The sequence below is a fragment of the Schistocerca nitens genome, chromosome 3, assembly GCF_023898315.1.
Source record: "Schistocerca nitens isolate TAMUIC-IGC-003100 chromosome 3, iqSchNite1.1, whole genome shotgun sequence".
NCBI lineage: Eukaryota > Metazoa > Arthropoda > Insecta > Orthoptera > Acrididae > Schistocerca > Schistocerca nitens.
In genome coordinates, this window is record NC_064616.1 from 895,605,366 (window position 1) to 895,893,723 (window position 288,358).

Here is a 288,358-nt window from a genome sequence, read left to right on the forward strand (position 1 = left end):
AGACGCATTGGGAGGAAAGAAGTACCGTTCTCATGAAGAGGTACGCCACGCGGTGCATGAGTGGTTGCGCGGACTACCAAAAGAATTATTCTAAAGGAATTTATGCACTTTGTAAGCGCTGAAGGACTTGCATTGAGCGTGGGGGAGCTTATGTTGAAAAGTGATACAGCTTTGTACCACTTCTGCACAATAAATAATATTTAAAAATATTTAATGTTTTCATATGACTCACCCTCGTATTTCTGTGGTCAGCCAGAAAGCTATGCAGAACATACTAACCATAGTCCCCAGTCTGCAAGACCACATTCTTATTCAGCCCAGTGAAAGAAATGTTTCTATTCTCTATTTGCTCAGCGGGATCAGGACTATGATTATAAATGAAGATTTTGGGTTCTAATTCATACATATATTTAGTAAAGTTTCACACGTACAACATTGTAATATTCATTATGTTCATACTGACAGTAAATATCTCTACCCTAAACAGCACTATGAGCAGTTCAGAGGCTACTTCTACAGTAAGTTCCTACTAAATTGTCTTTCGCCCTGACTACTGGTAATCAAAATAAATGCTCGCACAAAAGTGGAAAATAACTGTCACCACTTGCCACGCGGACTTTGTCAACGTTACAGGCAGCACACCAACAGTTACTTCTGCAAAATCTAAGAGATCCTGGACAGTGTACAGTCCTCGAGAGATCATTTTCTATTATTACTGAAAATAAGCATTTAGTAACAGCCTGTCTCTAACGTCATCCGAGGCAGCGCGCACTCCTGCGTTTGACTGACGCCTATCGTACAGTGGCTGGGTGCGAAGTGAAGCCTAGTCTTGCTCTCGGGCTGTATTTATACATCTGGCGTAGCGGACGGCCAAGGGAACATCTGCTGTCATCCGCCCTATGCCCACAATAGCACCCTCTAAACGGCCGCTTTCTCAGACCTATAATATTTTCTAACACAGTTGTGTATTAATTTATAATCTTCATAATTTGTGTATGTGTTTAGGTAAGTTGGTTAAAGTCACAGAAAAAGTTTTAGCTCGCCTACATTTAAACTTTGCCATCTAGAATTTTCAGAACGGAACTAACAATAGAAATTGACCCATGAACTGCAACTTTAAGAGAACTCTTATTTGTTAATATTTACAGCCAAGCCTTGAAACTTGCTATAGCTCAATTATTTACGTGCTCTAACCAAAACTTTCTAGCATTAATATAACAGATACTCAATCTACTACAGGTAAGGACATTTTAGTTCCAAATTTAGTTTTCTGCAAATTACTCGAAAACTATTAGAGTTATCTCAGAGGGTAAAGTAGTTAATGTTTGTATGTTGAACTGAAGCTTGATACAAATTTTTATATTTCTAAGTCTAATATTTAGGGATTTCAATCACGTTGTGACTTGTATACGTTAATTTTGACGTACACCTTCACATTATGACCAATTTTTGGATTTCTAGCTTTATTATTTAGTGCCACTTATTTTTTCTTAAAACAATGTATTTAAGGAAAATTATTGACCTGATCATTCTGAGATTTGACCGTTTACGAATTATTATACTACAGCACATGCTAACAAAGTTTGGAAAAGCAACTTTTACTTTTAATTCCGTTCTTAAATTGTGGTGCAATACTTGTGTGCTACGCACAGACGCGTTGTGGTCACATGGCGCTACTAGCAGCGAACTGGGGTAAGTCCCGACACACTCCCTCGCCTCTGTATTTCTCCAATGATACAGCGCTTGTTTCGCCACATCTTGACATTGTGGACCTCGGAATATTGAAGTGCCTAACGATTTCCGAAATGGAGTGTCCCATGCGTCTGGTTCCAACTACCATTCCGCTTTCAAAATCTGTTAACTCCCGCCGTGAGGCCATAATCACTTCGGAAACCTTTTCACATGCATCACCTGATTACAAATGACAGTTCCTGCAATGCACTTCCCTTTTACAGTGATGAGCCAAAACATTTTAAGTCTTTGGACCAGCCGGCCGCTGTGGCCGAGTGGTTCTAGGCGCTTCAGTCCAGAACCGCGCGACCGCAACGGTCGCAGGTTCGAATCCTTCCTCGGGCATGGATGTGTGTGATGTCGTTAGGTTAGTTTGGTTAAATAGCTCTAAGTTCTAGGGGACTGATGACCCCAGATGTTCAGTCCCATATTGCTCAGAGCAATTTGAATTTCGCTTAAATAACGGGCTGCTGATTTTCGTGCGCGATAGCGACCCAGACCGGTTCCATAGGCGAATTTGGCAGCCGAGACATCAACGTAGATTCACTATAATGCTCCTCAAATAACTGTGGCATAGTTCTAGCTCCGAGACATGGACTATTATACTGCTGAAAGATGACATCGCCTTAGGGGGAGACATCAAGCATGAAGGGATGTAGGTGGTTCGCAGCTGTCGGCATGTCTTCGAGTACTACCACAGGTCCCATGAAAGAGTAAGAGAATGTCTCCCATAGCATAATACTGCTCCCACCAGCCTGCGTCCGTTGTGCGCAGCGCATTTCGAGCAGCCGTTCACCTCGATGGCGGCGTTTGTGGAGACGATAACCGATCTAGAGTAACAAAAATGTGATTCACCTGAAGAGCCGACACGTTTCCATTAATCGACGGTCAAATCCCAATGTTCCAGTGCCCATAGCAAACGTAACTGACAGTGTCGTTGGCTCAACATGTGAACACGTAGGTGTGGTCTGCTGCGGTGCTCCACGTTCAACAAAGTATGATGAACGGTGTGCTCCGAAACACTTGTGTTTGCACCAGCATTCTACTCTTTCCGTAGAGCTGCCACAGCTCACTATCTATCATACTTTACAGGCCAGATAAGCCTCCGAACCACACGTTCTGTGAAGAGTCGCTGACTTCGGACCATTTGGCGCCTTCTGCCTGTTTCCGTTGATGCTCACGACAGTAGCACGTGAATATTCGACCAGCTTTGCCGTTGTCGAGATATTCGTTCACAGGCTCTGCGTAATAATAATATGTCCTTTGTCAAAGTCATTTATGTCGATAGATATCCCCATTTACAGCCCATATCTTCGCTAGGGTGATTCTCCGTCCGTGTCTGCTCCGCTTACATATTTTTGTTACCGGGTCACGTGCCCGCAACGCCACCAGGCGGCATCCAATGTCGCGGTGGGCAGTCGTCATAATGTTTTGGTTGTTCAGTGTACGTCTTGTGTATCCGATACTGCCGCCATCTCCCTTCGTGCATATCGCTTTCCTGTGTCACCTCGGTGTAAACTAAGACGACGCTGGCAGCGTTTATGGTAATAGACAAACATTCAAAAATAGTAGTTACATTGAAGCAATCGTTTGAGGTCCACCACTGAATGAAAGTACGAACAATACTGACTACGACGTTTTGAAAAGATATCCCAGTCGATAAACCATATTACACTCACAAACACAACTTTTTATTTCGTTGTGAGGTGATTAATGTAGAGTTGCAGGTCTCATCAGGGACGCCTGACAACCAAATTTTCATACCTCCTGTTTGTTGTTGTTAGTATTGCACGAAAACAGCTGATGTCTCCAGAGGATTGTCTATGTATTCTTAAAACCTCCGTTAAAAAAACGGGCGAGAATAATTTTATAAAACCAAGGAAAAAGCTGCATTTTGACAGTCGCGTGAGACACATTTTTTCTGGGAGATTTGGGTTAACGCTCTGTCGACATCTGGGTCATTAGAAGAAAAAAAATTCTAGAATGAAATTTTCACTCTGTAGCGGAGTGTGCGCTGATATCAAACTTCCTGGTAGATAAAAACTGTGTGGCGGAGAGAGACTAGAACTCGGCACCTATACCTTAAGCTGGCAAGTGCTCTTCCGACTGAGCTATCCAAGCACGACTCCATACCAATCCAGACAGCTTCTGGCGGAGTTGAAGCTATAAGGACGCGTCATGAGTCGTGCTTGGGTATCACAGTCGGAAGAGCACTTGCCCGCGAAGGGCAAAAGCCTCGAGTTCGTGTCTCGGTCCGGCACACAGTTTTAATCTGCCAGGAAGTTTCAAAAAAAAATTTTGCTATGATGTGAAATGAACATCAGAGACTGTGTTTCGTTGCAATACATCATAATACTGAAGCATGTCGGCTAATAAATGATAACTCTGACGAATATAACTTTATCAATCTCTTCCGTCATTCTTCACGGATATGCTGAAACCGAAATTCAACGCACTTATAGATAATACTAACGACCGTCCAGAAGCAAACGCAATATCATAAAAGAGAAAGATCAGATTTTAAATACGTAAAAAGTCATTATCGGTCAGATCATAAAAATGGTTCAAATGGCTCTGAGCACTATGGGACTTAACATCTATGGTCATCAGTCCCCTAGAACTTAGAACTACTTAAACCTAACTAACCTAAGGACATCACACAACACCCAGCCATCACGAGGCAGAGAAAATCCCTGACCCCGTCGGGAATCTATCCCGGGAACCCGGGCGTGGGAAGCGAGAACGCTACCGCACGACCACGAGATGCGGGCAGGTCAGATCATAAGAGGTCATATTCAAATGAGAGGAAACTGCGCATTCTGAGTTAAATAATAATAGATTATATTAGAAAATGAAAAATGATCTTGTCCATGGATACCAGCACGATTTCCGAAAACAAAGATCATGCGCACATCACACATGATATTTGGAAAATCAAGGATAAAGCTGACCAAGAGAATTAGAGATGGAAAGAACCATTAAAATGAAAGAACCAATTAAAAAGTCAAGATGGTGCAATTAGCCCATCTCTCTCTCTCTCTCTCTCTCTCTCTCTCTCTCTCTTTCTCCCTCTGCACAATGTAACATCCTCCCTCTTCTCTCTACTCTTCTCCTCTGATCTCTTCTCATCCAATACGAGCCTAGTATTTTAGCTACCATCAAAAGAAAAGCGCCCATTACAATTTATTCCATCTTAGCTGTGCTCAAAAATATCTGAACGACCTGAATTACTTATCAAGAAATACCTCTCCCCTCTCCAGTCAGAGCCGAGTAATTTAGCCACCATCAAAATGAAAAAGCTGATTACAATGTAGCCCAAGCTGGACTGAGCGTAAAAGTATCCGAACAATCTTAATTATTAATCAAAAAATACTTCACACACCAACATTTCCTCTCCTCCAATCGGGACCTAGTATTTTAGTCACGCTTAAAATTAAAGAGTCAATTACTACGGGGCTCCCTCTGGCACTGTGCTCAAAAGTAAGTAAAAGAGATGAATTATTGATGAAAAATGCGTCACAAGCTTAAAGAGTATCTGAATTGCCTAAAACGACGAAAATATTGTTAGCTGTGTTTTCATTACTGACTTCAAAAATTCATTTATGGACTAGCTCACCACTCACATCGGTAAATTTCGTTGGATTAAAACGAGTGTAAAACATACATATGTAATTGTCAAAAATAAATTTTACTTAAATTACAATTCCGCAAAAAATTCAAAAACGTGAACAATAAAGCGTTCAAAACTCGATATCAGAACCACATTTGATTTAGGACTTAAGAGAACCTCAAATTTATTATTTTTCACATCTGGGCTGCTTGTCAAGTGTCACAATGTTATTTACAGGTCTAAAATGTCTGAAAAAATACGTCTGCAACGCCAAAAATTGAAATGTATCACAATGCTATTTTCTAAGTGTTCACATATGCTTCAAATTAGTGCGTAAAAGTAGATTGTTAACACCAAAGAAACTACTCCAATGCTATTTCCATGATTAAATTCTTACAGGAACCATGATAAACTAACACTTGACATTATAAATTAGGTATATGTGATAGATCTCTTAAAAATAACCCGACCAGGCTTATAACTGCAGGATGTACGTTAACTTACTACTATCGAGAAAATGTAGAGAACCGGCATTTGAAGCTGACTGACGAATGATTTTACTCCCGCCAACATACATCACGCATAAGGGCTACGAAGATAAGTTACGAGATATTAGGGCTCATACGGAGGCATACAGACAGTCGTTTTTCCCTCGCTCTATTTACTAGTGAAACAGGAGGGGAAATGACAAGTAGTGGGACAGGGTGCGCTCGGCCAAGCACCTTACGGTGGTTTGTGGAGTGTCTATGTAGATGTAGATGCAACTTAAATACACTCCTGGAAATGGAAAAAAGAACACATTGACACCGGTGTGTCAGACCCACCATACTTGCTCCGGACACTGCGAGAGGGCTGTACAAGCAATGATCACACGCACGGCACAGCGGACACACCAGGAACCGCGGTGTTGGCCGTCGAATGGCGCTAGCTGCGCAGCATTTGTGCACCGCCGCCGTCAGTGTCAGCCAGTTTGCCGTGGCATACGGAGCTCCATCGCAGTCTTTAACACTGGTAGCATGCCGCGACAGCGTGGACGTGAACCGTATGTGCAGTTGACGGACTTTGAGCGAGGGCGTATAGTGGGCATGCGGGAGGCCGGGTGGACGTACCGCCGAATTGCTCAACACGTGGGGCGTGAGGTCTCCACAGTACATCGAAGTTGTTGCCAGTGGTCGGCGGAAGGTGCACGTGCCCGTCGACCTGGGACCGGACCGCAGCGACGCACGGATGCACGCCAAGACCGTAGGATCCTACGCAGTGCCGTAGGGGACCGCACCGCCACTTCCCAGCAAATTAGGGACACTGTTGCTCCTGGGGTATCGGCGAGGACCATTCGCAACCGTCTCCATGAAGCTGGGCTACGGTCCCGCACACCGTTAGGCCGTCTTCCGCTCACGCCCCAACATCGTGCAGCCCGCCTCCAGTGGTGTCGCGACAGGCGTGAATGGAGGGACGAATGGAGACGTGTCGTCTTCAGCGATGAGAGTCGCTTCTGCCTTGGTGCCAATGATGGTCGTATGCGTGTTTGGCGCCGTGCAGGTGAGCGCCACAATCAGGACTGCATACGACCGAGGCACACAGGGCCAACACCCGGCATCATGGTGTGGGGAGCGATCTCCTACACTGGCCGTACACCACTGGTGATCGTCGAGGGGACACTGAATAGTGCACGGTACATGCAAACCGTCATCGAACCCATCGTTCTACCATTCCTAGACCGGCAAGGGAACTTGCTGTTCCAACAGGACAATGCACGTCCGCATGTATCCCGTGCCACCCAACGTGCTCTAGAAGGTGTAAGTCAACTACCCTGGCCAGCAAGAGCTCCGGATCTGTCCCCCATTGAGCATGTTTGGGACTGGATGAAGCGTCGTCTCACGCGGTCTGCACGTCCAGCACGAACGCTGGTCCAACTGAGGCGCCAGGTGGAAATGGCATGGCAAGCCGTTCCACAGGACTACATCCAGCATCTCTACGATCGTCTCCATGGGAGAATAGCAGCCTGCATTGCTGCGAAAGATGGATATACACTGTACTAGTGCCGACATTGTGCATGCTCTGTTGCCTGTGTCTATGTGCCTGTGGTTCTGTCAGTGTGATCATGTGATGTATCTGACCCCAGGAATGTGTCAATAAAGTTTCCCCTTCCTGGGACAATGAATTCACGGTGTTCTTATTTCAATTTCCAGGAGTGTACTATGCTAGGCAGGCAAGCCACAAACGAATTGGCAGTATTATTTACTGCAAGAATGCAATTAGTTAGGCCAACGCTTGAGGTAAGTCACAATATAACCTCAAATTAGATATTTCCACATCTAAATAGTTCTCAAGCATCATTTTATGAGGAACAGTCGTCTGCTAACCTATAATTTATTTAAATAGTGTCAATGAAAGAGCTGTTTGTATTTTAATAAGTAATACTGACAATTTAGGTATGGAAATATTTAATTTGAGCATCTATAGAGCTTACAAAGTGGGTTCTAACATTACTTTAACATGTTACCCATAACTCATCTTCGATAACTTGTAACCTATTACCCGTAATCTGTTTTATGATTAGTCGTCAATGATAACCAGTGGATTGGTCAGTGACTGTATATACTAGAAAATTGTAATCCATGGTATTGATTGCCAATTATCGCTTTCATTACAAATGACTCAGCCGTACTAGAGGGTCATGTACAATCACAACTTTCAAAGAAGATTACAATATTTTTATCATTCGGAACTATGACGCCAAGGCTCTCTAGACGTTTATAGATTGTCTTTACTATTATCAACCCTTACATAAAACCAACATCTAATAAAAAATCGTAATGTGAAAACACACACATGCACAAACACAGAACATAACCTAAAGTGAAACAATTTAAACAAACACCGTATTGAGAAGGAAAGAAGATGTTTTCATGATTTTATTGCGATGGGGCACTTAAACTGAATATTTCTTTGTATACGCAACGAAAAATGTCTTATGTCTGGACACATATCCTAACCAAAGGAAAAGATAGATCAGAACATCTCCAAAGAAGGTGAGAAGATGGTGCAAGAATATAGTCCATACCTAAAAACTAAACTGTTTGATCAAATGATTCGTTATTTATCGAATACAAAAACGTGAACACACATACACATGCACACGCAACTTGCCCGCTTATCTTGATATGCAAGTATAATTACAGACCTTTATGAAAATTCGACCACTATAGAACTACAGTATTCCTCGAAATACTTAAGATTTCATACACTTTGTACTCTCAAATTAAGTATTTCTACATCTAAATCGTCTGCATTACTTATTTAAATACACATAGCTCTTCTTTTGACACTACTTAGAAAATTATAAGTTAGTAGACGGTTGTAGTTTGATCCTTGAACTGCACTTAATTAATCTCAATACATAAAAATTGATTCAAAAATATGCGCGTGATCACTACTGCAGATCTGACTTATAGCTTGAAATGTACCAAAAATTACAAAAGTTACTCTCACATCTAACACTCGTCTCTAAAACCGGAAGTTCGATATTCCCATTATACTCTGCAAGCACAGTGGACGATTAAATTAAGCATTTTCACACCTGAATTGTCTGAATAACTTGTTAAATTACACACAGCTCTACTACTGACGACATTGAAGGCATCTATAACACTACCGCAGGTCTAACTTGCAACCTACAGTACACCAAGAATTAGTAAAGTACACAATGACAACACCACAAAAAGTAGTTCATCGTACATCTTGGAATGCATATGACATAGCAATATGCTCAAAATGCCAACCACTGACACAGTATAAAATGTTGTTACCCTCTGCTCTTACACAGTGTAAAATTCTGTTCCCTCTCTAATACACTCCTGGAAATTGAAATAAGAACACCGTGAATTCATTGTCCCAGGAAGGGGAAGCTTTATTGACACATTCCTGGGGTCAGATACATCACATGATCACACTGACAGAACCACAGGCACATAGACACAGGCAACAGAGCATGCACAATGTCGGCACTAGTACAGTGTATATCCACCTTTCGCAGCAATGCAGGCTGCTATTCTCCCATGGAGACGATCGTAGAGATGCTGGATGTAGTCCTGTGGAACGGCTTGCCATGCCATTTCCACCTGGCGCCTCAGTTGGACCAGCGTTCGTGCTGGACGTGCAGACCGCGTGAGACGACGCTTCATCCAGTCCCAAACATGCTCAATGGGGGACAGATCCGGAGATCTTGCTGGCCAGGGTAGTTGACTTACACCTTCTAGAGCACGTTGGGTGGCACGGGATACATGCGGACGTGCATTGTCCTGTTGGAACAGCAAGTTCCCTTGCCGGTCTAGGAATGGTAGAACGATGGGTTCGATGACGGTTTGGATGTACCGTGCACTATTCAGTGTCCCCTCGACGATCACCAGTGGTGTACGGCCAGTGTAGGAGATCGCTCCCCACACCATGATGCCGGGTGTTGGCCCTGTGTGCCTCGGTCGTATGCAGTCCTGATTGTGGCGCTCACCTGCACGGCGCCAAACACGCATACGACCATCATTGGCACCAAGGCAGAAGCGACTCTCATCGCTGAAGACGACACGTCTCCATTCGTCCCTCCATTCACGCCTGTCGCGACACCACTGGAGGCGGGCTGCACGATGTTGGGGCGTGAGCGGAAGACGGCCTAACGGTGTGCGGGACCGTAGCCCAGCTTCATGGAGACGGTTGCGAATGGTCCTCGCCGACACCCCAGGAGCAACAGTGTGCCTAATTTGCTGGGAAGTGGCGGTGCGGTCCCCTACGGCACTGCGTAGGATCCTACGGTCTTGGCGTGCATCCGTGCGTCGCTGCGGTCCGGTCCCAGGTCGACGGGCACGTGCACCTTCCGCCGACCACTGGCGACAACATCGATGTACTGTGGAGACCTCACGCCCCACGTGTTGAGCAATTCGGCGGTACGTCCACCCGGCCTCCCGCATGCCCACTATACGCCCTCGCTCAAAGTCCGTCAACTGCACATACGGTTCACGTCCACGCTGTCGCGGCATGCTACCAGTGTTAAAGACTGCGATGGAGCTCCGTATGCCACGACAAACTGGCTGACACTGACGGCGGCGGTGCACAAATGCTGCGCAGCTAGCGCCATTCGACGGCCAACACCGCGGTTCCTGGTGTGTCCGCTGTGCCGTGCGTGTGATCATTGCTTGTACAGCCCTCTCGCAGAGTCCGGAGCAAGTATGGTGGGTCTGACACACCGGTGTCAATGTGTTCTTTTTTCCATTTCCAGAAGTGTATGTAATATGATGTTTTTGCGGTATTAAGGAACCCATTACAAAGAGACGAAATACTGTACAACTTATTGGAATCAGTGTGTATCTGCTGTGGGTGTCATTTACTGGGGGAAGGTGTTAGCTGCTACGGGGGTGTTAACTACTGGGGGTGTTAGTTAATGCGAGGTTGGTTGCTGGGTGTGTAGGCTACTGGGCTGTTGGCAACTAGGGTGTCAGCTTCTTGCGATTACCTGTAACGCGATTCCCATATCCCATTACTTGCAACCCATTATTCGTAACCTGTTTTATGATCAGTGGTCAATGATGATCACTGGATTGTTCAGTGGTGGTCAGTGGTTAATAGTAATGATCACTGGACTGGTCAGTCATGGTCAGTGGCCACTGATAGTGATCAGTGTTAAATGAGGATCACTAGATTGGTCAGTGATGTGGACTGGTTGCTGATGTCAGTGATCAACGATAGTCAGTCATCATTGTCTTCTACAGTCCATCTAGCTTCCTCTGTCTTCCTTATATATTCTATAGCCATCTGAAACATGAAGTAAGTGGATACTATTAGGGCAATGATAGGGAGAGTGCCATTACCCTGAACATATTGTTTCATTCTACAACTATATGAAAGAAAGTAGCTTTTACCTTGATGTTATGTAATCATTAATGTGTTAAACAGACGGTTTGTTGTGATATGTACTGTGACGTCAAACACACTTGATATGCAAATGAATAGGTAGAACTGTAGAATGGTAGACAGTAGATCTATAAATGGTGTACAGTGAATGCTGAATGGTGAATAGTAAACAGTGAATAGTGAATGGTAAACAGCGAATGGTGAATGGTAAATGGTGAATGATAAATGGTACACAGTGATTGGAGAACAGTTAAATGGTAAATTGTACTGTTACCTTTAGATGTCGTCAATGACACTCGTTATGTCATATAAACAACCACACCATCGCTCTTCCGTCACAGGCACAAAATTATCTTTTGTGGATGTGTGCGGGTCAATGTACAGGGAGTTGCTGTTCTGTGAAGGCTCAGCTATTCCTTTCCATTCTTTAAGTTAGCATAAAGTCACCATTTCTTGTCACCAGTAACAATATAGGATAAGAATGGTCAGTGTTGTTCTCGAGCCAGCTGATGACGAGCAAGCAGAGATGAACATAGGCGACCCGCTGATTTTCGTGTTTTTCGCTTAGAGTGTGCGCGACGCACGCTTCCGAATTTTGAATCTTTCCCGTTGCATGCAAATGTCGCAAGTTGGTGGAACATCAGACACCTCTTCCAGTTCTCCAGTACAATGATGTGGATCATCGTGGAGTAATGAGCTTAAACAGTTTTCGTCATACCTGTAAGATCTTCCTGAACGTGGAGAGTCATTAACGTCAAAACGAGGGTACCATTTTCTTGTTGTGCTCTGTCCAATGGCATTATCCCCACACATGGCGGAAATTTTTCTCGCTGCCTCTGCTGCTGTCACCCGCATATTGAACTCAAACAGAAGAATATGCTGAAAATAATGTTCAGATTTTTCCACTTGGCACTCTGTTTTCTAGCGTCCACAGCTCCACTCGCTATCTCCAAATAACAAAAAATGACAATATGTATACTCAAACAGCAACAGTGAACTACAAACAAAAAATAGCAATCGATAAATAAACCCACAGTAACCGGAATATCAACATTAAAAACAAAAACGCTACGAACTTATGCATCAACCTAATATACCACGAAACAGTTCTTTTTCATCCTCTGCAGTCGTCACTAAAAATGTGAAGTGTCTATTGTACGATGAAAACAAACACATTCCTCGTACCAGGCACACCTGATAAAAGAAAAATTTCTGCATTCAGGTACTTCACAACAATTACTAGTTTTATTTAGACGGAACTGTTGTGGAGTAAGAAATGGTCGTGTCCGTTGTCCTGCATATTTTGTTGCGTACCAGGCATACTTGATTAAGTTTATAAGACATAGTGATGCAGACTGACAATGCACAGATGACTGAAGTTTAACAACACTGTTTCGCTGATAAGCCTGAAATGACAAACAGCTATCGGAAATTATACCGGCAAACAATTTTCTGAAAAATGCTCTACCCTGTCGATTTTTGTTTCCATCGAGAGGCTGAGTCATTCTATTTGTTCAGGGTGGAAGCCGAATTATATTAATGGTCTTTTCATCGTCCTCCTAAAGACAAAGGTGTCGTTATGTCCACTCTAAGAGTCCAACACAATCAATGAATTATTTTCTGCAAATTTTGCTAAGTAGCTTACAAGATATTTGCAACTAAAGTGTCCTGTTTTTAATTTTTGGTCCAAAGTTGCCTTGAGATTCCTGAAGACAGGTTCTAACAATACCACCACTTGCAAAGTACGTTAGAAATCAGATTAATAATGTTGCTCACGCAGCATATGTTCGCTCTATCGGGCACCAACAAAGTTATTGACTGTGGATGGTATCGTCAGAATGGAAATAAGGAAGTCACTGTAAAAAAGTCATTAATTTTGGCACTTATCTTGAATGGATTCCCACCTAGATTTCGTTCGAAGTTGTTATGGCTCATTTTGTTGATTCTAGGGTGATTCCACTTTGACTGCTAGAAGGTCCAGATCTGTATTTTAGCAATATTTGAAAACCTAACAAATGAGTTTTTCAGGAAATTCTTAATGATCAAACAATCCCATATCAGAACAATGGTATGGAAGAAATAATTTTTGACTTCGTGTTCACGATCCACATTTTTATTAAACTTCTTGTAAATTCATATATACTTCTTCTTAATTGTCACATCATCAACAAAACAGTTTTGTATCAATCTTCATATATTTACTTTCCACTTTAACCAAACACAAGACTTGACTGTTCTTTTACAAAGCGAAATAACAACTTAACTTCTGCAAAGTGAAACAAAGACTGCTCTTTGCGCATTCGCGCCAAAGCGGTTACAAGTAAGTCAAAGATTATGACAGTCTCACAGAAATGAATACACACAAGAACCATATCACTGTAATATATCGATACATCGGAGTACCTATACATTAATGAAACCAAATGTGAATATAGTCACAAAAATATGTCTGTTACTTCGCAGAAAAGTAGTACGATATTACTGGTATCGAGAACTGGGGTTGGAGTGCCGTAATGGTCACGTAAATAAAGAACCATTACAAGGTATAAATCTGCCGAAACAGTAATCAACTGATAACTATCACTAGCATTGTTGTATACGAATGTTTCATAGCATTCATTGACTGTACAAGCGACACTGTCTTATTTTCACTCGAAATGATAAAGTGTACTTTGCAAGCAGTTCTTGTACATAACTGGCTCGTTGGCTTTATACACAGTGTTTTAAGGGATAACGAGAAGCTTCATCTTCACGTCAGCGTTTCTATATTGTAATACCTATCAAAGACGTCTTCTCTACACGTTTAAAATACGTAATATTGCAACTTCCATTTCCACATATAATTTCCTGATTCTGTTTAACTAGGCTGAAGAAATAAGTAGCGTCGTCTCACTTGTAATTGAGCGCTTCACACTCTCATAGATCTCCCTCCGTAATGGTGCACTGACTCTCACGAGCAGTTCTAAACCTTCCCAGTAGTTCTCCTTTCACACACTTGATAATTTCATTTTCGTGCATATTCACACTTCAAGTAAACGTTTCATTTATTTATACACTCATGTTCATATTTTACGAAACGAAATCGGCTTTGTACACTGTTTAACTTTAAGTGTTTTTCCCCCTTCCTTTGATCAAAAAAAATGACGGCACTTTATTTGTCACTGAAAACTACACTACTGGTCATTAAAATTGCTACACCATGAAGATGACGTGCTACAGACGCGAAATTTAACCGAAAGGAATAAGATGCTGTGATACGCAAATGACTAGCTTTTCAGAGCATTCACACAAGGTTCGCGCCTGTGGCGACACCTACAACGTGCTAACATGAGGAAAGTTTCCAACCGATTTCTTATACACAAACAGCAGTTGATCGGCGTTGCCTGGTGAAACGTTGTTGTGATGCCTCGTGTAAGGAGGAGAAATGCGTACCATCACTTTGATAAAGGTCGGATTGTAGATTATCGCGATTGCGGTTTTTCGTATCACGACATTGCTGCTCGCGTTGGTCGATATCCAATGACTGTTAGCAGAATATGGACTCGGTGGGTTCAGGAGGGTAATACGAAACGCCGTGCTGGATCCCAACCGTCTCGTATCACTAGCAGTCGAGATGACAGGCATCTTATCCTTATGGCTGTAACGGATCGTGCAGCCACGTCGCGATCCCTGAGTCAACAGATGGGGACGTTTGCAAGACAACAACTTTCTGCACGAACAGTTCGACGACGTTTGCAGCAGCATGGGCTATCAGTTCGGAGGCCGTGGCTGCGGTTACCCTTGACGCTGTATCACAGACAGGAGCGCATGGGATGGTGTACTCAACGACGAACCTTTGGTGCACGAATGGCAAAATGTCATTTTTTTCGGATGAATCCAGGTTCTGTTTACAGAATCATGATGGTCGCATCCGTGTTTGGTGACATCGCAGTGAACGCACACTGGAAGCGTGTATTCGTCATCGCCGTACTGGCGTATCACCCGGCGTGATGGTATGGGGTGCCATTGGTTACACATCTCGGTCACCTCTTGTTCGCACTGATGGCTCTTTGAACAGTGGACGTTACATTTCACATGTGTTACGACCCGTGGCTCTACCCTTCATTAGATCCCTGCGAAACCCTACATTTCAGCAGGATGATGCACGACCGATTGTTGCAGGTCCTGTACGGGCCTTTCTGGATACAGAAAATGTTCGACTGCTGCCCTGGCCAGCACATTCTCCATATCTCTCAGCAATTGAAAACGTCTGGTCAATGGTGGCCAAGCAGCTGGCTCGTCACAATACGCCAGTCACTACTCTTGATGAATTGTGGTATCGTGTTCAAACTGCATGGGCAGCTGTACCTGTACACGCCATCCAGGCTCTGTCTGACTCAACGCCCAGGCGTATCAAGGCCGTTATTACGGCCATAGGTGGTTGTTCTGGGTACTGAGTTTTTCAGGATCTATGCACCCAAATTGGGTGAAAATGTAATCACATGTGAGTTCTAGTACAATATATTTGTCCAATTAATACCCGTTTATCATTTGCATATCTTCTTGGTGTAGCAATTTTAATGGCGAGTAGTGTATTACAAAACAAGTTTTCTTTGGGCTGGAAAGATACTGTATTTTTGTTCTGGACATTTAATAGCCCAACAGTCATCGTTCGGACCACAATTCATGTAGTAGTCAGAGCTATTTCCAGTTGTTTCAAACGTTTTCACAATTTATAATGAAATGTTGACATCATTCGAATATATGTCCAAGAAAGAAACTAAAAGTTAATACATATCTCAGTCTTCAGGAGAAGTAGCTGATTTCCATCCCATACTACGTTCTTTTTATTTCATATCCCTAAGGTTGAAAACATTTATTGGATTCCATAGTATCGTAAAACTCTGGAACTTGCAAAAAAATGGTTCAAATGGCTCTGAGCACTATGGGACTTAACATACATGGTCATCAGTCCCCTAGAACTTAGAACTACTTAAACCTAACTAACCTAAGGACATCACACAACACCCAGCCATCACGAGGCAGAGAAAATCCCTGACCCCGCCGGGAATCGAACCCGGGAACCCGGGCGTGTGGAACTTGCACAGACAGATGCTATTAGCAAGCATATACAAAGAAAACACAAAGAAAATCAATTCAGTTTCACCTCCATTGATATCACTTAGCGATACTGCAAAGACAATTGCTAAATATTACGTACATTATATGAGTTACAAATTCGAGCGAATGCTAACTGAACGGTTGTGTCAGAGAAACTATCAACTGAGACAGAAATTCCCTTAACAAATTACGATCTGTTTACCGGTACACTGTCAACCAATCATATGTGTCTGCCGTGTTGCACATGCGCTATCGGGCCCGATGACCTCCTAATCAACCATACACTGTCTGCTACAACTACGGTAGGGGTATACGTATCTCTAGCCGTCTAGCGAGCTATGACTTTTGCAAATATCAACATCTTTTTAATAGTACTTGGAGTGTTTCTTAGCAGCTAACATTTTGGCATTCCGTTTCTTTTGGTGTATTCTTTTTGTACAAAAAGTTTCAGGGCAGGTTTCGACATGTTGGATTGGACATTTTCCTGGTTAGATTGTTTAGAGATGATGATGTCGTTTACGGAGTGGTAATGCCATGAGTACATCAACACCAATGGCAAAATGAACTGGGCACGATATCTGTATGGCGCGAAAAGTGGCAAATGTCTCTGAACAAGATAAAGTGTGAGGTCATCCACATGACTACGAAAAGAAATCCGTTAAATTTCGGTTACACGATAAATCACACAATTTTAAATCCTTTCAATTCAACTAAATGCCTAAGAATTATAACAACGAACAACTTGAATTGGAACCATCTCACAGACAATGGTGGGCGGAAGGCAAACCAAAGACTGCGTTTTCCTGGCAGGACACTGATGCAGCACGTCTTCTTAGGAAACTGCCTACACTACACTTGTTCGTTCTGCGCTAGAGTACTACTGTGCAGTGTGGAATCTTTACCACATATGACTGACGTTGGACATCGAGAAAGTACTAAGAAAGGAAGCTCGTTTTGTACTACCGCGAAACAGACGACGGAGTGTCACGAATAAGATAAGCGAGTTCAGATGGTGTTCATTAAAATAAAGGCACTTTTCGTTTAGGTGAAATCTTTTCATGCAATTTCAACCACCAACTTTCTCCTCTGAAACTGAAAATATTTTATTGTCGCCTTTCTACATAGGGAGAAATGATCATCGTAATAAAGTAAGAAAAATCAGAGCTCGTTCAGAAAGATTTAAGTATTTATTTTTCTCAAGTTGGTGAGTGGAATGGTAGAGAAATAGCCTGATGTGGTTCGAAGAACCCTCTACCAGGAACTCAAGCGTTAATACAGAGTATTCATGTAGGTGTAGATTATAATACATATACAGGGGAAACTGAGTTTTCTACCGTTTAACAGCATAAACTGGCAACGTTTTATACTGTGTTAGTGGCACGCATTCGGATCATATTGCAATGCTAAATGCATTCCACGGTGTATGATGAAATGCTCTTTGTGATTTGTCATTGTTTGCTAATTCTTTGTGTACTGCAGGCCGTAAGTTAGTCCAGCAGTATTGTCCTAGATGAATTTAACCCTAGCAATACCTCTAATCCTAGCAACAGCACTTTCCATAATGCACGTTACCAAAGGGAGGGGCGACCTCATGCCCAAACGAAAAAAATATATAAAATCGAATTTCGTTAACTTTTGTTGAATTATATTAACAGTATAGTTTTTAAAGAGGTACTCATGTGTAATCTGGGTGCATAAAATGAAATTACGTGTGGGGTGGCAGGTGGACAATTTTGTTATATTTTCCATTATTTGTTGCCGTTCTCAGCACAGGTTCTCTAATTACAATGTTGCCAACCAGAAAGAGATTAGCAAAAACGTGATGCCTCCAATTAAAGTTCAGTGTGCCCACTCTGATGGAGAAAAAAAATTGATTATTGAAGTTCATTACTCTGAGGATTTAGGATGATGTCTGGGATTCATAGAAAATGCAGTTTACTATAACAATTTTCACTATATTCTGCAAACGATAAAGTGTAAAATTCCAAACAAATGTATACCCATATCAGCTATTGTACTATCAGAGCTGTTCAGAGTCTATTGCGCGGATCCTATTATCCCTAGAAAACGAAACTGTTCAATAATCGTTATCGATGTAAATGTTCAAAGTGAATGCTCGCCAAAATTTGATGTAAATACTCATCAAACACCACGCTAGCAATCCGTAACTAACACTTCACCCCAATGCGAACTCATTGTTAAGTGCATATCGAGTTACGTAATACGGCATCCAAGGCTGTTCCTGGCAACTGCACAAACGCGACGCGGCTTCCGACACGGAGTGCGCGCTGATACGAATCTAGAAGAGAATTGGGGCCTTCTCTAGCTCGCACGCTCTTATTTATATAGCAGCGGTACGGACCGCCGAAGGCGTAATCGACAACAATTGCCCAACTGACTAGCCACTGGGCTAGCAAAACACCAGTTCAAATTACTAAATAATTAATTGCTTCATTCGCTGAAGGCCAATGAAGCTCTCGATTTAATTGTGCAATCAGCACACCGGTAAGTATCTATAATAAAATTTTAATGTGGCTACGTTAAATACTTTTGGCGAGAGAATTATTTTAGTTGTACCGCACGCAATAGATGAACTCTGAACTTGCCCTTTGGAGATACACTACAGCTATAGTTTTATAGCTACCTTTTTGAAACTTCTCACATCTTTGTTATTATAGCGTATCTCCATTCTACCTAAATCTAAACATCCTAGCTTTATCTAATCACCTACTTAATCTATCTTGCTTCCGAACTTTTAGGACACAAAAACAGAAAATCATGAATTTCAACCAAAATATTACTTTGTGAGATCCAGCATGCTGAGTCCATAAAATTAAAATGAAAAAGGAATCCGAATATAAATTTTGAAGTTTCTAGCTCGTTCCTGTTGCGCCGATGAATTTACGTAAAACGTCCAAATTTCGAAAACTGTTTAAGTTACCAAACTGAAACTTAACACATTATTATTTTAGCATCACTCCTGACATGCTATCAACTTTTCAGATTATTTACTTTATTTTTAAGGTATTGCGCAACATTCGTGACGTCATAGGTAGTTACAAAGGAGTAGGCTGGCACACAATGGAAAGCATATGAATTTTATACGGCGTTAGTAGGCTGCTTCCCTACATACCTTCTAGCACACTTTTAGCAAGAATTTGTATTAACAACATTAGGACGCCTTCAAAATAATTGAAAAAATGCAAATTTTGTTCATTATTGTTTATTTATTTATACGTCAAGTTCCGTAGGACCAAACTGAGGAGCAAATCTCCAAGGTCAAGGAACGTGTCAGTACAGGAACTTACAACATAAAAGTAATAACAGATAAAAATAAATGTTCATGAACCTGAAAAAAAGTCAGTCCATAAGTTTAAGTAAACGCTATCAGCAATACAATAAGAATCAGCTTAATTTTTCAAGGAACTCCTCGACAGAATAGAAGGAGTGACCCATGAGGAAACTCTTCAGTTTCGATTTGAAAGCGCGTGGATTACTGCTAAGATTTTTGAATTCGAGTGGCAGCTTATTGAAAATGGATGCAGCAGTATACTGCACACCTTTTTGCACAAGAGTTAACGAAGTCCGATCCAAATGGATTTTTGATTTCTGCCGAGCATTAACCGAGTGAAAGCTGCGTATTCTTGGAAATAAACTAATATTCGTAACAAGAAACGACAATAAGGAATATACATACTGAGAGGCCAATGTCAAAATACCCAGACTCGTGAACAGAGGTCGGCAAGAGGTTCGTGAACTCACACCACTTATTGCCCGAACCGCCCGTTTCTGAGCCAAAAATATCCTTCAAGAATGGGAAGAGTTACCCCAAAACATAATACCATAAGACATAAGTGAATGAAAATAAGAAAAGTAGACTAATTTACGTGTCGAAGTATCACTCACTTTTGATACCGTTCGAATAGTGAAAATGGCAGTATTAAGTCTTTGAACTAGATCCTGAACGTGGGCTTTCCACGACAGCTTACTTTATATCTGAACACCTAGAAATTGAACTGTTCAGTTTCACTAATCATATGCCCGTTCTGTGAGATTAAAACGTCAGGTTTTGTTGAATTGTGTGTCAGAAACTTTAAAAACTGAGTCTTACTGTGATTTAACGGTAGTTTATTTTCTATAAGCCATGAACTGAGGTCATGTACTGCATTACTTGAAACCGAGTCAATGTTGCACACAACATCCTTTACTACCAAGCTAGTGTCATCAGCAAACAGAAATATTTTAGAGTTACCCATAACACTAGAGGGCATATCATTTATATAAATAAGGAACAGGAGCGGCCCCAACACTGATCCCTGGGGCACCCCTCACTTGACAGTACCCCACTCAGATCCCACATCACAGCCCTTATCAACATTGTGAATAATGACCTTTTGCTGCCTGTTGCTAAAGTAAGAGGTGAACCAATTGTGAGCTACTGCCCTTATTCCGTAATGGACCAACTTCTGGAGCAATATTGTGAGATCAACACAGTCAAATGCCTTTGTTAAATCAAAAAAACACGCCAAGCGTTCGAAACTTTTTGTTTAGCCCATCCAGTACCTCACTGAGAAAAGAGAATATAGCATTTTCATATGTAAAACGACTTCTAAAGCCGAACCGTACATTTGATAGGAAATCGTGTGATATAAAATGATCAATTAACCTTACATACACAGCCTTTTCGCTAACTTTTGCAAACACTGATGGCATAGAAATAGGTCTAAGTTATCTACATTATCACTTTCTCCCTTTTTATAAAGCGGCTTTACTACTGAGTACTTTAATCGCTCAGGAAACTGACCATTCCTAAAGGAAAAATTACAAATATGGCTAAATACAGGGCTAACATGTGCAGCATAGTACTTTAATATTCTGCTAGACACTCCATCATAACCATGAAATGCTTAGTCTTCAGTGATTTAATTATTGACTGAATCTCCCTCTTGTCTGTATCACAGAGGAGTATTTCAGACGTCAGTCTCGGAAAGGCATTTGCTAAGAAATTTATATGATTTCCTGTAGAAACTAAACTTGACTTTTAATCACAAAATAATTTTAAAAAGAGTATTTGTATTTAAATAATAATATGAACCTGGATATATCGAATACGACATTCATAGGCGAAAATGACATGTGCTACTGAGACTTGAATTTTTGGATTAAGTTTAACTGAAAAATTTAATCTGCAGTTGCACACACTTGTGTGTGTGTGTGTGTGTGTGTGTGTGTGAGCGTGTGTGTGTGTGTGAGCGTGTGTGTGTGTGTGTGTGTGTGTGTGTGTGTCCGATAAATGACAAATAATTTTAAGGAAGACTTGATTTTTGAGGTATCGACTGTCTTTTATGAAGATGTTTCACATCCATTAAATGTAGCCGCAATTGCGAATATGGACAACCATCAGCTTTGCACCGTATTTCTGAATAACACAGGCACTGCTATATCGAATGTTTTAAATGTGTCATTGTCTTTGGTGATGATATCTGTCTAAATACAAGGAAATTTCTCACTGTGTATACCAAAAAATAATTAAAAATACACTTTACGTGCTCCATCGCAATAAAACCGTAAAAATACCGCCTTCCTTCCTTCTTAACATGGTGTTTGCTCCGTTTGTTTGCCTTTCGGCTATAATGTTTTAAGGTGTCCAGATTTTAATGGACCTTACATGAACTTTATCCATAACCATAGTGCGATACAGTATGAGATCATCAGAAAATAATAATTACATCATATCAACAAAAGGCAATTGCAGTTAATCTCATGTACCTGAAAACTAACAAAACAATCTCCACCAATATATGGACAGCGACATGACACAAACAAGTTAAAGTGAAACGCATTTTGGTGACGAACCGAGCAGGTGGCTAATGATATCGTAAACTCCCATTAGCAAGAGAACGGTGAACTACAGCGTAGAAAGGGATAAGGCCAGAACAATACATTATTCCTTTTAGCGTAAATAAGGTCGGGACCGAGGGTAAGTGGCTGCACGTCAGTAACAGGGCTAGGCCGCAACCCAGAAAGAAAAATAAAAATGTTTATTCTCCCTAGCGAGACGGCGACTGGCTGAAACCATACTTGGTGACGCAGACGCGACACGATGGGGAGATCCTCATTATATAAAAGCATTTTGAGACCAAAAATTAAGGCTCTCTCTCTATCTCTCATTCTCGTCTCGCGGCTGACCGCACAAGTATGTGGAAATAAGCGAAGGCATTGAGATTTTGCTTTCTGCGAAGGGAGGAAAATACGCTTCACATATCGTGGCGACAGATAGCAATGGTAGTTAAATATTTCTGCGGAAATTTTTGCGGGCAGAGAAATTGTGCACGTTGCTCCAACCCATAGCAAGTGTGCAATAGCCATTGTTTTAACTAGGGAAAGATTAACGTTCTACGGAACGCAGGAAATTTGCGACTGAGTGAATTCAGTCATGGCCAGAGTAGAGAATTAGCGTTGCATATACCGCTTGGTAAAGTGACATCGTGCATTAGGCCACAGTAAATGTTGAGTCTTTTACTCACTCCAACTTGCGTACGCTTTGACCATTGAATATCAAAAGCTAGGATACTAACCTACCCTGACATTCAGTACGTGACAGTTTCCTCAGTGGTTCAAAAAGTAAATTTGTTCTCCACCAACTCGGTGCATTGACCAGCTATGACAACGTATATTTAAATGAGCTGATGGGGATTTTTAATATTCATTCTTTCCTGTGGAAAAAAATTTTCATGTGTACTGGTACAGACTTTAATAATCGTCATTTCAGTATGTCCAAGAATTAAATATTTTGTTAGTGATTATCAAAAGTAATTGAACATGTTTGTTGTTTATCACGTGACCCCTGAAAGCAACAGTTGTAAAATACAGGGTGATTCAAAAAGAATACCACAACTTTAAAAATGTGTATTTAATGAAAGAAACATAATATAACCTTCTGTTATACATCATTACAAAGAGTATTTAAAAAGGTTTTTTTTCACTCAAAAACAAGTTCAGAGATGTTCAATATGGCCCCCTCCAGACACTAGAGCAATATCAACCCGATACTCCAACTCGTTCCACACTCTCTGTAGCATATCAGGCGTAACAGTTTGGATAGCTACTGTTATTTCTCGTTTCAAATCATCAATGGTGGCTGGGAGAGGTGGCCGAAACACCATATCCTTAACATACCCCCATAAGAAAAAATCGCAGGGGGTAAGATCGGGGCTTCTTGGAGGCCAGTGATGAAGTGCTCTGTCACGGGCTGCCTGGCGGCCGATCCATCGCCTCGGGTAGTTGACGTTCAGGTTTCATAACTAACCTTTTTCGTAGGACTCTCCATACAGTTGATTGTGGAATTTGCAGCTCTCTGCTAGCTCTGCGAGTCGATTTTCCTGGGCTGCGAACAAATGCTTGCTGGATGCGTGCTACATTTTCATCACTCGTTCTCGGCCGTCCAGAACTTTTCCCTTTGCACAAACACCCATCCTCTGTAAACTGTTTATACCAACGTTTAATACACCACCTATCAGGAGGTTTAACACCATACTTCGTTCGAAATGCACGCTGAACAACTGTCGTCGATTCACTTCTGCCGTACTCAATAACATAAAAAGCTTTCTGTTGAGCGGTCGCCATCTTAGCATCAACTGACGCTGACGCCTAGTCAACAGCGCCTCAAGCGAACAAATGTACAAGTAAATGAAACTTTATAGCTCCCTTAATTCGCCGACAGATGGTGCTTAGCTCTGCCTTTTGTCGTTGCAGAGTTTTAAATTCCTAAAGTTGTGGTATTCTTTTTGAATCACCCTGTATATGTAGAATAAAAAAGGGAATCGCTGTTTTGTCTTCCTAGAACGGACCCCAAACTTTCACTTTTATTAATTCTGGCATTCTAGGTACTTGGCAGCAGCATTTCTAATGATTTTTGTTACGGTCTTCAATTAATATTAGCTGCCTTACAGGGCAAGGGCCATATTTGTTTAGAATGTCTGTTTGACGCCATGGGCTTGAGAAGACAGTTCAGAGATTTTGTCTATTTGCGCTTTAAGTGGTAAGATAAGTTTGCACATGTTAGTACACTCACTGTGCAGATACAAAGGTCGGACGTACGACAATGTGTGTGTGTGTGCGCATGTGTTTTCACATCACGATTTTTTTTATTAGATGTTGGTGTTAAATAGTTAATGAATTGAAATGCAGTCTATAAACGTTTAGAGAAACTTGGCACCATACTCTGAGGTGGAAAAAGGCATGAAATACCTCGTAATATCCTGTCTCACTTCCTTTTGACCGACTTCAGTGCAGCAGCACGATGTGGCGTGGTTTCAACAAGTCGCTGGAAGTCACCTGCAGAAATATTGAGCTACGAGGTGTGGCTAGAAAAGAACCGGACTAGTACTGGTGAAACAATAAAACGAATGCAATAAGGCTAAAAGTCGCGTGGCCTGTCACGTGACTCTCGCTCCACCTACTGCTCGAGTTTCATCTGCCTCCTGCACTCAGTCTGCCCGTGGCGTCTGTTTTAAGTAGTTGACGTTTTGTCTGTGCGTCGGAAAATGTTGAGTGTACAGAAAGAACAGCGTGTTAACATCAGATTTTGTTTCAAACTAGGAAAATCAGCAAGTGAAACGTTTGTAATGTTACAACAAGTGTACGGCGATGATTATTTATCGCGAACACAAGTGTTTGAGTGGTTTAAACGATTTAAAGATGGCCGCGAAGACACCAGTGATGACACTCGCACTGGCAGACCATTGTCAGCAAAAACTGATGCAAACATTGAAAAAATCGGTAAACTTGTTCGACAAGATCGCCGTTTAACAATCAGAGCAGTGTCTGAGTTAACAGGAGTTGACAAGGAAAGTGTTAGGCAGATTCTTCATGAAAGTTTCAACATGAACAAAGTGTGTTCAAAAATGGTTCCAAAGTGTCTCACAATTGAACAGAAGGAACGCCGAAGAATGATTTGTTCTGACATCCTGGAAAACATTGAAAGTGATCCCACCCCGGCGATCTTGTCGAACAAGTTTACCGATTTTTTCAATGTTTGCATCAGTTTTTGCTGACAATGGTCTGCCAGTGCGAGTGTCATCACTGGTGTCTTCGCGGCCATCTTTAAATCGTTTAAACCACTCAAACACTTGTGTTCGCGATAAACAATCATCGCCGTACACTTGTTGTAACATTACAAACGTTTCACTTGCAGATTTTCCTAGTTTGAAACAAAATTTGATGTTAACACGCTTTTCTTTCTGTACACTAAACATTTTCCGACGCACAGACAAAACGTCAACTACTTAAAACAGACGCCACGGGCAGACTGAGTGCAGGAGGCAGATGAAACTCGAGCAGTAGGCGGAGCGAGAGTCACGTGACAGGCCACGCGACTTTTAGCCTTATTGCATTCGTTTTATTGTTTCACCAGTACTAGTCCGGTTTTTTTCTAGCCACACCTCGTATGCTGCTTCTATAGCCGTACATAATTGCAAAGCTGTTATCAGTGCAGAATTCTATGCACAAACTGACCTCTCGACTATGTCCCGACCATGTTTGGTGGGATTCACGTCGGGCTATCTGGGTGGCCAAATCATTCGCTCGAATTTTCCAGAATGTTCTTCAAACTAATCCCAGACAGTTGTGGCCTGGTGACATGATATCGTTGTCTGGGAATATAAAGTACATGAATGGCTGCAATTCGCCTCCAGGTAGCCGAAGATAAACATTTCCAGTCAATGATCGGTTCAATTGGACCGGAGGACCCAGTCCATTCAATGTGAATACAGCCCACATCATTATGGAGCCGCCACCAGCTTGCACATTGCCTTCTTGACAACTTGGGACCATGCCTTCGCGGGTCTGCGCCACATTCGAACCCCACCACCAGCTCTTATCAACTAAAATCGGGACTCATTCGACCAGGCTACGGTTTTCCAGTCATCTAGGGTCCAACCGATATGGTCGCGAGTCCAGGAGTGGCGCTGCAGGCGATGCCGTATTGATAGCAAAGGTACTAGCATGGGTTGTCTGCTGCTATAGCCCGTTAACGCCATATTTCGGAGCACTGCCCTAACGGATACGTTCGTCGTACGTCCTACATTGATTTATGAGGTTATTTCACGCAGTGTTGCTTGTCTGTTAGCACTGACAACACTACGCAAACGCCACTGCCCTCGGTCGTTAAGTGAAGGCCGTCGGCGACTGTGCTGCTCGTGGTGAGAAATAGTGACTAAAATTTGGTATTAGCAACACACTATTAACACTGTGGATCTCGGAATACTGGATTCCCCAACAACTTCCGAAATGTTTGGCCCAAGCGTCTACCCCCAGCTGCGTTCACTGTCTGTTAATTCCTGTCATGCGGCCATAATCACGTCGGAAACCGTGTTACATGAATCACCTGAGTATAAGAGAGAGCTCTGCCAATATACTGTTCTTTTATACCTTGTTAAGCGATACTGTCGCCATCTGTGTATGTCCATATCACTATCCCATGACTTTTGTCACCTCATTGTAATTCCGATTGACAAAAATATTGCAACTCTCTTTGAATGTGACTACATAAACCTCAAGTAGGCCTCAGTTTTTTGTAATAGCAGCAATAATAAGCAGTCAGTATCATCGATTGTGATTTTCTAGTGAATAGCGTGATACATTATGTTTGTCCCATTATAAAACGATGCTTGAGGACTATTTACATGTAAAATATTTAAGTTGAGAGTGTACTGTGACTTAATCAAGAGTAGGTCTAATTAATTACATTCTTCCCGTAAATCACGACTCCTATTCATTTGTTAGCTTGCCCGCTTATTGTAGTATTTTAGCTAACGCACATTTTCTGCGGTTGTAAGCATGATCAGATTTGTTTTACGCGATCGAACACTTATACTTACTATTTGGGAGTTGAAATAGTATTGGAGTACTTATTTTAGAGTTGACAATCATGTTTTAGGCAAATATGTGTGCGCGTGCAAGATAACATTGATACTTGGCGTAAACATTTCACTTTTTGGCGTTGCAAACATTTTAGACTTGTAAAGAACATTGTGACACTTGATAAGTAGCACAGAAGCGGAAAAATTACTAATTGTGGGCTCTGTAGTGTCTTAAATCACGTGTGGTTCTTATATCACATACTGAATGTTTTGCCAATACAGCCATCGATTGAAAAAGACAAGCAACAGGAGCTTAAACCAGCAGTTGATTTTGTTTCACGTTTTTGAAGTTTTACGGAATAGTATTTAAAGTGAAACTTACGTCTGGCACAAGCAAACGTTGGTTTTGAACTATTTATGCCGAATCCGTTTAACACTCGTTCTAATATGTCATATTGAAAATGAAATTAACCGACGTCACTGGTCAACCAGTCCACAAATAATTAAATGTAATGAAAACATAGTAGGTAGCATTTTTTGTAATTTTGCACAGTTCAGATGCTGTTTGAAGTGTATAAGTTTTGATCAATAAATCAGCTCTTTTAGTTTCTTTTGAGCACAGTACCAGATATGGCTACACTGTAATTGACTCTTTCATTTGCTTTCATTTGGAGTCTGGCTAAAGTACTAGGCTCCGACTGGAGGAGGGAGAGGTATGTGACGGATTTTTTGATAAATAATTCAGCACGTTCTGATACCTTTGAGTACAGCGTAGATGAGTCAACATTGTAATAGGCTGTTTCATTTTAATGGTGGCTAAAATATCACGTTCTCATTGGTGGAGATATGTGTTTCTGTGTGTGTGGGGGGGTGGCGGGGGGGGGGGGTTATGTGCCCGCTATTTGTGCTGGATTTTGTGTTTACATAGTATCTCTGCGATTTTACGTGAATTTGTAATTTTTACGCATAATGTTAGCACTACCCTGTGATAGGCTGCAGAGGAAGGTGGTTAGTCTCGAAAAGGGGACTAGCTTGTGCAGTGTTACGTGGCTTTATGCTTAATTACAGACTTACTATTTTTCAGTTGATTTGTTTTCACCACGTAACGCCCTCTGTTTACGTCCTTCTTCGTTGCTCAGCGATGTATCACTTTTCGTTCTGACGCCGCAACTCTTCCTTTCATATATCTTTACTACTTTTTATCTATATAAATGATGAACTATTGGTTTTGCCGTTTAACAACTTTTTAATAACTGTGGAAGTATTACAGGCATCGGGTCCCACCTAATGTGTCACCCACCTATACGTTTTACATGAACCTTTCAAGACTCGATCGATCTGTTTACAAAGAGAAAGCAGAATATCTCTTCCTTTGACGTTGTCCAACAACGACCTAGGAAGCTCGACGCCCTCGCGGCCCAGGCTCTTCCAGGCTCGCGGTACTTTGCAGCATTCGTTTTATTCCTTGCTCACTTGCCGCTACGTCGAACCTTCGTGGTGATCGTTGGGCAACGTCTTCCACGTTATCTGCAAAATAAATAAACTCTCTTCCCACAGTATTTCTGAAAACCCAAAAATAAACTTAAAGAACATAATAATAATAACTGTTCTTACAATTATTCGTATAAGTCTTGGTCGATTTAATGAGGGGTGGGACAGGCCTAAGCCTTGTGACACCACACTTGCTTTCTCTTTTTGTTTTTCTTTTTTTTTTAATAATTTCCCTACTAGCACAGTTGGGCTAGTTACACGATCTTGGTTGCTTTATTGGTTGTTTCTCTTTAGAAATATACTGTGTCTGAGTGGACGGGAAGGGGGACGGGAGGTGCGAGAGGTGGGAACATGTAATACACCCACGAACATTGTTGTACATGATCGTTTTGGTGGTCCAGGTATCACGATATAGGGAGGCATAATGTTGCATACTGACCTCTAAATCGTTGAAAGTGGTAATCTCGCCGGTAAACATTTATGTGACACTGTGCTCTTTTCTCATGTGCATCTCTTCAGGAGTGCATTCGGCTCTGACTTCATTTTTATATATGGCAATGACAGCACGTCCACTTGCACCAAAAACCGTCCATCAGTTATTAACCGCTATGGTAGAGGAATGGAACTCCCTATCACAATAACTTTTTACTAACGTTATGGCCAACATGGGAGCACGTTGCAGAACATGCATTCCCGTGAGTTGCGACCACACAACCTATTAAGAACCATGTCGAGCCACTTTGTAATGTGCACAGGACTATCATACATCATGATGATTGCAGTGTAATTATTGTCTTTGGATTAAAGTGTCGTTTCTGTTCGTCTTGCGTATTTATTTCATTTATGTTTCGTACTATACTGTAGCAGTTCTCTGTATGTAGGGCCCACATTTGCTCGAGCTAGGTTACCTGGCAGTAATACACCACCTATGGGATAGCATTAGCTGAAGTCTCTACTGTTCATAAAACAATGTTATCTGATAAAAATTGTAGGGACTGAACTCAATTCTTTTTTACAAAATATCTGTCTGAGCAAATATCGGCATTAGGTTTTAAATGCAGAGAAATGTGAAATCATGCAAGTCACGGTACTTAAAAATTTTGCAATGTTTCGCTACAAGATTAATGAGTTATAAACGGAGCCTATCGTGACATACAGATTCCTCAGGTTTATAGTAAATGGGGATACGAAGTGCAACTTTTACAAAGGTTCATTTGTAGATAAAACCCATGACAGTCTTCGATTAATAGGAAATATATTAGCAACCTGTGTTTTGCATATTAATCGGTTATACGACCTATACTAGAAAATTGCTAACATGTGCTGAATCCGTAAAAGGTAGGACTACTTGGGGCACCGAAAGTATAGAAAGAAGAGAAGCTTATTTTTTCATTGACTTGCTTGACTGACGGGAAATGTATCAACTGCTGCAAATTCTTTGTATGGACAAAGATGTCCATTATCTCACGAAAATATTTTTAGTAAACTCCAAGAACCGACAACAGGACTGAATGTACGAATATGCTTCTGCTTCCCAAATGTAGTTCTCAAAGGTATCGTGAAGATAAAATTAGACTTATTATAGCTTCGACGAAGCCATATGATCAGTCATTGATTCTACTCTCCAATACGTAAATGTAATTTTTATACATGTCTGAATAAAATATATTCGTCTTAGACGAAGACAGCAAAAAAATTGTAGCGAATTTTGTACAGTCTGGATTACTTAAACAGTATCTTAGCAAGAAACGGCCCGAAGAGTGAAACAGATGCCTCTACCATCTGCGACGAATTCTACTCAGACCTGCAAGGTGATGATATAGTTGTAAGAGGAGGAATACCCTTTATTTCCTCTCAGCTTCAGAAAATGTCTCGTCTCGTTAGTCATGCGAGTATTAAGGGCTGCTGAATAATATGCGTTTCCCCAGAAGGAGGCGTTTTTGCTTCGTTCCTAGCCTCCCAAAGAATATTTATTGCGTTGACGATGCAAAGAGCGGTCGTTTGGCAAGAGGTATGAAAGACGTTGTCAAGACTGTGGGCTCAGCACATGCCCGCTGCAGATATTGGCCGTGTTCCATGCCGACCCTCCATTCCGTCCAGCCGCCACGGCCAGCGGTCAGCACGGCCAGGCTTGACGTTCGAGACACAAGCACACATTTTCTGCTGGTGAACGTTCTACAGCTGTTGCAATTATCAGCTAGTTTCGCTAAAAGTACTGAATTCAGCTCATTCCCACTTCATTATCAACAGCATTCTCCATCTTTGTTTTCTTTAATATAATAACCGGAATTTTGATCAAAACACGTAGTTCACTGTAGCAACATTAATTCTCTTAACTTTCCGCTGATTTAGGGTTCACAGAATACCAGCCACAATATTCATAACAGTTCGTAGAAACTCTTGCAATCGAACAACTATTCGCATGCTGAATTATTAACAGTCCATTTACACCTTCTATAAAAAATGTGCCGAAATTAAATAATGTTCTATTAGGGAAATAGCAGCTGCTAGTTGTTACCACGCCAATTTCCTGGAAAGCATCGCTAAAAAGTCAAGCAAATACGAGGTGAATCATGACCACAGTCCTAGATAAAACCCTTATCCCGGGAAATCTTTTTAAAAAAATCAAATGTTTCCGTGCACTGCAACGTCTTAACAAAACATAAAACTCAAGCACGTACGCGGAAGCCACACACATCCTTGGATCTAAAATGTTGAACGTAATAGTTACAAAGCTGAGAGAAAATCGTATGGAGAACCTCAATGAATACTAAGTAAAGAAACAAAGTTAAGGAAGATTTTGCGATTCACACACAAATAACATACCATACACCAACTGGCTTTGAAAAAACTGAAAATACAAAAGTTGGTAAGTACCATAAATTAGATCACAGAGCAACTTGACGTGCTTAATTGCCAGCGATATACTAAATAGAATACCAATGATTACAGGCTAAACCAACAAAGTGAAGAAAAACTTAGCGATTTACACTCGAATAACGTACCATACACCCACCAGCATGGAAATAAACTGAAACTAGTTCCAATAGTCAGTAAGTACCATAAAATGGATTATTGTGCGATTTGTAGTGCTTAACTTCCAGTGATATGCTAAATAGAAAAGACGTAAGTGATTCCAAATTTTAACAAAGTTTATAACTTGTGCTTGAAGAATCTCGCAGCTTTTCTCTGTTACTATAAAAGTTTTTGGTTACTCGTACCGCAATGTAGCAGATCCAGCGCTAAAGCGAGACTTGACTACCGAGGTCGACAATCCGAAGAAGCCAATAGGATGACGTACTATCAGTAACAAAAACAATTTATGGTAAAAAATAAAACATTTGAAATATCAACACTACAACACGCTGCCTGTAAACTCAGAATACAAAGACATGCAACATGTGAGGAAGTAGTGGCTATCAAAATCTGTAATCTTCTCTGTATAGTTTACATACAGGGTGAATCAGCTAAACTGCTCATTTCAAACATTTCAGCAATATTTTGAGAAAACGTAGTTCTGTATTCACTCAGTTAAGTTGTTAGAATGTTCTGACTAAATGCTATATGGTTTGTCATGGCGTTATGATTATTGTTGTTTTTGCGTAAAATACACGTGGCTAAAATATGGAAGTCGCTTCTGAAGCTGAAGGCAGAGTCGTATCTACTTCCAATCTAGACTAAGTAGTTATAAATAATGAATATATGCCACACCGAGATGTACTAGGGCCTACGGACACAGATTATCATATTTTCAGTGGTATATTTGTCTATACGACAGATATTCACTCTATATTATTGTCTGCAGCGTCCAAGCTTGATTCATAAAACAATTTCTTGTAGTTGTTACTGGTAGTAACAAATTAACAGCAACTTAAAGAAAAATTAAGAACTAACGAGTGTAATTATGTTCAATACATGCGCTATCTTATTTGAAATGGAAATGAGACATTAAAATATTAGAACATGTATGACTGTTCGTTTCTTTTTCAATATCACTTCAGTTTTCGACGACCTGACTGAACAGACATTTAAGAAGACCTAAGAAAACTGTCAGTGAATTTTTGGACACTATCTTCAACTTCCTTCTATAGCATTTATCCTCCATTGTACGGGGTATAATTTTTTGCAATTTGGCAAATTGTTATTTTGCTACCGAACTTTGTCAGATACCCTTTCTGATATAGTCGTATACAAAATTTTTCTCTATGAGGGAACTTTATTTAATCCAGTTTCGGCAGACTGTCATCATCAGATCAATAACAAAGAATCAGTAGAATGTGCTACATCAGATAGTACACAGGCGTATTCAGTATAAGCGAATACTAGAGTATCTGGGATCGTCCAGGGTAGAGCAGAAAAACGGCCCATCACTGAGCACAGTGCGACGGCATTCATCAGCAGTCCATGGCACCACACTAAACTCAGCCGTTTGTGTTGGGTGTTAACGGCAGCCTACGCGTGGGACAATAATTCCCTAGTCCGGCTGCTGATAGTCTCCAACAATGGTGTGGTATGACACAGAATGTTGCGGGGGGCTATTATTCGCTCTCGGATGGCAGGTGCCGATGTGAAGAGGTTACACTGTGTGTGATCCTCCCTTGTGGTAATCAGACGTAGCCGATCTTAACAACGAGTGCGCCTGCTTCAAGTTCCCATGTAGTCCAACATTGGACCGCTGTCATTTCCAGTTGCCACACAAAAACCTGAATACTGCACGATTCGACCAGTCGGCCAAATGAAGACCCACAATGAGGCCACTTTCAAGCACTATCAGTTGCTGATAATGCTGTCTCCCACGAGTGTGGGACACCTCCATGTTCTTCACAGTGATCACTCACCATCTGACACTGTTTACCTCCCTAATATATCCTACCACGCCTGGTAGCAACACTAAACACACACAACATATGTAAGCTGGTGGCCGTTCTACCTGTCACACAGAATTGCAACTTCAATCATTTTCATAAGTGCCAATGGTGTGTATGTGTACAAAGTTACATTGACAGCCAATCATGTATTCTGCGCGCTTCATTTTCTTGTCAGGGTTGGTGCATAATCTCTTACCGTTTTTCCATTACGTTAATAAACACAACAGATACACATAACAGAGACTTTAGTCAGGAACAATATATTGTTCTTCACTTTTCACAACGGTCTGCCATTTCTGGGGTAACTTTTCGATTCCGTGGCTGTAGAAATCACATGGTTTTGAGGCGAAGAACTCGCCGATCCGTATTCGATGTGGATTTTCAGCCAGAAAGGTTGTTCGATAGAGAGCGGAAAGGTGAAAATCTGTGGTCGTAAGATCAGGTGAATAAAATGGGTGTGGAGTGACTTCACAAACCAGTTCCTGTGTAGTGTTTGTCAGTCTAGCAGAATGCGGGCGAGAGTTATCGTTTAGTAACATCACTTCACGCAGTCTTCCTGGTCTACATCTACATCTACATTTATACTCCGCAAGCCACCCAACGGTGTGTGGCGGAGGACACTTTACGTGCCACTGTCATTACCTCTTTCTTCTCTAATTTTACATTCGTGATCTCCTCGGGAGGTATACGTAGGGAGAAGCAATATATTCGATACCTCATCCAGAAACGCACCCTCTCGAAACTTGGACAGCAAGCTATACCGCGATGCAGAGCGCCTCTCTTGAAGAGTCTGCCACTCGAGTTTGCTAAACATCTCCGTAACACTATCACGCTTACCAAATAACCCTATGACGAAACGCGCCGCTCTTCTTTGGATATTCTCTATCTCCTCTGTGAACCCGACCTGTTCCGGATCCCACACTGATGAGCAATACTCAAGTATAGGCCGAACGAGTGTTTTGTAAGCCACCTCCTTTGTTGATGGACTACATTTTCTAAGGACTCTCCCAGTGAATCTCAACCTGGCACCCGCCTTACCAACAATTAATTTTATATGATCATTCCACTTCAAATCGTTCCGTACGCATACTCCCAGATATTTTACAGAAGTATCTGCCACCAGTGTTTGTTCCGCTATCATATAATCATACAATAAGGGATCCTCCTTTCTATGTATTCGCAATACATTACATTTGTCTATGTTAAGGGTCAGTTGGCACTCCCTGCACCAAGTGCATATCCGCTGCAGATCTTCCTGCATTTCGCTGCTATTTTCTAATGGACTGCTTCTGCAGTATGTATCAATTGTTGACAATAAATCTCAGCAGTGTTGGTTACACTTTGGGGAAGCAATTCGAAATACACCACCCCGACACTTTTCCACCAGATGCGTAACATTATCTTTTGTGAATCAGCGCAGGCCTGCTCTGTTTGGCCTCAACCATTCCTTTCTTTTCCATATGTTAGCGTAAAGACACCATTTCTCGTCTCCATAATGTTAGAGGATAGTAATGGTCGGTGTTGTTCACGAGCCAATAGATAACGAGCAAGCAGAGATGCACACATGGTAACCCGTTGATTTTTGTGTTTATGGCTTAGAGTGTGCGGTACCCATACATCCGATTTTTGAACCTACCCCCCTGCATGCAAATGTTGCCAGTAGTTGAATATCACAATTTCCAGTTTTCGAGTACACTGTCGTGAATCATTGTGGAGTAACGAGTTTAAACCAGTTACATAAAACCCATAAGGTCTTCCAGAACGTCAAGTCATTAATGTCAAGCCGGCCGCGGTGACCGTGCGGTTCTAGGCGCTGCCGTCCGGAACCGCGGGACTGCTACGGTCGCAGGTTCGAATCCTGCCTGGGGCATGGATGTGTGTGATGTCCTTAGGTTAGTTAGGTTTAAGTAGTTCTAAGTTCTAGGGGACTGATGACCTAAGATGTTAAGTCCCATAGTGCTCAGAGCCATTTGAACCATTAATGTCAAAACGATGCTCCTTAGAACGAGAAAATCATTTTCTTGTTGTGCTCTGTCCAACTGCCTTACCTCAATACATGGCGCAAATGTTCTGGCTGCCCCTGCCGATGTCACCCCTCTATTAGACTCAAACAGAAGTATATGTTGGAAATGTTCCGATTTCTCCACTTGGCACTCCATTTTCTAGCGCCCACAGACCCACTCAATATCTCCAAATGACAAAATGATAACATGTAAACTCAAATAGTAACAGTGAACTACGAGGGGCGTTCAGAAAGTAAGCTCCGATCGGTCGCGAAATGGAAACGACTATGAAAATCCGATAAAGCTTTGCACAGATGTGTTGGGTAGTGTCTCTAGTATAACCCCAGTTAGCATCACGTCGCTCTTCTCATTTCTGAGCTCGCAGTGAGTGCGTAAAGATGTCTAGAAAATAGTGTCTGCCGCCAAGTACGAGGGCCTGGTGAGAAATTTCGCCTGAAGCTATGCAGCTAACATTACATAACTGTCGTGCTGTTTCTTCTTCAAGACAATTCTCAGCCGCATTCTGCAGGGGCAATGAAGATGCTCCTGCATCGTTTTCAAATGGAAGTGTGAGATTACCCACAATACAGTCCGCAATTGTCTCCCCCTGAGTTTCATCTCTGGTCACATGAACCGCTGTCTTTGAAGACAACATTTTGACACAGACAACGAGGTGTAGGCCAGCGTGGAGAATTGGCGGAAAGCACTGGCGGCTGCCTTCTATGATGAGGCTATTGAAAAGTTGGTACAACGCTATGACAAAAGTCTAAGTCAGAACGGCGACTACGTAGAGAAGTAGCTGAAAGGTGTAGCTAATTGTTACAAGTAAAACATTTCTGATGTTCACTGTGGTTTCAATTTGGCAATCAATCGGAGCTTACTTTCTGAACAGGCCTCGTACAAATAAAAAATAACAATAGACAAATAAACTCATAATAACCCAAATACCAACATGCAAAACATAAACCCTACAAACTTATGTACCATCGTTACATGCTGACCATTTACGTGTTGTTTCTGTTAAAACGACTATTATTTCTATTCAAGAATTAGTCTATAGTACAGAAGGAGCTGTTAAGGAGAAACATCTTTACTCTACATCTGAAAACACTTTTGCTGTCTGTCAGACATTTTATTTCCATGAGTTGACTGTCAGGCCATTTTATAGCTGCATATTTCATCCCTTTATGTATCATAGTTGGAGATCATTAATCCTTTTGGTATTGTACTTGTGAATATCTCTGTTGCTCTCAAGTGAACGAATGTGTGTGAGATTGTGATTAATATTTGTAACTGCTTAAAGAGATGGCTGTTTCTTTTGTGCAATGGATACTTTTTGCCTAAGTGACGAGTCACCCCAGAATCTTATACTGTATGACATATGTGAATTGAAATGTTAGCTTATTGACTTTCATATCCCCGAAGTTGACACTCGTTCTTACAGCAAAAGTAACTGAACCTAACCATTCTGGCAGACCGACTACATGGTTCTTCCACTTTTAAGTTTTCGTCAGTATGCACAACTATGGAATTTTCTACACTGTTTTAGTATTTCTTGTTGGTGTAGTTTAAGAGGAGAAGGGATGTTTTCGACTATACAGAACTAAATGAGATGTATTTTTTGAAAGTTTAAAGCTAGTTCATTTTGCTCAAAACCAGTCGGTAACCTTCATGAAAAATACTTCCTTGTTGATGCCTGTTTGCTCGGCTTCACACCAGGCCTTATATCATTTGCAAACAGGACTAATTCCGCCTCGTGATTCAAATAAAATGATTGACCATTAACATAAATTAAGAACAGGGGGCCAATGATGGAACCCTGTGGGACTCCACTTTAATTTTTCCACACGTAGACGACGTGGAGTCCCTATTCGTATTACTCTAACAGCCAAGGATAACTTTTCGCGTTCTGTTTCCTAAGTAAGAACTGAACCAGGCGTGTATTGAAACGCATATTCCATAAAAACGTAACTTCTCTAATAGAATATTATGACTGACAGTCAGATGCGTTCGATAAATCACAGATCGTCTAAAGTGGTGATTCTTTATCATTTAAAGTTTTTATTATGTTCTCAGTAAATACATAAATAACTGACTCGGTAGAGCGGCCTTTTTGAAATCTAAACTGTGACTGGCTAAATATCCTATTACCAAACAGATGGGTGACAACAATGGAGTACATTACCTTCTCAAATATTTTCATAAATGATGTAAGGAGTGACACTGGAAGGGAGTTATTGACATCTATGGAGTCACCCTTTTTATAGAGGGGCATGACAATGGCACATTTATATCTTTCTGAGTAAGCACCCTGAGTTAATAATGCGTTACATAAGTGATTAAAAACATTGTATATTATAGAACCACAAATTTGTAGTGTCTTATATGAGGTATTACCCAGCCCAAATGAGCTTTTACTTCTTAGAGTTATGATGATCTTCCTTACCTCAGATGCCGGCCGGGGTGGCCGAGCGGTTCTAGTCGCTACAGTCTGGAACCACGAGGCCGCTACGGTCGCAGGTTCGAATCCTGCCTCGGCCATGGATGTGTGTGATGTACTTAGGTTAGGTTTAAGTAGTTCTAAATTCTAAGGGACTGATAACCTCAGAAGTTAAGTCCCATAGTGGTCAGAGCCATTTGAACCATTTTACCTCTGATGGGGACGTAAGATTCATTTGTATTTCGCCAAATGCCCTTTTGGTGCTTATTCCATATCTCCACCTACATTTCATTACATTTTATCTTCACGTTAACGTACGGTATAGGTAGATTCACGTCGTAGTAAGGCAACGAGAAGCGTACACGACACGCGACAGGGGGTCGCAGAGAGAGAGAGAATGGTGTGATGTGTGAGAGCGTATCATGCTGCAACCTATACAGATAGCAGGGATTCACCTGCAAGACTTGGCACGAAGAAGCGTAGCTATCATTATCTACATTTACGGATTTAAATGTTAATATACATCTACAACTGTGCTTTTGACGTTACTTGCCGTGATAGTTTGCTAATGGTAATTTCAATAACTTTCAATCTACACATATAAACTAAATACAAATTTCAGTTAGTATTGGAAGCCATTGGTGAAAACTACGGACTAATCAAAGGCGAGCCCTGAGCAGGCAGGTGTCAAACTGCTGAGATAGCGCACTACTAGTCTGTGATCGTTTTAGGAGGAAGTAAAACGTGAATCCTTGCGTAAAATGTGATCTCACATTATGATGGAACAATTCATTAAAATTGCCTCGGACGACGTACTTGTGCGACCTTGTATTAAAATCGTGTGGATCATTTTATTGTTGCATTTTGGGATGCTCTAGAAATATTTAGCATGTGGAAACCTTGCAATGAATACTGATAGTAGGCTGGCTCTCAGGATCATTTTCTTGACTTTATGTTTCTATAAATAGAAATAAAATCAATTGGCATCCCAACATTCCTTAATGTCGTTTCTAATAGCACTGAATACTTTCCAATTTGTCTCTTCGTTACGCACTGTTTATAGCATGCATATTGAAGCCTGCGGCCAGCGGAAAAAAAACCAATCGGGACGACGGCTACGAGGCATCTTTACAAGACAAAAGGTAAGCAAGTTGCCCCCGCTTAGTCTAGAGAAAGTGAGCGCTGACATTACTTACTGAAATTTACCGTGTTTGTTGATCCTGACACATCATTTTGTGGAAATTGTTATATTCAGAAACACACCCTGTAGTTAAGGTTGAATAACAAGTACTACGCCTCCAACCCCCCTCCCCGTCAACCATGGACCTTGCCGTTAGTGGGGAGCGTTGCGTGCCTCAGCGATACACATAGTTGTACCGTGGGTGCAACCACAACGGAGGGATATCTGTTGAGAGGTCAGACAAACGCGTGGATAATGAAGAGGGGAAGCAGCCTTTTATTAGTTGCAGGGGCAACAGTCTGAATGACTGACTGATCTGGCCTTGTAACGTAAACCAAAACGGCCTTGCTGTGCTGGTACTGCGAACAGCTGAAAGCAAGGGGAAACCCGTAATTTTTCCCGAGGCCTGCAGCTTTACTGTATGGTTAAATGGTGATGGGGTCCTCTTGGGTAAAATATTACGGAGGTAAAATAGTCCCCCATCCGGATCTCCGGGCAGGGACGACTCAGGAGGACGTCGTTATCAGGAGAAACAAAACTGGCATTCTACGGATCGGAGCGTGGAATGTACATCACTTAATCGGGAAAATTTAAAAATGGAAATGGATAGGTTAAAGTTAGGGATAGTGGGAATTAGTGAAGTTCGATGGAAGGACGAACAAGACTTCTGGTCAGGTGTATTCAGGGTTATAAATACAGAATCAAACAGGGGTAATGCAGGAGTAGGTTTAATAATGAATAAAAAAATAGGAACGCGGCTAATCTACTACGAACAGCACAGTGAACGCATTATTGTAGCCAAGACAAACAAGAAGCCCACGCCTGCCACAGTGGTACAAGTTTATACGAAACGAGCTCCGCAGATGATAAAGATATTGAAGAAATGTATGATGCGATGAAAGAAATTATTCAAATAGGTAAGGGAGACGAAAATTTTATAGACATGGGGGGACTGGAATTCGATAGTAGAAAAAAGAAGAGATGGTAAACTAGTACATCTACATCTGCGTGATTACTCTGCTATTCACAATAAAGTGCCTGGCAGTGGATTCAATGAACCACCTCCAAGCTGTCTCTCTCTACCGTTCCACTCTCGAACAGTGCGCGGGAAAACCAGCACTTAAATTTTTTTGTGCGGGCCCTGATTTCTCTTATTTTATCATGATGATCATTTCTCCCTACGTAAGTGGGTGCCAACAGAATGTTTTCGAAATCGGAGTAGAAACCTGGTGATTGAAATTTCATGAGAAGATCCGGTCGCAACAAAAAACGCCTAAGTTTTAATGATTGCCAGTCCAATTCACGTATCACTATCTCCCCTATTTCGCAATAATACAAAACTATAGGACCTTCTTTGAACTTTTTCGATGTCATCCGTCAGTCCCACCTGATGCGGAGCCCACACCGCACAGTAATACTCCAGAATATGGCGGATAAGTCTTGTGTAAGCAGTCTCTTTAGCAAATCTGTTGCACATTTTAAGTGTTCTGCCAATGAATCGCAATCTTTGGGTTGCTCTACCCACAACATTATCTACGTGATCGTTCTAGTTTAGGTTATTTGTAATTGTAAATCCTAAGTATTTAGTTGAATTCGCAGCCTTCAGGTTTGTGTGACTTATCGAGTAATCAAAATTTAGCGGATTTCTTTTAGTACTCATGTAAATAGCTTCACACTTTTCTTTATTCAGGGTCAATTGCCACTTTTCGCACCATACAGATATCTTATCTGAATCATTTTTCAATTCGTTTTGGTCGTCTGATTTTACAAAACGGTAAATGACAGCATCATAAGCAAACAATGTAAGAGGGCTACTCAGATTGTCTCCTATGTCGTTAATATACACTCCTGGAAATTGAAATAAGAACACCGTGAATTCATTGTCCCAGGAAGGGGAAACGTTATTGACACATTCCTGGGGTCAGATGCATCACATGATCACACTGACAGAACCACAGGCACATAGACACAGGCAACACAGCATGCACAATGTCGGCACTAGTACAGTGTATATCCACCTTTCGCAGCAATGCAGGCTGCTATTCTCCCATGGAGACGATCGTAGAGATGCTGGATGTAGTCCTGTGGAACGGCTTGCCATGCCATTTCCACCTGGCGCCTCAGTTGGACCAGCGTTCGTGCTGGACGTGCAGACCGCGTGAGACGATGCTTCATCCAGTCCCAAACATGCTCAATGGGGGACAGATCCGGAGATCTTGCTGGCCAGGGTAGTTGACTTACACCTTCTAGAGCACGTTGGGTGGCACGGGATACATGCGGACGTGCATTGTCCTGTTGGAACAGCAAGTTCCCTTGCCGGTCTAGGAATGGTAGAACGATGGGTTCGATGACGGTTTGGATGTACCGTGCACTATTCAGTGTCCCCTCGACGATCACCAGTGGTGTACGGCCAGTGTAGGAGATCGCTCCCCACACCATGATGTCGGGTGTTGGCCCTGTGTGCCTCGGTCGTATGCAGTCCTGATTGTGGCGCTCACCTGCACGGCGCCAAACACGCATACGACCATCATTGGCACCAAGGCAGAAGCGACTCTCATCGCTGAAGACGACACGTCTCCATTCGTCCCTCCATTCACGCCTGTCGCGACACCACTGGAGGCGGGCTGCACGATGTTGGGGCGTGAGCGGAAGACGGCCTAACGGTGTGCGGGACCGTAGCCCAGCTTCATGGAGACGGTTGCGAATGGTCCTCGCCGATACCCCAGGAGCAACAGTGTCCCTAATTTGCTGGGAAGTGGCGGTGCGGTCCCCTACGGCACTGCGTAGGATCCTACGGTCTTGGCGTGCATCCGTGCGTCGCTGCGGTCCGGTCCCAGGTCGACGGGCATGTGCACCCTCCGCCGACCACTGGCGACAACATCGATGTACTGTGGAGACCTCACGCCCCACGTGTTGAGCAATTCGGCGGTACGTCCACCCGGCCTCCCGCATGCCCACTATACGCCCTCGCTCAAAGTCCGTCAACTGCACATACGGTTCACGTCCACGCTGTCGCGGCATGCTACCAGTGTTAAAGACTGCGATGGAGCTCCGTATGCCACGGCAAACTGGCTGACACTGACGGCGGCGGTGCACAAATGCTGCGCAGCTAGCGCCATTCGACGGCCAACACCGCGGTTCCTGGTGTGTCCGCTGTGCCGTGCGTGTGATCATTGCTTGTACAGCCCTCTCGCAGTGTCCGGAGCAAGTATGGTGGGTCTGACACACCGGTGTCAATGTGTTCTTTTTTCAATTTCCAGGAGTGTAGATCAGGAACAATAGAGGGCTCGTAACACTTTATTCGGGAACGATCGATATTACTTTTATTTTATTCGATAACTTTCAGTCTGGTACGCCGAATCGTGACCTTTCTGACAGCAAATCACGAATCCAGTCGCACAACTGAGGCGATATTCCATAGGCACGCAGTTTGGTTAGAAGACACTTGTAAGGAACCGTACCGAAAGCTTTCTGGAAATCTAAAAATATGGAATCAATTTGACATCCTCTGTTGGTTGTACCCGTTACTTCATGAGTATAAAGAGCTATATGTGCTTCACAAGAACGATATTTTCTGAATACGTGCTGACTATGTGCCAATAAATCGTTTTCTTCTAGGTAATTCATAATGTTCGAATACAGTATACGATATGTTCCAAAATCCCACTGCAAATCGACGTTAGTGATATGGGCCTGTAATTCAGCGGATTACTCCTATTTCTCTTTTTGGGTATTGGTGTGACTTGAGCATTTGTCCAGTCTTTAGGTACGCATTTTTTTTGTGAGCGAGCGGTTGCATATACTCCTATTTATCTTTTTGGGTATTGCTGTGACTTGAGCAATTGTCCAGTCTTTAGGTACGAATCTTTTTGTGAGCGAGCGGTTGTATATAATTGCTAAATATGCAGCCATTGTATCAGCATACTCTGAAAGGAACCTGACTGGTATACAATCTACACCGGAGGCCTTGCATGTATTAAATAATTTAAGGTGCTTTGCTACACCAAGGATATTTACTTCTATGTTTCTCATCTTGGCAGTTGTTCTTCTTTGGAATTCAGGAATACTTATCCCGTTTTCGTAGTTGAATATGGACTGGGATAAGGAATGAAAGAGGAAGCCGCCTTGCAGAATATTGCACAGAACACGACTTAATCATAGCTAACACTTGGTTTATGACTCATGAAGGAAGATTGTATACGTGAAAGACGCCTAGAGACACTGGAACGTTTCAGATAGATTACATAATGGTAAGACAGATTTAGGAACCACGTTTTAAATTGTAAGACATTTCCAGAGGCAGAGGTGGACTCTGATCACAAATTATTTGTTATTAACTGTAGACTAAAACTGAAGAAAATGCAAAAAGGTGGGAATTTAAGGAGAAGGGACCTGGATAAACTGAAAGAACCAAGTCTTCTAGAGACTTCCAGACAGGGCATTAGGGAACGATTGACAAGAACAGGGGAAAGAAATACAGTACAAGAAGCATGGATAGCTTAGAAAGATGAAATAGTGAAGGCAGCAGAAGATCAAGTAGGTAAAAAGACGAGCGCTAGTAGAAATCCTTGGGTAACAGAAGAGATATTTTATTTCATTGATGAGAGGAGAAAACATAAAAATATAGTAAATAAAGCAGGCGAAAAGCAATACAAACGTCTCAAAAATGAGATCGACAGGAAGTGCAAAATCGGTAAGCAGGGATGGCTAGAGGACAAATGTAAGGATGTAGGGGTCAGATAGATACCGCCTACAGGACAATTAAAGAGACCTTTGGAGAAAAGAGAACCGCCTGGATGAATATCAAGGGCTCAGATGTAAAACTAGTCCTAAGCACAAAACGGAAAGCAGAAAGGTCGAAGGAGTATATGTAGAGTCTATAGAAGGGCGATATACTTGAGAGCAATATTGTGGAAATGGAAGAGGACACAGAAGAAGATAAAATGGGAGATATGATACTGCGTGAAGAATCTGACAGATCACTGAAAGACGGAAGTTGAAACATGGCCCCGGGAGTAGACAACATTCCTTTATAGCTAATGATAGCCTTGGGAGAGCCAGCCATGAGAAAACTCTTCCATCTGGTGAGGAAGATGTATGAGACATGCGAAATACTCTCAGACTTAAAGAGGAGTATAATAATTACAATCCCAAAGACAGCACGTGCTGACAGGTGTGAAAATTACCAAACTATCAGTTTAATGAGTCGTGCTTGGAAAATACTAACACGAATTCCTTACAGACGCATGGAAAAACTGGTAGAAGCCGACCTCTGGGAAGATCAGTTTGGATTCCGTAGAAATGTCGGAACACGCGTGGCAATACTGACTCTACGACTTATCTTAGAAGATAGGTTAAGGAAAGGCAAACCTACTGTTCTTTTGACAATGTTGACTGGAATAATCTCTTTCAAATTCTGAAGGTGGTAGGGGTAAAATCCGGGGAGCGAAAGGCTATTTACAATTTGTATAGAAACCAGATGGTAGTTATAAGAGTCGAGGGGCATGAAAGGGAACTAGTGGTGGAGAAGGGAATGAGACAGGGTTGTAGCGTATCTCCGATGTTATTCAATCTGTATATTAAGCAAGTAGTAAAGGAAACAAAAGAGAAATTTGGAGTAGGAATTAAAATCCGTGGAGAAGAAATTAAAACTTGAGGTTTACCGCAGACAATGTAATTCTGTCAGGCAGCAAAGAACCTGGAAAAGCAGTCGAACGGAATGGACAGTGCCTTGAAAGGAGGATATAAGATAAACATCAACAAAAGCAAAATGAGGATAATGGAATGTAGTCGAATTAAGTCAGATGATGTTGAGGGAATTAGATTAGGAAATGAGACACGTAAAGTAGTAGATGAGTTTTGCTATTTGGGGAGCAAAATAACTAATGATGGTCGAAGTAGAGAGGATATAAAATGTAGACTGGCTATGGGAAGCAAAGTGTTTCTAACAAAGAGGAATTAGTTAACTTCGAGGTTATATTTAAGTGTCAGGAAATCTTCTCTGAAAGTATTTGTATGGAGTGTAGCCATGTATGGAAGTGAAACATGGACGGTAAATAGTTTAGGCAAGGAGAGAATAGAAGCTTTCGAAATGTGGTGCTACAGAAGAATGCTGAAGATTAGATGGGTAGATCACGTAACTAATGAGGATGTACTGAATAGAACTGGCGAGAAGAGTAATTTGTGGCACAACTTGACTAGAAGAAGGAATCGTTTGTAGGACATGTTCTGAGGCGTCAAAGGATAACCAGTTTAGTACTGGATGGAAACGTGGAGGCTAACAATCGTAGAGGGAGACTAAGAGATGAATACACTGAGCAGATTCAGATGAATGTAGGTTGTAGTAATTACCTTGAAGTGAAGAGGCATGCACATATATGTACATACATACATTAATCACTGTTCCATAGATCATGAATGCAACATTTCGTAATGACGTGGAACGTGTCACCTTAACATAAGTGTTCTTTACACAAAATAATGATTTTGTTTTACATTTACTACTTCATATCTAAGAATTCATCTACTGAGTAGAATGAATAGTCTTTCAGAAATTCTTTTAATTTTCTTTTAAATGTTGGTTGGTTATCTGCCAGACTTTTAATACTATTTGGCAAATGACCAAAGATTTTTGTGGCAGCATAATTCACCTCTTTCTGTGCCAAAGTGTGATTTAATGCAGAATAGTGAAGATCATCCTTTCTTTTAGTGTTGTAGCTATGCACTTCACTATTACTTTTGAACTAGGATGGGTTATTAATGACAAATTTCATACGTGAATATATGTATTGTGAAGGTACTGTGAATATACCGAGTTCCTTAAATAAATGTCTGCAAGGCGATCTTGGGTGCGCTCCAGCTATTATTCTGATTACACGCTTTTGTGTAATGAGTACTTACTCTCTTAATAACGAATTGACCCAAAATATGATGCTATATGAAAGCAGTGAATGAAAATAGGCGTATTAGGCTAATTTACTGATATGTTTATCACCAAAATTTGCAATAACCCTAATAGCATAAGTAGCTAAACCTAACCGTTTCAGCAGATCCACGATGTGTTTCTTCCAATACAATTTCTCATCAATGCGCACACCCAGAAATTTTGAGTATTCTGCTTTAGCAACAGACTTCTGTTCATAGTCTATATTTATCAATGGTGTTATGTCATTTCCTGTACAGAATTGTATAAACTGTTTTTTCTCAAAATTTAGTGAGAGTCCATTTGCAGAGAACCACTTAATAATTTTCTGAAATATATTATTTGTAATTTCCTCAGCCGATTCTTGCTTGTTAGGTGTGATTACTAAATTTGTATCATCAACAAAAATAACCACCTTTGCATCTTCATGGATACAGAGTGGCAAGTCGTTAATATCTGTTAAGAACAAAAAGGGAAACAAGACTGAATCCTGTGGGACACCAATCTTGATACCTCTCCAGTCAGAGTACTTTGCTGGTTTTTGCAGACTATCGGCACTGTTAATTTCTGCCTTCTGCATTCTTCCAGTTAAGTATGAATTAAACCATTTGTGCACTGTCCCACTCATACCACAATACTTAAGCCTATGTAGAAGAATTTCATGATTTACACATTAAAAAGCCTTTTGGCGATCGCAAAATATCCCAGTGGGTGATGTTCGGTAATTCAATGCATTTAACATTTGATCAGTGATATCATATATAGCATTTTCTGTTGGAAAGCATTTATGAAAACCAAACTGACATTTTGTTAGTACTTCATTTTTACAAATATGTGATGCTACTCTTGAATACATTATTTTTTCAAAAATTTTGGATAAAGCTGTCAGAACAGAGATTGGACAGTAGTTGTTAGCATCCGATCTGTCACCTTTTTTATGCAATGGTTTAACAATAGCGTATTTCTGTCTACCTGGAAAAATTCCCTGTTTCAGTGAGCTACTACATATGTGGCTGAGAATCCTACTTATTTGTTTGGAACAAGCTTTTAGTGCTCTGTTGGAAATGCCATCAATTCCATGTGAGCTTTTACTTTTGAGTCAATTTATTATTTTCCTAATTCCAGTAGGAGAGGTGGGTTGAATTTCATCTTTATCAAATTGCATAGGTACTGCATCTTCCATATACTGCCTTGCATTTTCTAATGAATAGCTGGATTCTATTTTCTCTACAACACTTAAAAATGATTATTAAAAATGTTTTCTACTTCTGACTTCTTGTTAACAAACTTTTAACTGTGTCTGATAGAAATTGTCTTCCTCTGCTCTCAGTGTCCCTGTTTCCATTTCAACAATATTCCAAATTTTATTAATTTCATTATCAGATGTGCTAATCTCAGACATAATACACATACTTTTAATAATGTTTCTTAATACAGTGCAGTAGTTTTTATAGTGTTTCATTGTTTCGGGATCATTACTCCTCCTAGCAATAAGATACGTTTACATTTTCTGTTTACAGGATATTTTTATCCCTTTAGTAAGCCATGGCTTTGTACATGGTCTCTTACACTTATATTTCACTGTTTTCTTAGCGAAACAGTTTTCAAATATATTCCCAAAGGTATCATGAAATAGGTTAAATTTTATATTAGCATCATCTTCCCCGTACATCCCATCCCAGTCTAACTGTTGCAAACTTTCCCTAAAATTTTCAATTGTGAAATCGTTAACTGAATGAACTATTTTGGAGGACTGTTTTGCATTACCGTATGGAGCAATATCATATACTGTAACCAGCTGTGCATCACGATCAGACAGACCATTCTTAACAGGAAAAGTTTTATTTGATTAAATTTTTCTTGGTTTATGAAAACGTCTATCAGTGTGTTGCTTTCCTGTACCACCCGAGAAGGAAAATCAATAATGATGTCAGATTGAAAAAAAACAAGTGATACTTCAAGGTCAAGCTTTCTATCGGACTCTTTCAGTTGAAATCCCCACAAACAATAATTTTCTTCCCTCTGTCTGACAGATAGCACAACAGGGAATCTAAGTCTTTCAAAAATAGTTGAAAATTTCCCAATGGGGACATATACACGGCTACAACTATCAAAGTTCCATTATTTAGTTTAAGCTCACATGCACATGCTTCTATGTGTAGCTCTCGGCAAAAATTTTAGTTTTAAAATTTTTCACACTGTGACAGATTTTATCACATATGGCAACTCCTCCTCTCTCCATAGTGTCTCTACTTACATGTGCTGAAAGCTTATATCCACTTACATTTACCATTTTTATGCCTGTGACTATATGATTTTCAGACAGGAATAGTACATCTATTCCACCCTCACTTTCTAAATCTTCTACACAAACAAGAAGTTCGTTTACTTTCTTTTTTAATCCCCTAATATTCTGATGCTATACATTAACACTATTTTTCACTGTGCTTTTATGTGAATCTTGTGGCATACTAACATTATTTTTCACTGTACTGTTAGAGATTTTGCTATCATCCCAGCCTGTTTACCCTTCCCTTTCCTATTGAGATGCAAACCATGTATTGTGAAGTACCACCTACCAATACCATCAACAGGAACCAAACCTATGCCTCACAAAGTAGTCGCCCAAAGCAGCTGATCTAGCTTCATATTGACCCTCCTGACAGAGCTGTTCAATTGGGGCTGATCATACCGCATGAAAGCAGGAACCAAGCCAACTTAGCAGGTCACACTCAATTTTCTAGCCAACGTAATGATTTGCTACAACAGCTGCACAGAACCCCAGAACGGACTTCCGTACAGCAGCTCAAACACTTCTCACTCATGGTTGTTTACAATATTTTTACAGGATAGAGTAGCATGGAGACTGCATCAAACCAGTCTCTGGACTGAAGACAACCACCACAACAATAACAACAACAGATACACCTTTTTGTTCTACTTTCTTTTTATTTTTCACCAGTTTTCGGCTTATTAGGCCACCTTCAGGAAACAACTGATTAGTGTCCGGAAGGGACCCTGGTTCTTAGGTAACCAAACATTATAGGCGGAGATACAATCAAATGCCCAGACTTCTGTGCATCTCACTTGTTTCTTGATGCTGAAATTACAATTTACACGATGGCCAATGCTAAGCACAATAAATTATTAAACTACACGTTATTGCAGGCTAAATGATTTTTTTTCTTAGCTGCTTAGAAGCCGAGTGCTTTTCGCTTATATTGAGGAACGAATACATTTTTTTAACGTTGTAAACTAGACTTTAGGCAATGGCCAATTTTATACACAATAATTAGAAATCATAATCTATATTATTACAGGTTATATCGTTATGATGCCAAAGTCTGTGAAGTGGTGACATTGGCTCTACATCTACATCTACATGGTTACTCTGCAATTCACACTTAAGTGCCTGGCAGGAGGTTCATCGTACCATTTTCATATTACTTCTCTACCATTCCACTCTCGAACGGCGCGTGAGAAAAGGGAACACCTAAATCTTCCCGTTGGAGTTCTGATTTCTCTTATTTTATTATGATGATATTTCTCCCTACTTAGGTGAGTGTCAACAAAATATTTTCGCATTCGGAAGAGAAAGTTGGTGATTGAAATTCGTAAACAGATCTCGCCGCAAAGAAAACCGTCTTTGTTTCAGTGACTGCCACCCCAACTCGCGTACCATATCAGTGACACTCTCACCCCTATTGCACGATAACACGAAACGAGCTGCCCTTCTTTGCACTTTTTCGATGTCCTCCGTCAATCCTACCTGGTAAGGATCCCACACTGTGCAGCAATATTCCAGCAGAGGACGGACAAGTTTAATGTAAGCTGTCTCTTTAGTGGGTTTGTCGCATCTTCTAAGTGTTCTGCCAACAAAGTGCAGTCTTTGTTTCGAATTCCCCACAATATTATCGATATGGTCTTTCCTATTTAAGTTGCTCATAATTGTAATTCCTAGGTATTTAGTCGAATTGACAGCCCTTAGATTTGAGCGATTTATCGTATACCCAAAAGTTATCGGATTTCTTTGTTTAGTGCCAATTGCCACTTTTCGCACCATACAGGTATTCTCTCTAGATCATTTTGTAATTGGAATTGGTCGTCTGATGATTTTACTAGATGGTGAATTGAAGCGTCATCTGCAAACAATCTAAGGTGGTTGCTCAAATTATCATCTAAATCATTTATGTAAATCAGGAACAGCAGAGGGGCTATGACACTACATTGCGGAACGCCAGATATCACTTCTGTTCTACTTGATGATTTACCGTCTTATCACTACGAACTGTGACCTCTCTGAGAGGAAATCACGAATCCAGTCACACAACTGAGAGCCCGCATCTCGTGGTCGTGCGGTAGCGTTCTCGCTTCCCACGCCCGGGTTCCCGGGTTCGATTCCCGGCGGGGTCAGGGATTTTCTCTGCCTCGTGATGGCTCGGTGTTGTGTGATGTCCTTAGGTTAGATAGGTTTAAGTAGTTCTAAGTTCTAGGGGACTGATGACCATAGATGTTAAGTCCCATAGTGCTCAGAGCCATTTTGAACACAACTGAGACGATACTCCATATGCACGCTATTTGATTGATAATCGCTTGTGAGGAACGGTATCAAAAGCGTTCTGGAAATCTAGGAATATGAAATCGATCTGAGAAAGTTGGCATCTCGCATTGACGACCGCACTGAATTTCGAGCTTCCGCGAAACTTAGCCAGTCTTGGCTAAGAATTATCTAACTGAGTACTAGTAACTTATATTGAGAAACAAACGTATTTTACATCGATCTGAGATCCCTTGTCGACAGCACTCATTACTTCATGGGCATAAAGAGCTAGCTGTGTTGCTCAAGAAAGATATTTTCTGAATCCGTGTTGGTGATGTATCAATAAGTAATTTTCTTCAAATTGATTCATAATGTTCGAGTACAGTATATGCTCCAAAATCCTACTGCAAATTGAGGTCAGTGATATGGGTCTGTAATTCAGTGGGCTAGTCCTATGTCCTTTCTTGAATATTGGTGTGACCTGTACTACTTTCCAGTCTTTAGGAACAGACCTTTCGTCAAGTGAGCGGTTGTATATGATTGCTAAGAAAGGCGCTACTGTGTCTGCATACTCTGAAAGGAACCTGATTGGTATACCATCTGGACCGGAAGACTTGACTTTCTTAAGTGATTTGAGTTTCTTTGCAACACCTAAGATATCTACTTTTATGTCACTCGTGCTAACAGCTGTTCTGGTTTCGAATTCTGGAATATTTACTTCGTCTTCTTTCGTGAAGGAATTACGGAAAACTGTATTTAGTAACTCCGCTTTAGTGGCGCCATCATCGGTAACATTTCCATCTCTATCGCGCAGTGACGGTATTGACTGTTTTTTGGCACGGGTGTACTTTACATACGAGCAGTATCTCTTTGGGTTTTCTACCATATTTTGAGACAATGTTTCGTTGTGGAAACTATTAAAAGCATCTCGCATTGACGACCGCACTGAATTTCGAGCTTCCGTGAAACTTAGCCAATCTTGGCTAAGAATTATCTAACTGAATACTAGTAACTTATATTGAGAAACAAACGTATTTTACATTGTAAATAACATTTTTATACATTTGGCAATGTTGAACATAGTACGTGGATAAAATATACAATATTAAAGTATTACAAGTTATGTTGTTGAAGTTTGTCTGGTAACCTTATGAGCGTTAAAATTTGATTTAGCTGTGAGACTGCTAACAATAAGAACATTGAACACATTGCACTTGACATTTCCACCACTACTCTAATAAATATTACGTCTTCCTTGTAGCTTCTTCAGTTTGTGTTTTGCTTTCTCTTCTGAACCGTTTGCACCAACTTTCTCGCCTTTCTTTAAAAGTAATTATTAAAAATATCTGCTACGCATCACGTATTTGGTATAGAGTCCCCATCGTTTTTAAGAGAAATAATGTCATCTTCTGCGGCTTCTTTTCGTATCTCTCTTTTACCAATATACCATACTGATGGGATCTTATAGTAGGCCTATGATCTGTCATTTCCAGACAAGATGTGCTTACTCCTAAATTTTGTACAACTTTTCTTAATCTGTTACTGGACTGTTATGATATAGAAGTATTTCTGTATCATTATTTGTTCTGGTTGTTTTTTAGATGTCCTTTTTTCATTGTGAAGCGACCATAATACCTGCAGTGATCCGAGATTCCATCAACGACTTCCCATTATCACATTTAATTATCTTTTTATGAAAACTACTTCCAAAATGGATACAAACTCATAAGAAACTTGTCGAATTTGAAGCTAGCATTTGGTTAATTGGAAACTCCACCAAAATCAACTTTTTGTAAGCTTTCTTTGAAATATTCAGTATTTTTGTCCTTGAACTCATTGTTTTCTTATAGTGTTTCTGAACTGTACATGGAGCTAAGTTACATAATGTAACTAACTGTGTATTGTGATCTGGCAGTTGTTTACTAAAGGACAGGCACGTATCTCTTTAACTTATGCTTTTGTATGAGTACATTATCTGTGAGAATACTACTGGCTTGAACTACTCCAGCAGAAAAATTTGTTACTGATGCTAAATTATAAATGGCTAACCGAATTCTGGATCCCTTTTACTTGGGATTCCTTCACGAAATTTACATTAAAACCACCACATATTAATAATCCCTTCCTTCTGTCTGACAGACGGCACAGTAATCCATCTAAAGTAGTATACGAGTACTGCTTTCTTTGCTTAACATGGAGACGGAGATCTACAATACGATTTAGTTTTCCGCAAGGGCAATCACTGATCCACTCCAATTATCCAGTCAGAGAAAGGGTACCTACAATTTAACGGGGAATTCGAACCACGTGTCGTTCCGGGAGATGCCTTACGTAGTTGACAGGTAAAGGTTAGATTAAAGGCATACTGATCGATCATAATATCAGTAATACTGATAGGTGACTGGTAAAAGAGATTCGTACACAGGATTCTGAGGTTTTAGGACGTCGGTATCATTTTCTTGTGAATGCTATATACTTTAAAGTACACACAAGCGCCAAAGAAACTGGTATAGGCACGCCTATTCAATTACAAATATTTGTAAACAGGCAGAATACAACTCTGCGGTCGGCAACGCCTATGTAAGACAACAAGTGTCTAGCGCAGTTGTTAGGTCAGTTACTTCTGGTACAATGGTAGGTTATCAAGATTTAACTAAGTTTGAACGTGGCGTTACAGTCGGCGCACGAGCGATGGCACACAGCACCTTCGAGGTAGCGACGAAGAGTGCTTTTTCCCGTACGACCGTTTCACGAGTTTCCGTGAATAGCAGGAATCCGGTAAAACATCAAATTTCCGACATCGCTGCAGCCGGAAAAAGATCCTGCAAGAACGGAACCAACGACGACTGAAGAGAATCGTTCAACGTGAGAGAAGTGCAACTCTTCCGCAATTTGCTGCAGATTTCAGTGCTGGGCCATCAACAAGTGTCAGCGAGCGAACCATTCAATGAAACATCATCGATATGGGCTTTCATGGTCAAAGGTCCACTCGTGTACCCTTGTTGACTGCATGACACAAAGCTTTACGCCTCGCCTGGGCCCGTCAACACCGACATTGGACTGTTGATGACTGGAAACAGGTCGGACGAGTCACGTTTCAAATTACAAAGAGAGGCTGGACATGTACGGATATGGAGACAAACTCATAAATCCGTGAATCCTATTGTTAGCAGGGGACTGTTCAAACAGGTGGACACTCTGTAATGGTGTGGGGCGTGTGCAGTTAGAGTGATGTGGAACACATGATTCGTCTAGATACGACTCTGACAGGTGACACGTATGTAAGCTGCCTGTCTGATCACCTGCATCCGTTTATGTCTATTGTGCATTCTGACGGACTTGGGCAATACCAGCAGGACAGTGCGACACCCCACACGTCCCCAGGTTGCTACAGAGTGGCACCAGGAACACTCTTCTGAGTTTAAACACTTCCTCTGGCCAACGGACTCCCTACACATGTACTTTGTTGAGCGTATCTGGGATGCCTTGCAACGTGCTGTTCAGAAGAGATCTCCAACCCCTCGTAATCTTACGGATTCATTGACAGTCCTGCAGGATTCATGGTGTGTCAGATCCCTCCAGCACAACTTCAGACATTAATACAGTCCATGCCACGTCGTGTTGCGGCCCTTTGCGTGCTCGCGGTGCGCTACACGATATTAGGCAGATGTAGCAGTTTCTTTGGCTCTTCAGTGTAGCTGGTCAAGATTGCATGGGAATAATGAACGTTACAAACCCAACAGCCAAATTTGCACAACCCATGAAGAAATTAGTAAGTGACGATCAATAAAACCGGCCTTGGTTTACGTTAAGTTTGGACGTACAGTGTTCTCTCAGAATTTCCCCACGAACGATTTCAACCAGCGCTGGTTCCCTACGGAATGGTATTATAGGCAAAAAGAAAGGCATCGCATAATGACAAATATTTCAATGCCGATAAAGACGTTCTGACCGTAAATGTAGATTTGCAGAAGTAGATTCCTTCCCATGTCATGACACAAAGTTATAAGTTATTGACAATATACAAAGGGAAGCTGCGCACATAAAGGATTGAAGTGTCGCGGACAAATGCCAAGCGTTGGAAAACCAGGGGAATCATCACATTCACTAGCAATGTAGCAGGTCCGTGCGCTGCACCAGTGGACTTATCAGATACATCTACGCACCTAAGAAGAAACACCATCCAACCTAAAACAAACTTTTGCAATACTGAGCGAGGCATACAGGAAATTATAACGGAATGTGAACGATACGAATGGTATGCGTGGCAGAGAGCAAACGAAACAACAGTTTGCAGTCAACGAGGCACCCGAGAATGATATTTTGTGGTCGTGCAAACAGATGTATTCTAAAGAGGCAAAGGACGTAATTACGCTGGTCGATGTTGATACTGATCACGCGCCTTCTAAAAAACGTGCATGTGACTAAAACACAGCCCTTTCAGCTAAGTTTGCAAGCCAAACGAGGGATGACCGAAACGTTTAACACACAAACAGAGCGAACAAGATACGAATGAAAAGGAGATAAGATTCACAAAAACAAGGAAATCGATTGTTACCTGGTGGCGCTGCGGGCACGTGACGCAGAACGAAGTATAATATATAAGCAGAGCGGCGGAGGACGGGGGATCATCCTAGAGCAGATATGGGCTGCAAATGAGGAAATCCATTGAGATAAACGAGTTTGACAAAGGGTTCAAATGGCTCTGAGCACTATGGGACTTAACATCTATGGTCATCAGTCCCCTAGAACTACTTAAACCTAACTAACCTAAGGACAGCACACAACACCCAGTCATCACGAGGCAGAGAAAATCCCTGACCCCACCGGGAATCGAGCCCGGGAACCCGGGCGTGGGAAGCGAGAACGCTACCGCACGACCACGAGCTGCGGACCCCTTTGACAAAGGGCAGATTGTTATTATGCAGAGCCTGTGAACGAGTATCTCGAAAACGGCGAAGTTGATCAAATGTTCACGTGCTACTGTCGTGAGCATCTACTGAAAGAGGTAAGAGGACAGTGAAACTACCACTACGAGCTAAATGGTTGCACATACACGACTCTTCACAGAATGTGGGGTTCGGAGGCCTTTCTGCCTTGTAAAATAGGATCGGAATCTCTGCCGAAAGAGAACAATGCTGGTGCACGCACAAGTTGGTGCATGGTTGAATATGGAGCTCCGCAGCAGACCACCCCTACGTCCTTATATTTTGACACAACGACGTCGTCAATTACGATTGCAGTGGGCACGAGACCATCGGGATTCGACTGTCGACGAATGGGAACATGTCGGCTCTGCGGGTGAATCAATTTTGCTACACTGGGTCGCTGGTCGTTTCCACAAACGCCGTCACCGAAGTAAAAGGCGGCTCGAAATGTGCAGCGTGCCACGGTCTTAGACTGGTGGGAGCAGTATTGTGCTATGGGAGACATTCTCCTTCGCTTGCGTGACACTTGTGGTAGTAATCGAGGACACACTGACAACTGCGAACCACATATATCCCTTCCTGCTTGGGGTCTTCCACGACGGCGATGTCATCTTTCAACAGTATAATCGTCACTGTTTTGGAGCCAGAACCGCGCTACAGTGGTTTGAGGAGCTTTATAGTGAACTCACGTTGATGTCTCGGCGACCAAATTCGCTTGGTGTAAATCCTATGGAACTCATCTGGGTCGCTAACGGGTGCCATCACCGCGTACGCATATCAGCGGCCCGTTATTTACGCGATTTACGTGACCTGTGAGTAGACATTTTATGCCACATACCACCACAAACCTACCAGCAAACTGTCGGATTGCTGATACGCAGAATCAGTTGTGTATTTTGTCCCAAAGACGGATAAACATGCTGTTAAGCAGGTGGTCATAATGGTTTGGTTCAAATGGCTCTGAGCACTATGCGACTTAACTTCTGAGATCATCAGTCGCCTAGAACTTAGAATTAAACCTAATTAACCTAAGGACATCACACACATCCATGCTCGAGACAGGATTCGAACCTGCGACCGTAGCGGTCGCTCGGTTCCAGACTGTAGCGCCTAGAACGGCATGGCCACTCCGTCGGCCATAATGGTTTGTCTCATCAATGTATAGTAGGACCTTAATATGGTAAGAACACGCAGACCTTTGTCAATGGGCGCTGCCAACAACCAAACCTCCAAAATAGCTTTGATAAACATTAACCATGTAATTTCTGAAACAAATTGATACAGCTTACGCAACATAGCCAAAATACTACCATGCTACAATAGGTAGAGACTCGAAGAATTACATAAATCTCAGTATATGACGCAGTACTCAGTATTGAAAGTTAGGCAGACACTACAATGTATTGCATCTGCAAGACTTGCTGTTTCACGCTGTTATGTTGCAGTTTTCCCCAGAACTGTCACGCAGCATATTTCATGATATAATACACTCAGTCTCCTCGGTCAGTGTAATCTGTCTCTAATGCTGCATAGTAACTGCAGACTGTATTCTGTGCTACCAGTGACTGTCCAATGACCCCCCCCCCCCACCTCTCCTTACATCCTAACCACACTGGTGTCAATGTTACTACCACAGAATAAGACATGTACCATATCTCTAAATGTTAAAGCCCTCCATTGCTAACATAAATCAGTACTTTATACATATTAATTCTAGCTGGAACAAACATAAGCTGCCTTTACCAATATCCCAGATCACTCTAATATTAGAATAAAATTAGTCAACAGCTAAAGAATTTTGTTCATGTTTAATATTATAAAAAAAAACTGCCTGTAACATACAAATAGAAATAGCATAACAGATCACCGAAATTTATTCTTGTAGTAATTTATTATTAGTTTCTCTAGTGCTCTCATGTTATCACCATTCTGATGAAAAAACTTGCCCTTATATCGACTTTAACACATGTAAAGAACAACAAATTTCATCTCTGTACAAAGTAGGCTTATGCCATATCTCTCTGTCAAGATCTTTGTTATAAGCAACAGTTGTAAAGCGCATGCTGGATGCTGGTGAAGTGTCACTGTTAAAGTGTGAACTAATATAGCTTGTGTGAAAGTGTTCTGGACTTCAAAATGGATGCAGACAGATACGAAAAAAGCCGCCTATACTGTCGCAGTAAGTAAAAACTAAATTCACACCCATATCGACAGATAATCTATAGTCATGGCGATACATTAAAGTGTGACCCATATTTCTGCCATAGAACCAGCACCCAGCATTATGCTACTACATCTGAAGATGAACCTGAAAGGGTTCGAAAACCGGTTAATGTAATAAAGCATTACTAATGAAAAAAGTGACTGGTTGCAGTTGTGTATAATTTATTTACATTAATATACAGTCACGGTTCTAAAATATCCGTAATGGATAAGCATAATCATTATTTCTTGTTTTCCCTCCTTTTATTATGGCGAGGGCCTTGTTATCTGTCTGCAGAGTCGAAAGCTTCTATGCTGGCTGAGAGAACATAGAGGACGTCAATCATGTCCAATGTATCCCCTGATCGGCCCACTACTGTGGTCACCCTGGCTACTGCCCTACGTGAGGTTGATCCCTCACCCATGGTGGAGTGGGGGGTCGTTTCAAGGTATGGCCAGCAGCAAAGACTTTCTGAGGGGCAAATTGTAGAGCCTTCTCAGTTCGTCTGATGGACAGGTTTCAGGCGCTGTGTGTGCCTGACGAAGTCCCCGCGCCGGATGAAATCGGTCGCCCTATTCCAGAGAAATTCTCTTGACCTGCAGGATCTGATAGTCGGGAGCTCCAACGTTAGACGCATTATGAGGTATGCCAGGAGGAGTCATTCCTGATGCGGAATGGGTGCTTCTGGATGCCATGAGGACAAATGTGTTCAGCCAATTGCAGGCAATAGCTCATGTTGGTACTAACGATGTGTGTCGCTTTGGATCAGAAGAAATTATTTCTGGTTTCAGAAGGCTATCTGTAGTAGTAAAGACTACCGGTCTTGCTTGTGAGATTAAGGCGGAGCTCACCATCTGTGGCATCGTCAATAAAACCGATTGTGGTCCTTTGGTTAAGAACCAAGTGGAGGGGCTGAATCAGAGGCTCAGACGGTTCTGCGACCATGTACGTTGCAGATTCCACGACTTGCGCCATAGGGTGGTGCCTTTCCGGGTTCTGCTATTCTGCTACATAGGTCAGGAGTCCAATACACGCGGAATTCGGCTACATCGGTTGAGGGGGCCGTGTGGAGGGAACTGGTTGGTTTTGTAGTTAAGAGCGTCACGCAAAAGTGCAGAAAGGATGCAGGACGAACACAGGAAGAGGGTAGACATAGAAACAATCTATACTGTAGTTCTAAATTGTTATCCCTGTGTTAGAAAAGAACCAGAGCTCAAAGAGCTAATAGAAAGCACTGAATCTCAAATCGTTACAGACAGGGATAGCTGGCTAAAGCCGGAAATAAGTTCAGCCGAAATTTTTACAATGGACCTAACAGTGTTCAGAAAGGATACATTGCGTTTGTTGCTGTTAAAATTAGTTTGTCTTCTAGCGAAATTGAAGTAGGTATTTCCAGTGAGTTGGTATCGGTAGAGGCTATACTTGACAATTAGAATAAATTAAATCCTCTCACCGACCCCCAACTCAGATAATACAGTTGCTGAACAGTTTAAAGAATACTTGAACTTTATTTCTAATAGGTACCCCACTCATACATTTATAGTTGGTTGTGGCTTCAATCTACCCTCAATACCTTGGCGAAAATATAGGTTTTAAGTCGGTGGTAGGCATATAATGTCGTCCGAAATCGTACTGAATACGATCTCAGAAAATTATTTTGAGCATATAGTTCAGCAGCGCACTCGAAGTGTGAATGATTGCGAAAACATACTTTACCTCTTATCAACAAATAAACCTGACCAAATAATGAGCATCATAACAGACACAAGTATCAGTGATCACAAGGTTTTTGTTACTAAACTGAATACCATAACATCCAAACCAACGGAAAATACATCTATTTAAAACAGCAGACAAAAATTTGCTTGACATCTTCCTAAGAGACGATCTCCACTCCTTCCAATTGGACCAGATGTAGTTTAAATTCAAAGAAACAGTATCGACGGCAGTTGAGAAATATATACAAAATAAATTAAAAAGAGATGGTAATGATCCCCATAGTACACAAAACATGTAAGAACGCTGTTGCAGAAGCAACTAAAAGCCGTGTCAAATATGAAAGCGCGCAACGTACTCAAGATTGGCGAAGTTTAACGGAAGCTCGAAATGTAACACAAAGTTCAATGCTAGATGTTTTTAACGGTTTCCACAAAGAAACTCTGTCTCGAAATCTGGTAGAAAGCTCAAAGAGATTCTGGTCGTATATAAAGTACACCAGTGGCAAGATGCAATCAATACCTGCACTGCGCGATAACAACGGTGAAGTCACTGATCACAGTGCCACTAAAGCAGAGTTACTAAAAAGAGTTTCCCGAAATTCCTTCACAAAATAAGACGAAGTAAATTTTCCTGAATTCCAATCAAGAACAACTGCCAACGTGAGTAATGTGGAAGTAGATATCCTTGGTGTAGCGAAGCAGCTTAAAACACTTAAGAAAGGCTAGGCTTCCGGTCTAGATTGTATACCAGCCAGGTTCCTTTCAGATTATGCTGATACAAAAGCTTCATACTTAGCAATCATGCACAACCGCTGGCCCGTAGAAAGATCGATATCCTAAGACTCTAAGACTGGAAAGTTGCATAAGTTACATCAATACCCAAGGAATAAAATTGGAATAATCCGCTAAATTACAGAGTTAGATCACTAACGTCGCTTTGTAGGAGGATTTTAGAACATGTGCTGTGCTCTATTACAATGAATTACCTCGAAGAAAATGTATTATTGACAAATAATCAACATGAATTCAGAAAATTTCGTTCTTGTGAAACGCAAATGGCACTTTATTCTCAAGCAGAAATGAATGCTATCGCCAGGGACATCAAATTGACGCTATATTTATAGATTTCCAGAAGGCTTTTGATACCGTTCCTCAGAAGGGAATGCTAATTAAATTGCTCACCTGTGGACTATTTTCTCAGTTGTGTGACTGGACTCGTGATTTTCTGTCAGAAAGATCACAGTTCGTAATAATTGATTGGAAGTCATAGGGTGGTGGGGTTTCGGGTTCCGCTGGATAGGTCAGGAGTTCACTACACGCAGCAAGCGGCTACACGGGTAGCAGGGATTGTGTGGCGTGGACTGGGCGGTTTTTTAGGTTAGATGGCCTCGGGCAAGTACAGAAAGGGCAACAGCCTCAAAGGGTGCGGGGCAAAGTCAGGACATGCGGGAACCAAGCAGCAATCGGTATTGTAATTGTAAACTGTCGAAGCTGCATTGGTAAAGTACCGGAACTTCAAACGCTGATAGAAAACACCGAAGCTGAAATCGTTATAGGTACAGAAAGCTGGCTGAAGCCAGAGATAAATTCTGCCGAAATTTTTACAAAGGCACAGACAGTGTTTAGAAAGGATAGATTGCATGCAACCGGTGGTAGCGTGTTTGTCGCTGTTAGTAGTAGTTTATCCTGTAGTGAAGTAGAAGTGGATAGTTCCTGTGAATTATTATGGGTGGAGGTTACACTCAACAACCGAGCAAGGTTAATAGTTGGCTCCTTTTACCGACCTCCCGACTCAGCAGCATTAGTGGCAGAACAACTGAGAGAAAATTGGGAATACATTTCACATAAATTTTCTCAGCATGTTATAGTCTTAGGTGGAGATTTCAATTTTCCAGATATAGACTGGGACACTCAGATGTTTAGGACGGGTGGTAGGGACAGAGCATCGAGTGACATTATACTGAGTGCACTATCCGAAAATTACCTCGAGCAATTAAACAGAGAACCGACTGGTGGAGATAACATCTTGGACCTACTGATAACAAGCACACCCGAACTTTTCGACTCTGTAAGTGCAGAACAGGGAATCAGTGATCATAAGACCGTTGCAGCATCCCTGAATATGGAAGTTAATAGGAATATAAAAAAGGGGAGGAAGGTTTATCTGTTTAGCAAGAGTAATAGAAGGCAGATTTCAGACTACCTAACAGATCAAAACGAAAATTTCTGTTCCGACACTGACAATGTTGAGTGTTTATGGAAAAAGTTCAATCAATCGTAAAATGCGTTTTAGAGAGATACGTGCCGAGTAAAACTGTGAGGGACGGGAAAAACCCACCGTGGTTCAACAACAAAGTTAGGAAACTACTGCGAAAGCAAAGAGAGCTTCACTGCAAGTGTAAACGCAGCCAAAACCTCTGAGACAAACAGAAGCTAAACGACGTCAAAGTTAGCGTAAGGAGGGCTAAGCGTGAAGCGTTCAGTGAATTCGAAAGTAAAATTCTATGTACCGACTTGACAGGAAATCCTAGGAAGTTCTGGTCTTACGTTAAAACAGTAAGTGGCTCGAAACAGCATATCCAGACACTCCGGGATGATGATGGCATTGAAACAGAGGATGACACGCGTAAAGTTGAAATATTAAACACCTTTTTCCAAAGCTGTTTCACAGAGGAAGACCGCACTGCAGTTCCTTCTCTAAATCCTCGCACAAACGAAAAAATGGCTGACATCGAAATAAGTGTCCAAGGAATAGAAAAGCAACTGGAATCACTCAACAGAGGAAAGTCCACTGGACCTGACAGGATACCAATTCGATTCTACACAGAGTACGCGAAAGAACTTGCCCCACTTCTAACAGCCGTGTACCGCAAGTCTCTAGAGGAACGGAAGGTTCCAAATGATTGGAAAAGAGCACAGGTTCTCCCAGTCTTCAAGAAGGGTCGTTGAGCAGATGCGCAAAACTATAGACCTATATCTCTGACGTCGATCTGTTGTAGAATTTTAGAACATGTTTTTTGCTCGTGTATCATGTCGTTTTTGGAAACCCAGAATCTACTCTGTAGGAATCAACATGGATTCCGGAAATAGCGATCGTGTGAGACCCAACTCGCTTTATTTGTTCATGAGACCCAGAAAATATTAGATACAGGCGCCCAGGTAGATGCTATTTTCCTTGACTTCCGGAAGGCGTTCGATACAGTTCCGCACTGTCGCCTGATAAAGTAAGAGCCTACGGAATATCAGACCAGCTGTGTGGCTGGATTGAAGATTTTTTAGCAAACAGAACACAGCATGTTGTTATCAATGGAGAGACGTCTACAGACGTTAAGGTAACCTCTGGCGTGCCACAGGGGAGTGTTATGGGACCACTGCTTTTCACAATATATATAAATGACCTAGTAGATAGTGTCGGAAGTTCCCTGAGGCTTTTCGCGGATGATGCTGTAGTATACAGAGAAGTTGCAGCATTAGAAAATTGTAGCGAAATGCAGGAAGATTTGCAGCGGATAGGCACTTGGTGCAGGGAGTGGCAACTGACCCTTAATATAGATAAATGTAATGTATTTCGAATACATACAAAGAAGGATCCTTTATTGTATGATTATATGATAGCGGAACAAACTCTGGCAGCAGTTACTTCTGTGAAATAACTGGGAGTACGCGCCGGCCGCGGTGGTCTAGCGGTTCTAGGCGCGCAGTCCGGAACCGCGCGACTGCTACGGTCGCAGGTTCGAATCCTGCCTCGGGCATGGATGTGTGTGATGTCCTTAGGTTAGTTAGGTTTAAGTAGTTCTAAGTTCTAGGGGACTGATGACCACAGATGTTAAGTCCCATAGTGCTCAGAACCATTTGAACCATTTTTTTGGGAGTACGCGTGCGGAACGATTTGAAGTGGAATGATCACATAAAATTAATTGTTGGTAAGGCGGATACCAGGTTGAGATTCATTGGGAGAGTCCTTAGAAAATGTAGTCCATCAACAAAGGAGGTGGCTTACGAAACACTCGTTCGACATATACTTGAGTATTGCTCATCAGTGTGGGATCCGTACCAGATCGGGTTGACGGAGGAGATAGAGAATATCCAAAGAAGAGCGGCGCGTTTCGTCACAGGTTTATTTGGTAACCGTGATAACGTTACGGAGATGTTTAGCAAACTCAAGTGGCAGACTCTGCAAGAGAGGCGCTCTGTGTAGCGGCATAGCTTGCTGTCCAAGTTTCGAGAGGGTGCGTTTCTGGATGAGGCATCGAATATATTGCTTCCTCCTACTTATACCTCCCGAGGAGATCACGAATGTAAAATCAGAGAGATTCGAGCGCGCACGAAGGCTTTCCGGCAGTCGTTCTTCCCGCGAACCATACGCGACTGGAACAGGAAAGGGAGGTAATGACAGTGGCACGTAAAGTGCCCTCCGCCACACAACGTTGGGTGGCTTGCGGAGTATAAATGTAGATGAAGATGTAGAGTTAAACAGAAATAATTCCCTAAGGAAGAGTTAACTCAGATCAGTAGCTGCCTGCTGGATGGTTCCATCACGCACTTTGGCGATCTTACTAGTGTTCATACTTACTTTTCCGTGTTCTAATGCGCTAACTATTCTGGCAGTCATTGGCATATCCGTGAATTACTCTCATAATTGTGCTTTTATCGTGCTCACCCACTTGTGCTGAGCTTAGATTTCACAATTATAATCCCATGTCTTCTTATGAACCCAGAGGATATTTCATGTGCTGATGCTTTATGGAAAAAAAACTTGATTGTTTCAGTGACCACTTCTTTTTTTTGTAAACAGATGATCCCCCCTCTCATTAATACATCCACATGTGGTGGGGACCCATATTTTTGTGCTCCATTGGATCACCCCTGTTAATTATCATTCAGTGAGACGTTTCCACTTGCGCAACATTAACATTTCCCTAAAATTTGCATGATTCTGTGGGAAGCCTCCCTTCTCTTTAAGTTGCCAGAGATCGAAGTTACAGCATCCTAGGGGTAGGCTAAACAGCTCAACCGACACCCCAGGGCACCTTTACGACCCTGTGTACGTATCACGAGAAAAGAATCCTGCGAAACGTGAAATCAAGTTTAGCACAAACAGTTCAGTTTCAGCGAGAAGCTGAATATGGTGTCACAGGATTCAAACTTAATTGGTACGTGGCAGCATCTACACCCAACTATAATATCCTGCTCTCACATGTCGACGACAACAGCGAGTAGGTTGCACGAGATTTATAGACAACCGCAGCTAATCCAGTTATCAGCTTCGAACTGATCGTGCTAAACTTATCTGATCAGAGCGCATATCATATACTAACAAAACATAAGCTACAATCAATTTACCGAAGGCGTGTGATCTCGGAAATCACCCATGCTCGTTCTGTGCAGAGCGGTACCGAGCAACACATTATTGAAAGCTGGAGGACAGTACTCTCATGTCGGACAACGTATTCCAGTAAAGTGATTTGATGTATCGAGTGTGTCAAACCCAATCTTAAGTGGTGTCTCACCCTGTATGCCAAGAGAAAAATATTTTGACAAAAGAATATTTTAAAATTTCATTTCACTCTACTGAGAGAATTACGTAGTAATCCAAAGAAGTTAACCGAAAAATCACATAGAATTTGGCTTGCAACAGGGAAAAGTCACGAGCATAATGCAACGAACAATTTAGTCCGTAGCTCGTGGTCTAGTAGCTAGCGTTGCTGGCTCTGGATCACGGGGTCCCGGCTTCGATTCCCGGCCGCGATGGGAATTTTCTCTGCCCTGTTACTGGGTATTTGTGTTGTCCTCATCATTTCATGATCATCATTTGTGACAGTGACTAGATTGGATTGTGATAAAAAATGGACTTGTAAAAATTGGGACTTTGTACGGGCGTTGATGACTGCGTCCACAAACCAGACATCATCATCAACGAACAATTTTTGAGTCTCAGGTGCACGTCCGTGACGCAAAGAATTCCCCACAAGAGACTATATGGCTACGTAATATTCTGAAAGAAACGCGGAGAAGAAATCAGAACCTAATTGCAAACGCTCAGGATGATGAGAGAAACTTGCACCCAGACCAACGCTTCATACGAAGCTGCACTGTCCAGTACTATACAAACTTCTACAAAAAATTTTTGATACACGTCCATCTGGCATCGAATTGGTTGAACACCTCTAAGGAAGGTGACCACCGAGGAAAATGAATGTCTCATGACAGGTACCATCTTAAAGATATAATCCTAGCGGTGCCAAAAAATACGTTGGCAGGACTGAACGGACATCTGGTCGAGTTTTATGAACAACTTTGGCTTTTGATATGAAGAGAATTCCAGTCAACGTTAAACGAAATATTTAATAGTGACTTAGAAGTAATGATAGTGCCCATCCCGAGAAAAAGCAAGGTCACGTACACATAAGATGTGAGACCACTACGCTTTTTAAACTCATTATTAAATTTGGGGGTGGCTACACAACCGAAACGTCGAAGAACGGAAAATGAAAAACTAAAAATGGAAATAAATAAATAACGGCAGTCGCAGGAAACTTATTTCTTTCAAGAAATTGTTGAATTGAGACGTCAAGACCTTTAAGTGAGCTTTAAATATGAGGAAGATATCCGTTTTATCCCAAATTTTGGGACCTTATAACACCCTCGAAATCACCGGCCGGTCGATGATAAACAACTTAGCCGAATGCGGACATCTCGTACACTTGATTTCGACGTATAAAGTTAAACTAGCGACGGCTTCCCCTGACTTTGATAAGGTCTATGATAGGGTCGATCATTAATTCTTGTTGAAGGAAGTGAACCAAATAGATTTCTGTTTGCCATTGCTAGAGATGGTAAGAAACTGCAACATACTCCAGGACCAAAACTAAAGGATAGCAAATAGTACCAATGAGGATTAAGTCATTCAAGGTTGACAACTTTTCGAAACAGTGAATGCTGTGGCCACAGAGCCAATGGTACAAGGTTACATGGAGCATTATCGGGGATTCAAGTCCTCGGTACCGAAACAGTCGGCCAAGCACACACCAAAGACGTCAGCCCGCTTCTAAACAGTGATGAAAAAGCTGAAGTCACCATGTGATTTTTAAGTTAATGTAGAAATTCCACTTGAGCTCAACATAATTTGGCCAATATTTAATCTTTACTTTTGTCCCAGATGCCCAGTTTATAAACCAAAAGTAAAAGTTCGGGAATAACTAGGCTTGTACATTGCGTCAAGCACGCAGGAGCTGTCAAAACGTAATTGCGAAATCAAATTAAAAACTATCAGAGCACCGCTTAGAGAAGAGAACGTGAGGGAGTTGGATCGCTTGCAGAAAATATTTTACATGAATGATTACGTTGCATTACTTCGCAGCCGTGTTTCCTATAGCAACAGTGATCGCACGAACCGTCCTAGGGGCAGCTGTAGGTATAGCTGCAGATACCGATTTCCCTAGCTTTCATTTACAAATGCTGTCACTGCATACAGTGCTGGGTGGCTAGAGTTAAAAAAATGCAAACCTTATGCCGAACCATATAAGTAAGGAATACCTCTAACATCATTATCAGAAATCAGTATTCCCTGTTCACAAGACTTATGAGACACTCGAACTCCTGAGTAAGAGCCCACCTGGGAATCTTGCTTTGCTTAGCCAAAAACTTAAATATATCAGAGCGTACTCTTTAAAAATCAATCGTATAAAAGACACAGACCTGAAAGGGAGCCGCGCGGAGTGACCACGCGGTTAGAGGCGCCATGTCACGGATTGCGCGGCTCCTCCCGCCGGAGGTTCGAGTCCTCCCTTGGGCATGGGTGTGTGTGTTGTTCTTCGCATAAGTGAGTTTAAGTAGTGTGTAAGTGTAGGAACCGATGACCTCAGCAGTTTGGTCTCTTAGGAATTGACACACATTTGAACATTTTCTGAAAGGGAAAACAGCTTATACACTCCTGGAAATTGAAATAAGAACACCGTGAATTCATTGTCCCAGGAAGGGGAAACTTTATTGACACATTCCTGGGGTCAGATACATCACATGATCACACTGACAGAACCACAGGCACATAGACACAGGCAACAGAGCATGCACAATGTCGGCACTAGTACAGTGTATATCCACCTTTCGCAGCAATGCAGGCTGCTATTCTCCCATGGAGACGATCGTAGAGATGCTGGATGTAGTCCTGTGGAACGGCTTGCCATGCCATTTCCACCTGGCGCCTCAGTTGGACCAGCGTTCGTGCTCGACGTGCAGACCGCGTGAGACGACGCTTCATCCAGTCCCAAACATGCTCAATGGGGGACAGATCCGGAGATCTTGCTGGCCAGGGTAGTTGACTTACACCTTCTAGAGCACGTTGGGTGGCACGGGATACATGCGGACGTGCATTGTCCTGTTGGAACAGCAAGTTCCCTTGCCGGTCTAGGAATGGTAGAACGATGGGTTCGATGACGGTTTGGATGTACCGTGCACTATTCAGTGTCCCCTCGACGATCACCAGTGGTGTACGGCCAGTGTAGGAGATCGCTCCCCACACCATGATGCCGGGTGTTGGCCCTGTGTGCCTCGGTCGTATGCAGTCCTGATTGTGGCGCTCACCTGCACGGCGCCAAACACGCATACGACCATCATTGGCACCAAGGCAGAAGCGACTCTCATCGCTGAAGACGACACGTCTCCATTCGTCCCTCCATTCACGCCTGTCGCGACACCACTGGAGGCGGGCTGCACGATGTTGGGGCGTGAGCGGAAGTCGGCCTAACGGTGTGCGGGACCGTAGCCCAGCTTCATGGAGACGGTTGCGAATGGTCCTCGCCGATACCCCAGGAGCAACAGTGTCCCTAATTTGCTGGGAAGTGGCGGTGCGGTCCCCTACGGCACTGCGTAGGATCCTACGGTCTTGGCGTGCATCCGTGCGTCGCTGCGGTCCGGTCCCAGGTCGACGGGCACGTGCACCTTCCGCCGACCACTGGCGACAACATCGATGTACTGTGGAGACCTCACGCCCCACGTGTTGAGCAATTCGGCGGTACGTCCACCCGGCCTCCCGCATGCCCACTATACGCCCTCGCTCAAAGTCCGTCAACTGCACATACGGTTCACGTCGACGCTGTCGCAGCATGCTACCAGTGTTAAAGACTGCGATGGAGCTCCGTATGCCACGGCAAACTGGCTGCCACTGACGGCGGCGGTGCACAAATGCTGCGCAGCTAGCGCCATTCGACGGCCAACACCGCGGTTCCTGGTGTGTCCGCTGTGCCGTGCGTGTGATCATTGCTTGTACAGCCCTCTCGCAGTGTCCGGAGCAAGTATGGTGGGTCTGAAACACCGGTGTCAATGTGTTCTTTTTTCCATTTCCAGGAGTGTATTTACCTACGGCTCGAAGGCATTCATTCCCAAACTAGATCTAAATAAAGTATCCGAACGGAGGCTGGCTGGCTGGGGCTACTTCATAATCTTCTTTGCGAAAAATGTGCAACGACCGTTTTCCTAGATCACCCGTTTCTGCGTGTTTGGGTCGGTACTCCTTAGACTCTGTCAATAACAAGTAGAACTGGAACGCAAACAACTGACATCGGTGATCTGTTGCACCCTGACTGGTACACGTACCCGAAGACGAAACAGAATAGTTAAAAACTGAAAATGGGGACGTCACCCTCAATAATACCTGAAGGTAAAACAACCCACCACACAAGAATTTTATCTGTACCTTGAAGAAGGCTAGAAGAAAATTAAAAATAAATTCGAATCTGGCTGCAATACGCGATTCCAAAATTTATTAAAGGTAATACTCTCAAATAAAGAGGCTCCGTCTCCTTTGCAAGAATACATCTTTAATTTTTTGTTGTGGCATCCTTAGTGAGTTTTATTGTTTCTGAAATACATACATAAAAGTTTTACGTGCATTAGGAATGTGTTTCCATCATATTTTCAAATGCTTTGAGCGCTATGGAACTACACATCTGAGGTCATCAGTTCTCTAGAACTCAGAACTACTTAAACCTAACTAACCTAAGGACATCACACACATCCATGCCCGAGGCAGGATTCGAAACTGCGACCGTAGCGGTCTCGCGGTTCCAGACTGTAGCGCCTAGAACCGCACGGCCACTATGGCCGACTGCATATGACATGCTGTATTAATTTGGACTTGTGGCTTATTACTGTTGGCAACCACAGACACACATAATACAAAAATGGCAAAATACATACGTAATCTAAACAACTACAAAATCTAATGGCAACATACTCCGAACCTACATAAAATTTGTACGTATGTACCTGAAGTAAAATAAAAGGAAAAACAAACTGAGGATGCCACAACTAAGTTGAAACGTGTTTGGAGATTAAAAAAAGTAAAACATTGTGTTCTTTTAAGGAGTTCGACCCTCTTTAATCCATTATTACTTTCTGCAAGCACGGGAACAGAGCTTAAAACTCCATGACGCAATGCTGTCTATCATATAAAACAAAAAGATCACTTTCATCAAGAAGCTACAATTAGAGGAAGAAGTAGCGTTCTGTAAAACCATTAACAGGAAAATGTCAAGCTAGCTGGTCTTGTCAGTGCCGCAATGTGGAAAAAGTGCAAGGGACACGCCCTTTCAATCAAATTAACAGCAGAGACTTTGATTTTAAAGGAATGCAACTAAACATAAATCTTCGTTTTGGAACAATCCTCCCCCCCCCCCCGCCCCCCAAAAAATGGGGCACTGCCATCGCGCTTGTTTTCGAAAAGGCGAGGTGACCCAGACTGGACCGTTGGTGCCTATGTGTGGTTTTTGTGATGCTAGTCCCCAGTCTCCGCCTCAGAAAATACATTACACAAATAGCTAAAATACGATAACATGTAGAACAAAGAACACGATTCAGAGCTGATGGCGCTTAACTGACCACTGTGGCGACAGTAAGGTAATCCAGCTTCAAAGAAGACTGCGTATAATTAGAATGACAATTCATCGAATGTGCAAACATTTTGTTGTTGTTGGCTGGGCACTGGAATGATTCATAGTGTCACGGTTAGAGTAGCGCTCTACCAAATCTACGTTGCTGTAGTCTTAGTACTCCACCTATATGACTCGGTGAATGGTAGGATTACCGTTAGTACTGGTATCATTGGTAGAGAAAGAAACATATAAGAATATGTGAAAGAGAAGCTGGCAGCCGACGACTTCTCTTTGATTTTGGTTTGTTTGTTTATTTTTTTGTTTTGCACATAATTAAAACTGCGCATCATTCAGTTTTAGTCTGTTATATACTTTATATCCTTACAAAATGTAAGCTGCGTTTTATAAATAATAAAAATTAGTTGACCGCGTTACTTCTGCGTTTTTTATGTCACCAAAGCAATTACTTTTGATGAAACTACAGTTTACACGCAAAAACATAATAGACATTATTGTTGTTATTTTGTACTCTGAAGAATCTTTTTCAGCACGATCAAAGGAAAGAATTAACTGCTATTATTGATAAAATCGAAAGTTGTTTATGGATAGTAGGAACATGTTTTACATAAGTTCGACAAAGTACTGAAGCGATGTTTGATATATTTTTGTTTTATGGTTTTATTATTTTACTTTGTTCATGAGAAACTGCGTTTTCCAGCGCTTTATGATAAATTTGTATTTTTTTACTATTAAATCCCTCTGTTTCACGTTACATATCAACAATTTTATAATAAAACTTGAATTAAACATTGACCAAATCAGTTTTTCTATTGATATTGTTTATTTTTAAGTAACAGGCAAGATGACAACTATTTAGAACAAAAGTGTTCCGTACGTTACGTGATCATTTACATATCCTCACCTAGTCTCTAGACGTTTCACCGATTACGGTTTATATAGGAATCTAGTAAGACATTGATCACATATGCAAACAAAGTGATGAAAATAAGGTAGCTCCGGATAGTTCTGAAACACACCTAACGCACAGGTGACATTGTTACAATCTTAACTGACGAAGGATATAAGGAAAACTACCATAGTCTACGCTTACTTTTAGTAGTCTACGGTAGCCTACAGTAGTTTTACAACTCTAGTATTGGGTAACCCGCAACAAACGGAGGGAAGGGCTCCGTTTCCCGTAATCCACACTGCAGCTGCTTCTGCAATAAATCAGTCCAGCGTCGTTTACATTTTGCTTGCAGATAGCTTCCATCAGGATCATGCGTCACTTCACTAGAAGAATAACCAGCGAGGCTGCACACGTCATTTGGAATTCTGTCCCTCGGTTCTGAATATGTACCATTCTTCCTGAGACATCAAATGGTTCAAATGGCTCTGAGCACTATGGGACTCAACTGCTGAGGTCATTAGTCCCCTAGAACTTAGAACTAGTTAAACCTAACTAACCTAAGGACATCACAAACATCCATGCCCGAGGCAGGATTCGAACCTGCGACCGTAGCGGTCCTGCGGTTCCAGACTGCAGCGCCTTTAACCGCACGGCCACTTCGGCCGGCCTGGGACATCCTATACACAATAAACATGTATTCTGTAAAACAAAGAAAATAGACTCACCACGAAGGAGTTAACGCAAATTGGTCACAAAGAGTGATATTGATAGAGGCATCATCGAAAGATGCACAGTTGTAAATAATGGCAGCCGATGAATCAATTTGTGGCGCTGCAGCGCAGTTTCACCGTGCAGCTGTGTAAACAGACGACATGATGATAACAGAGCATAAAGCCTTTGCGTACTCAGTTGGACAGTAACTATGCCTAGCAGACAGGTGCGTGAGCAAAATACGCAGATGTCTGCATCGGAGAGAGGAAGTGTAGTTGGGCTCAAAGAAGCCGGTTGGAGTACTCGGTGAATCGCTCGACATCTGAACAGGAGCGATGCAACTATTCGGCGATTTTCGAAAGAGTGGGTGAACCATGGCTGAACACAGAGTCAAGATGCTAGCGTCGACCTAGAGAAACGACAAAACATGAAGACCGAGCAATCGCCAGAGAGGCAATCAGACCCAGTGAGTCATCATTATCATCGATCCAAGGTGCAGCTGATGCTTCAGTGACCACAAGGACCATTAATAGGCAGCAAACAGGAAGGGGGCTGAGTTCAGTTACTAATTGCCGTACCTCTGTACACCAACAAGCCCGTTTGCCATGGTATCAGGCACATTCGACCTGGGATGTCATGGACTTCAATGATGATTCCCGCTTCGAACTGAACCCCGATGGCCGACGAGGAGGTGTCTGGAGATGGCCTACAAACCGATTGTCATCCGTCATACGGATTGATAACCGTGAGTCTGGAGTGCCATTTCTCTTCATAGAAGGACCCATTTCGTTTTCATCTGCGGCACCCTTAAAGCACAACAGCACATCTACGATATTCTACACCTCATTTTGTTGCCCTTCATGGCAAACCACTGCTTCATGGTACTGCCCACTGCTGAAAGTACTTCTGAGGCAGCAAGGGCGGCCTCGCCTGTTGCGGCAGTGGCCGGTCTTCCTGAGAGGTCCGGACAAGCGCATCGGGTGGGATTGCTTGTCATTGGGAGCTCCAATGTTAAGCGCGTGATGGAGCCCCTTAGGGATATGGCAGCTAAGGACGGGAAGAAAACCAATGTGCACTCCGTGTGTATACCGGGGGGAGTCATCCAAGATGTGGAAAGGGTCATTCCGGATTCTATGATGGGTACAGGGTGCAGCCAACTGCAGGTGGTGGCTCATGTCGGCACTAATGACGTGTGTCGCTATGGATCGGAAGAAATTCTCTCTAGTTTCCGGCTGCTATTTGAGTTGGTGAAGACTGACAGTCTTGCTAGCGAGATGAAGGCAGAGCTCACTATCTGCAGCATCGTCGACAGGACCGATTGCGGACCTCTCGTACAGAGCCGCGTGCAAGGTCTGAATCAGAGGCTCAGACGGTTTTTCGACCGTGTAGGCTGCAGATTCCTTGACTTGCTCCATAGGGTGGTGGGGTTTCGGGTTCCGCTAAATAGGCCAGGTGTCCACTACACACAGGAGGTGGCTACACGGGTAGCAGAGGCTGTGTGTCGTGGACTGGGCGGTTTTTTAGGTTAGACAGTCTCGGGAAAGATCAAAAAGGGCTCAAGTCACAAAGGGTACAGGGCAACGAAACGACGAGAATTGACCAAGCTACGGTCGGTATTGTAGTTGTAAATTGTCGTAGCTGTGTTGGAAAAGTACTAGAACTTCAAGCGCCGATAGAAAGCACTAAAACTGACATCGTTATAGGAACACAAAGCTGGTTAAAGCCGGAGATAAATTTTGCCGAAATTCTTACAGAGGCGCAAACCGTGTTCAGAAAGGATTGATTAAATAAAGTAGGTGCTGGTGTGTTTGTGTCTGTTGGTAGTAGTTTATCTTGTAATGAAGTTGAAATAGATAGTTCCTGTGAATTACTATGGGTAGAGGCTATACTCAACAGCCATACCAAAATAATAATTGGCTCCTTCTACCAACCCCCCGACTCAGATGATATAATAACTGAACGATTCAAAGAAAACTTGAATCTCATTACAAATAAGTACCCCACTCATACAGTTATAATTGGTGGAGACTTCAATCTACCCTCGATTTTTTGGCGAAAATACATGTTCAAAGCCGGTGGTAGACAGAAAACATCTCCCGAAATTGTACTAAATGCTTTCTCTGAGAATTACTTTGAACAATTAGTTCATGATCCCACACGAATTGTAAATGGTTGCGAAAACACACTTGGCCTCTTACCCACAAATAATCCTGATGTAATAGAGAGCGTCATGACGGATGCAGGGATTAGTGAACACAAGGTCATTGTAGCGAGGCTCAAAACCATATCAACCAAAACCACAAAAAATAAACGCAAAATATATCTATTTAAAACAGCAGATGAAAATTCACTTGATGCCTTCCTAAAAGAGAGTCTCCATTCCCTCCAAGCTAATTATGTAAGTGTAGACCAAATATGGCTCAAATTCGAAGATACAGTATCGATAGCAATAGATAGATTCATACCGCATAAGTTAATAAGAGACGGGACTGATCCACCATGGTACAAAAACCACGTCAGAACACTGTTGCAGAAGCAACGAAAAAAGAATGCCAAATTCAGAAGAACGCAAAATCCCCAAGACTGGCTAAGTTTCAAGGAAACTCGAAATTTAGTGCGGACGTCAATGGGAGATGCTTTTAATAGATTCCACAATGAAACATTGTCTCAAAATATGGTAGAAAACCCAAAGAGATTCTGATCGTATGTAAAGTACACCAGTGGCAAAAAACAGTCAATACCGTCACTACGCGATAGCGATGGAAATGTTACCGATGATGGCGCCACTAAAGCGGAGTTACTAAATACAGTTTTCCGTAATTCCTTCACGAAAGAAGACGAAGTAAATATTCCAGAATTCGAAACCAGAACAGCTGTTAGCACGAGTGACATAAAAGTAGATATCTTAGGTGTTGCGAAGAAACTCAAATCATTTAAGAAAGTCAAGTCTTCCGGTCCAGATGGTATACCAACCAGGTTCCTTTCAGAGTATGCAGACACAGTAGCGCCTTTCTTAGCAATCATATACAACTGCTCACTTGACGAAAGGTCTGTTCCTAAAGACTGGAAAGTAGCACAGGTCACACCAATATTCAAGAAAGGAAATAGGAGTAACCCATTGAATTACAGACCCGTATCACTGACCTTAATTTGCAGTAGGATTTTAGCGCATACACTGTACTCGAAACATTATGAAAATGACTTATTGATACATAACCAACACGGATTCAGAAAATATCGTTCTCGTGCAACACAGCTAGCTCTTTCTTCCCATGAAGTAATGAGTGCTGTCGACAAGGGATCTCAGATCGATTCCATATTCTTAGATTTCCAAAAGGCTTTTGATACCGTTCCTCATAAGCGACTATTAATCAAATTGCGTGCATATGGAGTATCGTCTCAGTGGTGTGACTGGTTTCGTGGTTTCCTCTCAGAGAGGTCGCGGTTCGTAGTGATAGACGGTAAATCATCCAGTAGAACAAAAGTGATATCTGGCGTTCCGCAAGGTAGTGTCATAGGCCCTCTGCTGTTCCTGATTTACATAGATGATCTAGGTGATAATCTGAGCAGCCCCCTTAGACTGTTTGCAGATGATGCTGTAATTTACCGTCTAGTAAAATCATCAGACGATCAATTCCAATTACAAAATGATCTAGAGAGAATTTCTGTATGGTGCGAAAAGTGGCAAATGGCACTAAACAAAGAAAAGTGCGAGGTCATCCACATGGATACTAAAAGAAATCCGATAAATTTTAGGTATACGATAAATCGCACAAATGTAAGGGCTCTCAATTCGACTAAATACCTAAGAAGTACAATTACGAGCAACTTAAATTGGAAAGACCACATAGATAACGCAAAACAAAGACTGCGCTTTGTTGGCAGATCACTTAGAAGATGCGACAAACTCACTAAAGAGACAGCCTACATTACACTTGGCCGTCCTCTGCTGGAATATTGCTGTGCGGTATGGGACCCTTACCAGGTAGGATTGACGGAGGACATCGAAAAAGTGCAAAGAAGGGCTGCTCGTTTCGTGTTCTCGCGCAATAGGGATGAGAGTGTCACTGATATGATACGCGAGTTGGGGTGGCAGTCACTGAAACAAAGAGTGTTTTCTTTGCGGCGAGATCTATTTACGAAATTTCAATCACCAACTTTCTCTTACGAATGCGAAAATATTTTGTTGACAGCCACCTACGTAGGGAGAAATGATGTGGTGTCACCGCCAGACACCACACTTGCTAGGTGGTAGCTTTAAATCGGCCGCGGTCCATTAGTACATGTCGGACCCGCGTGTCGCCACTGGCAGTGATCGCAGACCGAGCGCCACCACACGGCAGGTCTCGAGAGACGTACGAGCACTCGCCCCAGTTGTACGACGACTTTGTTAGCGACCACACTGACGAAGCCTTTCTCTCATTTGCCGAGAGACAGTTAGAATAGCCTTCAGCTAAGTCCATGGCTACGACCTAGCAAGGCGCCATTAGTTACTTCATGAATCTAAAGAGTCTCACTTGTATCATCAAGAATGCTTTATACAAATGATGGAATAAAGTTAAGTATTATAGCCGCTACGTACTTTTCTTTATAGCAATCATTACGTATCCTGTTTCAGACATCACTCCATCCTTCGTGAGTTAGCGCGTGGATCTTGGCCGCCTCTTTCAATTAGTGTGAGTAGTGTTGGCAAGTCTGCCGACACTACAAATGATCGTCATAATAAAATAAGAGAAATCAGAGCTCGAACGGGAAGATTTAGGTGTTTCTTTTTCCCACGCGCCATTCGAGAGTGGAATGGTAGAGAAGTAGTATGAAAATGGTTCGATGACTCCTCTGCCATGCACTTTAGTATGAATTGCAGAGTAAACATGTAGATGTAGATGTAGATGTAGAAATGAATAACTGCTTGCATAAGGGCCATAGGTGCACCAACGTGTAATTGAATTGGTCAATTTGTGAAGCTGTTTCTCTTGAATAAATCACACTATTTTTCTGAAACAATAATCATTTGTTCGTCGGTGTGTGTACATGTACAGCTACATCTGCATGACTGTCTGAAAATTACACTCAAGTGCCCGGCAGAGAGTTCATTGAACCACCTTCGCTCTAATTCTTTATTATTCCACACTCTAGCAACGCGCGGAAAAAACGAACACCTTTATTTTTCAGTGCCAGCTCTAATTTTCCTTATTTTATTATGATGATCGTTTCTACCCATGTAGGTCGGCGTCAACAAAATATTTTCGCATTCGGAGGAGAAAGTTGGTGATTGAAATGTCGTGAGAAGCTTCCGCCACAACGAAAAGTGATTTGTTTTAATAACGTCCACTCGAAATCCTGTATCATGTCAGTGGCTCTCTTTCTCCTACTTGCCGATAACACAAAACGTGCTTTTCTTTGGACTTGCTCGAGGTGCTCTCTTAATCCTATCTGGTAAGGTTCCCACACTGCGCGGCAGTACTCCAAAAGAGGATGGATAAGCATAGTGTAGGTAGTCTCTTTAGAAGATCCGCTGCATCTTCTAAGTGTTCTGCCAATAAAACGCAGTCTTTGGTTCGCCTTCCCCACAACATTTTCTGTGTATTCTTTCCAATTTAAGTTTTTCGTAATTGTAATTCCTAGGTATTTCGTTGAATTTATGGCCTTTAGGTTTGACTCATTTATCGTGTAACCGAAGTTCAACGGATTCCTGTTACCTCTCATGTGGATGACCTCACACTTTTAATTATTTATGGTTAATTGCAAATTTTTACAACATACAGATATATTTTCTAAATCGTTTTGCGCTTTGTTTTCATCTTCTGACGACTTTACTAGACGATAAACAGCAGAATCATCTGCAAATAACTCATGACGCCTACTTAAATTTTCTCCTAAATCGTTTATATAGATACGAAACAGCAGAGGGCCTATAACACTACGTGGCGAACACCGAAATCACTTCTGTTTTACTCGATAACTTTCCGTCAGTTATTACGAACTGTGACCTCTCTGACGGGAAATCACAAATCCAGTCACATAACTGAGACGATATGCCACAAGCACGCAATTTTACTACAAGCCTCTTGTGTGGTACAGTGTCTAAACCCTTATGTAAATCTAGTAATACGGAATCAATTTGAAATCCCGTGTCAATAGCACTCAACACTTCTTGTGAGTAAAGAGCTAGTTGTGTTTCATAACGACGATTTTTTCTAAAGCCATGTTGACTGTATGTCAATGGACCGAGGTAATTCATAATGTTCGAACACAACATATGTTCCAAAATCCTGCTGAATATCGACGTTAATGATATAGGCCTGTAATTTAATGGAGTACTCTTACTATCTTTCTTGAATAGTGTTGTGACGAGTGCAGCTGTCCAGTCTTTGGGTACGGGTCTTTCACCGAGCGGGCGGTTGTATATGATTGTTAAGTACCGAGCTATTGCATCAGCATACTCTGCATGGAACCCAACTCATATACAATATGGACTGGAAGACTTGCTTTTCTTAAGTGATTTAAGTTGCTGCACTACTCCAGGGATATCTACTTCTAAGTTACTCATTTCGGCAGCTGTTCTTGACTGGAATCTGAAACATTTACTTGGTCTTCTTTGATGAAGGAATTCTGGAAGGCTGTGTTTAGTAACTCTGATTTAGCAGCATTGTCGTCGATAGTATTTTCACTGCTATTGCGAAGAAAAGTCTTTGATTGTGTCTTGCCGCTAGCATACTTTACAAACGACCAGAATCTGTTTCGATTTTCTGCCAGGTTTCAAGACAAAGTTTCGTTGCAGAAACTATTATAAGCATCTTGTATTGCAGCCCGTTCTAAATTGCGAGCTTCTGAAAAAGACCCCCAGTCTTAGGAATTTTGCGTTCGTTTAAATTTGGCATGCTTTTTCGCTGTTTCTGCAGTAGTGTTCTGACCTGTCTTGTGTACTCGTTAATTTATTTGCTATCAATCTCTCAATCCCTGTTGATACTGTTTCTTAGAATTCAAGCCACAACTGGTCCACTCTTGTATTGTTAATTTGAAAAGAGTGGAGATTGTCTCTCAGGAAGGCGTCAAAAGAATTTTTATCTACTTTTTTGAATAAATATGTTTTTCGTTTATTTGTGGTGGATATGGGAGTTACAGTGTTCGGTCTCGCTACGACAACCCTGTGTTCACTAACACCTGTATCCTTTTTGATGCTCGTTATTAGCTCACCTCTATTTGCTGCTACGAGGTAAAGTGTGTTTTCACAACCGGTTACTATTCCAGTAGGCTCATGAACTAGTTGCTCGAAATAATTTTCAGAGAATTCGTTTTGCACAATTTTAGATGATGTTTTATGAGTACCTCCGGATTGAAAGATGTATTTTCGCTAAAGTATCGAAGGTAAATTGATGTCACCACCAACTATAACTGTATGAGTCAGGTGCGTGTTTCAGATTAGGCTCAAGTTTACTTTGAAACTTTCAGCAATTGTATCGTCTGAGTTGGGAGGTCGGTAACAGTATCCAGTTTTTATTTTATTCCGGTTGCCAAGAATGACCTCTGCCCATATTAACTCACAACAACTGTCTATTTCAATTTAGTTACAAGATAAATAAATTCTAACAGCAACAAACACGCCACCGCCAGATGTATTTAGCCTATCCTTTCATAACACTTTTAGGTCCTTCGCAAAAATTTCGGCTGAACTTATCTTGGGGTTTAGGCAGCTTTCAGTGCCTGTAACTATTTGAGCATCATTGCTTTCTATTAGCTCTTGGAGCTCTGGTACTTCCCCAACTCAGCTACGCCTGTTTACAACTGTCATACCGATGGACCCTAGATCTACGTTCTTTATGTCTTGAGCTGCACCCTTCAAGACTGAAGCTCTTGTTGCTTTTCTCCGAGACCCTCTAACCTAAAAAACCATCCAGTCCACGTCACACAGCCCCCGCTACCTGTCTAGCCGTCACCTTCATGTAGTAGACTCCTCACCTATTTAACGGAAACCGAAACCCCAAAACAGTTTCACGCAAGTCGAGGAATCTGCAGCCCACACGGTTGTAAAACTGTCTGAGCCTTTGATTCAGACCCTACACTTGGCTCTGTACCAAAGGATCACAGTCGGTTCTGTCGACTGTGCTGCAAATGGTAAGCTCTGCTCTCAAGACTGGCAGCCTTTATCACTCCAGATAGCCACTCGAAACCAGAGCGAATGTCTTCCAACCGAACGAGGTGGCGTATTGGTTAACACACTGGACTTGCATTCGGTAGGATGACGGTTCAAACCCGCGTCTGGCCAGGTTTTCCGTGATTTCCCTAAACCGCTTCAGGTAAATACCAGGATGGTTCCCTTGAAACGGCATGGTTCGTTTTCCTTCTCCATCCTTTCCCAAGCTGAGTGGACCAATGACCTCGCCTCTTGGTCCCATTCTGATCCAAAGCGACACCCACATCACTGGTACCGATGTGAGTCACCACCTGCAGTTGGCTTCACTCTGTGCTCTTCATGGCATCATGAACGACCCGTTTCACGTCTGGAATGACTTCACCCGGTATGCACATGGAGTGCAAATTGGCTTTCTTCGCCTCCTTGGCAGCCATATCCTAAGGGGCACCATAATGCGCCTAACATTGGAACTTCTATCAATAATCTCACCCTCTGTGACTGCCCAGATCTTGCAGGCTGAGAGCTTTCCTTTCAAACAGGTCAAGCGACTGCATCTGGCTTAGAGACATTGTGACCACAGATGCCACCTGGAATTTATTTGTCGGACTAGCCCCACGGAGGCTTTGCGCCCGCCCCCCGCCCTCCCCCTCACGGGGAAGTCTTTTGCTGCCTGTCACGCCCCTAGGTGACCTCGCACTCGACCACAGTTGAGAGGTCAACCTCAGTGCTAGCAGTAACAAGGCTGGCCACCGGTGCAGAGCGATCGGCGGACTCATGAGTCTCCGACCAAGGTGGAGTACTGGTTAGCACAATGGAGTGGTATTCAGGACATTCAGGAAGACGATGGATCAAACCGACTTCCAGCCATTCTGATTTAGGTTTTCCGTGATTTCCCTAAAGCGCTTTAGGCAAGTACCGGAATGGATCCTTTGAAACGGCACGGCCGACTTCCTTCCCCATCCTTTCGTAATCCGATGTGACTGATGAGCTTACTGTTTGGTCTCATCCCCCAAATAAATCAACCATCCAACTGGTGAGTCGTGCTGGACATCGTTGGATCCCTATAGCCAGTCCTCAACAGTGATGCTCATCCACTAGAGCCACAAGCTGTATAACTGAAGCTATCAGAGTCTGGAGCAGAGAGTGAAGTGTCACTAGCTCAGCTCGCATCTCCACACAGCAATCACAGTGCTCTCCATACTAAAGACGGTGGAAAACTACACTACGCAAACAAACGACTGTCGACACGCACTGCCGATCTCTACTGCAGACACTGACTAAAACGTTAGAACTGTGTCTAGTAAATTAGATTAATACGCAGAGGCCTGCCGGGGTGGACGAGCGGTTCTAGGCGCTACAGTCTGGAACCGCGCGACCGCTACGGTCACAGGTTCGAATCCTGCCTCGGGCATGGATGTGTGTGATGTCCTTAGGTTAGTTAGCTTTAAGTAGTTCTACGTTCTAGGGGACTGATGACCTCAGAAGTTAAGTCCCATAGTGTTCAGAGCCAACCAATACGCAGAGATTCAACAACTAAACTAGTAATGCACGCAGGTGAGACTAAATAATTCTCTCTAGGTTAGGAACTTGTAAAATGTCACAAAATCGATTAGTTCCACGTTGGTAGTGTTGCTCGGCCGGTGGCTGCTGCCTGACATCACATCTAGTGATTTCCGTTCTATTCAGATAATTCCTTCGTGGTGGGTCCTTTTTTTTTTAGCTCACTGTACTTTATGGGTATTAAGTACATTCGTCAAAACAAAAGACAAATATCGATAATACAGTAAAGCAGATGCACTTTGGTTGAAATGGCTCTGAGCACTATGGGACTTAACATCTGGGGTGATCATTCCCCTAGAACTTAGAAATACTTAAACCTAACTAACCTAAGGACATCACACACATCCATCCCCGAGGTAAGATTCGAACCTGCGACCGTAGCGGTCGCGCGGTTCCAGACTGAAGCGCGTAGAACCGCTCAGCCACAATGGCCGGCGCAGATGCACTTTATGATTTATTGGGCGAAGCATGCACAGAAACGAGTCGTGTGTGGGAAATGTTGTTCTTCCATAGTTTGCACATGCGAGATGCTCCATAGATTTTTACTTGCTGTCGATACGTGATTTACGTTCTTCTGTGCTGTAACACTATCAATAAATATTTATTTCCGTCGATAACATCGGGCGCAAGTTTCCAACAAATTTAATCACGCTGCCTATAATAATTATGATTTGTCTGTTACGTGTACTATTATACTTTTTGTTCTTATTGAGTGAAGTTTTCGTCTGATTTTATAAGAATCTCTATGGCGCCGATCACTTGTACCTTGTTACTCGTATTTGATTACTACGGTACTTGAACAAACATGAGTATGCAAGCTACATAGAACGCTCTTGGCTACGTTCTCAACAGGAATGTAATACTTTGTCCGAGTGCTTTATGTCCTAAATGTGAGTCTTCGCTTATGGCTGCCTTGGGGACAACAATTCTTATCTTTTCAAGCGGTGTGCTGGTAAGCAGTGGGCTGCTGAAGTGGCCCAGAGGCATGATGTCATCTGGGTGAGGGAAGGAGGAGAGGGGTGAGGCATTTCTCTACCATTTGCATGATCTGTAGAAACAGCGTGTTTTTTTTTTAAGTGAAATTGCTACATTACATACCACCTATCGCATGGTTTAAATAAACTACGTAACACTCATATACGGCAGCAGTGATATATATCCCATCATTCAGAAGCACGTTCATAGTATACGAAGTAATTTTTTGGTTTATGAATCACGCTAGTGGGTGCTGATGGTGTTCAAAATACTTATATGTAACTGATTGCCACACTTCCTTGCTATAAGAAAACAAATCCACATGAGACTCCAAGCAGTCTGGTGTCCAACATAAAGAAATTTAATTTTATAATACTATTATTTCATCCAAACTATATCAGATTTGGGAGACTGGTAGACCGTTAATTCGTCTCTTTCAATCTGACGATGCTAGGAGAAATACTGCTATTCCTTCATTCGTAAGAAACAAAAGAAAAATGAAATTAATTTCGGACACTCTGAAATTAAATTATGAACAAGAGAACATTCCTAGGTGTAAATAAATAATTTTGATGAAACTTGGCGGATGTGTAGAGGGACAAAAATAATGTAATACATATTTTTTGCTTGTATTCAGTTTCATTTTCAAGATGTAAAACACGCCCCAAAAGGTAATCTGGCATATTGGGTTTAGCTGGAATATTTTCGAAACGATGATACACAAAAAATGCTTTTCATATAAAAGTTGGTATGTAATGGACGTTCTTGAAAACTGTATACTCAACATTTGTAAGAGTTTGAAATTTTGCAGAATACTCCACAATCATCAATTAATTTTGATCAATGAAAACTTCTGTTACAACATAAATCAAAGAAGCTTTCAAGCCACATACGTCCATGTGTAATAAAGCTGGTTTCTGAAATAACATTTCTGGAAAATAAGTAGTATACAGTATGCTGTCTGAGTATTTTCAACATACCTAATTAAAATATCTGAACATTCATTATTATTTTAATTATTTATTTCGCTTGTTTTATGTTCCAAATTTATGTTTCACATTTTACATTCTTTTTTCTATTTTGTTTTTTATTTTACCGTTTCTCATATGTGTATTTTGTTAAGAGAAAATAATGAATAACTCTCTATTATGATACAAAATCATCACAATAACGAAAACCTTCAAAAAATGCTTGAAACATAACGTTTTTTCACACCATGCACATAAAATGAACAAACTTTCTTCACATAATATACACGACAAAGAACATGATATAAAACACAATTCAGTAGGGTTTCAAATTGTGATTTGTGTCAGGCATATCTGAGTATATTGATAAGGTGAAGGCGAAGGCAGTTGATTATGTACTAGTGACTGCAGCATGATTATTTTGTTTCTCAACTTGAGATTTACATCATAATCATTCAAAGGAACTCGATCTGAAAAACCTCCTCACAAAAATTTTCCAACATCGAAAGCCGTGTATGTCCGATGGCTGTACCTGCGCCGTCGAGCCCTTTGGGAACACCAAATGAACGAGTCCCTTGTTCTCAGGTACGATGCTCGAAACGATTCTTTCATACTGACCACCCCAAGAATCTCACAATAATAAAAATTTTTCTCCTCACTGGGCAAGAAAACATCTTTCAAATGCCTTTTGATTTGATCATTCGATTTTTTACCAAATTTTGATGCTGTCGCAGGACGTATGGAGCTTCAAAAAGAGATTCTCGAATTAACAGTCAAAACTCACCATTAGTTTCTTTTAAAACCATGAAGAGGCAGGTGGTCAGTGTGGAAAAACCATTTTGAGCATCGTGTTCTCCGTCCCGGATATTATGTGAAGGAATTTCGTTCATTTTATGTGCATGGTGTGAAAAACATGTTTTAAGCATTTATTTACAGATTATCATTATTTTAATGATTTTGTATCATAATGAGTTACTATTTTCTCGTAACAAAATACACATAAGTGAAATTGTAAACTAAAAAACAAAAAAAGAATGTAAAACGTAAATTAACAATCTGGAACATAAAACAAATATAAGTACAATAAATATTTAGGATAATAATGAATGTTTAGTTTTTTTTCATCATGTAAGTTGAAAATACTCCGACAGCTCATTGTGTGCAGCTTATTTTCCAAAAATGTTATTTCAGAAACCCGCTTCACTACACATGGATGTATGTGACATGAAAGCTTCTTTAATTTATATTGTAACAAAAGTTTACATTTTTCAGATAATTAATGGTGGTGGGATATTTGCAACATTTCAAATAACTATAAGTTAATTATACAGTCGTCAAGAAAGTTAATTAATCATAAACTTTTATATGAAAAATAGCTGTTTGATGTGGTGCCCTTCTTGCCTGTTGCACAATGTAGAGGTGATGTGCTCCTGTAATTGACCATGGTCAATCACCAACTCTTCTTTGGGCAACAATACCTGCGTTTTGGAACGCTCCCCATGCATGTGGAACAGTGCTGTGAGCAACACCTAAGTCCTGGGCTACTCTCGCCACGCTTCGTCCATCTTCCAGTTTGCAGATGATTCTCCCCGTGTGAAGTCATCCAAATGTTATCTCTGGACCATTTTGTAACGAAGAATTCCAGCACAGAGCACCGTAACTGCTCACTGATTGACACCCGCTGTCTTTTCCCGTTCCTTCAACTGCTTCGTGTTGTGGGGCCAGCCCCATACGGCGTTCTAGTCAGGCTGACCTCACGCCATGTGACGTCGAACTTGCTTTGCAAGGCTGGAAGGCCACTGGAAACATGATCCCGCACTTTCCATTTTCCACCTAGTAGTTAACACGTTATGGTACCCGCCAGGGTAGCCGAAAGCGCTAATGCGTTGCTTCCTGGACTCGGGTAGGCGCGCCGGCCCCGGTTGGAATCCGCCCGGTGGACTAACGACGAGGGCCGGTGTGCTGGCCAGCCTGAATGTAGTTTTCAGGTGGTTTTCCACATCCAACTAGGTGAATACTGAGATGGTCCCTACGTTTCGCCTCAGTTACACGACTCGCAGATATTTGAAGCACGTTCACACTATTCCATGGCTTACACTAGATGCATACAGCTGGGGTACACTGATTCCATCCCAGGGAGTACAGGGTGGCGATAGGTAGGACATCCGGCCACCCCTTCAAATTAACATGCCACGTCCATTTAACCTTAACAGCCGACCCCGCAAGTCGAGATCAATGCTTGGGAAGAGAGAGAGTTAACACGTTATGGTAATTTATCTATCTCATCCTTAAATTTTGAAGGTCAGTGTATTCTACATCTACAGCTACATACATAATCTGCAAGCCACCATATGGTACACGGCAGATGATACCCTGTACCACTGCTAGTCATTTCATTTCCTCTTCCGCTCGCAAATTGACCAAGGGGAAAACGACTATTTGTATGCCTCCATATGAACTCTAATCCCTCTGATCGTATATTCATGGTCCTTACGCGAAATGTACATTACGGCAGCAGAATCGTTCTGCAGTCATCCTCAAATGCCGGTTCTCAAAATTCTCTCAACAGTGCTCCTCAAAAAGAACATCACCTTCCCTCCATTGATTCCCATTTGAGTTCCCAAAGCATCTCCCTAATTCTTTCGTGTTGTTCGAACCTATTGGTAACAAATCTAGCATCCCGCCTCTGAATTACTTCTGTGTCTTTCTTCAATCTGACCTTGTGCGGTTCCCAAACACTCGAACAGCACTCAACGATGGGTCGCCTTAATGTCCTATATGTGGCCTCCTTTACAGATGAACCATACTTTCCTAAAATTCTCCCAATAAACTGAAGTCAACCACTCGCTTTCAACATTACAATCTTCACATGCTCATTCCATTTCATACTACTTTGCAACATTACGCCTAGATATTTAATCGTCATGACTGTGTCAAGCAGCACTTGAACTTCATGGATTTTTTATTTGTTATCTGCACTGACTTATTTTTCCACATTTAGAGCTAGCTGCCATGCATCGCAGCAATTATATATTTTCTCTAAGTTATCTTGTATCCTCCAACAGTCACTCATCGACGACACTGGCAAATCATTTATGTATCTACAAAGTTACAGCGGTTCTATCATATTTCCCTGGGGCACTTCTGACGATAATCTTGTCTCTCATGATTTAAGTGATTTATAGTATATTCAAGCTTTTTTGACGATGTTGTTTATTATTCAGTTACACAGTTTTTTGGTGAGTAAATTTCTGCATATTTTTAAAACTAGCTGCACATCGTGTGGACGGTTAAGCCATACTTCCTCAGATGTGCACCATTGAGATAGAAGTCTTCTACCATGGAATACCTGATATTTGCAAATGAACTGAATATCTTTAATGTCTTACAAATTTTGCCTGAAATGGAAATTTGTGTGAGTTATCAATAGCTTCTATTTCAAAATGTTTTTTAACTTCTAGTTGGTTTTTGTTAATACTTCTTCTTAATTTGGTTACACTTGCTGATTTTCGGTGTTTAGTAGAGTAATTATGTAATACATAGAGAATTAAAGAAGTACTGACAATTTTTTTTTTACTGTAACGCTTTTAAATTTGAGTACAATATTTGTTCCTAGGCTCACGTTGTATTTTAGAACAGTTCTTCACATTTGGAAAACTCTTACGTTTCAGAAGTAATTTTAGTACTTTGGGAAAGAGACTGCAACACATATGTAATGAATGCTTACATGAAAAATGGAATAAGAAAATGTAGAGAACTTCTATTATAGTGCTGGGTAGACGCGAAAGTCTGAAAAATGTCCCGTACTCTCATTGTTTCGAACGCTAGATGGGACATATGAGTAACCTGAAAAGAGTATTAGTGTTTCCTTGCAGATATATGAGTCTATAATAGATTTAATAGTTATACGCCATGAAGAAAAGCGTTTAACGCTGTAACCGTTTGCGCTGTTTTGTTTGACAACTGGCAATAAGGACCAACCAAGGAAATCAATAGTCTGTCTTCATTGATTAGAGGAATCTTGTATCGAAAAATATACGCATGGAAAATAAAGGCGTTGATGGTTGTTAGAATCTCTTTCCCGATTTGTGAATAGCTCTTTTGTATCGCTGACAGTGTGTTGGATGCGGAGCTTTTGGTTGCTTTGTAACACTAGGATTTGTGTTTGCGACATATATTCGCCGGCTTCTAATTTCGTCAGTAGATTTTCCAGCCAAGAAATGGCATACTATGTATTTGTAACTTGAGATTCACTATTAATTAGAAATTACTGCCCAATATGAGGTTGCTCTTTCACTAAATGTTACATTCTCACTGCGGTCTATCACAACATTTTTGACTGATGTTTGCTTTTCAGATGTAATATGGCTTCCCCACCACAAATATGATAATGTGTTATGTGCGATTTCAAAATATTCCGTATGTATGTTGATTCTTACAAAGAAGAAGACAGCAACCAGTCACTATTAATATTGCTATTTATTTAAGTAATTTGACAATAACTTCGTCTCGATTAGAAACTCAAAAAAGAGCCAGTGCGTCTACATCTAAAATATTCTCAGGCGATGGGCTGTCTACGACATAGAGGTGACAGTTTAACAACTTGTTCTGAAGGGCATTCCATTTCAAAGGAACCTTCCATGGAAATTTACAGGTTGTCTCAAGTGTGCTGTTGACAACAGCAAAGAATTAAGGTGATCAAAAGTAGAAAAACTGATAAGAAAGAGCAGAATTTCTGGTAAAATTCATTCTTCTGTTGCGTTTGTACCAGCATAAATAGCTTCTGTGAAAACAGACTACGTGTTGGAAGCAACCACGGAAGCTTCTTTACCGTAAATAACTGAAAATGCACAGGTTTGATCGGTCGCTTTTCCAGCTTTCGGCGAAATGTTGGTATGTGTTCCTGTATATGGAAAGATGTACAGGTATCCGAACGATGTGAACAATCGGCCCTTGTGTCCTCTGAGATTACTGAAACATGTCTATCACGAAGGTAACACGTTTCTTATCTGCTGTGTTTAACCGTCTGAGCCGAAAGGTTTTAGTAACGGCTCGAATTACAGATATATAATGCTAATGGCTTAGATTTCTAGTGCGGCCTAAGCTGGAGTGGCAATTTAACTATTGTCACCTGTAGAGTTCCTTGTAAACACAGGTTGGCTTCCTGAGCCATTTCAAATGAATGTGTAATGCAGATTATCCCGTCTATATCTCCATCTCTACTCCGCAAGCAACATTACGGAGTGTGACGGAGGGTTCTTCTAGTGGGACTCTCATGTTTACCCTTCCCTGTTCCAGTCGAGAATGTTACGTAGGAAGAACGACTGCCGGTAAGCCTCTATATAAGCCTTAATGTCTCTGATTTTCTCGTCGCGAGAGGTATGTGGGAGGAAGCAATATGTTGCCTGTCTCTTCTTGGAATGTACACTCTTGGAATTTTATCAATAAACCTCTCCGAGTGACAATGGCATTCTCGTAGGGCCTGTCACAGGGGTTTGTTGGCATCTCCGTATCGCTCTCGCGCTTACTAAACAATTTCTTCTGTTAAATTACCAAGCGATGTGGTCTCTCGCATCTGGGAGGACGGTGATTCAAGTCCTCCTCTGGCATTCTGGATTTAGGATTTCCGTGATTTCCCTAAATCCTTAAGATGAATTCTGGTATGGTTTCTTTGAAAGGGCGCAGGCGATTTCCTTCCCCATTCTTTCTCAGTCAGAGTTTGTGCTCTGTCTCTAATGACCACGTTGTCGACGAGGTGTTAATCTCTAATCTTCCTCTCTACTTACGTTAATCCAACCTGATGACAGTCTCAGGAATAATTAGTAGTACTCAGGAATATGTCGAACGACAGTTTTGTAAGTAACTTTCTTCGTGGATGAATTAAATTTCCATAGGATTCTTGCAACGAATCTCAGCTCGGCCATCCGATTTTCCTACAACTCTTTCAATATGCTCACTCAACTTTAATTCGCTTCGGAAACGGGCCTCCACATGTGGAGTTGCACTTGATATGGAGTCCATGCAAATTTATGATCCACGAGCGATATAATAGGCTTGGTGACTTATGGCACTGATGAAATGTTCACCTGAACAACTGCACGATTGCACTCCTGCAAACAAGAGGGCAATAAAAATTCACAAATTTACAAAAAAAAATTAATAAATAAACCTTTCGGATCTGAAAAGGGGAAGGTGATAGTTAACGTTAAATCAAAAAGTGTTTTGGCAGTGAACCCGAGAGAAAAATGGAAATGTGTGAACTGTCGCCCTTTACTGGGGAAGTTGTGAATGATTGTCGCAGCCGGTGCAGACATGAGTCATTTGTGACGCTAAATGGCGGGGGGGGGGGGGGGGGGGATGAAGGAGGTAGTAGTGGGTTTGTTGCCAGACGCTTCCCTTGCGACGGGGAATACGCTGCCCTAAAGTGTGGTAGGCATCACACAAAACAATGCAGATGATGTTGCGTCGGGGATATAAGTAAGTGATAGTAGTATCACAGCTAAACAACGGTAGATTGTGTAACATACGCTAGATTGATTGGTAAGTTTTAGGTTTAGCGCCCAAGACGTTGGGTCACTGCAGTATCACAATGGACACAACGGAGCACCAGTCTATCCGTTTGGTGTTCGCAGCGATAAACTTCCTCATATTTATTGCTGTCATTCATATCTGCGGTTTGCGAGTAAAGGTGCTGCTGCAAGCAAAGATATGTTGGGGACGCCTAGTGTTCATCGCTCACTAACCTAGGTACCACTTTGCACAGGTATTATTTTTAAATAATGTCTACATTTGACCAAATTTGTAGGCAGATATATTTGTATTGGTCACCTCTGATTTTAATTTAAAATGCACCATTTGGAAGAGCAGCTTTTGCTTTACTAGAATATTGTGGATAATGTGAGTGTGCAGTTACCAGGCGGCAGCATCCCGCGTCCTCCCACTAGGCGACACAGTTCATTTGTCTATAGTGGCGCCTGGCGCCTGGCGCCACCCGCGGACAAAAGGACAGGTGTGTCCCAGGTAAAAGCTTTTTCTGGCCGGGTCTCGCCAGTTCTCACGTTTCTTCCGGGGTGGACGCACGCCAAACGACGCAGTTATTTACCCATAGAGAACGAACGCCACGCGGCGATAAGTGCCGGTGTTTCGCGCGACGGCCACGTGCGACGTGCAGCGTGACGCGACGCCAACGTGCCTCCGCGCCTCACACCCGCGCCGCGACGCGTTTTCCTCGGGCCGCCCCGACGCATTTACGCATCACCTCGCCGCCCTTATGCCATCGTCACTGCTACCGTAAGTAAGGGCACCATGTTTTTCTCTATCAACACATACATTACATATGACTAGTTGCGTCATTTTTCAAGTTCTATAACCATTCAACCCATAGAGGACCAAGGATAAACAAACAGCATTCTAGTAGAGAATAAGCTCCTCTTTCTAATGGTACAGTTAAAATTAAAATCTGAGTTAACCTCTACAAAGATATTTGCCTGCAAATTTGGTGAAATGTGGTGTTCCGATTTTTTGGAGGCAACTTTCTGCTCCATTATCTCAGGAAGTACAAAACGTACAGTTGTTTTATTATTACACTGGCTTTCCAGGCAGAACATATACACAAAGGCAGAATTACAAGGAGCAAAAAGAGGGATTGCCAAAGTTGACCTTTGAACAGTTTTTTAATTTTTTTTTTCAATCTTTACTCAATCTTATTTTTGAGTTCTCTGCATAAAACTGATCTAGAGACCTACATTTGCAAATGTGAAGTATCTTAGATGAATAGCAATGAAAGTACAAACTTAGCCGTACAGAAATGGGTGGTCCATTTCACTTTTGGTCCCATCAAACGCAGAATTTATCCCTCTATATCGTTTGTACGGACCACTTTATTGATAGATGGGCTAGTTTCAACGATATTACCAAAAAACAGAGGTTAAAAAGAATATTTTTGATGAACATGTAAAATTGATCCAATTTTGAAGAGCGCTAGTATGGAAACGGGTGGTCCAAAAAAATTTGTGGATGGTCTCATTCAATGCAGAATTGCATGCCCTACTATTTTTAATTCCACTATGTTTTCGATATTGTGAGTCATTTACGAGATATAAGCACAAACCCTTCCCCCACGAACCATGGACCTTGCCGTTGGTGGGGAGGCTTGCGTGCCTCAGCGATACAGATGGCCGTACCATAGGTGCAACCACAACGGAGGGGTATCTGTTGAGAGGCCAGACAAACATGTGGTTCCTGAAGAGGGGCAGCAGCCTTTTCAGTAGTTGCAGGGGCAACAGTCTGGATGATTGACTGATCTGGCCTTGTAACATTAACCAAAACGGCCTTGCTGTGCTGGTACTGCGAACGGCTGAAAGCAAGGGGAAACTACAGCCGTATTTTTTCCCGGGGACATGCAGCTTTACTGTATGATTAAATGATGATGGCGTCCTCTTGGGTAAAATATTCCGGAGGTAAAATAGTCCCCCATTCGGATCTCCGGGCGGGGACTACTCAAGAGGACGTCGTTATCAGGAGAAAGAAAACAGGCATTCTACGGATCGGAGCGTGGAATGTCAGATCCCTTAATCGGGCAGGTAGGTTAGAAAATTTAAAAAGGGAAATGGATAGGTTAAAGTTAGATATAGTGGGAATTAGTGAAGTTCGGTGGCAGGAGGAACAAGACTTCTGGTCAGGTGATTACAGGGTTATAAATACAAAATCTAATAGGGGTAATGCAGGAGTAGGTTTAATAATGAATAAAAAAAATAGGAGTGCGGGTTAGCTACTACAAACATCATAGTGAACGCATTATTGTGGCCAAGATAGACACAAAGCCCATGCATACTACAGTAGTACAAGTTTATATGCCAACTAGCTCTGCAGATGATGAAGAAATTGATGAAATGTATGACGAGATAAAAGAAATTATTCAGGTAGTGAAGGGAGACGAAAATTTAATAGTCATGGGTGACTGGAATTCGTCAGTAGGAAAAGGGAGAGAAGGAAACATAGTAGGTGAATATGGATTGGGGGGAAGAAATGAAAGAGGAAGCCGCCTTGTAGAATTTTGCACAGAGCATAACTTAATCATAGCTAACACTTGGTTCAAGAATCATAAAAGTAGACTGTATACCTGGAAGAATCCTGGAGATACTGAAAGGTATCAGATAGATTATATAATGGTAAGACAGAGATTTAGGAACCAGGTTTTAAATTGTAAGACATTTCCAGGGGCAGAAGTGGATTCTGACCACAAACTATTGGTTATGAACTGCAGATTGAAACTGAAGAAACTGCAAAAAGGTGGGAATTTAAGGAGATGGGACCTGGTTAAACTGAAAGAACCAGAGGTTGTAGAGTGTTTCAGGGAGAGCATAAGGGAACAATTGACAGGAATGGGGGAAAGAAATACAGTAGAAGAAGAATGGGTAGCTCTGAGGGAAGAAGTAGTGAAGGCAGCAGAGGATCAAGTAGGTAAAAAGACGAGGGCTAATAGAAATCTTTGGGTAACAGAAGAAATATTGAATTTAATTGATGAAAGGAGAAAATATAAAAATGTAGTAAATGAAGCAGGCAAAAAGGTATACAAACGTCTCAAAAATGAGATCGACAGGAAGAGCAAACTGGCTCAGCAGGGATGGCTAGAGGACAAATGTAAGGATGTAGAGGCTTGTCTCACTAGGGGTAAGATAGATACTGCCTACAGGAAAATTAAAGAGACCTTTGGAGAGAAGAGAACCACTTGTATGAATATCAAGAGCTCAGATGGCAACCAAGTTCTAAGCAAAGAAGGGAAGGCAGAAAGGTGGAAGGAGTATATAGAGGGTTTATACAAGGGCGATGTACTTGAGGACAATATTATGGAAATGGAAGAGGATGTAGATGAAGATGAAATGGGAGATAAGATACTGTGTGAAGAGTTTGACAGAGCACTGAAAGACCTGAGTCGAAACAAGGCGCCGGGAGTAGACAACATTCCATTAGAACTACTGATGGCCTTGGGAGAGCCAGTCATGACAAAACTCTACCATCTGGTGAGCAAGATGTATGAGACAGGCGAAATACTCACAGACTTCAAGAAGAATATAATAATTCCAATACCAAAGAAAGCAGGTGTTGACGGATGTGAAAATTACCGATCTATCAGTTTAATAAGTCACAGCGGCAAAATACTAACGCGAATTCTTTACAGACGAATGGAAAAACTGGTAGAAACGGACCTCGGGGAAGATCAGTTTGGATTCCGTAGAAATGTTGGAACACGTGAGGCAATACTAACCTTACGGCTTATCTTAGAAGAAAGATTAAGGCAAACCTACGTTTCTAGCATTTGTAGACTTAGAGAAAGCTTTTGACAACGTTAACTGGAATACTCTCTTTCAAATTCTGAAGGTGGCAGGGGTAAAATACAGGGAGCGAAAGGCTATTTACAATTTGTACAGAAACCAGAAGGCAGTTATAAGAGTCAAGGGGCATGAAAGGGAAGCAGTGGTTGGGAAAGGAGTGAGACAGGGTTGTAGCCTCTCCCCGATGTTATTCAATCTGTATATTGAGCAAGCAGTAAAGGAAACAAAAGAAAAATTCGGAGTAGGTATTAAAATTCATGGAGAAGAAGTAAAAACTTTGAGGTTCGCCGATGACATTGTAATTCTGTCAGAAACAGCAAAGGACTTGGAAGAGCAGTTGAACGGAATGGACAGTTCTTGAAAGGAGGATATAAGATGAACATCAACAAAAGCAAAACGAAGATAATGGAATGTAGTCAAATTAAATCGGGTGATGCTGAGGGGATTAGATTAGGAAATGAGACACTTAAAGTAGTAAAGGAGTTTTGCTATTTAGGGAGTAAAATAACTGATGATGGTCGAAGTAGAGAAGATATAAAATGTAGACTCGCAAGGAAATCGTTTCTGAAGAAGAGAAATTTGTTAACATCGAGTATAGATTTAAGTGTCAGGAAGCCGTTTCTGAAAGTATTTGTATGGAGTGTAGCCATGTATGGAAGTGAAACATGGACGATAACCAGTTTGGACAAGAAGAGAATAGAAGCTTTCGAAATGTGGTGCTACAGAAGAATGCTGAAGATAAGGTGGGTAGATCACGTAACTAATGAGGAGGTATTGAATAGGATTGGGGAGAAGAGAAGTTTGTGGCACAACTTGACTAGAAGAAGGGATCGGTTGGTAGGACATGTTTTGAGGCATCAAGGGATCACAAATTTAGCATTGGAGGGCAGCGTGGAGGGTAAAAATCGTAGAGGGAGACCAAGAGATCAATACACTAAGCAGATTCAGAAGGATGTAGGTTGCAGTAGGTACTGGGAGATGAAGAAGCTTGCACAGGATAGAGTAGCATGGAGAGCTGCATCAAACCAGTCTCAGGACTGAAGACCACAACAACAAGCACAAAACCGAAAAAATACCCTTTTCGGATACATTTTTGCCCCCCACCACTTTTCCACAACTCCGCCGAGGGGGAAAACCTAGGATAGTCATACTGGGACACAAACGAAGCCATTAAAACGATAAAACCTTTTCTAGCAATTATTTCCGATTTGAATGCTAATTCTACTGGACTAAAGGTCATTCACACAACCGCGGATTGAAATAACGTACTGGATCCTCTTGCTTTCTATTTACATTAATAAATATTTTTATATTTTTAAATTAAGTCGTGAATATTACAGTCCTTACACTCATAATAAATGGCTCTGAGTACTGTGGGACTTAACTTCTGAGGTCATCAGTCCCCTAGAACTTAGAACTACTTAAACCTAACTAACGTAAGGACATCACACACATCCATGCCCGAGGCAGGATTCGAACCTGCGACCGTAGCGTTCGCGCGGTTCCAGACTGTATCGCCTACAACCGCTCGACCACCCCGGACGGCTCATAATAAACATTCATTATTTTACTCTAAGTTTAATAAACAAATGTTATATTGTGCTCGTTATAACTTTTAGGCACATACTTCCAGCATATCGATACAACCGATACCTTGGATATCGATTTCCAAAGTGTTTGTGTAATATAAAAATTTTAGAAATCTTTCATCATATTTACCTTGTATCGTTACAAGCTCTCGCCCAATTTGGAGGTAACAAAGAGAATATTATACGCATGTTTAGAAGAATAATTAATCAAACGTAGATAAAAGACTATGGAATTCATTGCGGGAGATTAAATATTGAAATTCGCATATTATGTCATTAACATATCATTCCAGTTAGATTACATGATACGAACAACGGTAAGTCAATCGCAGCCCACTACTCGGGGTGACTGGTAAGAGTTGTATTCAAACCATGTATGTCTCGCTCTGTGACGCCCGATATGTACTCAATGGGACTGAGGTCAAGTGAACTGGAAGCCACGCAAGCAGAGCCATGCCTGTGAACCGTTTCTCAAACCATTCTGACACAATTCTGAAGTGAACAGGTAGTGTTATTTGTCGGCAGGTACAGTTTGTCTGAGTGGTACTGTGGGAGCAAAAATGGATACACGTGTTTGGAGAGTAGACGGTGTAAAGCGATGTATCAGGTGTCCCAGTTCACTGCATGTAAACATTCCCAACAATAAAATAACGCCAACACCTGTGTCGTTGATGCGCCATTGCCAAGTGGACTGCATGGTGTCATGTGGTATTCTACTCGATGTCTTGTCACTGGCATGAACCAGCCTGTAGCGCTACTCTTTAGACCAGGTGATTTTTCTCCATGCTTCGACCGTCCAGTTGCCACCTCCGTACCTTGAGGGGCTGTGAGCAGTGGTTTATGTGTGGCCCGGAGACCTCTGTACCCAACAGCGATCAGGCGGATCTTGGTTATATGGTTGCAAACTGGCTGTTTTTGTTCACCATTGAACAGGCGAGTGATCTGCTCCTGCGTGGCACCTCCGTCCTCAATTAGAATCCTCTATGATTAACGGCGACAACTGTTATCAGCAGCAGGCCGGTGTGGCCGTGCGATTCTAAGCGCTTCAGTTTGGAACCGCGTGACCGCTACGGTCGCAGGTTCGAATCCTGCCTCGGGCATGGATGTGTGTGATGTCCTTGGGTTAGTTGGGTTTAAGTAGTTCTAAGTTCTAGGGGACTGATGACCTCAGTAGTTAAGTCCCATAGTGCTCAGAGCCATTTGAACCATTTGTTATCAGCATGGTAGTTAAATCTGGCGGCTCCGACATTCTCATAGCACACTGCTGAAGTTCCGGCATTTGAACAACGCGTTTCTTGCGCCACCTCTCTCACTGAGCGTCAGAATGAAACGCGCTTATACCACACGGACGGCTCGTGCACTCTCTGGCAGCATCCCAGGCATCTGGCACGCCAAATTGTTGCATTCGAAGTGTTGACAGGAGTGTTCCAGTGTTTCACGGAATAACACAAGGCACATAATAGAGAAACATGTGTCAAGTAGTTTACATATTCCCTTTTTCAAGTGGTGACCATGTAAATAATATTAACACTCAAAAGCCACTAATCCGAACTTACAATTTTAAAACAATAGTTTTTCGATGTTCGTCCAATAGTTTCTGAAATGTTGTTGAGTAATAAGTCTGCAGTTGAGAATTCCTATAATCCAGTAGAAGAATATATGTATATTTTGTGAAAATGGTTGTATGTACGTACAAGGGCAGTTCAATAAGTAATGCAACACATTTTTTTTCTCGGCCAATTTTGGTTGAAAAAACCGGAAATTTCTTGTGGAATATTTTCAAACATTCCCGCCTCGTCTCGTATAGTTTCATTGACTTCCGACAGGTGGCAGCGCTGTATGGAGCTGTTAAAATGGCGTCTGTAACGGATGTGCGTTGCAAACAACGGGCAGTGATCGAGTTTCTTTTGGCGGAAAACCAGGGCATCTCAGATATTCATAGGCGCTTGCAGAATGTCTACGGTGATCTGGCAGTGGACAAAAGCACGGTGAGTCGTTGGGCAAAGCGTGTGTCATCATCGCCGCAAGGTCAAGCAAGACTGTCTGATCTCCCGCGTGCAGGCCGGCCGTGCACAGCTGTGACACCTGCAATGGCGGAGCGTGCGAACACACTCGTTCGAGATGATCGACGGATCACCATCAAACAACTCAGTGCTCAACTTGACATCTCTGTTGGTAGTGCTGTCACAATTGTTCACCAGTTGGGATATTCAAAGGTTTGTTCCCGCTGGGTCCCTCGTTGTCTAACCGAACACCATAAAGAGCAAAGGAGAACCATCTGTGCGGAATTGCTTGCTCGTCATGTGACTGAGGGTGACAATTTCTTGTCAAAGATTGTTACAGGCGATGAAACATGGGTTCATCACTTCGAACCTGAAACAAAACGGCAATCAATGGAGTGGCGCCACACCCACTCCCCTACCAAGAAAAAGTTTAAAGCCATACCCTCAGCTGGTAAAGTCATGGTTACAGTCTTCTGGGACGCTGAAGGGGTTATTCTGTTCGATGTCCTTTCCCATGGTCAAACGATCAACTCTGAAGTGTATTGTGCTACTCTTCAGAAATTGAAGAAACGACTTCAGCGTGTTCGTAGGCACAAAAATCAGAACGAACTTCTCCTTCTTCATGACAACGCAAGACCTCACACAAGTCTTCGCACCCGAGAGGAGCTCACAAAACTTCAGTGGACTGTTCTTCCTCATGCACCCTACAGCCCCGATCTCGCACCGTCGGATTTCCATATGTTTGGCCCAATGAAGGACGCAATCCGTGGGAGGCACGAGGCACTACGCGGATGATGAAGAAGTTATTGATGCAGTACGACGTTGGCTCCGACATCGACCAGTGGAATGGTACCGTGCAGGCATACAGGCCCTCATTTCAAGGTGGCGTAAGGCCGTAGCACTGAATGGAGATTACGTTCAAAAATAGTGTTGTGTAGTTAAAAGATTGGGGAATAACCTGGTGTATTTCAATGCTGAATAAAACAACCCCTGTTTCAGAAAAAAAAATGTGTTGCATTACTTATTGAACTGCCCTCGTACAATCCACATCTCCTTCTAAACTACTGGATCGATTACAGGAAAACATAGTGTACGTACCACTTACTTCTCGAAGAGAAGTATTGTCGCCGTAAGAACTACCTCCCATTGTAGCGTGTGTGAAGTATAAAACGAATTGACATAGGAGATGGACAGAGAGAGGGGGAGGAGGAAATGGACGGAAAGAGGGCGGAGAAGGAAGTGTGTACAGTACACAATCCGCAACTGAATTAAAGGATCACTTTTATGAAACCGCGTCATTACCTCCCAATGCGACGCAGAAATTTTAAATTTGGCTCAAAGGTGTGTGCAGCCGGGCTCGGCGACGCTACAAACAACAAGATGTGGACACATGGAAGCGAAAGGCCAGGGCTCAGAAGTTCAAGTGACGTGTAAGATGGGTTAAAGATGTCGCACTGGCATCAAATTTCACCAAAACTCTTCCTCACGCCACCGTGGACGCATCATACAGTGGGAATGTCGTGATAACACCATCTTGCTCAGGATTCAGTCTTTATTTTGAAGCCTCCGCGATGGAGGTGAGAACCGCGACGCCCAGCGTTGAAATCGCTCGTTTTCTTATGGGTGGCCGAGGAAAACATTTCACACACACACACACACACACACACACACACACCGACGCTCAGAATCGACACGAAAAGGCCCCAATAGGTGGCGTAAAGGGCGTCAATGAAACTACTTCCCTAGAGGCGTTGATTTCCGCTCACTTCACGGTCCAAAACGACAGTTCGTAGTGTGATGAGCAACAGGAAGATGTTCTTGACAACATTCAACACTGCTGACACCCTCTGGACGAATCAACCCTTCTCTAACAACATCATGGTGCTGCAACCCCATCCAATGTAATCTGACCCCTTTGCAGTGAACTGAAACCGAACGTTTCGCTCTGGGGTATGCAGGTGAACCGCTAGGGACTACTCAAAACCGTTGGACGATATTTGAACGTGATCCGAAGCTGCAAAGGATGTGTGATCACCGGGGGGAGGGGGAGGGGGGGCGGAGAGGCGGTGATGGGGCGGGATTGGCGGGGGGGAGGGGGGGTTGCAAGATTAACACGTCCGTGAATAAACCGGCAAAGTGTTCCTCTAAAACTCCCAAGGCTACATCCTTGGTGCCATCAACACACCTTTGTTGAGCACTTTGAAGATGTATCTGTATAGAGACTCAGACATCCATTCAGCTGAGTGGCGCTCCGCCGCTAGTCTGTCGCCTGATGGCAGGCATGGAGCATCTAAGGGATGGTGTACTTGTGACACTGAGGGTGCTGCCAAACTAAGGGAATCTTATGGGGACACTTTTTGGTTTTATTCACTCATGTGCCAATATTGCATACACCTGTGATAATACCACTAGACTGTTGAAAGAGCATAAACACTTCTTGCTGCTTCGGACCACGTTCAGATTTCGTCGAATGGTTTCTGAGCACTCCCTAGTGGTTCCACACTGTATACCAGAGCAAAAATTATCGTCTCAAAGCACTCCAAATAGGTAAAATCACGCTCAGTGGGGTTGCAGACGATGGACTTAGAGAAGGGTTGAGTCACTCAGAGGTGCTAGCAGTGTCGAATGTTGGCAAGAACATCGTCCTGTTGGTCTTCACATTGCGAACTGTCATTTTCGACCTCGAAATGTGTGGGGATCAACGTCCCAAGGGTAGAAGAGATTACATTGACACACTTTATGCCACCCACAGAGACCTTTTAGTGTCGATTCTGAGCTGTGGTATGTCTGAAATGATTTCCCCGGCCACCCATAAGAAAACCGCGTCATTTCAATGCTGGACGTCTGACCTCTATAGCATAGGCGTCAAAATAAGGGCTGAAATATGGGTAAGACAACCTTCGCATCGTGTGATACGTCCATGGTGGCGTTGGGCAGAATCGTGGTGACATTTTGTGCCTGCGTGACATCATTAACCCACTTTACACCTCACATAAACTTTTGAGCTCTAGCCCCTTATTGCATGTCTCGAAATCTTGCTGTTTGAAACGTCAGCGAGTCCTTCGGTGACGTCACAGGGGCCAAGCTTCTGCACTGCCACGGAGGCACCTTTAAGCCAAATTTCAAACTTTTACACCGGCAATGGGAGACAACTATAGGGCTTCAAAGAAGTGATAATTTAATTGTGGTGGGCAGTGTATATGCATTGGCAGTAAATAAAAGGAAGGGAGGTATGCAAAAAATCGACAAACTGTAGCCAGCATTGCGTTTACCCGCTACGGTCGCAGGTTCGAATCCTGCCTCGGGCATGGATGTGTGTGATGTTCTTAGATTAGTTAGGTTTAAGTAGTTCTAAGTTCTAGGGGACTGATGACCTCAGATGTTAAGTCCCATAGTCCTCAGTGCCATTTGAACCATTTTCTTTCGCGTTTACCTTATGTGAAAAATGTCACTGACTGGATTAATTAATTTGTGGTAAGGTCTTACGGGACCAAACTGTTGAGGTCATCGGTCCCTAAGCTTACACACTACCTTATCTAACTTAAACTAAATTACACTAAGGATGACACATACACCCATGCCCGAGAGAGGACTCGAACATCCGATGGGGGAAGCCGCGTGGATCGTGACAAGACGCCCCAGACCTCTCGGCTATAACGCGCGGCACTGACTGGATTGATAATGTCCTTCGCTGGGTTGGTGTCCACCCTGTCTGCCACAGTAGCCGCAAGATCCAGAATGTGTTAGGCTCCACGAAGTACAAGACAGATGTTTTACACACTGCAGGTGTGTACAAAGTGGAATTTCATCGTGGAGAAGTATACACTGAGGGTACAAAAGTCATAGGATAGCAATATTCACATATACAGATGGCGGTAGAATCGCGTACACAAGGTAGAAAAAGGCAGTGCATTGGCGGAGCTTTCATTTGTACTTAGGATCTTCATGTGAAAAAGATTTCGGATTTGATTATGGCCGCACGATGGGAATTAACTGACTTTGATTGCGGATTGGTAGTTGAAGCTAGATACATGGGACATTTCATTTCAGAAATCGTTAGGGAATTCAATACTCCGAAATCCACAGTGCCAAGAGTGTGCCAAGAACATCAAATTTCAGTCATTACCTCTCACACGGACAACGCATTGGTCGACGGCCTTCACTTCGATCGAGAGCAGCAGCGTTTTCATAGTGTTGTCATTGCTAATAGACAAGCAACACTGCATGAAATAATCACAGAAATCAACGCACCCGTTAGGACAAATGCGGCGAAATACGAGGTGTGGCTAGAAAAAAACCGGACTAGTACTGGTGAAACAATAAAACGAATGCAATAAGGCTGAAAGTCGCGTGGCCTGTCACGTGACTCTCGCTCCGCCTACTGCTCGAGTTTCATCTGCCTCCTGCACTCAGTCTGCCCGTGGCGTCTGTTTTAAGTAGTTGACGTTTTGTCTGTGCGTCGGAAAATGTTGAGTGTACAGAAAGAACAGCGTGTTAACATCAAATTTTGTTTCAAACTAGGAAAATCTGCAAGTGAAACGTTTGTAATGTTACAACAAGTGTACGGCGATGATTGTTTATCGCGAACACAAGTGTTTTGAGTGGTTTAAACGATTTAAAGATGGCCGCGAAGACACCAGTGATGACACTCGCACTGGCAGACCATTGTCAGCAAACACTGATGCAAACATTGAAAAAATCGGTAAACTTGTTCGACAAGATCGCCGTTTAACAATCAGAGCAGTGTCTGAGTTAACAGGAGTTGACAAGGAAAGTGTCGAACAAGTTTACCGATTTTTTCAATGTTTGCATCAGTTTTTGCTGACAATGGTCTGCCAGTGCGAGTGTCATCACTGGTGTCTTCGCGGCCATCTTTAAATCGTTTCGCTGCAGTCCGGAGCCGCGGGACTGCTGCGGTCGCGGGTTCGAGTCCTGCCTCGGGCATGGGTGTGTGTGGTGTCCTTAGGTTAGTTGGGTTTAAGTAGTTGTAAGTTCTAGGAGACTTATGACCTAAGATGTTGAGTCCCGTAGTGCTGAGAGCCATTAAATCGTTTAAACCACTCAAAACACTTGTGTTCGCGATAAACAATCATCGCTGTACACTTGTTGTAACATTACAAACGTTTCACTTGCGGATTTTCCTAGTTTGAAACAAAATTTGATGTTAACACGCTGTTCTTTCTGTACACTCAACATTTTCCGACGCACAGACAAAACGTCAACTACTTAAAACAGACTGAGTGCAGGAGGCAGATGAAACTCGAGCAGTAGGCGGAGCGAGAGTCACGTGACAGGCCACGCGACTTTCAGCCTTATTGCATTCGTTTTATTGTTTCACCAGTACTAGTCCGGTTTTTTTCTAGCCACACCTCGTATGGTGTTAATGGGCTCTGTCACCAAATGACCGACGTGTGTGCATTTGCTAACAGCACGACATCGCCTACAACGACTCTCCTTAGCTCGTGACCATACCGGTTGACTGGAAAACCGGGGAATAGTCAGATGAGTACCGATTTCAGTTAGTAAGAGTTGACGGTAGGGTTCGAGTGTGGCGCAGACCCCACGAAGCCGTGGACCGAAGTTGTCAACAAGGCACTATGCAAGTTGCTGGTGGCTCCGTAATGTTGTATGCTGTGTTAACATGGAAGTGACTGGATTCTCTGGTCCAACTAAACCGATCATTGACTGGAAATGGTTATGTTTTGCTACTTGGACCATTTGCAGCGATTCATGCATGTCATGTCTCCAAACAAGGATGGAATTTTCGTGGATGACAGTGCGCCTTGTCTCTGGGCTACATTTCTCGCGATTCGTTTGAAGAACATTCTGGACAATTCGAGTGAATAATCTCCCCATGCAGATCGCCCGACATGAATCCCATTGAACATTTATGGGATGTAATCGAGAGCTCAGTTTGTGCTCAAAATCCTGCAACAGCAACACTTTCGCAATGAATACGGCTCAATACTTCTGCAGGGGACTTCCAACGAATTGTTGAGGCCATGCCACGTCGGGTTGCTGCACTAAACCTGGCATAAGGAGGTCCAACACGATATTAGGAGACATTGTGCGACCTTCGTCACCTCAGTGGATATTTGAGAGACCGGCATACCGATAACAACCTACATTCGTCTGGGGTAGCACAGCAAGTCCACAGCGGCAGGACTGTGGCAAGGAAATCAGATTTAACGAAACCTGAGTAAGCAGGCGGGTTTGATGAAACACAAAATCAGAGAAGCCACAGAAATAATAAAGCATGCTATCAACATGAACAGAGAGGATGGATATAGGCTTGCCTTATCCTGACTGCCAGCCCTGAGAGTCCAGCAGGACGCACCAACAAGACGTGACACGAGCCATACAGGCGAGTAATTAGCTAAGTCAACGAAGACCGAACAAGGGAGAATAGGGAAAAAAAATCTTATAGTCGCAAATTTTTGTACATTAGTAAGGGGGAGGGGGGGGGGTGTCATGAACAACGTACTAAAAATCCGCACCTGTGTGGTATGAGTATTGGTGTAGAAAGGGGGCGGGGGGGTTAGAGGTCACTTTTTAACGTTTTTCTTGAATAAATAGGAAACTGCGGCTTCTAGCGAAAATGTTTCCCAGCACAAAATTAAAGTACATTACATTTCCTACAAAAATGTCGTATTCATTTTTCTCTAGAACTAATAGTTTCTGCGTTACAGTGGAAGCAAAAAGTCATGAATTATTAAAATAGTGTTTTAATGGTATAAGATTAACCTCTATTGTTAAATAATGTGGGTTAAGACCAAATATTAAATGAATGTACGATATCTAAGTGCGGTAGAGTCGTACTGAGGCATAAACTGTGTTCTGGGGATGTGAATGGTGGCAGTACGAGGGACTGGGGATGGAAGGTAGAAGTGTGAGGGAAGGCAAGTCGCCAGAATGAGGTCAGTTATTTCCCTCATTTGTGCGTCTGCAAAACGAAGAGCGAGCAATTGAGTCCCCACTCTCTCTACACCACTACGTCGCAGGAAACAAGCACACGCTGTTTCAGAATCATACCGACTCTTCCGCATCCCGCCTTGTAGCTGGTATTACAGTGCGTCGACGCATCTGGTAGTGTTTGTTTTTGGCAAAATGCATTAATACTACATGGAGTACCGATATTAGTTTGTATTAAAACTAGACATACGAGGATAATCTACGTAAATCTCCGCACACCGCCTTGCATTCCTAATGGGGAAATTGATTGTTAGTCGTCCTGTATGAAAGTCAGTTCATCCACCACCAGAACTGATTGCTCTCACAATAGACACAGAATAATCGACTACACCCTCTCCAGCATTTCCCGTAAAGTTCTCTCATTTGAATAGACAAAATAACTTCACTGTGTTCATGTTTAAATAGTGGAGGACCTTTCAGCTTATTAAGTGAGTACTTCAAAAATGGTTCAAATGGCTCTGAGCACTATGGGACTTAACATCTATCGTCATCAGTCCCCTAGAACTTAGAACTACTTAAACCTAACTAACCTAAGGACAGCACACAACACCCAGTCATCACGAACTGAGTACTTATTTGCCATAATTAAAACAGTTTTTGTATAAAATATGCTTCTTTAAACAATGGCTGAGAAGTGTGTGATATTGTCAGTGATCTATGCAATGTTGGTGTGAAAGGAATACGTGGATAGGTATACGCCAGCCATTTGAGAAAATATGGGAAAGCTTATAGTATCGGGAACAAAAACACACCGTTGTTCAAGCATCTTGGCAAAAAAATATAGCTAACTCAATTAACAGATTTCTAAGAGAGGCTGTTTCAGAGGAACAGCCTTCAAACATTTGCAATCAGCTGAAGCAAATCTATTTTAAAACTGGCTGAGTTGTGTGGAAACTGTTGATAATGACTGTCAAACAGTAGAAAAGTACAAAACGGCGACGAAAAGTGTACAGTGTTAGATCCTTAAGTTAGCATGACACAATTACAGCTCGTGCGGAGATGAGGAAGGATGAATGTAGAGACACCATCCGAAGACGTATCTGCTCTTTTGGGGGTGCAAGCGCTGCAGAAGCAAGGTATCACGAGGACTGCTATAAAAATATCTTTATGGGCTCAGTTCCTAAATACAGAAAAAATGGACGCCCTGAGGATGAAGGAATTAATCCCTCAATGGAGGAAATATTCAGTCACATACAGGGGAATGACAGCTGCCAACTGACCTTAGACGAGTTGTTGGAGCAAGTTTCAGGTACATTATCTCATACGAAGACAGTCAATGACAGATTCCGAGAAGAACATGGAGACTGCATTTGTTCCAGCACAATTCCCACCAGAGAAATTTACGAAGCGTCTGAATATCAGCATGGTTTGAGTAAACTCTGGTATACTGCATTCTTAAAAGCACTAACAAAACCAAATCCAGACCTCGCCTCACTGCCCTCAACCACACGAGCTGCACACCAGTGCTCTTTTAGAATTTACTTAGAGGTACAATAGAGTCACGCTATTCCGAACCCCATTATTCCGCAAATCCACCTGTTCCTAACAGAGTTAAAAAAATACAGATTTTTTAAACTTAGAAATAGGAGAAGTTAAAAAGACGTTTGTGAAAGAACGTACATTTATTATTATCACAAGAAGTCAAATAGAGACATACATAGAGCCTAAGCTTGATGAAAACGCCTGAAACCCTACTGGAATGAAAGCTGGCTATTTACAGTACATTACATACAGTACATGTCGGCTCCGTTTATACAATTCTGTACAATCATTTTTACTCACTGCTAAACACAAAAATAACCAAATTACACACACGTACAGGTAAGAAGTAAAGTCAATCATTCTTTTCTGACGGAGAGCAGTGAATAGACTTGAAGATACAATGTTCCGCAGCGCCGCGTGAACATATCATTTAGTGTTGATGAAGGGTGCTGTTCGACGCAGCGTGAAGCGAAGTCAAGAGCATTTCCCGCGTCTCTGTGTGATATGACTTCCGTTCGAGCTTTCACTTTCACCTCGCTTTCAACCGAATCGATATGGACTGCACCATTTCTGCGATGTCGTCGTCTTCGTACTCCTGGCGGCCTATGTCGTCAACAGCAATCCACTCCTAAGCTTTCTTCTGTGTCTTCACAGGCAGGGATTTTTTTTAACTAGTGGAAGAAGGTCACAGTTTTTCACTGGGGTAAAAGTTGTTTCAACAAATTCCAATGTAGGCCAGAGATGTTTCCATGATTTTTGTAATGCACCTTTAGTGGTATTTTCCCATGATTCAGCCAATCAGTAAATCACGTCTTTTGTTGTAACTTCCTTAAGTTTTTGCAGGATTGTGGGTTCATTTTTATTCTCTTCAGTAAGGTGCGAAGCAGCATTTTTTTTTTTGTGTGTTTAATCGCCTGCAACACACCCTGGTCCATAAGGTGAAAAATTGAAGTTGCATTTGGTGGCAGAACTGCTTTGATGTCTCTAAAAACAAATATCGTTTCTTCTGCGTGGGCCGGAGCACTGTCTATAGACAGCAGAGCATGATTAGGTAATCCATTTTCTCTACTGAACGCAGTCACTTTAGGGAAAGACTGGTGCTCGAACCATTCCTTGAACATCTTTTTGATTCTTATAACACACAGGAAGTGAGTTGATGTTATTGTTTTTGAACGCTCGTGGTTTCGCAAAGAAGTTTGTTTGTTGCCGAGGCGTTGCTGCAAGCTAAGACAGTCAGACGCTGCTTGTCCATTTTTAACCCTGCGGCAGATTTCTCTTCTAGCGAAGCAAGATTTTTGGTAGGCAAAGCCTTAAAATTCAGTCCGATTTCGTCCGCGTTGCGAACTTGCTGCGGTGAGCAGTTTTAAGAACAACCAAGGTCTTTAAATTCTTTTAGGTCATTGGCAGCTGCTTCGTGTCAGCTGACAGCTCCTCCACAGCAATCCTGAACTGCCTAATTCCGTGTCTTTTATTCCAACGATCCAAAAAACCACCGCTGGCTGAAAATGATGGGGCACCATCCATAAGCTTATTGAGTTGAAGCGCCTTCTCTTTTAAAAGACCAGAAATGGGGACTCCTTTCTGTCTTTCTTGAGTGAACCACAAGAATCAGACCTCGTCAGGTTTTTTATATGAACTCACAGATGTTTTTCTGACGCATTTCAAGAGTCATTTCACTTGAAGCAGAGCAGAACTGCTCAGTTTTAAAGCGATTTTTTTCCAGTCACTAATAGTTGCTTCCCCGACAACATGTTCCAGTGATAATTTAGTAGCACTTTCTCCCTTGACCAGTCTTTTTAACACTTCAAATTTTTATTTTAAGGTACGCGAAGAACGACTTCGTTTACTTGTCACGTTTAATGTTTAACAGTTGACGCCAAGGACTACGAACATAAATAGAAAAGGTACAATGCCTCAGTAAAGTACCTCAACACTCACAGAACAAGACTTAACAAAAAATTTGCAATAAAGTGTTTGGAACGCAGAAGGGAGAGGGATAGGAAGGGCGTCTGCGCTATGAATCATCGGTCACTAGCACACGTTCCGCACTTAATTTACGCCTTAACAAGTCAATACTTTGTTGTAATTCATGAAATCCGTCTATTCCGAATTTCCGCTAAACCGAACAGTGTTCAGTCCCAAAACGTTCGGAATAGGAGGATTCTACTCTATGTTAATTGTATTAATTATCTGTTTCTACATAACGCTTTTTACAACACCACATTTTAGTATTTTTAGTTGTTTGGTTCCTTATTTACACTTAAAACAATGGCTCAATAACCCCGTACAGCTGATCGAATGGGGATGGAAATGAGGGAAGGATGGATTGATCTATCCAGTGACAACCAAAGACCCAGTAGCACGTGAAGCTATAATGAACAATATCTTTTGCCGATGTTCTACTACTGTGGGGGACGATGTGGATGCAGCAAAGCCGGAATTACATGTTCCATGGTTGTGGCACATGCCATGGTACGTCTACGAATGATGCACCGTTACTCTGCAAGATGAGGACTATGACAATACAATTGTTGGTTTTTGATATCTACTCACTCAAGTTAAGACGTTATTTTATAATAAATAATATATATTATCCGTTATTTCTAAGTTCAATGGATATTAAACGTTAATTTTATAACATTTAAGCACTATTTTTAAATAATATGCTGTTTTTACATCCCATGCAACGTAGAAACTATTAGTACTAGAGAAAAAATAAATAGGACCCTTTGTAGGGAATTCAATGTATTTCAATTTTGTGCTGGAAAACATTTTCGATAGAAGCCGCGGTTTTGAGGTTTTCAAGAAAAACATGAAAAGTGACATTTAAACACCTCCTGTTCCCCTCGCCCCCAACGCTGACACCCCAAAGATGGGAATTTTCAGTATCATTTCATGACACTCTCCCCTACCTCTGCACAAAAATTTGCGACTACACGAATTTTTCCCTTCATTTTCCTTTGTTGACGACTAAACTGCCGCTGCACGGCCTGTGACCAGCAATAGGAAAACAGGAGCCCACGCCTCATTCGACGAAGAGCACCAATCACAACAAACAATGCAAGAAAAAGTAGGCAACAGCAGATCTGCACGCACTCCGTCCACCATACCAACCTAGTATAAAGTAGTTTCTCGTTCCTTCCACCTTAAGTAACTAATCAACCTCTTCAAATTGCGACGTAACGTCATGCTCAGTGAGCAGCAATGACAAAATATAAGCGACTTCAAACAACGAAAGCACATCAATTTTTTTTCACATTATGACGCGGTACGACAATTAGAAAACTTTTATGTCAACTGACTCTGGCAGAGAAAACCTATGAAATTATATAAAATCATTTTTCAGACATTAAGACGCCGTACGATACTCAGAACACGTATATGTCAACTGATTCTGGACGCGGAAGCCTATGCAATTACATAAAATGTAAAATGGAACGTATATCGAAAAGACAGATTAGAGGCCATAGGAGGGGGAGTATTCATTGTAGTTGACTAAAATATTGTCTCTATTGAGGTCGAAGTTGAGGGTGACAGTGAAGTCATCTGGTCGCTTATAAAAGGTGTAGGTAAAACTAAGTTAATTTTTGGATGTTTTTACTGGCCACCCGATTCTGCTGTGACAGTTCTAGAGTCATTCAAAGAAAGTCTACGGTCAATAGCGGGTAGATACTCAGATCATGCAACACTGGTTAGAGGCAACTTTAACCTGGCGAGTGTAGAGTGGGATGTCTATGGATTCATTGCGGGGGGGGTGAGGGGGGGGCGGGGGGTACAGACAGACAGACAGTCATGCGAAATACTTTTGAAAACGTTTCCTGAAAATTGTTTTGCGCAGCTAGCACGGCAGTCCACACGCATGGAAGTATCTTATACCCTGTATTTACAAATAGGCCGGACCTTAACGACAATGTCAGAATAGAAACAGGGATTAGCGATCATGATGTCATTATAGCAAGTATGAGTGCGAAAGTTAATAAATCAGTCAAGAAGACTAGGAGAGTGTTTCTGCTAAATAGAGCAGATAAGCAGTTATTAACATCTCAGTGAACTGGCATCACTTAGTTCCAGTAATGTGGGAACTGGCGAATTGTCGACAAAGTTCAAGCAGATTGTAAATCGTGATATGGAGAGTTATGCGCCTAGAAAGTGCATAAAGGATGGAAAAGACAGACCATGGTTTAATTACGAAATTCGGAGGATGCTGAGGAAGCAGAGGGCTGTTGCACTCTCGGTTCAAAAGGGAACGCATAAATGACGACAAGCTATGGTTAGTAGAGATTCGTGCGTCTGTGAAAAGCTCTATGCGCGAAGCATACAACAGCTACCACCGTCACACTTTAGCAAAAGATCTGGCACAGAACCCGAGAAAATTCTGGTCGTATGTAAAATCGCTGAGCTGGTCTAAGGCTTCCATTCTGTCCCTTGTTGACCAGTCTGGTGCGGTAGTTGAAGATAGCAAAACGAAAGCTGACGTTTTAAATTTCATGTTCAAGAAATCGTTCACACAGGAGAATCGTACAAACGTACCGTCATCTAATCATCGGACAGACTCCCGTATGGACGACATAGTAATAAGTGTACTTGTCGTAGGGAAACAACTGAAGGATTTGAAAGAAAATAACTCACCAGGTCCGGATGGAATTCCAGTCCGGTTTTACGAAGTGTGCTCTACGCCATTGGCCCCTTACCTATTTGCTTTTATCGTGAATCTCACGCCCAGCATAGTCCCAAGCGACTGGAAAAAAGCGCAGGTGACTGCAGTATATAAGAAAGGTAAAAGATCGGCCCTGTAAAATTCCAGACCAATGTCCCAAATTTCTGTTTGCTGCAGAATCCTTGAACGTATTCTCAGTTCGAATACAATAAACTTTCTTGAGACTCAGAAGCTTATGTGCACTAATTAGCACGCAGCACAGTTTTAGAAAGCATCGCTGGTGCAAAACTCAGCTTGCCGTTTTCTCACAAAGATTCCATATTTCTAGATTTCCGGAAAGCATTTGACACGGTGCTCCATTGCAGGCTGTTATCGAAGGTACGACCAAATGGAATAACTTCACAGACATTTGAGTGGCCCGAAGACTTATTAAATAATAGAACCCAGTATGTTCTCCTCGACAGCGAATTTTCATCAGAGACAAGGATATGGTCAGGAGTGCCCCGGGGAAGTGTGATAGTGAAACTAACTCATTAATTACTTTTTTTAATCACTGACCAACAGAATTTTCCCTGATAAAGACATCTCAAACTCAACCTATTCATTTATTACCCACAATATACAAGCCCAACGCAATCTGACTGCTATACATTGACAACATGATTTCCAATAATTAACCCCAAAGAATGGCGTTGAATTGCAAGAAATCCTAACAATAATACAAGTCCAAAAACATATGAAATTAAACAAAACATGAAACTAACTCCAACTCTGTTAATTGCCTAAACTCATTTCAGTCACGAATCGCACTAGTGGAAACTCCATTCTTTTTTATAAGTCACTTATCTCACCACAGAAAATCTTCATAACACGAACTACAGCAATTACAGCAAGTAGCAACAACAGCCAGTTAAATAAAAGGATTCTAACCACTATAGACTCTAACTACTAAGAGGCATATGATTAGCAAAATAAAGATTTTGTTGACGAGTAAATAATGTATTTAGAAAATTTTACCTCATTCATGTGACATCCAGTTCTAAAAATTATATGGTTGTCAATAATTCCACATGTCCATACACTTCTCTATGCACTCGCTGACTGCTAATCCGTCCAACCACAGAATCTCTTGTCGAGGGCAAAGAGCGCTGTCAGTGATGTTAACACAGTCAGCAGCGCTGCCAACGTACAAACAGGCTACTTACAATAGGACCGCTGTTGTTCTATATATACATAAATGAGTTGGCTGACAGAGTGGGCAGAAATCTACGTTTGTTTGCTGATGATGCCGTGGTGTACGGTAACGTGTCGAAGTTGAGTAACTGTAGGAGGATACTTTGACAAAATTTCCAGTTGGTGTGATGAATGGCAGCTAGCCCTAAATGTGGAAAAACGTAAGGTAATGCGGATGAGCAGGAAGATCAAACCTGTAATGTTCGGATACATTATTATTAGTGTCCTACTTGACACAGCCAAGTCGTTTAAATATCTGGGCGTAACATTGCAAAGCGATATGAGGTGGAATGAGAATATGAGAACTGTGGTAGGGAAGTCGAATGGTCGACTTCGGTTTATTGGGAGAATTTTAGGAAAGAGTGGTTCACCTGTAAAGGAGACCGCATATACGACCCTAGGGTGACGTATTCTTGAGTATTGCTCGAGTGTTTGGGGTCTGTATCAGATCGGACTGAAGGAAGACATCGAAGCAATTCACAGGCGGGCTCCTAATTTTGTTACCGGTAGATTCCAACAACACGTAAGTGTTATGGAGATGCTTTGGGACTCAAATAGTAATCCCTGGAGGTAAGGCGACGTTCTTTCCAAGAAACTACTGAGAAATATTAGAGAACTGGAATTTGAAGCTGACTGCCACACGATTCTACTGCAGCCAACATACATTGTGCGTAAGGACCACGAAGATAATATACGAGAAACTAGGGCTCATACGGGGCATACAGACAGTCGTTTTTCCATCGCTCTGTTTGCGAGTGGAGCAGGAAGGGAAATGACAAGTAGTGGTACAGGGTACGCTCCGGCACGCACCGTACGGTGGCTTGTGGAGTATCTATGTAGATATAGAAATCAAATATTTTGTGTAACATTCTTTTAGGAAAACAGCGATCTCAGCTATATGAGTAAAATTTCAAGTTCCTGTAAAGAATTAAGCGGAATAACTTTCGGAGCTGTATGCAAAATTTTAAGGTTATTTTCCATTGTTCCCTCGGAATGCTTGTTCTGAATAATGTGTTTACCAAAGACAGATTTATTACTAGAAGTTCCATCAGTGTAATGTGCTGCGAATACATAGAAAGATAGATCCCTTATCATTTAGCTACAAAATAGCAGGTCAGCAACTGGAAGCAGTTAATTCCATAAATTATCTGGGAGTACGCATTAGGAGTGATTTAAAATGGAATGATCATATAAATTTGATCGTCGGTAAAGCATATGCCAGACTGAGATTCATTGGAAGAATCCTAAGGAAATGCAATCCGAAAACAAAGGAAGTAGGTTACAGTACGTTTGTTCGCCCACTGCTTGAATTCTGCTCAGCGGTGTGGGATCCGTACCAGATAGGGTTGATAGAAGAGATAGAGAAGATCCAACGGAGAGCAGCGCGCTTCGTTACAGGATCATTTAGTAATCGCGAAAGCGTTACGGAGATGATAGATAAACTCCAGTGGAAGACTCTGCAGGAGAGACGCTCAGTAGCTCGGTACGGGCTTTTGTTAAAGTTTCGAGAACATACCTTCACCGACGAGTCCAGCAGTATATTGCTCCCTCCTAAGTATATCTCGCGAAGAGACCATGAGGATAAAATCAGAGAGATTAGAGTCCACACAGAAGCATACAGACAATCCTTCTTTCCACGAACAATACGAGACTGGAATAGAAGGGAGAACCGATAGAGGTACTCAGGGTACCCTCCGCCACACACCGTCAGGTGGCTTGCGGAGTATGGATGTAGATGTAGATGTAGATCAGTATGCTCATGGTATCTAGTTCAGTAATTCCTTCCCGTTTGGCGTACAGGCATAAATGCCTATACGCAAAATCTACACTCAACGCAAAAAGGAGCACGAGGCTTTTCTTAACGAACAATTGGAGTTTAGAGAAAAAAATTTCTTCGATTTAATCGATGAGCTACTGTCAAATAACCCCATTCCTGATGGTCATCTTCCAATTTCCCTTATACAGACGGATTATTATTTTACTTAAGCCAATTCATGTTATTTTAAATGCACTTATTACTGCGTCTGCCTACACTGATTTGTATCTTAAAAGTTACAGACGGTCCATTATGCTTTTAGTTATATACCTGCAATGGGAATGCTTGATATTTTACTCTGGCCTGTATTGGCAAGGTTTTCATTGCAATTCTAGGTACTTTTACACCAGTTATTCTTAACAACACGTACAGCAACTATGGAAATTAAGCGGCAGCATTTACATAAGTCTCTTGGATTATGTATTTTCTTCTGCTTCACTAGTAATTAAAATGCACTTGTCAAATTGCTTCTCAAACGTAGAATTGTACATCGTTTTCACAGCCTACACTAGATGCATTTTAGTTAGGCAGCTGTTTTGTTATCTTGTTCGTAGTCTTGTAGCGACATTTTCTGCAATAACTGACGTAAATGTATGTTGTTTATACATGCAGCTCTTTTCCTGGCAATGCACTCTGTATTTTAACTTCGTTTATGACAGAACCAGCACATAATTTCATGTGTGTAAACGCATTTTGGCTACATATTACGGTGTTATCTTTTAATTTCACGAATGATCAATGTATGATCGATTTTCACATCGTTTCCATAGTTACTGCATGGCGTCCTTTACACCAGCCAGTCCTCACAATATCTTTGGCGATGTAAAATGTCGTTTCCATAGTTACCAAGCTGGCGTCCCACCACCTGTCTGTCCCCTGCAGAGGTCAGCCAACACTCACACGACCAGTATCACGGTTAACGAAGTTTTTTTTATCCACAATTTTAACTGGTATATATGTAGTTTAGTCTAAAATGAATAAATGTTCTCGCTTTTCTTTAATAGACAAAATTAGTGTATTTTAGCAGTAGCTTTTATTACTTACACCGACGATTCATAACCATTGGCCAGTAATGACGCCATGCAGGAGGCAGGAGGCAAGAGGCTGGGCTATCGCTATTTAACCCCAAACAGCTGAGCCACAGTCAGCAGTCGACTACATCTCTCTAGAGCAGCCTGCTCAGCCAGCCCAGCTCCTGTCGACATCGTGCGTATACTGTTCATAGCAATTATATTTTATAACTATTTCGCTTTATTATTTAATTATTTTGGTACCTCTAAGCTGGTTTACTACTCCCTTTGCGGAGTGCAAGACCTGAAGATGATCGAAGCACAATAGATCGAAACCGGTCACCTGTTCAAAAAAATATTTTTGCTTTCAAGACTGATTTAGCAAATTTTATTTATATGAAATCATTTTTCATTTTCATACAATGTATGCTTTTACGGCCGGTATGAACTTCGCTTAATGCTTCCGGGCTGAAAGGCCGTGGTTCATGTGGAAAACTTTCCCCTCACGTTTCATCTCTGGCTTTGGGAGACATCTTCAGAGGCGAAGCGTCGAACTACAATCAGAGCTCGAGGGAGTGCAAAGAATATAGGCAGTATAGAGGGCACCATAATCCATCACTTGACGCTGACTGCGAGACTATTCCTGGTAGTGCCAACATTTTCGATAGAAAGTAATCGATCGTCTCTCAGTCGGTGTCCTAATTTTATCTTTTTTTTGATACTTTTCTCTTTTCCGTTAAAACTATTACGGTGCTTATAAATCTCAACAGCCTCTCTATACCTGCGCACATTACAGTGCGATGTTTTCGATATGACGCTCATCAGATTTTATTTCGTGGTTATCATCTTTGTACACACGTTCCGCTATTCGTGATACCAATATACATTGGTTCATAACTACAAGGAATTTTGTGTACACCCGGTTCGCCATTCCTAAATATTCCTTTATCTCCCTGGTGGGTCTGGAAATAGTTTCAGCTCCATACTTCGCGTGTCCATTCGACAGAGAGGTTCCAGATTAGTCTAGCGTGATATACAGTTTAGCAATATGTATTAATAGGGACAGTAAAACACGAAGCGACTGAGTAGCGTTGCTGTATGATGGTAGCAGACAACGCCGGGCAGTATGTCAAACGAGATGGGGACAGTCAGGCAATGAAGACTTGGCGAATAAAGGTTTTCTATGTTTTACTGTCCCTATTAATAATATCTCCAGACCAAATGTCACACTAGACTAATTTGGGAACCCTCTATCGAATCGACACGTAAAATCCTGCTTTTAAATTTTTTTTTTTTTTTATTTTTTTTTTTTTTTAAAGCAGAAACAAGCTGAGGTTTTCATTTGACACTGGGTGTTGCATGAAAGACGTCATAAGCAGTATTTATTGAGCTGACTCCAGCTACACATTGCATAAACGAAATTGCAGCTTTCTGTCGAAGCACCAGGCGACTGACAACTCTTAAGAAGAGGCCCGGTATACTTGTTTTTGGCCGGCCGCTGTGACAGAGTGGTTCTAGGCGCTTCAGTCCGGAACCGTGCTACTGCTACGGTCGCAGGTTCGAATCCTGCCTGGGGCATAGATGTGTGTGATGTCCTTAGGTTAGTTAGGTTTAAGTAGTTCTATGTCTAGGGGACTGATGACCTCAGATGTTAAGTGCCCGCCGGCCGCGGTGGTCTCGCGGTTCTAGGCGCTCAGTCCGGAACCGCGCGACTGCTACGGTCGCAGGTTCGAATCCTGCCTCGGGCATGGATGTGTGTGATGTCCTTAGGTTAGTTAGGTTTAAGTAGTTCTAAGTTCTAGGGGACTGATGACCACAGATGTTAAGTCCCATAGTGCTCAGAGCCATTTGAACCATTTTGTTAAGTGCCATAGTGCTTAGAGCCATTTGCACCATTTTTGAACTTGTTTTTTATTCCTCATTTCTTATTGTTGGCTGAGGATGTGGGAAAAAGTGCAGTCCTATAGGCTGGACTTAGACATATACTATTTTTGCCACTTTTAAGTTAATACAGATAATTACCACACAGTTTTTTTTTGTGTATTTGTTTCATTTCGCATCGAGCACGTGGCCACGTGATCTACACTGGTGTGCCAAAACATGGGCTCTGACCACCGCGAGACTGAATGCTGCGTGGTGGCGTTTCGGGTGCATGACGCGGTAAAGAAAGAATATAAGCGGAGCAGACACGTATGAGGTTTCACTCTAGTGACAGTACGGGATGCAAATGGTGAAAGCAATCGATGTAAATGACTCTGACAAAGGGCAGTGCCTGGAAACGAGCTTCTTGGATACAGCGAAGCTGGCGGCTGTTGGCGTACTACTGTTGTGAGCCTCAAAAGAAAGCGGCTGAAGGACTGTGAAGCCACGAGTAGGCGACGAAGTGGTGGACGTGCACGCTCATCACAGAACGTGCGGGTCGGAGACTCGCCCGCTCTGTAAAGCAAGTTAGGCGGCGCTCTGTGGCAGATATGGCGACACAGAACAAGGCAAAAATGTTCGGAACACACAGTGCTGTGCACATTGTTGAACATGGGGCTCGGCAGCAGACGACCTCTACGTCTTCCGATGTTGACACAACGACATCGTCATTTGGGATTGCAGTGGACACGGAATCTTCGACACTGGACCGTGGACCATTGGAAACGTGTCGCTTGGTCGGATGAATCACATTTATTTTTACAGCAGGTCAGTGGTTATGTTTGGATACACTGGCATCCAGGTGAACGGCTGCTCGATACATGTACTGCACCACGGACGCAGAGCGTTGCGGGCAGTATTTTGCTATGGTGGCGTTCATCTAGGCTTCCAAGGGACCTGCGGTAGTAATCAAAGGCAATATGATAGCTGTGGAATACGTGTACATTATTGCGGACCACCTGCATACCAAGCGAGGTGGCGCAGTGGTTAGCACACTGGACTCGCATTCGGGAGGACGACGGTTCAATCCCGTTTCCGGCCACCTTGATTTAGGTTTTCCGTGATTACCCTAAATCGTTTCAGGCAAATGCCGGGATTGTTCCTTTGAAACGGTACGGCTGATTTCCTTCCCAACCCTTCCCTGATCCGAGCTTGTGCTCCGTCTCTAATGACCTCGCTGTCGACGGGACATTAAACACTAATCTCCTGCTCCACCACCTGCATATCTTCATTCTTGATGTCTTCCCTGACAGCGATGGCATCTTCCATCAGGATAACTCTCCATGTCACAAGGCCAGAACCGTGACACAGTAGTTTGAGGAGTTTTGACAGTGAATTCAAGTTGATGTCGTGGCCACCAAATTCACTTGATCTGAACCAGACGGTACGCATGTGGAGCGCTATCGGGTAGCAGCTCCGCGCCCACAAACCACATGCCCGTAATTTACGGGAGCCGTGAAACGTGTGCGTAGACATTTGGTGCCATATACCTCCAGTAACCTATCAACAACATACTGTGTGCATGCCATGCAAAATCGCTGCTGTATTGCGTTCCAGAGGTGGACCAGCACGCTATTAACCAGGTGGTCGCAGTGTTTTGGCTTATCAATATATACAATCTAATCCATGTGCATGTAATAAATCTCTCAAAGCTGTTACTATCTACTCCCCAAACATTTATTAAACTTCTACTGCCTGCATCTCCCATAAGGCGAGTTTTCCATTCGTAATTTGTGCTAACGTTTTCCACGTGTAGTAATGGCTCTGAGCACTATGGGACTCAACTGCTGTGGTCATAAGTCCCCTAGAACTTAGAACTACTTAAACCTAACTAACCTAAGGACAGCACACAACACCCAGCCATCACGAGGCAGAGAAAATCCCTGACCCCGCCGGGAATCGAACCCGGGAACCCGGGCGCGGGAAGCGAGAACGCTACCGCACGACCACGAGATACGGGCATCCAACGGAGGTATAGTAATGCAAAGATAGCACAGGCAAATATGTAAATCAGAGCAGTACAGGATAAGGAGTAATAATAGTGTGCAAGAGACAGAATCCACATGTGTTCATGAATGTCTTTGGTGGATCAAAAATTTGATTCTTGTGGGACTGGTTATCCTGCAGGATTTACAAAGCAGTGGAATACTCTGAATCTGGATGAATTAAATTGGATAAAGAATGTTTCTAAGCAAATGGTCGAGGTTAGAGTTTTGGACTAAGCTTTGGATGAGTGTAATACCTTAAAGGAATTTATTAAAACATTTCTACCAAAGGAGCAACGAGGAATTTATGGATTCTGTCGAATATAGAACGAATTATAAGGGTTCAGTATGCGAATAGTACTAGCTTGTGTCAAAGTATAGAATACGTCGATTAACCTCTCCACTAATAAGGTAAGGCTGTATGAATTGTACCGCAAAATCCCCAGACCAAAGGAAAAAACACAAGTACCTGTAAAAGTTCCTGTGCAAACAGTGTGAGCCTTGGCTTCTGGTTAGCAGAGTAAGACCAAGCAGTTGAGGACCTAAAGGGGGTGTTAATCTTATACCATCGAACAGGTCTCCAGTTGGAGGCTGGGGTGAAGTCACCTCGAGAGAGAAAGGACCCAGCAATAAAAGCGACCCCTAGCCCTCAGGGTAACCGGTGTGGCTGGTGGTTTTGTCTGAAATGTAACTTCGAATCAGCCATGCTGCATCCTCGTTCGTGTGGGTTGTTGATGACGTCCAGTTTCCCTACTGTTAGACTACTTTGACTTCATTGTGTAGGAGTCGGAGGCCAGCTCGATTTCAGGTTCTTTAGGATCCTCATAACTGACCACATGAGAGAAACCTGGGTCACACAGCTTCACAGCTGTGAAAATAAAAACTACAAGTTGCCCCCTTGTCCTTTCTCTGCAAGAAGTTAGATAGATATAAAATCTGAAGGCAGGAAAGTCAGTGGGAATTGCAGTATCTCTGGAGCCAGGTGCTAAGGAAAATTACTGTCATGTAATATTAATTAGCGCAATAAGCTGAAGGGTAAATAGGTATCAACAAAATGATCGCAGTAGCAAGTGCTAATGGATTTAGGTCGAAGGTGTCTTACTAGAAAGTATCTGTACAGAGTAATGGGTAGAATAACTGAATCATAGAAAGAAAACGAACTTATCAGGAATACAACGATGGTGAAAAGAACACCAGCAGTTCCCATATTTACAGCTGTTCTGACGGACACCCAACCAAACGAAAGTTGACTACTACCAACAAAAGCTAAATGGTTACTGAAAAACTGGCAAACGCACCTTTCATTCAATCAAAATATGGTCTAAATGCGAGTGCAACAGAACTTTTCACTAATACTGTAGATCCTTCTGCAAATCTCGTTACAATTAAAAGTATACTTACTGCACACAATGTGGAAATGGTGGAAGATTTGCGGAAAGTGAATTTAAAAAACCCAAAACGTCTATGTGTTATTACATAGACTGCTCTCCATGTTCCCCAGTGTTCATGAATTATGTATCCATCCCCACCAATGAAAAATACCCCTTGGACATGAGTAAAACCTTGTGAAACACATGAAAATACAGGGATATGAAGCTAAATTTCAAAACATGACCTAGACGAGAAATATGTAAGTGGCCTGAACAAGTATGAGACTTAACAAGATGTTCTTAATCATGCAAAGGAAATACATGGAGGTCAAAATAAAACTAAGCCGAAAAATATTTATAAGACTGGTGCGGAACTGGCCTTTTTCAATGAAAAGGAGAGCTGACAATCGTAGAAAACGCATGAGTTAAAGAGTCTACATCTATGTCTACATCTACTTGTTTACTATGCAATTCACAATTGAGCTCCTGGCGAAGGGATCATCGAACCACCTTCAAGCTACATTTCTGCCGTTCCACTCTTTTGACTCTCGAACAGCGCACGGGAAAAACGAACGCTTAAATCTTTCCGTGCGAGCAATGATTTCTCTTGTTATGATGATAATTTCTGCCTACGTAGGTGGCCGCCAAAAAATATTTTCACACTCTGAGGAGAAAGTTGGTGACTGAAATTTCACTAAATGGTCCTGCGGCAACGAAAGCCGCCTTTGTTTTAATTATTGCCACCCCAAACAGTGTGTCATAATCGTGGCACTCTCTCCCCTATTTTACGATAATCTAAAACTAGCCGCCCTTCTTTGAACTTTTTTGGTGTACTCTGCCTCTCCTACCTGATGCGGATTCCACACCGAGCAGCAGTACTCTAGAAGAGGGCGAAAAGCAACGTGTAAGCAATCTCTTTAGTAGACCTGTTGAATTTTCTAAGTATTCTGCCAATAAATCGAAATCTTTGCTTTTCTTTCCCCACAACATTATCTATGTGATCGTTCCAGTTTAAGCTATTCGTTATTGTAATTCCTAAGTATTTAGTTGAATGTAGAATTTAGTTGAAGTTCAGGCAAACTTTCGAGAGTTGAGTTCTGTCGGTAGTTTCTGACTAAAGTTGAATCAGGATTTTTGAGCCCTAAGTTTTTCATTTCTTCATATGAGTTCTCTTTCAGCCTGCGAGGGTATGGGAACTCATAGTACATGTGCCCTTATGCATAAAAATGTACCCAGCTAAAATTTAAAGAGCCGTTGTATTATCTTCAGATTCGTGTTTGGTACTCAATGTCTGGTGTCCGCATCGTAAAACGATTCTTTCACCAAACTGATGATGGTAACTGATTTTTCCCGAAACTGTTTGATCCGTATGTGGATCACCTCACAGAAGATGAACAACCGTACGGATATCTTCAGCAAGACAAAACAACTGTACACTCCGTCTTGACAACCTTGTCGCGAGTGCATGAGGTGTTCAGTGAGGAGAGGACAATCAGCAGAGGCAGTGCAATCTCCTGGCCATCTCGATCGCCTGATTTCTCTCCCTATGAGTTTTACCTGTTGGGCAAACTGAAGGGATCAAATGTTTTCAAATAATCCTCACACAACGGAAGACCTACAGCAGAACACTGAAAACACTATTGCTGTCCTTCAGCCAGAGCTGCCATGTGGGCCTCACAGTTTGAAAAAATTCGGGTGCGGTGTTACATCGACGTCAATAGTGGCCATTTCCAAGATCTTTTTTGATGTTCATTAACAATGGTCAATCTAACACCTCCTAACCAAAAATAAAGAAAATATAAAACCTGTGCACTAGTCTGTGACGTCAGTGCGCGTGGTCCGAGGCGGTCGTAGCGCCGTCGGTTCGGAAACGGGAACCGGAAATCAAAACTTCGTGAACAAATCAATTTAAGCGCTCTAATGATTTATGGGACAGCAACATTTTCTCTTTGAAATGACATAACCGTTTTATCTGTAAGTTATTACTGATTACTTTTAAGTGATTTCGAAACAAAATTGTGTACGTTTATTTGCATAGCCATCTTCCGCAGCAGATGTTATGTAGCGGTTATTATTGTTTTTTCCCACCATACACCTACTGAAATTTAAGAAGTTTTCACCAGACGCGTTTTGCATTTATTTACAAATTTATATTTATTGTTTTTTTCTGTTCTTAAGCTTACTGCAGTTGCAAGAAGTCTTTCACCAGAAGCGTTCCGCATATACTCCCATTCATAAATTATCTTCCGTGTGGCCATTTGTGTCTCTTCCACTGGTTGACATGTTTTAAAGTCCACTGTTTTTTCCTTCGTTGTTAGCGGAATTTGGAGTCTGAAAAAAACATGTTTACTCAAAGGCTGAGCGGGGAACAGATGAAACTATAGTTACATTTCTATGAAAACAGCTTTTGTTAAGTTTCTAAAAGTGAAGTAAGTGCAAAGATTCGCAAAGGTCACAAAAGAAATAGCGAATTTCTAAAAGCCGAGAAATCATGAAAGGTAAATTGCATCCCTGTTTTTCTCGACTTCAACCTCCGCTAACACCGCAGGAAAAAGCAGTCTACTTCAAAACATGTAAACAAGTGGAACTGACGCCAGTAAACACAAAAGTTGTTTTGTTAATATAAGTGACACGTGTCTGGCGAAAAACTTCTTTTCAGTTGAAGTAAGAGTAAGACGGGAAAACAGTTATAATTGCAAATGCTGAAGTGAATGTTTTTTCACACTTCGTGTAGCCATCCCATTCAAATGTCCCACTTCTTCAAGGTGAGTATGTTCGTTGTTGCCGGCAAATTACAACAGACTTACTTTAAATGTTCCGTGTAATTTGCTTTCGTCTCTAAACTAACTGTATTTCAGTCGGTATCTTCAAATGTTATCACGCACCAAATTACGGCGGTACCTTCAAATGTTATCATTCCTCAAATTACGGCTTATCAATAAAAATTTCACTGCTCTATCTCGAATAGTTAGGAAGGGAGAATGTTTTCCCTTTCTTAATGCTCACATTGTGAAAAATAAGATAAACAATAAGTAGACTTATCTAATTTTAATGTATGGTTTGTTTACAAATAATATTTAAAGTAAACAATGTTCATTAAGTAGCTTCTCCATTACTGAAGCACCTTTCACATTAGGGGTGGGCAAGGAATTACGTATTTGTTACAAGTCAGCGACTGAGAAATTGTAGATTTCACAAAAACACCTGGCTGCGATTCCAGTCATAACTAGGTCAAAAGTAGGAACAATAAGTAGCATACCTGCATAATAATAATAATGTCCTGGACACGCACTCTGGTCAATCAATGGGCTGGCCCTGTCTCTGCTGAAACGCTACCGGTAACCGTAGGTAGTGGTCAAACTGGTATTGGTAGCCAACAATAGAGGCAAACTGTGCGTTTTCTTTACCCGACTGACATACAATGATGAGCCAAAACATGATGACTACCTGCTTAACAGCGTTTTGATCCCACTTTGGAACGCAAGACAGGAGCGGTATAGAGCGTGATTTGAATTCAACAAGTCCTTGGTACGATTCCGGAGATCTAAGGCATCAGATGTCTACGCACACGTCACTAAATTTCAATAAATTACGGGCCGGTGGACTGTGAAGAGGGGACCTGGCGCCCTATAGCGTCTCAGATGTGCTCCTTTGTGTTCAGATCAGAAGAATATGGTGACTAACACATCAGCTAGTTTTCAATATTATGTTCCTCGTACAACTAACCGTAGCACGATTCTGGCTTTGTGATCCGGATTTTCATGCAGATGGAAGGTGCCATCGCTGTCGGTGAAGGTATTAGTCCACAGCTGTCATGGGGTCTTCAATTACTACCACAGGTCCCATGAAAACCTAGGTTAATGTTCCCCATGGGATCTTAGTGCCCCTCACTTGCAAAAGTGACACGGTGCATGTATCGTGCAGCCGCCCACCTGCATGACGGCGTATCCGGACACGTTCATCAATGCAGTGCAATAAAAAACGTGATTCATCCGACTAGATCACATGGTTCCAGTGATCCACGGTTCAACCTCGACGAAATGGGAACAATTTGGTTTCGTCTGCTGTAGAATCCCATGTTTAGCATTTTGCGCTGAATGTTGTGCTCTGAACCACACATGCCTGCATCAGAATTGTATTCCGTCGTCATATGCCACAGACCGCCGCTTATGCAGCTTTAGAGAGCGGCCAAGCCTCACACTTTCACCTACTGATGGTTTCACTGTCCCTCCGCCACCTTCCATAGATTTGCACGATTGCAGCATGCGAACAGCCAGCCAGCTTCGCCGTTTCCAAGAAGCTCGTTCCAAGATACCGGGCCATGATCTGCCCTTTGTCAAAATCGCTTATGTCAGTGGATTTCCCCATATTCGGCCAGTATTGTTGCTGGAATAATTCTCATTCGCCTCTTCCTTAACAGATCACGAGCCCGAAACGCCACCAGCCGGTATTCAATCTCGCGGTGGGCCATGGTCCTAATGTTTTGGAACATAATAAGCTGACGTCCTTCAGGTATTGAAATTGTAGATGTTGTCCCAGTTGCTATTTCGTGCGCCATGTCTTCCTCTGGTGCAGAAGCGGACTCCTGAGACCGGTTAAGGGGCTCCGGAAAGGCTCAAAATCATGAAAAGTTCAATTTTTACTTTTTTGCGTTTTCTGAATCTGCATACTATTACCTTTTAATAGATATATAATTTATTCAATTCCGAAGACTACAACTATTTTTAAATTTTTTTTGAAATGTGTTCTACATGGGCGTGACCCACTGTGGCGCTGTTAAACTGCTGTCAAATGGTGTTATTATTAACGTCCGTGTTCATCAGGTACATTTTAGTGATGTGAGATAAAGTATGTGTTGTGGCTAACCTGTGATGGTTCAATATATATCGCTGGTGTGATTGTCGATTGTTTCATGTTTATTTACTCTGTCGTTATCTCGAAAATATTCGTAATTAATTCTGTTTCTTGAGTCTCTCTTTTGTTGAAGTATAATAATGAGTAAAAGTAAAGTTATTAGAAATCCTCTGAAGACTTTTAAGAAAAGGAGAAATGTTGGAAAGCCAAAGGTATGTGTTATTACTGTAAACAATAAAGACGATGAAAATCCCCAACATAGCTTGTGTCCCAAAGAAGAAGACAATTGGTGTAAACGTAACAAAGGATTGCTAACTGGTGAAGTGTACACTCATAAGCATAGTCTGCCTCATGCAATAATGGAGGTGATAAAACCTATTTTCAGAGACTTAGCAGCACCTGAACTGTTGAAAAAGTGTATTCACGGAAAAACTCAAAACCCCAATGAAAGTGTTCAAAATGGCTCTAAGCACTATGGGACTTAACATCTGAGGTCATCAGTCCCCTAGAACTTAGAACTACTTAAACCTAACTAACCTAAGGACATCACACACACCCATGCCCGAGGCAGGATTCGAACCTGCGACCGTAGCAGTCCCGCGGTTCCGGACTGCAGCGCCAGAACCGCTAGACCACCGCGGCCGGCCCAATGAAAGTGTAAATAGTGTTATATGGTCGATAATCCCCAAGACTGTATTTGTTGGAATAGAAACACTTCACTTTGGTGTGTATGATGCTGTTGCGACTTTCAATGATGGCAACATTGTAAGGTGCAAGGTATTTAGAAATATGGGAATGAAGATAGGTACGAGCGATGCTTGTTTTAGACAAGGAACGCCTTCGGGCTACAGACAGGGCTGTAAAGAGTCTAGAAATACAAGCAAGAGTAAACAGGAGGAGGAACAAGAGGAAGCTGGAGGAGGAGTTTGCAGAGGATGAAGATAATCCATCCTATGGACCTGGAATGCACTAAAAAGTTAATCCAATCTTTGTCGCTCGATTCCCAAAACTTTTATTTTCTCATACTAATTACATGTTTTCTAAGGATCTTCCAAACATATTTGTTTCAAACTTTCAGTAAATGTTACACAGTACCTTCTGCATAATTTAACACAGCCTTTTCCCAAAAAACTTTATATTTTTGAATATATAAATAAAAAATTGCAAAAAAATGTTGTGAATTTTCATTACAACTGAAAAAAAATCATCTTTAATAACTGAACTAAAATTTTGTAAAATCCCTGTGTTAAGTTGTAGCCCATATTCCAATAAATAATCTGTAAAAAGTTCAACTTCCTACCTCAAATACTTTGTGAGGAAAGATGTAATTTATAAGCGTTATTTTAACATTGAAATTATAGGGCGTTCCGGAGCCCCTTAAGCAGGAGATGTCGTAGCAATAGTGACACAAGAAACCTCAGCATCGAGGGGCGAACAGGTGTTCTTGTGAACGAAGCCGTATTCAGATTATGGCGACATTGCAAAAGTACCGCCCAGGGCTTCAGAAAGAAATTACTACACGATTACAGCGCATCCAGGACTCTGAAGCTGCCAACACAACGGGAAAGTTGGAGTAATGATGTCACGGTTGTTCAACGGTCATACCTTGTGCCTCGATCCTGCTGTGAATTACAAGGGAACCTCCCCATCGCACCCCCCTCAGATTTAGTTATAAGTTGGCACAGTGGATAGGCCTTGAAAAACGGAACACAGATCAATCGAGAAAACAGGAAGAAGTTGTGTGGAACTAGGAAAAAAATAAGCAAAATATACAAACTGAGTAGTCCACGCGCAAGATAGGCAACATCAAGGACAGTGTCAGCCCCGGGGCGCCGTGGTCCTGTGGTTAGTGTGAGCAGCTGCGGAACGAGAGGTCCGTGGTTCAAGCCTTCCCTCGAGTGAAAAGTTCAACATTTTATTTTCAGACAATTATTATCTGTCCGTCCGTCCGTTCGATGCGAGGTAACTGCGCCGTAGTATGGGGAGGCTACACCTAAAAGGAAAATTTTGAAAACGTTAAAACCATATGTTTTGACAGAGCACAGGGAAAACTGTGCGACTGTGAAACTGTTGCATTCACTTGTTGCAGTTTATGTGACAAACTCTTATGTTTTCACTACTTTTTTGGGAGTGATTATCACATCCACAAGAAAACCTAAATCGGGCAAGGTAGAAGAATATTTTTACCCATTCGCCAAGTATACAAGTTAGGTGGGTCGACAACATATTCCTGTCATGTGACGCACATGCCGTCAGCAGTGTCGTATAGAATATATCAGACGTGTTTTCCTGTGGAGGAATCGGTTGACCTATGACCTTGCGATCAAATGTTTTCGGTTCCCATTGGAGAGGCACGTCCTTTCGTCTACTAATCGCACGGTTTTGCGGTGCGGTCGCAAAACACAGACACTAAAATTATTACAGTGAACAGTGACGTCAATGAGCGAACGGACAGATCATAACTTTGCGAAAATAAAAAATTAAGCTTTTCACTCGAGGGAAGAATTGAACCAAAGACCTCTCATTCCACAGCTGCTCACGCTAACCTCAGGACCACGGCGGCCCTGGGCTCCAACTATCGTTGATGTTGCCTATCTTGCGCATGGACTATTCAGTTTGCATATTATGCTTATTTTTTTCATAGTTCCACAAAGCTTCTTCGTGTTTTCTCGATTGATCTGTGTTCAGTTCTTCAAGACCTATCCACTGTGCCAACTTATAACTAAATCTGAGGGGGGTGCGATGGGGAGGTTCCCTTGTTAGAAGGCAACAGCGCTACAGATCTAGAAACAATACCAGGCAAGGCCTGCGTATATCCCGCCAATTTTGGACAAGCATCATCAGCTGCCTCCAGCAGCCAGCAACGAGGAGAGTTTTTACCTCGCGGTCGAATCCCCGATAATGTTACTCATCTGATAGGAATTACACATTGACCGTGATCGTGTGCTAATCAAAATTTATAGTACAAAGTTTCGTGACATTAAGGATTATTTATTGATAGATAGTAGCAGTTATTTTAATAGGGATCAAATCAATGATACTCAATTTGTAAAGTAACATGGTTTTCATGTAAGTGAAAGACTGCCACCAGCCTAATTAGGCAAACTTATCCTGAGTAAACATAAGTTTGATCAAGGAAAACAACTGTAGTGTGTGACTTTACATGGGACTGAAATCTGTATTAAAACTGGACACGAAATAGTACTACAATCTAGCAAGTATTGGGAAAATAACTAGCCGTGAGCAACTCGGATAAAAGCTTAAACTGCTTTGGCAACAAACTGTTTTTCACTAGCATATACTGCCTGTTTTAAATCAGATAAGTTAATGTTCGTTACAAAGTTCCACTTAATAAAGGAAAAACACAGTTAAGTTGGACATGAAGTTACTTTACCATTTTACTCTCGAAAGACAGTAACACAGACATGATCAACAAGCTTTTTTGTTAAATAATGTGATCACTACTAGTTTATTAATACAGGATTCAAGTCTTTGCAATATGCAGAACCTATGTGAAACAAGGGGGCCTGCATCTGTTATGACCTTGATAAGTTGCAGTTACACCGACGGAAAAGAAATCGCAGCACAAAGAAGGAGATGTGCGACACAAAAGGAAATTGGAAGGTGTGATTCTGCATCGGAAATATGATGTGTATTCAAATTTTGCGCCAGTCGCATAAGAGTGACGTTAGTACCTCCACTATGAGGATACGAATCAGGTTTGCTTTAAATACGAGGGCATTTCGAAAAGTAAAGATACAATGGCTCGCAGTCCTTAAATAGAAGATTTATTTAGAAAACGTCAGTTACATCTTATTAACTGCATTATTTGTTATTTTTCGACATAATCACCCCCGTTATCCAAACATGTTTTAAGTCGGTGCACAAGCTTTTGTATCCCACAGTCATAGAAGGTTGCCGCCTGTTCTCGGAACCACATTTCAACTTCATCTTTGTTCTCTTCATCGTCGTGGAATGATTTTCCACCAAGATGTGACTTCAGGTAACGGAAGACATGGAAGTCGGTGGGCGCAAGGTAGGGGCTGTATGGCGGATGGTTCAATACGCCCCAGTTTAATTGTTTGAGTAGTGCTTTGGTGACGAACGCTATTTTACTTAAACCTGGAGTTATGGTCGGGGGTGCGGATTCGTATGACAGCGGGAGCACTCCCGTGGTTGTCCTACACACCCTGACTGCGAAAATGTACATCAGTCTGGGGATTCGACATGTTATGCTGCCATTCATGAATAACATCCGCGGAGGGTGTTTCTCAACACATACCGTTCTTGTAGCCCAACACGCTCTACAGAGTGTCGAAATGTCCCTTGGCCTGCTCAGTCGCTGCAACAGGCGCGGAACTCCATCCCAAAAACTGACAACCGGTACTTGTACAACACAATGCAAGCACATTTGAATGACTGCATTCAACATTCTGGTGCATAAACCGGGTACTAATCTGCCAGCATTTCACATTTGCTATGGCTTACCTCTCACTTACGTTAACCTGTGATACTACAATGCCAATCACTTAAATATGTAACCTAAGCAAATGTACTCCAGAAATTTCAGTACTCTACATTATTTTTATTTTTCTGGTGTTGTGATTTTTTCCGTCAGAGTATTAATAAAAATATACATGTCTCTAAAATCATTAATACACTTCGTAAGTTCTTTCACTGTGAGAATTAATAAACTACTCGAACGACTTAAATTGGGACCGAGCGAGGTGGCGCAGTGGTTAGACACTGGACTCGCATTCGGGAGGACGACGGTTCAATCCCGCGTCCGGCCATCCTGATTTAGGTTTTCCGTGATTTCCCTAAATCGCTCCAGGCAAATGCCGGGATGGTTCCTTTCGAAGGGCACGGCCGACTTCCTTCCCCGTCCTTCCCTAATCCGATGAGACCGATGACCTCGCTGTCTGGTCTCCTTCCCCAAAACCAACCAACCAACTTAAATTGGGGTGGCCATGAAAATGTTCTACTAAACCAGACGCAGTAAAGATATCTACATCAATGAAACATAAGGATGGAAGCACTGTTACTTTCCTGCAAAGAATAATTGAGTAGGGATTTCAACTGTAATTGTCTGCAAATATGAGACATGTCGACATCAAAGGCAGCATAACAGTTCGAATCGCAAGACTGATGTCTTATGAAAGAAAAATGAGTGCAGAACATCTGGAATGGTTTTCTGATCTCGCATTTTAAGTGGACTTCTTTGCACACTGCCCACGGTAAGACACTGCAAAGTGAGAAACAATTGATTTCTGATTTGATGGGATACATTTAAAAAGAAAATCACATTGTGGAAGAGACGAATTCTGGCAAAGTACACCGTCCATTCCCCTAAGCTCTCTGGCGTTAAAGAAAATGTAAGGTCTGAAGAAGTCATTGTGACTTTGAAAGAATTACAAGGATAGTTTCCTAAACGTTTTGGGGACGCTGCCAATCTTATATCCGTTTTAGAGCTGTTTTCGATACCGTTTGCCGTTTCAGTTGAAAGTGTTCTTGTGCTTGTGCAGATGTAACAGTGTGACCTGCGAGGTATGTTCCATTTTAATGACAAACCCTTCTTCGCTAAAACTATCCAAGATTTCTACGTTGCTTTCCTCAGGTAGAGCTGCTATGTCTTCGTAATAAGGTTGCAAGAGTGCTAAAATACTTCGACCGATATATTCGTGTGAAAGACCTCTTTCCCATTATGAAACTAAATAAGTCACGATGACGTGAGAACCTGAGTACGAGAAACCTGTGAAGTCGTCTGCGTCACTCCGTATGGTGACGCCTTTCGGTACCTTTCATTTGTAAGTTCAACTTATTCAAGTGTCGAAAATATCCACGATGTAAGCCGAATGCGTCCGAGATGTCAGATCAGAAAATTGCTCTACTAAATCTTTCTTTTTGTCTCACCTATAAATAACTCAACTCTCCTCTGAATTCGTATAGTTTTCCCAGCATATTACGTATCTATCGACAGCCAACGAACGCCTGTGTGAAAGAGAAGGTTGGCGTTCATTTCAGTGGGCAGGTTTTTTCTTTTCTTTCTTTGTCAAAAAAATGCGTGTATTTAAGGTGCTGCTTTTGATAACATATACCACATTTACGGCCGATTGCTTTTTATTATAAGGCATTCAGGAAGAGTTTTTAAATGCCAAAGAATGTTTCTGTTTTAATAACGTCGCTAGACCGGAACGTGATCCTAACACAGCTTGAGCGTCATCTGCACAGAAACCGAAGAGCTTTTCCCACATAATGTTATGTTTATGAAAAGATACCGTTACTGTTTTCATGATGTCCACACCTTCTGATGTCGTTTTCAAATTCTATTAAATAATAATCCTTCTTTGTTTATGTTATCGTCGTCTAAAAGCCGGACCAACTCGAGTAACTGACAACAATTACAAATGCCAATCGATTCATTATACTATAAAGCGAAGCATGCCGATTTTTTAATTCTTGAAATAAGTTGGTCCTCAGTATCGTTTGACTTTAGTACAGTTCACGCTGTTACCGTGTTGTTGGATAGAGGTAATTCTTACAATTTTTTATTTCCGACCATAAAACGTATTCGACAGCTTCGATCACTCATAGTTTCACGAGTATTGTATAAGACTTTTCTGATTGTGATATCGATTTCGATATGTTAAACAAGGCTACTAATGTTTTCTCCGATGACGCAAATCTGGTACTGCTGGACCCGAGTTCCATTTTCTTCATATTTCCTAATTTTCCTTCAGGGAATTCTGGTGGTGATTACATGATCGGTTGCGATTATAACGCAATGTGGTTTAATTCTCCATTACTTTCTGTCGAAGTAAATCCGAATTTAGTGTATAAGGGGCGTCAAATGTAAACGATACAAATGGATATACAGTAAGTAAACTGTTTATTATTTCAAAAGTAATCGCCATAACTTTTAATACATGCATCCCACAGTGAGACAAGACTGTGAACGCCTTCATAAAAAAAATGTTTGTAAATGCCTACGGAACGATGATTGTACCCAAGCGTTCACCTCATCAACCGAATCACGTGGAGGCCACGAATGTCTTTCTTCAGGGCGCACAAGTGGGCGCGCCCACATGTTGCCAAGGTTGTTCCGACTGGGTTGTAAAAGTCTCACTGGGAAGCCGTTATACATTCTCAATATGGTCACGATCTCTCCCCATGTGATTTCCACATATTTGGAGACCTAAAGAAATACATTCGTAGTCGTCGATTTGCTTCGGATGAAGAGGTGCACACCCGGGTACAATCATGGTTTCATAGTCAACCGTCAGTATTTTTTCCAAAAAGGCGTTGACCGTCTTGTCTCACAATGGGATAAATGTATCAACTGTTATGGTGATAACGTTTGAAAAAAAAAAAAAATATATATATATATATATATATATATATATATATATATATATATATATATATATATATATATATATATAATGGTGATAACGTTTGAAACAATATATATATACTTATGTGAATATTAAAACAACAGACACCATTGATGACCACAGCTGTCTAGAACGAAATTAGAATGATATTAATACCTTCAGCTGCTAACGGGCGTTGATATATATATCAACGGGGACAGGTGAAAATATGTGCCCCCATCGGGACTCGAACGCGGGATCCTCTGTTTCCATGGAAGACGCTCTATCCATCTGAGCCACCGAGGGCACAGAAAATAGCGCGACTGCAGGGACATGTCCGAAAGAACAGACATCATATTCATATAAGTATATAGTTCTGGCAACACCGCCCATGACCTTCTTCTTCTGTGCGGATGCACACATATTCTCCGAACTCTTACGGGACTTGGTAAGAATGTCTTCCACGAGTAATGAGTGTGTTGGGGTGGGACACTACGAATGTGGTGTGTGGACATACAAGGTGAGAATGTGGGTCTCGCGGGAGGCGTGCGCGAGATAGTCCCTGCAGTCACGTTAAAGTTTGTGCACTCGGTGGCTCACATGGATAGAGCGCCTGCTATATAAGCAGGAGATTCCAGGTTCGAGTCCCGGTCGGGGCACACATTTTCACATGTCCCCGTTGATATATATCAACGCCCGCTAGCAGCTGAAGGTATTCATATCATTATAATTTGAAATAATATATAGTTTACTTACTCTTTTCCATCTCTTTCGTTTCAGTTGATTGCCGCTAATAATTATTGTCGTATTTTCTTTCAGTGCCTATTTTCTCGCTTCTGGCAGTTCCAGTGAAATCTTCGAGTTATGCTGTGGCGTCGATCACTTGCCCTGCCCCTACCACCCACGCCAATTTAAAACTTGTAAAAGTTCGAAATTTTAAATCTTTCGCGGGACATATTTTATCTCTTACCGACCACTGCTGATCCGCGGAACATTTTTTGGGGACGAATGCTTTAACTACTCTCTTTTATTGATTACGTGGAGCACTTCATATCAAAGACTTGGAAAAATTATTGTTCCACGAAAGTTAATAAAGACTTTTAACACAGAGATGATTCTGTAGTTCATTAGAAATTGGATAATCGGAGACGTTGCATCACTAGGAATAGGAAACTGTCTATATAAGTGATTAAGGACAGATTAGGTTCTTGACACAAGGTTGAAGCCGGCCGCGGTGGCCGAGCGGTTCTAGGCCCTTTAGTCCGGAACCGCAGGTTCGAATCGTGCCTCGGGCATGGATGTGAGTGATGTCCTTAGGTTAGTTAGGTTGAAGTAGTTCTAAGTTTTAGGGGACTGATGACCTCAGATTTTAAGTCCCATAGTCCTCAGAGCCAGTTGAACCACAAGGTTGAGATGAAAGCAACTATTTTTTGTAAATAAGCTACTTTCTGGTCCATGCAGATAAATACAATATTAAACTTCACTTCCAGTAAAGGTGGTTGCAGTGCCGATCTTCTGTGGTACAAGTATGACGTCTCACACATGGTCATGACACTTGATGTGAAATTTCTCTATAAATTATCATCTAGGCGCCAAAACTTTATGATTTAGAGCTAAACAATAAATACCATGATCTAATTAACCAATATACAGCCACATCCGAGGAATAATTAATTCAATATTGTTGCTATACTTGCCACCTTTAGCACTTATTATGTTCCGCGTTCGCAAGCTAACCACCGACTATCTTCTCTCACAAAGACTTCCTACAGTACTTCGCGCCAAACCACCTTTTTATCTTCGCACCTACTGAGTTTCGTTGCAGAGGGATTCCCACCATGTTATACATTATATGTATTCGCATTTGCGAATATAGACAACCATCAGTTGTGTTACGGGATGAGGACATTGAAAATTTGTGCCGGACTCAGAATCGAACTCGGATTTCTCGCTTATCGCGACTGTCGCCTAACCATAAGGCTCTCAGAGCACGCTTCACAGTCAGACCCAAATTTCCATAAGTCGTCCACCATGTGACTACAACCTGCACTTGCAGAGCCATTATTCATATTCCCGTACAGGAGTGACGTTTTAATTGGAAGTCGCTCGCCAGGTGTCGGTTGATAAATACGATATTGCAGTAACAGTATTGTTCATAAGTGTATTGCATCTCCGAAGGAACATCGCATCATACTTACGAACAATACAGTCATTGCAATATTGTATCGTAAAATTTCAACCGACTCTAAGCCCTATGGGAATTAACATCTGAGGTCATCAGTCCCCTAGACTTAGAATTACTTAAATCTAACTAACCTAAGGACATCACACACATCCATGCCCGAGGCAATATTCGAACCTCCGACCGTAGCAGCAGCGTGGTACCGGGCTGAAGCGCCTAGAACCGCTCGGCCACAGCGGCCGGCTCCGTATCGTATCTCTCCAGGTTTTACATCTATATAAACGACGGTCATCAGTCTCTAAGCTTACACACTACTTAACCTAAATTACCCTAAGGGCAAACACACACCCATGCCCGAGGGAGAACTCGAACCTCCGCCGGGACCAGCCGCACAGTCCATGACTGCAGCGCCTAAGACCGCTCGGCTAATCCCGCGCGGCCACGACTGCAAGAAAGGATATTGCGGAAGTATGACTTTGCTACAGCCTATGGGATGTTTCGAGAATGAAATTTTCACTCTGCAGCGGAGTGGTAGTTAAAACTGTGTGCCGGACGGAGACTCGAACTCGGGACTTTTGCCTTTCGCGGGCAAGTGCTCTACCAACTGAGCTACCCAATCACGACTCACGCCCCGTCCTCACAGTTTTACTTCTGCCAGTACCTGATCTCCTACCTTCCAAACTTTACACAATTTCTCCTGCGAACCATGCAGGACTAGCACTCCTGAAAGAAAGGATATTGCGGAGACATGGCTTAGCCACAGCCTAGGGGATGTTTCCAGAATGAGATTTTCACTCTGCAGCGGAGTGTGTGCTGATATGAAACTTCCTGGCAGATTAAAACTGTGTGCCGGAACGAGACTTCTGTAAAGTTTGGAAGGTAGGAGACGAGGTACTGGCGGATGTAAAACAGTGAGGACGGAGCGTGAGTCGTGCTTGGTTAGTTCAGTTGGTAGAGCACTTGCCCGCGAAAGGCAAAGATCCCGAGTTCGAGTCTCGAATCTACGAGTTTGGATTAATGGATCTGTGCTATAATTATAGCATGAACTACTTCCGTAGAAGACTATTTTACTAACAGTCCAGTGCTTCGATGCGTATAATTCCGATCAAACATTAGACACACGTTAGTTAGGTTTTTTTAATGTTCTTTCGAACTCTAGGTAACTTCTAAGATGACCACTCGAACATGACGTCTCTCTTCCCCAAGATATATGCACAGCATCTCTCACAAATGTACGGTGGCTACAAATTTCTCTCCTCAGTAGAGTTTTTAGCGAAAAAAGCGTAGTGAGATTTGAGTTTACGTAATGCTGACGTGCTGATTGAAATTAGTGATGCCAACTCCAGCATTACCTCAATGTTTTCTTGGGATAAATTATCCTACTTAGTAAAGTGTGTGTTACAGCAACGAACTATAAGAGGAACCCATTATATGCAACGATTATGAGCATTTTGTTTTTCAAAAGATTTGTCGCATTTACCGTCTTAGAAGAGAAAAATAGAAAGATGTAGTAACAAATTTTACAGCATCTTTCTCTGTTAGAAGCATCTGACACTGAACTTGGATCAGATATTACCTGATTTGCGAGTCGTTATCGACGAAAATGTCGGAGACAAGGTGGTGTCGGAGCTCTAACGATATATGAGAGGTAAATTCGTGGTAAAATCTTTACATTCAACATTCAATTATATTACTGTAATCAGCACACGAGGGGAGTGTTTTTGCTACTAATAATGATTTTTATGTTAAGAAAGTTGTACGGGTATATGCAGCAGCTCACAGATGTTTAATAAATGTAGTATTAGAACGTTTTTATTCAAACAGCCTCTGATGCCTGCTCCGCGTCCGACATGTGTACGCTGGAAAATATCGAAAGAGTGTGCTCGATCCCTAAGATCGCATTTTTATCGTATGGCGGGATATGTGTCGTGATTTCTGTAAGTCGTAGGCTCTGTATGTGGGAATAGTGTATTTCCGCTGCACTGTGGCCTTCGTTCAGTCTCTTGAGTGTGATGAGGATGTATACACCTCGAATTATTTCCGCATCCATTTACGAGTCATATACTGATATCGCACATTAATATTCCGTGAGTTACATGTCTGGGAACACTTGCGGGTCTCGATAACATTCGGTGTTCTTGCAGGATTGTATTTATGAGTCTTATAGCATCGCCGAAAAACTAACAATATTGCAGGGTTTATTTTGTTTAGATATCGTAATTATTATTGCGTGTATTCATTTCACCTGTGGGTGCTGCCTGACTGAAACTGGAATTGTCCATTGTCCACGCTGCTTTCAAAAGCGTGATGTTTGGGGGAGGAGGAGGATATTGTGTCTGACTGGTCCGGAGAAAAAGGCGTGGATGTCGAAGAATGTGCTTGTCGCTTTAACTGTTAGCTGCGGTTATCTGCAAAGGAGCCTATAGATTTACTATCGTGAGCGTGGAGGCATCTGCGAGGTATGACTAGTTCGCCTAGGCGGTCCAGAGAGAAAGTATCGAGGGGAGAGGGGAGTGTTTGGTGCTTAAACTGTTAGCAACATTTATCTGCCAAGACGTCGGCGAGTTACGACTGGCATGCCTACGTGGTATGCCATGTCCCTGAATGACTGAGTGCCATTTGTGCTAGCCTCCAGACTTGAAATGATTCACATAGATTGTGCAAATTTTTCTACCACGCTCGAGAGATGGTCTGGCTTTGTGTTGGGAAGACATGAGGAGTTCTCTTGTTCTCGACGTAGTGGCCACGATCGCACGAGGAGTTACATACCTTACCAGCATCTCACTTGACTCGTTCGACATGCCAATGCTGGGAAGGGGGGGGGGCGGGAGGGGGGGAGGGGTACCTCGTTGTCTACGTGTGTAGCAGTCTTTGATATTTCCACCGACCCATCGGGATCTGTTTGCTGTTATTACCGTAGGATGGAGATACTGCGATCGGAAGTGATATAACAGCAATGTCAGCCAACAGGCCGTGAAGTATTACACGCAACTTTATCAGGCATTGTTGGGTAGTGTGTCTGCAATCATCGGCGTTCTCCGCTACAACCCAACACGTTGGAGTCTGAGGAGAGGGCTGTCCTGCAGGTAACATAATTTTCGCTGTGTTTGTTGCATATATTGGACGACTCTGTAGAGGCGCATTTTCAGCAGTGTGTTACAAATACAGTATATTGGTTGGAAGCAGCAGAATTTTACTATGGCGTTAAGCAATGAAGTAATGTTGTGCTGGTTTCTCTACTGCGGTATCGTACTTCTTGTGCACAGAGAAACTTTGGTTAGAAATCAGTAGTGGTTACTAACAAAAACTATGACGTCGCACGTACACACACACACATACACTTACGCTAGTAATGGTTTGGTGGCTAAGAAATGATACGTAACTCGGGCACATAGCACGTTGTGGTTGGCTGACAACATCATGAATTCAACGCGATGGTATAGGAATCACCGCGACGCCGTGGCGCAATACTGACGTTGACACTTTACTCGTGTAATTGGGTGGAATGCGTAAAATTACGCAAAAATTAGAGTACTTACATATCTATCTGGGCATGGTGTCTTCTGGTGCCTCGAAAAATTAATTTGTTACTAACAAATAGCTATCAAGCGACGCAATTTGTTATTAACAAACAGACATGGCCTATAACCTATCCCTATGCTGCCCAACTCCATATTGTCCCAGTTATAAAAGATGGAATGGAGCAGATGGGTTTCCATATCAGCAATATCTGATGAAGCCACATACTGCATTGTGATTGCCTGAGAGCATCATGGCGTCGACGCGACGTCAGTAACAGTGGGTTGGATCTTGCGTTGTTGGACAAAATACTTCAAATTGGAGAAAATACGAAAAATACGTAAAACTGGGAGAGCTTAAGTATCTGCCTATGTGTGGTCTCTGCTGGTAGCACATAACACCTAACTGTTGTTAAAAAATAGAGCTCAAGTGATATAATTTGTTATTAACAAATAGACACATACTAGAACACCTCCCTATATTGTCCAGCTGCAGAGGTACAGCACCCACCAGAGTGTCTCAGTTATAAGAGATAAAGGTGAGGAGGGGGTGTTTGATCCTCATTGGTCCAGAGAGGAATGAAAGGGAGGGGAGGGGAGTGCAGCCATTTTTATTTCTCGTGTAACAATTGCCTGTGTGATTCCTCTGGGTGACCTTGATCAATTCCCAGTGGTTCCACAGGGGTGGGGATGCAAAGAAGCTCAAGTGGGTAACCTGACACTGGATGTGTAACATGACACTGAATGTGATAAGATCGCTATCTGGGCTTCAGTGCTTACTTGTATCCTACTTCTAGAAAAGCGAATTGCAGTGCACTCGTTTGATCGGTTACAGCAAAATGGCACTACCGGTATTACCGAGAACAAACAAAGACCCCACTGTAACATGGCGACGCCACCATACGTCTATAGTATTGTGTAGTTCACTGCCTGGTAAACGTTTTGTCCCAAAAAGAACGACTTTTTGTTGTTCAATACTATTTTACCAGTTGTTCATATGCACGTGTTGTGGACGCATTTCATAGGAAATACTCGGATACCGCAATGCCGAACCAGTGCGAACTGTTCAACAATAACTAGATTAATTCTCCGTTTCCGGAAATGCGCATCAGATGCAGACATGAAAAGAACCACGAGACTGGCCATTCTCACTGACGCCAATCCATCTGAGGCGAAGAATGTGATGCTACGTTCGCCGTCAAAAGGTTTTAGGAGACAATCCCTTCAATCTCAGATTTCGTACGGTAGTACTACGAAAGCGAAACAGAAGTTGAAATTTCGTGTCTCTCTTGTTCGTAGAATGCAGAAATTGAAGGCATCGGGTATAGAAATGGGTCTAGAGTATTTTCGAGGTTTCTGTAATTTGTTAACATAGGTGGAATCGCATAACTGCAGCCTGTTTTCTTCATTGATAAGACATACTGATACCTTAGTGAATACGTGAATACTAGAAACTCAGGAAATTTGTCGACTGTTAATTCACATGTCTTTTATGAGAACACCTTACACTATCAGAAAATTTGAATGTGCAGTATCGCATCGTCGAATAGTGCCAAACTGCAGTAAATGGCCGGCCGTTGTGGCCCAGCGGTTCTAGGCGCTTCAGTCTGGGACCGCGCGACCGCTACGGTCGCAGGTTCGAATCCTGCCTCGGCCATGGATATGTGTGATGTTCTTAGGTTAGTTAGGTTTCAGTAGTTGTAAGTTCTAGAGGACTGATGACCTCAGCTGTTAAGTCCCATAGTGCTAAGAACCATTTTTTCCAGTAAATAGTGTTTTGCACCAAGGCATCATTACGCAGTTTATTTCCTTTCTTGAAGCTAATGTCCCCAACTTTTCTATTACTCTGTATTATTAGTAGTTTTAAATGCACGCCTCTGATTAGCTATTTTACGAACTGAGTAGGTACACTAATAATACGGGTGGAGTAGTTCTGTTGCCTTAGGGCCCGACAAACGTACGGAGAATCCACTCGAAGAGGCGACAGAGTCCCGTATGTGCGTCTGGCCCCACAGAGTATATGTGTGCTAGCTTTCGCCAGCAGTCAGAATTCACTCGTTACTTTCAGTTCCTGCATGAGTATTGCATTTTGGCACATATTAATAACGATTCCAATACTGTGCTCCACACCCATAACACTGTGATACCCACTCAGACTAGCTGCATGAAATAATGATCGATGGATTTACATACTCTGAGGTGACTCACGTCATGGGATACTTCCTAACATTGTGTCGGACGCCCTTTCGCCTGGCGCAGTACAGCAACTACACGTGGCGTGGACTCAAAACGTCGCTGGAAGTACCCTGGAGAAATATTGAGACATGCTGCCTCTATAGACGTCCATAATTGTGAAGGTGTTGCCGGTGCAGGATGTTGTGCAGGCACCAACCTCTCGATTATGTCCCATAGATGTTTGGTGGGATTCATGTCGGGCAATGTGGGGGATTCATGTCGGGCAATGTGGGTGGCCATATCATTCGCTAAGATTGTCCAGAATGTTCTTCAAACCGGTGACATAACATCGTTGTTTGAGAACTTGAAGTCCTTTAATGGGTGCAACTGGTCTGCGTGTAGCAGTACATAACAATTTCCAACAACGAACCCAATCCACTCCATGTAAACACAGCCCAAACCACTATGGAGCGAGCCACCACCAGCTTGCACAGTGCGTTGTTGACAATTTGGATCCAAGGCTTCGTGGGGTGCGTCACACCTATTACCAACAGAAATCGGGACTCATCTGACCAGTCCACAGTTTTCCAGTCGTCTGGGGTCTAACAGATATGGTCACGAGCCCAGGAGAAGCGCTTCAGGCAATCTGGTGCTGTTAGCAGAGGTACTCTCGTCGGTCATCTTCCGCCATAGCCCATTAACGTCAAATTTCACCGCACTATCCTAACTTATACCTTCATTGTATGTCCCGCATTGATTTCTGCGGTTAATTCACGCAGTGTTGCTTGTCTTTTCGCACTGTCAACCACAGAAACGCCTCTGCTCTTGGTCGGTAAGTGAAGGTTGTCGGCCACTGTGTTGTTCGTGGTGAGAGGTAATGCCTGAAATTTGATATTCTCGGCACAAGGAACACTATAGATTTAGGAATACTGAATTCTCTAATTACGAGGGCTATTCGGAAAGTACTTTGATCGGTCGGGATATGGAACTCACTGTGAAAATCAAAAATATTTTATTTGCAATATTTATCTGCACCTTAACAGTTGTTTCTCTACATAATAGCCGCTCAGACTTCGGCATTTATCGTAGCGTTTTACCAATTTCCCATACCCTCGTCGTAGAAGATAGCCGCCTGTGCTTTCCGACAATTCTCTACGCTGATCTACAGCTCATTGTCCGGGCCAAAATGTTGTCTTCATATCTAGCGGTTCATGTGAGCTGAGATGAAACTCGGGACGAGCCAACTACGAGATGTATTATGGGTGATCAAACACTTCCCATCGAAAACGTTGCAGGAGCATCTTCATTGCCCCTGCGAGTGCGGCCGAGAATTGTCATGAAGAACGAAACGCATTACAGTTATGTTACCTGGGCTGCAGGGTGACATCTCACACCAGGCACCCTCATACCTGGTGGGAGACAATATTTTCTAGGTAGCCTTACCTGTCAAGTGAATTCGCAACTGCAAATAAGGACTACGATTAGCTATAGAATGGAATGACGACAATGAAAATTTGTGCCAGAATGGGACTCGAACCCGGATTTCTCGCCTATCGCGAGCGGTCGTCTTACCATTTTGCTATCAGTGCAAGACTCACAGCCAGACCCAACCTTTCATACATCGTAAACCATACGTCTACGACCTGTACTCCTACATCCATTATGTAGATTCCCGTACAGGTCAGACGTTGTACTTGAAAGCCGCTTGCCTGGTATCGGCAAGTAAATACGATGTTGCAGTGCCTGTGTTATTCTGATTATGATGCAAAGTGCTGCGATCAACGGGCATACTAGAGACACTGCCAAATACATCTGTGCAAAACGTCATCAGATTTTCACAGTGGTTTCCATTTTCCGGCCGATAGAAACTTACACTACTGGCCATTAAAATTGCTACACCACGAAGATGACGTGCACGTGCTACAGACGCGAAATTTAACCGACAGGAAGAATATGCTGTGATATGCAAATGATTAGCTTTTCATAGCATTCACACAAGGTTTCCAACCGATTTCTCATATACAAACACCAGTTGACCGGCACTGCCTGGTGAAACGTTGTTGTGATGCCTCGTCTAAGGAGGAGAAATGCGTACCATCACATTTCCGACTTCGATAAAGGTCGGATTGTAGCCTATCGCGATTGCGGTTTATCGTATCGTGACATTACTGCTCGCGTTGGTCGAGATCCAATGACAGTTAGCAGAATATGGAATCAGTGGGTTCAGGAGGTCAATACAGAACGCCGTGCTGGATCCCAACGGCCTCGTATCACTAGCAGTCGAGATGACAGGCATCTTATCCGCATGGCCGTAACGGATCGTGCAGCCACGTCTCGATCCGTGAGTCAACAGATGGGGACGTTTGCAAGACAACAACCATCTGCACGAACAGTTCGACGACGTTTGCAGCAGCATGGACTATCAGCTCGGAGACCATGGCTGCGGTTACCCTTGACGCTGCATCACAGACAGGAGCGCCAGCGATGGTGTACTCAACGACGAACCTGGGTGCACGAATGGCAAAACGTCATTTTTTCGGATGAATCCAGGTTCTGTTTACAGCATCATGATGGTCGCATCCGTGTTTAGCGACATCGCGGTGAACGCACATTGGAAACGTGTATTCGTCATCGCCATACTAACGTATCACCCGGCGTGATGGTATGGAATGCCATTGGTTACACATCTCGGTCACCTCTTGTTCGTATTGACGGCACTTTGAACATTGGACGTTACATTTCAGATGTGTTACGATCCGTGGCTCTACCCTTCATTCGATCCCTGCGAAACCCTACATTTCAGCAGGATAATGCACGACCACATGTTGCAGGTCCTGTACAGGCCTTTCTGGATACAGAAAATGTTCTACTGCTGCCCTGGCCAGCACATTCTCCAGATCTCTCACCAATTGAAAACGTCTGGGCAATGGTGGCCGAGCAACTGGCTCGTCACAATACGCCAGTCGCTACTCTTGATGAACTGTGGAATGGTGTTGAAGCTGTATGGGCAGCTGTACCTGTACACGCCATCCAAGCTCTGTTTGACTCATTGTCCAGGTGTATCAAGGCCGTTATTACGGCCAGAGGTGGTTGTTCTGGGTACTGATTTCTCAGGATTTATGCACCCAAATTGCATGTAAATGTAATCACATGTCAGTTCTGGTATAATATATTTGTCCAATGAATACCCGTTTATCATCTCCATTTCTTCTTGGTGTAGCAATTTTAATGGCCAGTAGTGTACTTATTCCCGTATTCCCGTTGTGCGGCCATAATCACCTTTCACATGAATCAGCTGAGTACAAATGGCAGCTCTGCCAATGCACTGCCCTTTTACACCTCGTGTATGCGATACTACTGCCATCTGTATATGAACATGACTTTTGTCACCTCAATGTATATCCCTATCAACGTATCGTTCCCTTACCTGTATGGTTGTGACATTACGAGCGGTCAGTCTGCTAAATATTATTTGCTTAAGCAGATTATTGGTTGAGTGACTGTGCCTGGCAAGTTGCCTTAAGGTGGCCGAACAAGGTGAATCAGGCTGAACGCTGGGCAGAGCGTCCGGACGGTGGAGGCCAGGGTTGGAGCAGCCCCGGTGGAGGGCGACACCTGACTTATCGTTAGGGACAACTTGGCGCGAAACGTGAATTACCAATAGGATTGCATCATTTCGGATGAATCTGTGCGCGGTCTGGCATAGGAGACGTTTTATCTTCGGAGTTATGTGGGCGCCGTGGCAGATAATAACGAAAGCTAAATGTTTATATGTCAAACATTGCGGGAACAATTTGTCAGTAAATGATTCATGTATTTTATCATTGACGTTATTTTTGTTAAAACGGGGAGGGATATAAAACAGTCTATATTTTCAATTGTGAGTGCTCGTGTTGCTGGCTTCTGTTCCTTGAGCAGTGACATATCGTCAAGATTCACCAAAATCTTTTTTGTACTTTGTAGCACGATTTCTACTGAATAGTTTTGCTTGCTACAATTAGGTGGTTATGTAGTTTGTAAATAATCATTTAGCGAGATGTAAAACATGAAGTATGGAAATTAGGTTACATATCACAGTTTGACACAATAACATCAGCGTCCATTCACTATTTTGCACAAAGTTCATTATCACTTGCTGTGTGGTGCGATATTTGTCTTGACTGCTCAATTCATGAGAGTGTTGTTCACGATTTTATCGCAGCTAAATTTTGTATTTGTGACAAGCAAGAATATAAATTTCATTTGTGCTCGTTTCATTTGCAGCAGTTTAAGCTTAGGTTCTAGGTTACGCAATCCTCGGAAAACGTGACATATTCGGGATAAACAGGAAAGTATTCGTAATAAGCTAGAATACAAATATCATTGCTGGTCGTTTCACTTGCAGGAGTTCAATCTTTCATTTTTTAATCAGATTGAAGACAAAAAGTTGAAAAAACTCGTTCCTGAGAGAGCACGCTCCTACATGTGAATAACATGAATACTGCTGAGCATACGCCTGTTACGTGAATAATAAAAAACCAGAATCTGTTACAAACGCGAAAATGGAAAAAAGTATTTGCATGTAGCAATTTGTAAACCTGAATCTTCGGACAGCACAACAAGATGCGCCTAACCACGAGACAATGTCATTCGTGTACAGGGCTTGCCCTTAATATTGTTTATCTCAGAGTCTCGTAAAGGCTCTTTACCACTGATGTGTCGTTAATTGACATTTAATTTTAACAAACCGCGCCGAGAATGCCGTTTGTGACAATTTTTCGATGCGTCTTTGCCTTGAAATTGCATACTGTCATAGTACGCAAATTATAATACAGAAACAACAAAATGGCTCTGAGCACTATGGGACTCAACTGCTAAGGTCATTAGTCCCCTAGAACTTAGAACTAGTTAAACCTAACTAACCTAAGGACATCACACACATCCATGCCCGAGGCAGGATTCGAACCTGCGACCGTAGCGGTCTCGCGGTTCCAGACTGCAGCGCCAGAACCGCGCGGCCACTTCGGCCGGCAGAAACAACAGAATGCGATGAAATCCAATATGGAGTCCCAGAAGTAACAAGCGAGAGACGTCACATGATGCGATTCGGATGAATACCGTGAAATGATAAGAGTTATTCTTACTTCGCAAGCTGTCCCTAAATCCGTCTACAGTTGGACCGTGATTTCAAACATCAACGTTGAGATCATCAAGTTTATCGTCTGGCTGAACGCTTAGGTACGATACGACTTGATCATGTGGTACGTACACTATGTGATCAAAAGTATCCAGACACCTGGCTGAAAACGACTTTCAAGTTCACGGCGCCCTCCACCAATAATGCTGGAATTCAATTACACTTCCACTCTCGCAGGCATAAGATCAGTCAGGAGCCGGAAGGTTTCTTCGGGAATGGCAGCCTATTCTTCACGTAGTGCTGCACTAAGGAGAGGTATCGATGTCGATAGGTGAGGCCTGGCACGAAGTCGGCGTTCCAAAACATCCCAAAGGTGTTCTATAGGATTCAGGTGAGGACTCTGTGCAGGCCAGTCCATTACAGGGATCTTGTGTCGTGTAACCACTCCGCCACAGGTCGTGCATTATGAACAGGGCTCGATCGTGTTGAAAAATGCAATCGCCATCAACAGTGTGAAGCAAGAACGTGCTTAAAACATCAATGTAGGCCTGTGCTTTGATAGTGTCACGCAAAATAACAAGGGGTGCAAGTCCCCTCCATTAAAAACACGACCACACCAACACACCACCGCCTCCGAATTTTACTGTTGGTGCTACACACACTGGCAGACGTGCCATACCCACATCCAGCCATCGGATCACCACATTGTGTATCGTGATTCGTCACCCCACACAATGTTTTTCCACTGTTCAATCATCAAATGTTTTCCCTCCTTACACCAAGCGAGGCATCATTTGGCATTTACCAGCGTGATGTGGGGCTTATGAGCAGCCGCTCGACCGTGAAATCCAAGTTTTCTCACCTCCCGCGTAACTGTGATAGTACTTGCTGTAGATCCTGATGCAGTTTGGAATTCCTGTGTGATGGTCTGGATAGATGTCTGCCTATTACATATTACAACCCTCTTCAATTGTCGGCGGTCTCTGTCAGTCAACAGACGAGGTCGGCCTGTACGTTTTTGTGCTGTACGTCTCCCTTCACGTTTCCACTTCACTTTCACATCGGAAACAGTAGACCTAGGAGTGTTTCGAAATGTGGAAATCTCGCGTACAGAGGTATGAGACAAGTGACACCCAAACACCTGACCACGTTCGAAGCCCGTGAGTTCTGCGGAGAACCCCATTCTGCTCTCTCATGATGTCTAACGATTACTGAGGTCTCTAATAAGGAGTACCTGGCAGTAGGTGGCAGCACAATGCACCTAATATGAAGAATGTATGTTTTCGGGGGTGTCCGGATACTTTTGACTACATAGTGCAGTGTCTCAACTTGGTATATGCGATCGCAGCATACTCCAGAGACAGTTGTCGACTGTATCTGTCTCGCAAATCACACTGTTTACGGAATGGACGGGTTTAAAATTCAAGTTAGCTCTATTAAAAAGCACATATCCTTTACAATAGCTCCACACGAAAGATAATTATTTCATCATACTCACTTTTTAGTAAAACCCTAAGGCCATTCTTACTTGATCAATTTCCCTATTCAGTAGCAGAATCTTTACAACACTTGAAATACGAAACTTCAAACAGGAAAGTACAAAATATCTTACTGTAAGTAGTGCAAGCTATCTTTTAGATAAAGCCAATCGAACAAACTCACTCCTCAGAGAGAGTGCACTTATATTTACATAACATCGAATATTATAGAATTTACTTCCATTAATCTAGTAAGAAAGTATCAGAAACAGTATTAGAAAACCTGAAGTTTAGTGAAGAAATATCTGTATCAAGTGAGACATTAGCCACCAACACATAAACTACTGCTATAAAATTCTGTACCTCTTCTTATTACGTTACACCGACCATGAATGACTTACACCCATAATGTGCACCTTAGAGTCTCCTGAAAATTTTAATCGTGAACACCGGCATGTTGCTGTGTGACATGTAATTATAACAACTGTACAAAGAACAATGAATTTTTAATGGATCCCCAATGTGCCGTTGCCTTGAAACGGCATACTTTTATAATTCGCAAGTTACATTAATTCTTTAACTATCAATATGACTTTTCCCGTCATTTTATTACAACAAATCGCACATTTCACGACGGTTTCTCGAGAGTTCCTCAATTCGATTGTACTTAGAAACGGCACATTTACACTATGTGATCAAAAGTATCCGGACATCCCCAGAAACATACATTTTTCATATTAGATGCATTGTACTGCCACCTACTGCCAGGTACTCCATATCAGCGACCTCAGTAGTCATTACATATCGTGCGAGAGCAGAATGGGACGCTCGGCGGAACTCACGGACTTCGAACGTGGTCAGGTGATTGGGTTCAAATGGTTCAAATGGCTTTTCTCAGGTCACCAGTCCCCTAGAACTTAGGACTACTTAAACCTAACTAACCTAAGGACATCACACATATCCATTCCCGAGGCAGGATTCGAACCTGCGACCGTAGCGGTCGCGCAGTTCCAGACTGTAGCGCCTAGAACCGCTCGGCCACCCCGGCCGGCAGGTGATTGGGTGTCACTTGTGTCATACCTCTGTACGCTAGATTTCCACACTCCTAAACATCCCTAAGTCCACTTTTTCCGATGTGATAGTAAAGAGAAAACGTGAAGGGACACGCACAGCACAAAAGCGTACAGGTCGCCCTCGTCTGTTGACTGACAGACACCGATGATAGTTGAAGAGGGTCGTAATGTGTAATAGGCAGACATCTATCCAGACCATCACACAAGAATTCCAAACTGCATCAGGATCCACTGCAAGCACTATGACAGTTAGGCGGGAGGTGAGGAAACTTGGATTTCATGGTCGAGCGGCTGCTCATAGGCCACACGTCACGCTGATAAATGCCAAACGACACCTCGCTTGGTGTAAGGAGTGTAAACACTGGACGATTGAACAGTGGAAAAACGTTGTGTGGAGTGACGAATCACGGTACACAATGTGGCGATCCGAGGGTAGGGTGTGTGTTTGGCAAATGCCCAGTGTACGTCATCTGCCAGCACGAGTAGTGCCAACAGTAAAATTCGGAGGCGGTGGTGTTTTGGTGTGGTCGTGTTTTTCATGGAGCGGGGCTTGCACTCCTCGTTCTTTTGCGTGGCACTATCACAGCACAGGCCTACATTGTTGTTTAAAGCATCTTTATGCTTCTCACTGTTGAAGAGCAATTCGGGTATGGCGATTGCATCTTTCAACACTATCGAGCATCTGCTCATAATGCACGGCCTATGGCGGAGTGGTGACACGACTATAACATCCCTGTAATGGACTGGCCTGCACATATACCTGACCTGAATCCTATAGAACACCTTTGGTATGTTTTGGAACGCCGACTTCGTGCCAGGCATCACCGACCGACATCGATACCTCTCCTCAGTGCAGCACTCCGTGAAGAATGGGCTGTCATTTCCCAAGAAACCTTCCAGCACCTGATTGAACGTATGTCTGGTAGAGTGGAAGCTGTTATTAAGGCTAAGGATGGACCACCACCATATTGAATTCCAGCATTACCGATGGAGGGCGCCACGAACTTGAAAGTCATTTTCAGCCAGCTGTCTTTCGGTGACCACCCAGGCAACTTATTTGTCGGTGCAAAAAAGGTCTGTCATATGTATACTAACGTACCAAAACATTATGACCACTGCCCAGCGCGAGTTTGTATGCTGCCTGGTGGCGGTGAGGGCATGTGACGCGGCTAGAGAAGTAAATGAGCGCAGCAGAGGCGAATATTGAATCATTCTAACAACGATAAGCGTCGCAAATGCTGAAATCCGCCGACTTAAGCGACTTTGACAAAAGCCAGATTGCTGTGGCCCAGTGCCTGGGAGCGAGCATCTCGGAAACGGCGAAGCTGTTTGGCTGTTCACGTGCTACTGTCGTGAGCTTCTATGAAGAATTTTGAAACCACGAGTAGATGACAGATTCAGGGTGTTTTAGTTTTATTTCCAGACCATGCCCTCTTAGACAAATTATAGATTCAGGTATATCTTCTGAAGAAGGCTCAATTATTTGGTCTGACACCTAGGTGAAGGTTGGTTTCATTATCGCAATCGAGGCTGATAGTATCTTACATATTAGATGACAAGAAGTTGGACGTCCATATCTCATTACAGAACATAACGATCGGAAACTTTACCGCTCTCTAAAGCAAGATAGGCGGCGATCTGTGGCAGATATGAAGACAGAGTATAGTGCTGCCGCAGGCAGAAGTATTTTGGAGCACAGCGCTCTGCGCACAGTGTTGAACTTGGTGCTCCGCAACAGAGAGCCCCTGCGTGTTCCCATGTTGAACTAACAACATCGTCAGTTATGATTACACTAGGCACGTGATCATCGAAATTGCACCGTGGATCGATGGCATCGTACCGCCTGGTCTTATGACTTCCATTTATTGTTTAACCAGGTCGATGATAGTGTCCAGATACGCCGCCATCCAACCGGACGGCTGATCGAGACATGCAGCGCGCCACAGACGCAGACTGCTGGGAGCACTATTATGTTATGGAGAATATTCACCTAGGCTTCCATTGGACCTGCGGTAGTAATCGCAGGCACCATAACAGCTGTTGACTACGTCAACATTATTAGGGACTACCTGTAACCCCTTAAATTTGATGTCTTCCCCAACAACAATGGCATCTTTCAGCAGGATAACTGTCCGTCTCTCAAGGCCAGGATCTTGCTGCAATGGTTTGTGGAGCATGATAGCGAACTCATGTTGATGTCCTGGCCATCAAATTCGGCTTATCTGAATTCGGTGAAACCCAACTGGGACGCTATCGGGCGCCAGCTCTGCGCCCACAAACGAACTGCCCACAAATTACGGGAAGTGTGTGTGACTTGTCCGTAGGCATCTGGTGCCACAAACCTCTGGAAACTTGACAAGTACTTGTCGAATCCATGGCACTGAGAATCACAGCTGAATTGAGTTCCGGGCGTGGACCAACACGCTTTTAAGTAGGTGGCCATAATGTTTTGGCTCATTAGCGCATTTTGACTTCTCTCTGCGAGAACGCAAATAAAACAGGCAATAAATACTTGTGCCTCTTCCTCTGTGCTTCCGATGTCATGGTGTATGGTGTACAGTTGCTTGAATTGTTTCAAACAGCTGCCAAACGCTCCGTCCAGAAGAACAGATCCCTTTTGACGTATCATTTTCTCCACTTCTTCACAACCCATCACCAGTATTCATTTAAGTCCAGTAGAATTAGCATTCAAATCGGAAATAATTGCTACAAAAGGTTTTATTGTTTTAATGGCTTCGTTTGTGTCCCAGTATGATTATCCTAGGCTTTCCCCCTCGGCGGAGTTGTGAAAAAGTGGTGGGAGGCAAAAATGTACCCGAAAAACGGGTATTTTTTCGGTTTTGTGATTATATCCGTAAATGACTCACAATATCGAACACATAGTGGGATTAAAAACTGTAGGGCATGAAATTCTGCATTGAATGAGACCATCCGCATATTTTTTTGACCACCCGTTTCCATACTAGTGCTCTTCAAAATTGGACCAATTTTACACGTTCATGAAAAATTTTCTTTTTAACCTCTGTTTTTTGGTAATATCGTTGAAACTAACCCATCTATCAATAAAGTTGGTCATACAAACGATATAGAGTAATAAATTCTGCGTTTGATGAGACCAAAAGTGAAATGGACCACCCATTTCTGTAAGGCTATGTTTGTACTTTCATTGCTATGCATGTAAGGTACTTCACATTTACAAATCTAGGTCTCTAGATCAGTTTTATGCAGAGAACTGAAAAATAACATTATCATGAGTAAAGATTGAAAAAAAATTAAAAAACTGTTCAAAGTCAGGGGTAAATTCCGTGACAAAAAATTTAAGGTCTACTTTTGCAACCCCTTATTAAACGGCAAAGTCTTTTTGCACGTTGTTATTCTGCCTTTGCGTATATGTTTTTTAATTTTTTTTCAATATTTACTCGTGACAATGTTATTTTTGAATTCTCTGCATAAAACTGATCTAGAGACCTAGATTTGTAAATGTGAAGTACCTTACATGCACAGCAATGAAAGTACAAACTTAGCCGTACAGAACTGGGTGGTCCATTTCACTTTTGGTCTCATCAAGCGCAGAATTTATTCCTCTATATCGTTTGTATGAACCACTTTATTGATAGATGGGTTAGTTTCAACGATATTACCAAAAAACAGAGGTTAAAAAGAAAATTTTTCATGAACATGTAAAATTGGTCCAATTTTGAAGAGCGCTAGTATGGAAACGGGTAGTCAAAAAAATATGCGGATTGTCTCATTCAATACAGACTTTTATGCGCTACAATTTTTTATTCCACTATGTTTTCGATATTGTGAGTCATTTATGAGATATAATCACAAAACCGAAAAAATACCGCTTTTTCGGGTACATTTTTGCCCCCCACCACTTTTCCACAACTCCACCGAGGGGAAAACCTAGGATAGTAATATTGAGCCACAAATGACGCCATTAAAACAATAAAACCATTTGTAGCAATTATTTCCGATTTGTCTAATTTTTAGGTTTAACCCTACTGGACTATTTGTCAGTTGCACGCGGCATTACTAGACTTTTACAACTGTTTTAGCCTGGTAAAATTGCCTAAACATAATAGACCAGTAATTGGGCTATGCATGACTCTGCTTACAAGGGATGGCTCGATGAAGTCCTAGGATCGAGCCTACGTGTACTTCCATGGCCTACAGTTAAACTCACTGCAAGTAATAATTTGTGCCTGTGATCCTGCGGTCAAAAAATCTATGTATTCATTGAAATTTCGAATTAATAACATAATGAAATATATTAAGTATGGAAGATAAATAAGTAATTAATAAAAAAGGTTTCATTCTAGAGTCTGAAATAGATGTAGACGACACCCAGGGATTATGTTGAAAACATGTTGATTTATCAAGTCAAATAGTCAGATATATATGGACAGGTGGTCCTACAGTTAAGAGTTATAGTATAGACAGAAATAAAACCTTATTCAAAAACAATAAAGTTTGCTACGAGAGTGGTAGCAGAATCCTCAAAGCTAACTAGTCATCAAAGTCCCATTCAGTGATCACAAAACACGAAATATTCGCTAGTTCAAAATAATTTAGAGTTCAGTATGGCGATCTACATATTTACATTCGCGATATAAAGAGTAGAACTCATGTCCAGTCTTAATTTCGAAACGCAAGCGAATAAAGTCGAAATTGAGGACTGTAACACGTTTAGAACTTGTGGAAGTTAAAGTCACCTCGAAAATTTTCGCGAATCTTCGTTTACCACCCAGAATACACCAGCTTCACGAGTGAATACCATACGTTAACTTAGATAGGTCTTCTTTCTTCCAGCTCTCTGAACTAACAAGGAAACTCCCGATTAGAGCCCCTCAGACTTAGTGTAAGAAGACTCTGTGGATAGCCCGTCAAAAACTGAACACAGATCAAGCATGAAAACAGAAAGAAGGTGTACTGGACTGTGAAAAAAAAGTGAAAAAGAAACAGTGAACGGTTCATCCTTAAGATGTGCAAAGACGAGTGAATTTGAATAGCAGCGGCGTCGTGGATATGTGGACTCGGCGTTGGTTGTGCATGAACTGGAAACGAAGTAATTTGAAAATTGAAAATGACAGAATAATGGCTGAGAGCAACAATCTTACCCATCTGAAGAAGTAGATGTGCAGATTAAAAAACGAATGCATCACTGCAGGCAAAGGGACAATAGGAATAGACAGTGCCTGTTTCCCACATTTTTAAAAAGCAAGACTTTTAAGCTAAAGGTTTAGGTTTTGTTGCAAATACTCCAAATTATGAGATGTCCAAGACAGCACTGTGTAAATCAAAAAGGGGAGCTACTGGATGACCAAAAAACATGGGACTATTTCGGAGATCCAGCTGAGCGAAGACATTTTGAAATTAACTGAAGATAATAGTTTTTTGAAAATTGACTATGGGTCTGTTTGTAATGTTACACGTGCTTCGGCGAGCTAGTCAGCCAACTGTGGTTGGTACTGGGAAGATGTGAATTTGCTTGCTTGGCTGAGTGCGAGATGGTGGGGCGAGGATGCTGTATGGCCACTCCAGGCGAGCTGAGTTACGATGGCAGTCAGCTCGTGGCCGGGTATGGGTAACCCCAGAGCAGGGGGACTTGAACGGCAGTTGCTCGCATAGTTTGAGTGCAGAAGATATACCAGTAATGGCGGCATTTAAGGTAATCTAAAATATAAACTAAATAATATATATAAGCACGGTCAGCTACATGTACAAACTGATACTACCAATGAACAGAGTGCCAAAAGACACTTCTGTCAAACCAGCCAAAGCTACTCTTCAGCAAATATTTAACAAAATTTAACTATCATTTAACGTAAGCGCACATGTGAGAAAACTGTCATTTACTTATGAACAAATTACTATTATTTATACTTACTGCAAATGGGACCAAATGTTAATAACATTCAGTTTACTGTATATTGTAGTAATATGTTAGTTGAACGGGGAAGGTGGTCAAGTTAAGTAAAAGCAAGTTTTTTATAATCTAATGATACTACATATTTTGGTGAGGATGGCCTTTAGCCAATGAGAATAAAGTATCGGTGGAACAATTCTGGAATGCAGAGCTGAGCAGGGTGCGGGAGACGGAAGCTTTCAAGGGAACCTCCGCATCGCATCCCCCTCAGATTTAGTACTAAAATCGTCCAGTCGATAGCCTGTAAAAAAGTGAAAGCAAATCAAGCACGAGAACAGGAAAAAGGTGTAGTGAACTGTGAAAAAAAAGCAAAATAAAAACAGCGAACGGTACAAGCTCAAGATGTGCAAGAACCACGGTGTCGTGGTTGGGTGCTCACAGTGTTGGACTGCAAAGCGGGAGATACATGTTCAAATATGCCACGGATCCCATTTTTTTTCACAAAATTATGAATTTTCCGTCCGGTCATTGACATGCCTGTTTTCCTTCTGTAGTCTTGGCAATTTTCATACCACACATTGGTTATAGAATATGAGTCATTTGGTAAGAATATATTAACGTGATTAACACTGAGAGCAAACGAGATGCCGTATAGACTTCTCACAGAAATAAAAACAGCAAATAAACGGGTGTGAACTATGTTACAACAAAGGAATTCAACAGTCAGAACCTCCAAAACGGAACGCAGGAGTCGTAACAAATAGCACTTTTGTAGAACAAATAGGAGGTATGTATGTCTGGTTTCATTTCTCGCTGTTCCAAAACGGACGTTACAACACGACACAGGCACAAATTTGAACATAACACGAATAGGACTCAAGTAGCTAAGGCCTAAGAAATTGTATGGAAATTAACCCTGTTGACAAGGGCACTGCTTGGCTCATGATGAGACTGCTGCTGGTGAATGATTTGCATAAATCAGCAATGGGGAAGACTCTTGTTGGAAACTGTGCAGTGCAAAACTGCTTGGTCAGAAGGCCCACATTACCTGTGGCATTTAAAAAAGAGTTGAAAACACCATGGTCAGAAAGCCCACGTAGTCACCGAGTGAATAAGGTGTCGAGGTGACAACGAATAAAATGAAAATCTAATACATCCACTAAAATAACAAAACTGCTTCCAGGCATGCTACGTAATATTTGAAGACAGCGTCTGATTCATGATAGTTAGTCGAGGTCACTGAAATTATCATGTTCACAAAATTATTAATAACAAATTTCAACTAAAACTGTTTATAAAAATCCATAACTAACGATACAGACATGCAACATATGCAAATGACACGCTATTATGAAGCTCTTGATGCCAGCTATGTAATGAGAAAGTTTATTTTTGTTAAGCAAGTAAGGAAAAAGTTATAAATCATTTCGTGAACAACCTGAAAACGGGACCCATAAAATTGGCTATCATGAGCATGAAAGTCCCATCCTATTCTCCTATCAGTCCTTATGTTTATTTAGTGATATTTCAGTAACTCTGTATATGTAATATTGTCATTTGACTAATATAGTATTGCAGCAACAATGTGTGAAAAGATGCTACCTTGACTAATGTCAGCTGCAACTCTGGATATGGCAAAGAAAATAAAGCTGATTGTTAATGCTAAGTGTAGAGAAGATACTGCAAGACTAAAGCATAAAACTTAATCAAGATTATTTAATGTACATATTTAAAGTTGCTTAAATATTGTTATACGTCTGATTTCATGAATGGTGGTCAGGTTGAAAGATGATCCTGACTAAAGTAGTGATAATGTGACCAAGGTTTTAAACAGCCATGCAGGCCAGAGATAGGTGTTCAAGTGTGCTTAGAAATATTTCGATGTCCAAGATTTTAAGAACGCTGAATGCTGGCGAATTTAGTCACAGTGCGGTTATCAGTGACTGAATACTTTCCGACCGCAGTAAATTGGTTGCTCTCATAGGCTTGTATATAGCTGTTGAACTTTAATATTATCGCTGCAAGTTTTATTAATTTCGCTGCTCAGCTCCAAGCATTTCGTCCGCGTTTGCTACTGTCTGCGAATGCTCTGCTTTAACCATGAATTTATCATTATGTGCCTTGTTGAATCAGTATTGTTTTGAGTTGACAATCAATCTGAGGCTACCATTCGAACATAGATTTATGTGTGATAATTTGAATAAACATGTAGTCAAGATTAAACTATCTGTTGTAGCTGACATTATTGCTTTTCCTTCAGTGAACATTATCTATTTGTTACGTATTTAGTTATTTCAATATTGCCTCTGTTAATCAGTGTGCTTCATGAGTGATGAATGCTTCTATGAAGGTTTAAAAGAATAGTGTATGATCGAATTCGTTTTGACTACTGAGTCACACTAACAAATCTAAGCCCATAAGTAGTGGGACAAGGGGGACGCGGCCCCACATTCCATTGTTGTCAAATGTATCCAAGATGGCAGCGATGGCGTCATCCAAGATGGCGGCCGTGACGTCAGACATACCCCCAGTGACGTCAATCAAGATGGTGGATTTTGGCGGGAAGTTTGAATTTTGGCGGGAAGAAAGTCAATTGGGCTACCTCCACTAACCGAACCCCCTCCCCCACAGAAAATGGCGGGAAGTTCAAATTCCAACATGATGATGAATCACACCTAGGAAAATGGCGGGAAAAAGTGACTTGTCTTTATCATTTAACCAATTTCAAGCAGATGTGTCCACCACGAGGTCCAGAGCTCAACTGGCTTAGTTCATATCCTCGCCACCAGAGAGCGCCACCATGACACCAGATCATGACCCAAGTACCGGTATTCAAGATGACGGCACCCACTGTGTTCACCGCGGGTTCCATAGCCCAACTGACTTAGTTCATATTGTGCCCAACAGAGGGGGCCACCATGAAGTCGTGTGATGACACAAGATCGTCTGCTCTCTCATGCATGCGTGCGCTATAACCAGACATGCGCCACGCCACCAGCCTGTGGGCGTCCGACCGCTTACGTCGCACACGCTCGGCCACCACCACCTCTCTACACACACCGGACATAGTCTTCTGTAAATATGCTAACTAAAGTAACACCAACATTGCGCATCTAACCTATCAATTATCTAAGTACTTAATTCCATTTCAATTTTAGTCATATTCAATAATTCAATTTACAATTTTAATATTCAATGATCAAATGAGAAGTTCCATATTTTCCCACTATCAGCGCGGTGTTCATTCATGGCCTAGTATCCCCCACCCCTAGCAGGCTGTACTCCTATTGGCTACTGCATTAGTCACGTCATTCGACTGCATGTGGGTAAGGAAAGGTGTTCACTACACTTTCAACTACCTAGTTTCAACTACTTTTCAAGGTCTAGGACGCCACCTCTTTCCAGGAACCGGCGCCGAGTAACAACGAGATCAAGTATGAAAACAGAAAGGAGGTGCACTGAACTGTGAAAAAAGAAGAAAAATAGAAACAGCGAACGTCCAAGCTCAACAAGTGCAACATCGAGTGAACTACTATAATTAAGGCGGTGTGGTTGGGTGCTCATGGTGTAGGACTGAAAAAGTGGAAGAACAGTATTCAAATCTTCCTCATGCCCGATTTATTTTTACAAAATTATGAACATTTCGTCCGTTCATTGAAGTATCTGCTCCCTTCTGTAGTCTTAGCAACTGTCATATTATACATTGGTTATAGAATATGAGTCATGTGGCAGGAATATACAGGGTTATTCTAAATGACGGACCCATTTTCAAAACTTTGTATTTATTCAAGTACAAATCCAAAATGAACAAGCTTTATACCGATGAAAAGAGGAAGTTTCAAAAGCTTTTTACGTAATTTTTTATATCAGTTTCATAAATTTAATAGTTTGTAATAATTTGTAATTCATTAGCAATGGTGAATGAGGATTTTCCAAACCCCATATGCAAACGTTGTGTCTGTTGACTTTTCCACGGAGGTGGAATGTCGCTTCATCGCTAAAAAGTACTAGTGGTAGGAATGCGTCATCCGTCATCTTTGCTAGCACATACCACAAAATGCGAGAGGCTTCTCTGTCATTGGGGTTGAGAGCTTGCACAAGTTGTAATCGGTAGGGCTTGTACAGCAAGCACTGTCTGAGAACTTTCCATACAGCTGATTGAGGTTTCCAAGTTCTCGACTGGCTCTGTTTGTAGATTTACTAGGACTGCACATAATACTTTCTTGAATCCGTCGGATGTCATCCTCTGACACATGCGGTCGGCCTGTGCTTTTTCCTTTGCACACACTCCTAGTCTGCTTAAATTGCTTAAACCAACGGCTAATGCTTTTGCGAGTTAGTGGTTGAATACCGAATTTGGTATGAAATTCCCACTGCACTGCAATTTGCGACTCACTTTTCGCTAACTCAAGAACGCAGAAAGCCTTGTACTCTACAGTCACCATCTCACTCAGAAGTCACAACTGACAATGAAACGGAATACGGCCCTTAATGCCGCGCGAACTCTACCGGCCGCTTCTGAAACCATCACCGGCCGCCCGCCGCCGCCCGCCAAAAACTTTGAAAGTTTCTCTTTTCATTCGTATAAAGGTTGCTCATTTTGTATTTGTACTTGAATACATACGAATTTTTGAAAATAGATTCATCATTTAGAATAACCCTGTATTACTGTCAAATGCAAATGCGATGGATAGCGAGAGCAGGCGAGATGCCGCATAGATCACTCACAGAAATGAAAACAGAAAATAAACGGGTGTGAACAATGTTACAACAAAAGAATTCAAGAGTCAATACGGAGCGCAGGAGTCATAACATGTGGTACTTGTATAGAAAAAACAGCAGGTACGTACGTCTGGGGCTCCTTACCTTACACCTCGCTGCTGCAAACAGATGTTGCACCACGACACAGATCCAAAATTGAATACAGCGAACAGACACGTCAATGACTGGAAGTACAGTTCTTAATTTTGTGAAAAGAAAATGGGGCACGAGGGAGATTTGAGCAGGATCTCCCTCTATGTAACCCCACACCGTGTCCACATAACCATGACGCCTTGATTATCCCAATTCGCTCGGTGTTGCACATCTTGTTTATTGAAGATTAATGACAGAATAGATTTGATTCCCATCACCTGTCACGTGGAGTAGTGACTGAACAAAGCTGTCAATCTTCAGCTTCCGATGAATAATCAAAAATAAAAAAAATCATCCCAACATTTTCCACAATTGTATTTACACATTGAAATCGATTCCATTTTAGTAGTTGTATATGAGAACAAAGTTCCTTTGTACTATACTTCATGTGGTTTCGTTCGAGTAAGATCAAATTTTTCGCTTTGCGGTATGAGAAATTCGTCAGGGTCATATTACGATAGTTTTTACATCGCCCCCGTTACGTACATACAACACAGGAAACTTTTATATAGCTCACGGTGAGAGATGGCAGAAGCCCCCTCTCATATTTCTATCTTACTCTGAGTAATTCGATTTTCCTCTCTAATTGCATGCGGTGAAAAGTTGCTATTCCTTCACACGCGGGCTTCCCACGCAGCGTCTCTCGCCACCCGGGTGGTCCGGTGACAGGCAGGCGCTGCTGATCTTGAAAGGGTTAAGCCGACGGGTGTGAGGGAGTCGAGTGACTGCTTTCCAGGCGCCGACATTGTCAGCGGAGACACGCCCGCAGGGGCCTGAAGGGGCGGCTGTGCTAGGGATTCCGTTACTTCGCAGACACTTAGCAAAAACACTTTCTGGCGGGCTACCAGCGAGGTGTGGGAATGACTTGTGTCCCCAGGCAGCATTGGCGGGCAAATTCCCGCGTTTTCTGCCAAATCGTAACTGTGATTGGCTTGCTCAGGACATAGCTCCGTGACGTAGCAAAATCGGCGGAGAAATTGGCGCCAAGAATCTCCATTGGTGGAATGGTAGTGCTTCGGCAATAGAGTGGAATTTTCCGCCGGTTTTCGAGTTGCTGATTGGAACGTTTTAACCGCGGCCACTGTCGTGGGGTAGGGAATGTTCTGTGTTCGGTTTGTACGGGTGCTGTTGTGGTGGTCGGCTCTCGCCGGAGTAGGTTACAAGACTGAGCTCTCGCTGCTCTGGACAGCCTGCCTTCCGTTGGCTGTCTAATATACTTTTATTTAATTGTAACTCTTTGACGAAGTTGCTGAAGTTTCGAGTTCAACGTAACTTTCCGAGTACAGTTGACAATTGAGCGTTCTGCTTACAAGCGGCCTATGCTGTCTGTCTTGAGCAGTTTTGGCTGAAGTTGACTGTATCGGAGTTACTGTGTGACTTCGCTTGTTAAAATCAATCACTGTACCGTCATTGATTGTGTGGCGAGCCTTCTTCGTCTCCCTCAGAGGCGCATTTGTATTGCTAGGAAGTCTTTAGTCTGGAACAACCAGACCAGGATAATTTGTTTCGGGCTATACTCGGGACATTATCATCACCACGACGGGACGTCGAAGCAACCAGCCATCGCCTCCGGTACGCCAGATCGTGTTCTTGCGGTTAAGAAGACAGTTTGGCAATGTATGTCCGCAGCACTGGCAGATAGGGATTTTTCCTAGGTGATAATCAGAGCTCAGGAGAGCGCGCCTGTTCATCATTTTCTAACTTTGTTCTGTCATGGGTGTTCATTGTGTAAGTTGGAGTGTAAGGCTAGTTCGCGTCCGTAGTTGAATACTACACGTGCACCCTGGGTAACGCTAAATGAACTAGCACTAAAGGCAACCAGATAATCCAGATAATCCTGTGCTGGATCTCCTGGTAAACACATCATGAATGATTGTGTAAGTAGGCTGTTTAGGTTCTTATATTGGTAACGCCACGTAGCGCTCTGTATGAAAATCACTGGCTGTGCTGCGTGCAGTCTGTGGCTGGTTTGCATTGTTGTCTGCCATTGTAGTGTTGGGCAGCTGCAGCTGGATGTTAACAGCGCGTAGCGTTGCGCAGTTGGAGGTGAGCCGCCAGCAGTGGTGGATGTGGGGAGAGAGATGGCGGAGTTTTGAAATTTGTAAGACTGGATGTCATGAACTGCTATATAGATTATGTCTATTAAGGTAAATACATTGTTTGTTCTCTATCAAAATCTTTCATTTGCTAACTATGCCAATCAGTAGTTAGTGCCTTCAGTAGTTTGAATCTTTTATTTAGCTGGCAGTAGTGGCGCTCGCTGTATTGCAGTAGTTCGAGTTACGAAGATTTTGGTGAGGTAAGTGATTTGTGAAAGATATAGGTTAATGTTAGTCAGATTTTTAAAAGTCAGATTCCGTTGCGCTAAAAATATTGTGTGTCAGTTTAAGCACAGTCATGTGTAATTGTTCTAAGGGGAAGTTTCAATTGTCTGAGTTCTCACTACTGTAGCAGCAATTAATGTTGGGTTGGCTGTGTGTTTCTCTAAGGATTTGAGTTGCAAGGAATTGGCTCCACATACCACTTCGTCATAAATGTCACAATCTAGTTTAGGGACAGCTTCACCTTCACAGCATTTGTTTGAGTATCCAATTTGAGCCAATTTGATGTATTGTAAATGTTTCATGTATTTTGATTTTAGTCATAATAAATCATGTTGTTATTTTGGACAGAGCTTTCATTCAGTTAATCGGTAGAGCAACCCTTTCATTTCTCACCACGTTAATGAAACTATCCTTTATTTAACTTATTTATCAAATTAAATTATTGCAGGTGCCAAACTCTTTTCTACTCCACTTGCAGGGTCGATTACAGTCAGTTCGCGTTTCTTTTTAATCCATGTGCAACAGCCGAAGTCGGAGTTAGAATAGGTGGGGGGGGGGGGGGGGGGGGGCTTAGAGCATCATTTATATATGAAGATTCTAGAAGAATTTAGTGTTAAATACACTGCTAGCCCTGGCACCTCGCAACGGAGCCTGAATTTGGCTTTTGCTTTCGCCTCCCCATTCGAAATTACTTTTTTCTGTTACCTAGACGTCTTTTATATTGCAAGTCCTGGCAAAATGTGTATCTTTTTGTTAGCATAGACACATTTTATTTATCTCATCCTGCAATGATATATACCCTTTTTTATTATGATAGACATCATTTAACTGGGCCAGAGATATGTCCTGTGTTTTAAACGAGGATTATGATAATGAAGCACGGGTTTTTAATTTGATGGTTCGCAGTTCCTTCCAAAGCTGTCAGGGAGTACATTTTAACGTTTGAGACGTGGCTGCTTCCTTCCCGCTTTTTGTAGTGGTGGTCAGCCAACCAAAAGTACCTGGGAAAAGTTTTAGGCTCTTTTGTCTAAATAATCTTAATTTGTAGATAGCGTTGGCCATTACAGAAGGATAGCAAATCACAAAATTTTACTTATTGTGAACATACGTTTAGTATGAAGCCTACAAGATAAAACATATAGGTGATTTGAGGGTGTAAAGGATGAGAAATTAAATACAAGGGATGATAAAAAGTTCCCGTTTGAGGGCGTTATTGCATTGTATATGCAACGTAGCGCGGCTCCGATGCGGACGTATGAGCCCGAAATGTAGGCAAGGCATTAGTGTGACATTCGTGTCTTTCCGTCGTGCATGCGCTAAATGCGGACACATGAGCTGTGGGAAAGTTTTTACAAATGCGCCCAAACAGGACAAACGTGCTGTAATTCTTTTCTTGATAGCCGAAAGACAAACACCGGTAGACATCCAACGGAGAATGAAGAATGCATATGGGGCAGCATGTCTGTGGAAAATCGCATCCTGGAAAACTGCGACAATAATGCACTCTCTCAGATCACAAATGTCGTAACGCAGAAGCTACGTCAACGCAAATGGCAGACACTCGGATACCCGCCCTATTGTCCTGATCTCTCCCCATGAGCTTATCATGTCCAGACACTCTGTGACCAAAATGGTACTGAAACAGAGGATGACAGACTAAAGGCCGAAATACTAAATGTCTTTATCCAAAGCTGTTTCACAGAGGAAGATTGCACTGTAGTTCCTTCTCTGGATTGTCGCACAGATGCCAAATGGTAGATATCGAAATAGATGACAGAGGGATAGAAAAACAATTAAAATCGCTCAAAAGAGTATAGGCAGCTGGACCTGATGGGATACCAGTTCCATTTTACACAGAGTACGCGAAGGAACTTGCCCCCCTCCTTGCAGGGGTGTACCGTAGGTCTCTAGAAGAGCGTAGCGTTGCAAAACATTGGAAAAGGGCACAGGTCATCCCCGTTTTCAAGAAGGGACGTCGAACACATGTGCAGAATATAGACCTATATCTCTAACGTCGATCAGTTGTAGAATTTTGGAACACGTATTATGTTCGAGTATAATGACTTTTCTGGAGACTAGAAATCTACTCTGTTGGAATCAGCATGGGTTTCGAAAAAGACGATCGTGTGAAACCCTGCTTGCGCTATTAGTCCACGAAGGGGCAATGGAAAATTGTACTGAAATGCAGGAGGATCTGCAACGAATTGACGCATAGTGCAGGGAATGGCAATTGAATCTCAATGTAGACAAGTGTAATGAGCTGCGAATACATAGAACAAAAGATCCTTTATCATTTAGCTACAATATAGCAGGTCAGCAATTGGAAGCAGTTAATTCCATAAATTATCTGGGAATAGGCATTAGGAGTGATCTAAAATGGAATGACCATATAAAATTAATCGTCGGTAAAGCAGATGCCAGACTGAGATTCATTGGAAGAATCCTAAGGAAATGCAGTCCGAAAACAAAGGAAGTAGGTTACAGTACACTTGTTCTCCCACTGCTCGAATACTGCTCACCGGTGTGGGATCCGTACCAGATAGGGTTGATGGAAGAGATAGAGAAGATCCAACGGAGAGCTTAGTAATCGCGAAAGCGTTACGGAGATGATAGATAGACTCTAGTGGAAGACTCTGCAAAAGAGACGCTCAGTACCTCGATACGGACTTTTGTTGAAGTTTCGAGAACATACCTTCACCGAGGAGTCAAGCATTATATTGCTGCCGGCCTGAGTGGCCGAGCGGTTCTAGGCGCTTCAGTCTGGAACCGAGCGACCGCTACGGTCGCAGGTTCGAATCCTGCCCCTGGCATGGATGTGTGTGATGTCCTTAGGTTAGTTAGGTTTAAGTAGTTCTACGTTCTAGGGGACTGAGGACCTCAGAAGTTAAGTCCCATAGTGCTCACAGCCATTTGAACCATTATATTGCTCCCTCCTACGTATATCTCGTGAAGAGATGAGGATAAAATCAGAGAGATTAGAGCCCACACAGAGGCATACCGACAGTCTTTCTTTCCACGAACAATACGAGACTGGAGTAGAAGGAAGAACCGATATAGGTACTCAAGGTACCCTCCGCCACACACCGGCAGGTGGCTTGCGGAGTATAGATGTAGATGTAGATGCCTTCGATCGCTTAAAAGAAGTGCCTTGAAGTGTCGAAGATTCCTGTCGGATGAGGAAGTGCTGTGGGCACTTGTGGACTTCTTCATGTAGCGAAACAGTGTTTCCCAAACGGGTATCTTCAGCCAGGTGCGTCGGTGGGACGATTGCCTCAACGCCGATTTTGCCTGATTCGGATACAGATTCTGGACTGTATTGACTTCGAACGGAAACTTTTTGATCGCCCCTTATACTTTGAGCTACCAAATCTGGCAACAACCACGACCATATCCCGTCTTGTCATCGAGTCGGGCTGAACGAGGATGATAGATACACACACGTCTTTCCATGCTGCTTCCAGTCTCTCGGCACCCATGACCAGATGTTTTCAGTAGGTGAGAAATCTGAAGAACCTACTGGCCGGAATAGCAGTCGAACGCTCTTTGTATCGTAGTAGATCAGGACAGCACTGAAAACCTGCGGTCTTGCGTTTCCTTGTTGAAAGGCAACGTCAGGGATCTCTTGGAGATGGGGCGCAACCACGGAGTTGAGCACTACAGAAATGTAACAGCTATGCCAACCTTAGGTAATAACATTGTTTACGTAATGGTACCCCATACCGTCACACTAAGTGCTGCTGTCATATAACGATTACGAATCCAATCTGGAGCCGCAATAATGGTCGCTGTGCTGACAGTCTGTCTTGCTCCAGACTTGTCGCAGTGTCTGAGTGGATAATTGTCTTACTGCAGACGAGTCCATTTCATGACTCAAGGCCGAGGGAAGAATATGTCTCTTCTCGGCTGCTAGTCGCATGGGGCTGTTGTGGTCTTGCATGAATGTGACCCTCCTGATCCCATCTATTCCATATTGGCATGCCAGTTATGGGACCCAGATCAACGAAAGTAGCAATATCGCGCAACGATAAAACGCCGTTTCGACCCAACCAGAGAACGCATCATACCAATCTGATGTTTATTGCATGCCACGTAAATGGTGCTACAATTTTACTAGCCAGTAGTCTACTTATTATAGTAAATTATTGTTTTCATTGCAAAAAACTAACTATTTTATTCATGGCTGTAGTTTTCAGCAACTGTAATATATATTTTTCAGAATAAAATCCAGTTGTCAATGGCTTGCACCGTATATATATATATATATATATATATATATATATATATATATATATATATATATATGTGTGTGTGTGTGTGTGTGTGTGTGTGTGTGTGTGATTCAGTTACTGTGAATTGTCAATCTGTGTTTACAATAATCACATGTAATATGTACATTTGTGGACGTGCCGTGGCATTATGCTTCTATAAAAAAGATCTGCTAAACTAATACTAAGCTTCTGGAGATGAGACATTAAATTGTCGAAACCGGTAAGACATAATGAAAATATACTTGCAACTGATGACTGAATTTTATTCTAAAAAAATTAACCCTTAAACGTTAGGCTCAGGGCGGGAAGGGGGGCAAGAAGGCGGTTATTGTCTTCTCACATAAATGTGTCACGAAAGGAAGGCTTTCGCGTCTTCTCCCATTCTCAAAATGGCTGATAATTTATGTTCATGTTACAGCATCACAGTAACATTTTTCTAACAGATATTTCTTTGGTAAGTTAACGTGCAAATCAGAGTCCTAAAACTGACATCGTTATCATCATCATGTTGTCGGGCCTCCTGGTCTAGTAGTAACACGCGTGGCTGGAAGCCGAAAGGTAGCGGAATAGAATTCCGACAATGATCTGATGATTATCCAGGAACGAGATGTGCTTCGAATTGCACGCTAAACTGAAAGTCCCATTTTCGCAGTAGGATGACTGGAGTCGGTTAGAGACACACAAGATGATGAAGTGGTGTCCAACTGAACGACTTGCACCAAGCCTTTGAGCCGCACTAAATTATTATCGTCGTATTTAACTTCGGCTGATTGTTTGTCGTATGGACTGTCAGTTCATTGTTCGTATCTTCAGATGAGGCACCATTTGGAAGAGATGGAATAGTAAATTTTCACAACCCAGTTGTCGGTGGAGATCGTCATGGTGCCACTCTGCCTAGACATCGGGCGCAATTTAAGATTCGTGTGTGGGCTGAAATTGTAGATCGCTTTCCAGGAGTTTTATATGTCCCCTTAGTGCGTCGTACAGATTCTGTCTACAGGGACTTCGTTTAGAACACTCTCTCTAGCACCTTTAAGTGACATTGCGATGAACTGGATGGAATCTACCATGGCAGGTGGACAGGCAGGGAAAGACCAGTTTCGTGGCCTACACGATCCGCCGTTCTCAGTCACGGTATCACCTCAACCAGTTGGGTTAGTTGGCAGACATTCCTAATGCAGAGACACATCATCTACGTCTCCTGAAAGTGTGGAAACCATTCGACACTGTCCAAGGTTGTCTGAAAGGATACGACAGTCCATTATCTGATGAGTAAATACGCGTTTATAGAAGTGGATAAACAAACAGATTTCGTTTTGAATATCCTTAACGAGATTCTGAACGGAAAACTTTGTAAAACAGACTGTCATTAGCCGGCCGAAGTGGCCGTGCGCTTAAAGGCGCTGCAGTCTGGAACCGCAAGACCGCTACGGTCGCAGGTTCGAATCCTGCCTCGGGCATGGATGTTTGTGATGTCCTTAGGTTAGTTAGGTTTAACTAGTTCTAAGTTCTAGGGGACTAATGACCTCAGCAGTTGAGTCCCATAGTGCTCAGAGCCATTTGAACCATTTGAACCACTGTCATTCATGATTAAAAACTGAAGGATTTCTACGCATTTGTTTGTACCGAGTTTTTTGATGGTTTGGAGTTAACAATCCGCCCCTAACGTTTCTAAAAATGTTTCTGATATACCCCGTATAAAAAGAATGTTTTGTGGCTTGCGACTCCGTACAAGCTGTATGTTTGTTGGCATAGAGTTAACTGTTCAGCGTACGTTACTGTGATCAATGTGTAAACAGCTTAGGGTCGTCTTTGTGTTTTTGACGATTATGCCAGAGGAAGGAGAAAGTGGAACTCAGTACCAGTAAACAGCCTATATTTATCGAAAATCTCTGACTGGTGTGACTATCGTCCACGTCCGACGGATGGATCACCAGCAGCGATGTCACATATTCAATATTCACACTGCAGAGAGGCTTGACACGTAACCCAGTTTGGTGGTGGAATAGTCTCGTGTTTGGAAACGGTGCCCCCCCCCCCCCCTTCTACCAAACAAAGACTGGTCTTGAGAATTTATGCCTCCACTGGGATTCAAACGGGCTGTCTCCAAGTAGAGCGCCGCACCACTAGCTTGCGTTAGCTTCTTCGACTGCTGAGGCATTTATTATGTCACTGAAGCAGACGTCTTTACTGAGCTCCATTGACGATGTCTGTATCACATGGTTTACCTTTTTCATTACCTGAAAAGGCCATCTTATAAAATAGTTTAAACGTTGAGAACTATTATTTTTTTTATTCATCACTGGTACGTGCGTTGTAAGTAGGCTGTTTAGGTTTTTTTATTGGTAACGCCACCTCTGTATGAAAATCACCGGCTGTGCCGTGTGCAGTCTGTGGCTGCTTTGCATTGTTGTAATACTCAACCATTGTAGTGTTAGGCAGCTGGCTGTGAACAGCGCGTAGCGTTGGGCAGTTGGAGGTGTGCCGCCAGCAGTGGTGGATGTGGGGAGAGAGATGGCGGAGTTTTGAAATTTGTCATGAACTGCTATATTTATATATGATGATATCAAGGTAAATACATTGTTTGTTCTCTATTAATATCTTTCATTTGCTAACTATCCCTATCAGTAGTTAGTGCCTTCAGTAGTTTGAATCTTTTATTTAGCTGGCAGTAGTGGCGCTCGCTGTATTGCAGTAGCTTGAGTAGCGAAGATTTTTGTGAGGTAAGTGATTTGTGAAAGGTATAGTTTAATGTTAGTCAGGGCCATTCTTTTGTAGGGAATTTTGAAAGTCAGATTGCGTTGCGCTAAAAAATATTGTGTATCAGGTTAAGCACAGTTGTAAAAAATTGTTCAAAGGGGACGTTTCATATGTCGACCCTTAGCCGAGGATACCTCACTGGAATCTTCTGATTTTTTCTTGTAGTTTGTGTAATTAGTGTAGCTTTTGTTTATTGCTAGCGCGTAATTGTAGAGAAAATCTCCTTTGTAGTTGCAGTCTTTCATTGTTGTACAGTAAAACAGTTGTGGCATGCATGTAGATTTGCACCAAGTATTTCGCAGCTGCAATTAACTAGATATTATTTTCAGTGTTATGTTAATGTGTTCTCTTATTTTTGCTCTTCAAATTGTGCTTTTCTGTGTTATCGTGTGAAATATTGTGACAATAATGGCGTGTGAAAAACGTAACACTAGGCTCCAAAGCAAACTGAGAAATAATAGTGACGACGAGCGTAGTTTGCCAGCACCACTGTGTAATGAATTAACAGACGTTCAAAGTAGTAATTTGGTAATTGTGCATAGGGAAATGGAGCGGGTTGCAAACAATGGTGTAGACAGCGAAACAATTAGAGAACAGGGAAGCATTATCGATCGATCGGTCGGCAATAGCGCGGCTCAGGAATCCGAAATGACACGAGACGATCTCACAAATACTGTAGATTCAGGTTTTGGATCCTCACCGTTTTCTCAAATAAGTCAAGACACATTTTCTGCTTGTCAAAATGTGAATGTTGCCGGTGCAAATGCACTGCCGAAAAGCGTAGAGGAACAGATTCCAGACACTAATGCATTGTTATTACAATTAATACAACAAATGGGACAAACACAACAAAAGCTTCAAAAGTTAGACACAATGGAACAAAATCTTCGAAAGTTAGACACAGTGGAACAAAATCTCAAAAAGTTAGACACCACACTTGAACAAACACGTGAGGATTTAACTAATGAGTTACATCACATTGAATCGAAATGTCAAAAAGTCTGTAATGACGTAAAAACACAAATTTGTGAGCATTTCCAACCTATTTTTTCGCGTCATGAAAATGCACTACAGAATCACGAAGCAGCCATAAAAGAACTGCAAACTACTGTTCATGAAAATCATGAGACCTTGCAAGCTAAATTTGACTCAGTTGCATCTACCGATTCGGTTATGCAACTTGCAAAAACTCAGGAAAACTTGAAGGACACAGTAGATTCGATTTCAACACAAATGGACACTCTGAAACTTGGTTCAGAAAAACACACTGAGGAAATGTGTTCACTATCGGAGAAAGTAGGCGAACTTTCGGATCAGTTCACTAATTTATCTACGAAGGTAGATGAAAATCTGAATGACACAAAACCGGTAGTCTTTAATGACACAGAAGAGAGCGAACAAATTAGGAAACTGAAACAAAATCTGAATCAACACCAAAGAGAAATCCGGGAAGTACAAGATCAGCTGACAGAGGTAATACAAGAATTACGTATTTCAGAGGACACTCGCGCCCCAATACAGGAAGAGAGACATAGAAATACGGAACAGCCACAAAATAATAACACAGCGCATTTCGGAAATTATGAAAGAAATTGGCAAGGTGCACCGAATTTTGAAATGGAACCGCCGAAACGACGTAACAATGACCGATATGCGACTCGCCGACATGATGACTTTGACTATAAGCTGTTCATTACTACACGTAAATTCAAAACGTTTAAAAATTCTGCCAACGACATTCATCCACAAGCGTGGCTCCATCAATTCTCTCATTGTTTTCCCCCTAACTGGTCATTAGAACACAGATTAGAATTTATGTGTGGCTATTTAGAGAATGAACCAGCTGTAAGAATGCGTTCGGTCATTCACGATTATCATAGTGAAGGAGAATTTTACCATGCCTTCCTCTCAGCATATTGGTCTCAAAACACACAAGACCGAGTAAAACATGGCATCATAATGATGAAACATTTCGAACAATCTGAATTCTCCAGTCTTGTGAAATATTTTGAAGACATGTTGCACAAGAATCAGTACCTGTCAAACCCATACAGCCCCTCAGAACTCATCCGCATTTGCTTAATCAAACTGCCTGAACATTTGCGACACATTATTTTGGCAGGACGTTGCAAAGACGACATTGAAGCATTTCAAGGACTCTTACAAGAACTGGAAATTGACACTGACAATCGCGGAACGCACGAGCACAACAATTACAGATCACATCCGTCGCAATTCCGCGATGAAAGAAATAATAACTGGACGCGACAAGGCTATTCTCACAACACAAATCGTGACCGAAACAGACACCACCCGTATAACAACCGTTGGCAGAGTAGTAATAATTACAGGGAAAGATCACCTCTCCGCGGTAATGACTATCACAGAGACAATCAGAGAAACAGACAATATGGGAACCAAAACAATTATTATTACGAGGGACAGAATAACTTTAGACGCAACGGTCCAGCGCGCAGTTACGATTCAGGGAGAAATTCTCCACCACTTAACCGACAAGAAAGAAACCACAGAAACTACCGACATGACGACAGACGATATATTCGTAATGACAGACCTGAATTGCATCAGAACTGGCGGGATTCAAACAGAGCAGGGCCCTCTCGAGGAGGTGAATTTGTAGAAGTTAGGTCTCCGAATCCCAATAACGACGCGCTCCAACAAAGAAACAGACACTGACCCGCACCGCAGGCAGACACCTGCGCCGGCTGGCTCCGAGAAAAATAACATAGACGCTAACCTTGAGAAAAATTCCAGTATTCTTTAACGATGTATACCGCATGATAATTGCATTGTTCAAACTCTGCGTGCTAGGAAGAGCAAAGGTTTACACCACCTTTCTCACGTTAAACCGTTTATTGAGAGATAATGTGCTTTTTTTAACTTGAGGTTTTAATGCAACATTTTGGTTTACTTGAAAATACATTCTGGGTTTAAAGTACTTTCTGTGAGATACCAGATGACACAGTGGTTAGTTTATGTGACAGCTACACGATTTTATCACGACGCTACTAATGTGTGACACAATTCATCTTGTTGCTTTTGCGGTGTATCTGTTTTATATCTGCACAGTTTTCTGAATTCTTCAGGAAAGAAAAACATGTTTTAGTAGTAACTTTTGTGGTATGGCAACAATGAGACAGCCTTTTCCGTAGCACAACAATACGTTACAGTACAGTACTTTCTTCATCACAACAATAAGCGTAATAACTAAGATATCTATACGCAAAGCATTTCACTTTTGTTTAGCATGAGGTAAGTACATTGACTTCTGCAGAACTTAGCTTTCGGAGGACGATAACTACGACACTTCCACAGAGATTATGTTGCGACAAGACGCACAGTTTAGCGCTACAGTACACGCATTTGAGTGATTAATCTTATACTTAAAACACTTACTTTTAAAGATTTTTTAATTACAAAGAAGGTTTTCCGTGATACATTTCATTCCATTGCTGTAATCTGTAACACCTGAGGGTATAATTACATTTATCCTCAGGGGGGTACACGCTTACTTTGTGTACCATGTGTGTGGCAACCACAAGGAACCCTAGCTAATATGGTATTTGCTTATACAACTTTACACATCGGTACCATATTTCTCCAACACAGTATTACACAGCTATCAGATCATTTAACTGAGAGAGACAAACATTTTTTTTACTACGTCAGTGACAGATGTTTACGTAATTACACAGTTGAATAACTTCATACGTATGAAATTGTATTTTGTCTGTACTTTGTAAACTGTTCATATTTTTTCGGAACCATTGTGATACAATGTGAGCTTTGAATGATGTGTTTGGTATGGAATCATGATTTTAAAGTACGTTTGAGGCAGATGACACTTTTGAAATGAGCAGAGAATTTTTTTTAGGTTTTGAAACTATTGGAGGAAGCTACGACGATTTTGAGATTTGACTGAGGTGTTATGATGTTATTTTTTACGACGACGATGTGTATTATGTTGTTGAGGTATGTTTATGATTAGTAAGCTAATGTTATATGAAGAATTTGATTATGCTATGTATCTAATGATGAAGTATTGAAGAAGCATCGACGAATTTGTATATGTGTAATAAGGTAAGGAGTAATGAGTAGCGCTTAGGAACTCTGCCTTGTGAAGACGTATGTTGGAAACCGAGAATCGTACTTTTAGAATTATGAAATGTGTGTAAATGCGTGAATGTATCACAATGCCGACGAAAATTTTTTGGACACTGTTATATTCATGGGATTTTGTTTTTACAGGTTTGCAACGCTAATTCTTGACCTGTGAAATATTTTTATTTAAGACTGCCATTGTAGCGGAAACTGCTGTCGTAAATATTTCCGTACGAAAGTTAAGTGACCACCTGCACGTAATACGTCGTGGGCACACAGCTGTGTCAGACACCTGGGCGACAGCCGCCCGAACAAAAAAAAACATTAGCCTTCCAGCGGCACAGGTAGAAGAAAAAAGAGGCCATTATAATCGCTATTGACGTTCCTTTGTAGAAAGCATCGCAACATTTCACGGCTATTGTCGTGCTAATTGAGAGAAATGCCATATGGCTAGTGAATGACGTTTCACGCCTTGCTTTGCCCATTTTGTTTAATATCTAGTTTCTAGCTGCACTGCAGCACTGGTTAAAATAAAATTTTATAGATGTACTAATATAAATATTTTCTGTCTGCAGATCTATTAAATAATAATTTTGTAATCCACATTCTTCGAAAAAGGAGCTCTTGGAATGGAAAGAACAATAAGAAGGGACTAATACCAGGAACTGCATACATAATTTTCTTTTCAACTACTGAGTAATTTTTTGTAGAATTAGTTTTTGTGGTGCACCACTTTAGTTACTTAGACATTAAGATGTGATTATACATTTCCCTTATCTGCATTGTTATCTTTAGTGTACTATTTTTCTGCTTGAGCTATGTCATGTTTAGGTATAAGTTGCTGCTGTTTGCCAGGCATAGTGTTATTGAATTTGACTTTGTATTATTCTGTTAAGCCAGTTTTACTAATGATTTATTTTTATTGTTTGCTGCACATTGCCTTAGATTAGTTGTAATATTACAATTGCTTTGCTAATTTCTTAATGCAGCTTGCTTCGCAAATCTGCGTCTTTTTTCATTGCTGTTTATATTAATTGTTTTATGTGATGCTGCATTGCCTCGTCCATTGGTATATATATCTGAGCTCAGTAGATTTAAGTTAGCTTAAGAGGGGGTAGACTATATAAGAAACTAGCTATGATGGATTGAAAGAAATGCTTTGAGAAGCTATAAGAAAATGGTTTGACCAAAATAGTGTGTTGAAAGAGGATATGAACCAAAAAAGTAGGGTTTAGGGACAACAGGTTTAGGTAGGATTTTCTTGGAAATAAATGATGAGGTAAGATAATGGTAAATAAATAATGAGGTAAGAAATATGTGAACAGAATATAGAAAGCATGCTTGGATAGGATTTGTTTGGCAGGTGCAAATGTCGAAATAAGAGGAACGATCTATGGAATGAAGTTTTAGGTTGGACTGCAGTACCAAATGTTACACTGAAAACGAACCCTGTCCTTTCCATTGTGTTATCCCCCTATGTGTTTGTGTACCCTTGTGTATTTGTTTTCTTCCTGTCTCTGTGTAGTTTCATAGAATTTTTTTCTCTTCTAATACTAAGCTACATTCACTATGATGAGGAATACTGTTATCCTCAAATATAATTGGCATTAATAATATGTTATTTACCTTGTAAATATGCTTAGACATTATTTATTTTGTTTTATTTTAATGTTCATGTGTGAAGTTGATGTTTTGAAAGTTATTCTGAACTTTTATGTATCTACTTATCTCATAATTCCTGTAACATTGATGTGTATGTTATTTTGATTCTTTTGTAAAGCCAGTACTACAAATGTTATCTGTATTGTTATGTTCTTTAATGATGTATTTTGTACCTTTGTAATTGTACTCTCATGTTATAAAATTGTAATTGACACCAGTTCATCAAATTAAGTAACTTGTAAGTTCCATTTCACTGCACACGTTTCTGTTGGTCATACTATATGGACAATATGTGACACATAGGAACTGTTAGTGTTTGCACGTGTGTTAATAATTCAGCAAGGGACTGGATAACAGCATTGCTGGTTCTAAGGACAAAAAAAAAAAAACTTTGTGAGTGCACAAGTGGTGGTTTATGGACTTGCTATATTATCCGCAAGACTCTTCAATGGTGATTGTGCACCTGCAGTCACAACAGATGGCTGCTGGCCATCTCTACAAGGACTACAGTGGGTCTGCATCTTTGATGACCCACCAGTACCATCATCTCTACATGGACTACAGTGGGTCTGCATCTTTGATGACCCGCCAGTACCATCATCTCTACAAGGACTACAGTGGGTCTGCAGCTTTGATGACCCGCCAGTACCATCATCTCTACAAGGACTACAGTGGGTCTGCATCTTTGATGACCCGCCAGTACCATTATCTCTACAAGGACTACAGTGGGTCTGCGTCTTTGCTGACTCACCAGTACCATTATTTCTACCAGGACTGCAGTGGGTCTGCACCTCTGGTGGCCCACCAATACCGTAATCTCTACCAGGACTACAGTGGGTCTACTCTGTGATGACCTACCTACCAATGTTCTTCAAAACGTCGACTGACTCTGCTGTGGGTTTACTCTGTTGTGGCCCATTACCTGTCAGCATGTCGAGAGTCAGCACTGTCTTTCCGTTGGAAGGACAACGATACTTCTTCAAGACTGCATGGAAATCCACTACTTCCGTGTGCATTTTCTTTTACTGCTCAGACTTTGAGAAAAACACTGCAATGTGATGAATGATCAGGACTGTCTTTATGGACTGTGAGAAAATTTTAGCTTTTGACCAACATTGTATCAATAAGTGTGTGCATTTGATTTCTTTGTTATTGTAATTGTGAAAAAAAAATTTAACAAATATGTATTGGCCAGTGCCCAACAAAATTTGTAAAATTTTTTGTGGGGAGCATGGGGGCTATGTAAGTAGGCTGTTTAGGTTTTTTTATTGGTAACGCCACCTCTGTATGAAAATCACCGGCTGTGCCGTGTGCAGTCTGTGGCTGCTTTGCATTGTTGTAATACTCAACCATTGTAGTGTTAGGCAGCTGGCTGTGAACAGCGCGTAGCGTTGGGCAGTTGGAGGTGTGCCGCCAGCAGTGGTGGATGTGGGGAGAGAGATGGCGGAGTTTTGAAATTTGTCATGAACTGCTATATTTATATATGATGATATCAAGGTAAATACATTGTTTGTTCTCTATTAATATCTTTCATTTGCTAACTATCCCTATCAGTAGTTAGTGCCTTCAGTAGTTTGAATCTTTTATTTAGCTGGCAGTAGTGGCGCTCGCTGTATTGCAGTAGCTTGAGTAGCGAAGATTTTTGTGAGGTAAGTGATTTGTGAAAGGTATAGTTTAATGTTAGTCAGGGCCATTCTTTTGTAGGGAATTTTGAAAGTCAGATTGCGTTGCGCTAAAAAATATTGTGTATCAGGTTAAGCACAGTTGTAAAAAATTGTTAAAAGGGGACGTTTCAGCGTTTCTTCGGTTTCTATTAGCAGCACTGGGGAATCCAACTTGATGCTCTAGAGCCCTACTGTACAGTCAGTGTTACAGTCCTCGTGTGTTCATTGGCTCATTGCAGTTACGAGACCGACACTAAGTGACGAAGAAGGAAAGCGCATAGTGAAAGTTTGGCGCTCCAGAGAACTGCGCGCGAGCGGTGGCATCGCTGAAGGTGGTGTGGCCGCGCAGAGCTGAGCGCAGCAAGCACCGCCTGCCGTATTGATTTCTGGCGTCCCCGCGGTGACTGGAGAATTCCGTGGAACCCTCCCGTGACTAACACTGCTAATTATCCCCCTCTCTCCACTCTCGCTCGTGTGCAAAGGCGCATGAATACTCTATTCCTGGCGCACCTCTCACTTTCCGAAAAGGACCATTATTGCAACATTCTTAATTCTCTACTATACGAAAGTTTCTTCATTTTCTTTCCACGAACACGAAGAGGTATAGCATTTTACGCCGCAGTCAGTAGCACATAATTAGATGAACCTAATCCTTAACATACTGATGGCCTCTCAGACGACGCACTTGAGACTAAAATTTTACACTAGCATTCTTATTCCTCGTGTGCGCCAAAAGTCAATGCCTACTGTATTTCCTCCAGACCCCGACTCAACCTTCATACAGAATTTGCAGTTGGCATTACGATTTATGGATACAAATGGAGGAAGGTAAGATTGTAATACAATGAAGGAAAATAATTAACGTAGAGTAATCAAATTTCGGGGTTACATTTATCTAGGTAAGATATTTAAGTGATTAACATTGCAAGATCTCAGGTTAATATTGGTGCGAGATTTTGCAAATGTGAAATGGTGATGCATTAATAATCGGCGTAACCGTCAGAATGCTGAATGCAAGACGAGCATGTATTGTGTTGTAAAGGTGCCGGATGTCAGTTCGTGGGATGGAGTTCCATCCCTACTGTACTTGGTCGGTCAGTACAGGGACGGTTAATGCTGTTTGGAATGACACTGGAGTTGTCGTCCGACGATGTCCCATTGTGCTCGATAGCAGACAGATCTCGTAATTGAGCAGGCCAAAGCAACATGTCGACGCTAGCAGCGCATGTTGGGCTGCAACGGCGATATGTGGACGAGCGTTATCCTGTTGGAAAACAACATGTGGAATGCTGTTTATGAATGTCAGTACAACAGGTCGAATCGCCACATTGACGTACAGATTTGCAGTAAAGGTGAGTGGGATAACCATGAGGGTGCTCCTGCTGTCATTCGAAATCGCACCCCCCGACCATAAATTCAGGTGTAGGTCTAGTATGTCTATCAAGCAGCCAGGTTGGTCGCAGGCCTCCTTCTAAGCAACACACGACCATCAGTGGTATCGTGGCAGAACCAGTTTTCATCAGAAAGGACAACAGGCCTCCACCCTGCCATCCAAAGAGCTCTCGCTCGACACTTCTGACATCGCACAAGGCAGTGGTTTGGGGTCAGTGGAACACCCACTACACGCCGGCCGGTGTGGCCTTGCGGTTCTAGGCGCTTCAGTCTGGAACCGCGTGACCGCTACGGTCGCAGGTTCGAATCCTGCCTCGGGCATGGATGTGTGTGATGTCCATAGGTTAGTTAGGTTTAAGTAGTTCTAAGTTCTAGGGGACTGATGACCACAGATGTCAAGTCCCATAGTGCTCAGAGCCATTTGAACCATTTGAACACCCACTACAGGGCGTCTGGCTTAACCGATTTTTAACAGTTCGTTGTGTCACTGTGGTGCCATATGCTGCTCAAATTGGTGCTGCAGATGCAGTTCCATGCACCAGAGCCATATGACGAACACGATGGTCTTCCTTCCCGGTTGCACCACGTGGCCGTCCGGAGCCCGGTCTTCTTGGGACTGTACATTTTGGTGACCACCGCTGCCAGCAATGATGTACAGTGGTTATGTTCCTGCCAAGTATCGGAGAAGGAAAGTACAGCCCTATTACGTGACTCGTTGAAACTCAGTGAGGTGTTGATAATGGCGTCTTTGTTGTTCATTGGGAGAGTGGTTGAGATTCATTGGGAGAGTCCTTAGAAAATGTAGTCCATCAACAAAGGAGGTGGCTTACAAAACACTCGTTCGGCCTATAATTAAGTATTGCTCATTAGTGTGGGATCCGTACCAGGTCGGGTTGACAGAGGAGATAGAAAAGATCCAAAGAAGAGCGGCGCGTTTCGTCACGGGGTTATTTGGTAAGCATAATAGCGTTACGGAGATGTTTAGCAAACTCAAGTGGCAGACTGTGCAAGAGAGGCGCTCTGCATCGCGGCGTAGCTTGCTGTCCGTGTTTCGAGAGACTGCGTTTCTGGTTGAGGTATCGAAAATATTGCTTCCCCCTACTTATACCTCCCGAGGAGATCACGAATGTAAAATTAGAGAGATTCGAGCGCGCACGGAGGCTTTCCGGCAGTCGTTTTCCCGCGAACCATACGCGACTGGAACAGGAAAGGGAGGTAATGACAGTGGCACGTGAAGTGCCCTCCGCCACACACCGTTGGGTGGCTTGCGGAGTATAAATGTAGATGTAGATGTTAAAAGCATTCTTGACTAATATCGACTCATCAGGTCCAGTCTCAAAGGTAACTAACGCTCACCACATTACAGCGTATATTTAAAACAAACCTGATTTGTATACTCACAGTGGCGGTTACGGGCGCCATTCTTACCCGACTTTTTTGAAATTTGAATAGACACCATTTTTCAGCTTTAGTAACATCCTTACCAACTTTCGATTATGTCGCACAACTCCTCCTTGGTGTTGCGATCCTTTCTCTGTCAGTGTATTTCGCGTACCCTACAAGGACGGCGTTAGAAGAAAACCTACATTCAACATATCGCAGACGTGAGAGTTATTAAAGGAATAGAAGAGCTCAGCTGTGAAATGAATGATGAAGGTAACAGTCTTGAATATGTTTAAGGAACAATTTTGGCATTAGCTTCAACGTATTTGGGAAAGACAGCGAAAACCTAAACGAGGATGGCCGCTAGGAGATATGAGCCACATTCCTCCACTTCACTCGCTCAGAAATTATTAGACACGGAGCTCTAGTTGAATTACTGAAGGACGAGGAAAGGAATCGATCGTGCTCTCGTTGAAGCAGCTATCCTAAAATTATAAGAAGATGGGATAAGTTTAATGTTCCGTTGACATAGCGGCCATTAGAGACTTACCGCAAACACAGCAAAAGAGAAAACACACATATGAATGGTTGGACTAGCATTTCACTTCGCCTTTTCCAAATAAGAATCCAATGTCTTAACACTACACCTGCTTTCTGCTATGACAATAAGAACTGGTAACAACGTGGTCGAAGGATGAAACGCTGCAAGTAAAGCTTTAATTTCTTCGTAATACGTAAAGTATATTTAAATGAATCCTCTGAAGACTCCTAACTTCAAACACTCTCCATACTTTTAAAAACAGTGGAAGTCCATATGAAAATGGATTAGATTTATTATTTTTCTCTTTAAGAGCTTGAAATTCTATCTCTCAGTGTTATCAAACAAAATAGTTGCAGTTTTCGTGCAGAAATTTTTCAGAGCAATTAATGTCGAAAATACCATTGAGGTTGCGAGAATGAACAACTGAACAAAAATTATGGACCAAAAAAAATGGTTCAAAAGGCTCTGAGCACTATGGGACTTAACATCTGTGGTCATCAGTCCCCTAGAACTTAGAACTACTTAAACCTAACTAACCTAAGGACATCACACACATCCATGCCCGAGGCAGGATTCGAACCTGCGACCGTAACGGTCACGCGGTTCCAGACTGAAGCGCCTAGAACCGCACGGCCACATCGGCCGGCTAATTATGGACAGCAACCCTATGGTTAAGAAATCTGTGACTGACTTTGTAATCTCTGAAGACATGGAAAATAATGAAAAAAGAGACGATAATGACTTTAAATATGAAGAGGGGATTTCCAAACAAAAAGAGCAAAAATTTTGGAGAGCATTATTATCTGCAAAAGAATGTAAAAAAATTTGTTCTCATTTATAAAGTACTGGGTGATCAAAAAGTCAGTATAAATTTGAAAACTTAATAAACCACGGAATAATGTAGATAGAGAGGTAAAAATTGACACACATGCTTGGAATGACATGGGGTTTTATTAGAACAAGAAAAAAGTATTGCTAGACGCGTGAAAGATCTCTTGCGCGCGTCGTTTGGTGACGATCGTGTGCTCAGCCGCCACTTTCGTCATGCTTGGCCTGCCAGGTCCCCAGACATCAGTCCGTGCGATTATTGGCTTTGGGGTTACTTGAAGTCGCAAGTGTATCGTGATCGACCGACATTTGTAGGGATGCTGAAAGACAACATCGGACGCCAATGCCTCACCATAACTCCGGATATGCTTTACAGTGCTGTTCACAACATTATTCCTCGACTACAGCTATTGTTGAGAAATGATGGTGGACATATTGAGCATTTCCTGTAAAGAACATCATCTTTGCTTTGTCATACTTTGCTATGCTAATTATTGCTATTCTGATCAGATGAAGCGCCATCTGTCGGACATTTTTGAACGTTTGTATTTTTTTTTTGTTCTAATAAAACCCCATGTCTTTCCAAGAATGTGTGTCAATTTATACCTCTCTATCTACATTATTCCGTGATTTATTCAGTTTTCAAATTTATACTGACTTTTTGATCACCCGGTACATTGGACATTCCTCCCAAAGTCAATAAAACATTTCGTATGACTAAGTAGTGAAGAAAATCCTATTAAATTGATAAAAATAGCATATCAGTAATATTCTTACGATAAACCAAAGCTGACTGACGGGTTTGTTTGTCTCCTCATTCAAATTCTTTTTTAAAAAACCAAAATGTTCAAAAAAGTTATAGTTCTTCGTAGTTATATTTATATAAATAAGATTTCAGGTTTTTCCCTCTTTATTAGCAATAAGAAGCTGATCGATAGCAAAGAATTTTGGCATTAAATAACTTCGCTGGTTAAGGTTGTGGGTGTGAAGCTGTTTCCTTTAGCTGTTACCTCAACATAACATCAGCACAGATATTAAGAAGTTTCGGAGATGAACTCTGCCTATCTTAATCCTGGGTCATAACCCGGTCCCAAGAAGAATTGTAATAAACGAACAGGAACATACTGAGGAAAACAGAAATATCCTATTATATATATGGAATCAGGTTAAAGACCACTGAGTAAAAGGAAATCCTATTAAAATTCCATAAAGCAGTAGCAATACCACTCAAGCAATACGGGTGCAAGAAAGGATAATAACACCTGGAAATGAACGCAGGTTACAAGAAGAGGATTTTAAGAAGGCTGTTAGAATTAGGAACACAACAATCACAAGTATAGCAACAAACGGAGAGACAATGTCAGAAGAAGGGCGTTTTTTATTCTACATTTTTGTACGACTTGTAAAAAACAATGGAAAAATACAAAAACAGCGTAGAAAGCTGTATTAAACAATACCGAGTTAGTGTATTTAAAATCAGTCTTAATTTTATGCGTTATCGGTTCACTTATTCATTCGTAAGATCGCAAGATTTGCTTCCTACACAACTTGTGTGCAGCGCCATCGCGAAACAAGTTTGGCTGAGAAGTGATTACGGTGCTGGGGCACACCTGTGGCTCTACCGCAACCTTATCATTGAGAAAGTTCCTCCTCCGTGTTTGTTGAAACTGTTAGGGTTTCGCCACCTCGTTACCCGATATCAGAGAATGATGTTAACTCTAAAGGAACTGATTAAGGTAACCACAAGCGATACGATGATCCGTAACAATGAGAAAATGGACTGAGTCTCTGCTGGCTATTTATGAGTTATTGCCGGTGACACGGGTGGTGCGTTCGTTAATGCTGGAAAAGTTTAAAAACCATTGATAATTAAATTCTACTGTCTAATGATTCTTAAATATTTACTATTTACATCGCACCATCGAAAAATCTGACTTAATAAAATCTGGATGCTCTCTATAAAAAATGTATGAACCGAGACAACGATATAGTCTAATATCAACCAGAATAGTAATTTTCTCCGAATCTTTTAATCAACAGGCAATGTTACTGAAGTTTTATCGATTCCTGAGTTACAAAATATTTAACGTTATCTCTTGGAATTAGAAAGGAACGTAAAAAATACGAGCTAGCTGAGTATCGCGTCAGAATTGTGTTTGGATACAGTACTTCCTTGCGTATAGAGTTCAACATGTTGCTCTCAAGAGAGTATACCAGAGCAGAAATTTTTTTGTGCCTTCTTTTGATTAAAATGTCCCTTAGAGAGTCTGTTTTTAAGAGTCATTCATACAAAGTATTCCATAAATGTTAAACTATTAAAGTATGTTCAAACATATAAACGTTAAATACGAGGGGCGTTCAGAAAGTAAGCTCCGATCGGTCGCGAAATGGAAACGACTATGAAAATCCGATAAAGCTTTGCACAGATGTGTTGGGTAGTGTCTCTAGTATAACCCCAGTTAGCATCACGTCGCTCTTCTCATTTCTGAGCTCGCAGTGAGTGCGTAAAGATGTCTAGAAAATAGTGTCTGCCGCCAAGTACGAGGGCCTGGTGAGAAATTTCGCCTGAAGCTATGCAGCTAACATTACATAACTGTCGTGCTGTTTCTTCTTCAAGACAATTCTCAGCCGCATTCTGCAGGGGCAATGAAGATGCTCCTGCATCGTTTTCAAATGGACATGTGAGATTACCCACAATACAGTCCGCAATTGTCTCCCCCTGAGTTTCATCTCTGGTCACATGAACCGCTGTCTTTGAAGACAACATTTTGACACAGACAACGAGGTGTAGGCCAGCGTGGAGAATTGGCGGAAAGCACTGGCGGCTGCCTTCTATGATGAGGCTATTGAAAAGTTGGTACAACGCTATGACAAAAGTCTAAGTCAGAACGGCGACTACGTAGAGAAGTAGCTGAAAGGTGTAGCTAATTGTTACAAGTAAAACATTTTTGATGTTCACTGTGGTTTCAATTTGGCAATCAATCGGAGCTTACTTTCTGAACAGGCCTCGTACTTAGTGCATGGGGGTCTGGAGCATCCGAGTGCTCGAATGAAAACGATGCATTACTATAATAGTTGCCGAGGGAATAGTGGTCTACGTAGTTTCGAATAGTATAACAGGGGGCATCAGTATAAACTAAAATACTGTTGTCAACAGGATTTCTCTTCGTAACATGATTCGTTTATGGTAAACAGTCTGAAAGCACGTGCTTAGCTCACGTCTGCTTAACTCGTCATTTCGCTTGTTTTTTTGCGCAGTAAAACGTGAGTGCTTGAAAATGACTAACGAGCGTATTTACAACGATAAAAAAGATTCGAAACGCAATCTTAATCATGCAAACAACGCTTCGATTGGGAAGCGGAAGTTAGTTAATCATATGCCTATAATTTCGTCAGAATGAGTGTTTCGACATCGACAGAAAAAGGTCCAGCTGCCCGGTGCTGGCATTACAGATTAAAGTTTTGCTCAGTTTCAGTATTAAAAACACAAGCTAAAACTTTAAACGCTTCTTTTTCAAACGAACATTTTTCAAGTTGGCGGGAGCTGTAAATCATGGAATATACATGCAGTTACACTGTACCTTTTTGTGGCTTGCGATTCGGCGTTTTTTCTACTACAGCACGTAGTATCTTTGCGATATATTTTAATCTAATTTTTGTGCTCTATTTTATAACGACTCTTTTGTCGGAAAAATGGCTTTTGTTTCAAAGTACCGTCATTTGGTTAAATAACATTTTTCAAAAATATTCATTCGTACTGCGTTACACATTATCACCAGTTTCAAAGCAGTTTTTGAAATTTTCTTCTAGGTTGGAAATTGTGGCGTTCAGACCTCCCATCAACCGCCATCGGACTCTTCGAAGGCCTTCCGTCGATGTTGTATAGTGTCCTCAGAGTACATTTTTTTGCGTAATAAAAATACATAATACAATCTTAAGAATGTTCAATAAAGAGCTAAAATCAGTTGCGAGGTGCCGGGGCTAGTAGTGTATTTATCACTAAATTCTACTAGAATCCACATGTGTAAATCATGCTCTAAGCCCCCCCTATTCTAACTCCGACTTTTGCTGTTGCACAAGGATACAACAAATACGCGAACTGACTCTAATCAACCCTGCTAGTGGAGTAGAAGAGAGTTTGGCACCTGCAATAATTTAATTTGATAAATAAGTTAAATAAACAAAGGTTTCATTAGCATAGTGAGGAATGATAGGGTTGCTCTATTGATTAACAGAAAGAAAGTTCTGTCCAAAATAACAATATGATTTATTAAGATTAAACGCAGAATAGTAAAAGAGACACAGGAAATATAAAACATCAAATTGGCTAAAATTGGAGATTCATACAAACACAGTAAAGGTGAAGTTGTCCCTAACTTAGATCGTGAGGTTTAAGACGAAGTGGTATGTGGAGCCAATTCCTTTCCACTCAAATCTCAAGAGAGACACACAGCTAACCCAATAGTAATTGCTGCTACTCGAAACTGAACAAAGTTAGAAAAGGATGAACAGGCGCGCTCTGCTGAGCTCTGATTATCACCTAGGAAAATCCCTATCTGCCGGTGCTGCGGACGTACATTACCAACAGTCTTCTTATCTCCCAGAACACGATCTGGCGTACCGCAGGCGAGGGCTGGTTGCTCCGACGTCCTCGACCGAAAGGCGACTGCCGACTACCCAGAGCACCCGTACAGGCCGAACACACAACCTTCCCGCCCCCACGACAGTGGTCGTGGTTACGTTCCAATCAGCAACACGAAAACCGGCGGAAATTCCACTCCATTGCCGGAGCACTACCATTCCACCAATGGAGATTCTTGGCGCCAATTTCTGTGCTGATTTTGCAGAAAGTGCGGGAATTTTCCCGCCACAACTGCGTGGGTACACAAGTCATTCCCACGCCTCGCTGGTAGCCCGCCAGAAAGTGTTTTCGCAAAGTTTCTCTGAAGTAACGGAACCTCTAGCCCAGCCGCTACTTCACACCCCAGCGGGCGTGTCTCTTGACAATGTCGGCGTCTGAAAAGCATTCACTCGACTGCCTCACACACGTCGGCTTAACTCTCTCCAGTTCCACAGAGCCCGCCTGTCACCGGCCCACCCGGGTGACGAGAGACGCTGCGTGGGAAGTACGCGTGTTAAGGAAAAGCAACCCTCCACCGCATGCAACTAGAGAGGAGAATCGTAAGATAGAAATATGAGAGGGGGCTCATGCCACCTCTCATTGCCCCTACGCCATTTTAGATTGTAATTGGTGAGCGGTTGGCTCACTTAGGAGCAAGGTAGTGAGTCAATCGCCCAAGAACAATCTTACAAAGTGACTCCACATACCGCACTCTATAAAAAAGATCATTGCAACTGAAAAATGCAACTCATAGAGGGAGGATTATTTATGATGTAGCCAACTTCACCTTCTTAATATGGAACACTAACACTCACATCACACATCCATACCCAGGGAGCCCCTTCCAAACACCGATTCACGCAGACATTCACGCTCTAAACATGGCCCGGGCATCTGAGCCAAATATGGAGCAGTTTATTCTTTACAATCAGAATTGGAGTGCTCCGCAATTAAATGCCCAAGATGTTACAACAATTTTAATCATTAAACTAACCTGACCTCACTCACACATGATAATATTTAAGTTAACAATCTCTTTGTGAGTTTTCAGAATCTAGTTACAACCTCCGATTCATTCTGTCTCCCTGCAGCAAGAATAACCTTTACAAAATGTTCCCTGAACTGATGGTCCATTCACAATGACAGTGGTGGTATCTGCTTCAGTTTATGGGGACTTCAGGCACACTGTTAGCATACACACAACAATAAACACAAAATACAAAAAAAAACATGATGTGGAGAACAATACAGTAATCTGTAATAAGAATTACAGTGTAAAACACAAACGCATACAAGGTATAACATACATTACAGAAACAACATAAGAGAAAGAAATTTAAGAAAAACAAAAAAAACAAGGTTCATGGGGCATCAAATTGTGCGTGCACATTGCACAAAGTTCACGACTGTGCTGAGAATGAGGCACTAAATCACATTGTTAGAAATATCCGTGGCACTTCACTGATTCCACTGTACTGACATCACATAAGGCTAAACGTCGGTTGTAGTTGCTACGTTGTGGCAACAGCAATCGGGAGTTCTGGAGTGTCTGCAGTACGCTGTTGAGATTGTAGTCAGACCCACGCATATGATCACGGCCGTATGGTAGGAAGACACAGTGATAGGCTCTCCTCACGTCGATTAATTGTCTCTGAGGTCTACTCGTTGGGATACATCACTAGTCTAGGTCTCTTCTCTCGCTGGACAGAACTTTATGTTTCCCAATATTGCAGTTCGACGAGGGATGATGGCACGTGGAGTGACTCCACAAGTGTGTGAGGTCATCCCTACAGGATCGAACTAGGAGCGACTATTGTTAAAAACTGCTCTCTAATAGAGAGGAGAAGTAAGACATGAGACCATACATTTGTTAGTGTGGCACGATACTGCTTTGTGTATGCAGATCGGCCAATGCTAGTGAGTTGTAAAAACCCAAACAGGTGAGTATAGAGCGTCCCTTTCTGTCCTGAGGCATATGAGGCGCAGGTTCTGACACGATATGTGATGTTCTTCGTGTACTCACGACAACTTGGTCTGCCGCAGGGAATCCCTCCAAGCGGCTGCCGCGTCCGGAGAGCTAGCAGGCTGTCGCGTGTCAGGGTCAACGGCCAGCCCCACTTTCGCTTGTGGCGGGGCAAGGGTCCCGTGTAATCCCTCAGGTAGGCAGCCGGGTGACTGTCAGCGTGTAGGACGGGACGCTCGCCCTCTAGCAGGTAGCCGAAGACCTCTTGTTTTTGCGCTGGCTGGCCTCTGCATTGCCACGTTCCTCGTCATCTGTACAATTCTTACAAAAGTCTTATGCCTAACTTTTTCCCATGACCTTCTATGTTATAATAAATTTACCTAATGAAACATTGATGGTCTGTCATTTCAGACACTCTTATTTTACTTTTATAGTTATTAATCTATGGCAATCATTATAACATCTAATCTAGACATGGAAATAATTTATTTTGATATACGTGTAGAGACCGATCTCAGTAAGTACATGGTGTGTGATAACTGATGCTTTGTAGTGGATGAACAACTAAATGTGCGGGCCCGCACTAATATTACTATTAATTATATAGATCGACAGTAGACATGCTCAAGAATTAACTACCATATCCCAACGATCTACATTCTACGTCTTTTAATTAAATTATGTTGTTATGCAGGTCTAAGTTTTACTGTGCTATAAAGAACATGCAACTACGCTACTTTCGCTCGCCCGTCGTCCCTCCATCTCGGGTCTGTGGTTTGGTGACCTGAAAAATAGCAACTCAACAGGCGCGCGCCACACTTGTGGTAGAAAACCCCCACAATATTAATCTAGTTATTGTTAAATCCTACAGTTTAACTTATCCTAGTATCGTACTTTCCCTTTTATTTATTTATTTATTTATTTTATTTTATTTATTTATTTATTTTTTTTTTATTTACCTTATACAATACCCTTACATAGTTCCTGTTACGCTGAGATGTCTTGCTGCTCGCCGCTATTGACGATAGTGATGTGCGCGCCGTACGACATGACCTCCGAGTTTTCATTACGCCTCACTGAAACTCCGGAGACTGGGTTAGCCATGGCTATACACGACAATAAATTTATAGTTGCAACTTCCTTCTCTATGTGAAGCGGTTTTCGCGATCGAAGTACATCTTTCCAGAAGCAATGTAATATGACCAAGCCAGGACTGGTTCCTGTTGAGGATTCAGACACCCAACACACGCCAGCTACACAGTATGTCACGAATATCCAAGTACAATTCCTTGGTGATTCATCTGTGACAAAAACGAGCAGCACGCTAAATCCCCAACCAGCACATTAGCATGGTAGGCTTTTATGCCCTCATTTCTCTCGTCTAGGGCACCATTAGAGTCAAATGCTCACAGGTTCACCCCGACTTGCAAGACAACGATACCGGCGCAGCTCTGCAAAAACTATACTGCCCATATTCACCCTCGAAATCGCGCAATATACCACAATCGTGCAGTGCACTGACGCGTGCCTGCAAGCATTGGTATGAACGTCTCACGAACTGGTTGTGGCCGCTATGGAGCGTATCACGACTTCTCAGAACGCTTCTAAGAGCACGTTCTTGTATGCGCCCGTTTGTGCGACGTCTCGTCACTCATCCTTATCCCTTAACATGGACACCAGATAGGAAAGGACTAAAACATTGCTCATGGAAAGGTAGTGTCTCCTACTCCATCGACATTGGAGATCGCAAACATAAACAAAAAGAGGATAGCAGCAGTAAATTCTTATGCAAGACAACGCAGCGTGTTAACACTTTAGCAATCTTAATCTATTAATGCAACGGTTATTGTTCCCCGAAAAAAAAAGGTTCATATTTTTGCCTATTCTACTATGTACATTTCTTACACTACTACTATTCTACGAACTCCTTTATGTGAGAGATGTGGTGGAGTCCTATGGACTTCTTTCCTTTCAGCGTCTCCAATTCATAAGCATTGTGGTGAGCTGCTCTCCTTATACGGTACAGGCCGTTGTAAACAGAATAGAATTTTTGGCATTTCATTTTTTGTTTGTTCGAAAGTCGGAAAGACTTAACGAGCACCTTTTGTCCAACTTGGAAGTGTCGTAGACGAGCTCCCCTGTCGGCACGTCTCTTCCTGACCTCTGCTGCAGCCCGTATCCTCTTGAGAGCCAAATCCACTATGGCTTGGTGCTGCGTTCGCGCCCTTGGTGGGAAGTTTACGACCTTGGTTATCAAGTCCTTAGGAATCCGGTTTTTCAGTACTGTAATGGGTGCCAATTTTGTTATCCCATGGGGTGCCTCATTGATCACCTCCTGGAAGTCTTTAAGGAAAACGTCCCATGTCGTGTGCTGTTTGTTACAGTACAACCGGCACAAGTTTCCAAGTTCTTTGATAACCCGTTCTGCAGCATTCGAGCTCGGATGGTGTGAAGATATAAAAATGGGATCAATTTTACATCGACGCAACATCTCCTTCCATGTTTTTGACTTAAACTGTGGCCCGTTATCAGAAATGATTCTACTCACATGACCAACCTGTGGTAGGAAATCCCGGATGAGGGCTCGTGATACAGTTCGTCCTGTCGCCCTCTTCAGTGGCGTAAAGGTAACGTATTTGGACGTTAGTTCAACAAACACTAATACGTAAGTATATCCTCTTCTTGTTCTTGGCAAAGGTCCCATCAAATCTGTTGCTGCTAATTGTCTTAATTTGGTCGGTACGATTGGGTATAATGGTGCCTGCATGCTCACAGTAGTGTGCTTAGCCTTTTGGCAGTCTTTACACACCGACAGTACCCTCCGAATTCGACGCTCCATGTTTCGAAAGTAACACATGGTCCTTAGCTTGAGATTGCACTTGCGTGGTCCGAAGTGTCCATAGCTGAGGTGAGTATGCCATATAACCTTGTTTATTAGGTGTTCAGGGATGCATACCCCCCATTCAGTGTCATTGGTATAATTTCGGTGGAAAATTATGCCTTTCCGCAAGAGGTAGAACTGCCTGATGGTGGCGTGTCTTCTGTCTATCCATTTCTGTTTCAATAACACTAGGGCAGGGTCCTTGTCTTGCTCCTCCTTGATGTCCTGCTTACTACAGGTAATAAAATTTTCAAAGGCTACTTTCTGCATATAGTAAAGGCAGTAGTGATTTTCCTCCAGATCTTCTTCCATGTTGTGCTCAAATCCGATCGGTGACCGTGATAAGGCGTCTGCAATGATGTTCTGACTGCCGGGGATATATTCTATCGAAAAATTGTACTGCTGTAGATACGATGCCCACCTAATGAGCCGCCTGTGATTAAGCTTTGCAGTCATCAAGAACTCGAGTGCCTTGTGGTCTGTGTAGACCCTCGTCTTGCGACCAAACAGAAGGTATCTGAATTTTTCAAACGCCCATACAATAGCCAGCGCCTCTAACTCGGTTACTGAGTAATTCCTCTCACTCTTGGCTAGTACTCTGCTAGCAAACGCAATTGTCTTCCACACCCTGTTTCCTTCATGTACATAGTCTTGGAACACCATGACACCCAGACCGGAGTATGAACTGTCCGTCACTATGCAAAGCTCTTCAGCTAAATTAGGGTGTGATAGGATGGGTGCTTGTAATAATGCGAATTTTAATGTTTTCCATTCGGATTCGGCCGCCTCATCCCATTCCCAAGGAATCTTCTTTCCTGTAAGTTGATGCAACCGAGGACTGCTCTGAGTTTTGACATGTATAAAGCGGTTGTAAAAATTTATGATCCCCAAGAACCCCCTTAACTGCTTCTTTGTCGTAGGAATGGGAAACTTTTCAATCGCTTCGATCTTTTCGGGATTTGGCGCAATGCCCTCACCCGTGATGATATGTCCTAGAAATTTCACAGAGGACGTCCCAAAATTCGATTTTTCGATATTGATAGTCACACCGTATTCCTTGAATGTCGCTAGGAGTTCACCGAGGACCGCGTTGTGCTCTCCCCAAGATTTCTCCGCGATCAGCAAATCGTCCACATAGCTGGTGACATGACGTTTCAAATTATCGCTTAGTATGCCGTCCAGCCCCCGAATGAATGCGGCAGATGAAACGTTCAAACCAAATGGTAGACGACGAAACCGGTAACATCTTCCAAATGCTAAAAAGGCTGTGTACTGTCTGCAATTTGGATGGAGCTCGATCTGCCAGAAACTCGATTTTAGATCAACTGATGAGAAGATTGATATTCCATGGAAGTTTTGTAAGAGTTCCTCTAATCGTTCCGGTCTGTCTGTTTCGGGTTCTATTATGGTATTAATTTGTCGCGAGTCCAAGACTAAACGAATACTACCATCTGCCTTCTCGACTACTCTTAACGGGTTATTATAGGCTGAAGCCGTAGGTTCTATTATTCCTTCACTCAGCATTCGCGTAATTTCAGCTGCTACTTTCTGTCGATATGCCAAGGGGATTGGATAGGGTGGCACACGAAACTGGTTGTGCGGACGTACACGAAATTCATATTGGAAGTTCTTTATTGATCCTGTCTTGGGAAGGAAGACCTCCGCATGTTCTACTAGTAATTTATGAAGTTCTTTGCGGTGTTCGCCCCTTATATTCTTTATTGCTTCCACTTTTTCTCCTATTTTCTCCTTTATTTCTCCCATTATTCCGACTTCATTCTCATCCGTGTCCTCTCCCCTATCCGCAACGTCGTCCTGTTCTTCCTTTCTGTCTTTCAGACACGCATAGTTTATCCGAACGCAGTTAGACGGTAGTTGAGCTGGGATCAGCTGATCGTCGAACTTAATGTGGACGGGATTCCCTTTCCTCAAAACCACTTCACCTCGTCCTAGATCAACTATCGCTTCATGTTCATTTAGGAAGTCCGTTCCTATTATCATGTCGATTGCCAGATTTGGCACGATCCAGAAGTTAGACTCTATTTTGTGTCCTTGGCAGGAGAATTCCAGTCTTGTTTGTTGGGTGACCTCCGTACATTTACCCGCTAATGCCCCTTTTATTTTGGTTTTCTTAACCGATAGGACAGGCCAGTCCATCTCCTGAGAGCACCTCTTGTATGCTGCCTCAGATATTGCTGTTATGTAGCTTCCACTATCTATTATCGCATTCAGACTCTTTTCAGCTATTGCTACTGTGATAAGAGGCTGCCGATCATGTCGAGGAGTTGCTTTATGTTCCTCGAGCAGGATTTCTGATAAATCTTCGTAATGTATCATCCGTAGTTGGCCAGGTCCGAGATTACGTGCGAAATTCCAGCGGCCTGTGTTCGCACTAGTCTGGCGTCAATCCCTAGTTAGGCTCCCCCTCCTCTGACGTGCATTAGGATTTGCGGGTCTGGTTTCAATCTCCTGGTTCCACCGTTGTCCTTGGTTTCGCTCTCTCCAATTACGGTCGCTTTGCCGTTCGTTATTCCTTCTATCCCAGATTCCTTGTCTAGATTGACCCTGCTCCCTGACGTTCTGGTTTCCGTGTCTTTGGTTTCCATAACCTTGAATAGCGTAACCTTGACTTCCGTAACCCTGGTTTCCTAACTGACCAGTGCGATTATGCAATCTGCTGTCGTCTTCTGTTCCTGGCCGGTGGTATTTGTTACTTTGCCCCTTCTTCCTGTCCTTTGCGTCTTGTTTATCAAAGACTACTTCGAGTTCGCGCAATAGAATCTTGAATGCTTCTATGTCAGCTCCACACTTGCCGACAAGTGTCTGTTGGTACCTAACTGGCAATTTGGAAAAGCAAAATTTAATGATTTCTCCGTTACTATATGGACTATCTAAAAATTGATTCTTCTTGAGTAAATCATCAAGAAATTTGGTTGCGCTCCTATGCCCGGACACTTCCAGTTCAGGACAAAATATTATTTCCTCTTTAATCCTATCTTGCGTTTCCTTTGACCAGTAGGTCCGCAGGAATGCACCAACAAATTCCTGATAAGTCCGACACGTCACTGCCACACCCCGCATCTTTTCCGCGGCTTGGCCTTCGATGTGTCCACACATGAATTCTAATTTTGCCTGGGTTGGCCATGATGCCGGTAATGAATTTGTAAACTGCATCACCCAGCTCTTCGGATGCATCGACCCTCCATTTTCTTTGAACTTCTGGAATTTCAGTATCGACAGGAAGTGATTGTGATCAAAATCCTGTCTGATCCTCGCACTGGTGTTGTCACTCGTTTCCGATACTTGCACGTCTGCTGAGTGTCCTGTTCTATCTTGCTGATAACTGTGATGTGCAACCTCTGTATCACAGTGGAAGTGGCACTCAGAATTCACTCTCCTAAGTGGGCTATAATTATTGGAGCTATTACTTGCTGTTTCTGCGTGTGCATTGTTAGTTCCGCACTCTGTCACTGGGCTAGAGCACGGCGGGCTTTTCCTCGGAGACACAATTCTGTGTACTCCATCATGGGTATCCGAACGCGCAGTGCTCGTGTGCCCGTTTTGCTCTAGTTTTGCTATCCGACTCTCTACTTCTTCCATTCGTTTCGTGGAGTTCGCAACCGCGATATTACCTTGAGTTTTTAAGAATGCTAGGGATTTTGAGTGGGATTGTGTTGTACGTCGCAAGCGCCCTGCGAGTTTAGAAGTTGCTTCCGCGACTTTCATTGCCCCTGTTGCTGCAGTTTTGGCAAGGCCTGCTACTTTTTGTGCTACCGTTGACATTTGTTTTGCTTCTCCACATTCTTTCTTTATTGTTAATAATTCCCCACGAATTTCCCCTATATGCGAAATTATTGCCTCCGTGTCCTTCTTACGCTGTTCGTCAGCTTCTTCCTTCTCCTTCTTACGTTGTTTCTCCTCTTCTTCCTTCTCCTTCTTACGTTGTTTCTCCTCTTCTTCCTTCTCCTTCTTACGCTGTTCGTCAGCTTCTTCCTTCTCCTTCTTACGTTGTTTCTCCTCTTCTTCCTTCTCCCTCTTACGCTGTTCGTCAGCTTCTTCCTTCTCCTTCTTACGTTGTTTCTCCTCTTCTTCCTTCTCCCTCTTACGCTGTTCGTCAGCTTCTTCCTGCTTCTTACGCTGTTCGTCAGCTTCTTCTTTCATTGATCGTAGGAAGCTCAGTATTGGGTTTACGTCATCTTTTTGATCCTCTTCAAACATGGGCGATGTAACTCTGGACACCTGGGCGCTAGAGCTCTGACGTGACCGAGCTGGCCTCTGTCTGCACTCGTTCGTTTGACTATAAACTTCTGCTACCGTCTCGACCTGTGTGCCTGTCTCTGTTTCATCCTCTACTTCACTATCATAAACACGGCCGCAACGCTGCTCTGAGATCGCGTCCAAATCACCTTCCTCATCAATGCCCCTGGCGTCCTGTCCTGCTAAAAATGTGCCCATCTCATCTCCGAACCTATTCCCGTCAGTAAACTGCCCCTTATCCATTATGCTATCCTCTTTTGTTTTAGCTTCGCCCGATAATAGTCGTGCCTTACTTCTCGTTATCATTCATAAAAACAAATTCATCTAAAATGCACAATAAAATTAATCTACTCCATATATTTTTTACACATAAACATAAAATTTCAACAACGCTGTTCCAACGCTGTAATCACAAACACAATTTGATGTGGTACAGAAACCGCACACAAATCCGACAAAGTGCGATGCGGTACAGACACCACATCAGCGAAACACAAAAAAAACAATGAACAAAAAATATATACACTGAAAACAAAAACTGTAGTCATGCGCCGCTACTTAAAACTAAACGCGGAACTACCAAAAAAAAACTTGGGTATTAATCATTAAAAAAAATAGAGAGAAAAAAAATTGAATGTTCCTACTAAGAATCCTGTTTGTTTATCAGAGATTCACAGGAAAGATCCGAGGCCAAGGGTCGCCATATTATGCGAGGTGCCGGGGCTAGTAGTGTATTTATCACTAAATTCTACTAGAATCCACATGTGTAAATCATGCTCTAAGCACCCCCTATTCTAACTCCAACTTTTGCTGTTGCACAAGGATAAAACAAATACGCGAACTGACTCTAATCAACCCTGCTAGTGGAGTAGAAGAGAGTTTGGCACCTGCAATAATTTAATTTGATAAATAAGTTAAATAAACAAAGGTTTCATTAGCATAGTGAGGAATGATAGGGTTGCTCTATTGATTAACAGAAAGAAAGTTCTGTCCAAAATAACAATATGATTTATTAAGATTAAACGCAGAATAGTAAAAGAGACACAGGAAATATAAAACATCAAATTGGCTAAAATTGGAGATTCATACAAACACAGTAAAGGTGAAGTTGTCCCTAACTTAGATCGTGAGGTTTAAGACGAAGTGGTATGTGGAGCCAATTCCTTTCCACTCAAATCTCAAGAGAGACACACAGCTAACCCAATAGTAATTGCTGCTACTCGAAACTGAACAAAGTTAGAAAAGGATGAACAGGCGCGCTCTGCTGAGCTCTGATTATCACCTAGGAAAATCCCTATCTGCCGGTGCTGCGGACGTACATTACCAACAGTCTTCTTATCTCCCAGAACACGATCTGGCGTACCGCAGGCGAGGGCTGGTTGCTCCGACGTCCTCGACCGAAAGGCGACTGCCGACTACCCAGAGCACCCGTACAGGCCGAACACACAACCTTCCCGCCCCCACGACAGTGGTCGTGGTTACGTTCCAATCAGCAACACGAAAACCGGCGGAAATTCCACTCCATTGCCGGAGCACTACCATTCCACCAATGGAGATTCTTGGCGCCAATTTCTGTGCTGATTTTGCAGAAAGTGCGGGAATTTTCCCGCCACAACTGCGTGGGTACACAAGTCATTCCCACGCCTCGCTGGTAGCCCGCCAGAAAGTGTTTTCGCAAAGTTTCTCTGAAGTAACGGAACCTCTAGCCCAGCCGCTACTTCACACCCCAGCAGGCGTGTCTCTTGACAATGTCGGCGTCTGAAAAGCATTCACTCGACTGCCTCACACACGTCGGCTTAACTCTCTCCAGTTCCACAGAGCCCGCCTGTCACCGGCCCACCCGGGTGACGAGAGACGCTGCGTGGGAAGTACGCGTGTTAAGGAAAAGCAACCCTCCACCGCATGCAACTAGAGAGGAGAATCGTAAGATAGAAATATGAGAGGGGGCTCATGCCACCTCTCACAGTTTTGTAAATAGTTTGTTATTTTATTGAAAAAAATCATGAATATCGATTCCAAAATTGAGCGTCAACCTAGTTTACCTTCTTAATTGAACAAAATGGTCGACGAGTGAAAGCTTTCAATACTACCAGGTTTAAGTAAAAAATTGTTCAAATGGCTCTGAGCACTATGGGACTTAACTTCTGAAGTCATCAGTCCCCTAGAACTTAGAACTACTTAAACCTTACTAACCTAAGGACAACACACACATCCATGCCCGAGGCAGGATTCGAACCTGCGACCGTAGCGGTCGCGCGGTTCCAGACTGTAGTGCCTAGAACCGCTCGGCCACCCGGTCGGCCAAATTACGTGTGTTTTTTTCTGATAGCTCTCCCAAAAACACTGAAGAGAAATAGTTAAGGTAGTGTAATGAAACTTCGGGAATACATTTGTCTGGGTTTATTTAAGTGATTAACATTACAAGATCACAGGTTAATGTAAGTACGAAACAAGCCATTACAACTGTGAAATGCTGGTGCACTAATAATCGTTGTAACGGTCAGAATGTTGAATGCAAGCATGCAAACGAGAATGCTTTGTGTTGCACAGGTGCCAGATGTCAGTATGTGGGGTGCAGCCCCATGCCTCTAGCACTTGGTCAGTCAATGTAGGGACGGTTAATACTGTTTGTGGATGATGCCGGAGTTGTCGGCTGATGATGTCCCATGTGTGCTCGACTGGAGGCGGATCTGGTAATTGAGCAGGCCGAGGCAACATTGCGACTCTCTGTAGAGCATGTTGGGCTACAGCTGCGCTATGTGGGCGAGCGTTAACCTTTCGAAAACGATTCCTTGCAATGCTGTTCATTAATGACAGCAAAACAGATCGAATCACCAGACTGACGTACAAATTTGCAATCAGGTTGCGTAGGATAACCACGAGAGAACTCCTGCTGTCATACGAAATCACACCCCAGGCCATCATATCAGGGTTCCCGGGTTCGATTCCCGGCGGGGTCAGGGATTTTCTCTGCCTCGTGATGACTGGGTGTTGTGTGATGTCCTTAGGTTAGTTAGGTTTAAGTAGTTCTAAGTTCTTGGGGGCTGATGACCATAGATGTTAAGTCCCATAGTGCTCAGAGCCATTTGAACCATTTGAACCATCATATCAGGTGTAGTTCCAGTGTGACTAGCACGCAGGCGGGTTGGTTGGCGGCCCTCAAATAACCTCCTTATAACCAACAAATGGCCATCACTAACACACAGGCAGAACCAGCTTTAATCAACTACCACAACAGTTCTCCACGATCATTTATTTATTTATTTAGCGTATGGCAGTGCACATAATTTTACGCTTCTTACAAATGTTTAAACAAAGATATACATGAGAAACACAATAAAACATACAGATAATGGGCAATACAATTAAATAGAGACATCAAGATTATAAATGTTCCATACAATTAAATACAAACATCAAGATTATACGTAAAGCCTTTTGCGGCGTCTGTTGCCATCAGAATATCACTGAACTTGCCTCTGTATGCTCTTGCGTCGCACTCTTGGACGATGTGGCGGATGGTCTGTCTGTTGGCTCCGCAGTCAGAGTTGGGAGTGGGTGTTTTTCCCCATTTGTAAAGGGTATCTGCACATCTTCCGTGATTTGTCCGTATTCTGTTAAGGGATGACCATAGTTCATATTCGGGCGGTCTCTCAGTGACGCAGGGGAGTGCTTGACAATGCTCAGGGCACACCTCTCGCCACTGTTCCCTCCAGGTCTTTATTGCATCAAAGTTTGCACTTTGCAATTCCTTGGCTGTTATCATTGTTGGGTGTCTAGACCGAAGTCTGTTTCTTTCCAGGTCAGGCATGGTTCAAATGGTTCAATTGGCTCTGAGCACTATGGGACTTAACATCTGAGGTCATCAGTCCCCTAGAACTTAGAACAACTTAAACCTAACTAACCTAAGGACATCACACACATCCATGCCCTAGGCAGGATTCGAACCTGCGCCTAGAACCGCTCGGCCACTCCGGCCGGGTAGGTCAGGCATGTCGCTGTGTATAGGGAGCTGGGCGTTGTCGAGTATCTTCCTATATCCCCAGAGAGGAGCATTCTTCCGACGTAGGTTCGCAGGTGGTTTGTGGCTTAGAATTGGCAGCCATTGTGTTGGGGTTGATCTCATGGTTCCGCTGACAATTTGCATCGTGCTATTCAGCTGCACGTCGATTTTTGTGTGTGAACACTGTTCATCCAGACCGGAGTGCCGAACTCCCCGGCCGAGGAGACCAGTCCGAGTGCCGACGTATGTAGCGTGTCAGCCGAGGAGCTTCAAGTAGTGCCGCACAGCTTCTGGAGAATATTATTCCTCGTACTTAGTTTGGCTGCAGTATTTTCCACATGTCGTTTATAAGTGAGCGCTCTGTCCAAAGTGACTCCAAGGTACTTTGGATGCTCATTAGATCGGAGACGATTTCCCTCGAGACAAACGTCAGGTTGTTTTCTTGCTAATTTATTACTGAGATGAAAACATGTAGTTTCGGTTTTTGTAGGATTTGGCTCCCATTTAAGAAAGTATGTACTTAATGTCTCCACGTCTGATGTCTAGGTTGTTTCCATGACCTCGAAGTTCTTGTGTTGTGTTACCAAGACCTAATCGTCTACATACCCAAACTTCCTGGAAGACGTAGATGGCATATCGGTAATAGATAAGCTGAAAAGTAGTGGAGCCAACACGAAGCCCTGCGGTAGACCGTTGTTCAGGGTTCTTTGGACGCTTGTCTGTTATCCTATTACTACTTGGAATGTTCTGGCAGCAAGCATGGCATCTATAAGTCTGCTAGTTCTCAAGCAAGGGATTGTTCGCATGAATTTGTACAATAGGCCATGTCTCCAGACAGTGGCACAGCCAGCAGACAGATCTATGCCGGTCGCGGTGGTCTCGCGGTTCTAGGCGCGCAGTCCGGAACCGTGCGACTGCTACTGTCGCAGGTTCGAATCCTGCCTCGGGCATGGATGTGTGTGATGTCCTTAGGTTAGTTAGGTTTAAGTAGTTCTAAGTTCTAGGGGACTAATGACCAAAGCAGTTGAGTCCCATAGTGCTCAGAGCCATTTGAACCATTTGAACAGATCTATGAAAACAGCTGATTTTTTTAATTTCCTTTGGTACCCAGCCTCTATGTATGTAGTTAGTGACATAACCTGGTCTGTATAGCTGCGCGCAGGGTGGAACCCGACTTGCTCCACGGGAACTGACTCCAGAATTTTGGTGGCAATGCGGTTATAGAGAAGTCTTTCCAGGAGTTTATACAGAGCTCAATAATGCGACTGGGCGATAGCTCTTTGGTTCGTTACTCGGCTTCCGGGGCTTTAGGAGAGCAACGATTTTTGATCGTTTCATTTGCTGCGGGTCTCCACGATGGCTCTCACTTTGACACCACTGAAATCGGAAATGGCAGTGGTTTGGGATCAGTGGGACGCACGCTACAGGGTGTCTGGCTCGAAGCTGTCTTTGGTATAACCGATTTGTAACAGTTCCTTGTATCACTGGGGTGCGATGGCTGCTTCAGATATAGTGCTATGCACCAGAACCATACGCCGAGCAGGATGGTCCTCCCATCTCGGTAGTGCCATATAGCACATTGGAGTCCGGTATTCTAGTGACCGTACGTTCTTGTGACCACAGCTGCTAGTAATCATGTACATTCCAACCAAGTCTTTCTGCACTATCGCAGAAGCAACTTCCAGCTTGTCGTAGCTCTATTACACTACTTCGTTGAAACTCAGTGAGATGCTAATAATGGCGTCTTTGAAATTTCCTGGTAGATTAAACTTTGTACCGGACCGAGACTCGAAAACGGGACCTTTGCCTTTCGCTTTGACGTGCTCTACCATCTGAGCTACCCAAACACGACTCACGCACCGTCCTCACAGCTTTACTTCTGCCAGTGCCTCGTCTCCTACCTTCCAAATTTTACAGAAGCTCTCCTGCGAACCTTGCAGAACTAGCACTCCTGAAAGAGAGGATATTGCAGAGACATGGCTTAGCCACAGCCTTGTTGATGTTTTCAGAATGAGATTTTCACTCTGCAGCAGAGTGTGCGCTGATATGAAACATCCTGGCAGATTAAAACTGTGTTAGGACGGGGCGTGGGTCGTGCTAGGGTAGCTCAGATAGTAGAGCACTTGCCCGCGAAAGGCAAAGGTCCTGAGTTCGAGTCTCGGTACGGCACACAGTTTTAATCTGCCAGGAAGTTTCATATCAGCGCACACTCCGCTGCAGAGTGAAAATCCCATTCTTGAATGGCGTCTTTGTCACATTAAAGGTATTCTCGACTAAGATCAACTCATCACGTCCAATCTCAAACGTAACAAACGCTAATGACTATTATGGCGTGCATTTGAAGCACCCCTGATTTGTATGCTCATAATGGCCCTAATAGCGCCAGTCTTATGTAACTGACGCGAAGTCTGAATAGATGTCATCTTTCAGATGTAGAAATACGCCTACCAACTTTCAGGCTGTAGTTAGCCTAGTGTTTAATTCTCCTTTTTACGTTACACACTTAATACAGCGATAAGACAGGTCTCATTAATCAATAAATTCCGATGTTTTTGCAAAGGAGCTTAGTATCTGTGAGAGTGGTGATGATTGTAGAGGATTTCCTTCAATTTCTCTTAATTTTAAGGTGCATGTTTAATTCATTACGATAGTTATCGGAGAGTGAAAACTTGGCTCTCAATTTCTGTTCGCCTTGGCCTGCCTTCAGCAGAAGAGGCGTCTTGCTGGACGTGTGCTGGGGAGTAGTGCCGGCCACCTGAGCCCTGCGTGCGGCTGCCTGCTGTCACATTCACTACGGCGCAGGCAGCCTACGTCTTTCACGGAATTAGCCACGCTCTGGAAAGAATACATTTGTCTGCTGAGTTCGTGGAACTCGCCTGCCCTCGCCAGTTGGCGATTACGAATGCAGACGTTTCCCCAACTGACTACCCACACAAATGCGCAAATCGCGTTTCCCGTGTGATAACGTCGCAGTATTGTGTAGTAACCACTGGGCGCCTCCTCAGGCGATTCCTTTGTCTACTGCTGACGGGCCACTGACGCATTGAGCATTAACATTGAGAAGATAAAGTTACATAAAGTTTTTGGCGGGACGTCGGTTGATAGATGGGAACTTGGAATCTTTGGGAACGGCTGTGTTCCATAGGGCGACATTGACAAGTTGCCGGAAGAGAAGTTCAGATGGATCGGCGTTCGGAATCTTCCGAAGGAATCGACACCTAATCTTCCAGAACAAAATTGTTAGGAGGTTTCGGATTTGCGAAATAAAGTACGCAGTTTCAGATTGATCAAAATGGCAATTTTGGAGGGCTCACATCGGGAAGGAGCAGGGGAGTAAAGTATCAGATACTAACTCGCTAGCAGCATTAGTAGAGGCTTCCTCGGCGAGAGCCACAGTAATCACTTCCTCGACGGGAGCCATAGTATACGAACTTGGTCGTCGAGAGGCACAGAGAAGGGATTCTTCACCGCGAGACGAGAAGGCAATTCACGTGCAAATGGGCTGCGCCATGCTAGCGTCCTATCTTCCCTGCCATCGCCTTGCTAGCGTCCAATCTTGCATGCCAGCTCACCGCGCCTCGTCCTGCGTAAATCATGTAAGTGTTGCAGCCATGGCGTCCGAAATTCGTATGGGATGATAGGCGCGTTGGCTCAGATTGATCAAGCAGTCACTGCGAGGTAACTTTTCAGCCAAGATTTGACTCTTAGGGGTTCTACTTCTTTTTACTCACTAAGCTTCCGATGCAGTCGTCAAGACTTCAATTCAGCGATTAGATGTCAGTTATTACGATTTCTTATTCGTTCGGACTATTTTACGAAAAGTTTTTCAGTTCTTTCCCTCTGAAGATCCACAGTTATCATATGCTGATATGTGTATATGAACTCACTCTACAGTGATTAGTATTTGACCCTTGTCTGTTCTGAGCAATCATTGATATCATAACAATATATGCATGTAATTTGTATCCCTTATTTCATTACAGTATCTGACATTCCCATCACTACTTAGTAATTGTTGTTGTTGTTGTTGTTGTGGTCTTGAGTCCTGAGACTGGTTTGATGCAGCTCTCCATGCTACTCTATCCTGTGCAAGCTTCTTCATCTCCCAGTACCTACTGCAGCCTACATCCTTCTGAATCTGTTTAGCGTATTCATCTCTTGGTCTCCCTCTACGTCTTTTACCCTCCACGCTGCCCTCCAATTCTAAATTGGTGATCCCTTGATGCCTCAGAACATGTCCTACCAACCGATCCCTTCTTCTAGTCAAGTTGTCCCACAAACTCCTCTTCTCCCCAATCCTATTCAATACCTCCTCATTAGTTATGTGATCTACCCATCTAATCTTCAGCGTTCTTCTGAAGTACCACATTTCGAACGCTTCTATTCTCTTCTTGTCCAAACTATTTATCGTCCATGTTTCACTTCCATACATGGCTGCACTCCATACAAATACTTTCAGAAACGACTTCCTGACACTTAAATCTATACTCGATTTTAACACATTTATCTTCTTCAGAAACGCTTTCCTTGCAATTGCCAGTCTACATTTTATATCCTCTCTACTTCGACCATCATCAGTTGTTTTTCTCCCCAAATAACAAAATTCCTTTACTACTTTAAATGTCTCATTTCCTAATCTAATCCCCTCAGCATCACCCGATTTAATTTGACTACATTCCATTATCCTCGTTTTGCTTTTGTTGATGTTCATCTTATATCCTCCTTTCAAGACACTGTCCATTCCGTTCAACTGCTCTTCCAAGTCCTTTGCTGTCTCTGACAGAATTACAATGTCATCGGCGAAGCTTAAAGTTTTTATTTCTTCTCCATGGATTTTAATACCTACTACGAATTTTTCTTTTGTTTCCTTAGTAATTATTAATGTTTAATCAGGGCACGCAACTACAGTCCACGTGCTAGGGCCAACCGTTTCCTTTCGTTTCCGTGTGCACAATTCCTTTGCGTACAGCTGAACTGTAGTGGAGGACTTGGACCTTGAGAGAGATTTTCTTCCGTCATTGTATGTGGTAGTGTGTGAACTTTCATAGCGCAACAGAACATACGCTGGTGTGTAAAACTTAAGGACGAATGCAACTTTCGCATGATGAGTCACTGCAGGTAACATAACTCGGTGAAACTTGGACCATACATACAAAGAACTGCTACAGCGTGCTAAGTGAAAGAAATACACATTGAGGCGAACAGAAATGATACTTTTATTCAAGGACAATAAGTAAATTGAAGTCACTGCGATTTATGATGGTCTCCTGGACATTACAAACGGCGGGACATAGGCAGTTGACAGGGTGTGTAATAACAACGCACGGCAGTCCACGATCTGCAACATGCCTCTATGCTGGTCACAAGGTTAGTAAAAAGTTCGTGTGGCAGGGCGTCTCATCTCTCCATCAGCGCCGTTAACAACTGTTGGATGCTCGTTGGTGTGTGTAGGCGTGTTGCGATAGGTCTCCCCAACGCACCCCATACGTATTCGATGGGATTTAAGATGGGGGAAAGAACAGACCAGTTCATTCGCAAAATATCCTGTCTTTCAAAGAACTCATCCACCTGCTCATCCACAAAAGTGAAGTGAGGGCCGAATACACCACTGAAAAAGCGCACATGGAGGAAGAACATCAATATGCCCATGCAGTATTATCCCTTCCTACACAATAACACCTGGACCATCAAAACGATCATGTTCCAAGATGCTACTCCAGGCGGGTGTAAGATGAATGCGCACAACGGAGAATAATAATCGCTAAAATGAAGATTTGCTCCGTCTGACTACCCCCTGAAGCAGATCTTAGGATCTCTTAATTCTATAAATTACAATCTAAACATAAATGAATATGAAGGTAACTAGTCCTCCTAAATGATAAACGTTGTTCCTGCTTACATATTTATTGTAGATTCCAAAAAAATCCTTATATTATGGAGTTTACATTTCCTAAGTAAAATTACTAATCAATTGCCCAACTCTGCCCCTTATTATGACTGCGCGATCTAATACCAATAACGCGAAACGACTGACATCTCCTACGTACCAAACGCTAGAAGACACTACTTTCAAAGATGATCTATGGTGGTGTGGAACCTCAGTGGAAATAAACTAACGTGATCACAGCTGTTTAGCTTTATACCCGTAACAAGTCGAAGCAATTTGCGATATCACCGTACGTGCTGCGTCTGGTGAGTCGGCGCGCTGATTCTCGTACACGTCTGCGTCGATGGAACAACTCCACCCACAAAAATAAAAACTCTTTCAAACACTAGGACGGCAGAAGGCGGTCTTCTGACTAATGTACTCTAATACTATCTTCTCCTCTCTGTGTTCTACAGACGAGAAACGCGAACTCCCAGCCACAAGGACGGAGTTCAGATAACGTCTCAACGTAAGTATAGGCAGAGGAAGTGCTTTCAATTACTGAACGCTGCGTACTCAACGACGACTTCCATCCCGGAGGTGAAATCCAGAATCGTATAGGTTCGCAACAGTACAGTGCCTAACTGTTCTAACTATAAACTCTCCTGAGAGCAGAGACAGAAAGTCCGTCTGTACCAACAAAGAAGACCACAACAGAAGACTTCGTCTTTCCAGCGCTGGCTTCCCAGCAAGGCTTGGCTCCCCACCATCGTAATTCCGAAAACGAATCATATTCCCGAAACCATGGAATATTCTCCCTCTCTACAGATTATTCCGAACGCCGACCAACCATGTTAGTCTTTTGTCGTCCAGCGCGGAAAGTTTACGAGGAAAAAACTATACTCGTACAATGGTACGCTTCTGAGTAAAAATTCTTGGAAATAACCCAGCCTGCGTCGTTTCCGAGGTGCTGCTTCTTCGTTCCTCTCACCTGCGTCCAAGATTTTCAGCTTTCGGAAGTACAGGGTGATTCAAAAAGAATACCACAACTTAAGGAATTTAAAACTCTGCAACGACAAAAGGCAGAGCTAAGCACTATCTGGCGGCGAATTAAGGGAGCTATAAAGTTTCATTTAGTTGTACATTTGTTCGCTTGAGGTGCTGTTGATTAGGCGTCAGCGTCAGTTGATGCTAAGATGGCGACCGCTCAACAGAAAGCTTTTTGTGTTATTGAGTACGGCAGAAGTGAATCGACGACAGTTGTTCAGCGTGCATTTCGAACGAAGTATGGTGTTAAACCTCCTGATAGGTGGTGTATTAAACGTTGGTATAAACAGTTTACAGAGAATGGGTGTTTGTGCAAAGGGAAAAGTTCTGGACGGCCGAGAACGAGTGATGAAAATGTAGCACGCATCCAGCAAGCATTTGTTCGCAGCCCAGGAAATTCGACTCGCAGAGCTAGCAGAGAGCTGCAAATTCCACAATCAACTGTATGGAGAGTCCTACGAAAAAGGTTAGTTATGAAACCTTATCGTCTGAAATTGGTTCAAGCACTGTCTGCAGCTGATAAGATTAAAAGAATCGATTTCTGTGATTTTATCCTTGCTCAAATGGAAACAGACGAATCTTTCGTTTCAAAGATATTATAACTTTGTTGTTGCCCGAAAATGCAATATTTAGCAGCGTGAGCAACACTACAATCATAATTAATTTTTGACCTATGTTGTGGTAGGGTTGTTAGAAGTGTCAACGAGAAAGTGTTACTAGCTAACTATTGAGTCACATACCGAGTGCCTACAGAAGGGAAGACGCATACAGATGCTGAAATCTTAGTTTCCCAGCAGCTCTGGATACGTTTGAAATTATGTTAGGTAAATATGAGTAGTTACCACACAAGCTAAGAAACATCCCACTTTCTGATAGTAGCCCTACCACTGAAAGCGTAATAATCGATATGGCCGGTGACATTCGAGAAGATTAGTCGAATAATCAAAGAAGAGACCATATTATTCTTTGTAGTTTGATGAATCTACTGATGTTTCAGATTATCAGCAATTTATTGTATTTGTGTGCCTTGAAGCAGATGAAAGTATCATGGAAGACATACTAGTTTGCAAAGCACTCCCAGAGATCACTACTTGTCACTGTTTGTACTACATATTTTTAGAAGGCCCTCCCAACTACGAGATTGATTGGACGAAATGTATTCCCATTTTTGCTGTTGGTGCTAAAGCTATGTTTAGCAATAAAAGTGAACTCGTTGCGAAATTAAAATCAACAGTGCTAAATGTTCCATGGACACACTGATTTCTTCATTGACAAACTCTGCAGCCACGGTTTTACCTTCGAAATAAAGTGATGTTCTTAAAAGGGTGTTCAAATCTGTGAACTCTGTTAGAGAGTTGAAAACTCGACTGTTTAGAATCATTTATAAAGACATGGCCTCGCTCCATCAAAATCTCCTTTATCACACAGAGGTCAGGTGCCTTTCCAAAAAAAGGGTATTAGGATATTGACACGAAAAAGCTGAATTATTAATGTTCCTACAAGATTCTAAATCTCGACAGCAAGAGCCTCCAAAGGAGGCCAAAGACAAAATCAAAGGATTTCTCGTAAAACTTCATTTGTGGTCAGCGCCTGTCACAAGCCTTGATATCTACCTTTTGCACCACGGACGTCCTGGAAGAGAGTCAGGGATCTGGAGCCATGCCGACTCCAGTGTCGTGACCAGCTGAGCTAGGTTTCTCACTTGAGGATCCATGGAGCGAACGGCCTGATCGAGGTGGTCCCGCAGATTCTCGACTGGGTTTAAATCCGGGGAGATTGGTGGCCAGTAGAGTATATTAGACTTATCCTGTTGCTCTCCGAACCACGCGCGTGCAGTGCGAGCTGTGTGACATGTTGCATTGTCCTACTGATAAATGTTATCGTGGTAACGAAAAACAAACAGCAGGTAGGGGTGGACATGGTCCCCAAGGATAGATGCATGCTTGTGTTGATCCATTATGCTTTCCAGAATGACGAGATCACTCAAGGAATATCACGAAACCATTCCCCAGACCATAACCCTCCGTTCTCCGACCTGGACCCAGCCGACGACTGTTGCAGAACTGTACACGCTAAAGGACATCCGTCCGACGGCATATAAAACGCGTCTCATCTGGAAAGTCCACCTGCCGCCACTCAGTGGACATCCGGCTACGGTACCGGCGTGCAGATTCCAGCCTTCGTCGCCGATGAATAGCAGTCAGCATGGGTGCATGGAGCAGGCCCCTGAGGCGGAGGCCCATACGCAGCAACGGTCGCCCAACGGTCGTTCGTAGCCCCTTGGTTCACCCGGGTGGTCAGCTGTTCGACAGTAGCTCGTCTGCTCACTCATATACATCTCCGTAGCCGTTGTTCACACCTGTCGTCTATGGCCCGTGGTGCATCACATGCTTCGGCGCCGGATTTGGTTAGTGCCATTATGCCATGCACGATATACTTCAACCACGGCGGCAAGCGAACAGTTTATAAACTTAGCCGTTCCGAAAATGCTTCCCCCCTTGGCCAGAATTCCAATGATCCTGCCCTTTTACACGTTTCCGCATTACGACAACGACTGCACTGTTTTCCGTGTTCCCCCGACACGCTTCATATGCTCTCCACTGCTATGAGGGATGCTGACAGTTTTTCAGGATAGCAAATGGGAAGTTACGGTACAGAAAGTGGCCCAGAGATTACCACTCTGTGTGTGTGTGTGTGTGTGTGTGTGTGTGTGTATAGTGAGTGAAGTGTTATGAAACAATGTGCGTATAGTGTGCGCAGTGGCTGATAGTGAGATATGAGTGAACAGTGTGGCATTACATTATTTTGTAAGTTATTTGTTAAAAAAGTGTTGTATACCAGGAGTAAATCTAATGATTGTCTCTAACTAGACGTCTGTAAATACACTCCTGGAAATTGAAATAAGAACACCGTGAATTCATTGTCCCAGGAAGGGGAAACTTTATTGACACATTCCTGGGGTCAGATACATCACATGATCACACTGACAGAACCACAGGCACATAGACACAGGCAACAGAGCATGCACAATGTCGGCACTAGTACAGTGTATATCCATCTTTCGCAGCAATGCAGGCTGCTATTCTCCCATGGAGACGATCGTAGAGATGCTGGATGTAGTCCTGTGGAACGGCTTGCCATGCCATTTCCACCTGGCGCCTCAGTTGGACCAGCGTTCGTGCTGGACGTGTAGACCGCGTGAGACGACGCTTCATCCAGTCCCAAACATGCTCAATGGGGGGACAGATCCGGAGATCTTGCTGGCCAGGGTAGTTGACTTACACCTTCTAGAGCACGTTGGGTGGCACGGGATACATGCGGACGTGCATTGTCCTGTTGGAACAGCAAGTTCCCTTGCCGGTCTAGGAATGGTAGAACGATGGGTTCGATGACGGTTGGCATGTACCGTGCACTATTCAGTGTCCCCTCGACGATCACCAGTGGTGTACGGCCAGTGTAGGAGATCGCTCCCCACACCATGATGCCGGGTGTTGGCCCTGTGTGCCTCGGTCGTATGCAGTCCTGATTGTGGCGCTCACCTGCACGGCGCCAAACACGCATACGACCATCATTGGCACCAAGGCAGAAGCGACTCTCATCGCTGAAGACGACACGTCTCCATTCGTCCCTCCATTCACGCCTGTCGCGACACCACTGGAGGCGGGCTGCACGATGTTGGGGCGTGAGCGGAAGACGGCCTAACGGTGTGCGGGACCGTAGCCCAGCTTCATGGAGACGGTTGCGAATGGTCCTCGCCGATACCCCAGGAGCAACAGTGTCCCTAATTTGCTGGGAAGTGGCGGTGCGGTCCCCTACGGCACTGCGTAGGATCCTACGGTCTTGGCGTGCATCCGTGCGTCGCTGCGGTCCGGTCCCAGGTCGACGGGCACGTGCACCTTCCGCCGACCACTGGCGACAACATCGATGTACTGTGGAGACCTCACGCCCCACGTGTTGAGCAATTCGGCGGTACGTACACCCGGCCTCCCGCATGCCCACTATACGCCCTCGCTCAAAGTCCGTCAACTGCACATACGGTTCACGTCCACGCTGTCGCGGCATGCTACCAGTGTTAAAGACTGCGATGGAGCTCCGTATGCCACGGCAAACTGGCTGACACTGACGGCGGCGGTGCACAAATGCTGCGCAGCTAGCGCCATTCGATGGCCAACACCGCGGTTCCTGGTGTGTCCGCTGTGCCGTGCGTGTGATCATTGCTTGTACAGCCCTCTCGCAGTGTCCGGAGCAAGTATGGTGGGTCTGACACACCGGTGTCAATGTGTTCTTTTTTCCATTTCCAGGAGTGTATATGTGTATACGAATTAGCTTATCGAAATTGGTATAAACTTGTAAATACTTTGACATGTCCTACATCCTTGTAAAAAGAGATGAAAACAGATACTACTACTACTACAGCCGCTCGACCGTGAAATCCAAGTTTTTTCACCTCCCGCCTAACTGTCATAGTACTTGCAATGGATCCTGATGGAGTTTGTAATTACAAAATGTGATTTTTTCAGTCTATCACTTGCGTTCAGAAGATTATCGAAGAAATTTCAATGAAATAGTCGGTGGTAGTAAGTTCTTACATTCCTTGCGTGATACAGGGCTTGCATAATTTCGAAGAGAAAGTAATCATCGTTCACACGATGTATTTATTGTAAAACAATCTACGTTCTGCTTAATTCAGAATTAATGTTAAAAAAGGATTTTTAGGTTGAATAAAAAGTACACTTTGTTCTACTGATTTTTGTTTATTCCGAACTAGTTTTTGGCTTATTATGCCATCTTCAGGAAACAATTGGCTAGCGTCTGGAAGAGACACTGGTTCTTAGGTAACCAAACATTTTAGGCGAAGATACAGTCACTTGCAAAAAGTGTTCTGCATCTCACTTGTTTCTTAATGTTGGAAGTACACTTTACACAACGGCCAATGTGAAGCACAATAAATAATTGAACTATACAATATTAAAGGTTAAATGATCTTTTTGAGATACTTGTAAAATTAGTACTGTTTCTTATGCAATAAACGTATTTTTAAAATTGTAAACTAAACTCTAGGCTATAGACAGTATTATACATAATAATTAGAATACATAATCTTACATTATTACAGGTTGTGAACTATCTAACTGGACACTAGTAACTTATATTGAGAAACAAACATGATTTACATTATAAATAACATTTTTATGCAATGGGCAATGTTGAACATAATCCATGGTTAAAATATACAATATTAAAGTATTGCAAGTTATATTGTTGAAGTTTGCCTGGTAAGGAATAGGAGAATGCGTTATGTTTTGTGTAGCAGAATGTGTCATTGTGACGGTTTGTGGGTATGTGGTTGGTTGATAGCATTATGTAAAGCGTAAAAGCGGAGATGTGCTCAGCTGTAATTGATAATTTGGAACCAGGTGGGGATTTTGAGCAAAGTGTCTGTTCACCATAAGTGCTTCTAATAGGCTTAGTTTTCTTCTTTTGTTTGTTACATGTAATATTTCTTTGTTGATTTTGTATTTGTTCCCTTCCTTCAGCACCTGTTCAGCAAAGAACGAATCTGACTTAGATATTCTCCAGATGCGTTTGTGTTCAGTCAGCCTCGATGTCATGACCCTACTTGTCTAACCAATCTACAGTTTTTTGAAACTACAAATACACGTAGTTTCAAAATTTACAGAAACCGCACCACGACAGACACTGTAATACCCTCATGTTCACAACGCCCAGTATCACATAAATATTCTGCCCCCTCTCCATAGTACATCGTCTTATGTCTATACCAATGTCAAAACAGAATTAAACACCATTGAATTTACTGCATCAGACAATGGCTATACCTCCGAATTAACTGGCAAAATTTTGAACAAAAGTACAAAGAAGAAAAATTAGCCAGAAATTACTAAACTTCATTTAACGTAAGCTGCACTACAGCCCATATCCTACTCAACAGCAGGGACAAAACAGATTTATTAAGTAACAGTGGTGTTAACAAAATCACTGGCAATGATTGCAACTAACTGGATAACGGTCAGACGGGCAAGGCCATAACATCAAAGATGACTGAACATAAATGCAGCTGGAGTTTGCATAAGTCAGACTCGACCTTTACCGAACATGTGCTGAAGAAAGGACACAAATTCCAAATCGACACAAAAATATTACATATAGCCAACAAAGGAAGAAAACTAAGTGTGTTAGAAGCACTCGAGATAAACAAACATTTAGCTCAAAATCCCCAGCTGATTCCAAATGATCAATTACAGCTTGGCACACCCCACTTTTAAGCTTCACATGATGTTATCCATGAACCACATACCCACAAACCGCCACAATGACACATACTGCTGGACCAAACATTTACCATGTTCAATGTTGCCCATTGCATACAAATGTTATTTGCAATGTAAAACATGTTTCTTCCTCAATATAAGTTACTAGTGTCCAGTTAGATAGTTCTCAACCCATGCCACAACCTCACAAACTATGGCATCATAATCATATAACCTGTAATAATGTAAGATTATGTATTCTAATTATTGTGTATAATACTGACCATTGCCTAACGTTTAGTTTACAACGTTAAAAAATATGTTTATTGGACTAGAAAGAGTACTAAGTTGAACATGATGTCAAAAAGAACATGTAACCTGTAATATTGTGTAGTTTGATTATTTATTGTGCTTCATATCGAATTCCTGTATGATAGTCTGTACTGATTTCTGCGTATTACACATGATGACCATCCTCAACTGTCGGTGGTCTCTGTCAATCAACAGACGAGGTTGACCTGTACGCTTTTTTTCAACTGTTCAAATGTGTGTGACGTCCTAAGGGACCAAAATGCTGAGGTCATCGGTCCCTAGACTTACACATTACTTAAACTGACTTATGCTAAGGACAACACACACACCCATGCCCGAGGGAGGACTCGAACCTCCGGCAGGAGGGGCCGAGCTATGCGTGACATGGCGTCTCAAACTGCGCGGCCACTCTGCGCGGCTACGCTTTTGTGCTGTACGTGTCCCTTCACGTTTCCACTTCACTATCAGATCGGAAACATGGACCTAGGGATGTTAGGAGTGTGGAAATCTCGCGTACCGACGCATGACACAAGTGACACCCTACCTGTTCACGTTCGAAGCCCGTGAGTTCCGCGGAGCGCCCCATTCTGCTCTCTCACGATGTCTAATGACTACTGAGGTCGCTGATATGGAGTACCTGGCAGTAGGTGGCAGCACAATACGCCTAATATGAGGAACGTATGTTTTTGGGGGTGTCCGAATACTTTTGATCGCATAGTGTCAGTTTGTGAGTTGTACATACGTCATTGATGGTTACCGCTATTTTGTGGCTGTTCGGACCCGTGATTTGGCGCTCTCATTTCAATTATCTGAGCACCCTCCCTCTTCTGGTTGTTATACTGTGGCTGCTCGACTCTGCGGTCGAAATTGTTCCTGTTGCCGTTCCCGTTACTCCAATATTTTGGTCCGGCTGGTTACTGTTGTATCGGATTTGTCGTCTCGTCTCTCATTACAGCTTCGTTGTGGTCTCGTGGGAGACTGATCGTTGCCGTTATAAGAAGCGATGTTCGTGCTCTCGTTAATATTCTCTGATGCTTGCAGAAGTGGTTTAAAGTCCTCCTCAGTTTCCGCACAATGACCTACCAAAGATAGCTGATACGACTGCGACAATTTGTTGTAGCACATGCAAATCAATTCCGTCACCGCAAACGGGTGACCTAGGAACTGATTCTTTTGAAACATTGTTTTTCAAAAATGTGGGATACACTCCGCATTCCCGAATTGTAGAAATTCTTTTCTAAAATTATCCCGTCTGTCACATGAGCCTGGGTCTGCTTTGACCTGCAAATCGCTAAGAACTTATAACCTCTGCCCTACTGTCCTTGTTTTATTGTAGGCTTGCCACTTGAGGTGACTGCAGATAAAATCTGATTGATACCACACAGGCCACGGAACAGAATAGTGAAACTGTTCTGTCCCAACCTTCGGGTGAGGATTTGTATTGTTTTCACGGAAAACATGAAATGTCTACAGCTTCGAAAAGTAGTGGTGGTTAGATGATCCTCCTCCTGTTGATCTCGAGGTTTCACGGGAATCCTGGCGCGACTCGGAGTATTTTCCACTCATAATGCGCAGCGGAACACCTCTAACGCTCTACAGAAATTGATTTGGGCTCATGTCGCCTATACCTTCCATTGTGGACGGAACACTACTTTCAATCGCACTGGCGCATCCTAAGACAGTGTAGAAGTAGTAAAGTACATATCTAATCTAAAGCAAACCAAAATATGATGTCAATATATTGCTAAAACACAGTAAATTTGTATGTATATAAATCAGAAATAAGGAAAGAAAAAATCCACTTAAGATGCGAAAACTCTGGTGAAACATGGCTGGAGATTTAACAAAACCAAAAATTGTATTCTTAAAAGAAGGCGAAACCTATTTATTTCATTATTACTTTCAGAAAAAAAACATGTCGTTTCATTCTAGTTGACTGCACCCCATCATCCGTGTTATACTTTTGTTTGTGTTCATCGTCTAACCTCTTTTCAAGACGCTATCCATCCGTTCAACTAATCTTCCAAGTCCTTTGTGTCTCTGGCACAATTACTATGTCACTAGTAAGCCTCAAAGTTTTCATTTCTTCTAGCCCAAATTTCTATTTGTTTCCCTTTACTAACTGTACAATCTACTATCATGGTCAAATGTGTTTGACGACTTGAATTACGTTGCGACTGATTCCGTACAGCCCACATAACTGTGTTGCAGGTCCTCTAATCCCCTTTTGGTACAGTCGTTTGGCTGTACAAAATGATCACCACAAATGACCACTAGAGAACACTGCTCTACATTGCAATAACTCCTTATGTAAACAAATACCATGATACTAGAACGACACACCTTGTTATAAATGAGACAGTTCTTAACGCTTGCAAAACCCAAATTTATTACAGTCAGTGATGTTTCTGAAATGTTACGACTCTCATTAGTATCTGAGACAACTAATGCCTGTAACTCTACCACATAAATCTTTCCATAATCCTCACTCAAAACTATATTAATTTGCGAATAAGAGAGTTTTCAAGAATATCAGAATAAAAATTCAATGATAATTCGAAGTATTCTTGCTCTTAAAAGGTTTTCCGAACACCTATTAACTGTCATTCGCATGGCGAGTGGTTTTGGATAAGTTCGTTAATGAAGTAACCAGTTATAAAAACAGTGATTGACAGCATCAAGCGATCTACCATCACCATCAACAACGTATCCCTAGTGATTTCATTGTATTAATGCTGGCATATGGGTCTATGAGCTGTTTAAAAGTCACCCATCACCCTTATTATCTAACACAAAGTGTCATTAAAAAGCTGAGTCATTCATGACCAGCTTGTGTGCATATATATGTGATATTTAAATGAGATAAGGAACTGTTTTGTTCTGGATCTGGAATCAAACCCAGCACCTATAGGCAATGCAACTAAGCAAAGCTATTGTACTAAACCGAGACTCGACACAGGACTGATTTTCATTCCTGAATACGCATAAAGAGACGTGGTATATCTCATTTTTAACTAGTATCTGTTAGTAAATCTGAACTTGAAATTACATACGTAAAATCTTTGTTATGGACTAGGACTCCTAACCAGTAACTATTGTCCCGGTTAACTAACCACGAAAAAAGTTCAATATGGTTTGACTCCCAAGTAACAAACATGAAGTGACGTGACGTGAAGTTTTGTGCTGGTCGGGGATCCGAATTCAGCACCCAATCGGATTGTGCACTGAACACAATGAGATGTCAGATATCGAATTTTCTCGGCAGCATCGAGATGTTTGAAACTGAAATGACGAAACAAATGATTAATTTCCGCCTTCCGTGGCTTCAAGCCCAGCACCTACCGTTGTTGTTTTCTAGCCACGAATGGACGTTAAATTTAGGTTTGTTTTACCAGCAGCGAGATGTGCATATGCTTGAACGAGAACTAACGTGACAAACAGTTCAGTGTAAAGAATATTTCACACTGGTAGATAAACAATATCGCTTGGTTTCAACTCTTGAAGTATACTAAATGTCCAACACCAGTAAAAGAGCTTGCAGAATATTGTAAGTGTCTAATAACGCCTTCAAGGTAGCTCTTGAGCACATTCAGTTGCCTCCAGATATTATTGATACGTCTTTAACTAAGAATCCAGAAAGATAAATAGGTATGCCAAATAATGCCCTCACAGCCTAATATTCTCTTTTGGAGACGTACTTAGGAAGTTTGAGGTCCTGGCGTATACGTACATGGTTCCATTCCTGCAATGTGTGGAGACTATCCAGTCGCTACCCGTTATTGATGCCAAAATTCCACGATTTATTAACGGTGACCTTAGCTGCTGTTCAGTTCCAAATAAGTAATGACTGTAAATTATACTACTCAATACAGCCTGCGTAGAGACAACCTTTACCTCACAAGTATGGTTTGTCATGTGATAAATAATAATTTTGCTTAATGTTTGACACAATTAAGTATTGCTCACACAGGAGTTAAGTGTTTTATTGCTGTTTTCAATATAAAACACAAGGCGAAATTCAAAGGGCTTCTCTTGAAGTTAATAATGATCAGCTGAATTATTGAATTACTACTATAATACTATTATTGCTGTTGTTATCTATTCATTCTTAGAAACTTCACTATTTTTTAATGGTGAATTGGAAAGACGAAAACATCGGATGCTCGCCGGATGTAACATTCTCATTCACCTTTGCCGTTCACTTAATTTTCAGAAAAGAAGGAGAACACCCACCTGAAAAGACGGTACTCTGTGTGTAAATCTACAGCCAATTCTGGTGATTTACCACAGTGAAGTCAAAGCAATTTACCTCAGAGCATGTTATCCAACTAAAGAATTAGTTTAGCGCGCTACTCTTACCGGAAAGCCGCTAATGCGTGGTCCTGATTAGCTTAGAATGGTTTTCTGTTGTTTCTTATGTTGGCTCTACTGAATCAACTGAAAATATCAGAACATGTTTCATGACACTGGAATTCTGATGCAATTCTAACGAAGTATGAAAAGGTTGAAATAATGAGAACTTCTTAATTTTGGGGGGAAAATCCCAGAGTTATTGGCTAATATGTAATAGTTTGACTGAAAACTATTCATAACGCATCTGTAAACCATGATTCAGACTATTATGTGAGTAATCATAGTTGACTGCTTTGGAAATACCGAATTACTTTGTAAAATTTCATCAGCGAGCCCATAGGAACCAATTAGTGGAGGATGAATTCTTCCCGATCAGTTTCTTATTCGTAGTTGACACTGATTTCTCTTAACAACGGAACGAGCTGCGAGAGCTTCAGTAAATTAAATGAGCTAGGATCTGAGTGTACGCAAGTTGTGAAACGCCCCCTTAGAAAACTTAATGAATTACTATGCAGATAAATCTCTTACATTATCTGATTTTCAAACAGCTGAGCAGAACTGAACGTACTCAGACATTTCGATTTTTACCTATTCTGATCAACACTAAACTGACACACAATATTTTTAGCGCAACGCAATCTGACTTTCAATAATGCCTACAAATAATGGCCCTGACTAACATTAACCTCTACCTTTCATGAATCACTTACCTCACAAAAATCTTCGTTACTCGAACTACTGCAATACAGTGAGCGCCACTACTGCCAGCTAAATAAAAGATTCTAACTACTGAAGGGACTAACTACTGATAGGCGTAGTTAGCAAAATGAAAGATTTTGATAAAGAACAAACAATGTATTTACCTTAATAGTGTTCGAAAGTCATAATATATATAGCAGTTCATGACATCCAGTCTTACAAATTTACTGTCTCTGATGGACACACGTCCAGATCATCCGCTCTCAAAACTCCGCCATTTCACTCCCCACATCCACCACTGCGGGCGGCTCACCTCCAACTGCGCAACGCTACGCGCTATTAACAGCCAACTGCCCAACACTACAATGACGAATATTACTCTAACAATGCAAACCAACCACAGCCTTCACACAGCACAGTCAGTGATTTTCATATAGAGCGCTACATGGCGTTACCAACATAAAAACCTAAACAACCTACTTACAGTTGGATGCATCCATTTGCATTACAGCCAATAAGGACAAGATGCTACTTTTGTCACCTGTCCTAGTTCAAGTGAGGGTTGCCCGTGACGTCAAGTTACCTATTCTAATATCCTCGGTTAGGGCGTTACTTGAAATTTGTAGAGTAGTGCTTTTAGGGGCAAAGGTCGATGGATATGTAAGATGCCAATAAAACTGTACCTGTGGCGTTGATTGGCGAAAATACATAGATCATAAATAAATTCAGGGGCTCTTTTAAATACGCGGAATCAAGGAGTCGGTGGTTACATCTCGTCGAGGGTAGAAGACTGTCCTAGCACCCAGACGGACCCAGAACATGGTAATTATTTTCGGTGTCTTAAGACATCCATTTGAGATGCATAAGCAATTCCCAAGCTAATTTTGAGTGCAGTAAGATAACAAGACTTAAAGTTCTGCTGCTGTGTGTGGGATAGTAATTTGTGAGAAATCCATTACTGAGGCTGGGATTGGGCTGAGTGATGGTGCTGCATGAAGTGTATGATACAGTGACAGTCTGTTACTCATGTTAATCGCCTCCACAATAAGAAGAAATTAAATCGTCTACACAACGATGTCAGCGTAGGGCGTCTTGCTGTAATTAGTTATAATGTGACGAGGTTTTGTTATGCGTGGGAAACAAAGATGTTGTCGTTCACACACTGTTGAACAATCCTTTCAACGGCAGAAATTAAGTTTTAGTTATAATCTGGCTGACAATGAGCGCTGTTAAACGGCAATTTTGGCAATTCGTGGTAAGGTTCTATGGGATAAAACTGCTGAGGTTATCGGTCGCTAGGCTTACACACTAATTAAACTAACTTACGCTAAGGACAACCCACATACCATCCCCGAGGGATGTAATTAGTTATAATGTGACGAGGTTTTGTTATGCGTGGGAAACAAAGATGTTGTCGTTCACACACTGTTGAACAATCCTTTCAACGGCAGAAATTAAGTTTTAGTTATAATCTGGCTGACAACGAGCGCTGTTAAACGGCAATTTTGGCAATTCGTGGTAAGGTTCTATGGGATCAAACTGCTGAGGTTATCGGTCGCTAGGCTTACACACTAATTAAACTAACTTACGCTAAGGACAACCCACATACCATCCCCGAGGGATGTAATTAGTTATAATGTGACGAGGTTTTGTTATGCGTGGGAAACAAAGATGTTGTCGTTCACACACTGTTGAACAATCCTTTCAACGGCAGAAATTAAGTTTTAGTTATAATCTGGCTGACAACGAGCGCTGTTAAACGGCAATTTTGGCAATTCGTGGTAAGGTTCTATGGGATCAAACTGCTGAGGTTATCGGTCGCTAGGCTTACACACTAATTAAACTAACTTACGCTAAGGACAACCCACATACCATCCCCGAGGGATGTAATTAGTTATAATGTGACGAGGTTTTGTTATGCGTGGGAAACAAAGATGTTGTCGTTCACACACTGTTGAACAATCCTTTCAACGGCAGAAATTAAGTTTTAGTTATAATCTGGCTGACAACGAGCGCTGTTAAACGGCAATTTTGGCAATTCGTGGTAAGGTTCTATGGGATCAAACTGCTGAGGTTATCGGTCGCTAGGCTTACACACTAATTAAACTAACTTACGCTAAGGACAACCCACATACCATCCCCGAGGGAGGACTTGTACCTCCGACAGGGGGAGCCACGCGAACCGTGATGAGGCGCCCGAGACCACACGGCTATCCCGTGGGGCGCTGTTAAACTATCTTAGTAGTTTGACTTAATGAACCAGCAGCACCTGGACGGTCCCCATACATTCCAGCACTGTCTGGTCATCTACAAATGGAAATGAAAACGAGACAGACGGAAAAAAGTATGTAAACTGTTTATTATTTCAAACGTAATCACCATATTTGTTAATGCATTTATTCCACTATGACACAAGACAGTCAGAAATGTCTGCGTTTGCCTACAGAACCATCGCTGCACACAGGTGTTCACCTCTTCGCCAGCAGAAAATCGACGCCCCCATTGTCTTTCTTCAGGGCTCCAAAGATATGGAAGTTGTATGGTGAGAGATCGGGACTTTATGGAGGGTGTATACGGGCTTCCCAGCGAAATTTCTGCAGCGTAGTCGAAACAACCTTGGCAACATGTGGGCCTGCCCACCTTAGAGCTCAAATGAACTTCTTAGCTCTGGAATATTTTTCGCATTTGCCGACACCTTGCGTCACCGAGCCCGAGCGGAACTCCTTCACCAAAGAAGACGAAGTAAATATTCCTGAATTCCAATCAAGAACAACTGCCGAGATGAGAAACATAGAAATAGATATTCTCAGTACAACAAAGCAGCTTAAATCACTTACTAAAGGCAAGGCCTCCTGTTCAGATTGTATACCAGTCAGGTTCCTTTCAGAGTAGCTGATACAATAGCTCCATATTTAGCAACTAAATTCAACCACTTGCTCATAGAAAGATCCGTATCTAAATACTGGAAAATTGCTCAAGTCGCACCAATACCCGAAAAGGGAAACAGGAGTAACCCGCTGAATTACAGGCCCATGTTACTAAGGTCGATTTACAGTAGGGTTTCGGAACATATACTGTGTTAGAACATTATGAATTACCTCCAAGAAAACGATTTATTGACTCATAGTCAGCACGGATTCAGAAAATATCGTTCTTGTGAAACACAACTAGCTCTTTATACTCATGAAGTAATGAGTGCTATCGACAGGGGATGTCAGATTGATTCCATATTTTTAGATTTCCAGAAGGCTTCGACACCGTTCCTCGCAAGCGTCTTCTAACCAAACTGCGTGCGTATGGAATATCGCATCAGGTGTGCAAGTGGATTCGTGATTCCCTGTCAGAAAGATCACAGTTCGTTGTAACAGACGGAAAGTCAAAAAATGGCTCTGAGCACTATGGGAAATCTGAGGTCATCAGTCCCCTAGAACTTAGAACTACTTAAACCTAACTAACCTGAGGACATCACACACATCCATGCCCGAGGCAGGATTCGAACCTGCGACCGCAGCAGTCGCACGGTTCCGGACTGCGCGCCTAGAAGACGGAAAGTCCTTGAGTAAAACAAATGTAATACCCAGCGTTCGCCAAGGAAGTGTCGTAGGCCTTCTATTGTTTCTGATCTACATTAACGTCTTCTAAAGTCATCAGATGACGAAAACAAATTGCAAAATGATTTAGATAAGATATATGTATGGTGCGAGAAGTGGCAATTGACCCTGAATAAAGAAAAGTGTGAAGTTATTCACTTGAGTGCTAAAAAAATCCGCTAAATTTCGATTATGTGATAAGTCACTTAAACCTGAAGACCTTAAATTCAACTAAATACTTAGGGATTACAATTACAAGCCGGCCGGGGTGGTCGAGCGGTTCTAGGCGCTACAGTCTGGAACTGCGCGACCGCTACGGTCGCAGGCTCGAATCCTGCCTCGGGCATGGATGTGTGTGACGTCCTTAGGTTCGTTAGGTTTAAGTAGTTCTAAGTTCTAGGAGACTGATGACCTCAGAAGTTAAGTCCTATAGTGCTCAGAGCCATTTGATTTGAACCATTTTACAATTACAAATAACCTAAATTGGTACGATCGCATAGATAATGTTGTGGGTAGAGCAAACCAAAAACTGCGATTCATTGGCAGAACAGTTAGAAGGTGCAATAGGTCAACTAAAGAGATTGCTTACACCACGCTGGCCGCCCTATTCTGGAGTATTGCTGTGCGGTGTGGGATACGCATCAGGTGCGACTGACAGATGACATTAAAAAAGTTCAAAAAAGGGCAGTTCGTTTTGTATTATCGCAAAATAGGGGCGATAGTGCCACAGACATGATATGTGAATTTGAGTGACAATCATTAAAAGATAGGCGTTTTTCGATGCGACGGGATCTTCTCATGAAATTGCAATCACCAATTTCCTCCTCCGATTGCGACAACATTCTGTTGGCACCCACCTAAATAGGGAGAAATGATCATCACGACAAAATAAGAGAAATCAGGGCTCGCATAGAACAATTTAAGTGCTCGTTTTTCCCGCGAGAGTGGAACGGAAGAGAGACAGCTTAAAGGTGGTTCATTGAACCCTCTGCCAGGCAATTTATTGTGAATAGCAGAGTAATTACGTAGATGTAGATGTAGATGAGACGTCGCAATGTTCCACGCTTATTCACCATTATAGAGAAGGATTGTATGCAGCTCTGAGCCAAATTTCTAACTTCTGCGTCACAATGGGAGACAATTACGTGGTTCAAAAATGTGATCATTTAATTCTATTGTGCAATGTATTCTGCCAATTTGATTTTTGCATCCGGATTCATGTCCGACAGACATGTGACGAACCACAGCGCTGGGAATGCGTACGTAACGATGTTCATGTGGCTGGAGGTAGCGCCGTCCTTCGTACAACTGCTAGCTCGCTCTATGATTACCCAACGTGCGTCGGATAGATAAGTAACACAGTAACAAAAGGCGTTTTGTGTTCGTCCTTTAAACAGGTGAAATTGAGTTACAACAGTGTGGCGTGATTCTCGTCGACATTACGCCGCTGTATCTCCTGCAGCCTAAAAGGGCGACCGATCGAGGTGGAGCAGTCGTTAGCACACTGGACTCGCATTCGGGAGGACGACAGTTCAAACCCGCGACCGGCCATCCTGATTAACGTATTCCGTGATTTCGCTAAATCTCTGCAGGCAAATTCCGGGATGGTTCCTTTAAAAAGACAGGGCCGACTTCCTTCCGCAACCCATGGGACCGATGACCTCGGTGTTTGGTCTCCTCCCAAGGTCTCCTGATTTCACGGCATGTGATCACTTTTTTGTGGGGGCTTATCTAAGACTCCATCCATGTGCTTCCCCTTTCAACAACTTAGGGTGAGCTACGACGCCGCATAGCAGTAGCAGCGAACGCAGTAACTCCTCATATGTTTGCAGAAGTATGGAACTAGTTTGACTGTTGTGTGGATGCTTGTCATGCGTTGAACACCTGTAAAAATGTAAACGAAAACTTCTATACTCATCGTAATTCTGAAAGGTATTGTAAGTATGGTTGGTTGATCTTGGGGAGGGGACCAAACGGCGAGGTCATCGGTCCCATCGGATTAGGGAATGAAGTCGGTCGTACCTTTTCAAAGGAACCATTCCGGCATTGGCCTGAAGCGATTTACGGAAATCACAGAAAACCTAAATCAGGATGGCTGCAGGCGGGTTCGAACCGTCGTCCTCCCGCATGCGAATCCAGTGTGCTAACCACTGCGCCACCTCGCTCGGTTTGTAAATTCGTCTGTGCATGCAAGTAATAGGTATACCCTTGAACAACCGGATGGTTATTTTGAAAACAAAAACTTCGCAATCCAACGCGTAAGTTAAAATTCACTCCAAGTTGCTATCTTTATTTGTGTGCAAGATAGGGCGAATCTCTGTAAAATGATCTATATTACTGAAAACAGTGCTCCTAGGACAGGACACGGCGGGAGGTCAAACGCAACTGTTCTTGTTAGCAACTTACTGTGAAGACCCTTTGTACACAATTTCATTACGTTAGCTACAGCACAGTAAAATCATAACAGTATTACAACTGTGAAATGTGGTGTCAAGTATAGTGAAGGAGGTGAATAATCTCCTGCAGCCATGTCAACAAACAACGTAGATTGAATAACATTATTATCAACGCATTAGAAAATATCAATATTAACAACTGCTGTATTGTATGGATATAACACAAACATTCATTCAGCATCAACTGCAACAAGTGCAAAAATTACCACGGGAGGGCAAGGAAAACACTGGAGTTTCCAGTAGGTCAAAGAAAGTAAAGCGTATATCTGAAGGATCAACTGACTAATCAAGAAAATCTTACCCAGGTGACAGCAGCGCATTAAGTGATCTACCGAAAACGCAAATCTTAATATTCTGTATGATAATGATCCACATATTACTATATTCAGAGCAAATAAGCAAAATGTGAACTTAAACTTGCAAGAAATGTGAACATTTATAGCGCAATCAATTAAATCAGAACAATATCTTCCGCAATAACGAAATCGAAGCATACGACTGAGCGAGAGGACTCAGTGGTAACACACTGGACTCGTATTCTGGATTACGGTGTCTAAATTCTTTATCCAGCCATCAAGATATAGAATTTCCACGATTTCACTAAATCGCTTAAGGCGAATCTGGGATGTTGCAAAGATAGGTCGCGGTCGATTTCCTTCTCCATTCTTGTTGCCGCGCTGGTTAGCCGCGCAGTCTGAGGCGCCTTTCCACGGTCCGTGCGGTTCCCCCCGTCGGAGGTTCGATTCCTCAAAATGTACAAATGTGTGTGAATTCCTATGGGACCAAACTGCTGAGGTCATCGGTCCCTAAGCTTACTCACTACTTAATCTAACTTAAATTAACTTACGCGAAGTACAACACACAGACCCATGCCCGAGGGAGAACTGGAACATCCGACGGGGGGAGCCGTGCGGACCGTGACAAGGCGCCCAAGACCACAAGGCTTCGAGACCTCCCTTGGGCAGGGATGTGTGTGTTGTACTTCGCGTAAGTTAATTTAAGTTAGATTAAGTAGTGTGTAGGCTTAGGAACTGATGACCTCAGCAGTTTGATCCCATAAGACTTTACCAGAAATTTCCAAAAATTTCCCATTCTCGTTGCCGGCCAGTGTGGCCGAGCGGTTCTAGGCGCTTCAGTCTGGAACTGCGGGACCGCTACGGTCGCAGGTTCGAATCCTGCCTCGGGCATGGATGTGTGTGATGTCCTTAGGTTAGTTAGGTTTAAGTAGTTCTAAGTTCTAGGGGACTGATGACCTCAGATGTTAAGTCCCATAGTGCTCAGAGCCATTTGAACCATTTGAAACCCATTCTCGTTCACTTTGATGTGTGTGTGAATTCCTAAGGGACCAAACTGCTGAGGTCATCAGTCCCTAGACTTACACACTACTTTAAACTAACGTATGCTAAGAACAACACACACACCTATGCCTGAGGGAGGGGTCGAAACTCCGGCGGGAGGGACCGCGCAGTTCGTGACATGGCGCCTCTAACCGCGCGCCCACTCCACGCGGCTGTTTTGTTTGAGCTTGTGCTCCATCTCTAGTGATTTCGTCGTGGAAGGAATGTTTAACCATAATCGTCCTTCCGCTTCGTTCTTTCGAACACATGTACCCAGTTTTGTGACAACCAGAAAAGATACTGTGCGCATTGGCGGCTCAACATTAAATGAAAACTAAATTCTGTTAGGAGTGCAAAACGGGAGTCAAATTATTAACATCGGGGGATTCCATAAAACGTAAAAGAGACAAAGATATACAAAGTACAAAAATAGGCAGACTACGAGTGCATCAGTGGGTAGCTTGAGCTGCAGTCGCAGATCAGCTCCTCAGTGTTTACTGATACGGGCACAATGGTCAATTGTGCCACGGCACCCGAGGATATAGTCGGTGTGCTGACTAGAACACCATCTCTGTGTGTCACACCACGTGCATTGTGTGTTGTGTATTCTGTTCAGACGCCCAAGACATTAATGACAAGCCATGTCACTAAAAGCACATACACCTCACAGAAACCAAATCCATGCAAATGTTGCTGCTACGAAGGCGTGTCAATTGATTTAGTACCTCTGTAGTAATCCTGAAACTGTCCTTCGGAGTACGTAACAAGTCGCTAGTTTCGTATACAGAGACAAGGAAATTGCTATTTCTCAGTTGCAGAATTAGCGTAACGACAACAGAACGACATGCGAAGCAGTCACACAATCACCTGTAAACCAATCGCCAACAGAACACAACATGAATTTCAATAGAAGATAGATGGCCAAAACGGAACACAAATCCTAATGTTTTTGAAACATGGACGACAATAGCTAACTTGATAGCTCCTCTTATCATATAGCGTCTCCGATTACAGTGAATCCACATCAGATACAACATCAACAAGTAATTACAATTTCAGTAGCAATCTAAAGTCTGCATATCTGATATAGTGATACAGCTAATAATAAAATTTTTGCCGAAATGATCGCTGTCGTAATTTGATAACCTCAAGAAAATAAGTGCTAATAATGTCAGCAAAATCCATAACTGAAATAGCGAGTAAACTAGCTAAGATTATTCAGTGGAATACGAGATTAATTAGAGAGTTTATCAAAAAGTCTCACTGCACATTGAGTATCAGTCTCTACAATATGTGAAACATGGCTAGAACCAGATGAATTATTAACTATTCCTGACGACAAGCTGGCCGGAATGGCCGAGCGGTTCTAGGCGCTTCAGCCTGGAACCGCGCGACCGCTACGGTCGCAGGTTCGAATCCTGCCTCGGGCATGGATGTGTGTGATGTCCTCAGGTTAGTTAGGTCTAAGTAGTTCTAAGTTCTAGGGGACTGATGACCTCAGAAGCTAAGTCCCATAGTGCTCAGAGCCATTTGAACCATTTTTGAATCGAACGGCTAAAACCGAATTAAAGTTATTTTAAAATACGGAAACGTGTCTAAGTATTACATATAGGTGGCACAGAGAATACAATCAAAACGGCGGGCAAAAAATGTAGACACTAAAAAACAAAAAAACATGGAGCCATTCACGCCGGACGAGAAATATCACTAACACTAGTTGGCACGGCGCACATAACATGGATGACGGCGACGGCACACGTGAACAGTGGTGGCGTGACGGCGAAAGAACACTAAACACAAACGAAGACACACACACGAGGCACTGATGGCGATGATCCCCGGCGCGCGCATGTTCACTGAGCGTGTGCGAGTCCGGGGACCTGCCAAGAGAGGAGAAGGAGGAAGGGGAGTGGGAGAGCGAGAGGGGAGAGCAGAGATGCCATGGGCAGGGGAGATAGGGGGAGGGAGGAAGGGGGAGGGGAAGCCCGAGGGAAGAGGGGCGGAGGAAGGGGGATGGGGGAAAAGGAAAGAGAAGGGAGGGAGGGTGCCTAAAGGAACGGACACAGGAAGTCGGGGGGGGGGGGGGAGGATCAAAGTTGATAGGAGGGGTAGATGGAGGGGAGGAGGACAGCATCAGGGAGGGGGAGCTGGCGGAAGCCACCTTGGGAGAGGGTAAGGAGGGTGGAGAGATGGAGACCGGCAGCGGGCGGGGGTGGGAGAGTATGGGTGAGACAAGCAGGTGAGGAGGATCGAGTTTGCGGGAGGTGTACAGGATCCGTATCCATTCAAGGAAAAGGAGGAGGTGGGGGAAGGGGATGAGATCGTACAGGATCCGCGTGGGGAAGGGGAGACGGATGCGATAGGTGAGGGGGAGAGCATGGCGTTCAAGGATTTGGAGGGATTTATAAAAGGTAGGGGGGGGGGGGGCGGAGATCCAGGCCGGATGGGCGTAATAAAGGATAGGGCGGATGAGGGATTTATAGGTGTGGAGGATGGTGGAGGGGTCCAGACCCCACGTACGGCCGGAAAGGAGCTTGAGGAGACGGAGTCGGGAGCGTGCCTTGGCTTGGATTGTCCGGAGATGGGGAGTCCAGGAGAGGCGACGGTCGAGGGTGACGCCAAGGTACTTAAGGGTGGGAGTGAGGGCGATAGGACGGCCACAGATGGTGAGATAGAAATCAAAGAGGCGGAAGGAAGGGGTGGTTTTGCCTACAATTATCGCCTGGGTTTTGGAGGGATTGACCTTGAGCAACCACTGGTTGCACCAAACGGTGAACCGGTCTAGATGGGATTGGAGAAGGTGTTGGGAGCGCTGCAGGGTGGGGGCAAGGGCAAGGAAGGCGGTGTCATCGGCAAACTGGGGAAGGTGGACGGGGGATGACGGCGGCGGAATGTCCGCTGTATACAAAAGGTACAGAAGGGGGGAGAGGACTGAGCCTTGGGGCACACCAGCGGAGGGGAAAAAGGTGTAGGAATCTGTGTTATGGATGGTGACGTAGGCAGGACGGTGGGAGAGAAAGGAGCCGATCAGACGGACGTAGTTAATGGGAAGGGCGAAGGTTTGGAGCTTGAAGAGGAGACCGGAATGCCATACGCGGTCATAAGCACCTTCGAGGTCCAGGGAGAGGAAGATTGCGGAGCGACGGGAATTAAGCTGGTCGGAAAGGAGATGAGTGAGGTGAAGGAGAAGGTCGTCGGAAGAGAAGGACGGCCGAAAGCCACACTGGGTAACCGGAAGGAGGCGGTGCTGGCGGAGATGCTGGTGGATGCGTCGGGTGAGGATAGATTCCAGGACCTTGCTGAAGACCGAGGTAAGGCTGATGGGACGGTAGGAGGAGACGGCGGACATGTCGTCGTCAAAATGCAGCCTTTTGTCTGTGAGAGTCCCACAAGATGCGATGAGTACGACACTCATTACATCGTGCACCTGAGCTTGTATGTGTGATAGATTATTAGAACGATGGTAACATTGACAGTTCAGTACATATTTAACAGCATTTTACGATGTAATAAGTGTCGTACTCATCGGATCTTGTGGGACTCTCACAGTCAAAAGGCTGCATTTTGACGACGATATGTACTTATGTCAGATAGTCTTATATTCTGACAGAATGTAACTTTTGCAGTGTTACTTCAAAATGTCCCTTAAGGCCGAAATTGCAATCGTAATAATAAATGTTTTGTACAGTCAACGGCGACGATGATGTATTTTAAGAAATATTATATGACTGTGAATCCCAACCATGAGAAGTTATAATTTCGTTATTTTGAGAGCACGATATTTACAGAACGAGCTGTATGGGCAAATCAGAAAATTGTCTGAGGAGTCAAAACGGTTACTTTTGCGCAAAGCAAGATACACAACCGTTATTCGTGTCAACTTGTTGATGATTTACAGTTGCCAGTACCGCCAGACGGCAACGGAAAATTTTGTCATGGGCAGACATCTAACATTCAAGAAATAAATGCGAAAACCTGCTGTAAGACCCAAACATAACCAGGCTAGACTGGAATTCGCTGAAATACACACGTCATGGACTTCAGAACTGTATTAAGGTATCTGCAGTGATAAGAATAAGTTTAATTTAGACGGGCGAAATGGATTTCATTATTACTGGCATGATTTGAGAACCGAGTAGCTCGTAGGAATGAGCTGAAATTTTGATGGTGAAGTGTTATGATTTGGGCAGCCTTCTGACCTCTAGGGTTATCACGTAATTTTTGGATGAACACTAGAATGAAGTCTAACATTGTACACTGTGATGTTAGTGACATAACTGATTAGAATGTATGACGACCTAGGGGACGAAAGCCTAATGTTTCAACAAGATAATGCTTCTGTGCATGTTTCTGCTACAGCCAAAAAGTGGTTTGAAGATAAAAATATCGACGTCTTGCCGTGATCTGCGCTTAGTCCGGATTCGAATTCCTTGAAATGTTGTTGTTATTGTTGTGGTCTTCAGTCCAGAGACTGGTTTGATGCAGCTCTCCATGCTGTTCTATCAAAAATGTTCGAATGTGTGTGAAATCTTATGGGACTTAACCGCTAACGTCATCAGTCCCTAAGCTTACACACTACTTAACCTAAATTATCCGAAGGACAAACACACACACCCATGCCCGAGGGAGGACTCGAACCTCCGCCGGGACCAGCCGCACAGTCCATGACTGCAGCGCCTTAGACCGCTCGGCTACTCTATCCTGTGCAACCTTCTTCATCCCCCAGTACCTACTGCAGCCCACATCCTTCTGAATCTGCTTAGTATATTCATCTCTTGGTCTCCCTCTACGATTTTTACCCTCCAAGCTGGCCTCCAATACTAAACTGGTGATCCCTTGTTGCCTCAGAACATGTCCTACCAACCGATCCCTTCTTCTCGTCAAGTTCTGCCACAAATTTATCTTCTCCCCAATTCTATTCAATACCTACTCATTAGTTATGTGGTCTACCCATCTAATCTTCAGCATTCTTCTGTAGCACCAAATTTCGAAAGTTTCTATTCTCTTATCTAAACTACTTATCGTCCATGTTTCACTTCTATATATGGCTGCACTCCACACAAATATTCTCAGAAACGACTTCCTGACACTTAAATCTATACTCGATGTTAACAAATTTCTCTTCTTCGGAAACGCTTTCCTTGCGATCGTTAGTCTACATTTTATATCCTCTCTACTTCGACCATCATTAGTTATTTTGCTCCCCAAATAGCAAAACTCCTTTACTACTTTAAGTGTCTCATTTCCTAATCTAATTCCCTCAGCATCGCCCGACTTAATTCGGCTACATTCCATTACCCTCGTTTTGCTTTTGTTGATCTTTGCTTTTGTTGATGTTATATCCTCCTTTCAAGGCAATGCCCATTCCTGCTCTTCCAGGTCCTTTGCTGTCTCTGACATTCGTCTGTAAAGAATTCGTGTTAGTATTTTGCAGCAGTGGCTTATTAAACTGAGAGTTCGGTAATTTTCACATCTGTCCACACCTGTTTTCTTTGGGATTGGAATTATTATATTGTTCTTTAAGTCTGAGGGTATTTCGCCTATCACATATATGTTGCTCATCAGATGGAAGAGTTTCGTCAGGGGCTGGCTCTCCGAAGGCTATCAGTAGTTGTAATGGAATGTTGTCTACTTCCGGGGCCTTGTTTCGACTTAGATCTTTCAGTGCTCTGTCAAACTCTCCACGCAGTATCATATCTCCCATTTCATTTTCATCAACATGCTCTTCTATTTTCATAATATTGTCCTCAAGCACATCGCCCTTGTATAGACCCTCTATATACTCCTCCCACCTTTCTGCTTTCCCTTCTTTGCTTACGACTGCTACGGTCGCAGGTTCGAATCCTGCCTCGGGCATGGATGTGTGTGATGTCCTTAGGTTAGTTAGGTTTAAGTAGTTCTAAGTTCTAGGGGACTGATGACCATAGCTGTTAAGTCCCATAGTGCTCAGAGCCTTCTTTGCTTAGAACTGGGTTTCTATCTGAACTCTTGATATTCATACAAGTGGTTCTCTTTTCTCCAAAGGTCTCTTTGTATTCCTTTTTGCCTGCTTCATTTACTGCATTTTTATATGTTCTCCTTTCATCAATTAAATTCAGTATTTCTTCTGTTAACCAAGGATTTCTACTAGCCCCTGAAATATCTTTCGGGAATACTTGCAAAGCGTGTTTATCGCAATGGAAGGCAATTTGTGGCCATATGTGAGCTGGAAAGAAGGATACGAGAAGAGACGGCGATAATTTCACTGTAAGAACTACAAACCCACACAAAATCATTTCCGATGAGAGTTCTTGAGATATTGAGGAAGAACGGAAGTTGAACAAAGTACTATCAGTGCAATACACAGCATGAGGACGGTGAGTGCCTTTATACCAATTTCCAACTAGAAAATGCAAACGCCTTATTTTGTTAGTCGTATGACGAAAGAAGCTATGTAATTCCATAATGATTGTTTATGTCTTATATTTATCTACTACTTTTATAATAAATTCGCTACTTGTAGGCTTCAGACATTGTACGATACTTTCGCAGGCACCTGCCTTTACACTGATTTTCACTACTGTGCATTTTACTTAAATATTTACTATCGAGATAATCCAGCGTATGAATGTTATGACCAGTCACTAATTTGTTTATTTAAAATTTTAAACATAATAACTCTTTCTTTTGGACATATTTTATCCTGCTCTGCGCTAATTGTTACGCTGGAAGAGTTTTCTTTATTTCGGGCACCGCTGCGCAGAAAGTAGTAATAATTTATGTACCTCAAAAACTTTAACATGTAATGTTAATTTTATGCCGTTGTTTGCGTTCCTCTCACAATAACTTATATGAAGCCATCATACAACTGTTATTCAAGCAATAATGAGGATATTCATCCCAGTGGTCAATCGTGTGACTATTCCTACAACATATTTCGGGACAGTACCCCACTTGCAAGTGCTAAAAACAAGGAAACTATATAAAACAATCCTCGTTTACCGACAGACCTATAAGGATTACAGACGTCCTGAGTTACAATGTACCTTAAAAAATTTTATGCCATTGTCTCTGGTCACAATTTAAAATCAAGCTCCACACATGCATTGTCTATTCTAGTCATAAAACATAAAACATTACAAGCCTGTGCATCCATCGTTCCCGAGGCACAGTTGCAAACTGAAAACTGCTACCATCACACGATGATATTTACTTAAAGCGTAATGCTCAGCACCAACGATACTACTATCTGTCATAACATGTCTGAGAAATTCTTGTCTGGTCCTAGCCCACCCCCACCTGCAATCTAAACGGAAATACCATGTGTAAATCCTATGTTACTACGTAAAATATGTTGGTGGCTCCTTCATAAGGAGGATATCGCTAAATTGTGCCCAAAAATGCCATTTAAACACTTCCGTCATCTCATTTAAAACGCCGGCGCACTCTTCTTTCAAGACACAATAAAGCTCTACCTCCTCTAAATTTAATAGCAATCACCCTTTTTCTTCAACGCACAACACTGTCATGCTTTCCGTTCTATCCCCCAACGAACGCTGCTCATTTTAGAGATGATTTGCTACAGCTGACGAGCCGTTCTCTCTATTATTATGCTGTTTAAATTTTAATTTCCGTCCCGTCTGCCTCACGTATTTCACATAACAATCCTGAAATGTTACTTCATACACTCCCGATTTCCTCATCCAATTCTCATGTGTGTTGATATTATGCCTCAGCCTCCATACTAATCTGTTGTCCGTCTTGAAAGCAATTCTAACCTCTTTCTTGTTAAACAACCTTGCTAATTTATGTGATATGGTTCCCCAATACGGCATGACTCTATATTTGTCTGGATTTTTATAATTTTTCTGGTTACCTTGCCTAATTGCTACAGCCAACCGATCTATCAAACCCGAGTCAAAACAATTTCTATCACTAACTGTCTAAGGGTTTTCATTTCCTCACTCTTGTTTTCTGGACTTAGAGGTATGGAATTAGGCCTGTGAACCGAATTTTTGAAAATTGTTTATTTATTTTTTGGGAGTGGACTTTTGGGATACCTACGTTCACATGGGCGGTTATTGATAAGTCCAGATCAGAAGATCAGAAGGATCTTGTGCTGTTGTTATTGTTAGCTATTACAACTAATAATTCGACGTAAATTAAACCGATCGGTTGTTTTGCCGCGATATTATCAGTGCTTAACGAATGAAATTACGTATAAACAAATTAAGTTCTCAAGTAACTAATTATGAGTATTTTTTCACGAAAAGATGTATCTAAGTACGTACTTAGATATGACTGTCAATTTAGTAGCTTTAAGTTGAGAGGGAAACATTCACATAGGGTTTTAACGGAGAAATCATCGTTTTCGTCTCAACAAGACAGCTGACTGTCCTGCCCCCTGACTTCAGGCAATGCCTGTTCTAATCATAGATAAAGTCCATGTAGATATAAAATACCTCCATTGTAACGTCATTTCCCTTTATTCTAAGTTCCTTGTTTCCATAGGATATCTAAGCTCTTTAGTCGTTGTGAGGATGTTCGTATTCTTTCGCCAAGCATTGCGAAGAATTTTTCCCATTGAGTTTAAGTATAGTAATTATATCTCATCAAGAGGAATTAAAGTGACATTTAACCCCATAATATTTCATTCCATAACGCAAGAAGATGTGGAAACTGTAAAAATTATTGTCATTTTTGAAAGAACTACTATATGTGTTGGCACTGTGCAGCGCAGGCTTCGAGACAGGCAACTGAAATAAGTACGATACAACTTGCGTTCGGCTGAAATCGTCCGATTGAATATGGCGCGATCATAAATATTAGGCTACGTTACATGTCAATCTGTTCCCACAACCTTTATTTTGCATTCACATTCGTTGGCTTCTAACACACAACCAAGTTATCACCTTTCAAGCTAACCTATACACCGGGCTGCGCAACAGATCAGTGTCACCACAACCAAATAGACCGATTTAAACCGAAATTCGGTTGTACCACACTGCTTTTAGCGGTTAGTGGTGCAATGGTTCAAAAAATGGCTCTGAGCACTATGGGACTTGACTTCTGAGGTCATCAGTCCCCTAGAACGTAGAACTACATAAACCAAACTAAGCTAAGGGCAGCACACACATCCATGCCCGAGGCAGGATTCGAACCTGCGACCGTAGCGGTCGCTCGGTTCCAGACTGCAGCGCCTAGAACCGCTCGGCCACTCCGGCCGGCAGTGGTGCAATGGGCGACGTACATGTTGCTTGGCGTCTTCCCATCGGAGCGGTGCTGGTGTGCAGTCGTCATCGAAATTGTAATATTGTTACTTGAATTTGGTATGCTGGCTAACGGTACTGATGGACAATGAAACCGGGTTGAAAGCCGTGAGCTGTCTGGGGAAGTTAATCTTGCATTACTATGCAACAGTTTCACGACTGGGTATCTAGTCTAGGTTTACCAAATTCCCAAACAGACTAACATTGATTATAATCTTTTACAGTCATACAACAACCGGTAATATATCTATATATAAAAAAGGAGAATTTAAATAAAAAGAAAGAAATCAGTTTATATTTGCAAATTTATTTTAAGATTGATCATTGAAATTTCAGCATATTATACGTGAGTTATACTGAGCTGGTGCCTTATTTACGATTGTGAAAATGTGAGATTGGAATCTTACGGAACACATAAAATATGGAGCCAAGATTGGGAGACTGGATACAACACTGCATTCATAAAACAACACACAAAGAACATTGAAACACATGCAAGAGAAAGTTAACCACAACCAACAGATTCAAATTTTCAGTCAAAGAAATTACGTTCGTAGCACAATCCTGTCCGTCATGTAATTACCACACACTGGTATACTAAATTCATATTAACTCTTTGTGAAATCTTCCCAAGAAGAATAGCTGAGGGCTACTTTGATGATTCCACCACATGCTTCACGTGGTCAACTTGGTTTACAGAAAGCGTATACCTCCACAGTAATTTTGATAATAAAATAAATTCGATCGAAAAGCAATTGACAAAAGAAAAACCTTGAACTGGTTACTAACGTCTTACTATTAACCTGATGGGTCAAACAGTTATATAAGCACGTGGTACTGGTCTCGCAAAGTACACCCCACGTGGGTTGAACATAAAGAAAAGTTGCTATATTGAAAATATTGTTAAGACGAGACGTTATAATCACACAAGCATTCGCATTTAAGATTGATCTTAGTTAGAGTTACTGACCAACACGTGGTTCCACTTTACTCACAAAGTAATGACAAAGCAACTACCGCAAAATAATCTGAACTTGACACGAGAATTACACTTCGCTGCAATTTAAGGTAACCTTAGATATTTTAGAGCTAACCCGAAATAAAAGTGATTAAATTCTCAGTTAGGCTGAACTTAACAAATCCATTGTCCTACGGACTTAGCAGACACGCGCTTAGCCGGAGATCTTACCATTTCAGACGCTCGCCACCGCCAGACTGCAATTCCCTACCGCCAGACTGCAACTGCCTACTGCCCAGCGTGCTTCCTGAGAGTCGCTCACGAAGACAAACGGAAGGGGCCAGAGGGGCAGCTTCCTATACCAACATGACAAGGGACGGACCGGACCATACTAAGAATAGAAACCTCTTTGCTTTTAGGAACCGTAGCTACCTGTTCCGACGTTGGTCCCACTGTTCTCTAGCAGACAGCCTTGTCTGCTACCCTCAAGCATGCAACTACAAACACATTTGATCATTCATCCTCTCACACAGAAGGGAAGGGGGATGACAGTATCTTATCATATACAGTATATAACAGAAAGCGGATGTAGGTTCCGTATTAGACTGTGTGACATGAATTACATATTAACTGTGTTTTAAAGTGTAGTAGTGTGACAGATCGTTCTTGTTTACGTGTAAAAGTAACACGTTCCACTACTCAGTCTCCTCCCAGATAGTCAGAAACGCCACAGTAAATTTAGAAGAGGAATTTATTCCTTAAAAGACAACAAATTTGAGAAATTTACATGAAAGGAATCCAACAGAGACCTTTCAAAATATAGTGAAATACATCTTTCAAGAGCGATTTTCCTGTTCCCAACGAGCTGCATACCTTTTAATGAATCATGATTTCATAAAAAAATTGGCTCTGTGAAGTTGCAAAGAAGAGAACGTTACACCATACACTGTAGAGAGTAGCGTAAACGGCTACTTTTATGAAAATATTTTGAATCCAGCTGTATCGGTCAGTGTTACATCTTCAGCCACCCATAAACTTTATTTATTTTTAAAACTCTGCCTTTGTATATAACGGACTTTTGAAGCTTACAGAAGCGCTAGTGCCGGCCGGTGTGGCCGAGCGGTTATAGGCGCTTCAGTCTGGAACCGCGCGACCGTTACGGTCGCATGTTCGAATCCTGCCTCGGGCATGGATGTGTGTGATGGCCTTAGGTTAGTTAGGTTTAAGTAGTTCTAAGTTCTAGGGGACTAATGACCTCAGATGTTGAGTCCCATAGTGATCAGAGCCATTTGAACCATTTTGAAGCGCTAGTCACTGAACAAACAATTACATGTAACAGACAATTATGGCCAGCAGATTCATAAAGAGTCGTAAACGAAGTATTATTTGGTATAAACTGAATATTTACTTGAAACACCATACGTTAACACATACAGCACGTGCAGATTCATGTTTGTCAGAATATAACTTGTTCTCTTGTGTGTTATGCCGTTACTCGTCGTGGAAGTGCAAATGTGGAGTTTCGACTAAGTGAATAAAATACACCCAAACGGAACAGCTCGTGGCAAGGCTGTGGATAGTGTGATCACTGTGGCTTTTGTTACAGGACTACTACTGTGCGGATAAATGGAAAATGATTTAACAAGTCAACATGCCGTTTTCAAGAGTGCCCACCGTTCCGTCCGCTGTGTATTTAGAATTAGGTTGCTACGATAAAGTAATTTAATCTCCAATATATGCCGGCAAGATGGAAAAACCCACATAAAAGTTGCACTTTTTCCATTTTGCATATGGACGTACCATCCGTGATAGTTGCTCTCGTATCTACAACATCGATGCGTAACTCTCGTTGCGGATGCAATGATGTATTGCCTTTCCCTACAATGTTGTGTGAATTATAATATACTGTAAGAGTAACAATTTTTATCGCCATGTAGCTTGATAATGCCACTGGGGCGGAATTAGCTAGCTAATAAATAATAAAATGAAGTGTTCATTCCAAAATAAGACTACACAGAAAGATGAATTCATTCAAATAATACCTCATTTATGAGGCTTGTGAATAAGCTGGAGAAAATTGTCTGTTACATAGTGTTGTTTCTTTACCCATTAGTGCCTCTGTAGCCTTTAGATCGGTTAATCTTCAAACATTTACTGTACGCAAATGACGTTGATGGAAGGTATAAAAGACACATCTCCGTATTTTAGCCGTTCGAGCTGGGGCGCTTCCCTTGTGAAGTCTCATGCGCCGAAAACAAAATTTGCTTCCATTGTCCATGAAGCATGGCGACAGGTGTTGCCAGATCTAAAGTGCAACCAACGACCTAGTTCATTCGGTAGGTGTGAGATGAGTCTCAAGGTTAGCCCAACAAGTCCATCTCGTTTCTGTACCCAATATACAGTCGCCCTTGTTCTGTGGACAGAAATATTATCATGTTGATAGAGAAAATGTTCGAATCAAAAATTATCAATTCCTGGACGTCTTAACACTGCTCAAAACGTTTTACTGAATTCCTGAATTTATTACAGCTTCCAGTGAAACTATACACTGAGGTGATAAACGTCATGAGATGGCGATATGCAAATATATAATGGCCGTAGTATTCCGTACACAAAGAATAAAAGGGCACTACATTGGCGGAGATACTATTTGTACTCAGGCTATTAGTCGAACTACCTTAGTTTAAACACGAGGAAACAGTACGTAAAAGGTACTGTATGGAGCGTTGCCCTGTATGCCACAGACATATGGGCGATAGACGATCCAAAACGAAATATACTAAAACGGTTTGAGGCATGGAGCTGGGCAAGATCCCTAAAGATACGGACAGTCGTAATGACTAATGGAAAAGGAAAGATCGTTGCGGATGGAGAGACCGATGGACTGGACGCCTGTAGACATTTTCATTTGATAATGAAAATCGTAGAAGAAAAAATGATGGGAAACTGTGCCAGGAAAAGGCGTCAGTACATGAATCGGGTACCACAAACTATAAGTTTACCACGTACTACGAACTGAAGAGAGTTGCAAAAGATACAAAGAAATGGAAGATGCAAAATGCTGCCGACCAATTAGCGGACTAAGAACGAGACGAGAAGTAGGAAAAGAAGACCCATTGTGACAAAATACATAGGTATGATTTTGGCACATTGTTACAGCATGAATATATCCTGATGTCACAAAGAGCACGTTCTCTACTTCCCTATGGACTTTCAACCGCCTAGTGTTCATATACAAATGTCTCTCCTAAGAGTAGGCATAACAAGTTCACTTCTGCATTGACGAGGAAGAAAATTAATAGCTGAATTTTTGAAGGAATACATGGGCATTCATATAAAGTGACACACAAATAATACAATAGGAGGATTTAAAGTTTCCTCGGCGACCACCAATACACGCCGATTTGATCCCGAGAGGCGTGTGCAGGGCCACTGTAGAGCTGAAAGAACAGGTGCTCGAATATTCATTAAGTTGAGACATCCCTTATGGACGTTGCAATTTTTTTTTTTTTTTTTCAGCAGACAACTGTGGTTCTCTGAGCGGCCAAGGATTGTACCGCGTAACGTAAAAGCCTCCCATGTATTTGAAGAATCACTATGAGAAACTGAAGCAGGCGGTCCAGATGAGAAGCAGCTTACTTCCTAAATCTGTAAGTTCCTCGTGGGGAGCAAGCCCCTCAATTACGCGGACTTCAGCGCGTGTGCTGTGCTACTACGCAGCTGAGTATGCTTGCCCACTGTGGGTTTGCTTAGCCCAAGTGAACAAGGCTGACACTGCACTAAACAATCCTTGAAGAATTATCGCTGGATATCTCAAATCCACCGTCTTAATACCTTTACCTCGCGGCACAAATTGCTCCACCAAGGATCGGAAGAAATGTCTTCACAGGCGTGGAATTTGCGAGGTGCCTAAAAGAAACTAAGCATCCCCTGCATGAATACACTTACTGTAGGTCACGACTCCTTTCAAGAACGAGCTTTATATACTCCTAAACCTCCCATGAGCTCGCAGTAAGTTAAATTTACTTACTCTCAAGATTAATTGCCAGTCCCCGCATCAGTCATCGACTCTCTGCAGACTGAGGTTCAAATGGCTCTGAGCACTATGGGACTTAACTTCTAAGGTCATCAGTCCCCTAGAACTTAGAACTACTTAAACCTAACTAACCTAAGGACATCACACACATCCATGCCCGAGGCAGGATTCGAACCTGCGACCGTAGCAGTCGCGCGGTTCCGGACTGAGCGCCTAGAACCGCTAGACCACCGCGGCCGGCTGCAGACTGAGGATTCAAGTGGGTAGATTCAAAGGTTGTTTATTCAAGTGTGGTATACTACTAGATGAAGATACATGTATGAATATGGAAAAACTCAATCACATACGTGTATTTTAACCTGGCCTCAAAATCCGGTGCAGTCCAACAGTTGGTGACGGGCGTTGCAATAATCCTTCCTAAGAACAACATGGACACGAATCCCACGCTTACTGCAGTAGTACAAGTTTATATGTCAACAAGCTCTGCAGATGACGAAGAAATTGATGAAATGTATGATGAGATAAAAGAAATTATTCAGATAGTGAAGGGAGACGAAAATTTAATAGTCATGGGTACTGGAATTCGATAGTAGGAAAGGGGAGAGGAAGAAACGTAGTAGGTGAATATGGATTGGGGGTAATAAATGAAAAAGGAATGCGCCTGGTAGAATTTTGCACAGAGCATAACTTAATCATAGCTAACACTTGGTTCAAGAATCATGAAAGAAGGTTGTATACCTGGAAGAAGTCTGGAGATACTAGAAGGTATCAGACTGATTTTATAATGGTAAGACAGAGATTTAGGAACCAGGTTTTTAATTGTAAAATATTTCCAGGGGCAGATGTGGACTCTGACCACAATCTGTTGGTTATGAACTGTAGATTAACACTGAAAAAACTGCAAAAAGGTTGGAATTTAAGGAGATGGGACTTGGATGAAATGATTAAACCAGAGGTCGTAGAGAGTTTCAGGGAGAGCTTAAGGGAACAATTGACAGGAATCGGGGAAAGAAATACAGTAGACGAAGAATGGGTAGCTTTGAGAGATGAAGTAGTGAAGGCAGCACAGGATCAAGTAGGTAAAAAGACGAGGGCTAATAGAAACCCTTGGGTAACAGAAGAAATATTGAATTTAATGGATGAAAGGAGAACATATAAAAATGCTGTAAATGAAACAGGCAAAAAGGAATACAAACGTCTCAAAAATGATATCGACAGGAAGTGCAAAATGGCTAAGCAGGGGTGGCTAGAGGACAAATGTAAAGATTTAGAGGCACATCTCACTAGGGGTAAGATAGATACTGCCTACAGGAAAATTAAAGAGACCTACGGAGGTAAGAGAACCACTTGTATGAATGTCAAGATCTCAGATGGAAACCCAGTTCTAAGCAAAAAAGGGAAAGCTGAAAGGTGGAAGGAGTATATAGAGGGTCTATACAAGGGCGATGTACTTCAGGACAATATTATGGAAATGGAAGAGGATGTAGATGAAGATGAAATGAGAGATATGATACTGCGTGAAGAGATTGACAGAGCACTGAAACGCCTGAGTCGAAACAAGGCCCCCGGAGTAGATAACATTCCATTAGAACTACTGACGGCCTTGGGAGAGCCAGTCCTGACAAAACTCTACCATCTGGTGAGCAAGAGGTATGAGACAGGTGAAATACCCTCAGACTTCAAGAAGAATATAATAATTCCAATCCCAAAGAAAACAGGTGTTGAGCGATGTGAAAATTACCGAACAATCGGTTTAATAAGTCACGGAGGCAAAATACTAACGCGAATTCTTTAAAGACGAATGGAAAAACTGGTAGAAGCCGAACTCGGGGAAGATCAGTTTGGATTGCATAGAAATGTTGGAACAAGTGAGGCCATACTGACCCTACGACTTACCTTAGAAGATAGGTGAAGGAAAGACAAACCTACGTTTCTAGCATTTGTAGGCTTACGGAAAGCTTTTGACAATGTTGACTGGAATACTCTCTTTCAAATTCTAAAGGTGGCAGGGGTCAAATACAGGGAGCGAAAGGCTATTTACAATTTGTACAGAAACCAGATGGTAGTTGTAAGAGTTGAGGGGCATGAGAGGGAGGCAGTGGTTGGGAAAGGAGTGAGACATGGTTGTAGCCTCTCCCCGATGTTATTCAATCTGTATATTGAGCAAGCAGTAAAGGAAACAAAAGAAAAATTCGGAGTAGGTATTAAAATTCATGGAGAAGAAATAAAAATGCTGAGGTTTGCCGATGACACGGTAATTCTGTCAGAGACAGTAAGGGACCTGGAAGATCAGTTGAACAGAATGGACAATGTCTTGAAAGTAGGATATAAGATGAACACCAACAAAAGCAAAACAAGGATAATGGAATGTAGTTGAATTAAATCGGGTGATGCTTAGGAAATTAGATTAGGAAATGAGATAATTAAAGTAGTAAATGAGTTTTGCTATTTGGGGAGCAAAATAACTGATGATGGACGAAGTAGAGAGGATATAAAATGTAGACAGGCGATGGCAAGGAAAGCGTTTCTGAAGAAGAGAAATTTGTTAACATCGAGTATAGATTTAAATGTCAGGAAGTCGTTTCTGAACGTATTTGTGTGGAGTGTAGCCATGTATGGAAATGAACCATGGACGATAAACAGTTTATACAAGAAGAGAATAGAAGCTTTCGAAATGTGGTGCTACAGAAGAATGCTGAAGATTAGATGGGTAGACCGCGTAACTTTTGAGTAGGTATTGAATAGAATTGGGGGGAAGGGATATTTGTGGCACAACTTGACTAGAAGAAGAGATCGATTGGTAGGACATGATCTGAGGCATCAAGGGATCACCAATTTAGTATAGGAGGGCAGCGTGGTGGGTAAAAATCGTAGAGGGAGACCAAGGGGTGAATACATTAAGCAGATTCAGAAGCATGTAGGTTGCAGTAGGTACTGGGAGATGAAGAAGCTTGCACAGGATAGAGTAGCATGGAGAGCTGCATCAAACCAGTCTCAGGCTGAAGACCACAACAACAACAACATATATATATATTTTAATTTAAGCTGATTTTAAGATAACTCATTGTTCAAGTTACGTTAACTTTAGTACAACTGTTTCTTGAATTTTTGTAGAGTGCGCTGGAGAGGGCAGTAACACTTCCTGAGTACCATAGTAAATTAAAAGAAATTGCTGCTATATATTTATTAACGACAGCTTATTCTTGGTTTTTCCGGCGCGTGTTGCTGCCGGGAGAAAGTAAATACGAGTGTATGCTGAAAAGTAATGTCTCCCGAAGTTTTAATATGGAAACTCTTTAAGTTTTTTGAATAAAACAAACGTTATTAACTTTCGACATCTTCATTCTTCATGTCTAGATATTTATTTCTCAACATTGTGACCATGGCGACGAACACATTTCTCCCAACGAGATACCAGTTTGTTGATACCGTCACTGTAGAATGCTGGACTTTGTTGACAGAGCCGCAATCTCACCTCTACTTGTTCCGCTTCATCACTATCAAAGCGAAGTTCTCGAAGGTGTTCTTCGAGCTTTGGAAACAGATGAAAATGAGATGGGGCCAAGTCGGGCCTGCGTGAGGGATGATCCATGAGAGTCAACACAAGACATTAGATTTTTGCAGATTTCATTTCGCAGCGCTCATGTCTGGTCTGGCATTGTCATACTGAAGGAGAGGGTGCTCCAAGCGTGGAAGAACTCTTCGACTTCGAAACTCGATTACAGCTGTTGTTCCTCATGCACCGACATAGTTAACTTACACACCACCGTATTACACGCTACAATTCGGAGGCCTCTGGGGAACGTGGATTGCAAATATATAGACATGAAGAACAAAGATTTACACAAGTGGCCATTGAAATTGCTACACCTAGAAGAAATGTTGATGATAAACGGGTATTCATTGGACAAATATATTATACTAGGACTGACATGTGATTACATTTTCACGCAATTTGGGTGCATACATCCTGAGCAATCCGTACCAAGAATAACCACCTCTCGCCGTAATAACGGCCTTGATAAGCCTGGGCATTGAGTCAAACAGAGCTTGGATGGCGTGTACAGGTACAGCTGCCCATGCAGCTTCAACACCATACCACAGTTCATCAAGAGTAGCGACTGGCGTATTGTGACGAGCCAGTTGCTCGGCCACTATTGACCAGACGTTTTCAATTGGTGAGAGATCTGGAGAATGTGCTGGCCAGGGCAGCAGTCGATCATTTTCTGTATCCAGAAAGGGCCGTACAGGACCTGCATCATGCGGTCGTGCATTATCCTGCTGAAATGTAGGGTTTCGCAGGGATCAAAAGACGGGTAGAGCCACAGGTCGTAACACATCTGAAATGTAACGTCCACTGTTCAAAGTGCCGTCAATGTGAACAAGAGGTGACCGAGTCGTGTAACCAATGGCACCCCATACCATCACGCCGGGTGATACGCCAGTATTGCGATGACGAATACACACTTCCAATGTGCGTTCACCGCGATGTCGCCAAACACGGATGCGACCATCATGATGCTGTAAACGGAACCTGGATTCATCCGAAAAAATGACGTTTTGCCATTCTTGCACCCAGTTTCGTCGTTGAGTACACCATCGCAGGCTCTCCTGTCTGTGATCCTGCGTCAAGGGTAACCGCAGCCATGGTCTCAGAGCTGATAGTCCATGCTGCTGGAAACGTCGTCGAACTGTTCGTGCAGATGGTTGTCGTCTTGCAAGCGTCCCCATTTGTTGACTCAGGGATCGAGAGGCGGCTGCACCATCAGTTACAGTCATGCGGATAAGATGCCTGTCATCTCCACTGCTAGTGATACGAGGCCTTTGGGATCCAGCACGGCGTTTCTTATTACCCTCCTGAACCCACCTGAACCCACCGATTCCATATTCTGCTAACAGTTATTGGATCTCGACGAACGCGAGCAGCAATGTCGCAATACGGTAAACCGCATTCGCGATAGGCTACAATCCGACCTTTATCAAAGTCGGAAACGTGGTGGTGAATGCTCTGAAAAGCTAATCATTTGCATATCACAGCATCTTCTTCCTGTCGGTTAAATGTCGCGTCTGTAGCACGTAATCTTCGTGATGTAGCAATTTTAATGGCCAGTAGTGTAGAATATTAATAACGTTTGTTTTATTTAAAAAATTTTAATATTTTCCACATTAAGAAGTCAATGGCTAATCTCTAAGCACGCCCTCGTAACAGTACAAGACTAAATACGGGATTGGGGCGTGAATTCTGTAGTCGCCGATTATCAGTAGGATGGGTGAATGTTCGCTGACCGGGCACGGCCATCGACAGGCAGGAATCCTCCGAGAATTTACCCCGCGGAGTCAGACTCTTAGCGCCAAGTACTTGAGCCTGGCACGAAGCACAGACACTCGGCAACGGTTCTTCAGAGGAGTGGGAGGCACAATTTGCGCACCAAGTGCGCCCCAGAAAACCAGCGAGTAGATAGGAATCAACATAATTGAGATCGAGTTATAATTAATAATGACGAATAGGCCCACCGAAGGTCTAATGTGGTTGACTGACGTACGGAATAGATGCTGATGAATCTTCTGTGCTTCATGGCCGCGGAGGACGAAACTTTTCGGCTGAGAGCTGTAGTGAACACATTACTTTCTACTATACAGAATATTTCAGACAGTGTGTAGCGGTTCCCTCCCCTTCCTAACTAAGTAACTAGGTAGGATGAGATGTGAAATGTTTCTGCAGTGAGACATTACTACGTCAGACTTGCTGACAATACAAACTGTTCTTTGCAAACTGCTGCATGTGGGCGACTACGTTGACCAACTCGTAAAGAGAAGGTCCATCAAACGTCTTGCAATTTCCATAGGTCAACAGGAAGATGTTTGCTTCCCTCTTGTCTTGTAAAGCTGTCTCGATGTCCCCAATTGCTTTCTTCTCCTATGGTCGCAAGTCTAACATTTGTACAATCAACTGTGAATGTTGTTGTTGTTGTGGTCTTCAGTCCTGAGACTGGTTTGATGCAGCTCTCCATGCTACTCTATCCTGTGCAAGCTTCTTCATCTCCCAGTACCTACTGCAACCTACATCCTTCTGAATCTGCTTAGTGTATTCATCTCTCGGTCTCCCTCTAAATTTTTACCCTCCACGCTGCCCTCCAATACTAAATTGGTGATCCCTTGATGCCTCAGAACATGTCCTACCAACCGATCCCTTCTTCTAGTCAAGTTGCGCCACAAACTTCTCTTCTCTCCAATTCTATTCAATACGTCCTCATTAGTTATGTGATCTACCCATCTAATCTTCAGCATTCTTCTGTAGCACCACATTTTGACAGCTTCTATTCTCTTCTTGTCCGAACTATTTATCGTCCACGTTTTACTTCCATACATGGCTACACTACATACAAATACTTTCAGAAACGACTTCCTGGCACTTAAATCTATACTCGATGTTAACAAATTTTTCTTCTTCAGAAACGCTTTCCTTGCCATCGCCAGTCTACATTTTATATCCTCTCTACATCGACCATTATCAGTTATTTTGCTCCCCAAATAGCAAAACTCATTTACTACTTTAAGTGTCTCATTTCCTAATCTAATTACCTCAGCATCACCCGACTTAATTCGACTACATTCCATTATCCTCGTTTTGCTTTTGTTGATGTTCATCTTATATCCTCCTTTCAAGACGCTATCCATTCCATTCAACTGCTCTTCCAAGTCCTTTGCTGTCTCTGACAGAATTACAATGTCATCGGCAAACCTCAAAGTTTTTATTTCTTCTCCATGGATTTTAATACCTACTCCGAATTTTTCTTTTGTTTCCTTCACTGCTTGCTCAATATACAGATTGAATAACATCGGGGAGAGACTACAACCCTGTCTCACGCCCTTCCCAACCACTGCCTCCCTTTCATGTCCCTCGCTCTTATAACTGCCATCTGGTTTCTGTACAAATTGTAAATAGCCTTTCGCTCCCTGTATTTGACCCCTGCCACCTTCAGAATTTGAAAGAGAGAATTCCAGTCAACATTGTCAAAAGCTTTCTCTAAGTCTACAAATGCTGGAAAAGTAGGTTTGCCCTTCCTTAATCTAGCTTGCCTCACGTGTTCCAACATTTCTACGGAATCCAAACTGATCTTCCCCGAGGTTGGCTTCTACCAGTTTTTCCATTCGTCTGTAAAGAATTCGCGTTAGTATTTTGCAGCTGTGACTGATAGTTCGATGATTTTCACATCTGTCAACACCTGCTTTCTTTGGGATTGGAATTATTATATTCTTCTTGAAGTCTGAGGGTATTTCGCCTGTTTCATACATCTTGCTCACCAGATGGTAGAGTTTTGTCAGGACTGGCTCTCCCAAGGCCGTCAGTAGTTCCAATGGAATGTTGTCTACTCCGGGGGCCTTGTTTCGACTCAGGCGTTTCAGTGCTCTGTCTAACTCTTCACGCGGTATCATATCTCTCATTGCATCTTCATCTACATCCTCTTCCATTTCCATAATATTTTCCTCAAGTACATCGCCCTTGTATAGACCCTCTATATACTCCTTCCACCTTTCTGCTTTCCCTTCTTTGCTTAGAACTGGGTTTCCATCTGAGCTCTTGATGTTCATGCAAGTGGTTCTCTTATCTCCAAAGGTCGCTTTAATTTTCCTGTAGGCAGTATGTATCTTACCCCAATTGAGATAAGCCTCTACATCCTTACATTTGTCCTCTAGCCATCCCTGCTTAGCAATTTTGCACTTCCTGTCGATCTCATTTTTGAAACGTTTGTATTCCTTTTTGCCTGCTTCATTTACTGCATTTTTATATTTTCTCCTTTCATCAATTAAATTCAATATTTCTTCTTTGAATGGTGAACTGGTAAATGGGAAAACCTCAACGCCACTTCAATGAAAGTCTGGAAATACATCGATTCCACCTTATTTCATTAAAAGAAAAGAAAAAATCGCCTTTAGAGCCAGTCTAACAGCAATAGTTGAATCAAAGTTCACGGAGTTCACTTACCGAGCATCACTGGAAGTTCACGAAAATTTCCATACGAATTTAACTCCCATACGACGTCGCACACACGCGAGACCGCATATAAACTTTTTCCGAGACAGAATAATATTTTCATGTAAGTTGAATTACACAAAATATCCGATGCCGTTAAAAACTCGGTGTTGGTGTGAAAGTTAGTTCTAGACTCCTCCGATACTAGTCGGAGACTATGTGTGCCTGCCTGCACAGAGCACATTTCTAATTGGTCAGTTTGGCCGACCGATGATTGAAAATGTTACATAAAATTCTAATTAATATCTGAAATTGATTTTGGAGGTACTGAAATTATGGCTAGGAAGCTGTCAAGGTCGATAATGTCGTCAGTCTAGTTGGATGCGTATATAAATACTTTGTAAGGTAGCAGATTTTGCACCTTACATGATGCTAAATCAGTTCTAACACACCGAATAATAATTGATAATTGGACCACCGGTAGGAGAGAATGGACACAGAAAAGGAAGTTGTGTGTGTCATGTCAGACTAACGAGATGGGCTCAGAGGCTGGACACACGGCCGGAACCCCAAGGAAGGTGTTTATGTCATGTCAAACTAACGGGATGGCCGCGGCCGGGCCGGCCGAAGTGGCCGTGCGGTTAAAGGAGCTGCAGTCTGGAACCGCAAGACCGCTATGGTCGCAGGTTCGAATCCTGCCTCGGGCATGGATGTTTGTGATGTCCTTAGGATAGTTAGGTTTAACTAGTTCTAAGTTCTAGGGGACTAATGACCTCAGCAGTTGAGTCCCATAGTGCTCAGAGCCATTTGACCCATTTGATTTGAGCCGCGGCCGGACCCCTTTGTCGGCTGGCACTTCAGACCACCAAAGACATTGGGAGAGGCTGGGCCATCACAACAAGAAGCGAGAAGGAGCTATATGTGAAAGAGAGAAAGACGATTTCGCGCCACAGTGGAAAATTTGCGGAAGACTGTGACGGGATTGGCGCAGAGCGCGTAGAGATACGTGTTAAAAGTTTGGCGGCAACAGTAACCGCGGGACAATTCTGTGTCGTGGTTGGGTACAAACGCGCATGGTTACATGGAAGTCTGTCTCGTGATTGGCTACCAACGCGCACGTATCCATGCGGCGAAGAACGGTCAGGTTTGCAAAAACTCTGAAGGAGGACTCTGGGGTCGGCTGTGGAGGTGAGCAGTCGCGGTGTCTGGCTGCCCTGCTTGGAGAGCGTGGAGAGAAGTAGGTTGGAGAAGTTACCGGCATTGAGTCCAGTGATTACTCTCCAAGTCTGAATAGTTTAGAGCATACGACTCCACACACGTAGCATTATCTGTTCCCCTGAGGAGAGAAACAGATTTGTACTAACTTTTGGTGTTCATTTGCAATCTGAAGTGTACCTTTGCTGCCGCGCACTTGAATAGACCAACTACTCTTGGCATATGTGCAAGTAGCTTCAGTATTGACTAGTGACGGACTCCGCAATTGAACACTTACGTCAGGAGTTTAAGGGCGCAAACCACGTCCACGTTGGAGATTAAAGCCAAGCTCACTCTCGGGAAAGACAGCATCACGACGTTGGCTGGGCCGACCGTCGTAATCATCGCGGAGAATGACGGTGATATTAGCAATCATCAGCCAAAGTAGGGCACTGTAATTCTAAATGAGTTCGTATTCCGCTAGCTCTTTGACTGGCGCTCTCTGAGTCTGTGTCCGTTCAGGCAGAACTGCAATAGAGTCACTTGCGGGTTCAGTGTTGACTTAAGTAGTTAGGAAAAGAGGATACATTGTGCCAATGATAGGCTAGTTAGGTTAGCGAGTGTATTTTATTGTCATGTTATGCTAGAAATATTGCTCATCCTATTCTGAATAAATCTTAAATTGGTATCATATGCTAATCACCGCATTATTGATTTCGTAGCTAGCAATCACCATATTTTTGTTTAATAATTAGAGTTTACTGATAATTTCAATGCAAATAATACTGGGGTCATAACCGAGCGTTTAAACAGAGCCGACTAAAGTCAGATAGCAACTCAAGGTCGACTAAGTCTACCAACAGATATTTTTCAATATATCGATAATTTTACAATAAACCCACCGTACGTTGCATGTGGCGACCTTGGTCCAGGATTGAGCAAACATAGGAATCTTCTTATATTTTGTGTAAGGACAAACAGATCTCAGAGTGCGTAATTAAATATATAAATGCTTGGAACAGAATTAGTTGCTTTAAATACTCCAGCGGCGCCTGTATTAATGAATGATATGTCTTTTCTTTCAGGATTTGTGTTGTAAAAGTGAGTTCCGCCCTCACTGGTATTGTGCATAACGGCGTTGTAATAACTCGTGATTTTCTTGTGGTTTGTGTTCCTGTTGTTTTTGTGTTGCTGTTGTTGTGTTTAATTTATTTCATGTGGTGTATTAGGATTAAAGTAGACTGTATATGTTTTTCGTTGGGTAATTGATTTGTGACGTAGATGATTACGCGAAGCAAGGTTAGAGAGAAGAGCACGGGAGTAGGAACCGTATACCCAGTTACTGTTACCATGACGGAACAAAGGGGAGAGCGAGAAGGAATGGAAAATGAAATTGACAGTGAACTGCTTAAAATAGGAGAGAATAGCGAATACGGTGAGTTCGTGGGGTGTCCGTCGGGAAACGACGAATCAACACAGCAGCATCTTGAGCCGGAAACATTAGTGCAGGAGCTTGGGACCGCGAGTCCACCGTCACAGAGACGTTATATCAGTAGACCAGAAATATACCGAGCGCAATGTACCAGTCCTAAGGACATGTATAGGCGGACGGTATCAGAGAATGATAGATGGGAACAAAGAGATCGTTTCTCACCTGTTAATTTAGAGGGGACGAGAAATGACCAGACCCTAGAGCAAAATAGTGGGATGGCGTGCATTATAAGTTACCTAAACAAACTAGTGAACAAAGCAGATAAAACTCACTGTGAATTAGCCAAAACACGAAGTGAATTACAAGCTGAAATAACGAAAACTCACAACAAATTAGACAAAACATGTCTCGAATTGCAAACGAAGATGGAAGGTATCGAAAATCAAATGAAAAGTTATCGTACGGAAATGAAAACGGAAGTTGCTAAAGCGCAGAAACGGAAGCAAGGAGCTAAAATAGTAGCGCGTAATGCAAAACAAATTGCACAAGAGACTAGGTCGGAGACTCTCACGACTGCCAAAGTAGGCAAAAGAGTACTGACCAAGTTGAACACACGTATTCGGAAATTAGAGGACGAGAAGACACATACTTCGGAATTGTCTGCCGAAAGTCAGGAAGCTAAATACAAAGAAATAGAGAAAAGTTTGCGAGGTGCCGGGGCTAGTAGTGTATTTATCACTAAATTCTACTAGAATCCACATGTGTAAATCATGCTCTAAGCCCCCCCTATTCTAACTCCGACTTTTGCTGTTGCACAAGGATAAAACAAATACGCGAACTGACTCTAATCAACCCTGCTAGTGGAGTAGAAGAGAGTTTGGCACCTGCAATAATTTAATTTGATAAATAAGTTAAATAAACAAAGGTTTCATTAGCATAGTGAGGAATGATAGGGTTGCTCTATTGATTAACAGAAAGAAAGTTCTGTCCAAAATAACAATATGATTTATTAAGATTAAACGCAGAATAGTAAAAGAGACACAGGAAATGTAAAACATCAAATTGGCTAAAATTGGAGATTCATACAAACACAGTAAAGGTGAAGTTGTCCCTAACTTAGATCGTGAGGTTTAAGACGAAGTGGTATGTGGAGCCAATTCCTTTCCACTCAAATCTCAAGAGAGACACACAGCTAACCCAATAGTAATTGCTGCTACTCGAAACTGAACAAAGTTAGAAAAGGCTGAACAGGCGCGCTCTGCTGAGCTCTGATTATCACCTAGGAAAATCCCTATCTGCCGGTGCTGCGGACGTACATTACCAACAGTCTTCTTATCTCCCAGAACACGATCTGGCGTACCGCAGGCGAGGGCTGGTTGCTCCCACGTCCTCGACCGAAAGGCGACTGCCGACTACCCAGAGCACCCGCACAGGCCGAACACCGAACATTCCCGCCCCCACGACAGTGGCCGTGGTTACGTTCCAATCAGCAACTCGAAAACCGGCGGAAATTCCACTCCATTGCCGGAGCACTACCATTCCACCAATGGAGATTCTTGGCGCCAATTTCTGTGCTGATTTTGCAGAAAGTGCGGGAATTTTCCCGCCACAACTGCGTGGGTACACAAGTCATTCCCACGCCTCGCTGGTAGCCCGCCAGAAAGTGTTTTCGCAAGGTTTCTCTGAAGTAACGGAACCTCTAGCCCAGCCGCTACTTCACACCCCAGCGGGCGTGTCTCTTGACAATGTCGGCGTCTGAAAAGCATTCACTCGACTGCCTCACACACGTCGGCTTAACTCTCTCCTGTTCCACAGAGCCCGCCTGTCACCGGCCCACCCGGGTGACGAGAGACGCTGCGTGGGAAGTACGCGTGTTAAGGAAAAGCAACCCTCCACCGCATGCAACTAGAGAGGAGAATCGTAAGATAGAAATATGAGAGGGGGCTCATGCCACCTCTCAAGTTTAGAGGAGAGGCTGCACCTTCTGTTAGAAAGAAAAGACGCGCCCACCGGATCACGGGCAGAAGCACAGAAACTAAGTGAGGACAGGCGCGACACTAATGCTGACGTTGAATCGCGAACAGAGAGAGCGGTCATCCGTCAACACGGGTAAATACAGAGATAGGCGAAGAAACAGGGTTAAGACAAACACTAATACCGGTGTGGGCGGATGCACGTACGCAAGAGCCCGTACATATGCACACGGACGGTAGGCAGTGCAAAGGTAGTACGCGACCGATGTCGGTACCTAGTTTTAGTGAAACGACATCACAAGGCACCGTACCTTGTACGGGCAGCCGGCAGACAGTCGAAATGAATAGAGAGCCAGTGATGCAGCCAGTTTCCAACTGCATACCACTGCGACGTTGTGACTCCCACGTTACACGTTTGAGCTCGCCACACACGATTAGCCGCGAAAGGAAAGAAGCAGAAAACATATTCAATCACGAACAGTATCTCACGATCCGTAAATTCCAACATTTCAAGGAGGAAGGCAATGTGCTCCATCCTCGAAGCTTCATGGAACAATTCACGGAAGCAATATCGCCGTATTGGCCGGAGCAAAAGAAGATGGACTTCGTATGCGCACACTTAGAAGGGATGGTCGCAGAAACCATGACAAAGACAGCACAATCGTGCAAAACATATTTGGAATTTCGTAGTGCTTTCTTGAATCGGTTCTGGTCTAGAGTAACACAGGACAGATTCAAGCAAGAGTTGATGATGCTAAGAGACATGGAAGGGTCGGGTTTTAAGAGCGCGATAAAATTCTTTGACCAAATGGTAAAGAAAAATCATTATTTAGACATGCCTTGCAGTGACAGTGAGATAATTCGCTTATGTTTTATGAAGCTGCCGCCAGCGTACCAACAGGTTCTTGTAGGTAAATGCGGAGATGACATCGAGGGTTTTCGAGCGATATTACTAGAGGTAGAATTTGTAATAACGCAAGAACAGACAAAGATGAGGCTAAAACAGAAGGAGAATAGCGGCGAGCAGTCGCAAAGTGATCATCCACAGAATACTCCTGTAAATAACAGGCACCGTGGCCCAAATAATTGGCGCGGTATCGACAATAGACAGCAGTTTAAAATGGCTCTGAGCACTATGGGACTCAACTGCTGAGGTCATTAGTCCCCTAGAACTTAGAACTAGTTAAACCTAACTAACCTAAAGACATCACAAACATCCATGCCCGAGGCAGGATTCGAACCTGCGACCGCAGCGGTCTTGCGGTTCCAGACTGCAGCGCCTTTAACCGCACGGCCACTTCGGCCGGCTAGACAGCAGTTTAACGGGCAGATGTTTAACAGACAAAATGGGCAAAACGGGTATGGAACGGTAACCGGAGATACCATATCCAGCACCGAAACAATACTTATAATAGTCAAAACGAACAAAACGGAAGTTGGAACGGTAGCCGTGAACACGGGAACCACTTCCAAAATAATTACCCACCGCATCTCGTGCGTGCAGGTTGTTGAGATCCGCCCGCCAAACTAAGGACGAGCGCAACAGCAAAATAGCACACACACTTGACAAAAACCGATAACAGATGTGACCACCACCCCTTCCGAATACCAAGTTGGCAGTGGCCACATTAGAATGCTGGTTTACGATGATGTAGGAGACCTACTCATGGAAGAAGCGGGAAACAGACAAAAGCATGATTTATACACAATAGTAGAGGTAATAATCGGGAACGTGAAAGTCAATGCGATCCTGGATAGTGGCAGTCAATTATCTGCTATCTCAGAACAGCTGTATAAATCATGTGGCGCATGTACAAATGCACCAACGTTGAAAAATTCAGAAAACAAGAATTCGGGGGGCAATCTCGGGCAGAAGCACGGAAATAACGCGGCAAATAAGATTAGAGTTTATGTGCCACGGTAACCCTCTCGTGGCAAATCTATTTGTCGTGCCCAACTTGACCACCGGCGTCCTCCTTGGAATGGACTTTCTGACGGAGCAAAAGGCAGTTAAGGACATGGGTCGTGGAATTGTTCTGTTAGGAAAAATGGCTCTGAGCACTATGGGACTCAACTGCTGAGGTCATTACTCCCCTAGAACTTAGAACTAGTTAAACCTAACTAACCTAAGGACATCACAAACATCCATGCCCGAGGCAGGATTCGAACCTGCGACCGTAGCGGTCTTGCGGTTCCAGACTGCAGCGCCTTTAACCGCACGGCCACTTCGGGCGGCTGTTCTGTTAGGAAAAGGTGGGCATATCCATATCCGGTTCGACGAGGAAGTCGCCAAAGGGCAAATCCCGTGCAACAGCTTGAGATTAGAAAATGAGAATCAATCAAATGACAAACATTCACGCTACTATCGAGGGCTGAGTAGCAATGACCAGGAAGATACGTCAATGTATGAAGTACATGAGGCCATTAATATAAAATTGAATAACTTGTCGGAAGTAGGGGAGAGCGATATGGCAGAATTAGAGAAGATACTCAGGCGCAACGCCGAAGTACACTCCTGGAAATTGACATAAGAACACCGTGAATTCATTGTCCCAGGAAGGGGAAACTTTATTGACACATTCCTGGGGTCAGATACATCACATGATCACACTGACAGAACCACAGGCACATAGACACAGGCAACAGAGCATGCACAATGTCGGCACTAGTACAGTGTATATCCCCACCTTTCGCAGCAATGCAGGCTGCTATTCTCCCATGGAGACGATCGTAGAGATGCTGGATGTAGTCCTGTGGAACGGCTTGCCATGCCATTTCCACTTGGCGCATCAGTTGCACCAGCGTTCGTGCTGGACGTGCAGACCGCGTGAGACGACGCTTCATCCAGTCCCAAACATGCTCAATGGGGGACAGATCCGGAGATCTTGCTGGCCAGGGTAGTTGACTTACACCTTCTAGAGCACGTTGGGTGGCACGGGATACATGCGGACGTGCATTGTCCTGTTGGAACAGCAAGTTCCCTTGCCGGTCTAGGAATGGTAGAACGATGGGTTCGATGACGGTTTGGATGTACCGTGCACTATTCAGTGTCCCCTCGACGATCACCAGTGGTGTACGGCCAGTGTAGGAGATCGCTCCCCACACCATGATGCCGGGTGTTGGCCCTGTGTGCCTCGGTCGTATGCAGTCCTGATTGTGGCGCTCACCTGCACGGCGCCAAACACGCATACGACCATCATTGGCACCAAGGCAGAAGCGACTCTCATCGCTGAAGACGACACGTCTCCATTCGTCCCTCCATTCACGCCTGTCGCGACACCACTGGAGGCGGGCTGCACGATGTTGGGGCGTGAGCGGAAGACGGCCTAACGGTGTGCGGGACCGTAGCCCAGCTTCATGGAGACGGTTGCGAATGGTCCTCGCCGATACCCCAGGAGCAACAGTGTCCCTAATTTGCTGGGAAGTGGCGGTGCGGTCCCCTACGGCACTGCGTAGGATCCTACGGTCTTGGCGTGCATCCGTGCGTCGCTGCGGTCCGGTCCCAGGTCGACGGGCACGTGCACCTTCCGCCGACCACTGGCGACAACATCGATGTACTGTGGAGACCTCACGCCCCACGTGTTGAGCAATTCGGCGGTACGTCCACCCGGCCTTCCGCATGCCCACTATACGCCCTCGCTCAAAGTCCGTCAACTGCACATACGGTTCACGTCCACGCTGTCGCGGCATGCTACCAGTGTTAAAGACTGCGATGGAGCTCCGTATGCCACGGCAAACTGGCTGACACTGACGGCGGCGGTGCACAAATGCTGCGCAGCTAGCGCCATTCGACGGCCAACACCGCGGTTCCTCGTGTGTCCGCTGTGCCGTGCGTGTGATCATTGCTTGTACAGCCCTCTCGCAGTGTCCGGAGCAAGTATGGTGGGTCTGACACACCGGTGTCAATGTGTTCTTTTTTCCATTTCCAGGAGTGTATTTCTACCGAAACCTGGGTCCCTGGAAGGATTTCAGTACTGCTTTCAGGTGAAAGAACACCAACCATTTCGATTACCGCCCTACGCTATTCCTCTGGCCTGTCGAAAAAAGGTACAGCTAGAACTGCAGAAGAGGTTAGACGACGGAATAATTGAATACACGACAGCAACGTATAATAACCCGGCGCGGGTAGTGGATAAGCGAGATGGGATTATCCGCCTTATCCTCGACTCACGCCAGATTAATACCATTATTGTAGAGGAGACTGACTGGCCAGAGAAATTGGACGAGCTACTGCAGCGTTTCCATGGCGTGTCAGTATTTACGTCCATCGACCTTCGGAGCAGTTTCTGGCAAATCGAGCTGGCACCGGAATGTCGTAAGTACACAGCCTTCATTGCGTTTGATCGTTGTTAACCAATTCAGACGCCTACCATTCGGCCTAAATGTGTCCTCGGCAACGTTCATTCGCGGTCTGGGAACGATTTTGGACTATAATCTTCGGGAGCAGATAACCTGCTATGTGGACGATATTCTGATAGAGGAATGCAATTGGAGAAGGCACAACGAGGTACTTGGTGCACTGCTAAACAAAATGAAAGCACATGGGGTGACGGTTAATATCACGAAGTCATGTATAGGGAGCCATCAGGTACTTTTCCTGGGACACATAATTTCAGGTGATTGAATATCACCAGACCCAGAGAAGTTAGCGGCGATAGCCGAATTCGGGATACCCCAGACAAGAAAAGAGCTCCGCGTATTTTTGGGTGTGGTTAATTTTTATAAAAAGTTCATATATGTGGAACAATTATCCACCCCAAAACTATGTGCCATGACCGGCAAGAAAACGCCATTTGTGTGGGACGAGGTCGCGGACCGAGAGTTTAAGAGTTTAAAGGCAGCTTTGGTTGCGGCCCCGATGTCGTCACACCCGAACTTGTCAGAAGATTTCTGCATGGCCACAGACAGCTCACAAACAGGTCTCGGTGTTATCATCTTCCAAAAATACATGGAGAATGGGAGGATGACACACAAAACCATCGCCTTCGAATGCAGAGTGCTCTCGAAATGCGAACGAAATTATACCGTGACTGAGCTAGAAGCTTTGGTCGTGGTCTGGGCATTCCAGAAATATAGGTACTTCCTATTTGGAAGAAAAACCCGAGTGCACACAGACCATAAGGCACTGGAATTTTTAATGACGGCGAAGTTAACGACAGGGAGACTGGGTCGGTGGATTTCCATACTCCAGGAGTATGGCTTTACACCGATCTACATCGGAGGTCCCAGTAACATCATTGCGGACGCACTGTCTCGTTCTCCCATGGGAGGGACAACTCGAAAGGGTAGATGTGCTGAGGACGAACTCTTCTCGATTTATGACATGAAAAAGGTGGCATTCGAGAATTTTATAATGGCGTCAATGAGCAACATACAGGCACAACAGGATTAAGATCCACACCTCCTCAATGTTAAAGATAGATATAGATATAAGACCAACCGCAGATCAGGCATCAGTACCTGCTGAGGAAAGGAGCACTTTTCTACAGGCGTAGCGTGCATACCACAGTCTGGGTAGTGTGTGTGCCAGAGGACATTATTAGCAAAGTAATCTGGTACACACACCTCAGTAGCGCTCACTTTGGCCCAAGAAAGTGCTACCTAAAGTTAAAGAACCTGTGCTTTACGAATTCTCCTCTCCATAAGTACTGGGCGTGTGCAAACAATGTCAGAGGGCAAAAACACTCACAGTAAGCACGCAGGCACCAATGTACCCGATTATTCCCTCCAAATTGCGGGAAACAGCGGCGACAGATCTTATGGGACCCCTACCTAGAACGGCACGAGGGTACACCTACATAATGGTGGTTATGGAGTTAACGTCCAAGTTCGTAACACTGTCTCCTCTAAAAAGGGCAACTTCTTACGGCCATCAGCAACGCATTGCGTCGTGAATTCCTGCAGCAAGTGGGCCGCGTTGAACGGATGCTGTCGGATAATGGTCCACAATACCGTTCTCAAAAGTGGCAGGACACATTACAACAGTACCACATAAGACCAATCTACATTATCAGGTACCATCCTAGTTCGAATCCAAGTGAACGCCTCATGAAGGACCTGGGGCTCTGTGCAGAGTCTACTGCGCGAAGAGACACGCCACCTGGGATGTGTACTTGCGTGACTTCCAAGACGAAATCAATGAGCTGCCACACGGCACGACAGGTTACCCTCCGGTCACAGTGCTAAACAACAAGCACCCACCAGAATTAATACGGGACAAGGTAGACTTCCCACCAAGACCCAGACTTAGGCACAAGGAAATTGTACGACAGGCGCTCCAGAACGTAAAGATAGCAGGTCAAAGACGCAAGGAAAGAGCTGATAAAAAGGCAACAGTCAGGGAATTTCGGGTAGGACAGAAAGTCCTAGTGAAATCCCACCGTCTGTCTAACCGACAGAAACGACTTTGTCACAAATTCTTTGCGGCATACTACGGACCCGTACGTGTGCGGAGGATCGCCCATGCGAATTCGGTTGAACTGGAAAGCCTGAAGTCTGGCAAATCTCATGGGGTGCATCATGTGACCCACGTAAAGGTATATGTAGAACAGATTAATAATATGTGTACTAGTAAATAAGTCAGTAATTTCCTCTGTTTGAAATGAATGTCTGGCAAATCTCTTGGGGTGCATCATGTCACCCACGTAAAGATATATGTAGAATAGATTAATAATACGTGTACTAGTAAATAAGTCAGTAATTTCCTCTGTTTGAAATGAATGTAAAGTAACTTTTCTCTCAGCAGGAGTGTATTTTCTCTTTGAAAATGTTATTTACTCTTCTTGTAGTAAAAACTAAGAGATGGAGTCATTTTTCTTTCAGCAAGAAGAGATGAAGTTATGTTTTCTTTCAGCAGGAATGTAACGTTAAAGTAATTATTTTATCTTTTTGCAGTCGGATAAATGTAGTAGTAAATAAAGTGTAATTTATCTTTCAGTAAATGTAAAATTATAAATACTGAAGCTATTTTTTCTTTAGCTGTAAGTTATTCTCTCTTTGAAAATGTCATTTTCGTTTTGTAGTAATCTAAATATTTTTCATTTCACTCCGTCTTCAGGCCACAAGTGGCCCATCGGGACCATCCGACCGCCGTGTCAGCCTCAGTTGAGGTTGCGGATTGGAGGGGCGTTTGGTCAGCACACCGCTCTCCCGGTCGTTATGATGGTTTTCTTTGACCGGAGCCGCTACTATTCGGTCGAGTAGCTCCTCAATTGGCATCACGAGGCTGAGTGCACCCCGAAAAATGGCAACAGCGCATGGCTGCTGAATGGTCACCCATCCAAGTGCCGTCCACGCCCGACAGTGCTTAACTTCTGTGATCTCATTGGAACCGGTGTATCCACTGAGGCAAGGCCGTTGCCGATCTAAATATGAAATGAATTTTCTTTTTCGGGAAATGGTGTAATGTTGGTCAGCTATGCAAGTCAGGGTTTTGGGCTATTGTGTTTGTTCTAAAGTGTAAATTTATATTTTTGTTTTGTGTGGGGACGCTGGGTTGCGTTTGAGTGTTTTTCTTTTGGAATCATGAGTAGATTTATATTTTGGGCATGGTATAATGAGGATGGATGGTTAGCCCTGACAAATACAGTTTTGCTTCAATACGAAGTATTCGGGGGCTATTGATAGATGTTTGGTGTGCCTTGGGGCAAGTCAGCGACCTACGTGGTTTTTAAATTTTATTTATTATTAAAGGGAACCTTCACTGCCAAGACCCGGTAAAAGGTAGCTCAATGAAAGTAGGTGGGCTCTGTGCAGAAGCACGAGCGAGGTTTACGGTTCGTCTCAATGCCAAGACCCGGTAAAGACAACCAGGATATTGTGTGTAAGGGGGCTTACCGCATTGCGCGAAAGCGTAATTTGCACTAATTAGATGTTTCAGGGACATACCTGTACATATATAATGCAACACAAGATTCATCAATTAATGTCTATTCATTTACCAGGAAAGACGCATCTGCGCAGTCTGGGTAAACAGAGTAAAGAAATGAGACAGCCATTCTGAACAGCGGAGTAGCAGCATATCAGAAAGCAAGAGAGTCATACAGGAATTCCTATTTATTTTTCAAATATGACTAACCAGTAGTTTGAGTGCATGACTTGCATGGAAAAGAACACTAACCCATTAACATATGTGTGAATGAGAGTGGAGGATCCTCACCTTATTGTGCATATTTAGCAGTAAGATTATATTGATTTTGTTTGGGCACTAATTGCCATTACCCCAGTGAACAATCTGGGTACATATTGGCATTATTAATCTTCAAATCTAGGGGTATTTTACGTAGAAAGTCTAGAGGTTTTCAAAGACATGTTTGTTTTGGGCACAAGTTGCCACTATCTTGTAAAATGGGCACATTTTGCCATTATTAATTACATGATTCTAAGGGTATAACCTTTTTTATACATCGTGGGCACGTGTTGCCATTGTAAAAATGTTGTCTATAATTCTATGTCCATCTACTTTTGTTTAAGCAAACTATTTTATGTATGTCCATCTACTTTTGTTTACTTTTGTTTACACGGTACATTTCCACAAAATGTCTTACATGTTACCATTTTCACATGATGTTATGAAAAAAAAAATATCTGTCACTCTATGTCCATCTACTTTTGTTTATACAAACTATTTTACGTATCCAAATATTTCTGTACATTTTTGTCTTTTATGCCTTTAAGTGAATGTTAACTACTTTATTTTTATGCTGCGATGTTAGAATTAAATGTTGGCCAGTTGAAGTCCATATCCTAAATGACAATACTTGTAGCGCGAATGTGCTCCGATAGGATGTTTGCTGGTGATACTGCAGCAAATCACATAACATTTTCAATAATCCATTAAATTTAAATGCACAGCAAGTAATAAAATCACATGTAAAGTTGTTACCTGTATGTGATGTGCTTGTTGTCGATTAAACACTGCTAAAAATACGCAGATCACCACTGAATCATTGTTTGTAAGTTATCAGACGTCATATTGCCATTATGACTTTAAAGTTTCATGTCATGGGCATTAACAGTAAATGTGCAGGGCACAAGAATTTGATAAGTCATGCCACTGCCGCTTCTCTCGTGTTCTCATTTGTTCCATATTATGTTAACCAGGGAAAGTAACAGTAACGAAATTGTAAGATTAGAGAGCGGTCATTCTTCATCGTTGCATTTCATAATGTTGTACAGAATGGACTACCACAGTTAATAAGTAAGTGAATGAGTGTGTTAGCTATGTAGGAAGTACGTCTGAGGCCTCATATATGTAGAATGGGGACTACCATGAGGAACAGACAGAGAGCTACACTGTTAATATTATCTGTTCTGTAATGCATTAATTTTTCTTTTTATTACTCACTGGGTCATCTGATTAGGTATGTACTCATGATGAGTCACAGAACAAGTAGTTCTATCAAGAGGTGACCAGTAGTCAAGTAATTGATGACCACAGTTTTAATTTAAATGTAAAATCTTGAGGGGTAGTCCCCATGTTGTTGTTGTGGTCTTCAGTCATGAGACTGGTTTGATGCAGCTCTACATGCTACTCTATCCTGTGCAAGCTTCTTCATTTCCCAGTACCTACTGCAGCCTACATCCTTCTGAATCTGCTTAGTGTATCCATCTCTTGGTCTCCCTCTACGATTTTTACCCTCCACGCTGCCCTCCAATACTAAATTGGTGATCCCTCGATGTCTCAGAACATGCCCTACCAACCGATCACTTCTTCTAGTCAAGTTGTGCCACAAGCTCCTCTGCTCCCCAATTCTATTCAATAGCTCCTCATTAGTTATGTGATCTACCCATCTAATCTTCAGCATTCTTCTGTAGCACCACATTTCGAAAGATTCTATTCTCCTCTTGTCTGAACTATTTATCGTCCATGTTTCACTTCCATACATGGCTACACTCCATACTGACATTTAATTCTATACTCGATGTTAACAAATTTCTCCTCTTCAGAAACGCTTTCCTTGCCATTGCCAGTCTACATTTTATATCCTCTTTGCTTCGACCATCATTAGTTGTTTTGCTCCCCAAATAGCTGAACACTGTGACGGGATTGGCGCAGAGCGCGTAGAGATACGTGTTAAAAGTTTGGTGGCAACAGTAACCGCGGGACAATTCTGTGTCGTGGTTGGGTACAAACGCGGACGGATCCATGGAAGTCTGTGTCGTGATTGGCTACCAACGTGCACGGATCCATGCGGCGAAAAACGGTCAGGTTTGCAAAAACTCTGAATGAGGACTCTGGGGTCGGCTGTGGAGGAGAGCAGTCGCGGTGTCTGGCTGCCCTGCTTGGAGAGCGTGGAGAGAAGTAGGTTGGAGAAGTTACCGGCATTGAGTCCAGTGATTACTCTCCAAGTCTGAATGGTTTAGAACATACGACTCCATACACGTAGCATTATCTGTTCCTCTGAGGAGAGAAACAGATTTGTACTAACTTGTGGTGTTCATATGCAATCTGAAGTGTACCTTTGCTGCCGCGCACTTGAATAGACCAACTACTCTTGGCATATGTGCAAGTAGCTTGAGTATTGACTAGTGACGGACTCCGCAATTGAACACTTACATACAGGAGTTTACGGGCGCAAACCACGTCCACGTTGGAGATTAAAGCCAAGCTCACTCTCCGGAAAGACGGCATCACGACGTTGGCTGGGCCGACCGTCGGAATCATCACGGAGAATTACGGTGATATTAGCAATCATCAGCCGAAGTTGGGGCACTGTAATTCTAAATGAGTTCGTATTCCGCTAGCTCTTTGACTGGCGCTCTCTGAGTCTGTGTCCGTTCAGGCAGAACTGCAATAGAGTCACTTGCGGGTTCAGTGTTGACTTAAGTAGTTAGGAAAAGAGGATACATTGTGCCAATGATAGGCTAGTTAGGTTAGCGAGTGTATTGTATTGTCACGTTATGCTAGAAATAGTGTTCATCCTGTTCTGAATAAATCTTAAATTGGTATCATATGCTAATCACCGCATTATTGATATCCTAGCTAGCAATCACCATATTTTTGTTTAATAATTATAGTGTAATGATAATTTCGATGCAAATGATACTGGGGGCATAACCGAGCGTTTAAACAGAGCTAACTTAAGTCAGATAGCAACTCAAGGTCGACTAAGACTACCAATAGATATTTTTCAATATATCGATAATTTTACAATAAACCCCCCGTACGTTGCAACTTAATTAGTAAATATTTATAAGCAAAGTTATGCGTTTGCCACCAGGCCTTGCAGTGTCAATCACCGCACTGTCTATACCTCCAGCCGTCCGCTGTGACCGAGCAGTTCTAGGCGCTTCAGTACGGAATCGCGCTGTTACTGCGGTCGCAGGTTCGAGTCCTGCCTCGGGCATGGATGTGTGTGACGTCCTTAGGTTAGTTAGGGGGTCTGATGACCTGAGATGTCAAGTCCCATAGTCCTTAGCGCCATTTGAACCATTTTTTGTTGTGTCCAAACGCGTTTTCACGCAGCCATCGGCCAGTTATGGGTTATTTATGGTGGCTGTCTACTTCCGTGGCTCTGTGGTCAGCGGGTCTGGCCGCCACGCATTTTTCCTCGGTGGGAGGACTGGAGCGGGGTTCACTCAGCCTCGTGATGCAATTGAGAAGCTACTTGTGGAAGAAGTAGCAACTCTAAGCTCAAGAAAACCGACAATGATCAGGAAAATCGTGTCCTGACCCCATGCGCCTCCATACCGCATCCAGTGAAGACATTGGTGGAGGACAACGCGGTGGGTGGTCAGCCGTGATTGGCCTTTTAAGGTCAGAACGCGGATCATATAATGGTTTTAAAAAAGTGTCGAATATTTTGAAGAAAAAAGTCCAATAGACAAAAGTCCGGCTATGCGTACTTTCTGAGAGCTATGCACTCGTCCATGGTGTTGTGAATATGCCCGTCTGCATGACAGAAAGGTAAACATCGAGGAAACAAATGATGTGTGGCCTAGACGTTGGCTTGGTGATCCGCTGTTGTACATGTCTCTCTGTATCGACGTTCTCTAGTGTACACCTCAGTGTGAACATTGGGTAATTTATAGGCAGTAGTGTTTTGCGTTTTGCGTTGCCAGACATGTTCGTAGTGGCATATCTACTTATAAAAAAGGTTTTATGTTTTGAAACTTCCTGGCAGATTAAAACTGTGTGCCCGACCGAGACTCGAACTCGGGACCTTTGCCTTTCGCGGGCAAGTGCTCTACCATCTGAGCTACCGATGCACGACTCACGGCCCGTACTCACAGCTTTACTTCTGCCAGTATCTCGTTTCCTACCATCCAAACTTTACAGAAGCTCTCCTGCGAACCATGCAGAACTAGCACTCCTGAAAGAATGGATATTGCGGAGACATGGCATAGCCACAGCCTGGGGGATGTTTCCAGAATGAGATTTTCACTCTGCAGCAGATCTTTGCCTTTCGCGGGCAAGTGCTCTACCATCTCAGTTGCCCGCGAAAGGCAAAGGTCCCGAGTTCGAGTCTCGGTCGGGCACACAGTTTTAATCTGCCAGGAAGTTTCATATCAGCGCACACTCCGCTGCAGAGTGAAAATCTCATTCTTGTTTTATGTTATGTTTACTGTTGTTGTGATATTTGTACTGCCCTGTTCACGAATGATTCAGTACATTTTCTTTTCTGTTCCACGTGTTATCAATGGAAGCGTACTACTCCACAAGTGATATAGCAGATGTCGTTTTCTGCTAGAGGTTAGGAAATGGAAGTAGCTTGCGATTCCGTGCCCTCTATGCGGAAAAACATCAACGTCGCATAGTACCATCCGATAGGATGCCCGGACAACTTTTTCAGCGTCTTAAGGGGACAGGTTCTCTACCACTTCATAAGCTTAACAGTGGGCGGTCTCGTTCATTCCGCACACCTCATATGAAGGAGTATGCGCTACATTTACTGGACGAAAAATCTGAAACCAGTGTGCTGCGATTCGCAGCAGCAGAAGGCCTGAGTCATCCTCTTGTGTGAGCAATACTACGTGAACAGTTGCTGTATCTATACGATCTCCAGCACATTCAGGTACTAAGGCCAGAAGACCACTGTAGAAAGTTGCAGTTTTGTCAAGTCCTCTTGCAGAAGTGTGTTTCGTAGAAGATTTTGTTTACCGACGGGTTCACAGGAGAAGGTGTTGTCAACTTTCATAACCAGCATATATGGGCTGTTGAAAACCCCTCAACAATAGCAGAAAGAGGGCATCAACATCGTTTCTCTATCAAACGTATGGGCAAGCTTTCTTACTGATCCACAAAGATTAAACGGAGCTCATTATCATTAATTTATTTTTAACATATTCCCTACCTTGTTGGAGGACGTGTCGTATCTGCAAAGACTACATACAGGGTGTTTCAAAAATGACCGGTATATTTGAAACGGCAATAAAAACTAAACGAGCAGCGATAGAAATACACCGTTTGTTGCAATATGCTTGGGACAACAGTACATTTTCAGGCGGACAAACTTTCGAAATTACAGTAGTTACAATTTTCAACAACAGATGGCGCTGCAAGTGATGTGAAAGATATAGAAGACAACGCAGTCTGTGGGTGCGCCATTCTGTACGTCGTCTTTCTGCTGTAAGCGTGTGCTGTTCATAACGTGCAAGTGTGCTGTGGACAACATGGTTTATTCCTTAGAACAGAGGATTTTTCTGGTGTTGGAATTCCACCGCCTAGAACACAGTGTTGTTGCAACAAGACGAAGTTTTCAACGGAAGTTTAAGGACCGAAAAGCGATACAATAAAGGATCTGTTTGCAAAATTTCAACGGACTGGGAACGTGACGGATGAACGTGCTGGAAAGGTAGGGCGACCGCGTACGGCAACCACAGAGGGCAACGCGCAGCTAGTGCAGCAGGTGATCCAACAGCGGCCTCGGGTTTCCGTTCGCCGTGTTGCAGCTGCGGTCCAAATGACGCCAACGTCCACGTATCGTCTCATGCACCAGAGTTTACACCTCTATCCATACAAAATTCAAACGCGGCAACCCCTCAGCGCCGCTACCATTGCTGCACGAGAGACATTCGCTAACGATATAGTGCACAGGATTGATGACGGCGATATGCATGTGGGCAGCATTTGGTTTACTGACGAAGCTTATTTTTACCTGGACGGCTTCGTCAATAAACAGAACTGGCGCATATGGGGAACCGAAAAGCCCCATGTTGCAGTCCCATCGTCCCTGTATCCTCAAAAAGTACTGGTCTGGGCCGCCATTTCTTCCAAAGGAATCATTGGCCCAATTTTCAGATCCGAAACGATTACTGCATCACGCTATCTGGACATTCTTCGTGAATTTGTGGCGGTACAAACTGCCCTAGACGACACTGAGAACACCTCGTGGTTTATGCACGATGGTGCCCGGCCACATCGCACGGCCGACGTCTTTAATTTCCTGAATGAATATTTCGATGATCGTGTGATTGCTTTGGGCTATCCGAAACATACAGGAGGCGGCGTGGATTGGCCTCCCTATTCGCCAGACATGAACCCCTGTGACTTCTTTCTGTGGGGACACTTGAAAGACCAGGTGTACCGCCAGAATCCAGAAACAATTGAACAGCTGAAGCAGTACATCTCATCTGCATGTGAAGCCATTCCGCCAGACACGTTGTCAAAGGTTTCGGGTAATTTCATTCAGAGACTACGCCATATTATTGCTACGCATGGTGGATATGTGGAAAGTATCGTACTATAGAGTTTCCCAGACCGCAGCGCCATCTGTTGTTGACAATTGTAACTACTGTAATTTCGAAAGTTTGTCTGCCTGAAAATGTACTGTTGTCCCAAGCATATTGCAACAAACGGTGTATTTCTATCGCTGCTCGTTTAGTTTGTATTGCCGTTTCAAATATACCGGTCATTTTTGAAACACCCTGTATGTGGTTTATGTACGATGAAGCACTAGCACATTTCCTCCTCAATGTGCGTGAGCATCTGATTTCGACATTTCAGGACCACTGGCTTGATGGGGGAGACCCCGCATCTTGGCCTCCCAGTTTCCCAGACTTCAGTAAAATATACTCTAAGTGATCAGATGCATCCGGACACCTGGATACGTGGCGCCCCCCATCTGTAATGCTGGAATTTAGTATGGTGTTGGCTCACCCTTAGCTTTGATGACAGCTTCCACTCTCGCAGGCATACGTTCAATCAGGTGCTGGAAGGTTTCTTGGAGAATGCCAGCCCATTCTCCACGGAGTGAGGCACTGAGGAGAGATATCGATGTCGGTCGATGAGGCCTAGCACGAAGACGGCGTTCCAAAGCATCCCAAATGTGTTCTGTAGGATTCAGGTCAGGGCTCCGTGCAGGCCAGTCCATTACAGATATGTTATTGTCGTGTAACCACTCCGCCACAGGCCGTGAATTATGAACAAGTGCTCGATCGTGTTGAAAGATGCAGTCGCCATCCCCGAATTGCTCTTCAACAGTGGGAAGCAAGAAAATGCTTAAAACATCAATGTAGGCCTGTGCTGCGACAGTGCCACGCAAAACAACGAGGGGCATAAGCCCCCTCCATGAAAAACACGACCACACCATAACACCACCGCCTCCGAATTTTATTGTTGGCACTACACACGTTGGCAGACGACGTTCACGGGGCATTCGCCATACCGACACCCTGCCATCGGATCGCCACATTGTGTACCGTGATTCGTCACTCCACACAACGTTTTTCCACTGTTCAATCGTCCAATGTTTACGCTCCTTACACCAAGAGAGGCACTGTTTGGCATTTACCAGCGTGATTTGTGGCTTATGAGTAGCCGCTCGACCATGAAATCCAAGTTTTTCACCTCCCGCCTAACTGTCATAGTACTTGCAGTGGATCCTGATGCAGTTTGGAATTCTTGTGTGATGGTCTGGATAGATGTCTGCCTATTACACATTACGACCCTCTTCAACTGTCGACGGTCTCTGTCAGTCAACAGACGAGGTCAGCCTGTACGCTTTTGTGATGTACATGTCCCTTCACTTCACTACCACATCGGAAACAGTGGACCTAGTGATGTTTAGAAAGTGTGGAAATCTGGTGTACAGACGTATGACACAAGTTACACCCGATCACATGACCACGTTCGAAGTCCGTGAGTTCCGCGGAGTGCCCCATTCTTCTCTCTCACGATGTCTAATGACTACTGAGGTCGCTAATATGGAGAACCTGGCAGTAGGTGGCAGCACAATGCACGTAATATGAAAACATGTGTTTCTGGGGGTGTCAGGATACTTTTGATCACATAGTGTATTTTTGGTTATGGGAACACTTGAAAGCATTAATCTATACTACTCCCGTTAAGGATGTCCAGACATTACAGCATCGCGTCTTCAATGCATGCTAGCAATTACGACAACAGTGTGAATTTGAAAGAGTGCGTGATTCCTTACGCCGAAGGGCAGAGGGATGCGTTACCGTGGAAGGACGTCACGTTGAGCACCTCCTGCAGGAAGTGTCATGAGGGGACATAAGGCTGAACCTCTCATATGAATAAGTGTACGAATCTCAAAAATGATGTGTTTGTAGACCAATATTTCTTGCTATTTTTTGTAGGTAATACCACCTCTAAAATATTCAACACTTTTTGAACATCCTATATAATGGCTACACAATCAAAACTGGTCTAGCCACTAAACAATTTTGTGATCTTGGCTGAATTAAACTTTACAGTGAAAAGTATCAAAGAAGGAACCGTGGGAGACAGCCTTCTTGTGATTAATTGGCGCTTCGTTGCAGAGATTTATTCGAACAGCATTCGTTGTCTGCTCGCTATCATGTTACGGAGACAGTTGCTTCTTTTCTCTGGAGGCAGCTGGATGGTGCTGACGGATTGGTAGGTCGTCTTGGTAACTGACAAGGGAACCTCCCCATCGCACCCCCCTCAGAATTAGTTATAAGTTGGCACAGCGGATAGGCCTTGAAAAACTGAACACACATCAATCGAGAAAACAGGAAGAAGTTGTATGGAACTATGAAAAAATAAGCAAAATATACAAACTGAGTAGTCCATGTGTAAGATAGGCAACATCCAGGTGAGTGTAAACACATGAGCACAATGGTCCCGTGGCTAACGTGTGCACCTGCGGAGCGTTAGGTCGTTGGTTCAAGTCTTCCCTCGGGAAAAAATTTTAATTTTTATTTTCAGACAATATAATCATCTTCGCTCTCCAAAATTCCAGGACATGTTCAGATTTGCTGGGACATATGCAGGATTTGACGGTTTACACACGAAAAAAATTGAAAACGTTAAAAACATATGTTTTGACAGAGCACAGACAAACCTGTGCGACTGTGAAACTGTTGCATTCATTTGTTGCAGTTTATGTGACAAACTCTTATGTTTTTACACTTTTTCGGAAGTGATTATCACATCCACAAGAAAACCTAAATTGGGGAAGGTAGAAGAATCTTTTTACCCATTCATCAAGTGTACAAGTTAGGTGGGTCGAGAACATATTCCTGTCATGTGAAGCACATGCCGTCACCAGTGTCGTATAGAATATATCAGACGTGTTTTCCTGTGGAGGAAGCGGTTGCATCAAATGTTTTCGGTTTCCATTGGACAGGCACGTCCTTTCGGCTACTAATCGCACGGGTTTGCGGTGCGGTCGCAAAACACAGACACTAAACTTATTACAGTGAACAGAGACGTCAATGAACGAACGGACAGATCATAACTTTGCGAAAATAAAGAAAGAAAAATTTTCACTCTTGGGAAGATTTGAACCAGGAACCTCTCGTTCCGCCGTTGCTCACGCTAACCACGAGACGACGGCGCTCCTCAACGCAAATTGTCCTACACGTTGCTTATGTTGCACATGGACTATATATATTTTGCTTATTTTTTCATAGTTCCATACAACTTCTTCCTGTTTTCTCGATTGATCTGTGTTCAGTTTTTCAAGGCCTATCCACTGTGCCAACTTATAACTAAATCTGAGGGGGGTGCGATGGGGAGGTTCCCTTGTGAGTAGCGAGAACAGAACTTAGTTCTACCATCGATAGCTAAATTCAATTTCTTTTCATCGTTAATTTTAGGATGTGTTATTGTTTTAGTAACGTATACAGTTAGTTTCATCAGTTGCCATATAAGCGCAAAATTTATCAACATTAAAGTAGCAAAAATTAAATTCGTGTACCGAAGCAGTGACGGCACAGCACGTTGATGGCGGTGCAGTTCATATGTTGGTGCAGTTCATATCTCACTTTAGCCGGAATATCAGTATTATTAACGATCGTCTCTCTAATGTGTGCATGGGTAATGCAGCTGGGGTATTTTCAGCTGAATCACTCTTACTGTTTGACAGTCTGTTGCCAGCAGAGGCGAAAAGAGTGGTAGTGACGAGTAATAAGACGTAATATTTTCTCCCACGTGTGCATGGCATCGACCGAAATTATCAAAATGCTATTCCAGTTATCCATATGATTGACTCTGCCATCATCCACTATAATACATGTAACAACTATTACGAGTAATACCACTGACTGACAACAACTTATGCTTAGATTAATTCATCAGCAATAGTGGACTTTAGAGACAGAACTTTTAATAGTATCGTCAAATAAGGTTGCGGCCCTAGATAAGGAAACATTTTTACATTCACACGGAGTGGTACAGATTAAGAATGGAAAACAGAATCCAGTGGTTAGCGAATCCCGTATAATCTCTAAATCGAGAAGGATTTGGTGATAATCAAACATATACAGTGACTTTTCCGTAGTACACCCTGAAACAACACAACAGTCAAACCTTTATCTAGTACAGTAGTATCGCATAATTCAAAAACAAGATGTTACAAAATTTTACATACTTCCAGAGACAATAGAAGGGAAGTTCTCATAGAAATACATGCCCGGAAAAGTGCCCATGCTACAAAGAAACAAAAGTGACTAACATTTTTAACTTTCGCGCTAGTGCTGAGGTTCCTCATATGTTCAGTATGAACTACAACCGCACACTTATCTACTCCAGAGGTACATACCATGAGCCTTGCATGTTTTGCACCATGCCTCAACTACTGTGCTTGGTTCCTGTATCGTTGTGTAGACGTTCACTAGTTGTGGTGGGGAATTATTTTCCACGAAAAAGCGCATTTCAGCAGTGGAGCTTCTTTCGACAGTCGAAAAAGACACAATTTCGATGAAGTTAACTCCCATCTGACACTTTCTTGTGGATTCCAGTACCCGAGCAATAATTCCAACAGTACTGTTGGAAGAGCGTCAATTCACTCATCCGCCATGTGGCACATAATAACGACCTTCAAGGAACGGTTTAAGCACTCCATGATGCCGTTAGCGGCTGCGTGATATGATGAAGTCCTTGTCATGTGTATCCCATACAGCCAATCCATTGCGAGAAATATTTATGCCTCCCACTGCCGATCCTGGTCGGAGGTCACTTGCTGGGGACAGCCAAAACGCGAAATCCAACCTTACGTAAAGGTTCGTGCCACGTTCAAGGCAGTTTGTGTTTCCAGTGCGAATACCTTCGCCCACCTGGTGTACCTGTCCATAGCCGTGAGGCAGTGGCGGTAGTTACGTATGACTGGGATGGTCTTACCAAGCCCTGAGGGACGTGTAAGAATAGTGCCTCTGGGACGCTAAACATCCGAGTGACGGTCGTACATACCGTGTTACTTTGCATTTCGGGCAGGGAAGGAAGATCTGAGTCCATGTACGGCAGTCCTTCTGTATACTGGGCGACACAAGACGCTGCGTTACTAGCGCCCTAATAGTGTGGACTCCCGGATAGTTTGAGTCATTGTAGTGAGACGAAACCCCTCGTCGCAGTATATCAGCTCCTCAGTGGCTACCAATGGCATGCGACGCAAGAGCAGGGCCGTCTTGCCTTGCAGCAGGTTATTTAACTACTTGTCATTTTGCGGTGACGCCAACTCGGTGAAATCCATAGAGGCGGAAATTCTTTCTACTCTCGTCTTTGGTGACGTGATTCGTCTGTTGTAAATCGCAAAATAAATTTGGTTGAATGATTTGCACTGGGGAATAGTTATTTTGTGGCTGCAAAAACGCGAAATTCAGCGGTCTGTGGTCTGTATATATAGTGAAGGTACGCCGTTCCACTACGAATTGAAAGTATCTAGCTGCTTAGCAGACTGCCAAACGTTCTGAATAGAATGGTGGCCAAGACTGTTGTTTCTTTGTGATCTTCCTGCAGAAGTAACCCAAAGGCGGTCAGTGCCTGTTTACAGTCTGTTGTAGCACAGCATAGAAAGGATGAGGCGTCCGAGAAAATTGCTCTTTGGGTGTCGCTGATTAGACGCGCAATGAGGATGGCTTGCGTGAGGCTTGTCTGGCAGGCTTCAAATGCTGCCTGTAGTTCTTCAGTCCAAGTGACTGGCATGCAACGCTGCAGACTGTGGCCAGCGAGGATAGCATGGAGTGGCGTCTGGACCACAGCAGAACGGGATTAAAAACGACAGTACAAATTTATCATCCCCAGGAATCGAAGCGTTTCGTGCACAGTTTTCGGGGTCCGGTAAGATGTAAGTGCCGCGATGAACTCAGCTGGCAGATATGTGCTGGTCGCAATAAGCTGAAATACCAGGAATGTCGCTTCATTGGCATCGATGACACATGTAGTTGGATCTAGTCATCAGACCTTCGGAAATCTAGCTGTACATTTCACTCTTCTGAGGATGACAGTACCACCAACAGATCATCTATGTGTGCAGTGCATACACGGTGAGGGAACGGCCTGCAGTGTTGACTCCTCGAGACGAGAGACCATGCATACAGCCCGCCTCTGGCGAGCATTGTAATGTGCCAGCGTGCTCAAGTTCGCCTCTTGCGTTACCGAGAGCAAGACGAATGCATCGCCGGAAAAGGAGACATCGATATGGACCGTAGGAATGAGTTCAGAACGTCCGGTCTGTGGAATGATTTGTGAGCTGAGGCCACTACAAGTAAACGTGGTCATAATACCGAGTAAATTGGTTACTGAACATTAATATTAGTGCGATAATTAAAAACTGAGTCGACCGCGTTTTCTTCGTAATATGGAAACAGACATTTTCCTGCCCTAAATTACTATGTACCTGGGTTATCCAGAAAGTGACCTCTGTTTTCATGCAGTAGGGAGGAACTAAGCGTATAAATGCACATTTCAAAACAAGTGTAAAGTAACGACTGCAGGTAATCCCTAATTATCTCTATATAGCTTTTATACAAGCCGATTCAGCTAAGCTATTCACTTCAGATATTTCAGGAATCATTTAATAAGCCGGCCGGTGTGGCCGAGCGGTTCTAGGCGCTTCAGTCTGGAACCGCGCTACCGCTACGGTCGCAGGTTCGAATCCTGCCTCGGGCATGGATGTGTGTGATGTCCTTAGGTTAGTTAGGTTTACGTAGTTCTAAGTTCTAGGGGATTGATGACCTGAGATGTTAAGTCCCATAGTGCTCAGAGACATTTGAACCATTTCAATCATTTAATAAGTCACAATTTTGTATTCACTCAGATTGATTGTAAGAAATTCCTCACTGAACCACGTACAGTTTCTTCTCATAACTACATTACTTAAATAGACATTGGTATTAACTTCGTGTTTTCAAGTGGACCTATACTGAAAAATTTTCGGAAACAGTTCAGTGATATTTTCTGAGTATTTTGGCATAAAAGACCAGGCTTCTAATGTGACTCGTCACAGAGTAATAACGTAATTCTGATTTATTCGGTTGGTTACCGCAGTTACCTTTGTTTTTATGAAAATGCCTTCACAAGAATGAAAAAAACCTGTAATATGAAATCGCAAAACGTACAAGACAAAGCACAGCCCCTTAGACAAATCACGCATACTTTTATCACAGTTTCCTGGATCTATTACGTCATGTACTGTGAGGTATGTAACAAACTCGAAAATTTTAACTTACAGGTATTGTTGCAAATTTAGACCTCCATGAGCAAAACAAGGTATACAGAGACGCACCATTGACTGTATTACACGCTCCAGAATCCGAGGAGGTTGGCACACAACTTCCGCAAGCGGGACATTGTGAGTGTCGGCTAGAGTCTCGTAAACTAGGCTCTTCACATGTCCCCAGAAGAAGACATCCATTAGTGCCACGTCTAGTGACCGAATTAGCCATGGAACAAGACCACTGCGATCAAACATTGTTAACGGTAACTGTGCATCAATGTGGTGCGCAACATCGAGAGGAAAGAGTGTCAGCATACTTTCATGTTGAAATCACTCAAGCTGATGAACTCTCAGTCAATGTGGGTCGACATGTTAATGGCCCGTTTTGCACACGTCTCCAATCAGTTTATCGCGAATTACTGAAGATCTTATCACAAAGTCGTTGGCAGTAACACCCCATATATTCACCGCGCCGTTGTGTTGATAAGGATCGACACACTTACGCGTGTTGGTTTCCGTCATTAAAGCTGTTGAACACGTCCTCTATCAAATGGATCAAATGGCTCTGAGCACTATGCGACTTAACTTCTGAGGTCATTAGTCCCCTAGAACTTAGAACTAATTAAACCTAACTAACCTAAGGACATCACACACATCCATGCCCGAGGCAGGATTCGAACCTGCGACCGTAACGGTCGCTCGGCTCCAGACCGTAGCGCCTAAAACCGCACGGCCACTCCGGCCGGCCACGTCCTCTATCGTTAACAAGATCTCGTCTGTAAACAACAGAAAGGCCGGTAAGTCATGGTTTCCCGCATATTAATTTAGGAAACAATTTGCAAACTGCATTCGGCGATGGGAAATTTTCTTGCTGCAATGACTCCACTTCCTGACTGTGATATGGGTACAATTGTTGTTCATGTAAGATTCTCAAATCAGCTGTTTGGATTACTAGCGATGCAATTGTCGCTAATCGCGTGCAGCACGTTGTCTTCTCGATCAAGTGTTGTGTTGTGGCCCGAAAGTCTGTACGGCACCTTCACGTGTTGCCGGCGGGCAGCACCTATGTGCTGTAAGGTTAACGCTAAAAACGGAAGTAGCTACAGGGTGTTTCAAAAATGACCGGTATATTTGAAACGGCAATAAAAACTAAGCGAGCAGCGATAGAAATACACCGTTTGTTGCAATATGCTTGGGACAACAGTACATTTTCAGGCAGACAAACTTTCGAAATTACAGTAGTTACAATTTTCAACAACAGATGGCGCTGCGGTCTGGGAAACTCTATAGTACGATATTTTCCACATATCCACCATGCGTACAATAATATGGCGTAGTCTCTGAATGAAATTACCCGAAACCTTTGACAACGTGTCTGGCGGAATGGCTTCACATGCAGATGAGATGTACTGCTTCAGCTGTTCAATTGTTTCTGGATTCTGGCGGTACACCTGGTCTTTCAAGTGTCCCCACAGAAAGAAGTCACAGGGGTTCATGTCTGGCGAATAGGGAGGCCAATCCACGCCGCCTCCTGTATGTTTCGGATAGCCCAAAGCAATCACACGATCATCGAAATATTCATTCAGGAAATTAAAGACGTCGGCCGTGCGATGTGGCCGGGCACCATCTTGCATAAACCACGAGGTGTTCGCAGTGTCGTCTAAGGCAGTTTGTACCGCCACAAATTCACGAAGAATGTCCAGATAGCGTGATGCAGTAATCGTTTCGGATCTGAAAAATGGGCCAATGATTCCTTTGGAAGAAATGGCGGCCCAGACCAGTACTTTTTGAGGATGCAGGGACGATGGGACTGCAACATGGGGCTTTTCGGTTCCCCATATGCGCCCGTTCTGTTTATTGACGAAGCCGTCCAGGTAAAAATAAGCTTCGTCAGTAAACCAAATGCTGCCCACATGCATATCGCCGTCATCAATCCTGTGCACTATATCGTTAGCGAATGTCTCTCGTGCAGCAATGGTAGCGGCGCTGAGGGGTTGCCGCGTTTGAATTTTGTATGGGTAGAGGTGTAAACTCTGGCGCATGAGACGATACGTGGACGTTGGCGTCATTTGGACCGCAGCTGCAACACGGCGAACGGAAACCCGAGGCCGCTGTTGGATCACCTGCTGCACTAGCTGCGCGTTGCCCTCTGTGGTTGCCGTACGCGGTCGCCCTACCTTTCCAGCACGTTCATCCGTCACGTTCCCAGTCCGTTGAAATTTTTCAAACAGATCCTTTATTGTATCGCTTTTCGGTCCTTTGGTTACATTAAACCTCCGTTGAAAACTTCGTCTTGTTGCAACAACACTGTGTTCTAGGCGGTGGAATTCCAACACCAGAAAAATCCTCTGTTCTAAGGAATAAACCATGTTGTCCACAGCACACTTGCACGTTGTGAACAGCACACGCTTACAGCAGAAAGACGACGTACAGAATGGCGCACCCACAGACTGCGTTGTCTTCTATATCTTTCACATCACTTGCAGCGCCATCTGTTGTTGGAAATTGTAACTACTGTAATTTCGAAAGTTTGTCGGCCTGAAAATGTACTCTTGTCCCAAGCATATTGCAACAAACGGTGTATTTCTATCGCTGCTCGTTTAGTTTTTATTGCCGTTTCAAATATACCGGTCATTTTTGAAACACCCTGTATTTGTCCAATGGTAAGGGTACTTTGAATCAGCTAATTAAGGAAATCTTCGGAACAACGGAATTTCTGAGCAACCAACACTTAAGTTCAGTAGTTACGTATTTTCTTTTTCTGAGCATAATCAACTGCACAAGAAGTGAGTAGGTGATGCAGAGGGACTGCTGAAATATTCAAGTCCTACGAGAGGCATAGTGCTACCAGTGCTAACTGCAGAGTGGCGAAACGCGATAATGCAGTATTCTACATCACTGTTCGAAAATCGACACACATGCGACTGTCACCGAGAGAACTCTCTGTTCAAAACAACATGGGATTTTATAGAATAGGATACCTCGTCTCCACCTTTTTCTGAGGTGAGCACAGGCGACCAATACCGACGTGTCGGCCCTTGAGAGGGTTCTTTGACCGTTTTGTATAAATAATACTAGTTGTCGCCTTGCGGTGTTTGCTGGGGAGGGGGGGGGGGGAGAGGGGGGCTGATTGTTTCGTTACTTTGCCTTTGCCAGAGGAGTGGGTGTGGGGGAACCCCGCTTGAAAGGCTGCTGGATTATGAGTTCGCAAGAATGGAAGCCAGCAGCCACATACTCCCACTAGGCTTGATATAAATGCGTAACTGGAAACCTCGACGTCACCAACAGATGATGTTTGGTTTGTGGGACGCTCAACTGCGAGGTCATCAGTGCCCGTACAAAGTCCCAATTTTTACACAGCCCAATTTTTGTACACAGTCCAAGCGAACCACAGTCACGAATGATGATGATGATGAAATGACGAGGACAACACAAACACCCAGTCCCCAGGCAGAGAAAATCCCCAACCCGGCCGGGAACCGAACCCGGGACCTCGTGATCCAGAGGCAGCAACGCTAGCCGCTAGACCACAAGCTGCGGACGTCACCAATACAGCTCCACCGTTAAAGATAGGCATGAGCAACCTTTGGTGACCCACGGACCTGATTCACAAATTATATTCGGACATGTCCGAATGAGAAGACACCACGCGGAATCGGCAGCTGTGATACGTAGCTTGTAAACTGAAGGTGGAGGGTGAGGGGAGAAAGGAAAGGAAAGGGAAGGGGAGGAACTGATGACGTCAGCTGCATCGGGACTCGATGCAGAGGCAGCGGCGACGAGTACAAATGTGGGCCGAACAGGGATGTCCTGCTTAGTAGGCACTTGCGTTAACCATGCCCTAGCCAGACGCAGTATTTATCGCAACTGGCCGGACTCTCTAGATACACCCCTCGGCTGACCCACATTCCCACCTGCATTCGGGAGGACGACGGTTCAATCCCGCGTCCGGCCATCCTGATTTAGGTTTTCCGTGATTTCCCTAAATCGCTCCAGGCAAATGCCGGGATGATTCCTCTGAAAGGGCACGGCCGACTTCCTTCCCCATCCTTCCCTAATCCGATGAGACCGATGACCTAACTGTCTGGTCTCCTTCCCCAAACAACCCAAAAAAAAAAAAAAAATATTCCCACCTAGCGCCATCTATCCGCAGTCGCCGTCCATGTCCCCCATGCTTGCGACTTTGAGATTCCCGCAGGAGGTCGGACGTGATAGTGTATTCGCACTGAAGGTGATGGGTTCATAGCCCATAGAGGCGTATCTGTTATACGAGGATGAGTCAAATGAAAACCTTAAATTTGTAATAATAAATCGAAATTTCGCGCCGTAATCCTGTAAGTTGGTAAGCGTGCTACAATCAGCGTGCAGAATGGCCTGTAGGTGGCAGCATAGTGCAGTTGCACACATACCGTCGCAGTATCAGTATAAAGATGGCCGCCCCACTTGCGACTTGCACCAGGGAAGAACAGCATTCTGCTATTCGGTTTTTGCGTAGTGAAGGTGTGAAACCTATTGAAATTCATCGACGAATGAAGGTTCAGTACGGCGATGCATGTTGTCTACGAATGGAGTAGGAAGTTGGCAAATGGTGTGACTTTCGTGGAAGATGCTCCTCGTCCAGGTCAGGCACAACGAGTTGTGACTCCACAGAACACTGCAGCAGTTGAAGCCATAGTGAAGGAAAACCGCCGAGTGACACTGCAGCATGTTTACAGATTAGTCATGGGTCAGCACACCACATTGTGCATGTTGCGCTCCAGTTTCACAAAGCGTCTGCAAGATGGGTGCCACAGCAGCCGACTCCTGAAATGAGAGAACGACGTGTTGATGCTTGTGAAGAACTTCTTCGGCGCTTTGAACGAGAAGATGATGGCTTCGTTGCAAGAATCGTTACTGGGGATGAAACCAGGGTTCACTTCCACCAACCGGAAACGAAGAGAGCGAGCAAGGAATGGCGCCATGCCTCATCACCAAAACCAAAGAAGTTTCGAGCAGAACCATCAGCAGGGAAGGTTATGCTGACTCTCTTTTGGGACGAAAAAGGCGTCATTTTGGAGCATTACATGCCTAGAGGGACCACTGTCACCAGTGCATCATACACAGATCTCCTAAAAAATCATCTGTGGCCTGCAATCAAATCAAAGCGACGTGGATTGATGTCAGCAGGTGTCCTTTTCCAACATGACAATGCAAGGACCCACACTGCCCGTACAACAGTTGCAACAATCACATACCTGCATTTTGAGTGTCTTCCTCATCCTCCATACTCACCAGACCTTGCCCCAAGTGATTTCCATATGTTTGGACCACTCAAAGACTCAATGGGAGGAAAGAAGTTCCGTTCTGATGAAGAGGTACGCCACGCGGTGCATGAATGGTTGCGCGGACTACCAAAAAACTTTTTTCTAAAGGAATTTATGCACATTGTAGGCGCTGGAGGACTTGCATTGAGCGTAGAGGAGATTATGTTGAAAAGTGATACAGTTTTGTACCACTTCCGCACAATAAATAATATTTTTAAAAATATTAAAGTTTTTCGTTTGACTCACCCTCGTATGTCTGAAAGAACAGACACCACACATTCATACAATTGCTTCGCCTCGATGGGCTATGAATCCAACAGCTTCAGCGTGCAGGCACAATCACGTTCGACCTCCTGCGAGAATCTGAAAGTAGCGACCAAGGTGGACATGGAGGGGGGCTGTGGATAGGCAGCGCTAGTTGGCAGTGTGGGTCGGCCGAGGGGCGTATCTAGAGGGTCCGCCCAGTTGCGGTGAACACTGTGTCTGAGTGGAGCAGTGCTTAACGTTAACTGCCTAGTAAGCAGGAGATCCCTCGTCCGGATCCCGGCCCGGCACTAATTTTCAATTTACATACGCTGATCTCGATACTTAAAGTCGCGTGCCGCTACATCACGTGACGTGACAGCACCACTCCTGGCACATAAAGTCGAAACTGTAGCGTCCGTGGCGTCAATGTTTATGAGGTAACGTGCCGATATGAATGGCACCTTGCAGCTGTTGTTCAATTTGGTCCATTCCTCTAGCAGTCGGTAACTCCGTGTAGCACTGACGTACGCAGTAAGCAGTAAGTAACGTCAGCACCGACCCAGAGGCGAAAATACTTCTCACCGCAGCCCTTCGAGTTAAGGGGCTCCGGAAACGCTCAAAATCATGAAAAGTTCAATTTTTACTTTTTTGCGTTTTCTGAATCTGCAGACTATTACCTTTTAATAGATATATAATTTATTCAATTCCGAAGACTACAACTATTTTTAAATTTATTTTGAAATGTGTTCTACATGGGCGTGACCCACTGTGGCGCTGTTAAACTGCTGTCAAATGGTGTTATTATTAACGTCCGTGTTCATCAGGTACATTTTAGTGATGTGAGATAAAGTATGTGTTGTGGCTAACCTGTGATGGTTCAATATATATCGCTGGTGTGATTGTCGATTGTTTCATGTTTATTTACTCTGTCGTTATCTCGAAAATATTCGTAATTAATTCTGTTTCTTGAGTCTCTGTTTTGTTGAAGTATAATAATGAGTAAAAGTAAAGTTATTAGAAATCCTCTGAAGGCTTTTAAGAAAAAGAGAAATGTTGGAAAGCCAAGGTATTTAGAAATATGGGAATGAAGATAGGTTCTAACATGGTACGAGCGATGCTTGCTTTAGACAAGGAACGCCTTCGGGCTGCAGACAGGGCTGTAAAGAGTCTAGAAATACAAGCAAGAGTAAACAAGAGGAGGAACAAGAGGAAGCTGGAGGAGGAGTTTGCAGAGGATGAAGATAATCCATCCTATGGACCTGGAATGCACTAAAAAGTTAATCCAATCTTTGTCGCTCGATTCCCAGAACTTTTATTTTCTCATACTAATTACATGTTTTCTAAGGATCTTCCCAACATATTTGTTTCAAACTTTAAGTAAATGTTACACAGTACCTTCTGCATAATTTAACACAGCCTTTTTCCAAAAAACTGTATATTTTGAATATATAAATAAAAAATTGCAAAAAAATGTTGTGAATTTTCATTACAATTGAAAAAAAATCATCTTTAATAACTGAACTAAAATTTTGTAAAATCCCTGTGTTAAGTTGTAGCCCATATTCCAATAAATAATCTGTAAAAAGTTCAACTTCCTACCTCAAATACTTTGTGAGGAAAGATGTAATTTATAAGCGTTATTTTAACATTGCAAGTATAGGGCGTTCCGGAGCCCCTTAATGAGCTGTTTCCCGCCCTCACCGCACGCACATGAGCACATGCGTCGTAACTTCGAGCTCAGAGTGGAAACGTGTTTATCCTTGTTGCTCAGATACAGTGGTGACGAAATGGCATTGAGTATCTGCAGAGTAAGCAAAACTTTCACTGGTGTGCGCCACGAGCTGAAAATCTGAGGCGAGTCGAGCGTCGACGGAAATTTCCAAAATTAGACCCCGGGAAGAGCGCAACGCGAGCGCCTCGTTGTCCCTCCCACTAATTTCTTCCGTGGACCGGATCGAAGTCAATCGGGGGCCGCATTCGGCCAGCTGACGCCAGTTGCCCACTCGTGGTTTAAGGTAACAGCTGTCTTCAGTGCCTCTGCCCGGGCGACCCAGACAGGGAGTTCCACGGATGTAATTGTACTGGATGGAACGCACAGCGTTTGCGTTTCCACTGTTTTTTACATCCGTATCAGTCTGTTCGATTTCTTCCACATCTTCCTCGGCGGCTGTCGTCGCAGATCATTACATTTCTAGCATACCTCGTATAGCCAGTATCTTCCATTCAAAGACGGTTCAAATGGCTCTGAGCACTATGGGACTTAACATCTGAGGTCAGCAGTCCCCAAGAGCTTAGAACTACTTAAACCTAACTAACCTAAGGACATCACACACATCCATGCCCGAGGCAGGATTCGAACCTGCGACCGTAGCGGTCGCGTGGTTCCAGACTGAAGCGCCTAGAACGGCTTGGTCACACCGGCCGGCCTTCAGAGACGGAAGGAGTGAGTTTTTTGTAGCCGCACCTATGTACAAATGCAAAATTACTGTGATGTGGTTGCCCTCGCTGAGAGAGTAGCTCAGCACACCGTCGCTCTGCCGCTCTCCCATTGAATTCAGTGAAATCATACAAGACATACGTATCCATCCATACTGCCGTGTATCACTGTTAACATACAACTGACAGTCCGGGAAAAACAACCTCGAGGCAGAACCGAACAATAATGAATGTAAATCTAAGGGTGAAGAGTAAATTGGACACTACTGTTGTCCACAGCTAGCGCCGTGTAGAATGGAACAAGTCTGTTTCCAAATACTACACACAGCGCATCCCGTAGAGATCATAACGTTGTGCAGATGTTTGCAGTGTATTATACACTGCCTGACAAAAAAGATGGAGCACCCAGAAGGCACAGTTTGATGTCAATGCAACATCGTACATGTACATCGGCTGGTAAGTAAATTATTGGAGTTGCAATTCTCTGCGAAATGTTGAACAGACACCAGAGTGCATTAGCGTTTTTCGTGTTCAGTCCTCTGAAAGTTGTAACCTCAAGGCTTGTTAGCCATAATACCATAAAACAACACAATGCCAAGGTATAGACCAATGTGAAACTGAAACCACTCTCTCTCGTCAATAAACAAATCTATAAACGTACAAGACAAGGAAATGCAATGCTCGCTCCCACCTCAGAATTTTTTAAGTAACTGATCGTTGACCTTGGCACTGTGCACCACGAAAACACATTCAGATTGGTATCAACAAGCTGGGAATACTATAGGCTACATTTATTGTTTGTGGATCGCCTAACGGTGGAATGTTGGACAATAAAGGATCTTGAAATCTAAGTTATGAGTGAGAGTACCAGATATTTATTTGCTCTTAATGACTGGCATAATTCACATAAAATTATTACACAGAAAAGTTCAATAAAAACTCAAATGAAGTTTAAAAATGACTGTGAGGAGATGCCAAATTATATGGAAAACTGTGCAGAGAAAACGCAACAAGATCTCCTCATCTGGGCAGCAGGCGAATTCAAATTGAACAAGTCAAAAGTGGGTCACAAATTATAACCAATTAAACAACAGATGTGGTGTGGCAAAGTAAGTAAGTAACGAGCTTCCCAGAATATGGATCCCCAAAAATCAGCTAGTGTGCACCGATCAGCACCAGATATGGCTGGAAAGCAAATCACCCAGAATTTTCGTTGACAACCCTCAGTTACTTACTTTCCGAAAAAACTCTCCGTGGAGGGGACGACTCAGTGTTTTTGCCAACGTGATGAGCGAAAATGTCACTTATTGTACGTAAAAAAACAGGGAAACTCGGCAGAAACTTCCCTCTCTTGGCGCAGAAAGCACTCATTGACTAAATCAAAGTGGGTACACCTCTGGAGCAGTGTCTCCTCAATTAGTCAGCCTCTTTGCTCCAAGCATAGCGGTGGGGTCAAGTCATTTAATTGGATACACCAAAAATTTGGAGTGAAATCAACCAACATTCCTACACTGGTCGAGCAGCGCTACGGAATCTTGTCCTTTGATTTACGTACAAAAAAGACGGAAACGAATTGCTCATGTATTCTCTGGGGATAGCAGGGGTGACAACGCCATCCTCTGCCCTGAGCGAGGGAAAGTACCAGCTCTGCCAACAAAAGCATGGAGATGGCCGCAGTTCAACTTCAGAGAAAAATTCACAACGCCCCGGCGACGCTCGCCCCTCCTAATGAGACTCACTGACCGCCTCCTGCCGACAAACAGGAACTGAGAGCACACTGAGCGTCCACCTTCCTGGCGAGATAAACGCAAAGCTTTCCTGCCAGTCACACCTGTCCAGTACACTCAATAAAAGAACCACTAAGTAGTGACAGAAGATGAAACAATATTGCATAGTGATATGTGACAGTCATTTCACATAACCCCTTTATCAGCCGGCCGAAGTGGCCGTGCGGTTCTGGGCGCTCCAGTCTGGAACCGAGTGACCGCTACGGTCGCAGGTTCGAATCCTGCCTCGGGCATGGATGTGTGTGATGTCCTTAGGTTAGTTACGTTTAATTAGTTCTAAGTTCTAGGCGACTGATGACTTCAGAAGTTAAGTCGCATAGTGCTCAGAGCCATTTGAACCATTTGTTAACAGTCTCCCATTAGGAAATAGCAAATAGCAAGGTGTCATATTTCTAGTTACATTTCTAATAACAGTATCATGTGAAGACAAATATGGCATCTCACACTTACATATACACTGACGGAAAAAAATTGCAGCACCAAGAAGGAGTTTTGCGACATAAACGAAAGTTGGTAGGCATGTTTCTACATCTGAGGTGACATGATGTACGCTGAGAAAAAATGACACCAGAAAAAAGCACGGAAAATATGCTGCAAACAGCGAGAATAATTCGTAAAAACATGCCATAACTTACAAGAAATAAGATTAAAAAAACCACTGATGATGGTGATATTTGTCTCCGAAACTAGTTTGGTTGGGGTTGTTTAGGGGAAGAGACCAAACAGCGAGGTCATCGGTCTCCACGGATTAGAGAAGGATGGGGAAGGAAGTCGGCTGTGCCCTTTCAAAGGAGCCATCCCGGCATTTGCTTGGAGCGATTTAGGGAAGTCACTGGAAACCTAAATTAGTATGGCCGGACGCGGGATTGAACAGTCGTCCTCCCGAACGCGAGTCAATTGAACCACTGCAACACCTCGCTCGGTATCTAGTTTGGGAAAATAAATAAGCAAAGAAATAACAAGGTGTTCTGCATCAAGGCGGACACAATTTCTGATATTGTTGTTTTTCTATGCAAACACGGACCAAATGGAAGATATTAGTGAATAGTAGTTGTGAGCTTATGCTATGTCACCGAATGGTGGCGTCTGTTACGTGTATACATTGCAAAAACGAATAGGTGAATTATGTTTGTATTCGAAATTGTTCCCCAAAAGAATGGATTGTTTTTACGTATGCCTAATATGAAAATTAATAGATACAAATTTTTCTTCTGAGGCACAACTCAGTTACAACATTATGTTGCACAGAGCTGCACTTCTTTGAAAGGAAGGTTACTTCTGTGGCTTAAAGTTTGCCGATACCCAGTGTCTGTTGACGCCTGTAATCTGCTGGCTGCCACGGCGTTAACAGTAGGTTCATGTGAGCAGTCCGTTTGTGCCGTGATCGCTGACCTGCGCTGTCCCAAGGGGGGAGGGAACCCTCCGCTCTACGTGCTGGGTAAGCCTCTTCTCCAATCTGCCCGCAGCCCATCTGCTTCTGAAACAGTCGTAAGATTTAATTAGCAAATTCTGTAACTGTGCACAACATTACAATGTCATCTTAACATGAAATCTTCCCCATGAATGAACATTTAGAACGAATGTCTACGTGCAACCGTGAAAAATTTAATGAAAGACTTTAGCTTTTGTCTTATCATTAATTTACTCGATCAGTAATCAAGGGAAAGCAATACATGGTTTCCACAGAAAATTTTAAGTGTATATCTGGCGCAGAGAACCTCATATAAGTAGATTTTACTGCACAAAAACTCTTAGGCTTAAAAATCTTGCGGTGGTCTCCCACAGGTCTGTCCACGTGATGTTCTTAGTGGGATGCGTGCAACGCATGGCAAGTTCTGAAAGGCTGGCGTAATCCAAATTAAATAGCACGTTCTAGCAATACATACTAGTGAAGGTACAAAAATGGCACACACTTAACTAAAACTCTCAACGCATATAATTCTGACGTCTGACGGGACCTCTAAACGATTTGGCAAGTACCCCATGGCACAACTTGTAGCTGGCGGTAGGCCAAAAACTTGCTTATATCATCTGCAGTACGTTCTGTGACCACACAGAACATAAAATCCATAAATCCTCCCCATGTCACACACACATAATGTCGCCTCTAAAGCCAAAAAGCAAACGGCTACATCGTTCAAAACTTTAATACAGGTGGTAGAGACTAATAGTTTCTCCCAAAGAAAAACTTCAAAACTCAAAAAAAATAAACTTGTTTCACTCAACATAAGGAAAAGACATCAAAAGAAAGTAAGGCGATAAACTGTAAAAATAATTTTAGGGGAACAATACATCACATTTTATTACTTTCCGTATTTCTATCTTGATGCTCCTGAAAGGTCCCGGCGGAGGTTCGAGTCCTCCCTCGGGCATGGGTATGTGTGTTTGTCCTCAGGACAATTTAAGTTAAGTAGTGTGTAAGCTTAGGGACTGATGACCTTAGCATTTAAGTCCCATAAGATTTCACACACATTTGAACATTTTTGATGCTCCTGAAGGAGAACAAAATCACGTGTCGTCCGAATTCAGTGGCGGTTCTCGTTGATTTTAGCTGCACTTCATTATGTAAAGCATTTCAAAAACAGGCGTCACACTCATGGAATACGGAATTACCACGCCATAGAGCTGTGAAACAGGCAAACGTAGGTATACAGACATTTACGTTCGACAAAAAACGGTCGGCGCGCCGCCTCTGTTTCCAATGCTCTACGCACAATTCTACACCTAACTTTTCGCCAAAAAGGACACATATGCATTCATACTGTTGCAACGACAAGTGTCCAAAGAAATATTACGTAACATTTTACTGCTCAGTACGATCAAGAACTTATGGGTAAGGAGCACATAACCAAGCAAACTACACTTGCTACACCAAGAAGAAATGCAGATGATAAACGGGTATTCATTGGACAAATTTATACTAGAACTCACATGTGATTACATCTTCACGAAATTTGGGTGCATAGATCCTGAGAAATCAGTACCCAGAACAACCACCTCTGGTCGTAATAACGGCCTTGATACACCTGGGCATTGAGTCAAACAGAGCTTGACTGGCGTGTACAGGTACAGCTGCCCATGCAGCTTCAACACGATACCACAGTTCATCAATAGTAGTGACTGGCGTATTGTGACGAGCCAGTTGCTCGGCCATCATTGACCAGATGTTTTCAATTGGTGAGAGATCTGGAGAATGTGCTGGCCAGGGCAGCAGTCGAACATTTTCTGTATCCAGAAAGACCCATACAGGACCAGCAACATGCGGTCGTGCATTATGCTGCTGAAATATAGGGTTTCGCAGGGATCGAATGAAGGGTAGAGCCACGGGTCGTAACACATCTGAAATGTATCGTCCACTGTCCAAAGTGCCGTCAGTGCGAACAAGAGGTGACCGAGATGTGTAACCAATGGCACTCCATACCACCACGCCGGATGATACGCCAGTATGGCGATGACGAATACACGCTTCCAATGTGCGTTCACTGCGATATCACCAAAGACGGATGCGACCATCATGATGCTGTAAACAGAACCTGGATTCATCCGAAAAAATGACGTTTTGCCATTCGTGCACCCAGGTCCGTCGTTGAGTACTCCATCGCAGGCGCTCCTGTCTATGGTGCAGCGTCAAGGGTAACCGCAGCCATGGTCTCCGAGCTGATAGTCCATGCTGCTGCAAACGTCGTCTAACTGTTCGTGCAGATGGTTGTTGTCTTGCAAACGCCCCCATCTGCTGACTCAGGGATCGAGACGTGGCTGCACGATCCGTTACGGCCATGCGGATAAGATGCCTGTCATCTCGACTGCTAGTGATACGAGGCCGTTGGGATCCAGCACGGCGTTCCGTATTACCCTCCTGAACCCACCGACTCCATATTCTGCTAACTGTCATTGGGTCTCGACCAACGCGAGCAGTAATGTCGCGATACGATAAACCGCAATCGCTATAGGCTACAATCCGACCTTTATCAAAGTGGGAAACGGGATGGTACGCATTTCTTCTCCTTACACGAGGTATCACAACAACGTTTCACCAGGCAACGCCGGTCAGCTGCTGTTTGTGTATGAGAAATCGGTTGGAAACTTTCCTCATGTCAGCACGTTGTTGGTGTCGCCACCGGCGCCAACCTTGTGTGAATGCTCTGAAAATCTAATCATTTGCATATCACAGCATCTTCTTCCAATCTGTTAAATTTCGCGTCTGTAGCACGTCATCTTCGTGGTGTAGCAATTTTAATGGCCAGTAGTGTATATAAGGAACACAAGTTACACAACGCAAACTAAAACAACCCTACCGTAAAAAAGCTTTCAGCCCACCATACGGTGGGATTAACTTCTGTAATTTACACTTCACTTTGCAGGAGAGGAGGTGGTTTCGCATTAGTATCTTGTGACGTTCTGACCTGGGTTTCATTCCTCATGTGCTGTTGCAGTGCTGTTTTCCTGATGTTGGTAACTTCCTCCGCAGTCACCTGTCTATGCCTAGCTGGCTGCTAAGGCGGAAACGCAACCACTTCTCTGATTCTGTTCTCTGCTGCCTAATTCATTAACGCTTTGGTTGGTGGCATCTTAGTTGACTCGAGAAGGGTCTGATTCATCAGTAACTCCAAATCTTTGATATAGTCATTCGAGGGGTCACGCTTAACGTTGCACTACATGGGAGAAAGCTTTCCCAACTCCTCATGATTCTCTCTGCTTGGTTCTCTTGTGGGTAGTATGCGACAGTGCAAATACTTCGATAACATTCCCTTCCACTCTGCTCCCTGCTGTCTGAAACCATGTGTTTTACATGCACAACCACACCTAGGATGTCTTTGACAAATACCGTCGAAACAGAGCTCCCAGTTGTCATCGTTAGTGGTGTCAGTGTGACGTATTTCGCCACTAACTCTACGGCTACTAGGATGTAGCAGTGAGCGGCTTTTGTCCTCACAATCGGGCCCCGGAGGTTGACAGCCACGCACTCACGTAATTTCCTAGGGATAATAGGGGAAAAGGGAACAGCTTGCTTTGTGGAAAAAAGTTTTGTCATTTGGCACGTAACGCAAACTGCCAGTACCTTCCTCACCCGCTGGTCCATACTCATAAAGTACATCGATTCTTTAAGTTCGCTAGAGCCCTTCCCTCGACCGAAATACCATAGTTCAGGTGTGTGTACCAAATAAGCTTATTGATCAGCTCCTTGGGCACACCTAACAACCATCATGATGCTTTTTGATTCCTATGGCCGAACAACACGTGATTTCGTAGCAGCTAAAACTGTCTCAACACCGAAAAATCCTTATACCTCGTCTTTTCTTTTATCTAACGTACAGCTGCATCTCTGTGTTATTCCCGTCCTATATTTTGCAGGGAGTCACCGATGAATTTCTCATATGGCACATCTTTCAAGAGCGGGACATCATACCTTTTCTCGAAACTTCCTGGCAGATTAAAGCAGTGTGCCGGACCGAGACTCGAAATCGGAACTTTTGAATTTTGCGGGCATGCGCTCTTCCATCTGAGGTACCCAAGCACGACCCAGAACCCCAGAACTTCCATCAGTGCCTCGTCGCCTACCTTCCAAACTTCACAGTGCCAAACTTCACAGAAGCTCTCCTGCGAAACTTGCAGAACTAGCACTCCTGGTAGAAAGGATACTGCGAAGACATGGCTTTGCCACAGCCTGTGGGTTTTTTCCAGAATGACGTTTTCACTCCGCAGCGGAGTATTCGCTGATCTGGAACTTCCTGGCAGATTAAAACTGTGTGCCGGACCGAGACTCCAGTTCGGAACTGGGTAGCTCAGATGGTAGAGCACTTGCCCGCCAAAGGCAAAAGTCCTGAGTTCGAGTCTCGGTCCGGCACACACTTTTAATCTACCACGAAATTTCATATCAGCGCACACTCCGCTGCAGAGTGAAAATTTCATTCTGGAAACATCCCACAGACTGTGGCAAAGCCATATCTCCGCAATATTCTTTCTTCCCGGAGTGCTAGATCTTCAAGTTCCGCAGGAGAGTTTAGGGGGTAGGAGACGAGGTACTGGCAGAAGTAAAGCTGTGAGGACGTGGGTGTTGCTTGGGTGGCTCTTGCCTGCTAAAGGCTAAAGTTCCGAGTTCGAGTCTCGGTCCGGCACACAGTTTTTATCCCGCCAGGAAGTTTCATATCAGCGCACACTCCGCTGCAGAGTGAAAATTTCATTCTGGATACCTTTTCTCACTTATTTTCTCCTTCGTGCACCGAGTTAAGCCAAATGGTGAACGTGATGCTGCATCCACAGTAATGACGACCTTGTCAGGAATGTGCTTAGTTTTTCTGACATCGAAAATTCCGCAGCTTTGTAGTCCGAGTACACAATGGTGGTTAATCCATGCAAAAAGTATCAAAATTTCTGGAACGCGTAGACAGTGGCTAAGGCCTCCAAATCGGTAACAGAATAGTCATGTTCACTCTTGTTTAGCACACAGCTACCGAATGACATTGTTCTGTGTTCCTTTATTCCGTTCATGTCCACCTCCTGAAATACCTCCAACCTAGTCCCAGTTTTAAGGCTCAGATCAGGGTGGGCTAGAATGGGTCCATTTGCTAAAGCTCGCTTCAGCTCGGTGAATTCTCTATTTGCATCCTCATCGCAGATACAGGGTTCGTTTTTTTCTCTCCCTTATTGCCTTTAATTTTCTGTCACCGGGCTGATTCCGTCCCGAGAAATCAGGTGTACCAGAAAAGCAGTCTCCTTCTTTCCGAAACTCAATGTCTAAATCCAGAGTCAAGCA